Source organism: Zosterops lateralis (assembly GCF_965231275.1).
Source record: "Zosterops lateralis genome assembly, chromosome: 4".
Lineage (NCBI taxonomy): Eukaryota > Metazoa > Chordata > Aves > Passeriformes > Zosteropidae > Zosterops > Zosterops lateralis.
Genome location: NC_139765.1, coordinates 49,939,591 through 50,227,948, shown reverse-complemented (window position 1 = coordinate 50,227,948; position 288,358 = coordinate 49,939,591). Strand labels below are relative to the sequence as shown.

Below are 288,358 nucleotides of genomic sequence, written 5' to 3'. Positions count from 1 at the left end.
GCATTATCACCGTGTTAGAAATGCAAGTATGCTACTAAATTGCAAAGTTCTTACACTTATCTAGTCTCATGTATTTCAGATGCTGTATAATATTACTTACCAATTAGATTAAATGAGCAATGTCGCTTGAATAGCAACTTTCATAAACAATGAGGATCTTTTTATAAAACTTCATCGTATTGTTAATATCCAAAATGCATTTGGTATGGTAAAATAGCACATTGCTGTTAGTTAAGAAAATTCCTTTCAAAGAATTTGCCTGACAGTGATTTTTAAAACGTATTTCAAGACTTTCTGAGAATCTTGAAATAAAAACATGACACAATTGTGTTATGAAGATGTGTTTGATGAGGTGGAAGCAATGAAGATTTGAGGGGAGTATTAATATTATCTCCTGAATAAATTAAGGATCAATAAGTTTCTTGATGGAGAACAGGAGTCAAGGTGCAGGTGAGAAGGACAAAACAAAAGAAGCTGTAGAGGTAAGAATTAATCCAAACAGATGCTAAGGCAAGGAGGAAGTACTTCCTCGCTGGCTGAGATCTTTAGATTTGCATCCATAGGATATGATGGAATTGCATAAAGACCTAGTTCTGAGCTCCGTGGTCAAGGCACTGGTTGGACATAACAGAGTAAAGGAAGTTCTCTGCATGTCATCCAAAGACAGATGAGTAAAAACATTCATCTTTTGTTTCTGTTCAGCCATTTTAGTAACTTTTGTTTCTATTCAGCAACTTTATTGAGAAGTATAATGCCCTAGGCACAATTTCCTACCAGCAGATGGGTCCTCTGGGAGGCTGGTATGGATATCAGGAGCTGGGAAAAGTTAGGTAGGATGATTGGACCCTGAAAGAATCTTGACACTCCCTTTCACTTCTCCCTGCCCATCAACTTCAATAAACCAGTGCACAAAAACTGTTTGGAAAACAGCCAATTCAAAACAAAACTTTATTTGTGACATTGTAGTTATATGAATGCTAAACAACACCTACAATGAAGGAAACTGTGGAGAAGCTGTTGTTTCCTTTCAGAAACATTTTATAGAGTACCATTTTAAAAAATGGTTGAAAGTCTTTGGTAACAAGTCTAGCCTAGAAACTTTCCACAGCAGCTTTCCATGATGGTTTCAGAGTAATTTATGTTGACAAATTCAAATAGCAGCAGAAACTGTGACTTCCATAGGTATAAAGTGACTCAGTGTGATATCATGGTGATAGCACTGTGATACCATGGTGAAAAAACACACAGGAACTTCTGTTACACTTGTGTGAATTGGTGTGCAGAACGAAAAAACCTCACTGAATGTCAAAGATGTCATTCTGTCAGAGGTTTTAGCCCACCTGGCCTGAGATGATGACATAAAATTGAGCAGCATCTTTTGTCTTAGTAGGTCTTTCATAGCTGATGCTTTCTGAAGCCATGTGCAAACAGAGTATCACTGTCTTTCAATTCATTTAAAGTGGCAGATGGGGAAGACTTTTCACCCTTCCTGTATGCTGTGGCCCAAACATGTCCTAGAGAAGACAGCAAAATGTGTGCACATTGGCTATCATATCACCACAGCAGTGATCACAACTCCACGGCTAGACTGTAATCCGTATCACATATACATCAGTAATTCCTTCCTCTTCAGTGGAGTTTCACTGCTGTTGTGAGGAACATTAGCTGCAATTCCTGACTGTTGTAAAGCAACCAGAAATTTGGCTTCTATAGGTGAAACAGTAGTTTAAAACAGCAGATTCACTGAATCTTTGAATATCAACACAAAGCTTTATATATAAGCCTAAGTCTTATGGCTTTAAACTTTATAATTTTAGTGTAGCCTTATTTTTAAAATAAAATTCATTCATGTTAACACTGTGTAGTAATGTTTTACAGGCACTGTTAATTCTTATCCAGAATTACAAATATGCCTGAGAATGCAACGGAAGTAGATGTTCTGGTATAAATTTATGTCTTTTTGGAAAACATTGAAGTCATATAACCTTATGACTAATGATTTAATTTAATTGTAGAGTTCTACATTTTCATCTTCAAAGAAATCTGCAAACAATGACTAATTAATCCTTGCAGCAGTGCTTTAAAATAGGTAGATAGATGTAACTAATTCCATCTAACCAATTCCTTGCCCAAGGTAGTACATTGATTCAATATTTAAATTAAGAGATCATTCTTACTCTTTGGTCATTTCTCTAAACTAGCAGTTCCCAAGTTTCCTTGCTGTGAAAGTTTAGATGGACATATGCTTTGGCTTGTGCCAGATCTTCAGTCTCTATTTGCCACCTCTCTGCCAAAATGCTTCTTGTCCCTCTTTCCCTCAGAAATGATTTCCACTCTGGTAAAGCCATGTGTGGAATATCTTACTTTTCACCTCCAGAATCCCATACCTGGTTTTTCTTTGCTTATTCATATCCTTCCTTAACCAAATCCTTGCACCCACAGTCCTCCTCCCACAAGCTTCCTGTCTTCCAGGTGCTTTTGCCCCTCTCTGGTGGATCCTTGCTTCTGTGCTTGGACTGCATGTAGCATCCCCTAGTGAAAGACCATCTCTCTTCCCTTGCCCCGGCTCCCCCCAGCAGCCATGAGAAAGCTCTGCTTGTGTAGCTGCTTTTCTCTTCTAGCTGGCTCACTCTTGTATGGTGAGCAGAAAGAAGACTGAAGGTAAGCCTTGCACCATTAAAAGAGCACACACTGTTCTCATAGGCCATGGCCCACACCAAGGTGCAGCCTTCAGTTCACGTGTCTCTTGTTTTAGGTGGAGGTTCCTGAAAGGCTTTGCAGCACATTGTGAGTCACAAAAGCAGTTTATGGGGTCAAGGGCAGGCATTGTCATTCAGGTAATATTGATGCCTAAGGAAGTTCATGAGTGTGGAACCAAAGAGAATCTAATATAGTAAAAAAGAATACTACTTGCCTTGAAAGTAGACTAGTGATAATATTGACTGGAGTGAGGCAGGTCTGAGTGACCAGCAGGGATTGCAAAATCACAGTAGTTGTCTGTGGCAGATGCTGATAATGTCCTGATTTGACAGAATAAACTAATTTTACATTACATGTAGGGATGGATGTGGTACAAGAAAAGAGGAAGAAACAATGGAAAAGGAGATTCTCATTTCACATCATCAAAGATTGGCACAAAAACTTGAGAAATAGGGCCAGAACCTGGACTTCCCATTGTGGTTGTGTTTAAGATCTTGATCTTATTTGGCTATAGCTTTTCTTATCTGCTAGGAAATAAGAGTTAATGTGGTGTATTCTGTAACTTTAGATAATAAAGCCACATTTGTAGTTGTGCTTTATGTGATATATCAGACTAGAAAAGACATTCACAGTGACTGTAGGGATTCTGCACCCTAACAAATTAGAGAAGGGATCAGAAGTATTCCTGTAGGCAGCTGATCTGACTGCCCTCAATTGACATGCCAGACCTTTTTTGTACTCATCATTTCCTTTACTTTATAGAAAATGTTATGTCTTCATGTGACTGCAGGAGAGAGAAGAGGATACGCAGAGAACCTGAAATTCTTTAGCAGCATTGCCCAGTAGATAAGGGTATATTCTAAACCTGATCCACTATTGCAAAAAACTCTGAATTATCTCAGCATGCCTAAAAGTGTAATTTTCTATGGATGAGACTGCATAGCTATGTCTTCTGCTTGTTCTGTTTCCTTTAGAAAAAGGTTTGATGCTCTGCCCCTTACTTTCAGGCTCTCTACAGCTGACTAAAAGGGCAGATAGCTTCCTAAAATAGCCTGACTCAAACGCAGACTGACGGAGCTACAACTACATAGAATTTTATGCGGTGCAGAAGGCCAGATAGATAATCATAATTCTCCTGCTTGGCTTTAGATCATTGGATTTACTTGGGTACTAAGTCTCTCCATTCAGCATGATTCAAGAGAGTAAAATCCAGACCTCTATAAAATAGGAATTGTCCATTCAACCAAATGAAGAATGGCTGAGTATAGACATATGGCAAATTCATTTTTTGCAGGCTGTTGATAATCTCAAAGAACATGTAGTAACAGAACAAATCAGCATGATGGTGGAGGTTCCCCCGCCACCCACAGTGGGTGATATTTTGGGGCATATAAACAGGAGTGAGTTACAATAACACATCCCTTTCAATCTGAGTAATTTTCACTGAAATCCAAGATGACTGGATGCACAAAGCCATAGTATTCTTTCTGGTTTAAAATAATTATGTACCGCAAATACATTAGGTACTGCAAATACTTTATATAGTGCAAATACATGCAGAAGAAGGCAACTCATTTAAGGACTTGTCTTGGAGGAAGCAACTTAGTGAAAATATGAATGACTGTCAGTTTCTTGACATAGTTCAAATGTTAAATGACAGGTAACCTGAGATCACCCAAACTGGATGGCAAAGTTTTATCGTATGATGCTGTTAATGAAATCCTGATTCTTGACAATTCAATTTTTTTTTTACAGTGATTTTGAAGGTTGCTGTTCTGGTATTTTCTCTTACACTTACATGACTCTACAAGTGCATAAGTTACATAGGACAAATGTAGTGGTGAAGATTTGTTGTGTAAGATCTTGAAGGAAATTTTCTTCTAGTTTAGGAGCATATTTTTTTGATTTCTGGAATTAAGGACCTGAGAGCAGCTGATGAGCACAAGGCAAAAGCCTAGCCTCGCTGAAGTGTTCCCAGGTACTTCTCCTGTAGTGATATATCAGGGAATATATCACTGTAGTGAATATATTCCCTATGTAGGAATATAGTAGTGTAGTGAACAGATTCTTTTAAGAAGATGACTGCTGAGATATATTTGGTGTTCTGTGTTTCTTGAATGGAGAGGAGAAAATGAAAATGACTTTTCATGGTGCAAATTTTGCAGGAAGTTTACTGTGTTTAATGAACTCTTACAGCATATGCAGATGAACACTTCCTATCCTCTCTCCACAGAGCTGGCACACAGTAATCACATGTTCTGTGTTTCTGTGCTGTGTAATAGTTATCACTGCTCATAGAAACACAGCCCTCAAAATTGAAACCAAGGTCCCTAAAGGCTTCACTTTTTAAAAGGTTAGATCTGTCTCTACCTCTCAGGCCAAGACATGAGAGACTGACTGACTGGTGATGTCTTTTCAGCTTTAAACCAAGCCAAAGGGTAGGTGGTAAGTAATAGTCTGCAGCACTTTCTGTCCTACACCAAAGACCAAGCAAGACCATTATTCCATTTTGTGTAGGTTTTCACCTTCAGAGTCACAGAATTCATGGCGCTTTGAGCTCCATCTGACCACAGTGACTTTCCAATGTCCTACTGGAACTGAGGTACTCCTACAGTACCTGTTCAGGTAAAAGGAAGCATATTAAGCACTTTCAGTGAAATTCAGCTCATTGCAGAGAAGACACATTCATCATTAGGGTGCCTCTTAAGGTTAGATATGCATAACCACAGACTTTTGTAGATCTCCTTTTTGCTTCTTACATGTTTGACATGGTACTTCCATTCCTTCCTTTTCTCTCTTTGTTAATATATAATTGTGTCCACATTTGTTTGTTTAAGAATATTTGTTATTCAGAGCCTGTAGATAACTGCATGTTAGCTTCCTTTTTCTTAGCATAAGTAGTACTGGTGCTGCTCAGGTTACATCAGAATATGAGCAAGAAACTTTATGATCAAGTCAGTGGCTAGAATGCCAGGTGGCAAATGTCTATGCTCTGGAGTATTTTTATCCCTGTATACTACTAGTCCCATCTTCATTGTGGGACTGGTATTTGACAAGTGTTTGAAAATGTTTTAACTGTCCTACCATTACTTGGAAACAAAAGGTGAACCTGAACTTTGTAACAACTGAAATGTCTTTCACCATAACAAATGGCTAATATCTATGTATATCTCTCTCTATATATATATTTTTATATATATATATATAAGGGCCAATGGCATTCTGGCCTGTATCAGGAATGGTGTGGCCAGCAGGAGCAGGGAGGTCATTCTTCCCCTGTATTCAGCACTGGTCAGGCCACACCTTGAGTATTGTGTCCAGTTCTGGGCCCCTCAGTTTAGGAAGGACATTGAGATGCTTGAACGTGTCCAGAGAAGGGCAACAAAGCTGGTGAAGGGACTGGAAAACAAGCCATATGAAGAACGACTGAGAGAGCTTGTGTTGTTTAGCCTGGAGAAAAGGAGACTCAGAGGTGACCTTATCACTCTCTACAACTTCCTGAAGGGTAGTTGTAGACAGCTGGGGGTTAGTCTCTTTCTCCACGCAGCAACTGATAGAACGAGAGGACAAAGTCTTAAGCTTCATCAGGGGAAATATAGGTTGGATATTAGGAAGAAGTTTTTTACAGAAAGAGTGATTAAATATTGGAATAGTCTGCCCGGGGAGGTGGTGGAGTCACCATCCCTGGATGTGTTTAAAAGGAAACTGGATGTGGCACTTGATACCATGACCTAGTTGAGGTGTTAAGGCTGGGTTGGACTCGATGATCTTGAAGGTCTCTTCCAACCTACATATTCTGTGATTCTGTGATTCTGTGATTCTGTGATATATCATAAATAATGTCTACAGGTATACCTTATGCATAAAATAAGTATTCATGTACATCCATATATATAAAGTGCATACGCTGGCGTTGCCTCCAACTGTAACATATTTCAGTTGTGGTCCAGACAAAACTGTAAAACTATTTTAAGGAATGCTTCAATGGATTTAAGTTGCAAGCCTTGAGAATTGCTAAGGATGCATGCTTAGTACAGTGTAGAGATCAGACTCTTTAATTCCCTTAAGTTGAATCCATAAAAGTGAGAATACCTTATACCAATGGACACTTGCAAGTTTAGTTCTCACAGACTGCTAGATTTTGCAGTCAGCAGCTTTGCAGATGAAGCTGTTCAAAGTCCAGATTTTCAGGGAAGCTCTTCCCTGTCTTAAACCAATCCTGTGACTTTCCTGGTGAATTGAAGACTTGATATAGTTATAAAGAAATCATCTATTCTTGTGCTGGCTTGGGCTGCAGTTAGATCAGCTCTCCAAACCTCTGCCTGATTATGCTACTCCGGTGTAAAACCAGGTAGAAACATGTGACAAGGCATAAGGAAGAGATTTAACTCCTAGGTGGCTATTGGTTTTCACTTTCCATTTCTTTTGTCTTCTGTACCTAAGAAAAATTTGTCTTTCTCTTGATTTTGCCCCCAGCCTGTTATGTTTTTACCTGCAGAACAGTGCAAGTAGATACCAAAAAGATAATGAGCGTGTAACTCTGTGTAATACTGCAGAAGTGACATAAGAAATAAATTTGATCAGTGCTGCATCCCTTTATTTTGCTGTGAATCAGCTTCAGCTCAGCCTGACTAGAAGTTCTTTCACAGTACCTGGCCAGCTCTTCCCCTATGAGCCTGGGAACACCTCCGTCTTCTCCACTCTACTGGAGGCTTTGAATCTCAGCATTGTCTCTATGGATACGGTAAGCAAGCCAGAGAGGTACCTGCAGAAAATCAAAGGCAGAAATTCTGGCAGTCAAGATGGTTTTTTATCTTTTGCTCCCAGTCCTGGCAAAACTATGTGATATTTAGTGATCCAACAAGTCCATAGGCCCTGCCCAGGAAATAAAATGGTAGTATATTCGTATCAGGAATGAAGGACATTTAAATACTGGAGAAGAATTTGATAAAAATGGGGGTATTGTGTAACAATGAAATAAATCAAGCTATCTGAGTTGCCCAAGCTACAGTTTCAAACTTTCGTGTAAAAGACTTTGTGTCACAGCTTTATTTTGCCTGCTGTGCTAGGGGAAATTAGAATATTTAGGTATTTTTATACCTATTTGCTTCTCCAGCAGCAATATAAGTCAGTTCATGTTTTTCATAAATTTAAAATACTGTCCATCTGTTTTCTTCATCAGCGGTGGCTTTAAATAAATACCACTAGAGGGCAAGCTGACAGCTGTAAGCTATCTGAATTTTGGGACTTCAGTCCTCCAGATGTTGAGGTTGATGGGAAATTATTATCTCCAGTGGTGCTAAAACAAACTTTAAAGAATTCATTCACTTCTTCAAATTCTTAAAAACTCCCCCAAAGCCCTTAAATATGGAAAAGAAGCTACTTCATTTAAGCTAAGATGCTATGAATAACTGTTAAATGTAATTTTTAAAATTGTGTATATCTTGTTGATCAGTTTTATAAAACAAGAACATACAAGCATCACATCACATGTACTTCTGAAATTTTCTAGAGTTCTCTAATGTAAATAAATGGCAGATCTTAGCAATTCTGTTATAGTTAAATAAAGTATTTCAACATACATTCAACATATATATGCACACATCTATCCATGCCTACAAATACATTTGCCTCTACGTTAGCAGTCTAGATGGAGTGCTGACAAACATAAAAAGGCTGAATTTGATTCCTAATACTGTTTTATTGTTCCATATAGCTTCAAAAAGCACTTTAAAAAGTACCTAATGCAGTCCTACAGCCAGAGGCTTAGAGCTTGTTAGATGCCATAAACAAAGCCCCAGTGCTCCTGATCAGTGCTTGAATGGGAGGCCTCAGAGGCAAGAAAGGATCATGCATCTGTGGGATGCATGTATTTTTTTGCTTTTAATCCTGCTGCTCCTTCAGTTTCCCTCAGAAGTTCTTGTATTTAAGTTTGTTCTCATCATGAAACCTTTGTTTCCTTTTCTCCTTATATTTCAAAAAGAAAATTGTATACAGTCAGAAAAAAATCCTACCTTACCAGCAGATATTCTAAACACTACATGCATAAGGCTTCAAAGGACATAATGATCAGTGTTTATAATAAGGTCTTTAGCATTTGGCTCATTATTTAAAGGATGTTGTGGGTAACATCTCAATTACCAAGTTACTGTGCCCTCAACCTGGTGCCTTTTCCCTCTGATTTTGTCCCACAAGTGCAAGTAGCTGCAATAACAGTTTTTTGTTACACTTATACATATTCTTTTCTTTACAAGACCCTAAACAGACTTCATGAGGCATACAGCATGTTGATATAGTAAAGGAGTTTCCTCTAGCAAGAATTGTGGATTAAACCTTGGAAAAATGAAACTTTCAACAAAACTTTTGGAGGCTTCCTCCTAGTGGAACACCCTAAAACTTTGAGCTTCTCTTGCATGACAGAGCAGCCTGTAACTCCTGCCTGTCCCTACACCAACACCCTTTAAATCCCAAACCTGGTGTGTCAGGTCCAAAAGAAGTAGACTTTTGTGTCTGATAGGTCCTCATGGGCAGATCCTGTTGGCCACAAATCCAGCTGAGAGGGCTGCCCTTCTGCACAACTCAGGTCTCAGAGGAGCTCCAGAAATGAGCCTTGAAGGCCAGCCAGTTCCTGCACAGCACAGACATAGAAACAACACCTCCTAGGAAGGTTGCATGAGGCCCTTTTCCTATGAAGGTGACATCCATGGAGCTTGGAAAAATGAAATTATGAAAGTGGGGGTGTTGAAGTGAGGGTAAAACATCAGACACTTCGTTTTAGGACAAAGTGGGCTGTGCAGATGTTATTTGTCCTGTTTGTCTTTTCTCTTGTTACTGGTTGCTCAGCTAATATGACTGTTGGTAACAGTGGGGCCATCAGAGGCACAGTCAAGGGATGCAAATGGAAGCATCATGCTTATGATCCAAGAGGAGGAAGGGGATCCCATTCAAGGGACTCTCCTTTATGAAATTCTGAATGATCCTCCTTTGCTCATGGAATCCTGCAAGTAGTGATTGCAGTGCCCTGTGGGGTATTAGTGGCATTGGGGACTGGACAGTTCTTAGAAGCTAGCACAGACCCCAGAGGAGCTCACTGGTTTTGAAAGGCTTCTGTAGGACTGAGTAATCTATTTGATGGATAGTTGCACCCCTAATATTTTTCTGAGGAGCTAGATCTGGAATAGGCAGGATATGGCACAATTATCTGGCCTGACTCTGCAGTGGATGAAGCTTCCCAAGTTATCTGGGGAAAAGTGTTTCTTAATTTCTGTGATTTGAAATATTCTCTATAAAAGTGTGCATCACTGGTGTTAATCATGATGAATAGCTGTGTGCCCAGTACATTAGGTGACTACAAAGGATAGCGTTATCTAATGATGGTCTTTATAGCTAGTTGGGTAAAGTACAGCTAGTCACATTTTCAAAAGAAGTATACACAGGCACATGCACAATCTGTGAGAGTTTTTCAGTGACTTATTATTTAATTTTGCAGGTAATAATTAATTCTCTTTTTTGTCCAGTTTCTCCATTTATCCTGTATTGTGTGATCTACCTACTGCTAAATAATGCTGATCACTGGAGTTCCTGGCAACGATGCACCAGTGGAGGTGTTCTCAGGACATCATTCCAAGAAAAGACAGGGAATATTGAAACTCACAAGACACCTGGTTTTATTTCCAAACATAAAATTTTGAGGTTCAGAGAAAATGTTTTGTCTTTTAGGTTTTCTTATTTCATAGAAAAATCAATGGAGCATGAAAACCAGACCTTGGAAAATTAACCAAAGCCCTAAATTTTTTGCAAAAAGACTGCTTCAGTAGAAATATTTCCATCAAACTGTTAAAAGCATGAGCCTCTCTGCTGATACAGTGCTCTGCTCTGAATTGGAAAAATGGGTATGGACTCTTAGACATTTGCATACGTTCTAAAGACACAAGTCAGGTTCCAGCAGAAGTTTGTCTTCATGCAAGATGTCGGTTTCTTGAACTCCACTGAAAGCTCTTACTTCCAGGCAATACTTTGGAGATCTGCTTCCAGCTCTTAACTCTCCTTTTGCCTGATCTCCCTCTGAGTTAATAAGAAGCTATTTCCTCTTCATGACCAAGATGCTCCTGTCAAACTATAATTGATCTTCACCATTTATAACAGCAACAAAGTGTATATTATCTTTTTGTAACACTTGCTTGAATTGAACAGTGGTTTGCATCAAACATTTTTTATGTTAATAATATTGTTGCAATTCCTTTCATAGTATAAAATAGTTAATTATCAATCATGACAATCCTGCTATGGGTTTGGATAAAGTATTTCATGCTAGTCTTTATTAACCCTGTTGTCAAACAGCAAGCAAAAACTATGACTGGTCTCTCTTAGTTCTTGTTGCTTTGGAAGCTAGTTACATGTCTTCATTTGTAAATTTCTAGTCTTTTTTTAAAAAGAGAAATTTAAAAGCATCTTGGCTGATTTTTAAAAAATCTTTCTTTCTTCCTTTCTTTCTGTATTATCATTAATACGCAATGTTTAAGAGCTCTATTTCAAATTGGTAGGCTGCAGCTTCTGAATCTTCTCAGTCAGCCTTCTGAAAGCTAATTAACTCATAATTCAATTTAGAGCAGGATTTTATCAGCAGAAAGTCATAATCAGAGAGGAAGGATGGAGAAATTACTAATGAATTTTTTTTCCAAGGTCTTTTCCAGTCTTCGTTGGTGACCTTAGAATATCTGTGTAAGTATTCTTATTTTCTTTTCTTGTGTCTATTTTATCTAGAGAGGAAATATTTTGGTCAAGGATTATTGCTGTACATGCGAATGACTTCAAAGTGCTGCTGTCCTGATAGTATTCTTCAAATATGTGTCATTTTGCTTTTGAGTCAGTAATGGGTCTCAGGAGCTTTTCCTAACATAACCAGGTTAGAAGGGTCCTCTCCTACTTAAGGTCTTGCAAGTAAGAGAGTAGAACACATGGAAAAATCTTTCATAGTGTGTGGTAATAAATTCTCCACTATAAAATTTTAATGCAGTATAATTGTGATTATTTAATTGTAGCTTTCAAATGGCATTTTCACTTGTTTTAAGATGCATCTGTCTAGTAAATGAGACTGAGAAGGAACTTACATGAATATCAATTAAGTCCATGTAATTTTTAAAAATAGTTGTTTTGAGAGATAAAATGTAGAACAGGTGCACATCCATTCCATGACTTTTCCTCTAAGTACACTGTTAAAAACACATCTTTATCTAACATCCAATAATTGCCTAGTTAATGTCAAAAAACTGTTAGGGTGCTTTGTCTTCTGTAGCATACTCAGACATACTGAGTTATTTTTACATTAGAAGGCAACAGGGAGTCTTATTTTAGTACTACCTGTTCACCACAGTGCAGGATTTCTGGTGTTAATCTGAAAAAGGCTGTTTTATTTTTGTCAGGAGTTGAAATGCTTTTGAAAGTTACCAGGCTGACAGCTCTGGAGACTGGCGTCCAGTTTTTACATGTTGGATGGGTACAACGCTGGCAGTGACTGCTCAAGCTGTCCTGCACTGTTCTATTGCCATCTACTCCAGGCAGATGTAGAAGGCCCACCCATAAAAAGGAGAGAGACAACCTTCCTGACTTTATATTGAAAAACAGTAACATGTCTGCAGGGCTTCTAAATACTATAATCTTCTGTTGGAATGACACTCACACCACTATGTTTATTTATAGCTGTCTTGACTGGTACCAGTTGAAGATGATTAAATCCATTGAAGAAAGGTATTTTCTCTGTGGTTTTTGTATAGTCAATACAGAGGTCAGTTCTGCCAAAATAAAATTCAGAGCTGGAGCTTAAATTTAGGGGCAGCAAATCCCTAATGTCACTCCACACGCCCCATGAAATTGCAAAATATTGAGTATTCCTACAACAGACTTACAGCTCAACCCACCAATCCCTACAAGCCCTGAAAGTGATTACCTTCAGGCATTCTCCTAAACTACCTGAAAGGAGTTTGTACTGAGATGGGAGTTGGTCTCTTTCCCCAATAAATAATTTATAGAATAAGAGGAAATGGCCTCAGATTGGGGGAGGTTTAGATTGGATATTGGGAAAAAATTTTTACTAGAAGCAGTGAAAAGATTTCACAGCCACTACTGGAACAGGCTGCCCAGGGAAGTGGTTGAGTCACCATTCCTGGGGGTATTTAAAACCACTGAACAGATTGATTTGGAAGGGTCTTTAAAGGTCATCTAGTCCAACCCCCCTGGCATGAGCAGGACATTTTCATTGAGATCAGGTTGCCCAGAGCCCCATCCAGTTTGACTTTGAATGCTTCCAGGGGTAGGTCATCTACCACCTCTCTGGGCAATCAGTGTTTTACCACCTCATTGTGAAAAAGTCTTCCTGATACCTAATTGAAATCAACCCTCTTTTAGCTGAAAACCTAAAATGTTTTTTTTCCATCTTTGTTATAGGCCCACTTCAAGTACTAGAAGGCTACAATGTGGTCTCCCCAGAGCCTTCTCTTTTCCAGGCTGAACCATCCCAAGTTTCACCTCATAGGAGAGCTGCTCTATTCCTCTATCATCTTGGTGGCCTTTCTCAGGACTCACTCCAACAGGTCTGTGTCCTTCCTGTAAAATAGATACGGTAATTAGGGACATGGTTTAGTGGGACTTGGAAGTGTTACCTTAATGGTTGGATTCTTAAAGATCTTAAAGGTCTCTTCCAAGTAAGTGATTCTATGAATGTATGATTCTAACCCACACGTTTTCAGTTCTCTCCCCAGGAAACACCATATAAGATAGAAGTTATATGGATAATGTTGGTCTTGAGAATGCACTTTTTCATATTCAGTTCCCAAAATACTTCAACAGAGGAATGCCTTGGTACTTTTTTAATATTCTGGAGCAATGTATTTTCATTTCTCTGAGTATTGCCCAGGACACTGATACTAATGAGTCACATATTCTTATAGGAGTGATATATTTTAGTTTTACCTAGATGTTATGAGTTTGTAATACAAGAGAGATTAAAATTTCAAGCAAATGAAAGCACTCAATTTAAAAATGCCCAAATAAATACTGTTTATTATTGTAAATATTTAATAACAGCCTAGCTGGAAATGTTAAAGAAAACCATCAATTGATCCTAAGCTTGTATCTGGAAGTCATCTAGCTTACAAGCCATAAACACTAATAGTTGCTCAGTCCATATGATCCATATGAAGTAGAATTTGCACACAGTATCTGCAAATATTGCAATCCTGAGAGATGGTATATTAATGCTGGACTGTAGAAGAGTGAGTGCATTTCTTTTTAAACCTTTTGATGATGCCTGAGCAAGAAGGTACTGGGGCTGGGTTTTCCACTGAGATTTCTAGCTCCTTTGTGACTGCTGATGCTAAACTTTTTCAAGATGGAGGTCGATCCTCACAGACTGCTTTTCCTTGTATAGAAATGTTAATGCCCCTTTTACAGTCATCTCCTCTCTTGTGGTAAACTTGACTTGTTTATCATGGCTTGTCTAATCTGCTAGAAATCTTAAATGTAGTGAGAGGTAAAATTCTCTTCCGACCCCGGCATTCTGTAGAATTTGTCCTGAAGCCATTCTGTACCAGGAACCTTAAATTCACTGTGGACATGTATCAACATGGGATTCAAGATTCGAGTGCTGTCTCATTACTGTGACTCTAGAGACTAAAGGGTTTGATGATCAGTTTGGGGTGGCTAATTTCCAAACCTTGTCCTTAATTGGTACAGTGATACTACTGCATCTGCATACACATGCTCATTCCCTGCCCAGCAAATAGCCCATTCACTGACTTGACACTTTCCTTAGTTAACTAGCCTCAACTTTTTAAAGCATCCCTTTCAATTTGCTACTACAAGGCATATGCAACCAAGGTTATGAAGCTTTTGGAAGTCTGAGTATTAGATTGAAGCGTGTGATATACAAGCATCAGACACTTGACAGCAACTGAAAGTTGTAACTATCATAATTACTTTTCCTTTCTCAAGTAAGAAATATTTATTGCTGTTTAGGATCTATGTACTCACATATTTCACAGAAAATGTTTTGCTGGTCTTGGAACTGCAGATTCCTCAGGTCTCCATAGGAACGTACATTAAAGCATGAAACTAGATGCTCTTGTGAAAGCTGACATATGCAGTATTTGTAAGATTTAATTCCTAAAAATGTGCCTCTTGATCTGTTGTGAATCAGCTATCTCAGTCTATCCACTCCCTACATAATGCATGAATAAAATCCCCCAAAATATTTCAAATGTATTAGAGACTTCTTCAGCAGCACAACAGAGTAGACAGCCATTAAGTTATTCTCTTATAACCATTAACCACAGCAACTTTGAAATTAAGAAAAAAAAGAAACCTTCAGCTTAGTATTCCCAGCAAAAGTAATAAATAGCATTCTGAGTATAAGAATATATTGACCTCATCAGTATTTAAGGCCACTTTTCACCTCAATGAGTTTGACAGAATAGCCAAGGGTGTTTTGTATAAATTATCTCATTTTGTTCCTCTTCAACGGATTAGCACTTACTGTTCTGGGCCTAAATTCTGGCTTCCTCAGAAGAAAGTTATAAAGTTTTTGAAAAATATTTAGAACATTATACTTGTTACAAATGAAAAATATGTCTGGATACACCTAATCAGGTGAAACGTAGTTGTACACAAAATGGCTTTACATGCTGATGGTGACACTGCAACATGCTGAATGCCATAAAAAAGGAAAAAAAGTTGCCTCAGGATATTTTTTTGTCAAATGATAAGAAGTGAAATATGTATCTCAGCTTTTCTCTTTTGGCGTGCATTTAGTCAGAAGTCACTGGGTAGCAAAAGATGCTGAGTGACACAGAATCTTAAGGGAAAAGCCCAAATGCTAAAAAGTGAAAGAACAAAAACTTCACTTGCAGCATGTTCTGGAGCTTGTAAAAATGCAATCAGAGCCTTTCTTCACTGTGGATAAAAGGATCTTTGAAAAACATCTACTCTGGTTATATTTCGCTTCTTAACAATGCACTAGCACTACTTAATTGCTCCATCTGCCAATATATAAATTCTGAAACAACAGGCCTAATGGTTTTTTAACATATTAACTTTTCACATATCTTTGATTGTTTCTAGTAAGGATGAAAAAAACCCCAATTCACTTCTGTGAAAAGAGCTGTGATGTCTGTTAAGATCCCTATCGAGAAGTTTTATACTTATTTAATACCTAAAGAAGGTTACTGTCTCTCACAACATCATTATTAGAGGCATAGCCAAGGAATATAATGCTTTCTTGGAAAGCTTTCTGCAACAGCATCATACTGTTCAAATTGTAAATAAAGATGTAAACAAACAATGTGCAACTGAAAAATATTATTATTTTATGTATTTGGTGGAAGATATTATTTTTATTTATGCCTATAAGTAGTAGGCAGTGAGGTTCAACTCCCAGTGGGTGAAGACCAAGACAACACACAGGACTGAGATGAGAACCTTAGAAATATTTCGTTTCTCCTGTTGTTTTTGGATGACAACAATATACTTTCCTGACATTTAGTGTCTTGCTTTTCTGAATGTAACTCCTTCTTCCATCTTTACCTCCTGGAACCTATTTTGAGTCTAATCGGTTGAAACAATATTGCTTCAAATTAAAAGGTGCTTAAATATAAAATCTCTCTTAACAGAGAGATTTGAGATGATGCATTTTTCTCAGTTTGACTGCTCCACATTTAGTTTGATGTTTTGAAATATGATTCACCTCACTTTTATACTGTTAGTGTAAGATAGTTTGATAGTTCATCCATCAGCAATAAGAAAACAGGAGGCCAAAGGCCTATATTAACAAGTAAGTAATGCAAGTATGAAGCAATATCACCATAGCAACTTGTCTTGTGCACAGGATGCTGTATTTAACCTTGGGGAGTTCTTAAAAACTCCTGATTCCTGAAATAAGTAAAGTCTATGTGGTAGTGGGTCTGTGCCTTCAATGCTATAGCAGTAGATTTATCTTAGAAATGTGCAATTGCTTTGGCCTGATATAACTTACAAGAAACCAATGGTGTATGAGCACTTAAAGGCATGTCTCATGGAAATCTTGACTTGCAGTTAGAAATGTGCAAGATTGGCTGCCTTTTTTTTTTTTTTTTTTTTTGGAACTGGGAAGGAGTTAGCTGTAGAGCTTATTGCAGTAAGACAGAAGCATCTTAAAAAAATATTCCCAGGAATTGCTCTTAGAGTTTAATTTAATTTTTTCTTAGAGTTCTATTTTTTTTCCACGCACATCCTTCTATCTTCACATTTACTGTGAGCTTTGTCAGGTAAAGGGGGAAAAACATGCATGCTTTTGTGTTTCTCTTGTGGGTTTGGATTTTCAAGCTCCTAAACTAGCTATGTGGATGGTATTAATTAATAATGTGAATCTATATGTCCTCAAGTCAGGAAAAAATCGTGTGAATTAGCTTCACTAGAGGGTCATGCTGCTAGTAAAACAAGCTCCAGGCAGCCAATTTTTGCAAAACTGACATTTCAATATCCTTTGGGAGGGCACACAGGAGTTTTAGAAGTATGAGATCATAGGATCAAAATTAATTCTTAGAAGGCACAAACAGTGGCAGGTTTGAATACTGTGTGGTTACTACTTCCCGTCAGCGGTCAGGCTGTAATTCTTCACCATTTCCCCATCTAGCTCAGGACTGACTAAGATGATAAAATACCCAGGTCAAGAAGCCAGATTTGCTGGAGGGCTTTTTACCTATCTGCCGTTCAGGGTGCCTGAATCACAGATTATTAAGTTTCACAAACACCTCTTAAGCTTCTTTGTATCTACAACCACTTGGTCCCTTAGTTTCCAGTGGTAAGTTGCCCCAAGTTCTTACATTTCTGCAGAAACAATGAACACTCAACTATCCAGTATCCATCTCATACCTCCTGCTCTGGCAAGACTTGCTAATGAGGTCTTTCCTGTCTGTATCTCACCTATAGGATAAAAGTGCTAATGACTTTATATTTAATTATTTTCTGGGGAGAATCACCCATTTGGAACAAGGAAATGTGAAGGTCTGTCAGTAGAAGAGACAGTGGACACAAATTATGGACACTTAAATTCCAAGGGAAGATTTAACAGAATAGTCCCTTTTAGCCTTTTAAAGAAATTATCAGCAGATTTACCAATAATTGAAAAACACTGGTGTTTATAACATACTAAAGAAAAAAGAAGAGTCATTAGTACAGAATTATATCATACCTGACATAGTGTGGATTCCAACTACATAACTAAGAAATATGCATAGAGAGAGTTGTGTTAAATGTTTTGGAGTTTTTTTTCTCAGATTCTGCTATTGCACTCTTGCTCAGGACATGTGTTTGCACTATGTTTTAGTACCCTGTCTGAACAGGGAGTTTAAAACCCTCCATTATATTTAAATGTATTTTACATTATTTCACAACCAGAAACTGTCATGAAAGTAGAAAAGTGCTGAAAAACAATTTGTTAAATAAGAGATCAAAAAGGAGCATGAATACTTTTAAAATTCCTGCAAAGTATCAAAATCAGGTTACAAGACTAGCTTGAGAGTATTTTGTCCACTCCATCAGTTTCCAAGTCAGTAATGTGTAAAAGCTGTAGGTTCTTTTAAGAGTCAGGTCCCATGCCTATGGAATTCAGATGCCAGAGATTCCCCATTGCAGCAGAAAAGAAAGGTTGACTCTTTTAGGAGGGATAAGTGTTGAAAATTTCCTGCTTCAAGACAAATACATTTTGGCTTAGATCTTCAGTAAGGTACAATCCTATTATTTGCTGTGCTGCTCCAGTGACAAACTTCTCAGTGGATGACTGTGATTAGAGACTCTCTGTCTTGGGGCCAGAGACATCCATCTGCCCGTCTGACCATCCTGCTGGGACATGGGCTTCTTGACTAATTCAAAAACCTTAGGCACAGTGGAAAGACTGTTGAGGCATATCCAGCCCCTCACTGTGACTCATGCTATTCATGTTACTCATCCATGTGGGCACTAATGAAGTGACTGTGAGGTTCTGGGAACGCAGGGGATGGAGTCCAGGTCACAAGTGATGCTTGCCAATACTCCCATTCGACTGCAGAGGCCTGCCCTGGGTCATATGAGTCATGAATTTGGATGCAGAACTTTACTAATAATGTCAGCGCTGGGCTTCAACTTCCTTAAAAATAACATGCTGCTTTTTAAAGGTGGAATGGTGGGAAGAGGGAGACTGTGACAGAAAATGTCTAATATCAGTGCTCAAGCTGGGAGAAGGACTTTGATCTAGGGTTAAAAAGATGTGCTCTCAGTGTCCAGAGGAGTCAACTACAGAGTTTCAAATACTGTTTGAAATGTTATATGTCATTCATGTCATATTGCAGACACTAGCAAAATGTCTAATCTTGTTCCCAGACTGACCTTCAGCTGCAAATCAGACCATGACTTAGGGTTATTTAACATTATTGTTATGAGAAGTTAAAACTGCTTGCAAAACACTCTCTGAATTCAAGGAAGGACATGTAAAACAAATAGCACTGTCTTATAAATTCATAGAATTGCAGATTGTTTGAGGCTGGAAGAGACTTCAGGAGGTGTGTAATCAATGTCCCAGCTCAAGCAGAGTCAGATACAGCAAGTTGCTTAGGTCCATGTCCATTCAGATTTTGAGTGTTATCAAGCTGAAGACTTCACAAACTTTCTGGGAAACTTGTTGAAGTGTTCGGCCACATGCACGGGAAAAAAAATAATAAAATTCTTGTGCGTTTGAATGTAAGTTCCTATATTTTGGCTTGTTTTCATTGCCTTAGCTTGTCAGGAGATGACTGAGAAGGGTCTGGATCCATCTTTGTTACTTTCTTCCAGTGCATAACTTTTCTGGAAAGGTGGATGTTGGGAAAAGGTGCCATAATAGACTATAATATTAGGCACTTCCACAGCCATGGTGGTGGTTTACCCATACCCAAGTAAAGTGAGTGCTGAACCCCCTCTTCGTGGTTATAGAGTGACTGCCAAGAATAATTTTCAGTGATTCACATTAAGAATGTGAACTCTCATATGGAGTCCCGTTTCTTCTAAGTGGTTTTATTAATGATTGAATGATGAAGTTGAACTAATATGTTTAAAAAATCTACAGTCAATATGAACAGAGAAGTTGCTCTGATTTTGACAACAGCATCAAAATTGGAAATTAATAAGTCTAAAAAGTAAGATATTCTCTGAAATTAAAAGCAGATGAAATTCAACACAGACATGAAAATAGACATGTAATAGAAGTGACTTTACACAGAGAAGGATCTGAGAGTTGTGGTGAATCACAAAGTGACTATGAGTAACAACACAGTATTTTTTCCAAGAAAACGTCTTGGTCAAAAATACATTCCTAGGAATATTATATGCAGCCGTTGGGAAGTAACTGTTTTGCTCTGGTTGGGAGCCAACTGGATCTCAGACCAGGTGTCCACTTTTAGACATCACGTTTTTAAAAAGATGACTTGGAAAAAATCCAAGTTGGTGCAAGGAATGCTAAACGATTTAGCAAACATAATCCATAAAGAAAAGTAATCTCATTTCTTTAGTCTGCAAAAGGGAACATTAAAAAAGGGGATGTTTGAATTTTTTAATATGTAAAAAAGATCATTATAAATAGAATAATGATCACTTTTTACTTAAGACCAGAAAGGAAGGACAAAAAGAAACAATTGAAACTAAATATTGTAACTTCTAAATTGCTTTATTAATGCAGTTTTTAAGAGGGAGTATTTTGACTGTTGAAGCATTTAATACTGGAGTATTTAAGAAAAGGTATTAATGTGTTTTATTGGATGTGTTTAAGGAGAGTTCACACCAGCACCTGTTGGGGACAGTGCAGGGGAGGGACAGGACAGCATCCTGTTGTCCTTCCCAGATCTGCATCTTGTGGTTTTAGGACAATGAGTCCCAAAGTGGGTTAACAGGCAAATGTAAATTCTGGCTCTGAGAAAGAACACACCTTGAAAGGGAAAGGTTCACACTTATCACAGTCTATAGATTAGATAAAGCTCTACAAGCAGGAACAAAAGCCCCAGATATTTTTTATCAATGTCCTGAAAAAATATAACCTAAATTTTTCCTACTCCAGACCTGGTGTAAGTCAGTGTGTCTCCATTGCCTAGAATGTGCACTATGTGGAAGATGAATGACATAAATTTTTGTAAGTAATTAAATTAAAGGTATCAAAGCAGTGTTCTGAATCTAGCAACGATTCTTAGAGAGACAAAAATCCGACTCTAATTTACCAGTCTGCAGTGTAGGGACAAGGTTATTAATCTGGTACATTCAGTCTTTATTAGTAAAACTTAATTACACAGCAAAGCTCTTGTGAAGGCAGTGGCTGCTACTGCTCTTCCACAGAAAATGCAGTTGCAGTGCCAAAGCAGCTGCATACATGCAAACAGAAGCAAACCTGCTGCTTTCTGTCAGCCAGAAGATCTGAAATGAACTTTGACTAAACTGAAAAGGCACAGGCACCCCTGGGTGTTCCTTATCTAAAACCTTGCTCTCTTTCCAGTTGAATGGGCTGCACTCAGAGCAGGAAGATCATTCTCAGTTGAGCAGTCACTGATCTCAGTCAGTGTGAACTGGCCACTCATTCTTGTGGATGCTGTGTCATTCCTCACTAGAACTAAAACAATCTAGGAATATAATAGTCTAATATATAGCGGCCTAATATATAGTGCACACATAAAGCATTTTTGTTGCTGAATCTTAGAACAGTGTTGCTCCCTTTTGTTAAATTCTATAGATTTCATCCCTAAAAGAAGCCATCCCTAAGTGCCTTTTCTATAGAAAAGTCATTTTGGGGCAATATACAGAAATTTCTTCACCTGTACAGTGTAACTTCATCAACATCTCTCTAAATAATTTCATAATAAGCTTTGTAGGACAGATTCACTCCTGAGGAAAGCCAGCAGAAGTCAGTATAAACAGACTTATATGAGCACCTTTTTTACCACAGATGAATTTATCACCAACTCCACAGCTGAAAAGTTTGATCCAATAGTAAGGCATCTGGGACTGAAAATGCAAACTTACCATAAGACGAAAATACTGTCACTACCTGATAATACCTCTGTTAAAAATACTAGTGTTCCTTCAAACCTAATTAATTCCAATAATTACACAGTCATTAAAGCAACAGTCTAAAGGGGAAAATACCTTCAGAGAAGAGTTCATGTGAACAGTTATTTAATCTCCTTTTTAGAATATCTAGATGAATGACTTTTTGCCGAATATAGGACATTCTATTATCAGGTCTTTGCAGTCATTCTACTTAATTACTTCTCTGCCAGGATCATTTGTACTCCTAGATCACTATATAAGGCTAGTTTAGAGGGAGAAATTTTATTCCTGCAACTCCAGCAGAGGCCTTTTAATTATTCTGTGAGTAGCTTCACACTGTATTTTCCTCCCATTCTCCAGTACTAAATAGACAACTATTAATTTCCAGGTAGCCTTTTCAGTAGGTGTCTGAGGGCTGCTGCCACAATCAGATTTGAACATTCAAATTCCATTTTATCGCCAGTATGAACATTTCAGTCCAAAACACAGATCATTAACACCGTGTCTTTGTCCTTGCTGCTGCTGCTTAGCCAGGTATGCTCAGATATTTCAAAGGAATGTATTCCTCTCACCCACCTTATGAACTAGACACCCTAACAGCCCAGTTATAGACACATTTCTGTACTTTCATTCTCTCAGGAACCTGATGAATATTCATTCCATGCAAAGTGGAACAGTTTGAACAGAAATAATGGGATGCCTCACCCTTGTGTCTTAAAATAGCCGACCTTTTGTGATCAGCATATTCACCTCCAAGTGGGAGATACCAGGTCAGATTCCCTCAGGCAGCAAAAGAAATTTAACCCAAACCTCCCATAGCCTTGCTGGGACAGATGGGCATTATGATCCAACCTTTTCTTTGCTATATCTTTCTGGTTAGCTTGGCTTAGCTTGCGTCTACTTGTAACTCTTGATCCCTTAAATAATATTGGTCATTTATGAAATAAATATGATGGGCTCTGGGCTTCCTTTCAGTGGAAACAGCATGCATAGAGAGAGCTGAGACCCCAGCCCTACCTGAGCAGAATAGATATGTACTCACACTGAGAAATGTGGAAGTGGTCACTCTTACATGGTCTGGATGCTGTCATTAAATAACCTGACATACTGGAATCTCTGGGAGATGCCCATCTTTCCTCATGCTCTATAGAAGGCAGAGCTTCACAAGCTTTTTGAACTGGAGAAACAGCTAACTCTTTGAAAGAGGTCATCTTGCAGTATTGCCACAACTGTTTTAATTTATAAATGCCTACAGATAGTTTAGCCTGGAATGTTTGTTTATTCCTTTTGTTTCCTTCAACTCTCCTTGCTTGTGTGCTTCTGCATGTAGCATTATGTATACATCTAGGAGAAGATGTGGCTCAGTTTTGGCACTGGTTTTATGCAAAACCTTTGGATTTCTTGCAGACTACTAACCCAGAGCTGTGGATCCTTTATATGCTATTATGGCTATCTGTTCCACTCCCAGAATCTCTGCAGACTTGCAGTGATTCACAGCTGTTAATGAACTTCTCTTCATTGCATTCCTGTAGAAGTGGTTTGTGCTAAAATCCCATTGTCAGAGATGTCTGCTGCTTTTAGAAAGCCACCTAGAAAATCATGTTTCAGAGCACTTTTTAATGAAGAGACTTTTTAATGAAGTTTTATGCAGTGGGAATCACCCCCACCTGGAGTTGTGAGTATTCACTATGCCTGCAAATTCATCCACAGCTGTTTTATATTAAATACACAGAAAATGAAGAAAGCATAACTTGTGGCCATTTTTTGAAAACTGTGGTTTGGATGACCTTCTCAGCACCATACAGAGCTTGAGGAGAGATGCAGGGACACAATCCCAGCTCTGGATGCTAATACTCAGATTCTGAATGAAAGAGTCAGGTCTTGGGGGAGGCAATATTTTCCTCTAGTTCATTCCCTTCATTTGACATAGGACAGCATGGAGTGCATGCACTAAATGTGTCAGAATGCCTGTGAACATAAATAGTAAATGAATGATCATTGAAATAAAGACATAATTGTAACATTTTTAATAAAATCAAAATACTCTTTAAAAGCAGTAGTGGTCCAGGAGCAGCCCATCTTGTTCCTCCTGACTGCTGGAGTTTCCAGTCAGTATGGGCAAAAGGAGCTGTGGCTACAGAACCAAATGTTGACATATCAACTGGTCTGATAATGTAGTTGGATTATAAAGGCTGAGAGGATCTGAGAAATAAGCCTGGCCACGGATTACTTTATGTAGCCTAAACCTTAGGAAGTGAAACAATTATAAAATTAATTAATTTGAAGGGTTTTTTCCTTTTCTGGGAGGTGTGAGAGTTTAATTTACAAGAGATTTTATTGGAAAAATAATATCAAGACTCATTCTAAAGCTTACTTTAGGCTCAATGAGAAGAGCAAGTTGGTAGACAGTGGGGACAGGTAAGAACTGTGAACTGTGTTATTATCTGCAATAGTGGTCTCATGGGATTAAATTTGATGGTAAACTTAATGGAACTAGGATGGCTTGTCCAGAGGAGCCTGTGTATGTATACACAGCATCCATGTGCACAATGAGTTGAAGGCAATGTCAGGAAAGTACCTATAAATATGACCCAGAGAAGCAAAGCCTGAGATCTGAGATGCTGAGGCAGGAAAATTTCTACATTTGTTTATTCTATGACTGGCAAAGCAAAATTACATTGTTTTGTTTTGGTTTGGTTTTTTTTTTCTCTTCTTTTTCTTTTGTTAAATAAAATTGCAAAGCAAATGTCCCTTTTTTCTTCTTCGTCAGCCCCTCCCCCCCCCCTTTTTTTTTTTTAAGTAACATCGACTTTTATTGGGATGCTTCATAATTACTTGACTGAAGAAACAGCAATGGTAAAACAGACCTCAGGCCTCAAACAGTCTTGCAAATGCCTTGGAAAGATACCACCTGAAAGTGGTAGGGGAAGCAGAGATCTCAACAGATAAACCTCTGAATTAAAGTCAAATGTTTTTTCTGTGATTCTGATTATTTCTGGTCATTTCTGTTTCTATGTATGCCTTTTTTCCTCCCTTTGTTTAGGAAGTGCACAACACTATTCACAGAAATTTATTATCAAAACAATAAAATTTGCTTTGAATTTACATTCTGCTTCAACTTCATGACTTTTAAGAAACTGTGTAAAGTATGTAAATTTAAATTAAATAGCATAGTTTCTGGAAGATTTAGGAGATAATTTTATTAGATCTGTTGAGATTATTAGATCTGCTTAGACTTAATAAAAGCTAATTTTAGAATTTGTGAGTCAGTATGGTTTCACTGGTAACTTAACTAAAGGAAAAATAATGTTGAAAAAAAATCTTTACAGCTATTACTCAATAAATAGGGGAATCCTGTGATGATTTTATGTATCACAAGCTGATATATAGGCCCTGAACCTACCAAAATAGAAGTAGCTGAAAATAGTTTCAGTAGAGGTGCTGAAAACAGCTTTAGAGACTTGCTTCTGCTGGTTGTTCTACTTCAATGTCATTCTTTGAAAGTAGTGACTCTTACAACACAAACTGAAGTGCAGCTAAGACTCTTGTCCTTGTTTCTAGTGCAACTTACCCAGCAATGCAGAGTAAGAAAATGCTGCTGGTACACCAGCTAAGTGAAAATGCACAAATGTTTCAAAAGTAATGACTTGTGATGACTACACTAGATGATGCAGATAAAAGTAATGAAAAGTCAAGACCAGGTTGGATGGGGCCCTGAGCTACTGGTTCTAGTGGAAGGAGTCCCAGCCCACGGTCAGGGGGCTGGAACTAGATGATCTTTAAGGTTCCTTCCAACTCAGGCCATTCTATGATCCTATGATACAGTGCTGTATGCATAAAAACAGAAACTCCTTTGTCACTTCCATGTCTTTACAAAAAAAACTTGCAGAGCAAACGCTTTTAGGAATAGTGCTTCTTTTATTTTGTGGCCCACAAAAAATGCTGTGGTAACTTTTTTTGTGAATGTTTGTATAACTTTCATAAATAATTTGTGTTGCTTCTCTTGACATATAGCTGAGCAGAACTATGTAGTTGATGTCTTTCACAGTACGACTTTATAAAAGGGAGGTTAGGCTTCTGCTGCAGCAATATTAGCTACCAGAGGGGCCTGCAAGGAATAGGAGTTAAATCTCTTTAGGAGAGGGTGTTTGTTCTTCATACCTGATTCAACTCATCTCAGGCAAATAAAACAAGAAATGTAGTTAAACCCATAACAATAAAACAGTAGCAAACATCAGACATACTTAGTGTTACTATAGACTGGCTAAAACACAGACAGTACACTACTCTGCAACCATTTTCTGAGAATTCCTACACAAAGCTTGATCTTTATTGCCCTTAAGATGAAGCTTTGAGAAATCAAGAAGTCAATTGCAACTGGAAAATGTGGGGAGCGGGGGGAAGGACAGATATATCATTTACACAAATAACAAAAAGTCACTATTGCAAATAATTATGATTAGGCTGTGAAACATGACAAAGGGATGTGGTGCTCACCATCACATCATTGGCATTGCCTTGTCTTGCCATAGGTCATTACATACGGACTAAAAGGAAATGAGGCAGAACTTTCAGTAGCAAAATGTATCCTTTAGATCCTGTACAGAGTACAGAGAACATACCTTCATTAGCACCACTATTAAAAGGTTCATAAGATGATCTGTGGTCCTTCTTGAAGAGCTGCTTTTGTTTACCAGACAGAAGAGATTACTTACTTCTGTGTTTTTTCAATGTTGATTTCCATTAGTGAAGAAGCACCAGGCAATGGCTCCACTAACAGAAGCTAAAATGTGCAGGGTAAGGTTCAGAACACTTTTTCTTTGGTTTGCTCTGTGTAGAAATAGACTTGTATGGCACTCTGTAAAGATGAAGAATGAGTATTTGCTTAAAAGAAAAATGTCTAATGCTGAGTTTGCACAAATTTTAATTAGGTGGAAGATAAACCTTATTTTAATTTTGCTTTTTATGGAGCAAATAAATTCTTTCTGTAAATTATTTTCCATGGATAATCCCCAGCAGACATTGGTGAAATGATTTGAAGAAAAACAGAGCAAGACTGAGCTTTCATCTTTCTTCTGGGAGTACCCAAGCAGTACTCATGAGAGATATGGACAAACTGGCAGAGCAAGAGATACTGGGAAATCTAAGCATAAAGGAATATGAAAGATATGGCAGGAGAATTTTTAAGTGGAATGCAAAATTATGCAGAAAACATGTGAGTTACGTTCTCTCAAAGCTGAAAATTACTCATCCCTTTCAAATGCAAATGTTGTAAAGATGTCTTCTATCTGAAAAGGTAAGAGTGCTCACTTACTAATGACACATAATATCAAACATATTTTAATTCAGTCTATTTGGAGTCTGCTAGTCAGGAAATTGATCTAGGCAGCAACAAAAGTCATTAGAGATATTTAGAGAAGTTTCAAAAATAGGCTATACATTTTTACCAGAAGTCTGTATCCAAGAAGGTGGAAGCTAGAATTAACTTCCATTTCCTTGGTGACAGTAATGGCTGAATGAAAGTTTTCCTATAGTGTGGTAAAGCTGGTCCTTGCAAAGCGTTTTTCCTTTTAACCCAGTGCTCAAGATTTTAAATGAAGTACTAGTGCAATTTCTTATTCTGAAATGTTAAGTGAGGTGTTTGGGGGTTTGCTTGCATATAAAAGAATTGACTTACACTCGAGGACAAGGGGGTAAAATGGGGTAACAATCTAATTAAAAGATAATTTACAAGAAGTGAAAGTTTAAAAATTCAGTGTCTGACTGTAATATTCTTCAATGAATCACAGGTTTAATTCTCTCTGGCTAGACAATTATTAGACCTCTCAAGTTTCTGTTGGGATACATTCAGCAGGGCATCTAAATAGCTAGTCTACAGAATAGTTTGCAATTGTCAAAATGTTTAATATAAATAGCCAGAAATAAAGTAAAACAGCCTGCTGCCTCCACAGAGTTGTATTATTGTTCCCTATGGTACTTCATGCATATCAGGAGATTGTTTTGTTATAATAGGGTCACTGTTCCTCATCAGTCAAAGGTAATGGGGAAGAATTGGGTTTGAAGACTGCGCTATGCAAGCATGTCCCTGCCATGTCACAGCTGCACTGTTCCCACTGAGCCAGCCCTCCACCTCCACCCTCTGCTGTCACCTCCAGCATGGATGTCCTCAGCTTTGTCAGAACTCATGCTGGCAAACAGACACATCCATATCAGGCTTTTCCATAATCTTTCTTCTCAAAGGTTTCTTCAAGTGTGCAAAAATTGCTCTAAGTTGACAAAATTTCAATGGCTTAAAAAACTGCCATCAGTTGTAAGAGATCAGTGCTAAGAGTGTGTGGATCTTGGCCTCTACAATAGATCTTTTTAAGATAAAAACAATCATGAAAGATTTTGGTAGTACCACATAGGTACCTGCTGCTACATCCATTTTCCAAGGAAGCACAGGTCAGAGGGAGCAGTGGAGGAACAGGACACTTTCTCAGGAGCAGTGACATGCTGCCCAGCATTATCTCTCTCAGTCTGCCTGGCTCCCATTGGTCACAAATCCTCCAGCTCAGAAATTCTAAAGTCTGATTAAAAGTCTGCTCAGTTCAGAGGTAGTCCATTTTTTTAAGGGCCAGAATGATAGCTTTTAGCACATCAGTAATACTTTTGTGCACTTAAAATTATCACATATTTTGCTAAGTATACTTCAGAGGCAGATGATCCACTTCTGGATCTATAACCAAGACAAGTTCCTTGGTAATAGCACTATGACAAATCTATTTTCTTTTATGCTTTTAGAGGGCTCCTAATATTTGTCTACTATGCAGCAAGTCAATGTCACAGTGCACGTGTGTAGGATAAAGGGACAACTCAGACTGTTTGCCTCCTTCAGTGAGACTGAGTCATGAAAGAAAAGGTTCCTTTCAGATCTTGCAGTATCATTTGTTACTTAACACGATTCTGTATTTTGTTTTGTAACAAAAATGGTCTTTAATAGCTTTAAGTGAAGGTGATCTCTGTTTGTGTATGGAAAGGTGTGGAAAACCATTTCGCACTGTGACTAATACTGAAAGAAGCTGTTTTTGTTATTGTGTTTAAAGAGGATTATGCAGTAAAATTCTTTGATTTTAGCAATCAGGAAATTTTAAAAGAAGCTGTCTGATCATGGCAGCTCTGCATCTCTCTGGAGTTATGATATTCAGTGGTAAAACAGGCGTTGCTATGGCAATTAAGCATTTTACAACATTTTGGATTTTTTCAGATTTCTTCAGTTATTAATAATTTTCCTTAAACAGTGGAAAAATACCAGTACATTAAAATATCACTTGTTCCTCATAAATAGACTATTTAGAGTGTAATCCTTGTTTTTTAAAAGTCTATGTCAAATATCCCACTGACTCTTATGGAAATACATCTTGAACTTAAATATTTCAATTTCTGTATGATTTCCTTCAAGTATATGCTTTCTAGCCAGAAACAGTGAAAATGCCATGGTTTCAGACACACTCATTCCAGCAGGGCTTTTGCAGGCACCTTGTTTGTGGCAGCACAGTTCAGCTAACTTGGGAAGCCCCAAGGACCATTTCACACCTCCTGCCAATGCAGTATTGTCTTTTGAGGTACCACACATGGTCATTCTCAGCACTCTGCCCAAAAGGCTGTGAAACCAAAGCTTCTTGTATTGTCTGTGTATTGTGTGTCTTGTCTTGAACAAGACAACTTTGTAAGAAGGAAAAAATAAGAGATTATCATAGAATCACAGAATCATAGAAGAGTGTGTTTGAAAAGACCTCAAGAGTCATCTGGTCCAACCTTTCTTGTCAAAGGCACAGTCTAGACAAGATGGCCCAGAACTATGTCAGCTGAATCTTAAAAGTGTCCAATGTTGGACACCACTTCCACCACTTCCTTGGGAGATTATTTCAATCTCTCATTGGTCTCATTTTAACAGGCAAAAGAATGCCATAGTGTGCAGCTTACACCAGCAACATTTACCCCCAAGCCACCTCTGCCTCACGGTGTCTTTCTCCCATAACTGACTGGCAGGATGCAATGGAGAAATTCCTCTAAATGAAGATGCTGGAGGCAACTCCCAGACTGGAGCTGAAGGCTGTGTCACCCATCTCTTCAGCACCCAAAGCACATGTCTCTGCTCCTGTGGGAGATCAGAGACCCCAGAAGCTGCCTGGGCACCACCAGGCAGCTCAAAACAAAAGTCACTGGATGAGGAGATTCCTGCCTGTGCTTAAGTCAGACTGTCCTTTTGGAGGTTCACCTTTTCAGGGGACACCACCTTTATCAAGTGTCTCAATCCTGTGAAAAGACAAGCTGGGCTGTCTTCCATCTCATTGAGAACATTTGAGTGATTAAATGTATCTTCAGTTTCCTCTTTACTTGGCAACTACCCTGATAGCTAAGGTATTGTATAAACAGTGATCAGTCACTGCTGCCACTGCCATTAAGAGCAGTTGCTATTGCCATTTCATTAAATTCAGTGTGTGTGCAGTATGTGCAGATCTTCAGATGGGTCTCCTAAGAGACATGCCTATTTTGTGAATCTTAGGATGGAGATGGAATCTTAGGTGGGAGATGGGATTACATCATATGTTCAGGTCAAGTAAGAAATTAATTATCTCTGGCCATTTGTGCCAACACAGAATTTAGCACCCCAGTAAGTTTTCTTTGGATAAGGCTTAGGTACAGACAGATTTTCAGGCATCAGAAGAGGGGTCAGAATTTTTCTTTTTGAATCACTATCTTGAACCTTCTTATCTTCTGCTTCAGCAGTGCTTTAGATGCCCAAATGTGGTTTTCAGAACGTGTCCTTAAGGAAATAGGAGGGTAATTGTCACCTTCATTTTGCCAAATGCATAGTGTCTATGTCCTGTATGCAGTACTGAAATCTTTATGAGACTTCAGCAGTAAGATGATACCAGTATGAAGTTTTTCATTTTATTTCTACTAATTGGAAATTCTACCTCTTTTAAAAGCTCAAGGAAAAGTAGCAAATGGTTCGGTGCAAGATCATTCCTCGAATTGAAAGAAACCTCTTCTCTCCTTTTCTCTAATAGAGTCACAAGATCTGGAGCACATCAACCTTGAAGAGACCTCAGCCCAACATGATCTTTCCAGGCTGTTTTATTTTGCCAACAACAAAACTTATTCCTTGACACACTATTCATCCTAGTCTTGCATTTTCAGTGTCTGATTTTTAAAACAGGGTTTGTGCAGTATTCTGAAATTACTTTTTTTCTGAAATAATGTGTACAGGTAACTTGGGCAAGTAGCAGCATAAGTCTTCTCAGCTTCTCTCCTCTTCTCCCTTCTTCAGAATAGTAGTTTACATTACTTTGATGCAGTGTGCCTTACAGTACATCTCCTTGTTAGCTTACTCAACAGTCAAGCATCTACATCTTTAATTACCTACAACTTGAAGGTAATTAATTATAGCCTTCAAGATTCTGTCTCCCAAATGATCGTACTTAGTTCAGCTTGTAACAAGAAAAGCATAAACAAGCATTTTTTACACTGAAACGCTGCAGGAAAAGCTGGTCTCAGAGCTCAAACAAGGAGCTGGCCTCAACATGTTGCTGGATCTGTCCCCAGTGCTTTGGATTGTCCCCTCAGATGATTGATGGTAAGTGTGGTAACCCAAAGTTTCTATGGCAAACATAGCTAAGTCAGCAGACAACAACTTCAGAGAAAATAACATCTCATCTGGTCCATGAGTATATGCCAGTGCTGCAGACTGACTGGCTCAGAGTTCAGGAAGTTCTGGCATTTCTTAAAATTTCAGTTTCTTGAGCAAGTGTGGCTCAGAGTTTTGACAAATATTTCTCCTTCAGGAAGAATGCGAAGATTGCACACTCAAATCCAGAGTTCCAGAATCTCAAAAGGATTCAGGTAGTTAGATGTGTATCTCTGCAGGGTGCCTTTGTCACAATGACCATGGCTTAGCACCACTTGGCTGGTCGTAATAAGGTCATTTTTTGATAGTATTCCTGAAAACAAACAGATTTCAGTAAGCAGAAGGAACCCATTTCCCCTCAAGTACATATGCTTAGTTTCCCCAGCCCAATAAACACTTTGGGAATTCTAGAATTCTTTTGAACACTATATCTTAAGATTTGACCTTGGTCAGCTTTTGATCAAGGAGTAAGTTTTTATTTCCACAGGAGTTCAGCAACTTTCACTCAAGGTCTTTGATCTTTACAGATAAGGCCCTGTTTTCGTACCTCAGCTGTTCACTTACCATTCATGTGGTGTTTAGGGATCCTTACTCAGATCAGTAATGTCTGCTGATCAATGGGCTAAGATTGAGATGAGCCAGAACAGACTTGCAGGAATTTCCTGATGAAGAATGACAACAGCCCTAGTGTGACTGTTAAACTGAATGTCCAAAAACTCACTTGAGCATCATTTGCATGTACTGGAAGAGATGTATCATTGGGGCAAGACTAAACTACTCACAACATAGTTTTTCACAGAAATATTTTTTTTAACAAGAACTGCTACATGTAAGATTCATCATTGTAGATATTTCCATGTTAGATGCAGGGAGCAGATTGCAGAGTGTTGGAGCCCTGGGTGCTGAAAATATCAGGCTTTCTGCTCTGACAGGTAGTGACCCTCAGGAGGGTACTACATTTGACCTGAGGCCGTGGGAACGGCTTCCAGAGCTGAGTGATAGCAATGGGAGTGTGTGTGTGTAGTTTGTGTAGAAGTGTGTAATGTCACAGGGTGAAATATCTAAAGTCTGGGGTTTTAGGGTATAGAATATAGTAATATATATATAAGGGACAATATGGAGGGATTTGGGTGTTGCCTGAGTCCTTCTTCACTTTCTTCTTCCTCCTTCTTCTCGGGTTTGGGTGATCTTTTCTAATTTGTTAGTGAAAATCTGCATTGATAACATTGAGTGATCTTTGATTTGGTTATAAATAAAAATAACTTAGGTGTCAGGTTTTAATTGGTTTTTCTTATTGTTTAAAAGTCCTTGAAATGAGTTAGAAGTAGCCATTTTCTTGTCTTGTTAGACAGAGCTCACTGCTCGTGAGACTGTAACTTAGAGAAGAAATAATAAACAATCGAGATACCATCGTGTCTAGCATCTCCTGCCCAGACCTGGCTAGAACTAACACCAGCACAGCTGAGTGCAAATTGGACATTCTTAGGAGGTTCATTGGAGTTTGGTGACAATGTCTATTATTTAATGATGGCATCAAATAATAACATAATCATTGGCACTTGGCTTAGGGAGAGCTTGCTGCTCTGGGTGCTGCCTTGTTTCAAACCTGCTGAAACTGTGTTCATAGGTGTCAGACTAACGATTTAGGAGGAGTATTTAAGGAGAAGATAAAATATTTATCAAACTTCCTAACAAAGTATTAGGTATTCTCTTTGCTTCTTCAGATATTTCTTTTAAGGACTGTATAATATTTTGGGCTTCTGGGTCAATGGCAGAGAGCTAGTCAGATCCTTTTCTAGCTTTTTTTTTTCAGTTTTGATGCTCACCCAAACCCCTTAGATTTCATTTTCCACTTGTTTCAAATAGAATCAACATGAAAAATAAATGGTTCTGGGGTTGTAACTCTGTAAGCAGAAACAATAGACGCTAAGACCCTACTTTTTACTCAACTCTTCCATGGATAATGTAAAATGGATAATGTTAGCAGAGCTTTCACTATTGCTCCATGCTAATACAATACAACAGATTTATTGTATTAAAGACATCTTCTATTGAGCTGCTTGATGTAATGTGTCTTTATTCAGGGGCTGCTTCTTGGAAAAGGAAAGGATTGTTGCAAACAGGGGAGGGGATGATCTGTAATTTATTTATCTGTTTCAAATTAAAACAAAATCTTTCAAATAACCTCAACAGAGAAGAAAAACTCCACTTAACAAATTAACTACCTCTATTTTTACTTCATTCAAAAAAGATATATTGAACACGCTGGTGGTGTTAGACAATGTTTAGCTTGTATAGTCTGAACTTTGTGTAGATCTTGTGGGAGGCTCTGGCATTTCCTTTCTAATGATTTTTAATATCTTCCAGTTCATGCTGCTGAAGCATTTAAAAACTGCTGCACCTCATATTTATTATTCTGTATTTCACTCTAGGGTCAATCCCTCTCTAAAGGGGCCTTCAGCATTATCAAAAAGAACAAGTTGCTTATTGTGTCTCTTCAGTATATGAGTGTATCTTTAACAATGAAATTTGGTGGACACTCAGAGATACTCAGGGATTACTCTTCCCTGGAACAAGGAGTTCCAGGGTGCAGCTGGGTGTTACTCAGGATGAGAACTATGAAAAGCTCTTGGGACTGCTGCCCCACTGCCATAGAACTAACTGAGAAGGAGCAAGCAAAATAACAGAATCACAGAATGGTTGGGGTGGGAAGGGACCTCTGGAGATCAGGGTCACCTAGAGCAGATAAATGGATGTCTGTGGCTGCTCAGGCCTCAAGTCTTGTGGAAATGTAACAAAACAGGCAAACTTTGGGCTTTCAAATCTCTCAGACACTTTCCAGACCAGAAATACTCGCACAAATGAAGATTATTAATAATATAAATAATAATGTGTGAATTACAGAGCCTGCTCTTTTTTCACCTGAGGGCCTGATGTGCTAGAGCAACAGCCACTCAGCAGTCACCAATTTAGGCTGTTTAAAGCTCAGTCTTTCTGAATAATTATTATAGTCAATGCATCAGACATCATTTTTCTGCAGCTACCTTACCCGGCCTGCCACATTATTTTGGGTAAAGTCCACTGCATAATGCATTGCCTGTGAAGTGTAGGAACATCATATGGTGGGAAAAATATGAGGAGAATAGTTTCTGATTGACTAAAAACTCAGATTTAAATCATGTCACAGTGTGTAATGACAGGCAAAAGTGTTGCTGTATCAGAATTACTGATTTTCATGGCTGGTGGTATTTAATATCCACTGCTTGACTTCTGGAAGGAATAATTGCAAGTAAAGGTAGATGGACTTCCCCTAAATTGTATTCCCAACCCAAGTTTGAGATCTGAGCTGAAAATTATAGACAGTCTTAAGTGGTTTTCTCTTTAAAATTCACTATTTTTATTTAGATATATCCTCTGCATCTCTAAACCAGTCTCTCAGAAACACTGTATTTTATCTCAAAAACTGAGAACAGTGATCTGGAGTTGTATCTGTATCTGTATCTTGAGCTGATTATGACTTACTGTAATTCCTGAAAGGCTAAGGCCTACAGGCATTATTTCTAAGGATTTATTTCTAAGGGTGACACTATATATCACATCAATACTTATAACCAGTCATGAAGAATTAGTAAATTGTGAACCAAAAAACCATTTAACAATTTTATGTCATGAGAGAAGGAGGTCCCTGGATTGTGACAGGCAAGGAAGGGTCAGAAAACCCCAGCTGTGTTTCATGCAACTGGACTACTTGTGAGTAGGTCTAAGAAGTAAAAATACATTGAGCTGTTGATGTTGACTCAGCCATCAGCTAAATCAGAGAAGCAGAGATAGATAGATAGATAGATAGATAGATAGATAGATAGATAGATAGATGACAGTAAAAATTAAATGTGTTAGTTGAAATACACGTGAGGGAAGATAGTCCACTCTGCAGGATGGGAGCAGAAGTAAGGGAAACAGGTATCGGAGTTGGAAGGGAAGGTCTTATGATGGGAGAGAAGGACAAATGAACCAGTGCTGAAGACTGAAGCTTAATTAATCACTGAGGTATCAGCGCATTAGTTGGAGAGAGGATCAGAAGGTGAGAGAGGAGACCAGGTGAAAAATCATTAAAAATAATGTCTGAGAGATTATAGGGAGATGAAACACTGAAGCACAGAGAGAAAAAGAGGAAATATGAAGTTGAACTACAGAAAAGAATAAGAGAACAGCCAGTACAGGCCAAGTTTGTGAACAAGAACATTGAACTGGGACTACATTTTCCAGGGTAGCTTCTCTTAGCTATATAAAAGTTGTGCTGTGAAGATTTTCTGCTTTTGTGAAAGGAGACATCCAGTGCTTAGCTTGTCACACTCTCTTTTTTCTCCTTCTATCATTTCCAGAGGTATTGTGTTTGTCCTCTGGAAATCATCCTCCTCCTGTAAGATATTAGGCTGCCGCACTTTTCTTAGTGCCTGATAAAGAGCTGAAACAAGCTATTTCAGACTAAGGTATTTTTAGTGTCTCACCAGTCACTCCTTTAATAGGCTTTTATGGCTCAGCACGAATTCCCTGCAGGTAGATACTGAAAGCCTAATCCAAAATTGCATAAAGACAACTAAAAGAAGTAACATAATATTTGCAAGCAGATCTACAATTCCTTTGTCCTGAAAGAATGTGATCAGAGGCATAAGCTAAAAATACATTTGTTCAATATGCTTATCTTAGCTCTTTGAGAGAAAAAAGAAAGTAACAAAAAATATAAAAATAGATACAAAATAATGGAAACAAGAAATATGGGGTATTAGCGCTCTTTCTACCTAGTATAAAGTATAGCAGAAGGATGTCAGGCTCTGCTAAATGTATCTCCATTGCTAGATAGTTTATGAATGACCATTTCTTTTCAGGCAGCAAATGTAATGATTCTAAAGCTTTAGTCTAAATTTTTGTATTGGGCCACATTTAGGCAGTTAATAGCATCAGGAAAAAAATTCACCTTAAATCTTGGAATGTCCAGGTGCAGCTGATCTAATTTGAACAGGAACTACATGACCAGACACATAGTCATCTCCTTTTTCTTCAGCAAACAACTGTTTCAGTAAAACTTTTGGAGGCTGCTACCAGCTGTATGACAACTCTTCCAGAACATATCAGGTTCCTAATGAATAAAACTGTTCACCCCAGCTTTTTAACTCATCTAACTGTGGCACCTTCACTAGTAAGAGAAAACAGGCAGTCACAGATCCCTGCTTCAAGAGACCTTATACACCCCACTGCCCACGTCTGCTTCTTGGCCACTGAACAGCTGGTGGGTTCTGGCACAGTGATGCTCCCTGAAACTAATCAAAGCTCATTCTTCCCTTAAAGGTACATGTGTTTAGCCTACCACTCAGCCTCAGTGTATTTAACCCCTCAGGTTTTGGGAGTAATCAAGAGCTTCCTTATGAAACTAATTTCCATTGAGAAATGACAATTTGTTGGAAAATAGTTCCTCAAGCCAGCTCTTCTGCCAGTTCAACCTTCTCTTTGATTTTATTCAAAGTCTCTGCTTGTTTCTGGTGACCTGGATGTAGCCTGGGATTTCCAAGTCCCCCAGCTGATGGTTGCAGGGAAAAAGGTAACTGGTATCTGAGCAAAACGTAACTCAAGTTGTCAGCAGAGTTGGGGTTCCTGGCTGGCTGCTTCTGCAAATCTCAGCCCAAATGCTGGCCTTCTTGGTGGCTGCAGCCTCTTGGTCACCAGGAGAGTAGATTTCTGGTTAGCTGGATATCTGCTGCCCAGGATCTCCATATCAGCCCAGTGAAGGAGAAAGCAGCGGTCCCTCAGTCGGTCTCTCTTGGTAGTCAGCAGGTTTCAGGGTGTCTCACTCATGCTCTCTTCCCATCCCTCTCTGCAGAACAGGCTTTCAGCTCTTTGGGAGCCCGCCTACATACTTGGCAGCCAGAGGAGCTGGGCAGCCCAGGAAACAAGCTGAAAAAATGCCACATCCTTCCAAGGCTTTTCCTTCCCACAAAAATGTTCTGATTGTTAGCTTTTGTGTCCCAGCACGGCACAGCTTTTCTTTTCTTTCAAAAATAAAGCAACTTGGAACAAAAGACAGTCTTCTTACCAGCTCTGGCTATTTTATTTCCCTTTTTGGGCCATACCTGGATTCTCACCAGGATACCCTGACTGGGGAGCCAGAAACAATAGGCTCTCATGGAAACTAAGGCCGAGATTTCCATCTCTGGACGGAAAGCCAACCCACTGAGCTCTGGATATAAAATAATTTCTGGATCACACGGAAAACTTGGACTGGTCACTCTATGGTTCTACATGAAAAGAGAAGGCTAAGCTGGGCAATACTTGAGGTGTAGCATAAAGCTGTTTTGGCCACACTCTTTTCTTAGCTAATCTAATGATGTTTGGAACAGATAATTACTTCAGCTATTGTTATGAGAATAGGTACTTCATGCTCTTAAACTCAGAAAGGAAGGGAGAGAGTGAGAAACAATGAGACAGTTAAATAGCAGAGCTTTAACTGGTTATTGTCAGTATGCAGGCAGAACATGTGTAAGTGGAGCTCACAGATAATACTCAGCAACAGTAGCAATTCAGAAAGCATCTAGCAGTTTTTAGACCCATATAAAAATCATGCTGACACTGTAGAGTTTTGGAATTTGCCATCTTTCTTCCCCCCACCCCCCTCTTTTTTTTTTTTTTTTTTTTTTTTTTTTTTTTTTTTTTTTTTTTTTTTGGATGTTGTTGTTGTTGTTGTTGTTGTTTTTTGTTTTGTTTTGTTTGCTTATTTGTTTTTTGTTTGTTTGGATATATTATTTATCTGTGGGAATTATTACATTATGTCCATTGTAAGGAGATGCTTGGGTGTTAAATGTTTAAGATTGCTCTTTTTAGATTTGTCATGGCAGAAAGAATTAAGTACATGTTGTTATATATTAGCAAGATTGACTAGAAAATATTGCATGACACACATGTCACAAGTATTGGCTTTTTCTGAGGTTTGCACTTCTATCATTATGATTTTTTAAACTTGATCACCTTAAAATTGTGATGAGCACAATCCTTATATTTTATTTTTCATAGTAATATTTTTCATAAATACAGCATTGAAATGTTTGTAATGGCTCTTCAAAGATCAGAGCTCAGAAATCGAAAGGAAGTTTAAGAAAGTGTTTTGTTAAGTCCATTGGCTGAAAAATGCCTTATTTGACCAAGTAGGGAAGAAATTGAATATTGCAAAAAAAATGCAAATAACGATATATTTAAAATTTTGCTATAGAAATTAAAAAATATACCAAGTAAACAATCTTCAGTGAGCTTTGTCAAATTTTTAACATTTTGCTGCATTAAATATATGTGCCAGTATTGCAAAACATATAGAAGAAGCAGTAGCTTGTTTGATTAAAAAACTTCCATCCACTTTCTAGATGGTTCATAAAATCAGCAATCTGTCCCTCATTTCAGTGGAGAATCACACTGAATGCCTTTAGGCTGCCTATTGAGGTGTCATTTCTTATAAAAAATACCCTAATTGTATTTTGGTGACTGATTAGCAACTCCAAAGTATTTGAAATGACAAAAGTTATCAAATGAAAATAAGTATGGTTTGCAAAGCATTCATTTCTGCTATTCATTGATTTCATGCTCATGAGTTAAAAAAACTTAGCAGGTTCCAGTGAGTCACACAGTTTTTAGTGTAAAATAGGCAAAGTTCAACTGTGCTTGAAGAATTAATTACTTTTTTACTTGAATAAACTTGAAAGAAGAGAACAAAATACCAGTCTACATGTAATTCTTTTAGTATTAAATCAGACTTTGCAGCTGTCTAAAAAGCTTTGACTTTTCACAGTCAAGTCTTTCCACTCGACCCTAAAATGAAAAGTGCAATCTTGTGTTTCTCACAGAACCTAGCAGTGTAGCAATGAATGCCACTAATTCATCCCAAGGTCTCGTAGGAGGAGAAGTGGGCTTATTCCTCAGCCATCTTATTGATATAAAAAATAATGCCACCTCGTTTTTCTCATGCCCTTTTTTTCTTTTCAATCTGAAATACTTGTTAAGAAGGTGAGCAATCTACATCTTGCAGTCAAGAAGAGTTATGAAGAGCAGAAATAGTGTCCTGTGCATCTCCCTGTCTGTGCTGCCCCAGCCACATGCTGAGCTCTCCTTTGCTGCTCCTCAGAGGGTGCCCACCACCCACCTTTGGGCTCCTGGCAGCAGTGCTTCACATCACCTCCTTAGCCCCTGCTTATAGTCATGGCATGAATGGCTTATAAAATGTCTGTGCTCAAGCACTACATGTACAGATAAGAGAAAAAACAGCTGCCTTCTCCAAGCCCATAAATCCACAAGTCTGATAGAATCAGACCTCTTTTTCTCATCTTAGAATCTTGCTCCCATCTCTAATTAGGCATAATAATTCAGTGCCGTCACTGGCATAATTGGCCATCTGTGTACTTTCATACGTGTGAAACGAATACTGGGAAAGGTTACACAGGCTGGTGCCACTAATGCTCAGGAAGGATTGTTGGAAACTAATCTTAGGAGCTGGATTTGAGCTGAAATTCTTTTTGGAAACGAAATGTCATTTTTCTTGTTGGCTTTGAGAGTTTTGAAAGGACCAGACAGAAGAGTCTGATGGCTGGTAGAAAAGCAAGGGTGGGACCAGAAGGCTTGCAATTTGTTTCAGGGGGAAAGACAATTGTGTTTTTCATACTTGTTGCTCAAGTTTTGATTTACTCCTGGACAGCTTCCATTATTAATGAAAAAAGGACAGTATTTCAATAACATGTCTTCAAAGCAGCCTGTCTGAGAAAATCCAATAACAGGCCTTACTACCTATAGTACTGTTTTTCCAAGCCTTTCAAAAATTTAAAACTAGTATGGAGAGAGTAAACAGAGAGGGGAAGATCTTCATCGTTTTTTCATAAGAGTTCAATGTAATAACAAATCACTGCACAAGGCTGCCAGGCTTGAAAAGGTTATAATGGAAAAGTGATACTTTTCTTGTGAGGTAATACGTGATGAATAAAAAGTGCCAACAGTCACATCAGAGCTCCATTTTCATCCATGAAACCAGGCAGAAGTTACTGGTCACAAGTGAAGCCTTCTCTCAGCAAAAGAAAAATATCTTGTAAAAGAGTCCACTTTTTCTTTTAACATATAGAGGAATATTGCTCAGGTATAGAGATAATAGAGCATGAACAGTTGAGGTTGTTTTCATAGTTCTGCAGCAGGAAGAAGATAAATTTTTGAAAAGCTCCACTCCTAGGACCCCAGCTCAACTCTATCAAAGATTCAGAGGGTTTTCCTTCCAGTGAGGAAGCTTTCCAAAATGTTATTAAATGGCGCAGAAAATGGTGGCCAGGAGAAAAATGCTCCAATAAAGCAGTATGCACACTGGTATAATGCACCAACCAGGGGTGTCTGTGTTGTGGTCCCACTTTAATCGTGATCTCTCAAAGCTTCTGTATGCATTACATGTATTCAGATATCTATAAACATTTACTATATCTCACTTTTCTTTGAACTGTGAAGTCAGAAAGGCATTTTGATGTTGAAGTCCAGCCAGTGAAAGCAAATTATTAGTTAGAAATTTGTGAGACAGAAGTGACAATGGTCCTCCCAGGTAATAAACAATAGATAGAGCTTGTAAACCAGAACAGATTTACTAAAGATATTTTGTCAATAATTTCAAAACTGAGTGCTTTAGTGACTCAATAGAAGTCAGTTTAGAGACACTAACAAAAATGGTTCTTAAAACACTAAACAGCTTGGCTGGGAGAGAGCTTTCTTCTTAAGAAGCACTACAGAATTTAATATTTTGAAATTGTTGCTTTACTATAAACTGTTTGGACAAGTGTCCCTGCCCACAAAACAGGAGTTTGAACTAGATGATCTTTGATGTCCCTTCCAACTCAAACAGTGATCAGTTTCTATGATTCTGTGACCTATGTTTGCATTTTAAATATAATTATTACAGTACTTATTTAATGTATTTTAATTTAATTTAATATAGTTTAGGCTCTAACTCTTTAATATGTGTGAGCCATTTCAAGTCTTTTTTTATACCCCACCCACAACTTGACCAAGGGATGTATAAAAGTATATGGCCAGTGTTTGTGGATTTCTGAGTGTCCTTTGGCTATGGAGGAAATGGCTTTCAACTGCTTGCACAACGGTTTGTGCTAAGGCTGTGCTTGACCTAGCTCGTGGCAATCCTGGGACACTATAGGTACATCTGTCACCATGGACTGCAAGCATGTGCTCACACACACTAATGTGGCAAATGACAATTCAGGGCTCTCCCCAAAGAGGTAAACTGAAATCTGATCTACTGTTCTGCCAGTACTCAGCATAGGTCAGTGTGTGAGAGGGCTTCAGCAGCTTGCACTGAAACGTCATGTCTTGGATGGCAATTACTCCTGCACATGTCTTTCCCAGATTCAGGAACACAGTCTGAGAGGCTCTTTATCCTGCATTATGCCAAGGTTTTCTCTGCAGTCAGCTCCACTCCAGACTACTCATTACTTTTTCTGTTAGAATCATACAATATTTTCATTTGGAAGGGACCTCTAAAGGTCCTCCAGTCCAACTCTCCTGCAATGAGCAGGGACATCTTCAAGTAGACCAGTCTTCCAGCCTGACTGTGAATGTTTCCAGGCATGGGACATCTACCACCTATTTGAACAACATATTCCAGTGTTTTACCACCCTCACTGTGAAAAACTTCTTTCTTATATATAGCATAAATCAAATCCCCAAATTTCCCCCCATCTTTCTTATAGGCACACTTTAAGTTTGTCCCCATATTTCTTATGGGCCCCCTTTAAGTACTGAAAGGTTGCAAATGCCACCTTTTTATTTTAGAATGTTACTTAGCATCACGCCAGCTGGAGTTTTAAATATTTCTCCAGAAACTAGATCAAGAAACCAATGCACCTTGTGATGAATAAATTAAGACTGCAGAGCTGCCACATTGCCACATGCATTGTCACCTAACTAAACGGGTGCACAGATGCACCACCAGAGCTGAGTGAACAGTCTAAACACATCTCTATAAATAATTATCTGAACACCAACTTAGGAGTTCATGACACTCTCACGTTCACATCTAAATGAAGACAGGCTCTTAAATTGCACATTTGGTCTAGAGGGATGTTTGACATTAAATTTCCAGTGGTATATTTGATGATGATAATGAGTGCTTGCCATTTGCCTTCTACTGTGTTCTTTAATCCTGAGGCACAGCAATGCACAAGTTACTCAGCCAAAAATGTCTGGATAACCACTGCTTTGTTACAAAATACTCACAGACTCTTGTGTAATGTTCTGCAAACCAATTTGAAAATAATTTTGAATAATGAGCATATCTGAAGATGTTGAAATCTGCCTGCACATATTTCATAAACAGAGGAAGAAGTGAAAGCTGTTTATTCATGATGGATTAACAAGGAAAGTGTTAGGATTTGTCTTGCCTGGTGATGCTTATCTCTGTAAACTCTTAGGTAGGTCTCTACTGCTCACTTTGTGCCTTGATACGTTTGTGATAGGATTTGAGCCATTTTTTCTTAAGGCAGACATGTGTAATCTGCTCTCTGAATCAGCTCTTAGACTGATAAAGCTTCCAGAGCCATGCATGAAGATAAAACAAAATAAGAACGTGTTCACCTTAATTGCTCAAAAGTGGAACAGATAAGAAGCTCCTGCCTGGGGAACAACAATAGCCATGAAAGAGGGATAGATGAGAGTAAAGCACTTTGAGTTGACCCTGCTGCCTCAAGTACAACTGGGGCCCTTTTCTTTCTCAGCTCTTGGCCCTGCTCTTCCACTCACCCACTGAGGAGGGGTTTTCACTAGGTGGCACAGTGTATGTATAACCTTGAGGCCAAGAATTTTTTTCTTGGACTCATTATTTTACCATCTTGCAGTTGCAGGCTAAGTCAGAGAGGAGCCGATGACCCCCTGCCTGCCTTCCCACAAATCTCTTTGTACCCAGAAAGACAGGCAAGTTCATTGGAGAAGTGGTATGGAGCAGAAGCTCTCTTTATGGCTATAGAAAGAGCAGACCAGTCCAAGTGCTGCCAAAAACTGCTTTCATAGAGAAGGCACAGGGTTTGAGATGTGGAAATTATCCCAATGACCCAAGAGCTCGGAACTGGGTGGCCTATTGCCCGTGCAGTGAATATCCCCCTGCACATGGGCATTTTCTGCCTGAAGGCCCTCCCTCTCTGTGCAGAAGGGCCTGTGGTAGGTGCCTTTGGGGATTGTCCTTTCTGAGCAGGGGAGCCCACTTGACTGCTGACACCTAGCCAAGCTGCCTTGGTGAGAGGTGTCCTGCCTTCCTTTCCTGGTGTCCAGAGGCCCATGGCAGATGTGCAGATCTCTCCAGTTCATGACTCAGGTCCCAGGAGTACCAAATTGTCTTCTGGTGACATCTTCAGCTCATTGACATGGGGACATGGAGCAGGTATCTTAGGTGCCACAGTTTGGTGCCTAAACTTAGGTGACATTGATCTCCCACTGCTCTATCCCTTCTAATCCCCAGCTGCCATTAGTCATGTCTTTATACATATATAGCGATTTTGTAAAGAAAACAGTAACATACCACCTCTGAGAAAAAAGAAATCAGGCTAAAAACCCTTCTGTAACGAACACTCCCACAGAGAGGTAAGAACAAAAGAAGAAAGGCCAAGAGAAAATATCTTCAGGTGGTGCCAGGGAGATGGAGGAGGGAGTCATATGTCTATTTTTTATTGCCAAGCAACCAGGAAAAAACCCATATGATATATCACTGGTATAAGGGATTTAGGCTTTTCAGCTTTTCTGTTTTACTTTGGATATAAATCTTCCAAAGTAGCAATAAATTTGCAGTAAACTTGATAGCTGTGGCATGGACCTACAGAAGAAATAGGTTATTTAGGAAAATATTTTTTTAAAACCTTGGTGAAAAAAGTTAAGAAAATTATCTGTTGGGCAAGAGAAAAGAGATGAATATGCAAAAAGTGGAAATCATCAGGAACAGGCAGACAATCCTTTGAGTTATTAATTTACAAAATCGTTTACGAATATAATCCAGATTTTTCACTCATCAAACAATGTTGGTAAGTCACATTCCACCCTGTACAGCTCAGAAAAATCCCAGATTGCAATCACTGTAAGAGGAAGAGCTGCCTTGTACCAAGATTGTTTGACCTCCTCTATTTCTTTCTCTCTATTTTTCATTGATAACTAGTGTCTGACAAGAGAATAAATTGTCTTCATGTACTCAATAGTAGATGTAGGGGTTTTCGTTTCCTAGTGTGTCGTGTCAGTGCATCATTTCTATGGCATAATATACTTTATTTATTACTCCTGAAACCTGGGCCAGGAGTGTATATATATATATATATATATATATATATCAATGGGTTTCTTTTACATATCTGTGCAACGTAAGATTAAATGTATTTATATAAGACATGTCTCACGTCTAAACTATTCTTCAACCTTTCCAGTGAGAGAGGCTGCTCAGACAGTATTTACTAGACAGTATTTTTCCAGGCTCCAAAGCCCCTCAGATACCTTTTTTGCCCCAAAGTGTAATATGAATCATCAGTTGCAGCTTGATAATTTCTACCGCACAGGGTAGTTTATATCTTCATCTCTGCAGTTGTTATTATGTACTTCTACAGCTGAGCTTAATTTTCTTCCTTTTATCTCACACATTACATTTTCTATCCACTTTAATATCGTTGCTTGCCTTGAGTGAGAGTACTTGAAGAGTGGGACCTTTTGCAAGAGTTGAAGTGACCAATTAAGGACTTTTCAAAGCAGAGGAGAATATTATTCCCTGCTTTTTGCAGCTTCTGTGCTAGTTTTACATTCTCAGTATGGTGTTTGCCCACTTCTCAACAATTACTTTTTTCTGATATGCATCTGCTGTCCATGATGAGCTATTAAATGATATATTTTAAACTGCAGAATATAACAGAGGGGCTGGCTACCACAAAGAGTGATCTTCACAACTAACTTGAAGAACTTGGTGCAGTAGTCACGAAGACTTGCAGAATATATTGTGACCTTGAATGTCATATATGTGTCAGGAGAGAAAGTAAACCAAACAAACTGATGTTCAGCTTTTTCCTGCCTTGGATTATGGTACTTTGAGCTAGTAAGGCTTTTGATGTTGATTTTAACATCGAAAGTATTGAAATAGGGTGAGATAGGTTAAAAAACTAATTCATGTGTTTTATTTAAATGGCTATTTAACAGTATATAAAGGCGGACAAAATCAATGGCAATAGAGGTGGCTTTTCCAGAACTCTTTGAATATGAACCCACCAAATCAGTGTACCTGATTTTTGTGAAACCAGAGAAGTGCTCACTATTTTTGTCTCACAGTTTTTCTTAAGCTTTCTCTTTTTTTGCCTTCTGCTTTCTTCCAAAGCAGCTCCCCAGCTAGTCTTGCCTTTACTGTGCTGTCACCCTCTGACCTTCCTGCTGTGAAGATCACTTTCCACTAAACAGCTCAGCTGCTTTTATACTCTCTCTCTCCTGACACTACATTCCTTCTTCAGTCAAGCTTTTTCCTCTTCTCCAAGCCATCCATACTACTGAATTTATAGCTGTTCAAGATCTCTCCCAACTTGCTCTCATACAGTTGCAATCCCTCTGCCCAACTTCCATTGCCTTTGAGGCCATGGTATGATCTGCCACGCTACCTCCCAGGTCTGACATCTGGATTTCCTGTCTCTGCTCCTGGGCTGGAAGGCAGATTTTGGTGAAATAACTGTTTCCATGCACTTTCTGTTGCCACATTCATTCTTGTTTAAAGCACAATAACAATGAGTAGCAAAAAACTAAATAGGATGCAAATTTGGTGAAAAGTTCTTTTTTTATTTTATATATATATATATATATATATATAAAACTCTAAGATCTTAAGGTGGAAAATAGAAGAGGGATGCTTGACTCTAGCTGTGGCATTGCTCTTAGAAGCCTGAACACTAGGGTAAGGAAACCGGTCCCATGGCTGCACCTTCTTGGTTCAGTGTCTCTGAAAACCAAACCAAACAATAGCGTTTTCCTGCAAGTTATACCCCTGCAAACAAACAGAATGCTGTTCAGTGTCAATAACCTCACATGTGAGGACTTGAAACTAAGAACAGAACTGGCCAGCATATGTTATAAATAATATCTCTGTATATAGGAAAAAGGCTCACGGACAAACTAGTCAAAAATTTGATTTTTAAACTTTCCTGGAAATCCCAAAGATGAAAAAGTAAAAAGTAAGAAGGATTCAATACTTCGGATATATCATTAAAAGGTAAAAATAAGAGACACAGCTGCATTTGCAGTGCATGCAGTTATTCCCACCCAAGGGGCTGTTTGCACATACACATTCCCTAAGATTTTGCAGAGGCAGCTTGCCACACAGTTAGCTGTCGCTCAACAGCTGTGCCTTTGCTGACACAGATTAAGTGATTTGGAACAGGACAGAGTCTGATTCACAAAAAGTCTGATGAATTTGAGTTTTGAAAAGCAGGACCATTAAAAACTCATTCATGATAAAAGATTATTATCAATCTCATGGTGGTGGTGACGGGGTTAAAAGGAGATTGTAAGTCTAGAAGTATAACAAGATCCTACTGACAAATAGAAAAGTGTTGAAAAAGATTTGTAAGGGTATGATTGTGGGATATATAAGTTATGATATTTCCACTATAAAATGTGTGCTTTCTTCAAACATGTTTTAGACAGGGCATATTCAATTTGGGCTGTCATGTGCAGGACCAGGAGTTGGACTTGATGACCCTTGTGGGTGCTTTCCAACTCCAGGACATTTCATGTTTCTATGGTCCTAATCCCAATCAGCACCTAGATGATAAAACTGAATATAGTGTCTTGAGACCTTCATCAACAACAGATTGTGTTCAAACTTAAGTAACATGCATAATTTTTGCTTCGCACATCTGAGGCCCAATATGGCAAACAGACAACATGGTGACTTGGGTGAGAGCATGTATAACAAAAGCTCAAAATGTACCTGCTTTTGCACTGGAAATATAAGTCAAAGCAACTGCCTGATCAACAGTACACAGTACTGCCACTGAGTGGAAGTACAATTATTATTGCAATAATGTAGGCATGTGTATTATTAAGACCTTTAGGTCATGTGTCATTTTCATTTCAACCCCCAGCTCTTTGGCCATGTTAGGCCTTCTACTTTCTCTTTTTAATCAGTTTGCTCCTGAAGTTTCATCAGTTTTGCCAGTCAGGGTCTAGATGTTTTGAACAGTATCATTGTCATGAATGAAATATTTTCATTCATTTTTTTTGTCTTGCCTCCATTTTCTGCAATGCTTCCTATTCCACAGTTTTATTTTATGGCCAGGATTTCAAATGATGGAAAGGAAAACGACATGGTTGTTACAAAAATTAAACACAAAAATTACTGCTTTGCTCATTCTCCCTTTGCAAATGCATTTTAATCTCTCCACAGGCAAAGGAGGCACTTACAGTTTTAGGCATTTCTGTTTAAAGTGAGTTTTATGTTCAAGGGAAGTTTATTTTATATTTTACAACTGCAAAATTTAAGCACACTCCAATAAAATGACACACCTTGCACAAAACCAGGTAACAAGTTTGGGTTGAAAGCTTCAAAGAACAGAAAGCAACTCGAGCCACAGGTGTAAAACAGATTCAAGTGCTTGGAAGCTTGTTACCTACAGTCATAGTGTACATGTATGGAGAAAAAATTACCTTATGAGGCACTGTGCAATAAACAAGACTATTCTAAGTGGTCTTTCTTCACAGTTTTGCTCAATACACTTAATGTGGTTTTATCAGAGACATCACACCCTGACATATGAAACAGCTAGGATTTGCATTCCAGTTCACAACTACACTGGTGAAAGCAAGGAGGTTTGCATGTTTTTGTGTTTGCTTATTTGAGATCTCACCTGTGCTGGATGTTGCTTTCCAAGAACAAATTTGTCTATCAGGAATTCCTTCATTACCCACAGACTGGTTCCCCATTTATGTTTATTTTTTTAAAGTATGAATAATTACTACAATATTAGCAGAAATCTACTTTTCTGATGACCTGCAATACTGCAGAAAACATATTGACAATGTGATTTGGAAATTATTTCTTATAGGCTGCCTAACAAAGTGCTCTGCTTCAGTTAACATTAAACCTTTATTTCTGACCAACTTATATTATTGGACACTCCAGCTCTTCATCACCTCTTGAACTACTTTATCTAGTTTTCCTTTTAATCTTCCTTTTGGCTAAATGAAAAACATTTGCTTCTTTATTTGCCCATAGCAGACTATTTGCTGTGTAGTTTTGATCTGTTGGCAATTTTGAGTAGCAGAATAAGAGTAGAGAGAACAACCCCAAAAAAATTATAGATAACCTAGTCAGCAAAAAGTAATTTTTATACAATAAAACTTTCCTTTACAATTTTTTAGTCCTGATCTAACTAGAGGTTATGGTTGGTGGGAAACGAGTGAAGCATTAGACAAGCTGTTGAGAACAAGTCTTGGAGTAAAGAGTGAAGAGGCAGTCTATCACACCTACTGGAGGTCCTGCCCTAAGCCAGAGAGCAGATAGGCCTGGAAATGAAAACTTCAGAGAATCACTCTACAGTAATAACCAATAATAATAAAAAAGGGGAGGCCAGGGTTTGCTGGCTTAGGGAAAGAAACACAGGGAGACTGTATAGGAGTGTTTTGAGGCCATCCTGAGCTACAGTTGAGATACCTGAATATATATAACCTATTTTGAGACCTGTTTTCTCAAGAAATAATACTTGGAGACAGTTGGCTGGTTTTAATTGCTCTTGTAATTACACCTGGAGGGAACAGAATTGCAGGCACTGAAAATAACTCAGCTCTGCCAAGGTAATCACTGTTAGTGCTGCTCTGTGGGTTAGTTAATCAGGTGACTGTATGGAGGGGTGTGATGGTGAGGGGGATAAGCTCTGATGAGAGCCATACTCAGAGGTTAGTTTGTGATATCTGCTGGGTAGACTGGACCATGGGGATGTCTGGGGCATCCCTATCACAGCAGCATGGATCCTTGCAATTCAATTTCCAAAATACCTGGAGTCTGCTTTGTCTTTACATGCCAGGACTAAGGCATGGTGAAAAGTCTGGCATGCTTCTTGACCTGTCTCAGCATGTCAGGAGGACTTTTGCACCTTGAGCGCCCTACACATCCATCACTGCATTAGGTGACATCGGTATTCACCCAAGTAACAGCATTGAAGTCAGGGTAGGAAATGCAGAGCTTGCTATCATAGCTCTCTCTAGTCACTAGGTGTGTACTGTGGCTTGACTGCATGATATTTACCTGAGTTTTCTCATTCAGGATGTCAAAAATCATCTCTAGCCCATGTCCAGCTGCACACTTTGCAGCACCATGATGTTACATCAACAAAAGGTGGTCTATTCTTGCTGCTCAGAATGGAAAGGAGCTTGAGTGTGCTGAGATGGACAACATAAAGTCTTTCTAGGAACACCCCAGAGTGACTCTGCTGTGCATTATCAGCCATGGGAAACTTCCATGAGGCATTTGACAACCACAGTCATCTGTAGTATTTCCAGACTGCGAGGAGTGATGAAGCTTAATCTGCATTAACAATTATGGAAACAAGTCCCTCCGTCTTCTCCTTCCCTGGTGTTGTGGAACTCATCTTGGAAAAAGGCTGATGTCCAGATGGGATAGAGATTTGTTGGAACTGAGGCTAAGTAAGGGTTGACTTGTTTTTGAAAAAATTAGAGGAGTAAGAAATATGACTGACCTGATAATTGTGACAGATACTACTTGTTACAGGACTTCTTCCACAGACATTTTGTAGGATTTGGACTAAGGCAAATAGTCTGCAATTACAGTAATTTGCCTGCCTCTGTACCCAAATCAGCAAGTTCCTACTAAACTAGGACTCTGACTTTGTTCCCCTTGCAGAATTCAGTTCCATTAGAAAAAAAAACATGTTCTAAAACTGTCAGTTTTGAAGGAAAAATTTCCAGTGTTATTCCTCATTACAAACCATTCCAATTCATCATTTCAAAATTATCTTTTAGACAAGGTCATTTTTCTAAGTGTAAGTAAAGCCTTTGATGCCATTTTCCAGAGCAGTGTCTGTCCCTGGAGACACTGCCTGCTCATGGCTTGGATGGTGTACTGTCCACTGGGTAAAAAAACGGGTGGATGTTTGGGTGTTGAATGGAGTGAAATCTACATTAGTGCTTCTCCCTGGGGCTCAGTATTGGGCACAGCTCTCTCTAGTTATTATCTTTTTCAATGATTTGGAAGAGGGGAGCAATGGCTCACTTAGTCAGTCTGCAGATTACCCCAAAATGGGCTGGAGCCTTGATCTGCTGGAGGGTAGAAAGGCTCTGCAGAGAGATCTGGACTGGTGGTATTCACCCAGATGATATTCACAGTATTCAATACAGGATTATCAGATGGGTTGAGGCTAACTGTATGAGGTTCAATGAGGCAAATTGAAGGGTCCTGCTCTTGGGTTACAGCAACCCCATGAATTGCTATAGTCTTGGAAATGAGTGACTGGAAAGTGACCCAGTAGGAAGGGACCTGGGGGTGCTGGTCAGCAGCAGCTGAACAGGAGCCAGCGTGTGCCCAGGTGGCCAAAAACACCAATGGCTATCTGATTTGGATCAGAAAGGGTGTAGGGAGCAGGACTAGGGCAATGATCATCCCCCTCTACCTGGCACTGGTGAGGCTGCACCTCAAATCCTGTGTTCAGTTCTGGAGGCCTCACTACAAGAAAGACATTGAGGTGCTGGAACAGGTCCAGAGAAGGGGAACAAAGCTGGGGAGGGATCTGGAGCACAGTCCTGATGAGGAGTAGCTGAGGGAACTGTGAGTGTTTAGCCTGGGAAAGAGGAGACTGGGGGGAGACATTATCACTCTCTATCTGAAAGGACGTTGGGGCCAGTTGGGGGGTCAGTCTTTTCTCCCAAGTAATAAGCAATAGAACAAGAGGAAATGGCCTCAAGCTGCACCAGAGGAGGTATCGGTTGGAAGTTAGGAAAAGGTTTTTCACAGAAAGAGTTGTCAAGCACTGAAACAGTCTGCCCAGGGAAGTGGTGTAGTCACCATCCCTGGGGGCATTTAAAAGATACGGCATTTCAGGACATGGTTTAGTGGGGGACTTGGCAGTACTGGGTTAACAGTTGAAGTTAAAGGTCTTTCCCAACCCAAATGATAATTTAAAAAATATACAAACATTAACATGCAGCTCCTGCAGACTGTTGGAACTACTTACCAAGCTATGAGTTTTAAGAAGCTGAAATTGAAGCAGAACAGTGTTCTACTGAGATGATTAATGTTTTGCATAAATTTCCTCCAGGAAGGATTTGAAATTTTTTGAAGGGAAGAAGTGTTTCTAATTCCGAAATAAGTTAAATTTCAGGATTTCCATTTTCTCCATGTATCAAGCTTTGTAGTCTTGCTAGAACATGTATCTCATGATACAACATGAAGCACAAATGTGCACTTAAATGGAATAGGATCCACGAAATAGTCCCTTTCTGATGTAGCTGCTTGATACTGTACAACAAAGACCACTGGCATGACTTTGCTTCACTAGCTATCTACGGGTTCATCTTATCAATAATTGTCTGATTAGCCACATCTCACAGAGCAGATCTTCAGGCAACCTGTCATGACTCCCAGTGCAAAAATAATCTTAAGGAAGGAGAATGTCATGAATGAGAGCATCTTGGTCCATGAAGTGCAGCAGCCTGAGCAGTGCATACGTCTTGCAGACTATATCCTAGGTTCCCTTAAGAATCATAGTGTTAAATTTATATTTGATTTCTTTATGCCAAGCACTGAATAGCAAAGCACAACATCTAAGCCAATTTTTTTAAGCCCCATAAAAAATGTCATGTTAAACAAAGAAAAACGTGCCTGCTCGAGCTAACAAATGCCACCACGTATATGGAAGTGTAAGCCTGATGAAGCTTTTCACTGGGAAGTTTTGCATTTACAGCAGCTCTAAAGAAAAGAAATCAGAAAAGTATTCTCAGAAAAGAATAAGGTTTCAGCTCCTCATTTTGTCTCTGTCTAGGTGCTACTCACACAGTGGCATGGTCTCTATATTGTCTATTTCTATGATTGTCAAGCATGAACTAGATCTTTAAAAGCCTTTATACAAAAATCAGGTTGGACTAAGAACAATCCCTTAAATAACATTTCATTTATTTTATGTTCAGGATGGTGTCTGAGCTGGAGGCTTCAATTAATTATTGTGTTAATAGACTTAGCACAAACAGAGTATGTGTACTTTCCTCACCATTTGTGGAGCATCTGGCAGCAAAATTAACTGACCTTCTGTGATTCTTGTGCCTTGTCAGTGAGTGCAGTACCAATCAGTCACTTCTCTTATGTCTTTTGAAAGCCAGACAGACCTACTTATTTGTTTTTATGTAGGAGGCAGAAGGTAACAATAAGATGATATTCACAGTATTGAGCACTCGATTATCAAATTTCTGCAAACTTTTGGTTTAAGTTTAATGATGTTTCTTTCAAGCAGAAATGTGGTATGAGAAGGTATTATTCTTCTATGAGAATCTGAGGTGGTTTCTCAGCAACAATAACATAATAAAGTAGACAGCAGTTCTCTAGGCATTCTTAAAAAAATATCTTCATCTAAAATTTTTACCAGAACAACAAACATTTCACAGAACAAAGAATTTCTCTGTAAATCATTTTGAAAAGTGATGTGCTGGTTCTGTTGAAGTCTCTTGTGGGAAATCATCAAACAAGAAGGGTTCACAAGCTGGAGTGAATTCAATCACTGCAGCCCAACATGGTGGGAAGAGGCTGAGGGAAGAGGGCTTACTTGACCTGGACAGGAAAAGATTAAGGAGAAGGACCTTAATGCTTTTTTCAGCTAAAAGAGGTTGTAGAAAAGACAGAGCCTCAGACATGCACAGCAAAGGAAGGTAAACCACAGTTGCACGTTGGAGGATGGGCTCTTATGACTGTCTCTATAGATGAAAAACATCTTCAAATTGAGAACAGGTAAGTACCAGGTCACATTGCTTCAAAAGTGAAACTTCTGTTCTTTGAGATTTTTGGTATGTAGGTAAAGAAGACCCTAAACAGCTTCTGTACCTTGAGGTTAGCTCTGTTTTGAAGAGTGGTTCTGACTAGGTGACCTGTGAGGTCACTTCTGAACTAAATTATTCTAATCACAACCTGCTTGGCAGGTCTCCAGTCTCCCAACTACCCAAGCACCCTGTGGATACCAACATCTTGATCACTTTTCAGAGTTGTGCCACCGTTCCCTTTGCCTTTCTCACAGCACCAACACTACCCAGTCCTGAACATTGAGCAGTACATTTCCAAACCAGAGACATGTTCAGCAGACAGCAATGCGCTCTGCCTCAAATCCAGCATGCAGGTTGAAATTGTGGCTGTGAGCCTCAAGACCACTTGAAGCTGCCACCACCACATGCTTGAGAGCAGGCTGTTCTCTCTGTGGTGGCACCTGGAGGGGACCAGGTGTGCACAGTGGTGGAGAAAATGCTCCTGTGCTTGTGGGAATCTCACAGAACCTGATTTAAAGCATTCAGTGGAGGTGCCTCATTTGAGAGGTTTGCCCCCCTGCCTTCCCCTGTGTATTCAGTGAAGGACAGCAGACACCTTGGCTATGTTCTTGGGGTTTCAGGGACTGATTCAAGATCTGTCATGCCCCAGCTGGTAATTGGAGAACTGGCACTATAATCATACCCCTTCGCTTCAAGATAGCTTCCTCTGCAAGGACAAACCCCAAACACTTATGTACATGGTGGTTTGTTGATATGCCCGCAAGTGGTTCCTGACCAGCTTGAAGGCTTTTCAGAGGCCAGTCAGCAGCAGCAGATGCCTTGCCTGAGTCTGCAGCTGCTTTTACAACCCACGGCACAGACTTAAAATGTCAAAAAGTGTGAAGGAGTTCTTAAGAGGTGAAGAAACTGATATTATCTGCAGCAATGGGATTTTTATTAGTTAGTGTTTGCTTCAGACCTCAGATGCTAGAACAGAAAAAGGAAGTAAAGGGTAAAAGCAGAAAAATCAAAGGTTAATAAACAAATCAAAGAACAAATATATGAAAGATGAGTTGGGGGCAGAAAGAGGCAAAATATACACTGAGTTACCCGTACTCAGCTCCTTCAAGCAGGATCTTCAAGCACCACATTAATCCTTGTAGACTTTTATCAGATAGCATGTAATTCCTCCAGTGATAATGATAAACCACCTCACCTGATAGCTTGTTATGCTGACTCCCTGTTCTCTCTGGTCAGCTGCCAAAAGCAGGAGCAAAACCAAAATTCTGGGGCTCCTGTGTAAGTGGGCTTAGTGCAGCTGGTGTTGGAAGGATGAAGACCAACATGAGTATCAGCACTGCCCAGCCTTGCCCCTGGTGCAGCTCCCCGGGGCCAGATGTGCAGCCATGCACCACCTGCACTTCTCCCCACGCTGCCGCCAGAGACAAGCACCCTCAGCTGCTTCCCAAAACTGCTGGCATGGCTGCACAGGTACTGTGTAGTTCAAGGCTGGGATAGGTGCCAGCAGTCTCTGTGTTGTCCTGGGGAAAGCTAGAGGCAGAAAAACCACTGGCCGTCATCAGAACAAGCCCACTGCCCTTCCCAAGCCCCGTGGGAGTTGTGCTATGGTGCCCTGGAGACATTTTATTATGCTTTTATTGAGGCCGTTTCTACTCTTTAATTCATATCAGTCTTGTTCATTGCAGTCTCCTTCTGTGAGCTGGCAATCATTCACCTTTTGAAGGAGCAGTTAGATCCTCAGGGAGCAGTGTGTTGTTATGCTGCTAGGTATTGCTATTATTACTTAGTATTTTAATTGTTAGTGTGATGCTTTAACCTGATGAAAGTAGGATTTCCAAATAAAACCTGCAAACAGTGAATCTATTGAAAAGTATGTTGCATGAAAATGAATCCCACTTCAAAGGCCTTACTCAGATTAATACTGCTATAGCTTAGAGCAGAATTTAGTCCCATGTTATTATCTCTGGAGGAAGATTAAGGCTCAAGATGCAATTAGTTTCAGTTTAGTGAAAAAGCTGGGATGGAACAAGTATTCTGGTAGAGTATTTTTCAGAGGAAATCAAAGACCTTTTCTGTTGGTGTCTGAATTATATATGTCTCAAAGTTTTCCTTAAGTCTTTAACAAACCAGTCATTAGACAAACAATGCCTTTGTATTTCAGGGGTTTTGTTGGTTTGGGGAATTTTTGTTGTTGTTGTTGTTGTTGTTGTTGTTTTGTATACTGAAGTAATTACTTCTGTAATATTCCTGGCTTAAACACAAGAATATTTGTATGAAAACGTTTTTAGAAATAATGTCTATTCTCTTTATTTTGGAATAAAGTCTACTTATATAAGCCTACTGATAGTGAATATGAACACTTTTCCCCAGATATAATTAATGCAATTTAAATCCTTATGGGAAATTGAGTCATTTTCCTAGTCCCATGTATCTCCTTCAATCAATGTGAAGAGGCAGAAGTATGAGAGTCACCAGAAATACACTTTTTGCTCTCCAAAAATTTAGATTTAAGAGGCCTAATAAGTGTGTTTAGTGTCAATACACTTCTGTATTCTGGACTGGCACTCTTTATTCAGTAACATTCTCCAAACTCCATCAATTTTCTAATGCCTTAAAGCCAGAATGAATCAGGTCTATTCTTAGTTCTTTTTCTGCTACAACTGATCTTTTCACAATGGTTAGTTCTCCTCTGTTCTTTGTATCAAATCAAAATTAGAGAAAATCTTGAAACGTAAGAAATATTTTAATAATTTTGCTAATACAGATGGTACACTTCTTCGGGTAGGGTCACACTCTAAGATTGGTAAATCTTTCAGCCCCAAGTGATGAAATATTTAATTGGGATCTCTACACATTATCATAGACTACATGTTATGCCTTAAATGTTTGGTTTGCAAGTAATTCTGGAGAACATTTCTTTTTCCTTTTTGAGTAGTGAGCTTAATACAATAGGCTATGGAGAAAGTAGGAATGCTGAAAAGGAAAAAGTAAAAACATTTTGAGAAAGTTTTATTTTAAACATAGTCAATATAATAAACTTCACTGCTTGGATCAACTGATGCTTAAATATGATTTCTTAGGGGCACTGTATTTGAGAATAGGCTTTGTGATTGTTAAGACAGTAAATGGTTGAGAGTAGCAAAAGAAATATTGAGGAGAAGTCTTTGTCAGAAGAATGTTCACAGTTTGAAAGTCAAGCCCCAGCTGCTCTAGAAACCAGAGCTTCTCTCAGACTTTAGGGGCTCCAAGCACCCTAATTCGTGAAACATAAAATATTTTCTCACTGGACTATGGAGAGTTTGCAGGTTGTATTCTAGAGAAAAGGTCTGAAAAAAGTCTTGTTTTTCTCAGAATCACCCCTTTCTAATGGTAAGGGTGAGATGATTAGGAGTGTGTCCCCCCAGCTCCCTGGGAGCAAAACTCACAGTTCATGTGCTGTAGTGGGCTAAGGTGCTCTGCAACTATTTCCTTGGTGAATTACAAAGAAAATTGCCTGTCTTTCCAGGTGTATGGGTGCAGAAAGAAAGAATAAAGTTATCTGTTCTTATATGCCTTTTTTTGCATATCCATTGCAAAGCATGCAGTTGTCACTGGATGAAATCAGCAGCAAGTTTCCAGCCACTTCCTAGAAACTGGAAGACCTGCCTGGTCTGAGGTCGATGTCAAACTCGAGTTCTCCAATTTCTGACATGTGTGACTGAAGTTTCTATATGTTAGTACAAACCTTTATGACATTAGAGTACTTTGAAGTCAAAACCAGCGGTTGTGTAGATACTCAAAGATAAAGCTTGGAAAACCAGGAGCAGTGGGGATCAAAGGCTTTCACTGAGCTGAGAAGATTTCTAGAATGACAAACATATAGTCTGAAAATCATCAAGTGGAATATCTTTGTCTAAAATCCTAAGTCTTAGTTGTCTGGAGTCCTTCACAAATGCTGTTATTTATTTGTTACATTTGGCACAGCTCTACCTAGAGACTAACTTGAGAGCCCATTGGGCACAGAACAATACACTGGATCCTTATTGAAGGGTCTTACAAGTAAAATAAATGTAGGGAAAAGACATGGTGGGAACATCAACAAGGCAATACTTAAATGTCATTTAGTTCTCTTTAAGCACTCTCTTTCAAGTCAACTGCACAGCAGAGTAACAAGTAAATCGAAGCAAAAAAGTGTTGTATTGAGTAGAAAAAGGGCAGGAGATAAAAAGAAGAGGTGTGGCTATGGAGACATGGATGTACAAGTTTGTGAGGGAAAGAGAAGGAGAAGAGAGTGGAAGAGTTTTGTGGTTGCACAGAGTACTCCTCATCATGGTGGAGTGGATCCAATGTCCCAGCACATGTGGAGTGAGTCCTCTGCATGCACACATGCCCAAGTCACCGGGCTGGGTCTGCCAGCCCTGAACCTGCCCTCACCGTCCTCGTTCCTCTCTTCTTGGGGGTTGTTGAGACTTTTCCAGGCAGCAGTCCCACCCTTGCAGCATAACCCTGCCAAAATCAGCTTGGTTTGCTCCCTTGTACAGTCTTCCGTCATGGCAGGCTGTGAGAGGAGGGTAGCACCAGCAGAACTTGAATGCTCACAGGCAGATTTGTCAGTGCAGACAGGTGCTGGTGGCTGAGTGCACCAAGTCTGCTTTGGCAGCTGTTGGAGATGCACCAACCACCTGGACTGCTTATATGCAATGGGAAATACACTTTCCCCATGGTAAAGCCAAGGAGCATGCATAGCCAAATCCTAATAAGACTGACTGGTTACTGGGGCTATCATAGATTTTTCTCAATTCTTGAAATTAATTGGTCAGTTGTTATAGGTGGCTTCATGGGACACAGATGCAAGTTATCAGTGTTGGCATGATGTGATACAATTTTCTTCAGAAAGACAGCTAAAACCTTGTAAAATTATTTAAAGCAGGCTCTGTGTGTTAGCTCAGTTTAGCATTTTACCTCCTGTTACAGAAGCCCCTCTCAGGACCTGATGCCATCACACAAATAAGAAACACTATAAATAAAAAATCATCATGTAGTTGGGTGTGAGAAGGATCAGAAATAATAAATTCATGTTGATTAAAACATAACATATGGAAAATTCAAGCTTGTGTAACCCATGTGCACTTGTGCCAACCTGGCAGTCTGAAAAATGCCCTTGTCGAGTGCTATTTTATGAAAGGTAGAATAGTGTACTGGCAATCCGGATTTAAATTTAAACATGGTCCTGGATTCATACCTGCAACACACATTTATGATGAACCTGGGAGAATATTGTATTAATGAATGCAATTTATACACTACTGGAATAAATTATGTGCCACAGATGGAGAGATCATGGTGGGATCAGCTTGAAATGCTTATTTTTCTGATACATTAAGCCAAGGAACTAACTACAGTGCAGTTTCTCATGCTGAGGTATTTTTGACATTTTTTTTCCTTAGGTCTGCTTGTAAAGACAGAATAAATTGTCCTTGACATTCATAAATATACTTCTTCTGTCAGTCCATGCCCCTTCTGTCTCTATGTGATCCCCCCCTGAAACAGTGCATGGGGGAAGCCATGCTTAGTATTCTGCAGCAGCAAGTGCCTGAGAGCTCTAAAATGGGAAGCTCCCCCCACCAACAAATTACTGCAGGGAAAAATCTACCATGTTTGCTTTCAGCCTACAAATATTTGCCTTTGTGAAGTGTAATGCAGTTTGGGAAAGCAATGCTGATGGCATTTTCAGGTGAATCTGGAATTCCTGTATTACAGAGTAGTGAAGAAAGACAAAGAGCTGAGCCATCCAGAATAACCATCCACGTTAGTCTAGCTAATAACATATTCCCTGGACTATATTTATTTGCATATGTACATATATGCAGTCTTCTTTTTACATGTTTGCAATCTTGCATGTGTACATTATATAGCTTGTTACCACCAAGAAGAGAAAAATCTACCCCAGTATCTAATGATGCTATTTGTAGTGCAGCTTTCCTTCTTTTCCCACACTCACTCACATAAAGACCTCATTTAAGGTAGAAATTGTGTCTGTCCTGATGTTGGTCCTTTGCAAGTGTAAATCCATTTCAAAATTATGTTGATGTTAATCTGTCACACAGGTCTTTCCTGAAAAATAATCTGTCACAGTCTCCTTTGCAATTCTGCTTAACAGGAACTTAAATGTTTAGGCTGATGGTGCCCTTCCTGTCATCCTGGCAAATACTCTGCAGTGTTCCCTGGGATTTCTCTGCCTGTCTGGATTAGTCTGCTGTCTCTAGTCTTCTACTACATGATTTTTTTTGTTTGTTTGTTTTGCTTTGTTTGGTGATTTGTACAGCTCTCCAGATAAAGAATGTTGATCCTTATGCATTATGATAATGCAAATCAATAATAATAAGTGAAATGTGAATTCATTAATAATACACTTAAACAGGATGAGAAATGAACAATAAATACTGAAGGAGTTAAACAAAATTAAATCAGACGGGAAAAAAAAGAGAAACTCAGGCAGCATATCCTGCTGGTGGTTCCCCCCCACCCCCCAAGATAAAGAATGTAATCTGTTTTCTATTTGAAGAATAACAAGATTTTCACAAGGTCCTAACTTAGACACATCAAGATACCAGAATTCAGATATTTTTCTCTTCTCTTAAAGTAACAGGAGATTTCTAAGCAGCTGCCTACAGGATGGTTTCACTTATTCAGTGCTCTGCACCTGAAGAAACCTGCAAAATATAAACTACATCAGAAGCAGAGAATACACATTCTTTGCTCACAAAACCCGTTGTGCTGAAATGCCACAGGTACAGCTGAGCTGAGCTGAGCTGAGCTGAGCTGTGTGAACCAGCTCGCAACGCTGAATTGCAGCTAAAAAAGGCTGCAACAGTTCCCCGCCTTTGCGTCCTCCCTCGCCCTGTTCTCCCAGCCAGTGCAGAGGCAGAGCAGAAGGGGCAGAACGTGGCTCAGCATCTCTCAATTTCAAAGCCACTAAAAATAAATCCATTGATAAACAGGCAGGCAGAAGCCGGCGCTGCAGCGAGCACGGGTGCGGCAGAGCCTGTGGAAAGCGCAGAGGCGTCAGTCGGTGGGAGTGCTTCTCATGGAGGGTACCCAGTCCCCAAAGGAAAATGACTGAAATAACGTGGAGATTGGCACTGCATATTTGCAGCATGTAATCAGTTTAGATTGCGTGGAATGTGGGACCCAAACTCGGCTCTGCTTAACCCCAAACACTGCATGCAAGATGCCTCTGCAAGCTCCGTTTCCATGGAAATGGACGATAGCATTAGCTTCCTTCGTAGAGTGAATCTATTAGACTCAGCTCAGTAAAACAGGTATTTTATCTCATTTCATTCTAGGAGAAGATAAGGATTAGTTTGAAATCTGTACATAGCATTTTAGGAGCATGATTTGATTGTTCCTTCTGGGCTTTATAAGATTGGGAACTACTAGACTGTATTATGTGGGTAGAACAATAACCATTTAAGCTAAGGCTGACTCAGATGCAAAACTCCACCAAAACCTTATCGATCTCACACCAAAAGGGGGACAAAATAAATGCTTTCCCTCAAATTAGACTTTATTGAGCGACATGATTGTCCTTCCAAAAAAGTATAATTATTCTGATTTCAATAAGCAAAGAACTTGTTTTTGCTGCCCTACTAATTTTTGTGAGGATTGGATGTATTTGGTGTGAATAAACCCTGTTCTTTACCCTGACATTATACTATTAAATTGTCTAAGTCAAATGAAAAGTATAATTTCTGTAATGATATTAAATAATAAGATAAACTCTGTCTCAAGCATAAAGAAAATGCAGGATTCATATGGGTTTGGTCTCAATATACTTTACCAGAAACACTGCCTGATCAATTTCTTTCCAAACTCTCAAAGAAATGGCAAATCTACAAGGAATATTCTGGAAAGGAAAATTTTAAAATAAACTAAAGAAGTTTCAAAGCTATTTTCAAAGCATGGAAGATCACTGAAGTTTGACAGAATTAGTACAGTATTCACTCAGTTTAAATATGGTAATCTTATTTAAAGTGGTCAGTAAATGGGAAATGCAGAAAAAAAAGGAAACTATTTTTTTACACTCTCTCTTCATATCTGTAAGCACTGGAGAAACAGAATATCTCTGTGGGGGTACATTGTCCTGGTTCATGGATAATTAAAAATGAGTCACAAATAGAAACTCAGTTACAGAATCATTATGTCCATTCTTTCTATGACAGAAACCTCATAAGACTTCAGATCCCAGGTTGGATTTATGGAACGTGGTTTACAATTAGAAAGACCAAAGATCATTTGACCCCTCAGACAGAAACAAACTGAAATTTTATTTGTGTTTTCCATTCTTTTGAGGTAAGGTCTTGATATAAAACAACAGAAAGTTGTACATGCCCTATTATGCTGAAATATATGTCTGCATGACCCTTTTCATAGGAAATAAACAAGCAGGGGGGCCTCTCCTGAAGTACAGGAGTGCTCTGGTAAATTCAGGAACATCCTCCCCTCCCACCAAATCCTGCAGGGCAAGGTGTGCCCATCATCCCACACACATTATCAGCATCTTACAGCCATGCCATTCTCGGGGGGGATTGCAACAGATATTGTCAGAATTAATGAGGGTTTTTTTTAAAGATGAGGAAATTTTCCTACTAACTCCAGATTTTCTCAGACCTTCTGTGTAACATCTTTAACAGTAAAGTTTTCAGGTAAAAAGTACAGAGTCTTTGTTCCAAGTCATTATTTCTTCCCTTACAAACCTTGAAGTATGTAAGAAATCTAAAATTCTTAAAAATGTGTCCTTCTGTCATTCTAAAGCAAATACATAGAATAAAACCTCAACTATTCAAAAAATCTGAGTAAGAAACAAAATACTTTCTAACATGAATTAGGCTATAAGTGTGTCTTAGTCTACCACACCTAATTCTATTGGGGCATAACCTGATCTCCTACCCTGCAACAATTTACTGTTTATAACATGTTCTTTTAAATCAGTTCCTGATCAAATTCATACACAGTTCATTAAAAATTATTGTACCAGAGTAGCTAATAAAAGAACTAATTGGGACACAGGCCAACATCTCCCAGCTTCCTGATAGAGTTCTGACATTTTAGCACTTCTAATTAAGTGTATGTGCTGGTGTTAAAGTGTGCAATAAATTGTGCAGTAAAGATATGGAATAGATTTCAGAATTCTTTCTTTGAGGAGAAGACAAATTTATATTTTGGTTTTGAAACAGATGGACAAAGCCCTCGTAAAGTTCTGTTCTTGAACAAATGCATGAAATTTTGGAAGCTTCTGTCCTCCTCTTGGTTTCATAATCCTGCAAAATCTTCCTTTTTCGCAAGTTTTCTAAATTTCATTGCCTGTAACAAGCATAAAGACGGTTTTTTTAGATAGCTTTACGTCAGAACTCTGAGCAGAGATGTGAAAATGGGAATGAATCTGCAAATACATTAAACTTCTGTTTTGTTTCCAAGATCACTACATATTTTCATTTCTCCTCTTTAGCATCCCACCATGCTGGGGATGCAGTGTATTCTTCTTGTGACACTTTCCAAAGTCTTTGTTTCCATCATCATTTAGGTCAATAGAAGTTCTGCAGTGGACCTCTGCACAGACTGAGACTGGACCACAAATACGTGCAGACAATGTGACAGATCATGTACAGGAAATAGGGGGAGCCTAAAATCACTAGGGACATCACAATATGGGTATAGATCTTGCTCATGTCCTTTCTATCCACATGTAAATCCTTATTGTTTGACATGCCAGTTGTTCTTCCAACTGACACAGCTGAAGGTTGGGCTAAAATTTGGACTGGAAATTCACTTGGGTCAGTCCTTCAATGCAAAGACAGGTGTGCACAATGACACACATGATCTGATGAGCAGCTCCCCATTATTCACTCCATAAGTCAGAAGAAGAAACGGGACTTTTCTATAGCTCATGAGGAGGAAAGCACCAAACACCTCAGGCCAAGACAACACAAAGACCTGTGGAACATGCTGCAAGGACTCCTGGCTGCCTAGAAAATCTGCAGCATGGCTCTGCATATCCAGGTGGGACCTGAAGAGTAGATTGCTCACTTTAGCTGATTTTCAGAACAGTTCCAGTGGGAAGGCCATTGTCATCTAATAAATATTTCTATTTCAATCCACTTATTTTTACTGTAAAGCTATTCCAGGTGTTTCCTTTTTTTTCATCTTCTTGGCTGAGAAGGAGGTGACTGAGAAGGGTAGATAGTAAGCAACTTCCATTTCACTCCTAAAAGCCTGAGTCTTTGCCTACATTCTTGCCTCCATAGTGTACATTTGTCATTTACATTAATTTGGAGGAACGATGTGGAAAGTTAGTTCTGCCTCTGCATGTATCTTTTTTATATCACTAAGAAATCTTATTTCATGTCCAGAATTGCCTACAGCATACTTTTTATAGGCATATCAGTCAACAAAAGGAAGTTCAGTGACATTTAAGACAGAGCTTGATACTTCATATATCTAAGTTTTGACCCTTTTTAAGTATCTGTATTCTGAGTAAGGATAACTGTAATTATTACACCATAATTTGTAATGAAACAAATAAAGGAAGAAATAAATAGAATGGATTTTATTACATTTATCTGTGAACTGCTTTGTATCTGTTACAATGCTAGAAATTCTAAACAACAACCACAACATTTAGGTTAAGGAAGATGATAAAGGATTAGTATCTGATCAGGCATCTATAAACAAGTAATGTAAAAAAAGCTTTTTGCACATAAAGCCTAATTACTTTGGCAGAAAATCCTTCTTTGCACACAGAAGGACAGACCATGTGCTAGCTCTAATTTATGCTGATCCTTATATACTGTGCAGTAGGGATATGCCTTATCCCTTGACTGTCTCTATGTGACATGCAATTTTTCACAGTACTTCCCAGTGATTTTCAGAATTCAGTAGCAATTTAGCATGGAGAACAATGGCATGCAGGACATGGTGAGTTGCGTCTGCTCATATCAGTGCAATTATGTTGTCTTCCAGCAATATGAAAAGAGATTGCATATTATCATGACTATGACTTGCTCTTGTAACACCTGTAAAGTGGCAAATGATTTCTATCTTGTCTTTTGTGACCTAGCCATGTCTGCTTTCTAAAGTAATTTTAATCTTTTCTCTCTCTTCATAATTTATTCTGTATCAACACCTTAAGACATGAAGGGGATGAAACCATGTAACTTCATCTTCAACAAGTACCAGACCTATTCTATCAAATACAAAATGTTTCTTCATTATAGCATTTATGTTTATGATCTCTCTGAAAGCTCTGCAAAATCTTGGGGTGATAATACTGGTACAGTAAGCATGGTTATTTTAGGTATATGTTCATATTTCAAGATTAGCAGGAGAATTTTTTTTTTTAATATGGCAGTTACTATAGTGACAGTGACAGTTTCAGAGGAAAGATGGTATTGTGATAAAGATATTGTACTGAGATTCAGCTCAAATTGTCAGGAACTCTTCAGAGAAGGTCACTTAGATCTTCTTACTTTCTCGTATTTTTTATTATGGCAATGCTTTGGTGAACAAGTTGTTGACCTGAATTGCAGAAATAAAGCTGGCTGAGAGTTCTTTCATTCTGCAGAATTCTTCTACACTTAAAAGATGTTTTTATTCTGTATCAGAATAACCCCAAATCTCTTGAAAGCCATTTTGTGTAAAGTAAAATCAACCCTTCCTGCAAAATCTAATGCTCAAGAACTATGCTTTGTGCAGAGATGGACTTGACTGCCATCCTGTCCCCAAAAGCCTACTACTGCTGCAGTAGTGAGGAAGTTCTGTGGTTTACCCTGTTTTGAAAAGGAATTTCATTCTGGATTTGGGAAAAAAGATACCCAAACATTGTCTGACAGTAACTTGTCATGGTTCTTTGTTGAATTCATTAGAAATTCACCAAAGAATCATGTAGAGCCTGGTTTGTTTCTCTGAAGAGCGTCTATAGCCTGCACATCTCTGCTGGTCAGTTTGGAGTTATTTAAATGAAATCAAGAATCAATCTGTATTGATTTCCTGAATATGTGTGCGTAATTCTACAACTTAAAAGGTTGAGCTCTAATTCAGGCTTGATCAGTGTGCCTGTTTACATGTCAACATTTCATCCATGACTAACAAGCTACAGAAAGCCTGTTCTCATACTTGCAACCAAATATTTTCCTTGTGTTTGCCCAAGATGCAAAGATGAAGCTCTGTAGTCCAAACTTCCTCAACAAACACCTTGAAAGGGGGCTGCCATCTCACAATGAACTGTCAATGCCCATGGTAATTATTAAGTAGCCATGGTGTGATAGTTTACCAGTGGTGACCCAGACGGTCCATTCTTGCCTCTATGTAGCCTTTGACAGCTTAAATTTACTGTACATATGGAATCATTCATGGCTGCTGGCAGCTGAAATGATCATGGCTGAAGTCCCAGTGACAGCTGGGACACTGTTCAGGCTTCTTATCTCTACTCCATTTCAGTAGCTGATTGCCAGCTTAGAGCTGGCAATGTGACGCATTGCTGTCTGTGGCCTACAAATGTAAGCCATCAGTGGACACAGCCCAGCAGAGGAGTGTAGGATGCTGAGGATGCTGTCACCAGCCTTAGCTAGGCAGCATCAGAATTCACTTTTTTTTTTTTTTTTTTTTTTTTTTTTTTTTTTTTTTTTTTTTTTTTTTTTTTCTTCCTAGACAAGATTGGTATCTTGGTATCTGACTGTGCTGGCAGAGAAGGTTCAAGACCAGAATTTTTCCCAGTTGTAACTGAGAATCATCTCTTCACCTCTTTACTACTTGTGAATACTCCAGGGGAAAGTCTACCAGCTTAGCTTATACCACCACAGTGTTTGCTGAACTGTGAAACACTGTCCTGCAGGGACTGGAAGTGTCAACATAATCAATTACTACATCTCAGGAAGCAATCCCAGAGAAGCTGTCTAGGGTATCTCTGTACTGAGGTCTTGAGGATAAAGCCTTTCCCCTTGCACCCTCCCAGCAAGAACAGTATGTTCTAGTGTATCATAATGCCCCGTGGTAAACTTCTGGTAATATCACTGTATCCAGAAACACCGAGATCTCCTGAGACAAGGCTGTTTGGTAACATGAAAAGCTTATTTTCCCATTTTTATTTTTTTTCATCTTGTTACTTTGGTAATGTTGTCTCTAACAGGAGACTGATGATAGACTCTCTTCCAATGCAGAATGAAGAAACCAGATTTCCTTATTGACACTGTGTTGTTGGAGCACGGTGATGACAAAATTGTTATGTCTTATTTGGCGGTGATTTGGCTCATGTGGGCAGTGTTGGCATTATTGCCATTTGGCATGGAGCTGAAAGACCTAAAAAGCTGATTATACTGAAGTGTTTGAAGGAGGGATTCAGGACACAGCCCTGAGAGCATTATAATCCTGTTCAAGCACAATATGACTTAAAAACCCACTGTTCTATTTCAGTTATTTCCTCTCTGTGCCTGGAAACCTCTATCCTTCAGACTAAAGTGCACTTTCTATTTTGAATAAGTAGATCTGAAGTCTGAAAGAAACACTGTGGCTTACTCCACAAATTAGCTTGTCAAAGGGCTATAGAGTCAGAGCAAATCTCTGTTGGTTCTGCTGGCAGAGGGTAAAAAAAGTGGTATTTAGTTCTTGAAAATTTAATTCCACCTGAACTGCTTTGTCAGCCAAATCTATAATGTTTAGTAAGATGGGTTCAATAGGTCACATTACCTTGAATGAGCTGGTTCATAGTGGGACCCTGGGTACAAGCTCTGCAATCTGTCAAGAGAAGAGGATGGAATCTGGAAAGGTTAGATACTTTATAACAGAGTAACAAGAACAACAATAATAATAGGGTTATGGCAAATAGACTTACCTCAGGACCTGCAGAGAGACCTTGACAGATTAGAGGGCTGGGCAACCATCAGCCATATGAAGTTCAACACTGGAAAATTTCTGCCCCTGGGATGAGGCAACCCTGGGTGCATGAACAGACTGAGGAATTAGATAGTGGAAAACAGCAGCACAGAAAAGGGCCCAGGGGTCCTGGAAATTTGAACCAAAGTCAGCAGTGCTGTGGCAGCCAGGAGGGCCACTCATGTTCTGCAGTGCATCAGGCCCAGCATGGCCAGCCGGGCAAGGGAGGGGATTGTCCTGCTCTGCTCTGCTCTGCTCTGCTCTGCTCTGCTCTGCTCTGCTCTGCTCTGCACTGGGGTGGCCTCACCTCGAGTGCTGGGGGCAGTTTTGGGTGCCATAATATAAGAAAGACATTAAACTGTTAAGAGAGTATCCAAAGGAGGGCAACAAAGGTGGTGAAGGGCCTTGAGGGGAAGCCTTTGGAGGAGTGGCTGAAGTCACTTGGTCTGTTCAGCCTGGAGGAGACTGAGGGGAGACCTCATTGCATTCCTCTCCTCGTGAGGGGAAGAGGAAGGGCAGGCACTGGTCTCTTTGTGGTGATCAGTGACAGGACTTGAGGAAATGGCCTGAAGTTGTGTCAGGGAAGGTTTAGGGTAGATATTAGTCAAAGGTTCTTCCCCCAGAGGGTGGTTGGGTACTGGAGCAACTCCCCAGGCAAGAGGCATGAAGGCTACCAGAGCTAAAGAAGGGTTTGAATAACACTCCCAAACATACAGTGTGATTTCTGGGGTTGTTCTGTATAGAGCCAGAAGCTGGGTTTCGATGATTATTTTGTGTCCCTTCCTACCCAGGATATTCTGTGATTCTATGATTCTGTTATAAGGGAAAGGTGAGGCTCAAAGGGGGAAGAAAATCACAAAGATGATTTATGATTGTCATGGTTTAAGCCCAGCTGGAAATTAAGCACCACACAATCCCTTGCTCAAGCCCCCTCTCTCCTACCCAACCCTGGTGGAATGAGGAGGAGAATCAAAGTAAAACTTGTAGGTTGAGATAGAAACTGTTTAATAATTGAAAATAAAATACAGTGATAATGATAAATGATGGTTATTAAAATGGAAAAAAGTGATGCACAATACAATTAGTCACCACCCACTGACCAATGCCAGACTCCCCTTTCTAAACCCAGATTGACTCCCCCCCTTCTGAGTACTCCCTATTTATATACTAAGCATGATATTCTATTGGAATATACCTTCGGTCAATTTGGGTCATCTGTCACAGCTATGCTTCTTCCCAGTTTCTTTTGCAAACATCCTCACTGGCAGGGCATGAGACTCCTGGGAGCAGGGTCAGAATTGGATCTTAACCAACAGGACAGAGACTTAAGCATGGTTAAGTTAGCATTCCTCTTATTTAGGCTCTTTTTACCCCTTCACGTCTTGGATTTCATACTGCACAGTGGTCCAGCTTAAAAATGGAGCGGGAAAACAACCCCACCACAATCATCATCAGAGCCACCACCCACTGTCAAGAGGAAGATAGGAAGCTATTTAGGTTGAGGAACCAAATATTTATCCTACCAGGCTGAGTGATTGCTGCCTCTTATCCTGTAATTTATTCCTAGTTTGGCACCTATTCCCCCAAGAGATCACAGAAGAGCCTGTTCAGACTCAGTCTGTGCCTCGGGTTTCCTGTGTGTCAGTACTTGGCATCTCCCTGGATAACATCCAGGATCATTCCATATTGCAAGTTCCTCAGCACCCTACAGAGTTAGAAAAAGGAGGTAAAGGAACCATCTGAGGGATTTTTCTTTTTGTTGCATTGATATGTTTGTTTTTTAATAGTTTCAACACTTGGATTGGAAGGCAAGGGTTGGATTCATCTCACCCACATTAAACCATCTGGAAGAGAAATGCTTGGTCCTGACTAATCATTTCAGCTCTCTCTGTGTGCAGTTATGGCATATGATGCCTCCAGGGATCAGTTCTTCTCATCTATCTCAGACACCTGTTTTAGTGCCCTCTGCAGCTGCCTGTCTCCTCTGCAGTAATTTCTTAGGAAGATTGCAGTATTATTTCCAACAGGATCTCCACTTTTAGATAGATCAATGTGAGTTGGATATTATTAATTTCTACTATACTAAATCAAAATTTGGTCCAGTGTAGTCCATACATTAGCCGCAGCAAATACAAGAACTACTTGTTTGACAGTGCACAGATCCTATTTTTTTCTGAGGATCTTTCAGTTAAAGATCTGTTAGAATTGATTCCATACAGAAATTGGATAATAAAGCCCTGAGCCCTGCCAGCATGTTTCTGTCCAAGTTGGATGGAAGTTGAAAGAGAATGGAGAAGCTGGTGGTCCAGGATCTACACATTAGCACACATAGCACAATAAAGAGACTGTCCCAAAAGGGAAAATAATCCGATTTCAGCTTTTGCAGTGTTTGAAGTTTAAGAGAGGTTATTTTACAACACTCTCCAGACATAACTATGCATCTATACATATGTAGGACACTGAAAGAATGTAATGATTCACTCAAGGGCAAAGTGATACCCCACTTGCATAAGCTGTTCATCCCTTAGGCAATGTGAGATTATACTGTCTTTTCCACAGAAGCCTTATTTGTGGCATTTAACCAGATCTAACATACTTGCTATTAGACAAACAGTGGGAGCTCAAGTCCCATAAAGATGCAAAGAAGGCTGCTTAAAGTGGAGGGATCTTATCATATTGTAATAGTTGCATTTACTGCAGTAAATACTTTGGATAGTATTTAGTATTATTAACAGATAGTTTTCATAGCTTTAAAGGATATGCAAAGGTGCTTTAAAATGATGTTTTTAATATCTGAAGGAAAGAGGATCATGCATGTAGTTTGTGTAGAAACTGCTTTCAAATGCCTCTAATTATAAAACAGTATTTTTAATAATCCTAATGTTTGAGGATGGGAAGTTTATCTATTAAGCAGCTTGCTTATCTTGGAATAGGAGCTAATGGCATAAATCCTCTTCTGGTACCTGAAGGGCAAAAGTACAATTGAGGAACAGTTTGCAGTGGTGGCTGCAAGCCATGTCAGTGCTGGTTGGTCCTAGACCAGCTGTATGGTGATCTACTTTCCAGTTTCAACACAGTAGCCTCAGGCTGCTCTTGCTTGTACCAGTTTCCCAAATCCCCAGCACTGCTGCTGTGATTGCTGAGAGCACAGTGAGACACATGGGAGGCACGGAGGGGGGAAAGGTGCCCTCATCAGAAGAGCCCGCATTCTGGAACCTTCCAAGACCTGTGCAGAGGAGCAAAATCAACTATTGAATTACACTGGCTTAGATTTTACAAGTTTTTCATTTTGCCACTAGAGGCTTTTTGTATGAATTTTTCTTTACATTGTTGTGCTTTTTTTTAGTCTGCAGTGAAGTTGTACTAGCTAATATTGATCATGGCGTTTTCATATAGCATTCCCTTGTGATGGGAAAGCTGGGATATAAATAGTTTTCAATGATTATTTGGATATCTTATATATGAGATATTTTAAAAATACTGCTGTGATATAATTTTAAAAAAATAGAAAGGAAAGTGTTGTTTTCCTTCTCTGAACCTTTATCTTTTTTTTTTTTTTTTTTTTTTTTTAAATCTTACAATCATCCATTGAAATAGTTCCCTGCATTTCTTGCAACAAGAGGTGAAATGACTGTTCTGTCTTTAAAGAGGATGGGCACAGCAAAATCTTCATGCACCTGGGCAAGTATCAAGATGTTAGTGGAGGTCTTGGAACAGGGCTTGGATGTAGGATATGTGTAGATAGGAGATGCTTAATACAGTATAGAGGAATTTCTGTACTGCTTTTGGTAGAGGCTATGAATCAAGTTTGTATTAGAAATGGCTGAGTCATTGCTGCATAAATGGCAATTTTTCAAATGCAAATGTTTCAGAAAGATGCATCAATATTAAACAGGGCCTTTTACTGGAGCAGGGGAACATCAGGGTAGTGGAGAGAACTGCCAGGAGCCAACAGTGCCACCAGTGCTCTCATGGGACAGTATAGATTAAAGTGTTTATCATTTACATGGATGAAGGGATCGAGTGCACCTTAATCATGTTTGCAAACAACATTAAGCTAAGTAATACCGTTGATACAACTGAAGGAAGGGATGTTATCCAGAGGGACCTGGACAAGCTCAAGAAATTGTCCCATTAGATTAGGTTTAATAACATCATGTGCGAGGTGCTGCATCTGTATCAACACAAGGCTGGGGGAGGAACAGATCCAGAGCAGCCCTGCCAAGAAGGACCTGGGGTGCATGAGAGGCTGGACATGAGCAGGCAAAGTGCCCTCCCAGCCCAGAAAGCCACTTGTATCCTGGGCTGCATCAAGAGCAGCCTGGCCAGCTGCTCAAAGGAAGGGATTCTGCCCCACTGCTCCACTGTGGTGAGACCCCACCTGGAGTGCTGCATCCAGCTCTGGGGCCCCATCACAGGAAGGACATCAACCTGTTGGAGCAAGTCCAGGTGAGGCCACCACAATGATTAGGGGGTGGAGCACCTCTGCTACAACCTAAAACTGAGAGAGTTGTGGTTGTTCATCCTAGAGAAGAGAAGGCTCTGGGGAGACCTTATTGCAACCTTCCAGTACCTGAAGGGCACCTGTAAGAAAGACAGGGACAAATTTTTAGCAGAGCCTGTTGTGATAGGGCAAGGCTAATGGTTTTATACTAAAATGTTTTCATAATTAATGCTTTTATTTTGGATATAAAGAAGAAGTTTTTTTACAAAGGTAGTAAGAACATGTTGCCCAAAGAGGTGGTGGATGTCCCATCCCTGGAAACATTCAAGGTCAGGCTGGATGGGGCCCTGAGCAACTGGTCTTGTTGAAGATATTTCTGTTCATTGCAAGGAAGTTGGGCTTGATGACCTTTAAAGGTCCCTTCCAATCCAAACTATGCTATGATTCTATGATAACCTGGGACAGGTCCTAACCATTTCAACATCCATCTTTTTTGATGGAATTGTCAATATTTTTCACTGAATTTTGTTTTAATGAATCTCTTAGAAAGACTTTCATTCAATTCTACTCTGTAGTGGAACTAAGTCGCAAATTCCCAGTAGGTGCCACAAAACAGATTCATTTTGTTTGAGTTTGTTTTGTTTAGAGAGGAGGTATAGATAATTTTAAAAATCTTTCAAGTCATTCCAAAGATGCACACCTGTAAAAACAAATTATATCAGCTTACATTGCACTTTAGGAAACATGACAATCATATAGTCACACATATTTTAGTTTGTTTGTGGTATTAGCCAACAGCATCTCTTTCCAGAACAAATGCATTTCTGTACAAATATACAGAAAAAAAGATATTCAGCACTCTTCATAATCTTGCTGGCAGATTTTTTTATACATAAAATCATAAAAAACTTTTCCATGAATTAAGTATATTACATCATAACATTATAGGCCCAGAAATACCAGCTTCAGTCTTTTGAGTACAAGAAATCTGCAGGCTACCAATGGAACTCATAGCTAGTTGTCTCCCTAGGTCTCCTGGTAATGTGGTCAAAAGGCATAATGTACATTATTTTCAGGTATTTTATGGATTTATTTTTTATTATTTATCTGTTACAGATAAATAGTATCAATTTATAAGAAGAAGGATATGGAAAGTAGCTCCAGTAGCATTTCTAAAAATCCCCTTAAATATTGTGCTTTCCCCACCCCATAATATATGTGACATCTCTCAGCAACATATGTACTGCTGGGGTGTGAGAATTCTGCATGCATAAGTTTTCTCTCAATTATTGAACTGATTCATGGTTTGCCACCTACATGTAGATAACTGTCCAAAATCCTGATGATATTATTTTACGTGCCATCAGATAATTTTATATTGAACTACAAGTTCTTAATAACTTTAAAAAGACCCCCAACTATGATGTATAAGTATGAATATATATATATATATATGCATGCATGTGTTTCCTCTCTTGGTTTAGGCTTTAATTTTGTCCCTTGATAGTCACTGCATGAACATCTGTCAGTAAAAGTTCTGCTCCAGATCACACAGAACATAATGTGAAATGTGGAACTACCACAATGGAACTGAACAATTTGTATGAGGATTAGTACTCGTCTAAATCTTAACAGTAGTCTTAATCACCTTTCAAGCAAAACCATCCATAATATGAGAAAAAGGGTTAATGACAAACTTCACCAAAAACAGCATGGACAAACATGGATCATGATATAATTTCATTTTTAAAAGCTAGATTTATGGACTACAATCAACTGAATCAATTATTCTTGTAAATATAGAGAAAATAACTATCTTTCCAACAAGCAGCAGCTGCGTTTTTCCAATACTAATAAAATTTGAATTAATACTAAAAGAAAGAAAAAATGAAGGGAGTAAGTGGATTATAGGCATTACTTGTTCCAAATGACATAATTCCACCACAGACTCCATACTAAGTAATTTTGGTAAAATGATACTTCAGCTTTAACCATGATTTCTGAGCCCTTAGTCATATTTACTGTAAACTCTTCTCTGTGGAATTGGTAATCACTCTCATGAAGAAAAGAAAGAGGTAAAGCTCAACATGAATAAAAAGCTTTTAGTTTAAAATATGATTAATTAAATCTCTGCTCTGTCCTTCACAAATTTCTTTCATGAGGTGATGGCCAGTAGGGATCACAATAATCAGTGTCTGACCTCTGTCTGCAGACATTTGCTCGGGAACTGGATTAAAGCACATTTTATAGGAAGACATGTAATCATTTCTTGGAGACCTAAAATTGGGATGAATTTATAGCCTCCTGATAAGCTGATCCAATTTTTACCTACCTTCACAGCTAAGAAAAATCACATGTCATTTTAGGGCTCAAAGTTGTTTTTCCTCTCCTTTATCTTCAGTCCCAGCTACTGCATTTTTCCAATGCCTTTGTCTGTGAGACATTATGTGAACAAAATCTTTGTTCATGGATCAGATCTTAAAAAGATCCAGCAGTACTCCTCGGTGTCCACGTTGTAAATTGTGTCTTTTGTGACTTGAATTATTTGTGACCCTCTTTGTACACTCTGCACTTTCCACACTGTTGCTTAAAGGGCTCTTCTGCCAAGAGTCAGAGCCTGTTTCTAGCAATAGTTTTAGCACTGCTGTGTTCAGAGACAAAGTGCCTTTCCAGCTTATTCTTGCATTACCCCTGGAGCATATGCAAGCATTTTACTAAGTGCTGTGGCCAGAACTGAAACAGGTCAGTGAAGGACACTCAGGTTTTTCTCATGAGTCCTTCAACAGGTCTCTCACCTGTGAGAACAGCTGGCCTTCTTTTTATCCAAGCACTACACAGCACTTGCTTGAATTAGAGTACATTTTGCTGGACAGTGTTTTTGTCCCTAATCTCACAATTTACTGCTTCACCCATCTTGGTGGCATCTTTATTCTATAGTTGAACTACATCTTCTATGGGTCCTTGATAAAAATATCCAGTAACATTGGAACAAACTTTTCTAGGAGATTTCAGGAGACACTGTGAATGCTGGGTTTAGGACTAAGAATGAGGTGAAACTCATTAATATCATAATTTCATTAAGATCTTAATATGCATTCCTGAGTGGAGATTTACCTTTCACCTCTCCATTGGCTTTCACTGTACCTTTTTTTTCATTCCTGTCAGCATTTGTAGAAGTTTTTTAAACAATAAAAAGAAAACCCTTAAAGATCAGTGGTGGTCAAACTTCTCCAGAACCTGAAAGGGTCCATTAGTGGCCAAACAATGTGATCAAAATGCAGATGGGTGTACTTTGTCTGTGATACCATGAAGAAATAGGAGAATCAGGCAAGGCATTTTCACAAACCATCATACATAATAGTAGTGGAAGAGGATGAAACAATAAAAGCAGCTGAAAACTCAAATAATAGAGAATTCAGTTTGTTGGGATGTTTTGTAAAATCCACATGAAAAAGTAGTGAGTGGGGTAAGGACAGTCACTAAATACAAACACTGATACCAACTGCAGTAAGGGTGGGCAGAGCACTGACTGCCTAATTAGGACAGTAGTTATCCCACAATCCTGTGGGAAAGTCAAAAAGGTACAAAGATCACAGCGACTTTTTGGAGCACACTACTGTTGAGCTTCAGACCCTTGCTATGTCAACATGCATGTTTTACAAATAGCTGTGCAACAATCAGTCAAATTTACACTAATGTTGTTTTCTCGAGATATTGGTTCTTCATGTTGCAGGTTCTGCCAGTAATCAGGCAAAATCTTTCACGAGGTGAAGACTGCAAAGTACTGCTGTGAGAAAGGGCACTGACTTATTCACCAGGCAGAGGAAAAAGGTGCATGACGAATGGTGCAAGAAAAAATAGTGAGCAAGGATCTAACCTAAATTGAATGGAATGGTTGGTGGAATACCTCTTCAGTCTGTTTTGTAACATGTGGTTTTGGCAATTCTTGGTATGCAGCACATAGGCTAAATCCCTCCTTTCTTTCTAGAGCTTTGTACTACACAGGGCAGGATAAGGTTGTCCTTGAGGCAGGGACTTTGCAACCAGAAATGTGGAAATTAGCTTTTCCTCCCCTTTAGTATAGATTTACCAGCAACTCAGAAGTCTGTGACGCAGTTTCCTCCTGTACCTCTAATGACACAGATGCCTGAAGTTCTTAGCCTGAAAACCTGAATTTACCTCTGCTTCTTTCTCCATGTAGGATGAATGATTCATTTTGTTCCATGACGCTGCTTCCAACTGCAAAACTGTTACATAAAGGCATTCAGGCCCTCTGCTTTTCATTCAGCTTTGGGAATTTCCTGTGCTTTATTACCAAGACCTAGGTAGAGCAAAGTTCAGTATGCTTTTGAATCAGGTGCCAGCAATCCACACAGAGTATTTTTTTATATATTTGTGCTATTTTTCCTCTTTCTGGTATTTAAAATTCATCCCACTTCAAAATTCAGTATTTATAAGCTAAATACTGCTTTATCTTGTCCATGATCCTTTTATATCAACATGGCATTTACCCAGTCCCAGTTCAAGAAGACTATCCTCTTCAGGAGGGAACTCAGGAATCTGTGTGTATCACAAGACCAGCAGTGGGAAGAATATACATATATTTAACAAGTGAATTGGAATGGCCTGCACTGGAAATAGTTTATTCCCCCAAATAACTCAATTAATTCTATTTATTCTTGCCCATTTTTTTTAAAACCAGAAATGTGTATGTCTCTTTTAATTGTGAAGGTGTTTTTAGACCAAATTTTTCTCCTGGGTCTCAATATTTTTGATTTCTGTTTGTGAGTTTTATGCTCGTCTATAGATTCAAAGGTAATTAAATATGCATCCTCTGACTAGGCAGGCCCCACACATGGGCAGCATCTGTTCAACACATTCAGTCTTCAGTGAGATGTGGACTGACCTATATAGGGATGGGTAATGAAGAGATGAGAACTTCTGCTTCTTCACCCAGGTTTCCTTTCTGTATGATAGACTGGGATGCTGCTTTGCTCCTAACATACTGATTAACCATTCCTAACAAGGTGATTTCTAGTAGGTAAAACTTTCCAGTTTATTAGCATTATTTTGACTTTGAAAAACTGATAATTAGTATATGCCTAAATGGTATACCTGAGGCTTTCTACTATTAGCTCTGAAACAGGAGAAAAAGAGCCAGGAGTAATGGAACACTTTCAAATTTAGTTTGGGAAGTATTATTAATATGCTTTATATAAAACTACTATTTCAGTTCACTGTAAGCTATTATTGAAACATATTAAAGGCAATCATCACAGTATTCTAGACATCACACTATTCTCTGTCAGTATGTTATTAAATAGCATCATATATATGACAAATGTGTTCTCTAAGCATTTAAATGCTTTGTTTTGTTTGAGGAGGAGGGGAAATGCAGCAAAACAGCACTATTGGGCCATATTTTTAGCTGCTGCAAATTAACATAGCTCCACTGGGAGTAGTGCCAGGAATTTAAAATTATTGTTGAACTTTACAGTAGAATCAGCTACTGTGGCACTTCAATTATATGGAGGGCTAGGGTGTAGGAAACATTTGAAAGAAAGCATAATAGATTATCTATGGATAAGCTCTGCTTCCATGCCAGGTGAGCTGAATAAAATATTTCAAGCTGCAAAATATTGAATGTTTGTAACGTTTCAGTACTGGCATTATAAATATTCTGTAAAGGAAAACTGATGCATACAAACCCTGTGACTTTCTAATATGGTAGAATTCCCTGCATGGAGACTTTGAAGGAATAGCTAAAAACCTTGTTTTTATTATCAGCATGGGGATTTGCATATTCTCTAATGAAATCCCTGCTAAACAAGCCATATGGTCATAACACTATGGGTTGAAGCAAGAAAAAGAGTATTATTCTGAATCAAAAATCAGATAAGAGGCATAAGATGAAACAATTAACACATTTTTTTCAGATGGCAAAATGAGATAGCAAAACTTGTGTTCTAAAAGAATGTAATATTATAACACCCCAACACCCACCCCACCCCTTGCCCTCAGTTAAAAGCGATAATATTTTTTAAATGCTAAGAAATGAAATACAATATATGTGTAAAGAAAGGTACTTAAGTATTCTCACCGTGTGGCTGAATGTTTAATTAACTGGGTAAGCACTGAAAAAAGCATTTGGCACCATGGAGAACAGGTCAGTGGAGTAATTGTAATCCAGTGTGAAGTCCTAAGAATACTGGTGGAACAGAGTAGAAAACACAACTGAAAGTAATTTAATATTGTGTAAATCAATCTTTCCTGGAATGCTGCATTCAGTTCTGCTCAGCTTGTCTTATTAGAGCTATAAACAGGAAGAAGAAGGGTTCAAAACTGGGTCATTGATACCACAAGCACTAGTGGAACTCATCACTACCAGTCATCATTAAAGAGAAAAGAAAAGAAAAGAAAAGAAAAGAAAAGAAAAGAAAAGAAAAGAAAAGAAAAGAAAAGAAAAGAAAAGAATTTATATTACAGTAAATGATTGATGAAAACATCAACAGTTATAACAGTCAAGGCACATCACATCTCTCACAAATGGGAAGACCAAATAAGGAATTAGCAGGGTCAACAAGGGTTCCTTTTTAAAAATTATAAGTAATTTCCCCCAGCTGCTAACATTTCATTGGCTGCCTCACCAGGTGGCTGGACAAGCCCCATCTATGTAAACCAGGAATGAGAATTGGGTCCTTGGTAACAATATCCAGTCCTGTCTGTGAATCTCAAAATGATGAAAGTTATTAAGGACAATGAAACCGAGGTGACAAAGTATTTCTTTAGTTTTTAAAGGGGAGGACTCTTGGGAAAAAAACATGTGGAGGGTGATACCCATTAAATAGCCTAGAATTAAACTACAGGGGTCTTAGGAGTACAAGATTAATTGTTGGGCTCAATGATCTTTGAAGTCTTTTTCAACTTAAACCATTCTGTGTTTCTATGAAAATCATAATCCTGAAAGAAGAAATAAAGCCTACAGCCCATTACCTATTTCAACTGCTGCCAGCCTGGTGAACACAATTCACTTCTATGAGAAATTACTCTCAGATACTACTGGAAATAGAATTCCAGTAATGAAATGCAAATGTTTTATATTAATTTCCCCCCCAAAGTATGGCCTTAGGGTTCTGGTTTTAGCCCTTTGGAGAGTAGAAGTGAAATGAGGCATTTCCTCATTTAAGATGTAACATAATGTGCATCCTCTGCTAGTTTCTTTTACCATGCAATTATTTCTTCCTTGATAAGATTCAATTAATTGGTGAGATAATGAAAGAGCTATTCCCTAAGAATTGTTATGTAGCTTACATTAACTTAATACAATGGGAGATACTGATGTTAGAAATATTTTATTTTTTTTACTGTTTTCAGCTCTTTTGCACATTGATTTTATACACTAAATATCCAGTATTGTAAAAAACTTACAACTTATTGCATTTAATGTTTTAGCGCACATAACTTTCCTGAGTTGTTCAGTGAATGCTTGTTTTGTTCTTATTAATTACAAATGTGTATGTAATGATACACTGGTTTAATATCATTATGTTACACAGGCTATCTAAAGCTATTGCCTAAGGACTGTAATACAATCTGCTGAACCCTGGGCAGATTTACAGAAAGCTCTACATTATCCTGTAGTTCATGCATCACTGAGTGTTTTCCTCTCCTAATTAGAGACCAGCTTATTGCACTATTTATAATTACTTAATATGCTGAGCATTTATGTAAAGAGGGGTTAAATAAAGAGAGATTTAGCAAAAAGCACAGAGAAGAGACTTAATATTTTATTAGCAAAGCAATAAGTTTCAGGATACTAGGATCTTCAAAACTTTATTTCTATTAGTTTGTTCTTTTGAGACCACTTTCTGCAACTGGAAAACACACTAATATAGTCATAAACCCCCCTTTAAGTCTTACATAGAAACTACTGACACAAAATCTTAATTTGAATAAATGTGTTGATGCAGGTAACATTATTTCAAGGCCCCTCTTAAGAAACAGGAGTAATTGTTCCATATTAAAATCTAAATTCTGTTAAAATACAGGACTATTGGGAGGTGTTGTCGTGGCATATATACTCTCCAGATTTCTTTACATCAATTTTTCTGAAGGTAATTCAGTTATTTATTTATACTGAAATATGGAGGAAAAAACCTGCAAAAATACATTTAGCATTATGAGATCACATTTGCTCCTGCTACTTTCCTGTGGAGCAAAACTGCTTCTAACCCAGTCCAGATCACAGCTGAGCACTTCAGCTTTCTCTGTTTTTATATCTTCTTGCCTCCAATGGCTTTCATATTGCAGAGAATAGAGCAACTCACACTGTCTCAAAAAACCCAGTTTGCTTGAATGATTTCTTCTCTAGCAAATTTGGACTAAACTATTAATTAATGTTACAATTATGCATGTAGTTGCTTCCTTGCTCTCTGATGCAGTCTTATCTGGATGATGCAGGTTAGGAAAAAAGAAAAAGAAAACAAACAAACAAAAAAAAAGGGTAAAAAAAGAGTGCTTAAATGTAGTGTTTCCCCTAACCCAAGTCACACTTACAACCAGGTTAGTTGATAAAATCACTGTATGTGATTTTATGCCACCAGATCAGAGCTGAGAATTTGTGAGTATATCAGAGAAAGGATCTTCTGAAGTCCTTGATCAACTGAAGTCAGCTCAACACATCTTAACACAGGCCTAGCAAAAGAAAAGAGTTCTGTTCTGTTTTCATAATATTTCTAACTTTTCTGGGCTCACCATGTCTACAAAGTAAATCAGAGGATGAAACCTGTTTTGCATAAAATCTGATCTGGTAGTATCTTGAGAGGGACAGAATAAGATTTACATTCAAAGGCAGAAATACAGTATATAAACAAAGATATGAAATTTTAAATTCTAGCGAAAGTAAGACAAAGGTGTTTTAGAACAGCTAAGGCAGCAACATAAAGCACTTCAAAAAATCTAAGCAACAAAAGGCATAGCTCATCATTTGTCAGCACCTTTTTGGACTGCTTTCCAACATCCCTCTTTAACATTGCTCAACCTATACCATTTACACAAAGCCTGAATGTATAGAAATGTACAACCATGAAACTAGGGGCTGCTCTCTCCTACATGTCATGGCTAATCTCTGCTACAGCTCTCCAAAGATGAGAGAGATGGGACTTAGGGGGAGTGCCTCTAGATGAAAGAACATTGGGTTTTTGTAGTCTCTCTCTTTATGTTGATCCAGTACAGTCCCCTTTCCTTCCCAAGAGGATACTATACACTGAGACATAAACATAGAGCAATTGAGCACTGCTTACATATCAATTGTGTATCATTGGTGTAAAGGAGTGCCAGAGGAGGAAACTTTTATTCAGCAAAGGTATGAATACTCTAGAAGCAGAAACGCAGCTGTAGCAGCATATGCAGTGTATTTACTTTGAAAAATGTATAGATAAGTCTCTAAAGATCTTTAAGCAGTAGTGGGCAGTCTGTGAATTCATGTGTTTAACTTCAAAGACGAAGTTACACTTCCCTCTAATCAAAATATTCCCTAGTACAATCCAGTCCAATCTCTATATATATATTGAATATATCTAGACTACCAGTGCATACCACTTTCATATACTCTGGCCTAATTCAGTGTACTGGAACAGTGGATTTCATTCAAAGTTTCTAATGCACATTAAGTTAAACAAATATACAAAATCTTCGGTTACTTGCTACCAACATAGTCCTGTTGCAAAATAAAATTAGGGGACAAAGCCAAAAACAGTTGGATATATCAGTGCTGTGCACTGACAGGGGCTGTTGGAAGGACACAGAGCAGGGAGGACATAAGAGAGTCTCACACCCAGGCTGCAAGTTTCCAGATGTCTCAACAGCTGGGCTTTCAAGCAGTATGGATGGCTTGAAAGAAAGGTCCAGCACACACTGGCTGGGACAGGTGGCAGTGCGGGAATTCACTGAATTATGCTTTCAAAATAAATGTATTTGTGAGATTTAGAATAATGTTTAGACAAATGATTTAGGGAAGGAAAAGAAGCTCTGAACTTCTTTATATTGCTCTTCTCCTCAATAAGGTGGATCCTAATTGCTGCTTTAACTTGTATTTGCCATTCTATAGTATACGTATTGTACAGACGCTTTAAAAGACTGGTAAAAGTTGTCGTATAAAAAAAAATTGTTGTACAAGGTATGCCAACATCTCTGGGCTAATTGCTAGTCTTAATTTTTATACTATACAAGACTGTAATGTTTTACAAGGGTAACCAAGATCAACATACAGTTTCTTTGCTTCATGCTGCGGGAAATGCTCATGTTAAAAACTAATGGTTTATTCCATATTTTGTAAATATCACTGTGATCGTATGAATACTTCCTTTGACACAAAGGGTTTTCTTTAATGAAAGATGATCTGTTTGGTGTTTTCATTTTGTCATCCAAATTGATCTCCTGTGAAACATTATGTACCTTCCTGAACATGCTGTTCTGCTAGGCTATTTTTTAAAAAATCTAGTGTCCTTTCTGAAAAGCACGTTTCTTTCTTAGAAGACAAACAATGGAAGGGTAAAGTTAAAAAATAACTAAAAAATAACAGTAATCTTGAAAATAACAGTTAAAAAATAACTGTAACCTTATTTTACCTAAAGGTAAAATAAGGTTACAGTTGTTCAGAGTCATCAAATAATTTATCCTGGAAATAGAATACTGACAGGCTGAGCTAATCAAAGAGTTTGTTTGACTGATCATTGGCTATCATGCTATGGGACTCTATTGAATGTCTAGGACTTGGGGATCCCTTCTGCCTCCCCTGCATTACTGTAGCCATCAGGGAACACACATCAGGAGCTCTTGGCAAATATTTCTGAAATACTGATTAGTATCTTTAAATGTAAGCCCTTCCTCAAGCTGACAAAAAACTTTCTAAGCCTAGTAAACTGCTTGCAACAAAGTTCCTTTGGTTTCCCAAAGAACTGCCAGAAAGTTGTGTAGTCTTGATATGCCTGTGAAATAACAACAGTTGTAAAAAAAAATCTTCCTTTTTTTTTTTTTTCTTTTTTTTTTTTTTTTGTTTTTGTTTTTGTTTTTGTTTTTGTTTTTGTTTTTGTTTTGTTTTGTTTTGTTTTGGTTGGTTGGTTGGTTTGGGTTATTTGGTTGGTTGGTTGGTTTTGTTTTGTTTTGTTTTCCTCCTAATCCTGCCAGCTCTGCAGCCTTGGTTATATATTTGTACTAAATGGAATAGCATTTGTAATTTAGGCTATATGTGATCAATATGGCTATATTTTCCCTGAAAGGGAGTGTCTATTATCAGAAATTATTGTTATACTGTATTGCTCCCCTGGTGGTTTACAATCAAGAATTTCAATGCCAGCTTGTGTTTTGCCTTTACTTCCAAAGACCTTCATTTGCTAGCAGTCCCTGACTGCCACAAATCTTTCTCCTCTCCTGCTGCGTGAGGATCTTACAGCTTTGCTTCCTTTTCTTCACATGAACTTCAATCAGTTCACCTTTTATAAAGTCTCTTCAATTTATTGATATAGCAACCAGTCAAGTGCTGTACAAGTCATGAAGTAATTAAAATCTGTAAGAAAGGTGTCATTGTGGTCGATGGCAGGAATGGGGAAAGAAATAACTAACCATATTCAATTAGAGCCAAAAAGAATTCCCTTAAAAGCTCCTGCACTCTCAGAGTAACCAGATGGTTCAGGACTTACACTGTGCATAGATGTGTTGCTATCTGAATGTTAGAGAATTTATAGAGCTGCTAGGACAAATCCTGCACTCACCAGAGCATAAATCTGCAATAATTCTGTTAGCTTTTGTGAATATATGTCACTGCCAGGGAAATCAGAATGACTCTTCATTTTCCCTGCTTTATATGATGAACAACATGATCATCATAAATACAGTGTCAGAACACACCAAGTATTGCATCACAGGGATGAGAATAGATTTCCTTTAATGTTGCTGGGCAGCAATTCAGACAAATAGATGCTCCTGGTGAACACACACTCTAATTTCCAGCTCTTGCTCTTAACGCAGCAAATGAAACTTTTTTTTCAAACTTGACTTTAATGAGAACAAAAAGAAATCCTGGTCATTTGCTGTCTGCTTTTCTTAGGTTTGCCCTAGGCAGTTTTTAAATGACATCTTAGAAAGCGAGGAGAGAAATAAAGAATTTAGGTTGAAGTTTTTAATTTCCTTTAGCTAGATTTCAGATTTTTGTGGGAGTAAACTGTTGCAACATGAAGATTTATCTTAAGTTTAAACAAAAGCAAAAGCATAATAAATAGTTGAATAGTATATTAACTCTTGTTCTCCTTGTTCCTATTCTGGATAGAAAGTGATTTTTCAAAGGGAAAAAAAAATCAGTATTTTATATATGTGAACCCTGGATGCCCTGGTACTAAATACAAATTAGCCTTGTACTGGACAGTGTTTACAGTGGAAGGCCAGATTTATTCACCCATGGTTTGCCCACTGGAAGGCTGAACTCAGGTATGGAGGTCACAAAGATAAGTCTCCAAGCAGGGAGCAGTTTGATATATCCATGTCTGGAAAAGGAGCTGTGAAAGGTTTCAGCAAAAGAGGGGATGGGCAGCATCAGGCCCAAGTTTCTGTCCATACTACCTAGGCTCATGGGTCTCCAGTTTCTGAACAACCCTGGCCTAGGTGTAAAGCAAGTCATCTGAGGCTGTGTGTGCTGAAAACAGTACTTTGGTTTACGGCCTGAAGCAGGTCACAGAACCTATTTGGTGCTCAGTCTCACTGTTCTGCTTTTGGAGCTCTATGACCTGGTTCAAGGAGAAACAGGGAAATAAGGAGGGGTGTATCTACTGGTTATTTTTTTTTCTCAGTCTAATTAGAACACCATAAAATGTGTATAAGTTATTGTAACTACAAAATTAGTCTGGTCTCTGGCTTTGTATCATAATGTGCAGGAGCTATGAATCACTAGAAATCAGTTCATAAGCCAATGCAAACTCTTGTTTGATACAGGCTGCATGAGGCCAACATGTAATTAACCCCATAAAGGTGTATCAAGCTCTGATGGTTGACCAGCAACATCCCAGAAATGGCTTAATAATAATTAGCAAGCGGGCTGATCGGGTGTGTTTTAAAAAAGCAAAAAGGTTTTGATTAAGGAGAAAATAACAAACTATATAGAACAAAAGAGCACCTAAAAAGCGCAGAGAGGACTCCATGCTCTCTCTTGAGTACTCAACACTTTAGGAGGGTTTTTTGGCAAGCCGCCCCATAGAGAATAGCTAAATTTCTTGAGGAACAGCAAAAGAAACCAACAGGTGCTTTTGTCTTGGCACTGAGCCAATTATAGTGAGAGAAGCATGGAAGTTTCTGGTTCTTCTTCCTTAAAAGTTCCAGGAGTGCAACTTAAAGTCTTTTCCTAATATGAAACACCTGCTTGTTTGTGAGGGTGCACTGCAACACTTGTTTACCTAACAGGGAGCTATCCCTTCTAAGAAATGCTTTTAGGGTTAATGAGATATTTTCATAAATAATATTCCTAGCAGCCATTATGAAGCCAGAAACTAGTCATGGTCAACTAGTCATAGAAACAGACATCCTAAAATATTGTGGATGATATCTACCATCAGCCAGGCGTGGATTTACAGGGCAAATACAGATTTATAGCACTGTATTAGCACAGTGTGAATCACCAAAAACTGTTACACACTGTGGAAGAGGCAGTTCCATGGTTGCCATCCTTTTCAGAAAAATCGGGAACTGGAAAGACATGCATTGCAGGCAGTGATGGTTTACCAAAAGATGACAAGTAGTGGCAATGGTATTCTGAAAGGCAGACTTCTGCCATGGCAGAGCTGGGGATGGGAATGCCACAGCACCTAAAGGCGAAAAAACAGATCTCACACTGGAATTGATCTCATGAGAAAGGGGATAGAGGTTCCCATTGTCTGCCAGGCCAGCCTACATGTTCTTGCCATGGATGACAGGCTCCAGTGGAAATCTTCTATGGTTTCTATTTCTAAAAGCATATGGCTCATTGCTGTTACTGCCAACCATTTTTGTTGATGTCAAGCAAGGCACTACAATCAAAGGTTCAGCTCCCTGATCTAACATGCCTTTCTGCACTGTAGTACTAAGAGACAAAGTGACTGCTTTTATATCCCTTATCATGGCTAACACAAAACTAAGTTAGTGTTATTTGTGGCATACATCATTATTTCATAATAAGAGAGTCACACCTTTATTTTTGAATTACAAAGGAGCCTCATATTTTTGCAGCATTTATAAACAAATTAGAATTAAAGCAGTCAAAATTGGGTTGGTACAAAATTCATACCTTCATGAAGTTCAGAATTGTAATGTTCTTCTAGCGTTTACTAAACATGGCTGACTACTTAATGTGCTGACTTATGTTTGAGATAATCTGCAACTCCAATAACATAACATGAAATTTGTATTTTGAAGTGTAAGATATTAATTATTCTAACTCTCTTCAAAAGTCTTTTAAAATACAACACATTTATCCAGTGCCAGGAGTTTGTACGTGCCTTAGCAGGAGAAAATGGACATGAGGAATGTGCCAGCCAGACTCTGCATGGAGTTGATATTAGCAGAAATCTCTGTTTGAAATCACAGTTATTTCTTTGTTTAGCTGAATTATTTACAGACCTGACAAAAATTCAGAACAATATTGTGAATGAAAATAGATATGTTTATGAAGCAAAAACGTAACAGATCATATTTTCAGGCTGATTCTAGTGGTTATATTATGTATTCAAAATTGGAGTCTTCTCATGTCAAAAATCTACATGTATTAAACACATTTTGAGCATTTCTGTTGTACGGAATTTCTGAGGGGGAAATCTTCCTTTAGGTGAAAAAACACAGTACAGAGCTATAAGTGTACGCACAAGAGGATTAAAAACCAGATAAACTTATTTCAAATAGGACAAGGATCTCACATTTCACACATTTTTTGTGTCTTAGCAAATTACTGAAGTCTGTTCTGTTTGCTAGTCAAATCTTGCAAAATTCAGAAAACATGTTTTAGAAGAATTGCCTGGATTAAATGTAAGGTTTCAACAAAGCTGGACATGCCTTCAAATATTCCTTTCTTAGTACTTGACCATGTTATCTGACATACTGCTTTAAAATTATCATTTAGAGAAATGTTCTTCAGTAACTCTAAGTAGTAAGGTGACAGAAATGTCAGATATTGGAGTTATATTTGCATGCCTTGAAAAACTGATTGCCATTTTGCATCTCTGTATGAAGAGCCCAAATTCTGCTCTGCTGCACATTCTGCAACAAATTTATCTAAGATGAATGGTGATGATGGTGCCTGCAAGCAGGATTCAACTTCTATATGAACATCAGTCTGAAATGGTAGCCCAGGTCAACAAATCCATTTCCCTGTACTAACAGGCATCTGCAGATTTTTGAATGTCCTAAGCCCTGTGCTTCCTGCCATAATAATCCCTGAGTTTTATTTGGGACAAACAACAACTGCAAAAAATAATTTTAAAAATTACCTAAGCAGGATGAATAAAAGATATTGCTAATACTGTAGATTCCAGTATAGGAGAATTTTTTAAAAAAATATTTGCATAAGGTATCTAGAACAAAGACTGTGCCCTTCAATACAGAGGAACACAATAAAACAAGCAAAAAACCCTGTAACAGTTCCACTTGGATTAGGGTAAAAAAAATCTGGCTATCAGTTTAACTATAAACTTACTGCAAATGGCACCAGGAGTGTTTCAGCACTGTGCCTTTGCATCCTGTCTAGACATGTGGCCTATTTCCAGTTGGCTGGTCATTAGAGGAACAGAGCAAAAGTCAAACAAAAATACCCCTATCAGGCAATTTATACGTCGAGAGAGAGAAAGAAAAAAATAATTCCTCTTGGCCCAAAGGCAGCCAGTGAATGCCCTGAAGCAGAGAATTATTATAATATATGTCATGAGCACACAGTGATCCAATTTCCTTTCAAAACTTCTTGGAAACTTGGACCCAAATATCTACATCTGTCCAACCTTGTGCTTGGTATTTGAAGGTGTAGCCATCAAAACAGGTTTTTGTAAGTGTAGCTTCTCACTCTGGGAGAAAAAAAAGAAAAGCTTTTATCTCTGTAGAATAAATAAATAAATATTGATCTAAACCAACATTTCAAAGCCTGAAGTCAACAAAATAAGAACCCCATGCTCAGAACCTGCTAGTAGCTGGTCATCTTAGAAATGTAGTCAAAGAGCAGATGTGCAGGCAAAGAAAGTGGGAGGAAAGGTTTCACAGCAGCATACAGAGTGCCCTATGAAAGCCTTGAAAAAAAGGTCTATGCCATTCTGTTTCCATGTCACATAATAAGATTCATTGCTTGGATATGCATTACTCAGAAGACCAGAGCACAAGAACCTGTATTAGTAAAATTGGGTACTTGACTGGATTTCTGGGAAGTCTCATTTCATGTTCTGGGCACGACACTTAAATTCTGTCACGAGAGGCCTGTTACATCAGTAGAAAGAAATAAATTTGTGGTGCAGGCAAAGAGGATCATAGGAATACAAATATTTTTGGGGACATAAGAGTTCTAATTTATTTCTGTAGCATCCTAAGCTCTTTTTATCTGATGTATCTACTTTGCTTTTATTAAGTTATCCATTCCTATTTGATTACATAGGCTAATCAAATATAGAATCTATGGAAGATGAACATATTGCCCTCATCTAGACACACATATTTGTCTGTGTGTGTGTCTCTGTGTGTGCATTTCTGAACAGAAAGGAAAGAACTAATAGTTTTTATTTCTTCTAACCTGGGAAGAAAATATCCATTATTTTTATTAGAGGTAAATTTGTTTCGAATAATATTGTTTGTGTTGCAGTAGTGCTAAAATTCCAGCTGGAGATGGATTCCATGCCTATTTGGCATGCTCTGTACACATCTACCTATAACAAAAAGTTTGCCTGATCTCAAAACCATCCGCACAGTTAATGGGAGATAACAGTAGATCCAATAGGCTGCAGCAGAATGAAGAAATAGAGACAGAGTTTAATCAGCCATAACAGGCATCAACCTGAAAAGAGCCAAAGACTTACAGTGCTTACTCAAAGCAAAGTGTTCTGTTTTGCACTGTGCAGAAGGAAAACCTTTCAGAAAGGTAATTTCCTTTTCTGGCCATAATTTGTTGCCAGTGATTTCTGACAAAAGGAAGACTATTACTAGTTTTACTAAATTTGCTAATTTAGTATATGCATACTAAAAAGAGAAGGGTTTACACTGATGATGATGATTATTTAATCATCATGATGATTAAAAGGAAATAAAATGGAGTCTTCTTGTACAATTAATGTTTTATATTTCAAAAGATGGTAAAGAAAATGGCAATAGAAAAGCAAAGGTATTCTAAAGGAAAGAAGATGTACAGTCAGGTAGTTGCATCAAGCCAATTTCTAGCAGATGATTTTTACACTACCAAAATCACAATGACTGAGCAGAAGTGGTCCCTCATGTTGCATTTTTAGGCACTTTGACAGTTGCCAACCCAAAGAAAATTGCATAAATGATTATATCTTATGATAGACATTCTTTCTTGGTAGGAAAAAATAATTTGTTATAATTTACAGACTAATGCACACTTTTAATTTTTGATATATTGCATTATTGAAAATCTAGAAAGAATAAAATTGTAACTTCTAAAAAAAAATGCATCTTTTCCAATATTGTCAATCAAAAAATCTTTCTCCAAATATATACAGAAGATTTTTCCTGTGCATTTGATACAAAGCTATTGACTCATGAATAATAGCTCTTAAGTACCAAATTGGATATGCCATGGAGTGAGAAAATGTCTTGCCTCCCCTCTGAATAACCTTTTCCCAGGGCTTCCTGATTAAAGAAAAGGAAAAGGTTTCATAAATGGTATTTTTTCCCCTAGGGATTTGGTATAGATTTGCATTGAATTCTTGATTTCCTGATTTCACACACTATAATGAGCCACAGATTTCTCTAGCATTAGTACCACAGGATCTGAGGTTGTGTACCTGATGCTCCCCTTGTCCTCTTTAGGTTGTCTTGCTGCTGAGCCTGCTTCTTCTGATAGTCCCAACCCATTGAGTCTCACCAGGAATGGATATCATGGAAATATACTTGGAGCAGTGCTGAGGATATAGCACAATGAACATGCTGTCAAACTGGGTATGTCTTTAATTGTAGGAGACATATGTATTATTGTAGGAAAATATAGCTACATATTGCAGCTATATAGTGAAATAGTATATCATCCTGACCTCAGCTTATATGGGTACGTAGCAAATTTAGAACATCACATAACCAGAAATCCAATGCTTGGATTGCATAATACCCCAGAGTGATGCAGGGGATAGTCTAGGTCCATATGTGGGTGGGGTTTGTCTGAGGACATACATGTGATTACAGAAAGACACTGCTTTCTGGCTATTTTTTTGAAGTTGTAAACAACCTTTTCTAAAATATATAGTTTTGCATATGTATTTAAGAAAGGAAGACATGTGCCATTCATTTGATAAAAAGATGGACTAATTATCAAGCAGCCAGATGGCAAAATACAAACTATAATTCACAGGCAATCATTCAGCACAGATCAACACCTCCCGTATGGCTCCCACACCCCAACACCAGTTAAAAATATAGAGCTGCAGAACTGAAATGCGGTAAGGATCTCAAGAAACCATCTAATCCATCTTCATGCATCCAACAGGGAAATTTTTGGTCAGAGCAATACAATTTTATTCCACAGAAATTTTCTATGGACAGAAGGTTCCAGTAGTTAAAAATTCCTTCATATGCAAAATAGACAATAACAACAAATCCTCCTGAACCACAGAGCAAAACCTTGAGGAATTCACTGAAACCTAAACCACAAAAACCTCAGAAGACAGAATAACCACAACACATCCTGACTGCTGCAGATGTGTTTCTTTAATGTGGTTACAAGTAGAGCATGCACTAGGAATCTTTTATTGCACATGGGATGATTCACATACAAAATGAGCAAACCAAGAAATACTTTTCTATAACATGTGCAAAAACCCCAGCATCTGACAGACTGTAATATAAGCTTTGCTGTAATAGGCTCACAGAAAGCAATATGATGGACAAGTTATAAGAACCTGAATAGAATATGAACAACATTCACCATGTCTTGGAGCCAAGAAAAGCACTGATGAATCTGTGCGGGCAGGGACGCAGCTGCTGTGGGCTCTGTGTGTGTAACAATGCAGGTGCTCCTGCCTTGCCACAAAACACAAACCATGAGCTGTCCTCGGCACTGGCAGCAAGAAAGGGGACCCAAAACCTATGAACACTTGCAAATTTATCTTCATTTACTTTAATGGACTGTAATTCCTATGCTCGCTCTGGACTCATACACACATAAGTCAGAGGTCTTCCTTGTGCAACTCTTGATTTGCACCTGAGAAATGTTGCTGTGGCACCCTATGGTCTGGAGACCAGTTTTGGGGTTGTCTTTGTGCCATAATGCTGGGTGTACAACACACCACCTGCTGACTGCTGAGGACAAATGGCAGAGAATGGCATCTTATTGTGGTTTTTAATTAATTCCAGATTTCTGCACTAGGTCCTCTAAGAAAAAAAAAAAAAAGATGGTAAAAGCCTTCTTATAAATTCACAATTGTCAGCAGAGAATATATTTGGGGTTGTCTTCTCTGTGCTCAGAAGAGAAAATAAGAAGTCAGAACTTATGTACTTAATTAGTGCCATTTCTGCACAAAACTCCTAATTAATATTCATGGTAGTCTTCTTTAAAGAACTGCTGCTTTTTCTATTTCTACATTTGCTGGTTGGTTGGGTTGAGTTTTTTACCTCCCTGAATAAGAGAAAGCAGGACAGGAATGCTGAGTTTTTTTCCCTTGAAAACATTTCTGGTGGACACTGACCAGAGCCACTTCTCCTCCGGCACTGGTGGCAGACAAAAGGTCCGACTTTCAAATAGTACTTGTTTTTGGTGCCCTGACATGTGAACTGTGTAAAATTTGTGTGACAAAGTCTGCTCTAAAGTTGCCACAGCTCAGCCTTCTGAAACTTCAGCAGTGCTGGGAGATGTGAAGCCAGAAGGAGAGTGGTGAGTGCTGGGCAGCATCTTTGACTGCAGACGCTGTCTGCCTGGTTTTGCAACCTAGCTCATTTTGCCTGTCACCTTCAGGACCAAATCCAGTGCAGTTGCCTGGTCAAATGCCATTTGTAACATCAAATGCTACATACACTAGAAAATTGCAACTAGATCTTTACCTGGGAAAGTTTATGAGGAAAGGGAAACTATTTTGGGAGTTTAGCCTCAAAATGTAATTATACAACTCCTGTGGCTACCAGTGTGTGCTAGGGATTTTTCTCCTGTTTGGTGCGTTAAAATTTAACTTTCACATGCACTGCAAATGTAATAGGCATATACCTTTTATTTATATTTGCATTTACAAACTGGCACATTTGAAATATTTTGGGATGTAAGTACATAATGAAAAAGCAAAGTATATTGAAGCACCGAACACATAAAATGTGAGAAATTCATTTTTGCATGTATATGTAGTGTAAACAACAAATTTAACTGCATTTTCTACAAGAACTATTGAATGGCTGGTAGCAGATTTTCTTACATTACTCTGGCTACCTGAAACATTGTGAAACAATAAGGGTAGAAATGTCATTTATTCAGCTGATATATAGCTATCTTTCATATTCAGATTTCGCTGGAATGCTATTTGGAAATTTGGATGTCAGGCTCTTGTTAGTAGACTAGTCCCTGAGGGATACCATACATTCCCTCCTCTTCTGTTCCTCCAGTTGCCGATGACCTCTGGCTGAGTTCTGCTCTTCCCACAATGCTTTAGATGCTTAAGGAAAGGCTGCTGTAAGAACCCTGGGTGAAACAAAAGTGGCTTTGTTGAATGTGAAAGTGCTTAGGAAGCCTGTGAAGTGGGTGCTATGTACTTAGTTTCCCTGGAGTTTCATTTTCACAAGATTAGAAAACAGTGCATTTCAAATAACAGACCAGACGGGCTGTGTTTCACTGACTGCACAGATTCCCTGCTCAGATGTTCCCAATAGCTTTCTAAATGGGAAGGATATAACTGCTCCCACCATGAACTGTCACTGCCTACTTCTACACGTGCTAAATCTTTCTGGGGATTCATATTTTTTGTTGCAATATTTGCATAGTGCTTGACATTTGCAAGGTAATTTCATAATCTTAAGAAATTTATTCAGACAATCATACATTTCTAGGCACTTTTTTATGCAAGAAGCCCTGTAGTGGGTCAAAGGGTGTTGTTGGTTTTGCTCTTTTTCAGAATAAAGTGTGCCACTCCATGTAGGAACTGCATCAGCATCATGTAGTCAAATGACATAAATAATCCAGGATGAGGGTGCTTGCTCCTGGAATTCAACAACTACCTCCAAAATCTTTGATTTATTTCTGAGGCAAACACTATATTTGGAGTACAAATTAAAAATTTCTGCAGCCTTTGAAGGTTATAATTGTAACTACACAAACTATGGAAGATATTTTAAAGTATTGAAACAAAAGGCTTCCCTTTCTTCTGAGTAAGATTGTGTTCTTACTGGAAAAGAAAGCCAGAACACAAAGTGTTGCGGTGTCCATTTTGGGGTTTTCCAAAGTTCTGTATGTTTTATTAGTTTTGTGATGGTTTATCCCTACACCCTCATCCCCAAATCCCCTGTGGTCTTTCCCTGGTGATAGATCTTGTCAATCACTGTCACCGCGTCCTAAGCCTGAAAAGTTCTAGTGAGGCTTCAGGGTGACTCAGCCAAGCATCAAGCTCCCCTCTCCCCTTTCTGTTCATAGATGGCCCTGCCAATTGTCTCCTGTTCTTGGTCACTGCCCCCCTTCCCCAGGATTGGTTCTAGGTATCTCCTTGCCCGGGAGACACCCTTGGTACTTAATGGGCAACCTGAGCCCCAGAGATTCACGTGGGTTTCAGGGTTGAATAAACCTATTTGCTTCCCATATTAGAGTCCTCCTTCTTCCACGCCGTAACCACGTTTCAGTCTGAGGTTCAGACCCACCAAACATCAAAGGTACAAGGCTGTACCCTTCATATGCAGACCAGTGAGAGAGCTAGCCAGTAAAGCTTGCACCAGACACCAGCATAACAAAGGAAAATATCCACCTTGGAGCTGACCACTTTGCTGAGAGTAAAATAGAAAATGTATTCCATAGCATTCCTCTGTAGGGCCATTAGCAAGAACTGATTTTGTAAAATCTTTTCTATGTATTTACCCAAGATTAAATATGATCTGCACTGTGACATTATCTTGATAAAGCAAAGTATCCAAAAAGTTAAGACAAACATGACTTGAAGACAGGAGACCTTTTGTCCCGAACCCCCATATTCACATGATTTGTAAGCTACAAGCACATGGGATGTGTGCTACAATCAGAGTCATGGCCACAGTGGAGCAAGAGAGGCACTAGATGGTGACAGATGTGAGGGCCACCACCTCGGGGTGCTCTGCAGGTCCAGGGCAGGCTCTGGAAGAAGCATCTGGCAGCTGAGATGAACAAAGAGGGCAGTGAGACCAGGGGGAAAGAGCTCCAGAGAAAAGAGTGCTGGGGGGAATAAAGCAAACATGTCTGGCCTACCATAATATCCTGCTCTTTTCTGAATACAATAAACAGCTTTGTGCACAGCCCTGCAAGGCGTATGTATAACTGGTGCTCGGTTAATTTATCTTATTAAAATAATTTTATCTGGGGAGAGAGAAAAAAAATCTATGAACATTTCCTGCTTCTGAAATTAACTTGTACAAACAAAACCTCTAGTATTGCCTTTCATACAATTTCACTTACATCTGTTTCATACTACCCTAATCCCAGTTATTTCAGCCAACATTTTACAACGACACACCTGAGGCCAGAGTGGGTCCTTTACAAGAAACTTGAAGTATCATGATCTCGGAGGGGATTTTTCATCTTGTGGGATAAATTTTTTTACTGGGTATATTCAGAGCTTAGCTTTTATACAACTTTTAAATGTTGTGTAGAAGGGGCCATAAACAGCCTTTGTGGAAATGAATGTTTGAAATCACTATGCAGAAAGTTTCAAATATTTGTGAGATTCACTATTTATAGACTGATTAGATGTACAACTTTACTAGCAATAAGGATAGTTCTCTGCATATTATGTGCTGTTCCTATTTATGCTTCTCCTTCTCACAAAGCATGCATTACATTTAGCCTTTTGTCTAAGGTGTAGGTGACTGCTCTACAGTTTTGGGGTTTCTATTTCAATTTCTCAGTCTGCAGTATTTGAAATTTTGCATACTTGAGTTGGGTGATGATTTTAGTGGAATCTTGACAAAGGAGCTCTAAGATAAAATTCCAAGCTCCCTAATGCTTGTAGCACTCATAGACAAACACAGTGTATAGGGTGCACCTTCGCAAGGGAACTTCTTTTCTTTAATTTTTTGCATTACAATATGGTCCCCTCTAAAAATTCAAAGCCTGCCCAGAAAAGGTGAATAGTGATACTCCATAGCATCGCCTCTCCCTCTATCACTACTGTCCTGCTGCTTTTCATTCCCCATCCTAAGTGGTATGCCACAGGGCAGTGGTCATTCTTCTGCCAATAAATGCCTTCTGTGATGCTAAAATGATGTTAAAATGTGGGGAACATGTATAAATCCACCACAGCCAGCTGTGATGAAGTGAAGACCATTACAAATGCCATGCTCCTCTGTCGCTGTTCCACAACACAAAAGAACCGCACTCACTATCAAGTTAAAGTGAGGAAAAGAAGGGCAGTTTATTATGATTTGGGGTTTAAATAGGATTTGGGATTTGATCAAGGACCGGGAGATGAGAGGAACACCCCTCTGACTCCAGTGGTCAAACCAGCAGTCCCTCACAGAGAGGGATGAGAAAACAATCTACTTGTTTATGTTACATGCGTGAGAATCTCCAGTAGAAATATGTAAACAATCAGAAGGCTAAAGAAGCAGGGTGATACTCCTACCAGTTGCACATACATTTATAAGTCTCCCCCAGGCACTACATGACATTGTGAGGACACAGTGACTGAAACAACGAGTAGCCACTGTGCAGTAACACGTCATTTTATAGCTGGGAACTTGTGTATGGTAGGCATGGTGCCACACAAAGATTGATTAAAATCAGATGGTAAAAAATGCATTGCAGTTTGTACTCTGATGAAATTGCTGGAGTGATCATTAATATGGTAGTCTGGTTCTCCTGAAGCAAACACACCTTCTCCAAGGCACTTTTCCAAGTTCTAGATATCAGTTCTGGGATGGAAACAGTCGTATACACTGATATACATAAATGTAATTTTGTGGTGTACTGTAGAGTACAGAGCTCACGTGCCTACCAAACTCCAATCAAAACAAGTGAACAAGTGTTCCCATGCTCCATTTGCTGTTTCAGAATTCAGCAAACCTGCACCCAGTTCCTTGTCTCTACTGTACCATAGCAGAATCATCCATGTGAGTTAAAGCCTAAGCCAGTTGCTGTTACTGGCAAAATTCCCACTGACCTGCATAGAAAGAGATTTTAATTCTTAATCTTCATGTTCATCTTGTATCTGGTAAATTAAGAAGCTATTTAATTTCTCCAAGTACATCTGTTTATTTAGACTATATAACCCCTTTGGACAAAGATTCTTGTTAATTTGTGCTGTTCTTTAAAATGAATGCCAGTAATAATCAATGTCATCCCCAAGTCAAGTAACATCAATGTATGAGAGCCCAAACATCAATATTGTAGGTTTCTAAAAATCACGCATGCTCACCAATGGGTAGAAAAGTACAGCTGACTATTTGCTGGACTGCACTACACCAGCTGCCTGCCCAGAAAGAATAAAGACATTTTCCTGCAGTTCACTGGAAACTTAGAGCAGCTCATTTGCCCCAAGCACATTGAACAACTAGACCTTTCTCTATACTCTTACAAAAAGTTGATTATTGCAGCATAGCAGATGCTTTATAAAGTAGTCCATTCTCTACTGAGCTAGATTAATATGGTTTAGAATATTAAACTTAGTCTTAGATAGTATCTAGCACAATATCTAGATATCAGCCTCATCTGAGATCTCTCTGGGTTACAGTGACATAAATAATACTTAAATAATTACTGTGGGAATTACCTCATATTTAGCAATTTCAATTTTAACAGCACTTGCTCTTTGAAAGCCAAAGATGAAGTGATAGATTTTATAGGAAAAACTGACACTTTGAAAACTCAACTGTAGTTAATGATAACAGAAAGATCTATTGAGACAAAAATGTAATGAAATATCATAGCAAGTTTGCAATAAAAAAAATTTGTAACTATAGCACAAACTGAAAGAATTTGTTTTACTTGTTCTATGTGCTCAGCAAAAGTTTTAAATATGTAAATACTAAAGCATTCTCTTTTTATCCAAAACTGCTGAAGTTCAAATTTTATTTGATGCTCTCCCTTCGGTGAGATAGTCCATTCTACTGGGGAGAACCAGGTATTTTTGCAGTCTAGTAATATCTCCTTCCAGTGTGATAGATTTTGTCTTAGACTGCAGTACAGAGTGAATAATTTTCCATTGTAAGTAGGACTTTTTTTCACTTCAGAGAGAAAAAAAAACCAAAATAAAACAAAACCAAAAACAAAACAAAAAAAACCAACCAAACAAAAACAAACAAACAAACAAACCAACCAACCCACAAACTACATGCACTTCATTTTCATTCCACCAGCATTTAATTCACATTGGGGTCCAGTTTTCATTCTAGTTAGTTGTGTAATTCATGTCTATCTGTTTCCCTGCAAGCCAAGTGATAGTTTTTTATTTTTGAAATGTTTTCTTCCTTTTGTATACGGCAATAAATCTTAGACTAATATTTTGATGACCATTGGCTATTTCCACTTGTTACAGAAGACATTTTTTTAAAAGAGCACTAAAGAGCTCCCTTAACATCCATGAAGTTCACAGTGAGTGCAGAAATTTTCTTCAGTCACAGTAGAAATGAAAGCAGGAGTGCCAGGTTTATGCTATGCATTCACAGTCAAAGGGATGTTCTAGTTTCTAAATGCAAATCCTTTAATATGGTCTCTCAGCTCTAGAAGAAGATAGAAGAACGAGGAACAGAAAAATCCTCCCTTAAATTCACATATCAGAGTTCTGCTCAGATCATGAATAGACAGCAGGAAGTAAAATGCACAAAGAAGGAAAAGAAATACTAAAGGAAAATGGAGATGCAGTTATTCAGTAGTAAAGATAGTAAAATTATCTTTGAGGTTCACTTATAATGGAAAATTAGATTCTTTAGTTTCAGGTGAAAATATGAATGTAACTTGAAATGTTGTAGAACATCTTTATTAGCATATATTTTACTGTTTTGTCATAACTTGTCCTAGCTCTCATCCCCACCACAGGGAAAGCCTCCCTCCCAACCTTAGAAGCCCTTCTTAGCTTGGGCTCCAGCTGCTGTGCAGCATCAAGATCTCCTTATTTCCTTTCCATGTGTGTAAGACCAGAGCAGCTACCAGATTCAGATGTTTGCGATATTTTTTCTTGTACTGTATTCAAGGGGAAGAAGAAAAGCACCGTGTGTCAGAGACCAACCACCTCCAAGGGATGCTCCTGGAAGGAGAAGATGATTGAGTACACTTTACCCTGAGCTACCCCTGAATACACAACCTAGTCGTTGGCTTTAGTGGCTCCTGTAGCAAATAAGCTTTCTCTTTTCAAGCTTACAGAAAAAAAATTAGTTGCTTTAATGAGACATTTCAAGTAATATAACACAGTGGTGAATAGCAGTTTTGGCAGCAGGTTCACTTTATTATCCTTCCATAAAAATTAAATAAAAAAAAAAACAAACCACAGAGGGGATCTGCCCTAAGCCCTCATTTTCATTTGCAAATAAGCTATTGGCTCTCTAAATGTTTGTTCTCTGTTGAAGAGCTCCTGTAGCAAAGCCAAAGAATCATTCCTAAACAACTGTGAAGATACAGTAGATTTAGTTTTGTCTGTTTTGAGGCATACTCACTTTATTTTTCTGCCTATGTTTCCAAGGATGTGAAGTTACAAAATTACACCCTTTGTTTCTTCTTTTAGCAGTCTGGGAGGCATTTCCCCCCCCACCCCATCCCAGTCATTTCTCATTATTTTTGGTACTCCCTGACCAATTTCAGCCCCATAAAGCAGATGGTTAGAGATCTCAAATACAACAAATGTCTACACTAAAATATAGATGCTGATTAAAGAAGAGAGACCTTACTGGTGCTTTCTCTGAGGTAAAGGCAGAGAGAATTCAACATGATCCTTCTAGCAGCATCCAGCTGGGCAATCAGCAGGCATGTCCTGACTGGCCAGTTAGCATCTACATTTTAGCAGGTTAAATACAGCTATTTTATACAGCTAAAAGCAGAAAGAATAGCTTGGACTTAGGTGAAGTGGTGGTGTGGGAAAAGCTCTGTTAGCACCAGCAGGCTCGGGAACTGCTGTGGTATGAGGAGAGGGCACAAGCCTTTGGGAGGAGGTAGCATGTAGTGCAGGGGAAGCTAGGAGGATGACAGGTATCCCAGCTGTGAGGCAAAGGAACATTAGGCTGTGTTCAGAGAGTGGTGAGAGTATTCTAAAAGATATGCTTAATTCATATACTACACAGACCCATAAGAAACCCAGCTTCACCAGTTCCACTGGCTGTGGATTATCTGCATTACCAAACGTAAGAGAACTTCAGAAGTGAGAAAGAATCCATGGTTTGGAAATCCTGACAGAAGTCAGACAACTAAGTATGGACCTTCCTGCTGTTAAGCAAGCAGGACTGAGAAAACCCAGTAACAGCTTCAGGAACAACTCCAACAGTGCTGACTCATAAGGGATCCCAGATGAAACAGTATTTTTTTTTTTTTTTTTTTTTTTTTTTATTTTCGCTGTTCAGACAAGTCAGTCCGGGGCTACATTGCATACCTTTTATGTTGTGTGACTAAATTTTACCTGGCTCATTGCATTTCCATTTTGATTTTATGGGTTGATTCTCTGTTGTCTTAATTTGTGTAACTACATTGCTTCCTAATTTCCATGCATCTGAATCAAGAGTGTGAAAGAACACAACAGGAAATGATTTTCCCGTCCTGCAGAATTCTCAGTCCTCCCCCACACCTTCTCTGACTAAAATTGAAATTTTTCAAAAACATCAGAGAAAACAAGACAAAATACATCCCTCCATGCTGGAATAGCCCCATAATGTGGTCATTCACACAGAATCCACATCACCACCTGAACAACCAGAAGAGTGAATTTAGAGTGATTCATATCCAAGCCCATAGCAGTTTATGAATGTTTGATCTTTAATATATAGTGTGTTTATATCAAAATACAAAATACACAAAGATATATGCATGGATCGCTTGTTTGTATGATGTGTGATACAGAAAAACCAGCAAAACCTGTCTTCTCAGCCCTGTCATCAAGAGCAAGCTTTTTCGATCTTCAGATTTTTGAGGTATACATATAGAACCTTCAAGTTTGTATGTAGATGTATAAATACAGATTTGTGCACATACAAATGTGGTATTTATCATATGAGGCTTGCAAGCATGATTACAGAAAGCTAGGTCAAAACCAGTGCTTCTGCATGCCACTCTCAGTGCACTGAGGTTGGACATCTGTTCATCTCAGCCGTCAGTGAAGCCACAGGACTGGGACAAGTCTAGCTGCATGCAGTTGAGGTGCTTTACTTTTTGTGGACTGTTTTGTTTCACCAGTGAAGGTAATCTGCAAAGACAGATGAATTACAGAATGTGATTGTGATTCCCTCTCTGAACAGGTTCAGTGTTCTAGCAGGCTGTAAGAGCTCTTGCTTGGAGTCATAAGCCAAAAGGGAAAGCAGCACAGAACAATTTGAGAGTTATATTGCTGCTGAGTTGTACTGATGGGTACATAAGCTGCTGCATTATGCACATGTCCTTTAAAAGATTAAATAATTAAGCAACAGGTGGACATCCCTTCCATAGAGTTTAAGATCATTAAGCAAAACTACTTGGAAGCATTCCAAGATTTGCAATTATTCTTATTAGATTTATTAGTATCACAGGATAATGTGGACAGGCAGCATATTTTCTCATTCAGTTTGAGTGATGAGCTTCATGCTGTGTAATTGGAAGTCAAGTCATAGTACCACTAGACATTATTGTCTTCCACACTGAAATATTGTCCCTCAGCACTGTGCATAAATGACATCATAGTGATTGGAAGCCGTTGTTCTCCCTGCCTTTCACAAACCCTCCCAACAATTCATTTAAAAGGTAAATAGATCAGTAAAGTCAAAAAGCAGTTGAGTGGACGTTCCTCACTTCCTTGGTAATGTCATCATGCAAATACACTGTTATGGCTTTTCCACACAGGGAATAAAAAGGCAGGTAATTGTACAGACTACCTGTATAAAAGATTACCTCATGACTTCTTTGAAGACAACTCAGACCTTAATGAAATAATCACACTTTCTCTCCAAAACGATAATATTCTATGCAATGTCCTAGAAATAATACTGTTATTGTATCAAATTAGATTATATAAAGGAAACTTTTTTTCCTACCTGTATTCTTTTCATATGTGGCCAGAACTTGGCTGAGATCCACCTTTACTGCAGAGTGAAGGAAGAGCAGTTGTGTCTCCAGTTGTTTGCTCAAACCTCTGTGAACTCCTTCTGGCCACCTGGAAAGCTCAGCCACATGTGAGTGATATAGGCACATCAGCATTCTTTCCCTTTGAAAAGATCTAACTCTCATTAAATTTGGAACCCAGATAAGCATAGGGCAGGATGGAAGAGTAAGATGAAAGCATGAGCAATGTTCTACTTTATATACCAGTCTGTGTACTGACAGGCTGTTTGTGTAGCAGCTGATAATGGTCCCTTCACTGTCTCCAGTGCATCTAACTAACAAAGGGTCTTTGCTCTTCTTTTTATTTAAATACCTAATTTTACCCATCACTGAAAGTCGTTATTATTAGGAGAAAGTGAAGAAGTGTCCCTCAACATATTGAAAAAATTTACTTCAGTCGAAATTAATGAGGATTTTCTAGCATTAATTCTTAATTTCATAGTGTTCCATTACTGAAGAAGCCAAGGTGCTTACACTAGAAAATTAAGTGGAGAATATCCAGGTTAACTCAGAGCAAGTATGGTCCAGCACAGTGGCTGTCTTTTAAGTTTTCTGAAACAATTCCTTTGTGTCTTCTAAACCTTCATATAAAGACATTTTAGTACGCATGCCCTAAGGCTCCAAAGCTATTGGTGGCTATCTCTCTTTCCAGTTGCTCTCCCTTTCTAGGAGTTCGTTCTGATTAGAACCCTGTTTTACAATTAATCTTTACTTACCACTTGAAACAACAAAATACTAGCAGGTATTTCTGTTCTTCAGTTTTCCCTCAGAGTAAGGACTTCCCAAGTTTAGATCCCTCTTCTTTTTCTAAAATGTGACTTCACCTTTACTCAGTCCATTCACTTTCTTCTGCATTGTTCTGACTGATCTTCCTCTGAAGCAACCTCTTGAATACCTACCTTGTATTTCTGGTGATTTTATGACCAGCCAGATGAAATGATCAAAACTCTTGGGAAAAATATCCATTGTCCTTTTCAGATTTGAAAAATCTGTCTTGACAAGTGACCATTTCTTTCACTCAATGATATCACATTTGAATGAATCACCACAGAAGTTCAGAGAGCAGATATTTTCCATACAGGATGCAGGACTTTTCCCATTATGTCATATGACAGGGAAACACAGGAGGCTGAGTAGTCCCATATTCAAAGTGGATTTAAGGGTTTAACCCAGATATACACAGAAGAACTACACAAACGTCTCCAGAGAATCACATAAGGTTTCCATAATACTTGCTTTGTGACAGTAGAGCTGAAATAAATATAGAATGGTGAGTGACTGTAATTCCAACATGGAAAGATTTATATTCTTCACTTCCACCCATGTGTAGTTACAATGTGTAAACATTGGTATGGCATTTTAAGTGATGGGATTCCTTACTACTTTATTAGCAGGGGCATTTGTAGCTGCTTTCCTTCTCTGTTGCACTCACAGACTTTGTGCCTCTCTTCAGTTGATTAGCATTTTGAATTTTGCCACAAGATTATTCTGTTTCTATAGTGATCTGGGCACTACTAATGTAGGTTCATTTCCTGTCAGTCATGGTTTACTTACGTCAGTGAGTGCATTATTTTCAACTGCATTTCTTTCATTCCTGCATCATGTAGGTCGTTATATTTATATGCAGCCAATGAGACCAGCGAGTTTCTAAAATGGCCAGAATATTTAGAACAGTCTGACAAACTGTACTGTGTTCCTGTTTATTAATGTGCCATTATGTTGGGAAAGCAGAGCATAAGTAAACACTAATTAGGAAAATAGGTGGAAAAGCAAGACAATTTCAGTACAGCACTCAGCAACAAAAATCTAGGGGATACAGAAGTTAAAAAGTCAGAGCTTGCTAGTTTTACAAAAACACAAGTATAGGATCCTAAAAACTAAACCAGGGGCTTAACAAGAAAAATAAGGGGAAAAAATAAGGCTAAGGAAGTATTTAGAAAATCCATTATTGCAGTTTCTCTTTCTTTAAGGTCCTAGCTATTATTTACCCTAACACATGTAAAGCACAAGGCAGATCTCGTGTTCTGATCTACCTTTTAAGTAGGCAGCTGTAAATCAGACAAATGACCTTTTCTAATTCTATGTACTGCAAACACTTCACAATTGTCTACACCAATCTGTCTTTTTAGCCTTCAGTAGGCACTATAATGATTTTTTTGTTCTCTTGGATCTTGGATTATGAGTGTATATAATGAAGGAGTCCTCTGTTTCCAAACAAGGAGGGAATTCAAGAAAAAATTGTCACTGAATGGGACAGCTAGTGAGTGAAAAGAAAACTTTCCCCAGAAATTATTCACTGTTCTTCCAGCACAAATAATACAAAATCCACTGATGTAGCTTAGCTATGACTGAGCATGAAAACACGGATGTTGTTCAGACAGCATATTTAATTGTGTGACTTCCTCTGCTTTTAAATCATGTTTTCAATAAAAGCATTGGAATTCTAGATTATCTTGAGTTAAGGTTTTGCAAAGGAAATTAAAGCAAGTAGAAAATGCTTCCATGTCAATGGAAGACAACTAGAAAAAGGTAAAGTTTTGTAATGATGGTGGGTAAATATGAATGGGAGTTAATTTTTAATGGTCTCTGAGCTCTATTTTTCAATAACATCAATGGGAGGCAGGGTCGGGAGGGGTTATGAGTTTGTAGGGACAGAAATTGAGGTAAAGCTACTGAATGTCATGATTCTTTCACTTCATTTAATACAAACCTGAAATAAACTTGAAATCGCACAGAAGGTTATTTGATTTTGAACCTGAGCCCATCTCTACCCCTGCCACCTGGGGGCCAGAGTTCCTGGCGGTTTCTTTGAAGGTACATCTGTTAGAAACACACTTAAGGACTTTACAGGGCCTCATCTCAAACCAACATTTCTGATGAGAAGAAAAATATTCATTTCAGGATTTTCAGGGCAGGTAGGAATTATCATTTGCATTTGTGTTCCTCTCAGCTCTTAGAACAAACGATACCTTCCTTTCCTCTTGTTATATTGCTGCTAAGCAGTGCAAGAATGTTTATTTTTGTTAAATAACAGTTTAACCTTCAGTAAAACTGCAAGAAAAAGTGAACTAGAGGGAACAAGTGGATTAAGCTCTTATTTCCCAGTACCATGGAACACTGAATTGAAATGTTTGATAGGTTTTTTTTGTTGGGTTGGTTTGGTTTTGTTTTGTTTTCTAATAGGTTACTGAAAAGTATGGTTCTGGGCTTAAGCACATTGCAGGTCAGCAGGCATGCAGCTGGCATGCATTGCCAGTTCATTCATTTGGTTGTTTGTTTTGTACAACACCCAAGAGTCTGGTCTCCACTGAAAACAAAATTTTATTACATTAACTCCGACAAACTTCAAAGATACAGAAGAAAGTGATATCTCTCTACACTTAGAACAGTCCATGTTCATGTTCTCTGAACTTCATATGAACAAAGTGGGACTGAAGCTTCAAATCTTACAAAAGCCCTGCCCCTGCTCTCTCTGTCACAAAATAACCAAGTTCATAAGTGTAGATTCCTAACCCAGGGTGATTTTGCTGCTGGATTTGGGCACCTCCAAAGCCAGCTTCTAGCGTGCTGGGAAATCAGGCAACAGGTTTCTTTACAAATCTGGGTCTGAGAGAAAACACTGCTGAAGACAACTGCAATAAGCATAATGGTATCAAGGACAGACACTGAAATGGAAATGAGATGATGATTTTAGTTAGAGTATTTAACTAAATACAATAGTTGACTAATGAAAAGTTCTGATCAAAGAATCATAAAACAAACACAATCTATTTCTAACAAAAAATAAGGAAGTCAACAAGACACACAACAGGAAATAACTTCAGGCCCATTTCACTGCATCAAATGACTAGAAATGGTGCAAAGTAATTCAAAGTAATACCCCAAAATATAAGAAAAATAGAGAAAATCAATACACATAAATACCACGTTCATTTATCTAATGTTTCAAATCTGAAGAGTGAGCAAAAAGACAAACACATTGATCAAACACCTATGAGGAAAGAGGAGGAAGGTTTTTATGAAGATTCATAAGATTGCAACTTGTAGTCAAAAACCAGTATTACAAATAAGACAGGATGTGAGTCACACTTACTTGTAGATTGCTGTGTGAATTCTGTCATATAAACAAATTGCATTGGCTGGGCTCTAGTACAGACGCATATCCTGAGCCCACCTGAATTTTGTGGTTGCTATCATGCAGTACATCTTGGCTCCTCAGAACTTGGCAGTGACAGCAAATCCACCTGCTTTGGAAGAGCTATCAAAGGAAAATCTCTGCTGAAGAAAAGATATTCCTAAGTCTGTTCGAACAATAGGATGTTAGCAATATATGCACTCACAATCATTATAAAATTGCAGTATATTAGTTTTCTTTTTTAGAAACACTAATTTAATTTATTCCTTTCTCTGCCTTCAGTACATCTTTGTGGAACAATCTTTTAATTAAAAAAAACCAACCCTAATTTCCCCAGCATAGCACTTTATTAAGAACTACACATACTATTAGAAATATGCAATGCTTGAAAAACAGGACTCAGAAAATCTTGGACTAGCTTTCAAAGAACATTTATTACTGTGAATGGCCAAAGGATAGTAATTTTGTCTCAGTTGTGTACCTATCAAAACTGTGAATAAAATTACTGCTTCTCATACTTTTTCAGTTGAAAGCAGTGAAAAGAAAAAGTTAGTGGCCTCAACAAGTGGGCAGTGATGCTTTGGAGCTGAGAACAGTTATGGAGGTAGCTGTGAAAATTTCATGCCTTCTGCCCTCATTTGATTGAAATTGAATGTCCAGAGTTCTTCACTGGAAGAAGACAGGTTCAGTCATTTTCCAATTTTATCATTTTTGTTGCCGACCTGGTATGTTTGCTGGCTACCATGCTCTATGGGTATTTGAAGCAGCACATTACCAGTCTGACTAGTGTTCCAATTTCTGAAGCATCCCATGGCAAATTTTACAATGTCAATATTCATGGCAGTTTTCTGTCATGTATCCATCTAAAAAGACATAGCTCAGGAAACAGTGGGCATTTTTATCCTCTAACATGCTGCATCTACATGTCACATAAGCCAAAGTGTTTCTGTTCCCCTTTACTACATTTCATGCTCCTTCTGCACAAATATCAGTGTATCCAAGATGTGGGAGAAGGCATCCTTGTCTGTACAAAGATTTTCAGTCACACAACCTCTTATTAGTGTCTCTTTGAGCCTCTCCACCCACAGTCTCATTTTCTTTCTTCAGCTGGAAAATAACTAGCACTCTTCTTATTTGCACTGATTGATAAAAGTTCAATAATTTCTTTCTCCAATTTTCTTATTACTCAGTTCATGTCCTGAGACAGTAATTTATTTTCTTGGGCATTGGTTAGAGTTTGTCGCTGTCACTTCACAGGAATTTTCAATATGCTGTGATTTTTCACCTTCGGTAATGACTTGCCTTAGTGTGACTTCCACTTTCCTTTGCAGCAACCAGAGTAACTTCTAGGCTACCCTGTTTAATTTCATGGAGTATAACCATTCTCAGTATTCATCCCCTTAAAAGTGGAATGTACCACGAATACAGCCCATTATGCTTGTGATGACTAGCTAGATAGGCAATTCTAGAGAAGGAAGAGCAGCTCTCCCTTCCCAAAAATACAAGCCAATGTCATCAATGATATGCAGAAACTTATCTCATGGTAGACACTACCAGACTAAAATTTGCCTCTTTCACAAGATTTAATTTCTTGGGTTGTTTGTTTCTATTTCTCTGTTGCCACATGCAGCTGCTATTACATATTTTATTTCACTGCTTTCATGTTCTAAGGCTTTCATTTTTGCTCAGCTACTGACCTGAACTACTCAAAATAAAGTGTTGGTAAAGATCAGTTAAGAGCTGGGCACTTTAATCAGGGAAACAAATGAAGTAATATTATATTCTAGTTCAGAACCTTTAAACAGCTTACTGTAACCATATTGCTGTTCAAATCCCTTTGCTGCCATTACAAAACAGCATCACAACAAAAAGCAAATATTAGACTACTTGGCACAGTCAGTCACCTTTGAACAATTCATCAAATTCTGAATTTTCTGCAGATTAATAATGTTTGTCCATCAGAATGAAAAATTACTTATCCTATGATGTGTCTAATGGCATATTTTCAGGATCTTCCACAGAAAAGCCCATGGCAATAATTAATACCTAATGCTATATACACCACAGCTTTGGGTGTTGCCTAGCAACCAGCATCCTGTAGGCTTCCTAAGGGGTCTCAAATAAAGACAGGGGAGCAATCCTTTCACACTGCCATGAGCAAGAAGCATCTTTGTTCTAGGTTGCTGCTCTGTTCTGGTTGTTTCTAGAGTGATCTCTGAGAACAAAACTCCCTTTAAGAGGTCATGTTTCTGAAAAGCCTTTTCACAGGACAAACAGAAGCTAAATGCACATGCTCATTTTTTTTATACTCTGGGGTACCTTTCACCTTCAGAAATACTATCAATATCCTCTTGTTATCTGCTAATAACAATTTGTTTTCAAAAGAAGTATTTCTGTGGGCTCATTTCTACTTCTAATAAAATAGTTTTCCATCTGTGACAGGATGTTGTGCTGATGTTTTTCACAGTCAAATGGTTTTTCAACAAACTATCCATTAAATTTTTAAAAAGACTTGTGTTTTTACACAAATACTGTTGTATCTCAAAGGTATCTACAGTACAGAATAGCAAAAACTCCACTGAAATGACGTCTTCCTCAGCTGTAAAAGCATTCTTTTCTGACAGTGCCATATTTTAAAGTACCAGTTCATTTCCAGTTCAAACTCTTTACCTTGGCACTGGAACATCTAAATCTCATTTCATTAAATGTATATATTTATTCAGATATTCACTTCAATAAGAGAAGGAGGCTGGAAACCAGTATTCCAAGATTTCTCTTTTCAGCTACAGTTTCCAAACTCTGCTGTGGTCCTTACCAGGACATTGATCTTCCCTTTGTATTTGCTTTTGCATTAAAATAACAGCCCAAATATAATCAGACTCAGAAAGATATTGTGGTTATTTAACAGCCTTTAAGAAAAAGTCACCAGCATCAGGACACATTTTTTCATAGATTTTGCAGAATTTATATAGTTTAATGCTAACACAATCAGCATTATTCGAATAGGGAAAAAATTGCAACAAAATTCTAATGGTAAAGTGATCATTTTATTTACAGGACTGCGTAACGTGTTCTAGAATCTGGAAGATGTTAGACTAACTGATTGGCAATCCAGTACTAGGTTTCTATGAATCATATTTTGTAGCTGTTTTAAAATAACAAAGATCAAATATTATGTAAATATTCCTCACTCCAAATCTGACTTTCTTTTCTTTTTTTCCTGCCTTTGTCCTGCAGCAAGATTATTCAGCCTCCCAAGTTATTTTGTAAAGACATAATCATACAGATTTCTGGCTGCAGTAGATCTTCTGTAGAGCTTTGGCTCAGTCTTGAAATCTCAGAGGAAATTGTCAAGGCACAGAAGGCAAGAGAGTCCTGATCACCTATTGATGAAACTTGGGAGCTGATGAAACCCAGGAGCCTAAAAACTCTTTTTATTTTTGACACAAAGCTAGTTCATGCTCATTTTTTAGAATTTCTTTCCCGCTTAATTCCCAGTAAGGTAGGCAAATGACACACTGGGGATCAATCCCATACAATCTGAGTGACATCTCGAGGGATATGCTGAGCAAAATTCTAATGAAAGATAATCTTAGGGATATCCAGAATTTAAACATTAGAGCAAAGGTAGAATCCCTAATCCCTGATTTAGAGATTTCAGTGCAGTTGCACATTGAAAGATGCCTGACAGGAAAGACTAGTCAGGGTTATCTCTCTCCTGCTCATTGCTTTTCCTCTCTCTGCCTCATCTACATGTAAATAAGTGAATATTGCACACATTCAACGTGCCACATGAATTTTAATTTTGCCTTTTTTAGTTATGATTTCACAATCAGTCTGTCTTACTGATTTTTTCCTCGATTAAAACATTCATCAGGTCTTCTGTTACCCATAAGCTTGAACCACAGACTTACACATGAGATGCCTCCCTTTAGTTCAGGTCACTATGAGTCTTGGCAATATGATCGCATTAGTTCAGTTCATGGAACAAACTCTTTTCACAAGATTTTTTTTCAATTTTGGGAGTCTATATTAAGTTACATTGCAAAAGTTGAGTTACATCAGTGAGTAAGTGCATCACTTTCCTACAGACAAGCAAATTTGTTCCTTTATTCTAGCAAATGCTTGTTTTCCAGATGGGAGCTAACTCCTCAGTACAATAATTTCTGTTCTGTGTCATCAGCACAGGAGCCAGTTCTCCTGGGCTGTGGTTCTACAGTTCAGTGACGGTGCTAATAACCTATTGAAGCAGTTTTGTTTCATTAGCAAGGGAATTTTTCCCTGGTGGTGCATTTCAAAGTGAAAAATATTTCATTACCAAGCCTCTATATAGATGTTCTATCTAAGTTCCAAGGTAGTTACCACCTTCCTGAGACTCATCCTTCTTAGCAAGGAGTTGATTAACAATTACAGAGTAAAGGTCCTCTTGAAGCTGTTCCATGTGCTGAACTCCCATACACAGTGCTGTGCTCACAATGAGATCTCAGAACAATAGTAGGGTTTGGCAAGGAGGACAGCCTCCACTATGTGCACTATCATTCCAATTCCAGGTGAGTTTTTTTGAGGATACAACAGTCCATTTTGCAGTGATATAGCTTCATCTCTACAGGGGGGCATTTAGTGATCCAATTTTGTTCATAGGATGTCTACAGTATAAGGCAATTTCAAAATTAACCTTTTATATCATGAAGATGAACAAAAACGGAAACAGTCTTAGCAATTAATGGATTATTTTTTAAAAATATGAGAAAAAAGAAAATAAATTTTAAAAAAAGAGAAGAAGTTCTACAATAAAGTAATGTCATAGTCACTGAAAAAAAATTAATTTCATGGTGTGGTGATTCGTGGGCAAAGAGTTAAATTCCAAAATGAGGTAGTGCTCTTCCCAGCACTGCAGATCGCTGCATAAATCCTGCCAGTAAAGGAACAGACTCTTCCATGTCTGGCAGTTGCAGCATGAATTCTCCTGCCTCCTGCCTCTGCAGCCAATATGATCACAGCAGCAAGCATTTCTCCCATGTCCAGAAAAAAAAAAAGTAGGGTTTTTGCTTGGAACTGCTGATGCCTGTAGAAGCACATTAGTCATCATGCCTGCTTAGGGAAACTGGTTCTGCGAATTCTTGATTCCTGTACCTTTATTGCTTCAGTTAGAAAACTTTTATGGATTTACTTCACATTCATTACTGGTACCCATCACTAAGAGAAGATGAATAAAAGAGAGAAATAGGATACACATTTTACCTTTTCTGAATATTTTCATACATTGTCAGTTTGATAATTTTAACTGCTTTATATTTTTCTAGTATTTAGAAAGCTGTACACACTCTTTTTTTGTCTTGACAGCAAATGAGTTATCATTTTCTTCTTCCTCATAGGAAAGCTTATGTATTTCAGCTCCAAGAAGATCAGTGTGTGATCTTTTTGCATAACACAGACTTCAAGACTTCTCTAAAATAAATGTTTCAAATTCATGAGCTGTACTCATTTTTAGTTTACAGATTCCATTCTGGGCTCAGAGTTCTAAAACTTAGGCACAGCAAACACTCAAATTTTAGATTCCAGTTGGAGCGAACTTCTTATCTTCTTGTGTTAAAAGGATGTCTCATTTAGAATCCTCCTGCTCAAGGTTAACTTTTTGAATTGTCACCCATAATTTTTAGACATTTACAGGATGTTACAGTATTGGCAAAATGATGTCATTCAAAGCAAAGCCTCAGTGATAGCAGCTGTCTCTTCCTTTGTAAAAGATACTTGAGGATATAGCCATTTTGTTTTTTAGTATGATGTTTGCAGCAGGCACTAAATACTTTATTTTATGTTTCAAACATTAAAACACATCACATAAACATTCAAATAACCATTCCTGAGGTGTCAGTAATGCTGACACACAGAATATTCTAATTCAATAGCTTTTTTCCCTTCTTTTTGTGCACTTGTTCCTTTCTAAGCAAATTATAGAGTTTTCAACACTCCAGTCATGTGAATCACATCACTAGCTTATAGTAATATTCAACACTTGAATTTATGCTCACAAATCAACCACTCCAACACTTTCTTTATTAATTGTGTTTCTTCTGCATAGTCAATTAAAGCATCTCTTCTTTGAATGCTACTGGAGATTCTATTTTGTTCTCAATGCTTTGACTTTGCCTCCTTTTCACCTTTCTTTTTAATGTTACTTTAAGTTCCTCAGAAGCAGCCAACATGCTCTCTAGAATATTGTCTCTTCTGGTGTTGAATTTCACCTGGGCAGTGGTGTACTATCTTCCAGAGAAATCAACCCCTTCTTCACAAAACCCAAGTCAATGGTTCAGAGTTATCAGTGTGCTCTCTATTGCATATAGGTCTCCAAAACCTAAGTTTCCTGAAGAGGTAATCAGTGCAGTATTTGAATTTTGTTTGGCTTAACTTGGTGAGTCCTAGATGAGGGTGATGGAACAAATTATTCAAGTTTTCACTGGGATGACCTTTGGAAAGATTTTGATGTTACAGTGATTAATAACTTTTTCTCAGAAATCTAATGTTCTGCAAAAATTTATCTTGGGACTTCAACATCTCCTTGGTTTAAATTCAGACACAGGCTGTTTGTTTGTTTGCTTTTAAAGACAAAATATTATTTTACAATTGTGTTTGTTTGTTTGTTTGTTTTAAAAGGCAAATAAAATACTACTTGACACTTTTTTGTTTGTTTTCCCACGCAAATGGTTAGTTGCAAGGCAGGAAAACGATCGTACAGTTGAGATACACCATTTGCTTCCCTGTCAATATAAAACCAATTTTCTGTCACTGCAGTTGTGTGCTGCAGGAGGGAATAATTCAGCTCAGCAGCTGCATCCTGTAAGGTGTGGACACATTCCACTACTTTGTGCCAGCTCTCTAATCATAGGAAAGAAATACACTTAAGGCTTGCTCTAGGCTCGGACTTTTCTTTATGTTAGTCAGGCCAAATAAAACTGGAACAGCAGAAAAATAGTTGGTTGCATTCAGTTTGCCAGCTACATGCTGATAGTAAAACAGTGAGCACCTTCCTCTGAGAGAAGCAACTCCTTTGCCTTACTATAGTGGTAAAATTGTAAATGCAATTTCTTCTGCTAGAAGGGCTCTGACTTAGACATGCATTAAAGAGCTGTTTTGTCCTGTATAATGAAGGCATAGAAATGACCATGCACTATGACAGCAGTCACAAGGTCATGCTGTCCCTCACTTTGAAGCCATTCATAATGTGTGTAGATGATGTATTACTGTGGGTTTAGAGCCAGTTCTGAGAGAGGACATCAGTAGCATAAGACAAATAACCAGAAAATAACTAAGACCTTATCCAGTGATGCAGTAGTAACAATCAAGGAAAAAAATATCTACTTTGAAGATGATTCCCAGTGTGAAAGTATTCTTCATGCAGCAAAACCTCAAAGATATTTGGACCATACCACCATCACTGATGACGCAGTGGTTGCTGTGCAGCACGAGAATCTACTCCTAGTAGCGACTGGCAGTATCTGATATGGATTTTAGTGCTCTCATGATAACCATAAGCTTTGTTGCTGCCATTAGGGGAAAGAGTGAAGAAACACAAGCATGCAGTATGGTCTCATACAATTACAAACATCAGTAATATTTTCAAAATGTTGTGACAATTCATTTCATGACATAAAGAAGAAATATAGATCACTCCTCCTTCAAAAGCATGTCTGTCATCTTTTTGACCGTAACAGCAGGTCAAACTACTTCCCAGCACTTGGATGATGTGCTGGATATTAGTTGTCTGGAGATAGGCTTTTAACTGAAGTGTTGCTGGTCCATCTATTCTATTAATTTTTTGCTGGCTGAGATTGAGCACTCCCATCTCTCTCAGAAATCACTCTAAATTTATCTTCAGATGAGGAGAGATCAGTGTTCACGTTTGAAATGGAAAGCTATGACTAATATAGTATTCATTGTTATTTTGATAAATGTACACTTGGTAATTGATAAAATATCAGCTAAACCAGTTTATGATCTCAGCAGAGCAACAGATAAATGGTGCAGTTTTTGCTACATCATTGCTCTGACATATATGGTGTTAAAAAACAGTATTTACACAATATGTTGTGTTCATGCTCTGCACCATCTCAGAGAGACACATAACTAACTGTGAGGGACAGCAGGTGATTCTAACACAACAGAGAAATACTGGTAATTATACTGGTAGATAGGAATCAGTAAGAAAAAAGATCTCCTCAAGCAATTCTAAAAACTTCAGTATTTTAATCCATTTTAGAGAAGAGTATGACAGAGTTCATAGGAAACAAATTACTTTTGTTGTGTTTCTTCAAGGCAGAGCACCAAATATTCTTCCAATTTTATATAAATAATAATTATGAGTAATATATGTTACTTTGCTGTCAATAAAGAAGGCAAGCAACAATTTGTCCTAAACAACTTAAATGGTATTAGAGTGCTGAGAACTGAGAAAAACAAGTTGTTTTAGGCTATGTGTCATCAATGTAGTTTCTGAGCTTCAGTGGTAAGAAGTGATGTGAGCACACACTATAGTTATAAAAAATCTAAAAGTTGAGTAGGAGGAGAGCTCATTTTTAAGGAGAAAGAAAAAACAAACCCCAACTAGAAAACATCTGTTTAACTGGATTTCATGTGCCCTGTAATGGATCCTATACAGTGCCTTCTTCTTGCTCTGTTCAGTGTGCATTTACCTGACAATTGGAGGTTATTCTACTAATCACAGTTCCCCTTCTGGCAACGTAAAGCAGAAAAAAGTTCATGTATGACTTTACTTCCATCCTTAGGTACAGCATGTTTAGAAGAACATTTGCTCTCTTTGACCAAGGCCTTGGCCCATTTCTGGTCCGGAGAGAAGGGATTTAGCTCAGCAGACTTGAGCCAGCCCTGTGAAAGCTCAAAGGAGCCTGCTGATGGTGGAAGTTCTACGTGGCTGCAGATTAAACAGTGTTGTAAATTCAGCTTATCATCGATAAGTTGGTTCCACAGGCCAGTACATTTAGATTTGGTTTGGGGTAGGCCCCATCGCCGGAGCAAAGCAGCACAGCGAGCCCGTGCGGAACATCCTTGGACAGGGCAGTGTGGGGGCTCCTGGTGGGAGCATTTGAGCCCTTGTGCTAACGGGCTCAGGCTCAGCCGCCAAAACCTTCCTCTGGAAGGAATCTTGACCAGGATTTGGCTTCAGTACCCACCTGGAATGGCCAAGGACAGCCCCATGTCAGGATGGGCTCCAGCACCGGGTCTGAGAGGTGCCAAAACACTGGGCCTGGCCGTGTCCACCCTCACACAGGGTCTGAAAACATGCACTGAAAATCAGCCAGGCAAGCAATGGCTCGCAGCAGAATGTTCCCCCAAAGCTCTCCACAGGGCAGAGGGAGGGAGAGGTGACTCCTCCAGTCCGGCACCCCCAGGAAGGGAGGGGTACAGCTGCCCTTCCCTCAAAGACTTCAGCTGCTTTAAGGGTCTCACGGATCAAGTAAGCCAACCCACTGCAACTCCGTATTTTTTCGTCCCATCCACAAGCTTTCCTTTCCTTTTTCTGCGGCCAGCCCCCGGGGGCGGGTGGGGAGGGGAGCGCTGCGTGCGTGGGGCGCGGGTACCGCGGTGGCGGGGACACTCCCCTCCCCTCGCCAGCCCTGCGCGCCGCCCGCCCGCCCGCCCGCGGCGGGTCCCGCTCCCTCCGCGCGGCTCCGGGCCGCCTATGGAGACGGGGAGCGGTGGGTGGGGAAGCCCGAGCGCCCGGCGGCGGGACTCGCTGGCAGGGGGCGGCTCGGCTCGGCAGCCCCGCAGGGGTTAAGCGCCCCCGCTGCCGGCGGGGAGCGGGTTAAGCGCCTGGCGGCGGCTCCGCCACTCGGCTCCGCACCGCGCTCCGCGCCCGAGCCCACACCGCGGGAAGATGGCGACGGAGGGAGCGAGCGGCGAGCCCGGCTCCGGCTCCGGCGGGCGGGAGGACTCGGCGGCCACGGCAGCGGTAATCGGCCTGGCGGGAGAGCGGGTGCGACACAGCGCGGCGAGGAGGGTTCACCCCTGGGGCTGGGACCCGGCGGTGCCTGGAGACCTGCCTCCGTCCCTCCGCCCTCCTTCTCCCCCGGGGCGGGACGGGGCTCGCTGTGGGACCCTCCGCCGCCGCCGAGCCCCGGGCGAGAGCAGAGAGGCGCGGGCTCTCCTCCCTGCGGCTCTCCGTCTGCCCTCAGCGGGGGCGGTCGGTGCTCGCCCCATTGTTCCTTCCCGCTGCTCCGGCACCGGGAACGGCGTGCGGCGCCCGTGAGGGGCTTGGAGGGGGCTCCGCTCCCCGTCTCGCCTCTCCCGCACCCACCCCCTGTTCTGCTGCCTCCAGAGCCGGGGGGCGGCTCCCCGGGCGGGATGAGGTGCTGACAGCGGCTGAGGAGACAGGACCTGTCACACTGGGGGGAAGCGTTGCTCTTTAGCCTTTTGCCGGGCCCGCAAGGCTCTTGGCTTTCGCCTGCCTTTCGTGAGGCGTTTTCGGCGCGGAGGCACCGTCGTTTTCCCCGCCCCAGGTCCCCGTCCCGAGAGCCGGGTGTGCGGAGCCTCCTCGGCCGCAGGGCCCGCGCCCCAGGGGCAGGATCTGCCTCTCCGCTTTAAATACCCTCCAGACCCCCTCCCCGCTTAAAATACCCTCCAGACCCCTCTCTGCCGGCGTGCCCTCCCTGCGGGTGGTGAGGCGGAGGGCTGCGGTGCGGTGCCTGCCCATGGTTAAAGCGGTGTCGGGGGGGCTGCGCTCCCTGGGCCGGCGCTGGACTCCTCTCCCTGCCCCACACCACCCGGGCAAGGCTGCGGGCTCCTCTTTCTTCTCGGGCGGACTGCGCCTCTGCTGGGCCGCGGCTCTGGCGGACCTGTGTCAGCCCGGCCGCTTTCCCTCTCCCAGGGCATCCCAGACCCGGCGTGGTCCAGCCTGTCTGGGCTCTTCCCGCGGAGAACCAGCCCTGGGTACTGGGCCGGCGACAGCCGCAGGCCGGAGCCAGGCTGCAGCCGCTCGGGCTCTAACCACATGCCAAGTTCAGGGCGATAAAACCGCGGTGGTGCCCGTTCTGATGGGGATCGGTTCCTCTAGGCGATGACTCCCGAAGGGAGGGGCACTAGTATCTCTGAAATTTAGGTTATTGCTGGCATTTTATTTTTTATTATCTTGTTTACTTCCAGACTGGCACTAGTTCTTACCTGAAACCTTGTTCCAGCTGTATACGTAATTGTCCTTGTGTGTCTTAAAATCTGCAGTGTTGTGGAAATTCAGTTTTCCTTTAAAAAAGCAAACCTTATGCAGTGCATATTTATAACATCACTGTTCTTTGAAACAACCATATAACCATGGCATAAATGAATGTTAAGGTAAGAATTAATAAAAGCAAGCTTAAATACTTTAAAGCTCAGGTTTTGACCAAAATTATTTATACTATTTAATATACTATTTAGTATATTCATATTAATACTGCCTTAATTTTCAGTTTTAAAATATCAAACAAGTAGCCTGTAATCAAGTCACACTTCAATATTGCACTGTTAGGCAGTGGAGTATAAGCCACTCCTACAATTTGGTGTTCTCATTATGAGAGGTAAGAGGGCTAGCTCTCCACTGCACACTCATTTTAACATATGTTTTTAAAAGTGAAGAGATGCTAGGATGTAAACTGTATGTTTCTCCCTAACAAAAAGAATAGCTATACTTGAGCAATGACAAAATACTTTTAAATTATTGCCTTCCTTTTTAATTTGCCTTAAGTAATTAATTTTCCTTTTATGTTTTTTTTTGTTCTTTACCAGTATAAACATTATATTTTTGATTAATTTTGTACAGGAAAATAAAACCTCTGTGCAATGACTTTTTTTTTAATATGTTTGCAATACTTAAATAATTCTTTTGAAGGGTTAGTATGAACAGCTTTTATTTTCTGTCTTTAAACTGGAGATACAGAATTATGAACTGGATCATCTTGCTTACTTTTTGGATGACCATAATCGTTCACATGACTACCTTATAAGTTACACTAAACTTCAACTTACAACAAAATCCTGTTTTGAGTACAGTTTTAGGTTAGGTTTTTGGGAGGTTTTAGTAAGCAGGTGGTGTGTGACACAGGACAGTGCAATAGGGTTTCTTGGTACTAAATACTGTTCTTGTGTCTTTATACACTATGAGTAACATCACTGGAAAATAAAGACTTTTTCTACTCTTTTTAGAAGCACTGTAGAAAAGGAAGGGAAGTGCTTCCCTCCCTTTTTTTACATTCACCAGGGAATTTGACTGAAAAAGCCTAGACTGTTCTATAGTTTGTTACATTTAGGAACAAAGCCGATAATCTTTTTATTCTGAGTTTCCTTGGGTAAAGCACAGCATTTGGAGAACCCATCACTTCTTTCCCACAAAATACTGGTATTTTTATATGGTGAGGATGACAGGGAAAAATAGCAGGGGAGTGGTTCTGGTCCTTTTTCATACCTGCTCAGCATGATTGCACTGAAGTCACTGAAATTGTGTTGGACTAGAATTGAGAGAAAACATATGTGTGTGTGTTTTAAAACATCTTTGAATGATTTCCATCTGCCTAATGTCTACCAATAATGATGATATAATAGCAAGAAATAATCCAATTTGACAGTCTTTTTGTCGAAACAATGAACATCAGCCTCCTGTGCAGAGGATTGGCTTGTCACACACTTTGGTTTCAGTGTAGATTTAACAAAGCCTATGAAAAGCCTGTTCTCTCAAACATGAAGTCTATTGAAATTATTAATTAAAAATGTTATTTTCCCATTCTACTGTCTGTAAAACTGTACATAGAGCAGATGTTGATAGAGTGGAATCTTGACTCCACTAAAGAAAGGTTGTTGCTACAAAAGTGCATTGAGAATGTGTGCATACCCCAGAGGATCACTCTGGGTTGCTGTGGGTTGTGTAACAGTACAAAAAAAAGTTACACTACAAGAAAAACTATCGATACTAAAAAAAAAAATAATAATAAAAAAAAAAATAGGCTGTGAGAAATTGCATGATACTTTATGCTTTGTGGGGTATTTTATGCCTAGTTTGGTATATTCGCTATGGATCCATCTGTAAGAATATTCATAGTAGAACTGCCATTTTGGTCATTATAATGAAATGCTAAATTATGAATTGATCATATCAATTATATAGGCTGATTTAGATCACTTGGAAAGATTCTTACCTTAAAACTACTGCAAGTAGCAGAAAATGAGGCCATAGCCTTGAAAAGCAAAGACTCTATCTCTTATGAGAGATTACATCCTAGAAAATGGTCACTTACAAAAGGACCATTGGAAACCCTGTTTTCATCTGAATACAAGTTTTTTGGTGTAGCCGTATCATTTAGAGAAGTTATTTTCTTCTAGTCAGATGTGCGATGCCATTGTGCTTCAGCATGTAGGTGACATGCAGAGACAGCACAGATCTGTCTGTTCTGGTTCTCCTCTGTGGTGAGAGATTGGTCTCGATCCATCTTGCAGTGACACTTCAAACCTCATTCCTTCCTGTCCTCCCCCTTCTCCAAACTACAGCACTGCCTTTTCTATGACTCTACTCCACTAGCTGCAGCACACCCTCTTTTCCAGTGTCATAAAGATCTTTGGGGATGAGAAAAGAAAGCCACTGTATGCAGTCTATTTTGTAAACATTCCTTTCTCTTCCAAATGTGGACTGTCACACTGTCTGTCATTAGAGGTGAAGTGCAGAGGTGACAATTCTGATCCAGCTGTGTCGAAGTGGCATGGGTGCTGTAAAGCTGATGGATGCAGTGAGTTCTGTTATTTTCCCAGCTGCTTTGACTTAATTTGTGTAAGCATTGCTTTGGCCTCAGAGGGGATATACCAAGATAGGAATAGAGAAGGCCAGGAAGGAAAGATCTCAGGAAGAGAGCAGTTTGAGGTCTGGTTGTGCACCTATTCCTACCCAAGAAAAGGAACAATTGATTAGAAACACCTGCACAATCCTTGAACATGTAAACCAGAAGTTGTCCAGTAGGCTTAGGGAAGATGTACTGGTATGTAAAAGTGGTACATGAGTAAAAGCTTTCTTGGGCATTGTTCTGGTTCTCTTATAGCACAAATTAACATGTAAAATTCTGGAAAACAGCTTCAACAGTGTGTACCCATAGCTGTATCTAATCATGTACTATTTGCCTCAGAAGTGACTTATTTGAAAACAACTTTCTGAACAGAAATTGCCCATTAAATTAAGAATTTAAACATGATTATAGAAGACTTGTGGGCCTCAATCTGTATAGAAGGCTAACTTGCACTGAGCTAAAAAATGGTAAAGTATCTTTGTGGCTTTTTATAGACTGCAGAAATGTTTTAACAGCTGTGACAATATCTGGGTGTGTATAAAGGTCAGTGTCTTAGTAATTTTTGAGGGGTTGGGGGCTGGTTATTTGGGGTTTTTTTGTTGTTGTTTCCAAAGCTAATTTCCCAGCTCTGAGGTATATTTATGGTTAATATTGAAACTGTTAAAAGTTTTGATGTTAGCTGAAGCCAAGAAAGCCCACAATAGTTAACCAAAACCTCCCCCACACCATTTAAAGAAAACCTTCTGAAAAACCCAGAAAGCTGGGGAGGTGTGCTTGTGGAGGGCAGAATAAGTGGGTAACTTCTTGTGGTGAACAATCCAATAAAAGTCATTGAGCTAGTGGATGTTATAATTAAATGGATATATAGTACCCTCACGATCCCTTAGGTATGACTATGAATTTTATGAGTCTTGAATGTTAACATCAGATAATATTCTCTTCAGGAAAAAATTCCATATTAGTTGGGGAGCAAATTCAACAACATTGTTTTTCCTTGAAGGAAAAACCCTCTGCTTTCACACCTGTTTCTGTTTCTAAGAACGTTGCTAAAGGTTAAATCTTTTTAAGTTCATTTTGGATGTGGTGGGAAATGGACATGTATTTTTGCATCAGATAATTTCTGGTGAAGCATGGGACCAGAGATTCTTACCCTAGTTTTAGACTAAAGAGCAAGCCTTCCACAGGCAAAGAAATAAACTGTGGTTTTCCCCAAAGTATTCACAAATACTATGTGGATATTATAACCACTTCTTTTAGCAGTCTCTCTATTTGCAGTTTTATTTATTTGAAAAGGGCTATGATTCATTTGACCACATACCCACTTCCTTTTATAGTTGGTGGGGTGAAGTAAGTGGCTGGAAGGAATAACCTGTTTTAGAAACAGGTTTGTGAACTTCACTGGTTTTGAGTGAAGTGACTGAGGCAGCTGGCTCTTGAAGGTACGGGTAGAGGTATGAATGGGGTTCATGACACTTAAATTTAGGTGTCTATGCGTATGAACAGTATTTAATATCCTATTACAGTCAGTGCAGCCATGAGCAAATAGTTCTGGTGGTGGTTAACTGAATAGCTTTTTTGTTTGCTTGACTGAGCTGATTAGTTCTCCATTGAAAATGAAGGGACATGGGGTACCTGGCTTGCATAGCTGGTGCCATTAGGTTTTCACCTTTAGTGGCCCATATGTGATACCTGGGATATCCCAGCTGGGCTTCAGCTACTAGTCCAGTTGGCATGGATGATTCTCCTAGGTTCTATATCAAATCTGTCTGACCCAGAAAAGCTGTCTCTGAATCCTGGGACATTAAAATCATACTAAGTATTCTCTATAGGAAACTAAAGAGAATTAGTGAAAATAGGTATTTATATGTGATCAGGTGAGTTATACCTAGGAAACATACTTAGTGTTGTAAAACATACAAATCATGGTTGTGTTTCTCTGGTGCAGTTGTCTCTGGCAGATGTGAGGCCATTAGTATACTAGAAGCTTACTTTGTATAACCTAATAAGTAATAGCAAACCTTTTTAATTTCTAGAACCTTATCTGAGAAGTCTGCTTTGTGAATCCTCAAGAGGCTTCTGCTGTGTATTGATGTGAACTCAAAATACTTAATAAATGTAGATATGTACCTTTCCCTTCCCTTCTGAAAATACTTTTTTTTTACTCTTGATGGCTTTTCCCTATATGTCTTCTTGTACACCATTTTTAGACTCCTCCCTTCCCCACTTCTGCCCTTCCAGCCCTCGATTATGCCCTCCACGTCCTGGATTAATACCCAGCTCCAGCTTTTAAAAAGCTTTCTGAGCAAGATGGAGCTTGTTCCCTATGGTCATTTGTGATTAATTCACAGCTAACTTGTTTTTTGCCTGTGTTATGTTTAGGGAAAGTACAAAGTTGTGACTTTTATACTTCACCTATCTCTTCCAGCTTCTGCTGAAGGCAGCACAGTTTCTAACAGTTGCTGCAATAGCACAATGAACAGCACTTCTACTTCATGAGGTTGCCAGTATTATCCACTGGGCTATGTCGGCAAAACCAAACTGTTGGCCCTACCAATCTCTCACAATTTTTTTCTTTTTTGAGAGTGATGTGATGGATTTAACTGTAAAGACTTTTACCATTTCTACTCTAAATTGCTTTGCATGTGAGAAAGACTCCATTCTGTTCCTGTGCCTCATGGTGACCTTCCAATTTCATCTTCTTTCTGTCTTTTTCAGAGGCGATGAAGGCTGGAAAATGCCTCTCCACTTTGATCACCGCTGTTCTGAGTAGTTCTTTTCTTGTTCAGAATTGATGGATTTTTCTTCCTTTTGGCTTGGCAGAGCTTATCTTAGTCTTTACCGATTCTGGTATCATTTTCCCTGTATGGTTTTTGTGATGCACGTGCAGGTAGTTGAATGAGTTTTAGCTAATTAGCAGTTTGCTCTTTTGTCAGTGTACTTGCTGCCAGGCAACATACACCCCTTACAGAACTGATCTGGAAAAATAACATGGAGTTTTAGATACAGAGTTTTTCAGGTATGTTATTCTTATAGATCAAATAAACCAAACATTTTAAATTCTGAAAGTGGAAGAGGAAAAAGTTCTCTTGTGATTTGGTTGTATATAGGAAATATCTTCTAGGACAACATATTCCCATATCTCTGTTATAAAAGCAATACAATGGCTGGCTTGGTTACATAGTTGTTAAGTTGATGGTTAAATTTTTACAACTTGGCTCTCTGCTACAGAGATTCTAGCAAAACCCCAGGTGACAGGTAAGCCATGACCTACTAATGCAGTTTTTATTTTCTGGAGATCTGAGACTTAGTGCTCCACTGGAAGATTACTTTTCTAGATCTAACCAGCAGTTTTTTCTATGTTTGGCCAAACAGTGCTCCATCTGCGTAAGAACTTGGGGTAAGCCTGCTGTGACTGACATCTTGATTCCCAGAAGATGGTGTGGAGTGTTTAAGAGGGAGAATAGTTTTATTTCATCATATGCTTTATCTAGTCAAGTCTTTAGGACATTTGTACAACTGGGCTTGAGAATATTTCAGATGTTTAAACCATGTATTTTGGTCCAGTTGGGGTAGGCCATGTTGCAGCTCCGTGAGTGCTGATTCAGAGATTTGTATCTCTGGGGAGGAGACCTGGTAGCCTCCCCAGTGACACTCTTATCCTATGTTAATGGATTCAATGTTACTTATTCATAGTGAACAAGTTAAAGGTAGCATTTAAGTACTGGAAAAAAGTAGTCATTCCAATTTCAGAATTTGTCAAATAAAGTTGGGGGGGGGAAAAGGCCTCAGTGAGGCTTAAAATTATTCATAAACAAGACTGGAAAAATGATGGTATTCTCTTTCATCCTAGAAAGCATTTTTTCTGTTTGTGTGTCTTTTCTGGTTGATTGTGGACAGTTTCATGCTTTAAAATGGGAAGTAAAAGACAACAAAGGTGATGATTCTACACAAAATGTGTAGTTATGCTGTGGAATGCTGTGGATGCTAAAATTACATAAAGATTCAAAAACAAGGGGGCAGGTTGACACCAGATATGTCAGCTGAGGGCTGCTACATACAAAATGACAATTTCAGGCTCAGAAGGGGAACAAGCTGAAAATTGCTGGAGGTTGGGAGAGTATTTCTGGGAAGTGTCATTATGAGCTTGTTTTGTTCCAGTCCTGATTCCAAGGCATCCCTTACTGGCTGCTTTTGGAGACAGGATGCTTGAGTAAGTGGGTTTTTAGCCTCATATGCTCGAATTGTTTAGATATGAAGTTTTACTAGTTCTTATTTTGTGTTTTTAAAATTAAAAATATAAAAACTAATTTGACTATCTTGTTGGAATGTCTTTCTGCTAAAGTTTCTTTGTGTTTATTTATTTATAACAATAAATTACCAGAGAGCCCTCTTAACTGCTAATTTTTGCTGTCTTTTCTTATGTTCTAGTTCAAGGTGTTCACTTGAAGAAAATTTATGTAATTGCTTAATGAGATGCTTAGTTAAAAATCTCATCAGTGCATCACATATGTCGAAGAATGTCTCTGGTTTATTAAAAGTGGAAGAATATTTTTATTTGTGTCTCAGGAAAGACTACAGATATTTGATGTTTCACCTGTCATGGACAGTGTTTTCACAGAGATCTGCCTTGTGTTATACCTCCTGACAGACTGAATTACTGACTTGGGCAAAACAGTAGGATCACATTTTGTGTACTGTACTTCTGTGGATGCCCCTCTTACCCCTGTTCCTTGGTATCAGAAGCCTTGAGTGTTGGTTTTGTTTGTTTGTTTGTTGGCGGTTTTTGGGGTGATTTTTGACGGGTTTTTGGGTTGTTTTTTGTGGGGGTGGGGAAGGTGTTGGGTTTTTTTTGTAGAAGAGACAAACATATTTTAGAATGGGAAGATAATGTAGTGGATAAACCATTGAATGACAACTTTAAAGACTGTTACCAAATATTATGTTTTATACTGCTTGCTTTCTAGTTTTGGAAAAAAATATATCCCTGTGTTAGTTTTCCATCTGAAAAATGGAGACTTTATTCTCCATCATAAAAGAAATTGTGTGAAGAAACCAATTCCTATCCTCGAGGTATTAGGTTTTGTGAAGTGGTTCACAGAAGAAGGATGTTGGATAAGTGGGTCCTTGAATCTGACTGAATTAAATTTAGTAATTAGAAGTGCCAAGAGTGAAAACTGCTGCAACCTGTAAGGTAAAATCTACTCTACTGATGCTAGATTACGCAAGGAGCAGTATAAGTTCATTTTATATATGTCCTTAGATCAGTGAGCATTATATAGAATTGTGAGGAGCACTGTGGGAGGCTGCTGCAGCAGCATGTGTTGGAAAAAAGCCTTCAAAGAAACCAGTTGTTTCCCTTGATTCATTGGCATGGAGAGTAAGAGCTACTTTTTTGTATTAGAGGAATAGCTAACACAGGCAGCAAAAATAGAACATAACTGTTGTTCAGGCTAAAGTTCTGGTTAGAATGAATGGCCCCATCTTCAAAGCAGTTCCACTCAATAGACACAGGGTGACTGGAGCATTTCTTATGGGGACAAACTGAGGGAAATTTTCAGCCTCCAGAAGAGACGGAGAGGGGACCTCATCCATGTCTGTCAGTGTTTGAAGGGAGGGTGCCAAGGCCATGGAGCCCGGGCTCCATGTGCTGAGTGGTGCTGATCAATAGTAGAAGAAGCAATGGACAGAACCTGATGCACAGGAAGTTCCACATGAATATGAGGAAGAGCTGCATTACTGTGCTGGTGACTGAGCACTGGAACAGGTTGCCCAGAGAAGCTGTGGAGTCTCCCTCACTGGGGATATTCAAGATCTTTCTGGACATGGTTCTGTGCTGTGTGCTCTGGGATGGCCTTGCTTGTGCAGGGAGAATGATCTGTGTTACTCACCTAAATGAGCAAGCTCAACCCAACATATATTGCATGTAAATAGCTAAAGTTCTGGCACACAGTTCTCACTAGCCATTTGTGCACCTCTGTGTGTTTTAACTGCAAAGTAAAAGTGTAACACAGTAAAACACAGATCCAGCTTTGGGGTATTTTAGATCTATGGCCTTCTAGCCTGAGGGAAGAACAACTGCTGTGCCATCCTCTAGCCTTGACAAAATAGAAATGGCACTTGCCTTAATTTTTATTAGATTTTTCTCTACTAAAGTTAAGCTTCTGAGTAGCTGAATGTTTAGATTGTACGTGCTTTGGGGAAAAAAACCAGTATATCCAGATACATTGCTCACCTAATTTGGCAACAGATTACTTCATACTGAAGATAGCTGAGTGTTTGCTTTGCAGGGCTTTCTGAAAAACACATCTACATCATAGCTAGGAGTCTAGTGTTTACCTTACAGGGAATAACAGCATATTAAAAATCAATCTGGGCAGCTGAATCTAGCACATGGAATAAAAGTTGTTTTCTCTTCGTGAAAGTAATCCCCTTGTAAATTCATTAAGTGCCTACTTGTGTTAGCATTCTGGATAGTAAACAACAGATTTGTATTAATCTTACCTACCTTTGTGATTTTGTGAATATTATAACATTTCCCTCACCACACCTCCAAAATCAAGACTTCTAGCCTTGTAGTGTTTCCTCATATGTGAGTACTATATGTTCTTACTCCTTTTCTCCTCATGCTTTTAGTTAGCCAATTCTACACTTTTTAAATTAAGACTTTATGCAGTACCTGAGATGTGGGTTTATGAGGGGTTTATATAGCAGTAAAATGAAGTTGTTCACCTGTAAGTGAAGAATTATGTGCCAGCTTCTACATGAAATAGCTGTCTGTGCCACTTCTCTATCCTTTTTCCAGGTTATTGACAAAGAACTTGAATAAGGCTGGTCCCAGAAGTGCCCCCTGCTTACCTGTTTCCATCATGGAGACTGGTTGTTACCTATGATGTTTGTTTTCTATCCATGAAGTGTCTTTTATTCCTATACGTTTGGATAGGAGTTTCTGTATAATATTGGATACAGAACCTTGTCCGAAACTTCTGGACAATTCAAATACCTTAGTGTTCAGTGGATCCACTTTACCATGTGCCTGTTGACATTGTTAGAGAGCTGTAGCAGTTTGTGAGGTGAATTTGGTTTTACAGAAGCCACGCTGATATTCTCAGGATACACTGAGTTCGTGCTCAATAAAACCATTGAGCACAAACTCAGTATAAACTCATTCAGTATAATTCATCAGTATAAACTCATTCTCCCGTCTTACTCAGAGTGGCAGTCAGACCTACACTGTTCTTAGTAACTGTGGAGTGGAAAGATACTGTTGCTGTGAACTCTTTTTGTTAGTGCCTCTTAAACCTGAACTGTTCCCTCCAGGCAAACAAATGAGACTGCAAATAAAGCATACACATAAGATTTCATGTCTTTTCACAAATAGTTGTTCAGAAGTTCACATTCAGCCCAGTATATGGTGGTGACTTGGTTGCTGTTTGCACAGGTGCCTTAAGTGTGCTGTGGTTAAGATCCTTTCCCCCTTTCTTGCCTTCCTCTCTGGAGGCATTTCACCTCTGTTGAATTGTTTCAGCCTCTGAAGCTGCACAAAGTCACCCACTTTACCATGTCACTTTTATCATTCGCAAGACTTTGCAGGACTGATCCCTTGCAGCAATTTGAAACAATATAATACGGGAGAGGGTTAATTTCTTCACTTTAATAGCAAATAGTCTGATTATTTTTATTTAATTTTGACTTTATATAGTACAAATATTCGCCAACTTTTGACAACTGTTGATGGATGCTGACACATCTGTTTCACAATTACAGTAACTGTTGTAGTCAGTGTGTTCATTAGTGTTTTGTTTCTTACAGACAAGAGAGTTTGATGTGGATAACCTGAGCAAGCCAGAGCTGCGAATGCTTTTGAGTGTAATGGAAGGAGAGCTAGAGGCACGAGACCTTGTGATCGAAGCCTTGCGGGTGAGTTGCTCACTTGTGATTTGCTTTTAGGCTCTTTTTGAAGTTCTCTTTTGCCACTTCCTTTATATTGTACATAGAAAATTCTTAGTGGAAGAGTGAATTATGATTTTTAAAATTTTAGGTTGAGTAAATCTCAGTAATCACAAAATATGTTCTTGGTTTCGTTGTAGCCATTTGGTAATTCTGTGTAATTTTGGTCTAAAACACCAACAAAATTTCAAAGAAGTAAGTGAAAAACCTGTGAAATTGCTTCCTCTTTAAATTCTTTTGTATTCTAAAGTCTTTTATTCTTGAAAGGAAGGAATAACTTCAAAGGAAAATTCAGTCCATTTGTAATTTGTTCTAATGGGCTATATTCAGTCATACCCTCTATTCAGTGCTTTGATTTTCAGTGAGATGGAAGTAGGGACCAAAATCAGGTGATCATATCCACTTAGGGAAATATTTTTGTGGCTTTTTTGTTTTTGTCTTTTTAATACAAGATGAAATATGTGATACATGCTCCTAACAGCATTTGCAACTATTTGGTTAGGTTTTTACTATTAGGCACATGTAATTTTCTGCTTCAGAAGATTACAGTCTGAAAGGCAACTTAGTTGATTGAAAATGTACAAACAAAACTACTTCAATTAAAATACGATTTTTTTAATGACCATATTAATTTTAATATTGATCTGGAACAAAATAAAATTTAACAGAGCTGCCAAACATACTGCAGGTTTGGGGGAACACAGGATTCTATGGTTTACACATATATATACCTTCATGGTTGAATAAGGGGAAATTGTGCTCTTTAAGGTGTTGAAAGTATTGTAAAGCAAAACCTTAAGTTAATAAAATACATCTAGTGCTAATTTTTACTAGTATGTATAATGATTATCAAGTAGTGTGGGAACATTTTCCACCTGAAATCTCACAGTAACAATGGGAAATGCATTTTTATTCAGTTTTAAGTTGTTTTGTGATGGCTTCAGATCACCTGTTGCAAGTGGAGCTTTAAAGCACATGAATTAATAACTGAAGGCTTTATAGGTATAAATCTCACTTTTAAAATGTAATTTTTATTTTGTAATGACAGTAAGACACTAGGAACAATATTTTTCTGGAGTATTACTGCACTTTGAAGTTATTTTGTGTTTGGCCTTCAGTTAGATGCATATGTTGAAATGTACTGCCTTTCATCTAGCTGTTTCACTATTTCACGGCTCATTTTCCTGGACCAGGAATTTTATTTTCCCTGTCTGCCAGTTAAAGTTTTGTAAAAGTTAAAATAGTGTGCACAGCACATCCAGAATCTCTTTTTTTGACTCTTCTAACTTTGAAGGAATGCAAATAGAATATTCAGTCAATTTATTTTAGTAAATATTCAGGAACAAGCTACTACACATATAAAAAAATGTATATATTGAAACTGATGAAAATGGAAATAAAAAGTGGGGGGAGGAAATGCAGTAAGTGCAGTAAGTTTAATGATAGTAAACATTAAATATTCAGCATAGTGCAGTCTCAGGAGAAAAAAGTCTATATCAAGTCTATATCATGCACCTGCTGAAATAGGTAGTATGTATACAGTGGGTTTTGATGATTAACACCGATAAATATAAGAAGTGGCTCTATTTCACATAAGAAATGTTGAAATTTGGGCGGTGGGATATTTTTGTTCCATTGTTTTTTGGGTTTTTTTAATCCTGCATCTCAATTTCCAGTTCTCTAAACAAACTCTGTGTGTGACTCAAATCTTCCTGGCAGCTTGCGTGGTTAGCAAGCTAGTGCTGGGAGACTTGGAAGCCATACCTGCTGAAGAGCTGTAGGCTGATGTGTTGTATTGTGATACTTTGGGGTCTTCTGGCTTCTTAGTTGGGAAGTCACAACTCAGCACTACTAGCAGCTGGATTCATTTTCCAAGCAGCACACAAAAATAAACAACCAGCTAGCCAAATATAAAAGTGTATAACAAGAGAATTCCAGTGGAATTATGTCAGATTTGGTACTTTGATTTGCTGCAACAAATAGACATACATAGTTTACGTATCTTTAAAGCAAAAAGGAAAAGGTTTTTGTATAAGGGAAAAGAGTAACATTATTTCAAAAAGAGATGATGGTCTGTTTCAAAATTAGGAAAAGTTTGTGAGCGTGTTTTTTCTATGTTGGGAAAGTTGGCTTGTTGTGGGGTTTCTGTAATCCTACTAGTAGTTCAGGGCTGTTTCAGAGCCCAACTTCTATGATAGGTCAAAGCCTGATGATTTCCAACACTATACTAGAGAATCTGTCTTTTCCTCTTAAACGATCTTAAGTGAAAGGCCAGCAGTTTGAGATTATGTCAAGAAATCTTGTTAAATTAAATTATCAACCTGGGGGCTGGGATGGGGAGAGAAGATAAGTTAATTTAGTAAAGTGTTGATTTTTATTAAGGTGATGGAATTTGTGCCACACGATAAATTAGAAAGAATCAAACCCAATGTCACATATAACAATTAACACTTTTTATTGTGTCTTTTTTTCATAATGTGCCGTAGAGTTTCCATTGGATTTTATATACATTTTAGATACCTTGAAGACCACTTTTAAAACAAAACCGAAATTTCAAGAAGAAATTTATGAGAAATATGCAGATGTCATCTGTTTACTTCCACATTTCCACAATACATTGTTGTGCCTTTATAATATGCACAACTGATTCCTGCTTGAAGTAGTTACAGTAATTGTTAATCAGAGCTATTTAAGTTCCTGGACAAGTTCAGTCCTGTGAAAACCAACAGAATTGGAAAAGTAGACCTTCGAGATGCTCAAATTTCCAAGTTTATTCTCCAAGTTGTAAGTTAATTTACTGTGGAGAAGAGCATCAGGCTTCAGCTCATAGGATCCTTGCCAATCTTTCTCACTGGCTTTCTGATTTTGTATAACTACTACACCAAGTGACTAACATGATTTCTCTTTTGAATCTGTAATTTCTGTATTTTAGTAGTTTCATGGTCATGGTTATGCTGCAATTAAAATTAGATTCCGATTAACATTTAAATCATGAAAATTACTTCATTAATGAGAAGTAACTTGCTGATTAATTGCTGTTGAGAATCCATATAGTTAAAAATGGAGGGAGACTTAACTATAGCTGCTGCCGGCATCTGTCTCAATTACCCAAATAAACTGTCTGCCTGTAATGAAGGGATAATTTATTCCTAATGTGGAGGTAATGTGGCCATATAATCAAAGCACAGGTTTGGTATCCCACAGCTGTGGTCTCGAATACAGTGTTCATTTATTGTTATTTTTTCTCCAGATAAAAAGTGTTTGCTGTGGCTCTTTATTTTCAAGAGGATATTTTAAAGTGCAGTGACCCTCATATGAGGAATTGATGTGCTAGTAATAACTATCAAGAATAGAACTGTAAATTAAATACTAAATACTGCTTTTTGTGGTAATTCTCTCATAAAGTTAAATCATTTGTAGGTTATTTTTAATCTAAAATTTTAAAGCCCCATTCAGGTGGGATTTCTGTTTATTGTAAAAATACATTTCTTTGCTTATTTAGATTTCATTAGGTGGTAAATGGTACATTGAAAATGTATGTTTGCTTCTATGGTATACGTTATTTAATGTGAACGAAAAAATGCAAATTCTTACCATACTAGATTTTTTAATATATCACATTACATAGATTTAGAACAACTTTATTTGATTGTTGAGAAAAGTCACTAATGAATTTTAAAAAAATGTCTAAAAGAACTGCCAATACCAGCAGTGGATATATTTTTGGTTAATTAAAATTGACTACAATATCAATGAGCTTTCTCTGAGCTTAAGCCAGCTCCAAATCAACAGATTTTGTATATGTGCTGTCTGAGCCAGGAAGATGGTACGTGAATGGCAACATGAACTTGGTTGTAGGTGTTTCTGCATTGTTGGAAAATGCTACTTTATTTAATTTTACTGTAACTTTCTAAGACATGAAAGCGTATTTTCTATGTATGTGTTTGTACCAACATCTGTTTCATCTTTCACCCAGTTTCTGCAAAATCTGATGAAATGCTAAGCATTTCAAAAATAGGTAGTGCCATAAAACCAGGCAGCTAAGTAAGAAAATTCATGCTGTTGTTAGGGCCTTAGTGGAAGGGAAGGCAGAGATTTGTGCTGTCCTTTATTTAGCACTGCATAGGAACTGTAGAGTAGAGTTAGGGAAAGTCAGACTTTGCTAATTTAACTGCTCAGAGAATTTGAGTTAGACTATCTAAATTTATAAAAAGATAAGAAAAAAATCTCTGCTGTAGAAGTTAGTTCTGCCTGAATTTTATCTCCCTGAATCTAAGCATTTTGACAGGCATGCAGCTTAATCAATGGAGCTCCAAATAAATCATAGTTTCTGTGTTATATCCAAGTAGAAATCCATATAAGATTATTTGTGACTTGCCCTAGCAAAAGTATATGAGTTCTTGCAGAATTTTGTAAGGAAGGTACAAATATTAATGGTATGAAATAGGTAGGTCAAAAGCTAGAAATTTATGCATCCTGTAACAATACATCATACCACATTCAAGTTTAGTAAAACATTCCATTAGCTTTATTTAAAAATCTTGCAGTCTGAAAATGCAAATTTAAACAATAAGGATAAACACCTTTTAAGAGAGTTATAGTGATTACTGTGTAGATTTGCACAATGTTTCTTTGGCATAGCTAATGCATAGTATGTTGAATGCCAATTTTCAGGTTCCAACTCTCCAGTTAATCATTTTGGTATTTATTGGGATATCAGTATTCAATTGCACGAGAAATTCAGTCTTCCCAAAGGGAAGATCACAGGAGGCTCACTTATTTTAGAATGATGTGATGAGATTGTTTCAGAAATTATAGGTAGCTTATAAGATATTGGATAAATAGCGATAATGATAAAGGCCATTTTCTACATATCTATTTTAAGTGTGTGTGAATGAACTGCTTGAGTGACCCTACTTTAGCATTCTGATTAAGAATGTGCTTTTGAAGAAACTATCCCCATTGTCTCCACCCCACTTTGCTTCGATTTGCCTCACAGGCTACTCTTGGACTGTGTCAGCTGAACTGACAGCAGCTAGTCCTAAGTAAGACCTTCTTCCGAAAAGCAGGACCATAGACACGTGTAGTCTTTTTCTTCCCAAAGGGTGGATGGTGGTTTTTGCTTAGGCTAGTTTGCTTTCTTGCAAAAGTACTGCCACACATACTATAAAAGCCTTCCACTATGCACAGTCCTGAGCTTTTATTAGTAAACTTGTCTTTCAACTTTGACCCACAATGATTCAACACTGAACAGTATCATTTTGTTTTAATCTCATTGGAAACATGAACTGTTTCAATGATAACTGGCAAAAGTAGGTACACTTCTATACCACTTTTGCAATTCAGTGTGTATATGTATAGATCAAACAATATTTAAGACACCCTGAGTCTATCACTGTTTCACAATAGTATACTGTATAATTATGTTAGATTTTTGGTGGGTAATTGGGAATCATACTGGAATTTCTTTGCAAAATGTGCATCCTTTCATGTTCAGCTCTGCATTTTCAGTAGTGAGTAGGCTGTTTCTTGAAAGAAAAATAATTGCAAGGAGAGCAGTAGATCCTTGCAAGCTATACTTGTCCACTTTCACCTGTCTGCTTACCAGTGAGTCCTGTCTACCTAAAGGTCTTCCTTCAATTGGCCAAGACGGACTTTTGCCTAATGGAGGCTGAGATTTTGGGTTTAAAAAATTGGTTTTATTAGTTAGAGTTTATATATCCTTTTAGTGTTATTTGTTGTATTTTGCCTCTTGCCATGGGGTGATACTTGGTTTTGCCTGTACTCTGAAAGTTACACATTAAAATAGAGTTATTACCAACACAATAACTGTCAATTGTGTATGAATAAAGTTTTTCATCCTAAACTACTGCACAAAGTCAGCAAGAATGGTACTGTAAGACTTAGGACTTCTAGAATGAATTTTGGGGTTAGAAGGGAAAAAAATCTGGGAGTTATCAGGAAAAAGGGAATAAATCCTTGTAATTTAGTTGTTCTCAAATTGTGTGATAGGGAGAAAAATCACAGATATATTAAGTGTAATCTGTCAAAGGGAGCTACACATAATATAAATTATAGATCCTTACCTGCAGTAATTATTCTAAGTTGGGAATCTAAAATGCAAATTCAAATTTCTCCTATACAAATGAATCCTGTGAATCCAGAATGGTGTAAGAGCACACAGAAGGTGGCTTTGGAGTTTCTGGCAGCCAATAAGGCAGCCTGTTTTGTAGCCAGATGTCTTGGAAAAATTATAACTCTGTAGAAGGAAGAGCAGGAGATGTTAAACTGTGTGTAACAGAAGGTTATTGTTGTAGACAGTCTGATGGCAGTTGTTGGTCTTGGTGGCAGAAGTGAACCGTGAAATAGAAGTCAGATAATGCCTTATTTGCATTGTCATTTTTGCATATTGCAATTTCTTTGCATAAAAATTAATTTGTATTAAATTTTTGGGAGCTAATAATCTTCAGATTGTCCTTGCTTATCTCTGCATATTATGTCTTTGCTCATCTGATCATTACTTTTGATTTATTGAATTTAATGATGGTTGTGTGTGCATTTTATCTTCGCTTAAATATAGTTTGTCTTTACCCGTCCAATGTGTCTGGTTATGCCTAGAGCTTTTACTTTCCTAATAAGAGTTTAGCGTACTTTTCTGGACAGGTCAGTCAAAAGCTAGTATTTCCCTATTGCAGGCTATTTAAAATTGATTTCAAGGAATTTATGCAATAGGGATAAACCTCAGTCAAGTTAGTAGATGAAATTATTTTTTATAGTATTTAGTTTGGAATAGTTTCTATGTCTATTCGTTTTAAGTTTTAGAGTAATGAAGCATGCTCTTTGAACGTAATTGGAAAGGTGTTGTTTATTACAGCCTTAATGTTCAGATTTTGATTTGCCCCTGTTTGATGATGGTTTATATATTTTGTTAGTTTATCTTCTGTTGTGTTTACTTTTCTTATACTTTTTTTTTTTTTTTTTTTTTTTTTTTTTTTTTTTTTTTTTTTTTTTGGTAGTAGTAATTGTGTGAGTGTACACTTCATTATGAATGGAGCTAAGTCTCACTTTTTCCAAAAGAAGTTGGGCTTGTGGCAACAGCAGTCCCTGGACTAGTTAACTTTGATGATCTGAGTGATCCTGCTATTTTGACATATATAAAGGCCACTTCTAGAATTTGTTGACAAAATAAGTTTTCAGTCATGTTACATCACTTCTTGTGGTAATTATTTGTTGTTTACCAAGGGCAACATTAGGCACTGAACAATGCAAAACTTTTCCTAAACCATATTAAATCAGTCCTATATCTGTGTTACTTCACTAAGCTTAAGCTTCACTACTCAGGTGAATACCTTTATTCCAGGCTCTCCTAAAGCTGGAGAACACAAGTATGAAACTATGAGGCTTGTTTTCTAGTAGGAAAACTGTGTGTGGCATTGCATTACAAACAACCTGTTCACTCTTCATTCCAGCAGTGACTGTTAAACTGATCGTAGTCTCCTTTTGCTTTTCACATAAGATCTGAATATCTTTATTGTTGTCAGGCATGCTGCCAATTTACCTGGAAGTATTCTGCTGATTTTTTATTTGGATAATTGCTTTGCCTTTCCCAATCAATTTCTCTTACACTTGTTTGAACTTTCTGCATAATCCAACATATAGTAGTAGGTAGAGATAGATATACACATTATTTGTAATAATAATAATAAAATATTACAACAGCATGTTAATGTAACTGTTTCTCCATTTCTATGATCTTTGTGAATTATACAGATGTGACTTATTTGAAATGTTTTATCCGTTTGCCATCATTACCCACATTTCCGACAATGAGAAATGTAACTGGGTCATCTGTTATTTGTGTTATGTTACCTGCAATTCTACATTTTTTAGTTCAGGGAACATATTTCCCCAATGCAAATAAATGATACAGGTAATTTCATTGATAGCAATATTCAGGTGCAGCTGAATACATAACTTCTTTCCTTGGTCTGCCTCTTCATGTTAGTGTTGCTGAAGAAGGAATGTATAAGGTTTGTTCTTGGTTCTTCCAAAAAAAAAAAAAGGTAATAATATGTAAAAAAAAAATTTGTGAAAAAGACAATAGATTTGATTGGGGTCCTTTTCAACACCTTTGAAAATACACAATTCAATTACTTTTGCTGTGCTTGGGTAAATATGTTCCCAGACATCTCTCCCTCCCATTCGGTTTTGATGCTGTTCTAAATGATGGACAGGTCCTTCCACCTGCTGCTCTCACAGAGAGAGGCATCTGCTCTGGCAGTGTAGTAAAAATAATTAGTACTAGGTCTCTTACTAAAGCTAGAGTTCCATTTTTATTAATAAATGAAAAATTTGAGAACATAGAGCAACAGTGATTATAGTGAATTAGCACTGAGATAGCAAAGTAAAATTTTAGCTACATATTGTGGAGATATAAGCTGTTACATGAAAATTTTAAAATTGCTAACTCTAACAGTATCTGTAAAAGGAGTTCTAGCTGGAAAATTGCTTTAAAGTTTTATCAGCATAAAATCCAAAATGTAAAATCCAGTGTTGTTTACTTTAAAATGTTCCTTTCTTTCAATCAAAATAATTTAGTAAAATGTATTTGTTCATTCATCTTCCTCACTACAGATAGTATCAAGAATTAAATTCTTGGAGGTAGTAGATATTGCTCTCACAATTTACGTTCCAGTGAATATTGAAAATAATCTGAAAACACTGAATTCTCTTAATCTACCTGAAATAGGTCTATAATGTGAATAGAAGAGACTATTTCAGTTGAAAGGGATATCTTTCAAGGATCATCTAGTCCAGCTGCCTGACCCACTTCAGTGCTGACCAAACGATAAAGGCATTGTCCAAGTGCCTCTCAAGCAGTCACAGGATTGGGGCATCAATCACCTCTCTAGGAAGCCTGTTCCAGCATTTGACCACCATCTTAGTAAAGAAATGCTTCCTAATGTCCAGTCTAATCCTCCTCTGGGACAGCTTTGGCCCATTCCTGTGTATCCTCTCACTGGATCTCAGGGAGAGAGAGTAGCCCTCCACCCTTCCCCCCCTCCTCAGGAAGCTGTACAGAGCAATGAGGTCACTCCTCAGTTTCCTTTTGTCCAAATCTGGTAAGTCCAGAGTCCTTGTCCCCCCTCACAGGACATTCCCTCGAGCCCTTTCACCAGCTTTGTTGCTCTCCTCTGGATGCATTCACTCACCATCACACTCTCCTTAAGCTGTGGAGCCCAGAACTGCACACAGTTCCCCCAGTGAGGCTGCCCCAAAGCTAAATGGAGTGGGATAATCACCCCCTCTGCCCAGCTGGTGCTGATGCTGTGTTTGATCAGCCCAGGATGGGGTTTGCCCTCTTGCCTGCCTGGGCACACACAGCTGGCTCACATTGATCCTGCTGCCAGATGCCCCTCAGATCCCTCTCTGCAGGGCTGCTCTCCAGCCACTCCTCTCCCAGTTTAGACTTGTGCCTGGCATTGCTCCATCCCAGGTGCAGAATCTGACATTTGGATGTGTTAAATTTCAATTAAACACTGTCCAATATTCCAAGCTATCTAGATTTCTCTGCAGGGCCTCGTGTCCTCAGGAGAGTCAATAGCATTTCTCAGTTTGATATCACAGCAACCTTGCTAATGGTGCATTTGACTCCTGCATCCAGATCATTGATGAGTATGTGGAAGAGAACTGTCCCTAGGACTGAGCCCTGAACAATACTGCTAATGACTGTCACCAGCCAGATGTAGCCCCATTCTACAAGCCTTCAGCCAGTTCTTCACCCAGTGTACTCTGAACCTGCTCATTCCACAGAGTTCTGGAGAACTCTTCCAGAAGGATGCTGTGAGGGACAGCATCAAAAGCCTTACTAAAATCCAGCAAAACTACATCCACTGCCTTCCCTTCATCTACAGGGTGGTTGACTTTGCACAGAAGGATATGGAACTAGTTTAACAGCCATTGTGAACCCATGATGACTCTGCTTGATGATGGCATTGTAAATACATAATTTGCATACCTTTTCATTAAAACACATAAAGCTTGGTAATAATTTATTTGCCATGTAATAATGTAGGATGGTATTTTAACTGAGATTCTGATAGCTTGAAAATACGAACATCTAAATACTCAAACAAAAACATAGATTGATTTAATAAAAGTTTTATTGTTGGGTCTTTGGTATGTTTTGTTATTGAGCTGAAAAAGCTTTTTTTTTAACTGCTAAGCATGAAGGTTAAATTGCTCTATTTTGGTTAGAGATGAAGTCAGATTTCCTTCAGTGCTTCAGAAGAATGGCTGACAGATTTCCATGCAAAGAATTATGAATTTATTTGCATGAATTTCAAGCATAAATTTGAACATGCAAAAAAAGTGTAGATGACAAATGGTTATTTAAAGTAACCAGAGAGCTCAAGTCTCTTCTATCAGCTGATGCTCATTATTAGTATGAAAATCTGTATTATTTTCAGAAATAAATGTCTGGGCGGTTAGATAATCAGAGCATCAAACAGTGATATTTCCTGACAAAATATTGGCCTATAATTTTCAAGTGTTTAAGCACCAGACAACAAAGCTGTCATAAAATAGGTCTACTGTAATCTTTATGTGGAACATCTAGGTGGCTCTTCTCAATCAAAAACATGTTTTATGACTTGAACTTTTTTTTCTTCATCATTTAGAAACTTAGTGCAAGGCCTGAATTTCACCTTTTACATTGTGCAAAGTGAGGAATATTTTATATTCACTGCATTCTTTTTTTTCTTGTTGGGACTGATCTGTTAGTAATTGATCTTAGCCTTGTAGTGATGGCATTTTCCTTTCAAAATCTGCAACCTTAAAATGGTGAGTTTTCATTACTCTAAGGGAGAAAATTAATAATGAAGAATTGGAAGCATATGTCCGTCTGTCCTGTCTGTACCTCTTCCTTTCATGAAGGTTTTTGTCGAGTAACAGGGAGAAAAAAGAAGGAGGTTGTGCTACTCATTAATATTATGGTAATAATAATCTGGTGCCATTGGATGATACTCTCCTTTTATGGAGTTAGACCCCTAAGAAAATTCAGCCTTGATCATTACTTTGGTTGTATAATTCTGATTCAGTACTTGTCAGGATTGTTTAAATGTTACTTAAATGTTTGTCCTTCTGTACACAGAGATTTGAATTAATTGTTTGGCATTTTGTGCTTTTATCAAGTATGTTTTTTAGTGCTGAGGAAAGAAGATTATACAGCTTTTTGCCAAGCACTATATTTGGATACTTGCATGAAACAGAAAATCTCCTAAGGATACTGTGAATAGACTTGTAAAACAACGTACAGTCTTTTATTTTAAGCTGTCTTTTTACATTGAAAAGTGCTTTTTAAAATCTTGGATTTAAAGCTATGTGATTCTGAGAGACAAGAATACTTGGCAAATTACAATTTTTTCAGAAGGTTTTGTGAGTTGTTGTGAATGAGAGAATAATGCATCTTTTGGATATTAGCTTCATGCTTGGGACAACTTTCCTAGGAAAACTTTACATCTCATGCAGTTTACTGTACTGTAACAAATTTCATTAATATATTTGCATGCCTTATGACTGTTACAAGACAGTTCTCCATGATAGGTTTGAATGCTTTTTATGAGTATGTCTGCCTCACATTAAAAAATACTGAGTATGTTTTCTTTTTTTTAGTAGTACCTTGTTGGGGGTTAGGTTTGCTCCTTTTTTACTTTAAAGAACTTTTTCCCCCGGTAAGTTACCAAGGAGACTAAGTATTGGATACTTAAGGAGTACTTGACCGAAACAAAGAAATGGCCAAAGGTGGTTTTTTTATCCTTATCTGTTGTAACTCCAGAAGGGAGGGGGTAACTGCCTCCCTGATAACAAGCCACCTGTTAAAAACTGGGTGGGGTATTGTCTCTTATCTCTGCTCAGTCTTTCTCTACCCCCATGGGAATATCTTTTGTCAACACACCATCAACGCTCACCAATGGCATGACAAATTTCATCATCCTATTGTGAGATGCTCTACTAGAGCAGAAGGGCAACCATTTCCACCTAGATAAAAGGAGCCACAGGTATCACCAGGCACTCTGGTGTTCCCACTGGACTCCCAAAGGAAGACCGGACCCACTTTGGGACCCCTGGCTCCACAGGACCATCATCTCTGCTTCCAACAGGACACATCTGCCACTCCAAGAGGGCTGACTTTGGACTGTTCCCAACGCCCTGACCAACAGGGCATCAGGTTGTATTTCTGGCTTTGTCAGGGTTTTCTGGGATTCCTTGTTTGTTTGCTTGCTTATTCTTTTGTACTACAACATTTGTATTTTTAATATCCCTAGTAAAGAACTGCTATACCTATTCCCAAAATATTTGCCTGACAGCCTTTTAATTGCAAATTTATAATTTGAAAAAGGGGAGGGGGGCTTACATTCCAAGGGAGACTCCAATCTTCCTTGGCAGCTACCTGTCTATTCAAACCAAGACATACCTCTACTAAATGACTTGACTTCTTTCATGGTCCTGTCCAGTCATCCGTAAAGAACATGTCTTTATAGTATAGAATACGTATAATATAGGTCTGCCAGAGCATAATCAACCTGTATGCTGGTTTTGTTTAACTTGCTGATTGTATCCTCCAGTTTCTCAATTCTACTGTTTTCACTCTTTTTGAACTAGTGGCCTGTTACCATTGACAGTCTTCTCCAGGCACTTTCGTTTTTTCCATCATTAAAATGGACAAACAAGTTTTTGTCTTATACTTGACATTTAACATGGAAACAGACACTTTGACTGTATTGGTAAAGTGTTTGTCATACAAATGGAGGTCATTAAATTTTAACTCCCTTGTAGATTTTGCATGGGTATGCACTGTCACTGTGCTGAAGAAAAGAATTTAGACTGCAGTTAAAATCGTAAGGAGAAATCGAGCATCATTGGCAGAAATCATGCTGCAAGATACTATCTCCTCAGTCATTGATGTTTACATTTTCATTTCTTGTTTTTCCTATACAACTTTATATGGAAGTAGCATTTACGATACTTTGAAAACATTAATTTACATCTGCATTTAAAAAAAAGGCAACTAAAAAAAAACAGCAAAGCCCCCCAAACTCAACTGTCTATGAAAATTGCTAGCGTTCTTTAAAGAGTCATTGCTAACTTATCATAAGGCATGATATCCTCCATTCTGGTATTTTGCAGGTGTACTGCTTTTATTGTGAGTATATACTCATTGATAATTCTCTTTTACTTAATTGAATTGCTACAACAAATCACTTAAACAAACTATAATTTCATTGAAGAAGATTTATAAATGTGTTCTCTTATAGACATCTTCCTCTTTTAAAAAAATCAATTACCCTTTTAACAATCCTCATCTTTAACATAATACATAAAATAAGCTTTTACTGCCTCCTCTTCTGTACTGGTGAGTTTTAGAAAACTTCTTGCCACTACCTAATTCATGTGTCAGAAGAAGATATTAATATGAACCTGTCAACATCTGTTGAAACAATTATTGTAAATGTAGAAAAGGAAATTAATCACAGCAACAAAAGCTCTTGAAAGGAAGGAAATTTTGTTTAAGGGTCCTAGGGCAGCTTTAATTTAGTTCCGTTGTTCCCCAGCAGTGTAGGACATGCAGTCCTATTTTTGATGTTTATCATCAGTTGCTGCATGAAAGATTTGGACCTGCTGAAGTCTCTAAACTTGGCAGATAAACGAAGAGGAAGCTCTGAGATACATTGGGGGGAAAATCCAGTATTAACCTTAAATGCTCTGTCATTTATATGTATTATGTTGCTAATTATGAAAACTTATTTCACCAAATGTATGCAACTAATATCAACATAAATTATTAAGGCTATAGAACTAATAATATAGCTTATGTGATTAATTTTTTCATTTTTTGGTTTTCATTATTTGGCTTATTTCTTATATACATTAGTCGATCATATTTCTATTTCCTAGCTTTATGCTTTTGGCTGTAAGTCCTCAGTAAGTGGTATATTATTTGAAGATTGAAGACCTCTTCACCCCCTTACATTCTTGTTTCAATAACGGGGAAATGTCTAATTAGACTTGATAATTCTCGGATTGGTTACTGACAATAATATTTTGTTCTCTTCTGAAATGGAATGCAAGAAGCAAATAGTTACTGACCAGTTCTTACACTGTATTTGCAACTTTACCCACAGGCCATTTTCCAGATGTCCTCATTCCTTTTGTTCCTCTCCCTGCACACCCCAGTGCCCATCTTCATCTGCTAGTCAATAAATGGGTCAGGGACTTCAAAAAGATCAGGTTAGGAAGTGAAAATTTCCATGAAGTAGCTTGCAGATAACTTGAGGTAACTTGAAAAAAGTTGGTGTGGGATGAATGAGGTGTCTTGCTGTATGTGGAAGGAGACAGGCGCCCTGAGTCATAAAACAAGCAGTTTATCTTAACAGCCCAATAGTTCAGATTCTTGTTGGCTACAGACTTAGGAGAGAAAACTTGAGAATGAACCTTTCCCTTGTATTGTATAACTGCATAATCCCTAGGGATTGTTTAGTACTGAATTTTTATTTTTGAAAATATCCCAGACTAAAAGTTCTATTTCCCAGGTCATAAAAGGAATTGTCATGATCCAAAGCAAGGCATAAAGCTTGTTCTACCAGTATTTCATTTTTTTTTTTTTTTCGTTCCTGAGAACTCATTTTTGTCAGTAGTTACTTGACAAGATTACTAACATCTGTATGCTAAAAAAAAAAAAAAAAAAAGACAAATCTAGAAGAAATCTCTAATTATGCAGTAGCATAGATGTAAAAGGCACCTTGGAAGATTGTTCAGTCTGATCTTAAAGCAGGACTAATGCCAAAGATTGAGTTACAGTTGGCTTTATCCAATCCATCTTGGGAAATCTGCCAATGATAGAAAGTACCTGTTTTTGCTGGCAACATGTTCTGGTGCTTCTCTGCTCTCAAGTGAAAAGAATTTTTGTCCAACTCAAATTTCCCTCATTGGACTGTGGGACAAGCACTACTTGTCTATCAGCCTGCAGACCTCAAGCACCTTTCTCCCTGTCTCTGTTTCACACTGAAAAGTCCTACTTAGCTCTTCCTTGAAGAGAAGCTGTGTTGTACCTTTTGATCATTTTTGAAATGATCAAAATGAAAACATTGAAGATATTTTTCAGATCTATTTTATTTAGTAGTCCATTCTTGATCTAACATAATACAGATCAGCCATAAGAAAACTTTGAAGTTTAGTTTTTTTAAGTAGTAGCTTTATTTTAGTCTCCTTGTTTAATATTTCAGGTCTTGTGTAAGGATATAAAAGTTCTGTATAAATGTGATGTTCTTACTGACTGAATTAAAAAGCTGTTGTAAGTAAGTTTAATCTTTTGCTCTGTTGCCGTAGTGAATTTCATGCATTAACTGCTTAAAGGGTTTCTGTGTTTGGTTTTATGTATTTTGTCTTGATTTGTGTGTGCCAACTGTCACTTTTCATTAGCAGTTACCTGTTGGAGACTTTGGCTCAAATCTTAAGACATGATTTTGTGTACCACTGACATAGGCTGAAAAAGGTATAATTTCCCATGGATATCTTTTCATGCTTCTAAACACTTCCAGTCTCAGTCCTTCCATTAAAAGTTTCATTGCTGAGCAAATGAGCATGTGCGGAAAACTAAAGCTGATGTTTTATAAATTCATATAGCACCTTTCACAAGACAGTAGTCCTCATGACATCCTATAGCGAGTGCCTATTCTATTTTTGTAAATGTTGTGTTTGAAAATTAATTCAGTTAATTATTCATAGATAGTTTAAATGTTATTTTTTCTCTATATTGCTGTGCAGTTGAAGTTATATATGAGACACTGCTAATGCTGCTTTAACAGAACCACCAAATTACACAGACATTCTTGTAAAGGAGTATGATTTTAGACTGTATATTCCACAGACAATGACTGCCATGAAAAACAGATATCGTGATATTGCCAGTAACTCTTATGACTTTAAATTCCGTAAAAGAAGACAATAGAAGAGAAAAAATTTCTGATTCTAACATTACTATTTCTCCCATCTGATGTACTTTAGGGAATTGCAAGGGGACAGAAGTATTATTTAGAGGCTGGAGGAATCCTGTAAAAAACCTCAAGTCTAGTTTGTCTTTCTGTCACTTTCTGCCTAAGTTTTGGGAAAATACTCATCATCTCCCTTCTACCAAATTTCTGGTTTGTCTTTTATTCTGGTACCTTCTTTTTAAATCATATATTTTCATCCTGTAAAAAAAATTCCAGTGAATGTATTTTATATTTATAGTCCTTGTATAAAGTCGCGGAAGCATTTGTTTTAATACTTTACATTTAGTCCCCCTTTGAGTTGGAAGCATCTTTAGATGACTTTGCTGTCTGTGGTTTGAGAGTTGCCAGTCTGTTTTTCCCTGTGCTTGAAGTTACACAGTTACGGCTTCAGCCAGTCTGTCATCACAAACCATGTGCGGTTTGAGACCTATTGGTTTTTCCAGTGTTTATCTTTTTCCTATAGCCACTTTAATTCTAGTTTTGATTTTCATTCAGATGGAGCTCATCCCTACTGTATAGTTTTGTCCTTTTCTTGGTTAATGAATCTGAACCCCTGGTCGTCTTGCTATTTTGGCAGGTGCACCCTTTTCTTCTTGCCCTGCTCTCTTAATTGCTATGCATGTTAGAAAACATTTCAGGTAATATATTCATTGATATTACATGCATTTAGTATGTGCCAAGAGGTCAGCTGGTCATGGGTCATAGAAAAAAAATGGAAAATACACATTACTTCACTGGTTGGCAATCTGTTTTCATAAAGGCACAGGTGATCGCCTTTGCCTCTAAGATCAGTTAATCAGCTTGGCTTTTTCTTTAGATTTAACTATGAGGGCTTTTGATGGTCTTCTCTTTATACTTGCAGCAGACCTGCTACATCTGTTTTTTCCTTTACTTTGATGTCTCACTTTATATAAACTAAATGGCTTTTTAGTTGTTGATAATTTATATAAGGACTGTGCATCTCTCTCTGTTTAAATTCTTAACCTGCTTGGATTTATCATCTTGCTTGTCTGATTAGCAATTTAGTCCATTTATGGTAAGACTTTTGGTTTGATGGTTTCCTTTTCATGGAGGTTGAATTCCTAAGCTACATACTGTCCTGTAATTTCATCTTATAGAACCACAAATTAAAAATACAGACCCTTCCCCCAGTCTTGTAATATTACCTTTGGAACTAGCCATTTTATTTTATAAGTTATAAATTAAGAGATTAAAATATTAGAGTAGTCAGGGGTTATTTGCACGGCACTTTATAAAAAATAACTAGGTTCTATCTATTATTTTTATCTCTTCAAACAGTCACTACCTGACTTTATAAGCCAAACTAGACTTTAGGTCTGAATGAACTCTGTCAGCTTTTTCTGAAGTTATGTCAAAACCTGGTATTTTTAATGGAGATTTTCACAGTTTCTATTTATACTGCCACATTGAAAAACAAACTAGCGTTCTGAAAAGCATCAGAATGTGTAGACACACTTGTTTCTTTTTCAGACAAATTCTCATTTACAACATTTCAGTTTTGTCGACAATATGTAGAAAAAAGTTGGGCATTAACTAGGGTATGTAATTTCTAGTTAGTCTTTGAGGAGTTTTTGTAACATAATTCTTACGTTCTTCTTTGTTTTCTCATGTCTCCAAATGTGTGTTATCATTCATGAACTTTTCATATGATAAAATTTTAACTTCAACTTTACAAATGATGTGCTAACACATTGGGTAAGCATTTGATCTTGTTCTCCTCTTTGGTGTTCCAGAATTGTTTTATTCTTCCTTTTTTTTTTTTTTTTCCTTATTCTTCAAAACAGAATTTGAACCAGGTTGCAGAGAAATGTTTTTCTTTACTTTTGGACAATTTCTCTTTCTTGATGGTGTTTCTCTGCACTGTGGGTGTTTTTTCTGATTTTTTGAGGCATATTTTTCTTTTAGAGGTTGTAAATGAATACCTAAAGAAAATATTTTAAAGCCTTAAATGATGTATATTGCTTTCCCTGTAGTGTAAGCTTTTTCTATCTGTGAATGTACTTCAAAGAATGCATTTATTTTTATTTCTCTGGTTTTAGTTTGCTTTTTTTTCTCTTTTTTTTTTTTTTTTTTCTCTCTCCTGTTAGGCCCGGCGCAAAGAAGTTTTTATCCAGGAGAGATATGGAAGATTTAATTTGAGCGACCCATTTCTGGCTCTTCAGAGAGACTTTGAGGCAGGCGCTGGTGATAAAGAAAAGAAGCCAATATGCATGAACCCCCTGTCCATTTTAGAAGCTGTTATGGCTCACTGCAGGAAAATGCAAGAAAGAATGTCAGCTCAGTTGGCCGCTGCTGAAAACAGACAAAAGAAGGTATCTTGCTATTGACATTTTCCTTTTCCCTCTCCTGATTTGTTCTTTCTTGCCACTTTTTTAGTTTGTGTCTTTGCATCTTTGTCGTGATTGACATTACCAGTATTAAAATTTTGCCACTTAATTTTCATACAGGGTAAGGTGCTGGTTTTCTGGTGATATTTTGTATGCACACTTCATTTGTTCTGTGAATTTAGCTCTGTTTATGGAAAAAATTAAATATAACTGGTGTAAGTTGATGCAGTGGATATATAAGTAGATAGCCCAGTGTGACCTGAGATAGCATCATCGCAATATATTTTTAAACCAATACCATTGAAGCCTTGAGGATCTGTTGGGTTTTTTGTTCTAACCTGAATAAGGTAAATAATTTATTTTAATTTTACATTAGGTGGCTCTATTTCTTAAACCAGCAAAAATATTTTATAAATCCAAAAATACTTTGTTGCATATTTAGAACATTTACAGTAAAAAGAAAATAATTTTGAAACAATTACATTGCAGAAAAAAGTGCCAGATTGAAGATAAAATAATATCATTTTGAAAGTGAATGATTGGTTGGTGGTATGTATTTCACCAGTATGTAAGCCATATATTTCTAAAACATAGCTAAATAAGAATATGTTGGGGAGAGGTTTCTGAGAGGAAAGAGGGGAAACAGTCATATAAAGGACTGACCTTGACAAGGTATTTTTGAATAAATAGGAAAAAAAAAAGCTCTATATGCGTTTAGTCAGCTTCACTCTATCCATCTTATGATGGATAGAATGCTCATACTAGATACTGCTTTGATACAGCTTTTTGGAGACAGTTTTACATTGACTTAAAAACCCCCAAACCACAAACAGGCTACAACAATTGACGTAAAATTGATTTTGGTAATGATTGCTCTTTGGGAAAAAAACATGCATGTGAAAGTGCTGGAAGTTACTGGAAATACATGCTTAAATTAAACCCCCAAAAATTTTGTTGTTACTTTAGCTCTGTTGTTTAGTTTAGTTTAAGAATCATTCCTCTGCTAAGACTTCAGGAAAAAGAGAGGATATTACTAGACTTTATGCATGATAGGGAAGTCTTCAAACAGTTTAATGCTGAGTGAACTATTACTGGTGTGAACCTCACACTTCTTTCTGAGAACTCTTAAGTATTAATTTTCTTTCTCATAAGCTTTTCCAGTAAATAGAAAAATAGGAAAGGACAAGCAAACTTACTTCTTGTGATTGAAAAAGGATATTGGCAGAAACCCTGACACATCTGCCAGGACAGTTGAATTAGTATCTTGTTTCAGTGCATGGCCTCAAGTCTTTTCTTGTACCTAAATTCTTCATCTATCTCTGGCTTTTATTATATGGACAGATACATGCTCCTAAGATGGACTCACGTACTAAGAATATGTCAGTATATTAATATGTAAATTCAAATTTACAAATTCAAATCCCTTTTTTGTCTTTTTTAACCAAAGTCCATTTCTGTAAGTGTGTTTGTACAGGAAAGGATGCTTTTGCCTTTTGCTTCCTAGAGGAATACATGAGCCTTTTTTTTTTTTTAATCCTAATTTTAAGGATGTGAAAACAAACTGCATGTTTCAAACTGAGCAGCTGTGTGCATGACTCTCAACTGAATTACATCTTCCTCTTTTAAGCTCAATTAGAATTGCTGTATTTACAAGACACTCTTAAATTCTTTGGGTTTGTGGCAACAGTTCATGTATCTCTCAATCATCTACTTTTGTTCACAAACTATTCATTCATTTACCTTCCCTCCATTCCACATTTTTCTATCCATTCTTCATCTCTCAAATCCTTCCGTTGAAGAGCCTAATGAAGATGTTTTCAGGGACTTCGAAAAATGTTCAACAAGGTAGGGTGACACAGTGTAAGACGAAAAAATCAGCCTTGACAAATGTAAAGTTTGTGAAGCCAGCTGCACCCCGTCCCTCCAAAAGTGGTTCCTCCTTCTGTAAATGTGTGATGCCTCTATTTTTGTGTTTGGAATTGCTTCACCATCCCACTCTAAATAATGCAGTCTGTGTACAGCTGTGTTTATTTTCTCTGGATATTACTGAACTTCAAACAGACTCAGAGTGAACTCTTATTTTGGGGAGGGACATAATATCTGTGAAAATAATCCCCTCAAAAGTATTCTGTGAGTAAAATTTTTATCTGATCACAAAAAACAAGGCATAAAAATATACCAGCATGTAGAAAAATCAAGGAGGTGCACAAAAGACTGTAAGTCATAGGCTCACCATATGCAAACATCTAACTCTCAGATGTCATCTGCTTTGTGTTAGGTCTTCATCCTCTTCCATCTCTTTGAGTGCTTTTCTTGGAGCTGCTTGGAAAGTTAATTTTGAGTTTTCCTGGGAACACAAGACAGATCATCAAAATGACAGTTCTTGATTTGTTGAGAGTGTGCAGAGGAGTTAGGATTGGGATGCATGCTCAAAGAAAGGCAAGCGTGGGTTGGATAGGGCCTGTTGGTGTAATTTATTCTAACCTTGTGCTTAAAGCAGATTATCATCATCAGTACATCTGGTCATCTGTGAATTTGTCTTGCTTAGTCATGAAAACTCCCAGGAATGGCAATATTGCATCTTCTCAGCCCTGGTCTCCTTGTGAAGAACTTTTTTCTGAGACTGAGCCTCTCAAAGGGCAAGTTTTCTTTTCTCTAACCTTTTCTCATGGAGCCCCACCTGCCATTACCAAGATGAATTTGACTCTTGTCATCACTGTAAGGGCTCTTCAAAAGGATGTTGCTGTTAGATCAACTCTCTGTCTATTTTTCACTAAACTATGCAAGCCAAGCTTCCTCAGGATTTTCTTACAAGGCGTGCTGTCTCTCACCTTTGAGGGGCCTTTGCTGGTTAATTGTTTGTGAGACACTCTATTTTTTCTTTCTTTTTTACCCCTTTTCAAATCCTTCTTGGACTCATTTTCAGATGTTTATATTACAGATATGCTATAGTGTAAGCATATAGTACATTTTGCAAAAATCAGGTTCTGGTTAGTTCATAAACTCATAAATAATTGCAGCTAGTTCCAAATCTGTCATCTAAAGGAAAAAATACCACGTAAATATTCAGAGGTTTTTCCTATTCAAGATGATGCAGCCAAAAGAAGAACAAGAGGGTAAGAGAGAGACATAGAAGTCAATGTAAAATGAGAAAATAATGCTGCTTTTGTATATTTGAATCAAATAGAGGATTTACATTTATATTAGGCAGCCTTCATTTGGATGCAATACTTACAAATAAGGTATTATAATAGTATGGTAAGCTGATTTCATGCTAGTTAAATATTAAAATCTATCTGTAATTATTTGGAAGTAATATAATTTCACAACACTTAATCTTTAGAACAAGAACCTTACCTGAAAACAATATAGCAGAATAATAGACAGTTTTGACAAAAATATTTTCACTATAATCTTTATACATCTCCAAGCTATAGAAATTGTATACATTTCTCATAATTTTTGTACCTATTTTAGCAAAGAAAAGAAATGGTTGGCTGCTCCTGTTGTTTTGAAATTCTAGTGAACCATGGAAATGCTGTTATATCCTTTGAAAACACAATGAAATCATTGAGAAAAAAAGGGGTTTTTTCACTTGTAAACTTTGATTGGGATCATTCCTAAGTACCGTGTCATTATAATATTTTGTTAATTTAATTTGCAGCTGAACTTCCATTAACAGAACTGAAGAGATGTTGCTGGTGATACAGTTTGCTTAGCAATGACTGATAATGCCATACCTTATTTTTACCCTTCCAACCTAAACCATTCTATGAGTCTTTGATACTGTTTTTAAGAAGGGGTCGGTGTGGTTTTATGAAAGGCATTGTACAGAATGTCAACCTGGGATAAAGCTCTAAAACCATAGTGCAGCCTCTATGCACTAGGTTTTGAAGTATTTGAAAACAAGATGATGTTTAAACTGTAGGTATCATTTCCCACAATGATTTCTTCCTTATATAAAATGGTGTATTACCATATTTTTGTGTTGCTTTTCTAGAAGAGGATCTGTGAATAAAAGCATAAACAGCAGGCAAAATGAATTACAGGCAATGGCTGTATGATTAAGGGGGAAAATTATTCTTATCCATTATCTACATTTTAGTAATAGTTCTTTAAACCTAGCTTATGCATCACTGATGTCAATTAGACTTTTCACTATTAGTAAATACAGGAAAATATTTGTGCCTGTACTAAAAAGTTGTCTTATTTATAAATGTTAAAACAAGATATAGGATACCTATTATGTTCATGATGGACTTAATCTCCTTCAGCTGGAGGAGATAAAACCTAACCCCTTCATTTCTGTCCTCAGAGATTTTTTGCAAAGCTCATATCTTTCTTGTGTTTGGTTCCTTTACTAAGATGCCTTTATGTTATGTCTTACGTCAAATTTTTGGAGAACAGGTAGCTCCATCATTTCGGAATCACAAGCATTTAACCTCTGGGGAATCTCCCTGTTGTCAATGGAGGAAATTTAAAGAGTTTACTTCTTTTCTAAATTGCTTTACTGAAATGGCTCTCTCTTTCTTTTGATTGCATAAGATTATATGCACTTGTGTTAGATATCACAAATCACCTTCCTGGGTTCATTTTAGTCATACTCTCAAAGATTAAAATATCAGTGTTAGGTTAATACTAGGTTATTATGAAATGAGAATTGTTAATGAGAATTACTTCCTCTGTTTTCTTACAGTTGGAAATGGAAAAATCTCAGTTACAGAGCCTTGAGCTGGAGCACAAAAAGCTATCTGCTCGCCTTGAAGAAGAACGTGGAAAGAATAAGCATGTAGTATTGATGCTAGTGAAGGAGTGTAAGCAGTTGTCTGGCAGAATTGTAGAAGAAGCCCAGAAACTGGAAGAAGTGATGTCAAAATTTGAAGAGGAAAAGAAAAAGGCTACTGAATTGGAGGAGTCTCTTGCAGCTGAGAAACAAAGGAGTACACAAATGGAAGCTCAAATGGAAAAGCAGCTGTCTGAGTTTGACACAGAGAGAGAGCAGTTGCGTGCCAAGCTTCACAAAGAGGAAGCGCACACCAATGACCTCAGAGAAGAAAGAGATAAAATGATCAAAATGATTGAGCAATTAAAAAAGGAGAATGAGAGTAAAGCTAATCTTTCTCAGAAGAATAGTGATAAAAGTCTTGTTTCTGTTTCGGTTGAAACAGAAGAGCCAAGTTCAAGAACTGTTGCTTGTCAAACAGAGCCTGTAATGATGGACAGTAGCATAGAAAATGCTAAGAAGTTGCCTTTGACTGCCTCTAATAAGCCTTCTGCAGTGAGCCCACTAGTGTCTGGCAGTTCTAAAATGAATGTGTCTGCCAATGCAGCATTTGTGAAGCCTGCCATTGATAGGCAATCTTCATCTAGTGAACTTGCCCCTCCCATGACTCCTGTTCTTGCACAGAATCAAAACAGAATTGAAGAAAATGGACCAAGTAGAGGTTCATCCCCTGATTTATCAAGTAGCACTTCCCCTTTTTCAAATAGTAATTCCCTTTGCACCCCTACCACACCAACTGCCACAGTTCAGAATTCCTCTCTCTCTTCGTCTGTACACGGTTTGCATTCACCATCTGCCAACACTACTGGCCATCCAAGCCTAAATCCACGAGTCCAAGCAGCTAGATTTAGATTTCAGGCAAATGCAAATGATCAAGACCAAAATGGAAACACAACCCAAAGCCCTCCCTCAAGAGATGTGTCCCCTACTAGTCGTGACAACCTTGTTGCCAAACAGGCAGCTCGGAATACTGTTACCCAAGCTCTTTCAAGATTTACAAGCCCTCAGAGTGGCGCTCAGTCACGGCCAGGGACATCACATTCAGTGGATGTTGGCACTTGCCCCCCAGTTGGTAGAATGACTTTAAAGACTCCAAGTGTATCAAGAATTGACAGAGGAAACCCTCCACCTATTCCTCCTAAAAAACCAGGGCTTTCACAAGCTCCTTCTCCACCACATCCACAGCTTAAAGTTTTAATGGATAGTAATCGATCCCCAAATACAAGTGCAAAAACTGACAACAAAACCGTGACCTCACCTCTTTCAAGTTCACAACAAGGAATCAGGGTAATTAATGAGGAAATTATTTCTAAGTCCTCACCTCAGCTGCCACCAAAACCTGCTATAGATTTATCTGTGGCACCTGCAGGCTGTGCCATACCAGCCATAGCCTCATCTCAGGTGGGTGCCTGGCCTTCCCACTTTCCTGGACTGAACCAACCTGCATGTTCAGAAAATTCCTTTGTCATTCCCACCACCATTGCCTGTAGCTCCTCCATAAACCCTGTTAGTGCTTCATCCTGTAGACCATGTGATTCAGACAGCCTCCTGGTAACAGCATCAGGTAAAGGGATCGATATGCTACAAACTGTCTCCCTCAAAAATAATGTTTTGGTTTTCTTGTATGTCTTGTTTGCTTTATTTATCTTGTAGTTTTCTCTTTCGTACTGTCTGAAAGCTAAAATTTTTGTTTATATTTTTTTGACATTTCAGGGGTATGGGGATTCTTTCGCTGATTTAGTAATGTTATAAATAAGTTTGCTTCCTTAAGGAAGTCTCCTTATTGAAGGCTTTTTTTAAAGATAAAGAGGAGTAATGTTTAAAGTTAGTGAGCTGCAGATCACAGTGTATTAAACAAATTTCTTTAAATTGTTTTTAATTTATTTTTGTTTAATGCTAGTATTTTGGACTTCAGAATGCTTTCTCAGTCTAAAATGAGGTTTTCAGTATTACCTCTTCAGAGGATCATCCATGGAATATGTATTTTGATGCTGTGTGAATCTTTTAAAAAATAGGGCATAGCTGGGGCTATGGTATTCTGCTATGGCAGTGGATGATTACACATTAACACATGTAATTGTCTGTATAGCAGTGCAGTTTCCTATATATCAGTACATGACCATAGAATATGTTTGATTTTTGTTGCTGTTTTTCTATAGTTCTTTTGTTGGTTTTAGGCTTTGCTAATACCCAAGTATGGCATCTCACAGGTTTACTTCAACAGATATAGGCACAAGTTTAGTGTTGGGAAGTTAAAATCTAACTGTTAATAATCTTAGGTCTGGAGTCAATGTGTGTATCTGCTAATCATTTTGCATTTTGGTGGATTCTTACTGATGTGTTTAATGTGCCATCAGCTTCAGGAAATCTTGATGTCATTAAAGTGAATAAAGACAATACTGATCTACTGATTCAGTGAATTGTAGATCTCCTATAAAGCTTTGTAACAACATATTTCCCTGCTGGGATCACTAGCACTAGAACATTGGGTAGAAGCTCCTCTTTAGCTTGACTTGCATTGCAGTGGAAAAAAAAGGAACACACAGTTATGGAACACTTTAGACCTTAATTAGCATTGAAGAATGTTTGAATTGTCTCAAGCTTTCAGCAGTTAGTTCAGTTATGGTACTGCAGTCCCTCATAACTCTAGTCCCTGCATCATCATCTGTAGGGCAGAAAAGCCCTGCACAGCTGATCTGCTTCCAGCACATAACCAAACACTTTCTCTTGGTAGCTGTACCACTAGCTAGTAAGTGAGTTGAACTCAAGCACCAGTTCTGGGGAAGCCATTCCAAAAACACTGTGTGGCAAAACTGAGCGTGTATATATAGGACATTCAGGTTTCCTGTTATTAAGCAATTTTCATTCCCATTCCATTTCATTGAAGACTTTCTACATGTATCAGGAGTAACCTGGTCATCCTTTTAACATTAGGTTACACCTACTGTGTCACACCATACTGTCAGAATCCTCTCTTGTCTGAACTTTGCCATAAAAATATGAGCTCAGAAATCTTGCCCTTCCTCTTTCTCTACTGCTTCTCAGAGTCAACAACATTAGGATTTGACTGCCTATTAGTTTGCTGGTTTTCATATGGATGTTTTGAATTTTCATCTTAAGTTCATATTCCAAGATGAGTCTAATTGTCATGTCAGCTAGATAATTAGTTTCCCAGTATTTAAAATATTTTCCAAACTTAATTTGCCGTCAAGTGCTATTAGGCTTCATAACAGAATTTAAAAATTCTTTAAAAAAAAAATCTAAGATTTTATGAACATAGAGCAAATTACTGGAAAAGTCAGCTTCAAAGCAAATAATTTCTATAAGCAAATCATTGTCTTCCACAAATCCTATCAGCATCAATTAGGTGTATGTAACAGCTAGTATTACAGGCTCAAAGAACCTTAATAACTTTGTCTGTAATATTCACATAAATATTCAGGAGGTTCTTTGTGTTTTACCCACAATAATGCTTATATTTTATTGAACTTATTCTTCAATCTCATTTTCTTCATATTTTTGAGGGAATTTAATCTATTTTGGCCAAGTGCCCTAGCAAACTGCAGAATTAAATAAATTTAGAACAACGGATATTATGCAAGTATGGAAAACATTTCCTTCAAAATTTTATGCTAAGAAAAAGAAACAGGTTTTATAAATATATATGAAAATAGAAAGTAAACCAAATAAAATAACACTGGTTTTGTTTAGGTAATGTGGTCAATAATACCTGAATTCATACCACTTATTCTCTTTTTTCAGCTTCTTTTTTAAGTATTACTTTTTTTGAGGTGAGAAACATCTAACAAACTACAAATACTGCTGAAACCTCCTTCTCATATCTGCATTTTTGTGTCCTCTAGGCACAGAATCAGTTGGTTTTATTAATGATCTGGTTGATCTTAATATGTTTTATTTACTTTTTTCAGAAAATGTTTAGAATTTCAATTTTACATTGGGTTAAAGCAGAGCATGGTTAAATCTTATTCATATTTTATTGTATAGTAAGTAGTGAGCTTCACTCAGAATTTTTTAATATTTTTAGCAACAGTGCCAAACAATTTTAACATTCTAAAGGACATTGACAGAATCCTTCATTTTTAAAATTCTTTTGTAAATATATTTTTGCATTTTTCTTCTTAGTGTGGGGTCAGAAGAATTATTAATAACCTAATCACTTAAGTATTATATTTATTAATTTTGAAGGAGTTTCCTAGTTAGCTCAAATTGCTTTAGGAATCAACAGCCTGATTTTCAGTAAGGAAGTGTCTTGATTTTAGGAAGAGGAACTACTAAAAGCAAATTTAAAATGGGTGCTTTGATCCTGTCACTTACACATTCTGCTAAATCGTATCATATCTTATTTTAGAGATGGGCTGTTGTACCACATGTTGCTCTTTTCAGCCCTGGTAGGGAAAGACATGGACCTTCATCATTAATGTTAAGCAGACCACACATAGAGACATTACAATGAACATTTATGGCCTGATTCAAAATCTGTGGCAGTGTTTTCATTAACTTCAGCAGCTTTTGAATCAGTGCCAAAATGCTTCTGCTCTGTTTGGATTTCTGCAGCTCAATGGCTGTAAGACTTCAAAATGGAAACAAATGTAGGCGTTTGGATTCTCATACCCCTGGGATTTCTGCTTTCACTTTCTTCTTACTTTTGTGCTTTCTATGTCACTCTTCAATGAAATATATTTTTTTATTTGCTCATTTCTATAATGATTGACTTATTCTCTCTTTACGATTGGCTTTGAAGATAAAAGTGCGTGTGGCAGGGGGGGTGAAGGACTGATCTAGGCTCTGGAATTAACCATCTCACATTCTGAAGCTGATGCCAGAAGCTGTTTTTGTCTGTCCCTCTGCCCTTCATCACTGCATGCCCTGGAAGCTTTCACAGATGCTTCACATTTCCTAACTTTTTGGATCTGTAATGGTGTCCCTTATTTATTGGTATATGCTAATGTTGATGCATTTTGTTAGATGAATCGAATTTTATTATACTGCTTCACATTTATAATAGAATGTAAATTTATGTTATTACTTATTTTTGTATCTATCAGTAGAAGGTTTTTATTTAATGGTAACCTAATATAATTAATTTCATCACTTAATTCCAACAACATGTTTTTCTTTTCAAAGAGCTCAAATGAAAATTAAGATGTGACATTAAAAAATTCCTTTCATTTTGGCATTTTTTAAAGATGCCCCAAGAACAAGCAAACAAGAAAATAAACTACATCGAAAATTGCAATTGTTTCAAAAGGAAAGGAAACCCAAAATATTATTCATGCTACCAAAATTCCAGTGTTACTTGGATAAACAATTTTAGTAACAGTAGTGCTGCCTTGGCATATCCACTATCAGTTAACTACCACAAGAAGACAGTAAAAACCACACAAGTACTATTATAAAAACATTAATGTATGTATAGCAACAGCTGCAGCTCAGTTAGTTTCAAAGAATAACAAAAGGCTGGAAAAATAAACCACTTTCACAATGGAAATGAATACTGTAAGTTTTCCTTTGGACCTTAGGGAATTTTTTAAGAGTTGACTGTTCTCAAATGCTGGAAGTTGATGAAAATATATTTTTTGCCACTTTAAGGATACAGTTTACTTTTTGTATTGCTTATTGGGTTTTTTATAAACTTCACAAACCCTCAAAATCCTCTGATTAAAATTATTGGAGAAATAAGTATTACTAAGAGTATTAATAGTCAGAAGGTAGCTTCAGAATTGGAATTATAAGAAGATGTATGGGGTAATTTTACTATATATGATTGGTTTAAATTTGGATTTATAAGGTAGCTTCATAGCTACAGTGATGACTTCTGAATATGAAAAAAATAAGTTTAATATTAAGCTAATGATATTGGGAAAATACTGAAAATATGTTTCGTTTAGATACTTAACTAGTAAACCTAATTTAAATTGACAAATTTAGCTTACTTTAGAAACAAATATGAAAATACTCCAAGGTTGTTTGTTTTTTGTTTTTTGTTTTTGGGTTTTGTTTTGTTTTGTTTTGTTTTGTTTTTGGTTTTGGTTTTTTTTGGGTTGTTTTTTGTTGTTTTTTTTTAACTGGAATCAAACTCTCTATTCTTCCTTGGTATTGCTCAGATGAGTAATCCTTGTGTCAGTTTTGATGTTAATTAAAATGTATCGAGATCTTACAAGGTTACAAGGTACTCAGTCTATTGTTTCTGTAGGCTTCTGTTGGGAATTTCTATATTTTGTTTTCTTTTCCAAAATGTGGAGCAGATCATCCCAGCATGGTACTGCTATTACCATATACTTTTGCTAATTCAAAATGTTGGATAGCACTTACCAGCTGGAATGGAACTGAAGCTAAATGCCCTGCAGCTCTTCAGTCTCAGGCATTGCACAACTGCATTAAAAGCTGCATTAACTTGCTTTGTATCAGATCTCAGCCTCATATAGTAGTCTATTTGTGGCCACAAAAGACAAGGTTATGTATTCAAGAGATAAATATAATGTGTATTTTCTAAAGGTAGTAGTGAAAACGTGAGGAAAAAGAAAACAAAACAAACCCCAACCTTTCTCCTATTTCTCTTGCAGTCTTTGATCAAGGAAGAATGCACAAAATATTCCATACCTTATGCAGCAAACTTCATATTCTTAACAAAGTCCCTACTAAAGCTGATAAGTAGTCATCAGAACATTTAACCACAGCTCCTAAGCTTTCCGAGTTTTGGATTGTGAATATTCTTTGTTAATGACTCGAGTGACTTGAAAGCTTTCATACATGAATTTTACATAACCTGTTATTCATTCCCATTGGAGCATTTTATAATATATTGTTTAAATATCACTGAATAAAAGGAACATTACCTTAATAAGGAGTTCAGTAAGAAATATATTTTTTCTGTATTATTTGTATAAATGATTTCTACATGTTTTTTCAAACTTACTGAGAGGCACTTGAAGTCATTAAGGGCTCTCTGTGCAATTTATAACTACACAAGTTCTATAAATACTAAGTATATAAATGCTAAAATCTGCACTAAGGAGGATAAAATTACATATGAAAATAAGTAATTTGTTTTGAAAATTTTCCTATAGATGCTTAAAAAAATCTTCCCAGCATGTTGCAAATAATTTAAAACTTCTCTAAAACTTCGGTTAGTTTTGATTATATAATTTTTGAGACATCCAGATGCTACTGCAGTTGCAAGTTTCAGTTGACCTTTTGTAGTGAAGTCCTGTTCGTTTGTATTAACAAGCGTCACCCATGAATGCAGTTTTTATTCTTCAGAATACCTTCTAATGTGTAGCAAAGTGCCATCACAAAACTTTTGCTAAACTAACAAATGCAGTCATTTTGAATATACTATTTAGTACTTAAAAGAACACAGAAAATGCTTTATTTATCTGTCTTTAACTTCTGTTGCTTTAACTCACAGGCTGGTCTTCCTCCCTAACCCCTTTGTTAACAAGTGGTGGTCCTGTCCCCCTGGGTGGCAGGCCCACCCTTCTTCACCAAGCTGCTGCCCAGGGAAATGTCACTTTATTATCAATGCTGCTTAATGAAGAAGGACTGGACATTAATTACTCTTGTGAAGATGGCTATTCTGCCTTGTATTCTGCTGCTACGAATGGACATACAGGTAAATGATACTAAGATCTAGGATGGCATCCATGCAAACCTAGTGGAAGCTTACTTCAGAAGTTTTTAATATTCAATTAAGTCAAATGCATTCTTCCTAAAAATGTGAAATTGAAAGTGAGACATATAGATTATATGACCAAAGTCATGGTATAGCATATATATAAGCAATGCTTCTTGAAGCAGAATTGTGGAACTCAGAAAGCATTTGAAACACAAAAAATTGGTGGCATTCTGCAGGAACATCCATTCTAATTCTCCACTCCTTTCATGCAAAAAACTGCCAGATATCATCACCCCATATTCTGTGAAAAACTAAAGATCTTTTATAGTAACAGGAGCTTGATAGAAAGAACTTTCCTCTACAGGGAGTAAGCAGTAAATAGGTGGTCATCAGGGTTTGATCTTCTGCAGCAGCAGTGAAAATGATGGAAGACAGTGTCAGAATAGTGTGTTATTTGGGAGATAAATTGAACTGTCTTTATTTCTGAACCAAGTGAAACAGCCTTCATTTGTTACTCAGGCTCTCCTGAGAAGATAAAAAGGGTTTTTTTCTTTCCCCATGACCCCAACCCTCTTCAGTATTGAGGAAGCAGCATTTCTGAGCCTTTCAATAGTCAGTCTTCATATTTATGAATATATTTATGAAATGAAGCAAGTATGTTACTAACAGATACAAATTCATAGAGACAAACTCCTAGCAATAATTTTCAGACTTTTAACACAAGTCTCTTAAACAGCAGTTTGTTTTAAAAGTCCAGTTCGCATTACTTGCAGCTTTTCTACTTACATAAAACCCTCCAGATTCTTACATTGCAAGTGGTATTATTGTGCGGTTTTGGACACTAAAGATGAAATCCAACAATACCAATGGCAAATATTACATTAATTTTTAGTAAAGTCAAAATTTTATTTCAGAGTAGAAGGTGGAATGTAATCCCACTAAAGCCAGTGCTTGCAGGAGTACTTTGTGGTTTTATGTAATAAAATATTTATTAGTGACACAATTACAAACCCCTGATCCAGTGTTTGAGATAGCACATAGAGAGAATATTTCTTAACTCTTTTCAAGTATTTTAAAAATAAAACTAAAGTTAGGATACAAAATCTGCAGCTACAGTATACATTTTTCTGACATGTTCGGGGTTAGTTTGGCTACCAAGCACAGGGTAGGAGAAATTTTCATTTTCCTCAAAATGGTATATTTTGTAATTGCTTCCCAGGTGCTATGGGGTTTTTTTGTAGAAACATCTGGGCCTTTTCACCTGAGTTTCTTTCCTGTTGCCAAGACCTTTAAAATAGTGGAAAAGTACTTTTTTTTTTTTTTTTTTTTTTTTTTTTTTTTTTTTTTCTTTTAGTGATTTTTTTTCTTTTTTCTACTTGATATCTGCAGTATTAAAAATCCAAGTTAATTATATTGTGTGGATTTATTATTCTTCTCTCACTGAATAGATGTTTGGTATATTCAATATTTCTAGGCTTGCATCTGGTTATCATTGCTAATATTTGAGGGAGACCATAATTGACCCAGTTCTTGGTTATTCATCTTATATTCTAAAATTGTTTCAAAGCAAATGATTTGCAGTTACCATTACTGAGAAGCTCCTACCGACAGCAAAGGCAATTTGGTTCCTCATTTTATTGTCAAAATTTCAAATAAGGAAGATACTTGACAGAATTGTGAAAGCAGTAATAAAAACAAATGCATATACACTCTGTAATTGTTTAGTATGCTTTACTTTTTGAGATAATAACTGTATTACAGAGGTTGTAGTGCTGCTTTTCTATTTATAGTTGACAGGATGTAAAAAATACTTTATCGTGCAAATCATTGCATTTCAGCAACTAAATGGATTGTATGAACTCGGAATGAGAGAATCACACAGCAGCAGTGTTGATGTCTCCTTAATAAAATAAATGAAATGTGAAGGTTTTATATTTATAAAATTTTTGGAGAAAGATTTTTGTTCTTTATTATATAATCCTTTTTCATTACTTGTAGTTTGTTCTCAGGGGAATGAATATATGTAGCAATTCAAAGTGGAGCTTTTTAAAACGAGTTTACTTAAATTATGTAGGCTTTAGAAAGGATGTATAGAAATAAATATTTTTAGAAGTCTTTTCTAATACTCCTCTTAATTAGCCAGATTGAAAGAAATTATACTGGTGGCATTTTAAGGATAAAATAATTAATTGTTCAAATTTTTCAATGTGTTGTGTTGTCAGTGGTAAGTTTATGGTTTTTTTTTTTCCCATAGACTCATGTAATCACTTAGGTTGGAAAAGACCCTTAAGACCATTCAGTCCAACCATAAGACTTAACACAAACCTATGTTGGTGGATGATCACACCATGATTTAATTTATTGAGAATATTATTAAAATGGACTTAGTGACTAAATGGATTTTGAGATTTCAAAGTCAACTAACCAGATTTTCCTATTTCTCCTGGAGGAGATTTCGCCAGAAGAGTAACTTTAGAATTGATAAAAGCAAGCATAATGAGTACCTCCCTTCAGAAACACCATGTTTCAGAGAATCTGGGAAGAGTGGAAAATAAATGATCCCCACACATTTTCAGTGAAGAAATACAGTACTTGTGATGTGTAGATAACTAGAAAGTGATAGAGCACATGGTGGCAGCAGCTGTTTTATGCTCTCAGCCCATTCTGTAGAAAAAAATTGAGTTACACAAGAAAAGAGCACTGAAATATTCTGTCCTAATCCATCCTAATTTCAAAATGTGTAGCTTTCCTGTTTGGAAACAGATGCCTTTTGAGAGCTGCAGCTGAGGGTTTTTCTATTACATGAAGTTAATAGCAGATGCTTTGTTTCCAGTACACACTGTAGGTCTGAGGGAGAGAAATTCACCTGAAAAATATACTCTTCCTTTGTATTTGAATGGACTTGAGGAAACTGTTAATTTCATGATTTAACCTTTAGATTGGGATTGCTGAACAGGTTGTCTTATCAGGCTGTCTTGGTTTTACCATTAGCAAAGAAGGAACAACTTCAGATCTATTGTGTGCTTAATAACAGTGGTTCTCTTAGCTAATAGATCTGCACAGCTGTATGATGTTGCAAATCATGAACATTCTCTGCCACAAAGAGGTGGAGAAGGACAGAATGAAACATTAAGAGTTCCGAATCTGAGATATGTGGATCAAATAATATCCTTTGGACTCAGCTATGCACTAATCATATGCATTTATGGTGTAATTGATTCTCTTCTATCCTGAGTATATGGAGGCTGTGGCACCCTGATTGATAGGAAAAAACTGGAATGATATGGGAAGTAGAAAGGAGTGAGGTGCAGAGACATACAGCTACATGGAGTCAGCTTTATCGAGCCACCGGATGTATCTGCATGATGTTTGCCAGCACTCTGGAAGAACTAACTACCCAGCTGTGGTGGAGAGCAGTAAAATCTCCAGGTGTTTGTCTTGATTTGCTTCCATGTTTTGCTTTTGTTATGACCAAAACTTTTAACTTAGTGGCACCAATGTCTGTCTAGTGCCTGCCCTTCCACCCGGTACTCCCCGCTGCTGATTACTTCAGCAGACCAGAGTGAACTGGAGTGAATGAGCTTGGACTGACCCAAATTACCCTTCTCCAAATCCCAGTAAAAAGTCCATCCAGAAGATCCAAGCTTTTTGGAGATAATTGCTACTTTACTTGATCTGCCACCAGAACAGGTCATGTAGAGCTTACTAGCTCACATGCTCTGCCTTATGCGAGTAGCTGTATTTCCTCATGGTCACACTTATCCCTAAGAATAAAAAGCTGTTTTCAGAAGCAGTATTTTCACAGAGATAAGCTTCATCAGAAGCAGTGTTTATACAGTCATAACCTACCACCTGAATGATCTTCTAGTCAGTAAGTGTGAATTAACCATGCCTTTTTAGACAGGTAGTTTTTGTTCTGTGTGTTCACGGCTTTTGCATGGCTGACATATGCTTTATGAACAAACTGCAGAATATTCTAGCTAAATACTTGAAACTTCTAGATGAAAATTTTTTCAACATCCCTCCTAAACATTAGAAGTATTTTAGAATGTCAAGCAGGAATCTGTATTTTCAAGTTAATCATTTAATATAGGACCATGATTGACAATGGAAAGAAGAAAAAAAAGATAGGTCATTCTTAGCAGAGTTTATATGTTAAAAAGTGAAAGAAAATATAATTTTATTTTAAGTGGTACTATCTTACAATTGGAAGGACTTGGTAAGTTAATTAACAGAGAGCTTCTTTATGACTTAAAAAAAAATTACAGGTCAAGTCCTGGTAATTTACCATGACAACCAACTGTACAACAAAAAATAATTTCACATCAGATTACTTACTTCAAAATTAAAGAATCCTAATTTACAAAATAATAACTTAGAGTGTTTTAAAATCTTGTTTTTTAACGTTAAATTATTTATTCAATCAACCGCACAACATCTGTATTAGTATTTGAAAAAAATTGTAACAGGAGTAAATATATTGAAGAATGGTTTAGACTAGTCAGATTTCTTAAGTAGTTCTTAATACATTCTTCTGATATCTAAGTAGTTCTTAATATATGTTTGGTTCTCATTTCTACAGTTAAACTTCACTAACAAAACTTGACTTCAGGATTTTACTGGGTGCTGGAACAGCATGCATTAAGCTTGCTCAGAAATCAGGTCAGGAGTTTGTAATTGGTGTTGTAGCTGGAGTTATTTTCCAAGTAGTAGTTTCAATTACAAAAGACTTGTTTTATTTTGGTCTGGAGCCAATTTCAAGAATGAGGAACAGATCAACTGTTTTCTTCAAAGTTAATTGCATCAAATGATATTCCAATTTGTGGATGAAAAGCAGTCTAATTACTATGTAATTAATTATCCTAAATTAGCTGTAGGGATGATGGAATCAGGCCGGTACTATTTTTAGCATGTCTTTTTGGAAACATATGAATGGGAATGGTTTGGGGAGGTTTGAGTTTGTCAGCTTATTTTATTTGTCTTTGCAATCACAAGTCAAAGTGTCCTAAAATAAGACTGACCGGTGTGTTGCTTGAGGTCTGTGTGGCTTGTGAACATCTCCCCTGTGGCTGTCATGTTTGTCATGGCTGCCAGTAGGCAGTGATGCCCTTAGGGACTCCTGGATAAGTCACATTCTCCACTTGGGAAGTAAAATAGCTAATACTGTGGGAGTTGCCTGCAGTGGGCATGTGTTTGAATCCCAGCAGAACACAACCCAAGCCCTTTTTGCAAAGGATAGTGATGCCCCCAGGAGGCAATTCTCATCTCTCTCCTGCAAACTTCTTCCTGAGCTTTTATTTCAGTCCCCTAAGGTGTGATGTGTAGTCCAAAAGACTGGCTGATTGTTGCCCCTTGAGCAGACTTCAGCCTCTGGTAGTTTTAACCACTTGATCTTGTTGACTCATTCTGTGGTTTTGCTCCGTTTATAGATTGTGTGAGATTGCTGCTGGCTGCAGAAGCACAAGTTGACGCTGCTGATAAAAATGGCTTTACACCCTTGTGTTCAGCAGTTGCTCAGGGACATGTCAAGTAAGTGAAGCCTTTAAGATTTTTCCTGTCAGCTCTTACTCAATTTCATATTCTCTTTACATTATATAGGTCTTCATTACATTACTGTTGCATTCTTATATGTAAATGTAATTAATTATAATTTATTGAATGCACCTGCTTAAATTTATATTTTCATGCCATTCTGACTTTAATATTTTCTGTTTGTTTTGTTTCCAGTTTCAGCTCTTAAGGTTGCTGAGCATGTATTCTTAGCAATTACAGTGTGGTCTACATGGGCATCATGCCTCTGAATTTCTGAATTTTCTTTGAGTTATCAGCCATAATATAGGATTAACAGGGAAAGGAAGAAGGAAATTATATTTGCACTGATTTTTTCAAGCATATGAAACTATGAATATCGTATTCATAGGCATCTGAAAAAAGAACATCTGAGTTTTCTCCTAAGTAATATATAATCAAATACCTTATACATCAAAACAAGGTTTTTTTAAGGTTTAAGGTGTTTTGTATCCATAGCTTTGAAAAACAGAATTATGTACAAGTCAAATAATATTACTGAGAACATTGTTCAAAATGTCATTAGATTAATTTATGTCATAGAATCATAGGAAATAGAACTGGAAGTTGGAAGCAACTGTTAAATAACCATTTCCAGAGCATCCTTTTCCAGAGAAAATTATTCTACAAATTCAAAAGGCTTTAAACAGGGTTACTAGAATTCTTATTACAGAATTTAACTTTGTTTTACATATATTTGCCTTTTTTTATCTTTCTGATTCTTTTCATGTTTACATTTTGCTATTTTCAAAGATTTTATGCTGATGCAGTAACACATAGGAATCAGCCTTTGAGTGTTATACTATGATAGACCCTGACCCAAAAATGAGGAAGAGTGGCATCTCTCTTCTTCTCACAGTCTTCCATAAGTGTATATGAATCTTGAGAGGACCTTGCCTCTTCTTAGAGATTTCAAGTTCATCAGCTAATGGTAATTTTTTACTGGAGGTCTTACTCCAGAGGTAGCAGATGCCCACTAGGTGTTTTGAGCCCAGAAATATCTTTCTAGTTAAGTGTTTCAGTGTTTTGTATAAAATCTGTAAAAAATATGTGTGGCTTGACAAGGCAAACCCAAAATACACTCTCCATATTCTCTCACTAAAATAAATATACTAACACTTCATTTAAATAGGAAGCTATTTATTTCCGTGACTTAGCCTCACAACACTGCTCTGTATCATCTGCTGTGCTGTAATATTGCAGACTTTATATTCTTTTTGCCTTAGAGTTACTTATGTAATATGATATCCCTAAATGCATTTTTTGCTTTTACTTTTTTAGATACTGAACATGAACTGAATGTAAAATCGAGCATGGAATGACAGGGCTAGCCAAAAATGTCAGAGAGATTACAAATGGTTCAGGCTGCTGGATTTGTTGGTCGTTTCAAAGTTCAGGCACAGAAAAAAAATCTGTACCAGGTAGAATTTGGGGCAACAGTATTGTCTGGCTCCTAATGTGGGGTTAATGACAGGACTAAACTGCTCTCAGTTGCACAGTAGGTGTCTATCACAGACTTGCTAACCAGTCCCCTGTGACATCTTCATAAACCTTGTTCCTGAGCCAAGACAATACTGTTGTTCTAACCCTAGTTATGTAGTCAGAAAAAAAATTCTAGTTTTTTGAGGCTGGTCCTGTAAATCTGGTATAATATCACCAGATCAGAAACTGGTTTTAGGAGAAACTTCCAGAGTCATTTCCTGTGTGGTCCAGGCCAGGATGCCTTTCCCTGAACTTGAGGTGGAAAGTCAATGTAGCTTTTTGAGATTCACCAAATACAATGTAAAGTAAATGTAAAAGCCAGATGTTTCTAACCTAGAAGACTTAAAACTCAATCTTGAATTGCTGTATGGAAGTGTCTTGTTGTGAGCCCTTTTAAGATGACTTTTGTGACTGTATGGTTAGGATGTATGCCTAACACCTGTAAGGCAAAACATTATTTTTATTTGTATTTTTTTTTCTGTTCAACTGAGCATTTTTAGAAAGCATAGATAAGTAATTCATATCAATGGTATCTGTTTTACTCTTCTGTAAAATTGTGCATTTTACCTTGAACTGATTTTCTGACTGGATAAAAACATACCAAAACAATTTTCTTAAATACTTGGGGTTTTTTTAGTATGTAGTTTCTTATATACTTATATTCTTATATATACCTTAAATTGGTTGAAATATTTTGTCACAGTATATTTTGTTACGGTATGGTCTCCTAATCAGTAGTTATTTGGCATTGCACTAGCTGCTTTGAGGCTTTATTGTTGAAATGCTTTCTGTTCTTATGAACTGATAAATACTGAACTGGAGAGTGGGAATCTATCTTTTTTAACAATGCTTTTTTGAACTGCAGAGTGAATTGACTGGCATTAAGATTTTTGCAAGTCTTAAGGGTTGTTGCAAAACTAGGTTGAGGAAGGGAAAGGCAGCCAACCCTGGCTCAAGAACTGGGAAAAAAAATGGACCTACTGCTACAGAGTTGTGAGGAAGTAGAGGAGCTTGGATCTGAATGCCAGCTCCAAGTGAATTGCTCTTCAGAACTCCGTCTGATCGTCCATCCTCCATAACCCAGTAGCTGCTACCAGTACACCCAACCCATCCTTCTGGAATAGCCTCCATTTAGGGATCTGAATGGCAGGTACTGCCTTAGCTGTTCTGCCAGGTTACTTCCCTAACCCCTAAAAAGGATGAGTACCCCTTTTACTGGTAAAGCTAGTTCTAGTCCTTAATTTTATTTTTTCCCTTTTCTTTTTAATTCTGTTTTAAATATCAGTAGTCAGAAATGTTTCCTTTTTTTTTTCAGCTGAATGTTTTTCTTAAGCAGCTGTCATCAAGTTTTTATCAGACTTGTGAAATTCAGTGGTTTACATTCACAATTTTTAAATTCAGCTAAAGTAGTTTAAGATTTACATGTTTAAAGTAGTCTGTCTTTATTCCTGTGTACAAAATATACTTTGCATTTGTGTATATGGGTTGATCACAGGTAGATCTGTATCTGTAAAATCATTACTGTATTTAAAATATTTAAATGTCACAACCTATAAAGAGGTATTGGATGTCTAACATAAGACAATTTTATTGCTTTATTGTTTGCTGTAGATGTGCAGAATTATTAATTATGTATCAGGCTGATATTAACCATGCTGCTGAAAGAGGACAAACACCTTTGTACCTGGCCTGTAAAAATGGAAATAACGATTGTATTAAACTATTGTTGGAAAGTGGAGCGGACCGAACAGTAAAAACCAGTGTAAGTTAAAATAGTTTGCAAAGTTACAGTACCTTGCATAGTACTGAACATTGACATTAAAATAGTTATTTAAACTTTTTTTTTTTTTAAGATGGAATAAACCATATAATTTGAAATTAGTATTTTGTTATTTTCATCATACTTTCTGGGTTTTTTTAAACTGTATATTGTCTAAAATCTCGTAAATTATGTGCCTTCATACCATTTTATTCCATTGGTAATTTGCTGCAACTTTTCTCCAGCACTGGATTTCTAAAATGCAACTTCTAGTTTGCCTTATTTTTAAGATGGAGAAGTAGAGGTAAGGATTTTGCTTCCAGTTTTTATGTTAGGGTGTTTTATTGTTCTCCTTGAATGGACAACACCCCAAAACTTTCTTGCCATTCTGGAATCTCATATATCACAAATAGCAGAATATGGCCAAAAAAAAAAGGCATATCTAGAGGAGAAGGGGAGGAGGACTGTCTCAAAATTAGTGCCTACATATTGCCTTTTTCTGGTGCTTTTCTAAAGTTTTTTTGTGACTCTAATGTCAGTAGATTCTTATGACAATAAACGTAGGTTATAGGCTGTTCCACAATAGAGCACAAAGAGCAGAAGCTTCACAGAACATTCCACTCCTCCTGTAATTATTGCACTAAATTTTTTATTATTCATTTATTTTGCAACTGGAAAGCGAATATATTTGACTTGGAATGATAGAAAGCTGTGATGTCAAAACTGTGAAACTGACTGATAAATGGATTAATGCAACATGAAACAGTATTGATAGTTGGAATCCTTTTTGTTTAACGCACAGGAAGGAAGCAGTTTGCTAACAGCATGTGAGCCCTGTATCACTAAGACTCTTCTAAAATTTTTGAAGATTTATCTGTTGGACTGTCCTTGGAGGCAGCTGTAAATTTTTTTCTGTTACATTTTCTTCTCTGTTTTCCACCCAAAACACATACAAGCAACTCTGTTTTCCCAAAGGATTATTACGTCACTCTTGCTTGTCTTCTTAATTTCCAGCCAGAGCCTTCCATTCACATTCTTTGCTGATATAAGTCTGCAAACACTTTTCTATGTTTTTGGTGGAAGCATGCTTTTGATTTTGGGTCTTTTTTAGGATGGCTGGTCTCCAATTCATGCAGCAGTGGATTCTGGTAATGTTGAAAGTCTTAAGCTCCTTATGTACTATGGAGAGCCAAACAATGGGAACTATTTGATGGATGCAGAGCCTAATTTAGACTACTTTGATTTGGAGAAGAGCGAAGATGACTACAGCAGTAGAGTAAAGCCTGTTGTTTCTGCAGATCTCATCAACCATGCTGACAAAGAGGGTTGGACTGCTGCCCATATAGCAGCATCAAAAGGCTTTAAGGTTAGTCTGTGTGAACAAGTTGCAGTAACCTGATAGAATCTAGGCAAAATAAATCCTTTTCTTTTATCTTTGAAGAACTACGACTTAGAGGTCACGTCTAAGTTTGTTACCTAGTTTATAGATCAACTTGGTTTAACAGAGATAGACCTCCAGTGGACAATTTGTCCTAGAATCTAGGTGTCAAATGGAGTGAATTACCATAGTTAAATGTCTACCTCTTATGGAACATTAATAAAGAGAGGAAACTTGAGATTTCCAAAGTTAAGGTGAGATGAATCCCACCCTGAATCCCAGTTCGTTGGATGTCATGTACTTATAGATATTAGATGGACATAATTTCCGGTTATGGGTAGGAATGATTTCACTATGAACAATTTTTCCACTGTGAAGGAGGGGAGAAGAAGAAATTTGAGAACCAGACTTGTGCAGACATACATTGTTTAATTTATTATTTTGGGCAGCCTTTTTAGCAGGCAACAAAATGTTTTTGTGAGGTTGGGATAACTAATGACATGGATGACCTGACAGATCCTACTGATTACGAACAGGAAGTTTTGTGGAAATTTAATATTACTTCTTGACATCAGAAGCTACACTTCTAACACTGACAATTTCAAAGACTTCTTTTTATATGGTAGCTGTCAGTCAGATCTCACTGTAAAATTTTTACCTGGGAAGAAAATAGAGGGTGCTAAACACAGAAGAGTGAATTTTAAGAAAATACAGTCCAAGACTTCAAAAATCAGCATCTGTTTACATGCCTAGTTCAATATCTGTCATTATGTTTGCTTTTTTTCCTGATAAGTTTACGTTTTAAATAGATAAGTTCGAAATAGACACAGATTTAAGATTAAGTTCAAGTTATGGGGTTTTTTAGGGACAGCCACTGCTTACTCGGCATTTTGCATTAGAAAGAGTCAGTGTTCCATTACCAGTGTCTGTTAGGAAGGTGCAGACTCTCATTCCAGTTTCCACTCATGCAAATTTAGATGGAGTTTAAGATATTTGCTGTAGTCTGCAAATATCTAAATAATGTGCACTGTATTGGCTCTTTCTGCAATAATATAATCCTCAGGAACTTTGAATTTAGGTTTCATTTGCTGTCTAAAACTGTTTTGACTAGGTGATCTCTGAAAGTTATGACGCTGAAGTTTTCACATATGTCATTCATGAATAAGTGAAGGGTTTCAGTTTCTAAGTACATTCCACATCAACAGTTTAGTAAGATGTCCATTTTGGGGTTGAGGGGAGTCTCATAGGGGATGAAGGTGGTAAAGAGCTGGCAGTCAGATTCCTGGTTTTGATGTTGCAGAGACTATAGAATTGTATTTGATTTAATGCATTTATTGGCTTGAGATATGTTTGGGATATTTAAAAGCTTTAAAAGCTTAATAGCCATCTCCAAGTGCTGTTAACACTTCAACTTCATTCTCTAATCTATTATGTACACTGCATGTCATTCATTCCAGTGCATGATAGCTGCATATAAGCAGTGCTGGCACTTGCATCCTCTTGTTCTGACATAAGTAGGGGCCATTCTTTACAGACTAATTCTGCTAGAACATCTTAGCTGTTACTTCATAGGCAGCAGATACAACAAAAATCCTCATTTTACTAAGGAAATAAGTTGATTTCTTTGTTCTGTCCCACTTCTTCCTGCTTTACTTCCCATTTTCAGCCTCACAGTTCAGTCCTCAGCCTTCTGCTGTTCCACTATTCATTGCTCCTGTTTGAGAGATAGTGTTAACAAACTAACCTGGCAAGAAGAAAATATGTGCCTTTTTCTGCTTGATATCCTTCTGGCAACCTAAGTGAGCTAATAATTCTTTTTTTAAAGTACTTATAGGTGCTGTAACTACAGCCTTGTAAGATTTCACCTCACAGGCAGATATACCTTGAATGACTGCTATATTTATGGTCTCAGGGTGTCAGATACACTGACAAAAGTTTCTGTAGAACAGCTACAAAATAGGTAACACTATGTCAACCTGCAAGGAGCCACTCTTCTGCATCGAAATGCTCAAAAGCTGCTTCTCTGTGTTTATAAGGTTTAATTTCTCTGCTGTGGTTAACCCCAGACATTATCAATACAGTATTAACTAGTATAATTTCTATTGGTTTCTTTTTTTTACAATATAGCTGTGTCTTTAAAAGCATATCTGAGATGGCAAAGCTTTCATGAAGGCCACCTCTATTGTTGCAGAATCGTGGTCATTAGGAAACAAGGACTTAATCCTTTTGCTGATTGCTGATCAATCAATTTGAATGTAGTTTTATGAGAACTCTTTTATCCCACACTAATTTGGGAGGATCATGAATAATTTTTCATGTTACAGTATGATTCTTCCAGTCCAAATTTATATGCTGATAGCTTGTTTCTAATTTCAATGATTTTTTTCTTTTGTTGAGCATTTGACATATTTTAGAGGGCATCATGTTGTTGGCATCCACCAGATGTTTGTGCTCTGACTTAGTAAAAATGCATTCTTACAATGCTTGCAGAATTCCAGGTTTCTGCTTGCAGAAATTCTGCCAAAGAAGAGGCTTGCAAGGTGATTTTAAAATTATTCTTTTTTTGTGTCCCACTCAGGTGTCAGTCATGATGGAAACTCCTACTTGGTGAATAACAAAGTGAAAACTGGCTTTATGGATTGTTATCTAAACAGATTAATTTATTAGTCTGTATTAAGTTTTAGAATTGCTTATTTAGTGTTGCTTGGACATTGAGGCCAGGATGTTCAAACCAGGATAATAGCTGGGTTTCTGCCTCCTTATCAAACCTGAACTAGTGGCCAGATGTAAGAATTTCTTAATTCAGCTAAACAGCGTTTGATGCATAGAGACAGTAGAACCCCTGGCTCTGTATGTTCTGCTATTTTAAAATCATTATTTGACACTTTCAAGTCTGCTATAAAATAGTTTTACTCCTGGCTTTCAACTCCATAAAAAACATCATTTTATCTATAGAAACTCTGTAGCTGATTGTCTTTGGAAATGCATGTGTAAGAATTTTAATTAGGAATCTAACTACATATTGGTACAACGCTTTAGTGCAGCAAATGGACAAGTAAATAATACAGTTCCTACCTTTGCAGAACTGTCTAGAAATCCTTTGTAGCCATGGAGGACTAGAGGCTGAGAGAAAAGATAAGTGTAATCGAACTTTGCATGATGTTGCTACTGATGATTGCAAACATCTCCTAGAAAACTTAAGTAAGTAAATGCTATCAGCACTACATAAAAATGTTTTTAGCAGAAAACTTGTGGGGCAAAAAATGAGAAATATGATAAGGGTAGTTATCACTTTTTTTTCACATCACAATATTAAATTACCTTGATCAAGCAAGTTTCTATTCTCCAAATTTTGCAAAAGCATATGATAAAATTTTGTTGGAGCTTATTAAATTCCTCATGTCTTTGTTTCTAAAACATTCAAAAAGATGGTACTTACTGTATACATTTGCAAATATTCATACTCTCTTAAAATTTCTGAATTTATTATTGGTAATTACTTTTTCAAAAGCCATTGCCCTCCTCTTATCTTTTCTTCAAATTCTTGCAGAAATAGTGGTGGATAGCTGTCAAATTTCCTCAGTCTAAGACGATCATCTAATCATATCTGATTCTCTTTCTAGAACATAGTTTTTGTCATTTGTTTATCAGTGAGGGGATTGTTTGTTTAATTCTTCAAATATGTCTTAGAGACAACATCAAAGCACTTCTTTTTTCCAGCATCAGTAACTTCTGCAAGAAGATTGCTCTTCTGTTGAAACCTTTCATCATCTTCCTTCTCTGTAAGAAGAGAAAATTTGGTAGAGTAGGCTCATCTTTGTATTTCTTGAGACAAAACTTAATTCATCCTCTCACTAGTTTTGAGTATTTTATATCACTGTATAAATCTAGATATAGCTATATCTATATATACAGAGAAAGATATCTATATTTCTCTGTATGGTTAGAATTATGGCATTTGTAGATTTGTAGGCTTTATTTTTTCACTCTTTTTTGTGTTTGTCTTGTGGGATATAGGGATGTGTGTAGTTGAATTCACTGCTTATCAACAAATTAAGGAAGTTTTTTGTCTGCCGATTCTGATTTTCTTCTTCGTCTATTTTAAATCCCAGTTCTTATCATTTTGCTGCAGGTTCAGAGGGAAACACAGCTCACTTTCCAATAGGCACTCCTCCATGGTCATCTTTATCAGACTGAAGCAAATTTCTGATGGCTGAATCTGTAGCCTGTTAAATTAGTGCTTTTATTATTTCCATCAGTCTTAGTACCTTGTGTCTCTGGTCATGCTTGTCATGAATCCAACGACTTTTATCAGCACAGAACCTTTGGTCTCCCCTTCTCTTTCTTCTGTACACCTTAAGCCAAGACTGCATTTTTGGGTAAGGTGTCCATGTACCATCCTCTCCCTTCCTCACATGGAGCTCCAGTAAGGTTTCCACTGTAGGACAGGAGGATGTGCTCCAACAGATCTGAAAGACTGGGGGCCAGGACTGCCAGCTATGGCTTAGAGGTCACATGTTGAAGTTTAGGCATACACTGTACCTCTGTCCTAGGGGCCTGTTTCCTTGTGGAGAACCCTCTGTACTCCTTACAGGCTGTGCTCATTTCCCTGAGGTCCAGCCATCGGAAGGGCAAGCCTTTGATGCATTATCACAATTCTGTATCTGAAGGACACCTCTGAGTAATCTTCTCCTTATGGTAGGCTAGTGGCTTTAAATCAGAGCTTTTCTGACATCAGGAAAACTTCATTGGTTTGTATCAGCTGAAGATGTGGCTTCTGGACACAAAAGGGAAACAAAGATCATGTTGCAAGATTTCATAATAAGCTGATATGGGTTTTTTTTTTATGATGCACTTTTAAAATTTGAGATATAATTTCTGAAAGGTATTCTTTAGCATGAAAATTAGAAGATAGTTTCCTTTTCATTTTTAGTCATCTAAATGAGCTCCAGAGACTGTTGCTTCTATTGAGTTGTATTCCAAAGAGCAAGATTTAAAATACTCCATAGTTTCTAGAATGTGCATGTAAATTTCATTTTATAACATTTTGTCAGTTTACTCTATAGCAAATCAAATATACCCTTTCAAGTGCGTTTTCTGTCTTAGCTCTTAGCTTTTTATTTAAAGATGGTTGGCTCAACTGTGTTTTCCACTTGTGCACTAGTGCCAGAAAATTATTTTCTACATTGCTAATAAAAAATGTGCACAAACACAATGAACTGAAAAATTAAGACATTGCCTACCATCTGTCTTAATTTATAAGTAATTAGTCTATAAAGAGGAAACATATGATAAAGTAAATTTGGTCTTGTTTCCTGTTTTTTAAGCATAATTATTCTGAACTTTTTTGTAAAAAAATATACATACCTTGGTATTTTCATAACTGCTCTGATTTTGTTGTGGTGATCTGTGCTGTTCTTTACCATTTGCTTCTTTGTAGCAGGAGTTGTTTTGTAGCTTTCCTTTGTAATATTAGATGATACTGGTTTATAATGATGGGATTATTTTAAATTGAGTTTTACTGTTTTTCTCATACTTGGTGTTTTGTTTTTCAACAGATGCTCTTAATGTACCTGTAAGGATTTCATTCAGTGGCATTGAACCGGTCCATTGTGGTACAGAAGAATTTGATACAATATGTGCTTTAAATATCCGCAAGCAGACGTCATGGGATGATTTTTCAAAAGCAGTGAGTCAGGCAGTGACAAACCATTTCCAAGCAATCACTTCTGATGGATGGAGGAGCCTAGAAGATCTGTCATTTAATAGTGCTGCAGAATCCAACATTGGCCTCAGTGCAAGCAGCATATTTTCTATCAAACTAGGTATCAATATTGGTGTTAATGAAAAAAGCAAAACTTGGGAGTTTTCTTGAATTTGTGAAATCTTCTAAGATAAAAATATATTTGAATTACTGCATCTTTTAAAGCTTAGACAAGAAAGACCAATACTAGATATGAAAATTTGAACAGTGCTGGCATGAAAGCAGTCCTGTGTCTATGGGACAATTAAAGATGCACTTTAATATAATCTTGGGGATCATGAGGTCCTATGTTAATTAGTCTTTTAGTACTCCAGAGGAGAAATCAGTATATCAGGTGAAACTAAATTCTCACCCTGAGTGCTGTGGGCAGTTTTGGATGTCACAATATAACAAAAAGTAATTGGGGAGTGTCCAAAGGAGAGACATGAGGATAATGGAGGGCCTTGAGGAGAAGCCATAGGAGGGGTGGCTGAGGTCACTTGGTCTGTTCAGCCTGGAGAAGAGGAGACTGAGGGGAGACCTCATTGCAGTTACAGCTTCCTCATGAGGGGAAGAGGAGGGGCAGGCACTGATCTCTTCTCTGAAATGACCAGTGATAGGACTTGAGGGAATGGCCTGAAGTTGCATCATGGAGGTTTAGGTTGGATATTAGAAAAAGGTTCTTCACCCAGAGGATGTTTGAACAGTGGAACAGGCTCTCCAAGGACATGGTCACAGCACCAGCCTGACAGAGTTCAAGAAGCATGTGGAAAATTGCTCTAAGGCTTATGGTGTGACTCTTGGAATGTCTTGTGCAGAGCCAGGATTTTGGTGATCCCTATGAGTCCCTTCTAACTCAGGATATTTTGTGGTTCTACAAAAACAATTCAAAGCCCACTTTGCTTCTTTACAGTACATCCAAAATATACAGTAAATACAGACTGTAAATTACTGGCATAGGTAAACAGAATTGCTGTTTTACATAACTTCACTTGGCAAGGTACAAAAGAGAAATCTTTAAAATTATGAGAAATTGGGCAAAATGTGGTGGTCTTAGTAACAGTAGTATAGGTTTCTGAAAATCCTTGTACTTCATCTTAAATCTCCTTTCTTCCTCCACCTTCTCATCAACAAAACTGAACCTTAGCCACATTAGACTGGGGGAATTATTCTATTTTACTCTATTTTAAGTGTAAAGATAGAATGACAGGCTAGCTGTTTAATTTGTGTTCCAGCTGGCAGAAAACACTAGTAACTTCAGTCGTATATCAAATAATAGCATAATTTAGTACATCTCATACATGGGGCTGCTGTGTTGGTCAAATTTGTCAGTATATGCACACAATCTTTGTAAGCAAGTGAATATGCTTGAGTGTATTCCTTTATGTACCTACAAGGAATCTCTCTCTCTTATTTTTTCTTTTTAACAGGAAACGTTTCATGGTCAACAGGTCAGATTTTTTCCCAGCCACCATGGGACTTTTTGAAGAACAATAGAGCTGAGCATATCACAGTGTTTTTGTTAGGTAATTTTCAAGTCATAATTTTTCAGTTTTGAATGTTAAGGCACTCCATATGAAATACATAATTTGAGAGTCATTTGCTACTGGTTTTGTTCATCAGTGTTTCTTGATTCTGAGGCATCATATCCATTTAATTGTTTAACTAGATTTTAAAGTATCTACAACATTTAGAAAAGATGCTGGCTCATTAAAGTCTTACTGCCTTTTTCAGTCATATAGTAGTATATATATTGCTTATGTCATGGATACCCATGAATCTATGGTGCTAGATAAATGCCTTTCATTTATTCATTATTTTAATATGCATAGCCTCTCATTTTAAAAGGTCTCTGTTGAATACTGCATAAAAATCAAATGTATGAGTCACACATGCATGTAAACGAGAGATTTACGAAAGTTATTTATATGTCTCATTTTAAGGACCTCAGGAAGGCTGTCTAAACAGTGTGACTTACGCATCCATGATCCATCTTCAGACACTTCAGAATTATCTCCGCCTGGTCAGTAATAAGCTAGTTTCTCTTTGCAGGCTAATTGTTTGTCAAAATACTTCTGTAACAATGTTGACTAAAATCAGGGTTTTTTTCTCTGTGAAAGAACATCAAGACTTCCAAAAAATGAAATGGGATGAAAACTGTTTTAAAATAAAGTTCCCCCTAAATTTACCCTTAACTTTAGTCTTGTGAGGGCATTAACTTTCTTCTTTAAATAGCTACTATCTGATTAACTGAACTTCTTGAAAATATATTAAAAGCTCTCTGATATCTTATTGCTTTCCAAAGTTATTTTATCTCATTTTTTGAGGAGAAAGTAAATTAGAATAACATTCATGTAAGCAATTATTTGAGACTTGAATTTTACTACTAGCCTATGTAGAAAAAATTTATTACTAGCCTATGTATTACTATCTCCTGTAACACTGCTTATTTAATACCTCAAAATGTAAGCATAGTTGAATAATATGAGATAACTTTCATAGATCATTTCTTTTAACATTGTATAAAATCAGAATTAGTTTAGAACCTGCTTTATTTCTGCTGGGTCCTTGGATAGGATTTTATGTTGTCAGGAGAGCATGCCACAGGTTTCTGCTCTATTCAGCCATATTGAACAGAGGTATGAATGTGTTCCCTTTCTGACATTTTAGAGGTAAAATTGAGTTAAGATTTTAAAATATTATAAAAAATAACATGATCCCATTTCTACTGCAAATAAAGTCCTCAGTCTTAATCCTTAATTTAGCAGTGATTTAAACTGATGACTTTGGCATCATTCTGATGTCTATATTTTAATTCAAGATCAAGAAATATTGTGATTGCTAAACTTACTGTTCGCAGATGAATGTTTTAAGTTTTGAAGTCTGTTGTAACAAAATACCTTGCTATGTAGTTTTACAAGTTAGGATATAAGTTTATCAATATATTTCCAAGATATTGTATGCAAATATTGTCTACTTTGAAACTAGTATAGTAAGCATTATCATCTCCGGTAGTGCAAATCAAAGAATTTTGTCTTTTAGGTGCTGATTGTGTCATCTAGGTTAAAAAAAAATCCAAGTCTGAATTTCCAAGAACTATTTATTTATTAAATAAATATTTATATTTATCTGTCTGTAGGTTGAACAATACCGTAACGTCATATTCCATGGTCCTGAAGGAAGTTTGCAAGATTATATAGCATATCAGATAGCGGCCTGCATGAAGGTATTTGCACAAATATATGAAGTAAATTAGCCCATAAACCAGAGTTTTCACTATTTCACCAAATATATAAATTTTCAACACAGCAAAAGCAAGTGGCTGCAGGATCTACATGTGAGATCATTAAAGTTGAAGTGGATGCTGATTTCTCCAAGACGCAACTTGCAGAACTGTTCATCAGTAATGGTAAGAACCTAATCTTGGTGATTTGCAGGAAAATTTTTAACAGTGCAAGGTAAAGAAATGCATAGAACCATTTTGCATAGTGGTTGGCATGTTTTAATGGAACCCATAGATTTTCAGGTGCTTGGGGCCAAATAGACGAGTCTTAAGTGAGGGAGAGCTGAGCATGACAGAGCTCCCAAATAAGGAGCTCTATCAAAATTCACACCATTTAAGTAAAATTTGCAGGTTTAAATATTTATTTTTGTCTCATTCTTTTTTCCCTTTGTTTGTGATCCTTTCAGAGTTGGTTGCTCTGGTTCAGATCTACTGAGTCAGGAGGTCTGAAGGTCTGAAGGTCTGCTCTGTGTGCTCATGAGCAAAAGCAGATCCATCCCATTAAGTTGTACAGTGCTGCGTGGTGCTCTGTTCTGTTTGTTCTTGTACTGCCTGGTGTAACTTCAGTCTATGGCAGCTTTTTCTCTAAGGAAGTCCTGGTCACAGTTCCCAGGATAGCTTGTGCCAGTGATTATTCCCACATGTCACTTCCAGTGCCATCACATTGGTGGGAGAGAAGAGACCATTTAGTCAGAAATCAGCCAGGCTTTGGTGCTTGGCCTGGAGGCAAGAATGTCACTCATAGTTTGGTTTGTTTACCGGCCACTGTCTCTTAGAAAAGCTGCTTCTTTTGGATGCTTTACACTGTGTCAGCAACGGTCTCTTTTTAATAGTCTGGTTTTGCATTCAGCATGGTGCTGCTGGTTAAGTCTCTCATTTTTTCTGCCAGCTTCTTTCCCCACTGTTCTGCTGCATCTCCTTTCCTAAGAGAGCATTTCTCCTCTAAATGAATCCATCTGACACAGAGAGGGTACCTGTCCTCTCTCTTCTCAAGCTGTAGCCTCTTAATAAAACAGGGCAGTAATAGTCAGGAAACTGCAACTAAATATCAATGATCAGGTACAGTGAGTTTTGCCTTATTGTCAGTCATTTTCCTTAATGAGCATTGTTAGCAGCACCTTCAAGAGGTTGTGAAACAATGCAGGGCACAATATAGTCAGGATAAGTTTTATTTTATGTATGTTTTACAGAAGCATTCACCTGGTATTTAGAGTTGCAAGAACACTTGCAAGGATGTGCCTTTTTTAAGCAATAAGATGTTAAAATCAGGAAAATTAAAGGAAAATATTTAAAATATTAAAAAATATATAGATGTCATTTTAATGCCTATTAGATTCAGGTGCTACTGGGTTTGCCTCATACTAGATCTGATTATTTAAGTGATTCTTAAAGATACTGAAGAGAAGATTGCCTACTTCTCCTAGAAGTTTGCTACTATCTCACAGAATGATAACATTTCATATAAGCATGGACTATTCTTGAACCATTTCTCACTACATGGTATAAAAAGTACATGTTAAAAGTTTAAGATGTAGTACAGCAAATTAAAGAAATGTTTAAAGATGTCTTTCCTATCTTTTCTGTTTTATTTATATTCCTTCATAAAGATCTTATTATAGCCATTTCAGAAATTTATTTTAATCATACCTTTCAATTTTTTTCTTAATATACAGTATGATACAGCTTGATTTTATGCTTTCAATTTTAAACTTATTACCTAGTCTGTCTGCTCCTGTAAACAAGTTAAAAAGGAAAAAAAAAAATCCTTTGTTGCACTAGTAGCAGTAAATTCTGTATAAATAGATAAGTAATAAATAATAAATAGAAGTAGATTTTCCTAAGTATACAATAATGGGATTTTTCTATTTCAGCTTGTCTGATCCCAGTGAAACAGCCTCCTGTAAACAAGACAACAATTGTGATTTTAGAAAATCTGGAGAGAGCTTCTTTATCTGAATTACTTGGAGATTTTCTAGCACCTCTTGAGAATCGAAGTTCAGAAAATCCCTGCACTATTCAAAGAGGTATTTAAAGAACTTGGGTTGTAGAAATGTTTGTACTACAGTAAAACATTATTGTAACATTACAATTCAGTAATACATTATTGTAATGTATGACAAGCAGGGAACAGGAGAAAAATGTAATTTGTTCAGTTTTTATATTTTATTGTAAGCAGTTGTCCTTAAAAAAGTAGCATATTTTTTAGCTAATTTATGGTGGTTTGTGGGTTGTTTTTCCTTTCTAATTATGTCGCTGCTTCTTGCTTTTATATGAAATCATGTCAAGGCTTTGAGTATTTCAGTTAAGTGTTTTATGGTTCCTTTTTTAGCAAATGGCGTTTCTGGTGCTTTTTACTTTCATGAGAACTGCTTTTTACTGGGGACCATTGCAAAGTGCCATCTTCATGGCTCTGACCTGCTGGTTCAGCAGCATTTCCGTTGGGTTCAGCTTAGATGGGATGGGGAGCCAATGCGAGGCTTGCTTCAGAGGATTTTAAGGAGAAAAGTAATAAACAAGGTAAGAACTCAAATCAGCTTCAGCAGTTACATTAATCACCTGGTCTGTCTGTCTATATATGATGGTAATGCCAAAGGCAGAGCAGATAACTTCAGTTGTTTCAGGAAAACAAGGCATTCTGTTCTGGGAAGATGCAGGCTGTGTATGTGGAAATAATGTGCTTGGATTATAGAAGGGTGTGCAGCCATGGCTGATTGGCATAAACCATTAGTTGGTTGCAAATAGTGATACTGTGGCTACTTGCTTGTCCACTGCTTGAAACATCCTTCAGTATTTTTTTTCAACTTCTTTCTTCTGAGAATGATACTAAAAATCAGTTCAACAAACCTAAGTCTCATTTTCAAAGAATTTATTCTCAATATCTAAAATAAGATAGTCATATATTAGTTTTTTCTTAAGTTTTAAGCAGAAAACTATTTTCCATGATTTTCAGCTCAAAAGAGGGGCAAATTATATAATTAGAAAAGTTGTTTTGAGCTAAGAGTTATGCTGAAGCTGAAACAAAAGTCCAAAAGAGAATAAAGACAGGAAGTCTGTTTTAATATTAATAAATAAACAAAGATGGGAAATGAAAAGAAAGATGTAGGCAAAAGAAGAATTGTGGACTTCGGAAAGTGTTTTGGAATACCATTTGAGTGTGATAGCAGCTATTACCAACAGTCAGGCACTGTTAGACATTTGCAGAAAGAGTTTAATCAAAACAGCTGACAGGAAAATAATCTTGGCAGCAGTTTTGAACAGGCTTATAAAGGGAGATTGTTCTAGGAATAGGAAAAACTGCCAGTAGTAAAGAGTCCTGTTGTGTGACAACAGACCTACTGTCAGTTTTGAGTGTTCAGCTGGATGTGTTGTGGTTGTCCATGGGGGTGTCATCTCCTGTACCCTTTGCCACAGTTCTCATCTATAAAGGCTTACTGATTCAAAGAGATCCTGAAGAGGAAATGTGTAGTAATTGAACATTTCAGCCAGGATAATGAAGACATTTAGAAACATTCCTAAGTATTCTTTAATTGTAAAAACCAGAATACAGAATGGAAAAAAAGAATCATGGGAAATCTATGAAACTCTTAATACACTATTTTCTTAGATTTTTTTTTTTAAGTTATGACTTCTTTATAGACAAAGGCTGCATCAGACTTACTCTGCCAAACTGGTTTGGCCACAAGAACTTGCAGCATCACATAACAGATGTCATTTTCAGGCTATTTTTGGGGGGCTTGATAGAAATCCTTAGTCTAATAGGTTAGAATTTGACAATGTAATAGATTCCTACCTCTGACTGAAGTTGAACAGAATTTGGACAGTAATCTCATTAAGTTTAATTTCTCTTGAGCATATATGTAGATGGTGTCTCTAGGGAGAAAAAGGCCATGTGTCTTCCTGTATCTTCCCTAATTAAATACTGAAATGCCTAGTGTGGTAGTGCATTTTTTGAACTACATACGTGTGCCATATGTAAACTCTCATGCCAGTTGGTACGGAACTTAAAACAGTGGATTGCAAAATCAAAAATAGAAGAAAGATTAATCTGTTGTAAACTCTAAAGCAGAATAGAAGCACATTTATTGTTGGATCCATAGGCCATTTCAAAGATCATTGCTCTGTATTATGAGCTGCTTGTTTGTGCTGCAATATTCATGTGTTCAGGTGAAAAGCTCTTTCCCCGTTAGTTACCATTAGGTAATATGGGAACAGTTTAAATGTTTTTCTACTTTAAGTTCACCTATAGACTCTATCAGGAGGCTCTGGCTTCAGTGCTGTCAGTTACTAACTATCTCTGGTGCAACTTTTAATGCTTCCTTCAATATAAAATGTTACAGAGGATAATACTAGGATTAGGATGATGAAGACTGTAATTTGAAGTCAGAGGAAACAGAAGATTTTTCTGGCAGTAAATAATTTGCCCTTAACAAGGCACACTAAATACACAAGTCTTAGAGGAAGACATCTTTCCTTCACTGCTACTAGATCTAAAAACAATATGAAAATCTACTGGACGTGTGTCTGGATTAAGATTTTCCTGTTCAGTGTGACAGGGCATTTTTACATATGCCTTATTTGTATCATAAACATTGCATTGTATATGGTAGGTATCTCTTGTAATCCTAATCTTAAACACCAGAAAAACCACTGCTACCAAAATTTCTGCCTCCGTTTCCCAGCAGTAATAAAGGCATGTCAGTGTATTGATAAGGATGTATCTTTTGAAGTGTAGTTGGGAGAATAAGGTTTAATACAGCAAGATGTCAATATATTCTGTAAAAAGGTTTGACATGTTTTTGACTGTTCGTGCTCTTTTAATAGCAACACATGCAATAAAAAACCCCCAAGCCTTTCTGAGGTTTCAGGGAAAGTGTTTGCAGCTCTGCTCTTATGCCATATCAAATATCTTTTCTCCTTGCAGTTCAGAGGCAAAGTACCTCCTCCATGTGATCCTGTGTGCAAGATCATAGACTGGATTCTTGCTGTTTGGCACCAGCTGAACTCTTGCTTATCACGTTTAGGAGCACCTGAAGCACTGATGGGGCCAAAGCATTTCTTCTCTTGTCCTGTGGTTCCAGGACACAGCCAAGCAACAGTCAAGTAAGATTTCTGTTTCCTGTTTGATGCTGTTCAGTACCAACTAGATAGTTGTGCTCCTCCCAAAACCCTGCTGACTCAGCAACCTTGAAAAAGCATTTTAATTGGAATCACTGAAAGTTTTAAACTTCTGTTGGCTATTTAATTACTAGAAGGGCAATTCTGAAGGACACAAGTGGGAAATGAGTGTCTAATACTGCACCAAAGTCAGTCTTCCCGTGATCTTTCATTTATTTTCTGACACAGAGGTTAAAAGATTCAGGAAAACTTGGGAAACTCTTTTTGAATTATATATAAAGGAGGTTTGGAGAATGATTTCTCACTCTTTTAAATACGTGGTATAACTTTAAAACATACATACACTTTAGAGATATATTATCTTAGTAAATAGGGTAGATATATATATTTAGTTAAACATATGGCTAACTGGCCAGTAAAATAAAAACATACTAAAAAATTAAGGAGATTTTGGCTTTTCTCACCTACAATTCCATAAACATCCGATCTCATTCCAAATGATAAAAGAAATAGTTAAAGAATTTTAAATAATATTGATTTCACGCTAAGATGTTTGGTTGTATGAGAGAAGTGATGATCCTCTAATTAAGATTCAAACTTACTCAGAATTCAAAATATATGGGTTTCTGGAGATGTGGCGAAACTTCTCACCGGTCAGGTTGCCACTTCTGTTCCTTCTCTTACCTGTTTCTCTTGTACTAGTTTCTACTGACTCTTCCTCCAGAAACCTTTGTTTAACACATGAGGGAGAGGCCTTTGCTTAGCATGTGCAGAGGCTGTCTCATTTCATGTTCTGTCTGCAGATCTTGATACTTTTTGCTTTAGTTTCCTTTTTATTCTCTAAAAGTACAGATTAGATACTAATCTTCAGAGTAATTAGCCAAGTCTAAATGTGGACGTAAGACCGACTTGAAATTTTATGGGTGCTGGTAAATAAAAAAAAGCATGCCATGCATCTGTCTCCCATCTTCCTCTTGAATCATGTCCTCTGAAATGTTTGAAGAATTTATTTATTGCAGTGGCATTAATAGAGGACAGAAAACTATTCTTTAGATATCTTAGGTATACATTTCTGAGTCTGGATTTTTCCTCAGTGTAACTCTGACTGGTTCCACAATGCTTTGAGTACAGCCCTAAAATGCCCTTTATTGTAGCCATATGCCATCTAACTTCTCATTTTAATATAGTTTTTGTCCACTAATAAACAATTAAAAAGCACAGCTCCAGTGAGCTCTTACTGGACACTTTTAGTTTAGCAGCATGATGGCTAACAGTAGGGTCACAGCTTTTAATAGCTTTTAATTAGCAGCTCACTGGTTGCTGTTACTTCAATCTAATTAACCATTCCTTTCCTCTTGCCCCTCCTCTCCACTGTGCTATTCTGTTGCTTTTTGCATTTAGTGAAGCTTCTCTGAGTCAGTCCAATTCATTAGAACAGCAGACAGCTATCTACAAATTGGGTTCACTGTGAACTGAGTGTTAGCATAAGACAAGAGGAAGAAGCAGCAGCAGGGGAGGCAAAGAGAACCTGTGACAGGAAATTGTTTCCTGCTGTGTATTTCATGTAGCTTCACCTGTTTTGGTGAGTAGAGTGAATAAATGAAGAAAATTTCAACTACATTTTTTCTTGGTTTAGGTTTAGGGACCTGAAGATGATGTTCCAACAGGAAAAACTTTCACTTTGCAGCCCTTTTTGAGGGGCAGGGGTATGTTAGACTTTTCCTAAGTATCAGCTATAGCAAAGAATGGGGGACTTGATCAGCATGAGCAAAAATACCAGGTTGGAATTTTATTTAGAGAGCATGCCCATCCATTGTTAACTGTTAGATTAGAATGGCCTCAATTAATTTTATCTTTGCAGTGTTCATTTCTGACCATTTATACTGGTAGTATTGCAAAATGTTGATAGCTAATGTAGGGAGAAATTGAAAGGAGAGAGTTCTTTATGACTAAAATACAAGCAATTGTTTATTTTGGTAGCTTAGCTAGCAGAAACAGACTGTAACTAGATGGAATAATATCTACAACATTATGCTAAGGAAGGTTCAAGGTCCTTCAAGGACCACTTGCAGTACACATTTTGCATTGTATTTTAACAATTGTACTAATTGTTTTTATAAGTAACTTTATCAAGCTTATAAAAGCACTTAGAGCATTTACATATCATAAAAGCTCAATCTTATACTTCAGAAGTGACCAAAAATATATCCTTCAAATATTAATGCATTCTAACTTCAAAAAAAAAAAAAAGGAAAAAAAAAAACCCAAAAGGTCATCATAATATTTTAGGTAATAGGATGGCTTCAGTGTATCAATGTATCCAGCAAAATCGTCCATTTAGGTCAAACAGACATTTTAGCTTTCATGTTTTCCGAATGGATTCCTGCAAAGCTGAACACAGCATGATAGCCTATAATTTCTTGCAGACCTTTAATATAAGCCATCGGACTCAATCTTACCATCTTCCTCCTGTAAGAGGATATAAGAATAAACAAAAAGAGTTGGAGTTGATCTTAAAAGATTGTCTCAGTGTCTGTTGTAGATGTGAGCTGAGCCCTAAGTCTAAAATTTCTAACCTTTATTCCCAGAGAACTCCTAAGTTATAAGAAATAGTATTTATTTTTCCATAACAAAATTTTTCACTTCTTTGCTAATGCAACATAATGCTTCTCTCTTAGAAAAGCAAAAGTCCCAGAAGACCTATGTCCCTTTTAATCAAATTTTTGAATCAAAATCAGACCCAGTCTCTAAACCAGACAATCTGCAATATCCACAACATCCTGGAAACACAGTTCACCATAGATCAAATAAACAAAGGAGGAGTAAGAGCAAGGCAGCTGTATGAATAGAAAGGCCTTCAAGTTTGGAAATGGAAGAATACTGGAAGGGGTACAACCAAAAGTGAATACCTCCTTTTTTCCATGCTGGCAGCAAATAGGCTAGGAATTAACACCTGCAAGCATGGAAATTTCTCCATGCACTTAAATTTTTTTTTGTATATACATGAACATACATCTTTCTGTGATTTTTTTTTTAGCCTTAAAATGAAAAGGATATTTTATAGTCCTTATCTGAAGGAGGAAAAGGATCAGGTGGTAAGTTTGTCAAGGCAAGCTGAAGAAATTTGGATCAAATAGTTTAATATAAAACAAACAAGTAAACCCTTCCTTAAATAAAATCAGTCCCTCTGTAAAATGGGATGCTTCTTTAAAATGCAAAATCTGATATGTTACCAAATATAAAGTCACAGGTTTTGATAATTGTTTTTGAAGTTAAAGGATTGGTTTTATACCACAGGTGGATGTCCAAGCTATGGAATGCTGTGATAGCTCCCAGAGTACAAGAAGCTATACTCTCCAGAGCCTCTGTGAAAAGACCATCTGTACCAGGACAAGCAATAGCAAAAAAAAATCCTAGCCAAGGGCAACAGGCTGTTGTTAAAGCCGCTCTCAGTATCTTGCTAAATAAAGCTGTTTTGCATGGCTGTCCTCTACCCAGACCAGGTAAGAGTGAACTGTCTGAAAGCCAAGTATTGTACATTGCTGAACTGGGGCTTTTAACTGCTTCCTTGCATTTTTAAAACTTCCACAAAACATAACCGTAGTTCTGAAGAGGTGGTGGGGTTAGAAGCATTTACAGTCATTAAACTAAATAGTTGTATAAGATACTCCAAGAAGAACCATTTGCAACAATCAGTTCTTCTTAACACTGTTTTACTTTTGTTTCAGAGCTAGATAATTATATAGCAGATTTTAAGGGAGGAAATTTTCCTTTATCTGCGGCTTCGAGCTACAAAAATTGTAGTAAGAAAAGAGGTGAGAATGCTTCTTGGAGAAAAGTGAGCACAAGCCCTCGCAAAAAGTCAGGCCATTTGTCCTCCCAGTCATGGAATAAGCAGGAGACAAATACTGAAGGTAAATAAAACTTTATATTTTCAGTTGCGGAGGTTTAAACTGTGTAGATGCAAATCAAACATTTCTCCTACATAATGAATTAATTTTTTTTTAATTAAATGACACTTATATTTATGCTCACCAGTAAAAACACTGTTTATTTTTTCACAAAAAAAATTACTCCTTTGTGACTGTGAGGTGTCCTAAGTAAGTTTGGTTGTTCTAATGCCCTTTCTGTTGTCTGACAATGAGGCAGGCATTGGCTCAGATGGTGGAATTATAAGCAGTGGTTCCATCTCTGACTGTATGGAATGACTCTGTATCAGTCACTTCTCCACATGAGAGAAAGCTTCATTACTTTATTGGTAATGAAATTAATTTTTAAAGCTTCATTACTTTATTGGTACTCCTTAGATTTGCTCCAAATTTACAGTGTAAATACTTTTTTGAGTTTCTTTACACTTACTTTATAACTTCACTACCAAGTGAATCCAGGTAAAAATAAATTAATACATTCCTCCCCAGATCATGCATCCCTTGTTCAGTCTTACTAGAAAAATTGAGTAGAATAATCTAGAAGCCCTGCAGTGGAAGAATGAAATTTTTGGGTTTAAATTGAAGATTTTGATTTGATTTTCACTTTAATTGAAAAAAATAAATGTTAAGAACTTTGTGTAGTCACGGATACTTTAAGTTTTCAATCATCTTCAGTATGTTGCGTGATAAAGCGGGCTTTATATGACTGGGTCTGTGCATGTGTATAAATGTGGAAGTTATATTAGTGGCTGACACTTTCAAAAATTCTTTTCACCCCAAGATGGTAAGTCATATAACAAATAATTTATTACACAGAGATAATGTATGGATATAATCAGCATAATTCTTCTAAAGGACACATACTTCTAGAAGGAAAACTTAGTATTATTGTAACTAAATACAATATCAAACAGAAAAACTTGCAGGGGAAAAAAATCAAAGTACTTGCTTTCTGAAAATGAAGGTAACTACTTCAGAGGGAAGATTTAGGAAGAGAGAGAAGAAGGCTTACGCACACGCACATGCACACTTTAGGAATAGTAAGATTCTAGCCTAAATTACCTCATATACAAAAGACAAGAAGTACTTGATGCTTGCTACTTTGCAGCACTAAAACGAGTTACTCATTTCTTCAGCCCTCGTTCAGAAAGAAGTCTGTTTTCTCTGACTCCAACTCTAATGTCCTAATTGCCAGTTCTCTGTTTGAATTGTGAACTTATCAAATCTCACTAAGAGGATTTAAGAAATGATGAACATAACCTGAAGTGAAGTGGTTGATGTTGTATCTTGTACCTGAGAATGTTCTTGGAATCCAGTTAATACCTGTGAATATAAGTTTAAAATTGAATTGTCAATTAATTTTAGTAGTCTTCTATTTTGGTCTATCAGAATCAAACGCTGTTGCTCTTTCCAGTAAAGGTAAATTGTTTGATTTTACCTCCATGAAGCAAATTTAAGTATTTTCTTGTTGGGAAGAAATTTCTTTGGGGAGAACCAGTAAGAGCGGTTCAAATGCCTAACACAGAAACCTCATGTCCTCTCTTTCACTAAAGCTTAAGGCAACTAATCCCCTATCTGCCATTTTAGCAGTTCCTTATCCCTGCCCACTTCTAAGGGATGTATTCTGATCTTTGACAGACCCTGTTGATACAATTAGTGAATGGGAACACATTTTCCTTGTTTATCATAGATTTTAGAATAAGGAAATCAACACACATGGTAGCATACTAAAAAGTCAATCTCTTTTGTGCAGGTATAAAATCTAAGACTCTGTTGCAACCAAACTGTAAGAAAAGAGCTTCTCTCACCACAAAGTAAGTTTTAATTTCTGGTATTTGTGACACTTCGCAAAAAATAAAGGTGATAGCATTCTGTTGTAAAGCAGCACACTATAATGAATAGATCAATAGTTTTTTTGGTAACATTTTGGTCCTATATCTGAAGAAAAGAAGTATTTTTAATTTTCATTTCTGAGAGGAAATAAAATTTATCTGCTTTGATACAATTTCAGAATCCATTTTTTTTTATTTCAAGCCTTGCAGCACTATGTGTCTTTTTATGTAATAGAATAGTCTATGACTTAAGAATGTTATGTAACACTTACTCTGCCTTGAAAAGTTGACCATATGCTTTTATCAACTGACATTATATTTTAAAAACTCCTCTGGCTATTTCAGCTTGCCGAATGGCAATTCAAGATGGTACAGTACATGCACTTTAGTCCCACTGATACAGAGTTTCCCTCAGAAGGAGTATAATTTAGCTAGAGGGAACTGCATTTGAGACTTCAGTTCAATCTGAAACATCAGTTCTACCTTATTCACAGGCACAGAGAAAATGGAATATTTATGCTTCCAGTATGCCAGAGGTTTTTTTAAGTGTTTAGAATTATTTCCAAAAAGCAGAGTGGAATGAAATTGATTGCTACATCTTAAAAAGAGGAGAGTCTTTGAAAATATTAGACAGAGGAATCCTGTGTTAGATTTTCAGAATAGAATAATTTGTACAGAAAGATCTATTATGAGATAATTATTGACAACTACTGCTGTCAGTTAAACAGATTTTACTTTGTTTCTCTTCGTAATAGTAAAGGTCATTTGGGAAAAAAAATGCTATTTTTGAGATGTCTATAATATTTATTTTTAAATTCTGTGTAATAGCTTGATTTAAATGTTCTCTGATTGTTTGTTTGGGTTTTTTTAACCAGATCTTCAGGGAAGGATCATTTGAGAACATTAAATCTGGAGCAAAGGCTGTCTGTTGGTTCTGATGATGAAGTAGATCTTGTGCAGGAACTTCAAAGTATGTGTTCCAGCAAATCTGAGCCTGATATAAGCAAGGTAAAAACAAGGCTTTTAAATAATTTACTGCATTACCATATTCGGTTGTTTGTTATGTGTTCAAAATAAATTTTTGATTTACAAGCCCTGCTTGAACTGAAGAAAATTATCAAATTATTTGGGAATAAACCAAAGTCAACTAATATATGATACATTTGAGGGTAAGTGTTCTGGTTCAGCATACAGTTATTTGAAATTACACCTTCATTTGAAATTATGCCTTCACCAATTTTTCTTGTAGAGATTTTTTCATTGGAGGATGATATTTCTATAGAATTATAGAATAATCTGAGTTGGAAGGGACGCACAAGGATCATTGAATCCAACACCTGGCTCTGCACAGGATCACACCAAGAGTCACACATTGTCCAAATGCTTCTTGAACTGTCAGGTTCGGTGTTGTTTCCACTTCCCTGTGAACAGTCATCCCTGCATTACTGTCCCCTTGTTATGTTTCATGCTCTCATTGCTCACAATGAGAGTCTTAAAGACATAGAAGCTTTTCCCTAATATGCATTGAACATTTGGTTTGTTTAATACAATCCCATCAGCCTTCACAGAACTGGCTTAAAGTTCCTCTGCACTATAGGCAAAATGCAATTTACTGCCCCAAGCAAGAGAGAATGGATTGGCCTAGTTCTTTAACAGTGACAAAAGAGGGTGAAGGATGCTTGCAGGGCTCATAGTTCTGGGCTAAATTCTGTGTTGAAATGAGTTGTGGGTGGCCAGTTGAAGCAGAGTATGGAGCTGTGGATCTCTCATTTTTCCTTTTATACCAATAACACGCAGCTTTCCCTGTGGCTGAAGCTGTTTATTCTTTTTCATCTTTCCTTCTAACACAGCTGAAGTGGATGGCTGTGACAGCAGGCTGTGTTCACACTGGAGCAGCTGTTCTATGTCTTTTTGAAACACAAATAGAGTCAGTCTTAGGCTATTGTCCAGTTAGGCTGTGCATGACATCCTCTAGGAATTCCCTGAACAGCAGTTACATTAGTTTTGCTTTATTAAGTATTCTGTTTATTCTTAGAAGACAACCAAGTTTTTATTAAAATAAAGAAATATTGTGTTTGGGAAGATTTGTCAACCTATTTATTGAAACCCTTTATTACAGTGTTTTGGTTTGGGTTGTTTTTTCTTAAAGTGTTTCAGTACATGTGTGAGTCACTTGCACCAAGCTGGCAAGCTAATCACTAGTCAGTTAGCAGGGATTTACTGTAGTTATCCTTAAAAGAATGGGATGTTCTTAAAGAAATGGTAACCAACTTAAAATTGTGTTTAATAACGTGCAAAGTGTAATTGCTTGTTGATGACAATACAAGGAAATATGGGTTAGATAAGGAAGGAGATAGATGTCAACTCTTTTGTTCAGTTTCCTCACCATGGGTGGAACCATCCTTGGCTGGAATTTCTGTTGGTAATTCCCCAGCTGCCTAGTAGAGTCTTGCAGAAGTAAGGGTGCTGTTGCATGCTTTCTTTGTGTGATGTTATTTCAGGCTGCCAACAGAATAAGTAGTTCTGTTCTTTAAATTGCCCTTTCACTCAAATATGTTCCTGCTGCCTGCACTGGGTTGGGATTGAGTACATTCACAGTTGCAGAATTGAATTGGATCAGCTTGCCCCAGGATAAAATACCTGGTTTTCTGTGAGGACACCATCTTGAGCAGGCTCTGTCTGTTATTTTCTGGTCAGGAAAAGTAGAAAAAGGGAAGGAAAAATAGTAGGGAAAAAACATGGCAGGAGAAAGAGAAAACTATCATTTGTTCTCTGATGTTTTTGAGGGCTGGGTAGAATTTGCTGGGAAACTGCCCTTAAGCTCCACTGAAAATTATTACTCTGGAAATGCATGTTTAATCTTCCTCTGATTATAGTTCATATGAAATCTCCATCTTCTAAAAATGCACTCAATAGTAAAGAAGAAATATTTTAATTGTTCTTTGGATATTTATGCATTGCATTGTACAGAAACCATGAAAATAAAATCAAGCCTCCAAAAGTTGGCAAATTAATTAATAATCTCTGTGAATAACTAAAAACTCATAATTTACTTATCTTCCTTTAGATTGCAGATTCTAAGGATGAGTTACTGATGTTCAGTAACCCCCAGAATATTCCTGTATTTTCAGCAAGTGGTACTAACCCAAAAAAAACAACAGCACAAAAGGTAGGTGAAATGAGTGTTACAGTAGGATAGGAAAGATGTCTTGAATTTCTCCAAGTCTGAATTTCTGATTGCGTCCTAAGAATTAGTGCCCTGTTTATTACAAGGAAACACCATCATAATTCTTAGGAAACTTGCTAGACTACCATGCCAAATACATGACCATTCTTTCATGTAATAGAAGCTAAAGATTTATTAAAACAATGGATGTTTTTGCTTTCAGTTTTGTCTTTTGAAATAAAGCCATCTCCCTAGGCCAAGTATTTTTGATATTACATTGACATTACAAGTTATTTCCATCAGATACGAAGAGAAATAAAAACCGGGTTTGTCGTTTCCTCTCAATTAATGTCATTCAGTAAGTTGCAAAAGCATCACTTTAAAAATTCTTGATGTAAAATTGCTGGTTGTTCTGATGTCAAAGCTCTCAGGGGCAAAAACATTTAAAAGACATATTACCAAAGTTTGTGAAGAGTAGCATTTTTTAGGGGTATTCAGTTCCTATTTTTGACCTAACTATTCATTGAAATATACAGTCATGTTGCTTTGTTATAAATGTAAATAAACTTCAGTGACTTCAGAGTAGTTTCAGAGTGGGAGGATAAGCTATTATAAGCTTATAAGCAATAAGAATATTATTGGAAGATAAAGGAAGTCTACTATCATCTTCTTTTCAGAAATTTATGTTATTGTTTGTGAGTGCTACCATCCCTCCTAAATACAAAGATGAGATGGGATTATGTGTTGCTTAGTTTTCATTCTTTGAAAAACTATGTTTTCTCTGTTCCTTTTTTTTTTTTTTTTTTTTTCCCTCATTGTGTTTTTGAACATCAAGAGAGCTTCTGAGCTCAATTAGTCTTAGGCAGGGCATAATCTGTGGTCTGTGTTCCCTTACCAGGCCTTGTGTGCTTCTTTGATATGGGTCTTTTGGAGGGCAGTCCTGATGTTTTGTCTGACGGCAATAAATTGTTCTTTAGAGATACCATTTTCTGCAAATACAATGAAATAGCCCTGAATATGGATTAACCTGCACTCTTTAGCATTAAAAGAGCTGATGTTCACAGACCACCAAATATTCTGAATTGGAAGGGACCCACGAGCACCTTTGATTCCAACTTTTAAATGAATGACCCATGTGAAGATTGAATCCACAACTTTGGTGTTATCAGCACCATGCTCTGACCAGCTGAGCCAGTCTCAGCCTTGCAATCACAGTTCTTCATATCCAAATATTAGGAAAGTTAAAATACTTTTGTAATTTTACTTAAAATCCATAGAACAGTCTCCACTAAAAGAAATAATTTCAACCTTGCAGATCCACTCTTTTTGAATATTTCTCTTAAATATATTTTCAGGCATCCCAGATCAGAGCTTCACATAGTAGTGATGCCTGGATAATTGGCTGTCAGCTGACCTACCAGCTCCTACTGTACATTTTTCCTAGTCATTTTTTTCTTTAAAAATTCCTCCTAACAACAGAAGGCATTACTATATTGACTTGCAAGTAGAAAAGCTTATCTACTTGGAAGGTTTGTGAAAAACATGGTCAAAAGATTTCATACAGAATAGAAAAAAAAAAAAATTCTGGGGAAATGTTGGCCAAAATGAAGGAAACACAACCCAGTCATGTCAAACAGTGATACTTATTTATACACGAAATGCTTTTTTTCTTTATTTCTAGGATGGAATGCGTCCTCTCAGCAGCAGTCGAACTGTGGAAAGCAGCAACAGTAAATCAAAGACAGAGTTGGGTGTTTCAAGAGTTAAATCTTTTCTTCCTGTTCCTAGAAGCAAAGTCACCCAGCCTTCTCAGAATACTAAAAAAAAGCAGCAGCAGTAATACAAGGCAAATAGAGGCAGATAATAACACAAAAAGAGAGATTTGGAATTTGCACAAAAAAGAACAAATAGAAAAATCCAATAAATAAACCTGCCTATCTTACAAATTTTTGTGTTCATATAATCTCTATTGCAAAGAACCAAGTACTTAAATATGTAAATATTTTTTAAAAACAAACTGTTACCCTGTAATGTAAAGTTTGTACAGGACCACAGTTTTATTTCTATGTACATTAGCTGGAAATTATATTGATTTAAAGTTCAGAAATGGGCATTTTGCCTCCTCCATAGATGGTTGGGTTTTTTCTTCTTTTATTACGAAAATTACTTATTTAAATGATAATATTCAGGGGTACCTACCTACCACAGGATTCTGTTTGTGTATATACTGTACATAAATATATTCTATTGAGTTCACATGTTAACCTGCATTCAGATGAGTTGCACAATATATACAACAATGGCTTAAAGCTATTGTTGATGCATTTTAAAGATGTTTTATCTTCACTTAATGAAAAATTAGTGAATGTGGCAATAACTCAAATGTTTGGAATTGCAGATCGATTACTTTCAGCTACAAGCCATATTAAATGCTTTGATTTCATCATCATCATCATCTGCCTGCTGAATTGTGATTTTGTTTTTCTCAAGCTTCTCTTCATCTAAAATGTAATGAATTTCTTTTGTAACTTTCATCTCTTAAAAAAGGAAGGAGATTGAGAAATTAAAATGCAACACAAGTTATTTTTCTCAGACTCTTACTCTTTGATAGAATTGAAGAAAATGTGATCATTTATTAACTTAGTTTTTCTTGTATACTGTAAAAAGTTTTATATGCTTCATTAGTGTTTTGAAAGCATCCAAGAAATAACAGTGTTTTACAGAAACAGATTTTACTGAAAAGGAATTTGAGTAAAAGTTTAACTACAGTATTATCCAAGATAATGTAGTAGCAATGAGTTACTATGTAATTATCAATTTCTGTTGTGGATTTAAGATGTAATTGCTGTAAAATGATACTTGAGTTGCAGTTAAAATTAACTCTTTGTCATTTTTCTCTCCACCACTGAGGTAGATCATGTTCCCATGAGGGACAGTTTCTATGCAGGGCATATTTCCCCAGCCTCTTTCTACAATAGTTGCAGTTACATCCTTGTGAATTGTAGGAATGTGGAAATGTGTGCTGTCGAGATAGCTCACCTATCTATTAGGCAGGGGAAAGTGCAGATCTTTCTTGAGATCAGATTTACATGCCTTCTGCTGGGTTAGTGGGAGGTGGTTTGGAGAACTTGGACAGTGATATGCCTCTAATATCCAAAAGAGCATTTTTCTCAAATTAAGCCTAGAGGAGTAAAGGATTAACTGTTTCCTAACGCTTTGCCTTTCTATGTAAAACAGTCATCCCAGACTCATGTCAATAAAATCTTTGTACGGCATATTGTCTTTCTCTTAGTTTGTATGTGTGTGTTGGCTCTATAGATACTGAATATTAGAAGCTTATTTCTGAAATAATTCCCTGCACAATATATTTAGAAAGTACCTTGCTTTTAGGCAACTGCTGTTTCACTAAGGCTTCAGTTTGCTCCGTGATAGTAATGTGTAACCAAATACAGATAATTTCTCTAGAGCTTGATTTCTACTTTTATTTTTTATTCATTTTTGTGCCAAAAAATGGATGCTGTTTTTGCTGGTGGTTCTTAGCAGAATGAGTCAGCTTGTGAAGCACTGCAGGTCGGAGCAGTGAGTCTCAGAAAGCAGGATCCCTGATGTGCTGAAGCAGTGAGCAGCAATGTGGTAGCTTGTGTGAGAAGCTCAGGTATGGATTTCATGGCCAAGGAAGAACACAAGTGTAAGGCACTGTCTATATGGATCACATAATTTTCAACATCAGAATTTGTAATAACAATTTTATTTTTTTAAGAGCAATAAGAAAAGAAAAATCCCGACATGCTTCTAAGCTAGGTTTGTTCTGCATTTAAAATACACCTTGGAAATGTCAGACCTCATTTAGGTCAGGAGTTAAGAGTGTGCGGTCTGTGTAGGAAGATACTTGGCAAGGTCCTAAAGCATGTTTTGAGGTATATTTTAAAACTGCATAATGTCTCAGAGTAAAAACTAGTCAGTACTGTACTGTGCACGAAAATCTGCAGAGGACAGAGTAACTTTGATCATGGTGTGAAAGTTAGATCTCGTTAAATTTAGCATTGCCTTTCAGTGCCCTCATTATCCTTCCTTTTCAGCCTGCTGTTCTAAACTCTCCATCTGCGTCTTCTACCTGTTTGACTCCTGTCTGCTGTCATTTTGTCTGTCAGTTCAACAGTCTGTGATCACCATGCAGCTTTAATCTCACAGTATCTTGCCGATCTCCTAATTGGTTCTTCTCTTCTGCACTAAGTGCTAATCTCTCTTGTTAAGCCACAGCAGTTCCGGCCCATAGAGAGTGAACACCACATAACCATAACACAGTTTGTTTGTGGACATGCTAACTTCTCTGCTGGCTTATCACTTGGTTTGTGATAGGTTGTGCTGAAGCAAGGCCAGGCCAGGCTCTGTTTGTGAGCTCATTGTTTCACTGTGTCTTCAGGTTCTTCCTGTGATGGTACAAACAGCACTCCTCATGAGTGACTTGTCATACCAGCTACTCTCACTTCAAGTTTTTAATGGGCAAAATCCTTTCTCTTCCTTGCTTGCTGTGTCTCAAGCAGAGAGGATTGGAGTGTGCTGTGGTGGGCCATGCCCATCAATGCTGCATCTGCTCCCAGCTACTACCCCGTAACTTTAAAAGAGGTGAGTGGAGAGAGAGAGAGACCCTGTCTCCATGGAGTGCTGTCTCAGAAAGTATAGGGAAGCTTCTGTGGTTGAAACCATCTCACAGGCCAGTGGGGCAGTGAAAGACTTTTAATTTAGCACTCATCTGGCTACACTGCATTCTTTATACACTTCTCAATGTCTTCAACCAGAGAAACATGAAAGATACTTCTCATCCATCAACTTTGGCAAGTACAAAATATTCCAGCTCTCCAAGCCAGTCCTAAAAATAAAAGCTTCCAGCATCTCTCGTATGGTTCTTATTTCTTGACAAGAACATGGACTGTCTCCTTTAAATCATCGGAAAATATTTGCTTTTGTTTTTGGGTTGCTGAGCATGTACTCCAAAATTAAAAGCATGAAGAAACGTATTCCATCATTCAACAAAGGCAGCAACATTTATCAGCAACAGCAAAACCAGCAGGCCTGAAGCACATCTCTTCCTGTAATACAGCTCAAGTGATTTACAAAATACATCAAAAACCCTCTAGCTTTCCAGTAGAACTGGAGAAGTGAAACAGCCTCTGGTGGTGGAAAATGCTTGGAGAAGGGATGAAGGATCACTTTCTTGGTCATAACTCTGGCTAAAGTGATGTTTATGATGGTCAAACCATAGTGAAGAGACTTGAGAATTACGCAGTGGGCTATTCTTCAAGAAACTTGAAGTGGAAATGACTTTAAGGGAGCACAAGGTGTGGTGCTGGGCTGTAGCATCACTCAGAAACCTCTGACTGCATTTTACAAGGGTTGTATTTTGAGGCTGAAGTGAGCTCTGGGGCATGAACTTAGTATAAATATTGTTTATCCTAGGAACAGGAAATTAGTTTTAGAGAACATGAGGGTTGGTAAAGGAAATGTATTACTATTGCATTGGATTGCTTAATTTGCAAGATGTTTTTAGGCAGCAAATAACAGTCCATTAATGAACAGTTGTATATCAGTTCTACAGCAGTGTGGGGTTTTTTTCCAAATGTTAAATCATAACCAAGTAATTATAGACCTAAAATACCAACTCTGTAATAGAAAAATAAGGAACACTTTTTAGGTAAATAAAATTAAACAAATTATGTCGTTCTGAAATTACCTCCAGCAATTAACACCAATTTAGAATTAATATAGGGAAATGCTTTGCAAGGCCTTATATTACTAAGAAATAACTTAAGCCTGTTGCTTAAACAGGGTAGATAGAATTCAGGAGGTATAGAGGCCCATCAAGTGTTTAGCAGCTTTGATGTAACCGCCTGAGATTTGAGGCTTGTGGAATTGGAGGAGGTGGGCTTTTAAAAGACTTTGGAAATAGATATTTAATGAATAAAGCACAGCTGGTAAGACACCAGTTAAGCAACTGTGAAAGCAAAGTTGTTTATTGGAATAGCAGGCTTGTTTGACTCCAGTGAGATACTGAGAAGTTCCTGCTAATGACTATTATCAAGCTACTTTGTGTAGTTACTTTGTATATAAGATTAATGAAAATGTTTAAGTGTGCATAGTACAAGTTTGTTTAGGCTATCTTTGCTTAGCCTTTACTCTCCCAGGAGCTTCTTTGTGCTGTACTAGCAGTGTGGCCACCCTTAACTGTACCTAAGGACAGCTACAGAATCTCTTTTCAACTTTGACTTTTCCGTTTCTTCTTAGCAGGCTGCAAAATTAAATCTCCACTTGTAGTATTAAAGTCAGCATGCTCTTCTCTTTGGCTGTATGTTGTACACACATTTCTGTATAGGTGGTTTTAATGACAAAGGGCTCTGGTAGGAGTATTTTTTATATGTTTTGTTTTATCAAATACATGCAAAGCAAAGCATGTGAGAAGAAAATTTCCCTTAAGTAATGCTCAGCCTGTGTTTATGAAGGTCATTGTTTGTTCTTCCACTGTTTATGACCTAATTTAGTTATTTTTTATTTTCTCCCTTTCCTCTTGTGCTCCATTTTCCATCACGAACAGCATGTGCAACTTCCCAGATCAGTTTCAGGCAAAGATCCCTGGGAGCTGTCACCCCCTGACAGCAAGTACAAGAACACTTACTCGAGAAGGTAACGTGCTCTTCTCAACCTTTCTTGGGAAGGAGAGGGTGTGTCAGACTCCTCAGGGAGGCTGGTACTAACTTGCCTCCTGTTCCAGCCTGAACTCCAAAGGAGCTGAAGCAGTGGTTTGGGACTGAAGGAAATAGCACTCTCTTCTCTCAGTTGCCCTGAGAGGGCAGCATCTTGTCTGGGCTCTTCGGGACCAGCAGTGTGATGGTGGTAGCTGGGGACTGATGGTAGAAGCTGTTTCAGTGAGTGTTGTGGCCCAGGGTGGGGGCAATCAGTCAACCGATTTCCTTTTTGTTTGAAGTGCTCCTTCTAAGTGTTTGTGTCAGCAGCTTCCATTATGTCCCATCTACTACATGCTCCTGCTGTTCTTATCTTTTTCTTTCCTGAAATGTGTCTCTGCGGAATCCAGCTTACCTACCACCTTCTAACTCCGACAACAACACAAAACATGAACAGTCAGTTGCGCAAGCTCTGAAACATGCACTGGTTCTAATGACCGTGATTCTGTTCTGCTGATCTTTCTGATCATCTTGTTTATTTAGATAATAAACTCCCCCACTTAGTGAGTCTGCTGTACTCTGAGTAACATCCTGAAAAAGAGTGACCCTTGGCACGCCTCCTTGGATTTGGCCACACTGCAGCAGCCCTGGCCTCCCTGCCAGGCTTGGCCACATGCTCTGTAAAGACTCGCACAAATGGAGAGCTGACTGTGTGAGAAAAAGGACAAACACTGTGAGGTGAACAGTTTGAGGGGTAAGGGGAGCGGAGATGGAATTCTAAGGTGATGCTACTACTTCAATACAGAATTGGTTTTCCATTGTTATAAATCAAGCAGAGCTTAGTGGCAAAGAAACAGTGACATGGCAAAATTGAGGCCCAAGGGTATCCAGAATGCTCTGTGAGCAAGAGGCATTGCTTTGTGGAGAAAAGCAGGCAGCACAAGGAGGTGTCCCCCACAGAAAAAAAGGAAAAGACCCAGGTAAATGCTAGAAGACAGACAAGCATAAAAGTACGGTGCGAAGGACAGGGCAGGGAAAAAAACCGCCAGCAAATGTTGGCAGAGGAAATATGTAATGAAGGGCAGAAAGCATGCAATGGGGGACAGAGCTAGAGGAAAACCAGCGTGATGCAGGGTGAGCAGCTCCAGAGTGAGCTCCGGTGCCTGCGGGCTCAGCCGGACCCAGCGGCACGTTGAGCAGCACCAGGACAGCGGCACAGCCCCGGACAGCCGCTGCTCCAGGACACCGGACAGAGTTCAGCCCGAGCCGTGCCGTGCCGCTCTCCGCAGAGCCGGGCTCGGGCTGGGAGCGCAACCCGCCGAGGCCATCGAGCCCCGCAGCACCACCTAGTGCCGCCACAGCCTTTTCACCCCCGCCTTGCGAAAGGCACTAAAAACAGTGCCCATGGTTTTGATAGGCAGCAATAACTGAAGCGGAAGGAGCAGAATCGGCCGGCAGTGTCCGCAGTGCCCGCGCCATTGGAGGGGTTGGCGGGGGGGGATTGTAATGTGTCATATAGGCAGTTTCCCTTTTTAAAAATTTATTTAAAGAAAAAAATAATCTAAACCACTTGTATATCACTAGAATGCTTTAGTGCACAAAGACAGCATTGGACAGTACCTGGCCAAACTCTGGGGCTGCCCTCGTTTCCAACAGCTCTAGCATAACGAGACATCAAAGTCTAGTAGCAAAATATCCCTGCAACAATCCAAATATAAAACTTTTTGTACAAATATATTTTTCTTTATAGTACGTAATCACTCTTAAAATACATAATTTCCTTAGCAAAAGTTTGCAACAATATTAAAATAAATAAAATATCCTAGAGAACATTCAGCTCCATAATAAAACTGCAAACCAGAAGAGTATAAAAATTAATTTCATTATAAAGTCTACTTCTGAGAGGTTTCTTTTTTTTTAGGCCAAAGTAAAAAGCATATAAAGATGCTAGACCTATGCAGACTATTACAGGTCCTCTGCCAGGAGTCCTACCTTTACTAGATACTGATCTGCACTGATACAGCCTGCACTCGTCCAACTGTGAGTGTGTGCAGGGTCAGGTTAACAGTCTCCTAGGCTTTAAGAGGAAATACCAATTCTCCCTTAACTGTGGAGACATGACAGATGTTGATTGGCTTCCAAGACAATATCCTCTCTTCCTTCATTTTCACCTATGCACGTGGCATTTGGCCTTTCCTGCTAAGCTGAAATTACATTTGCTTCGTGGAAAACAAAGAGGAGGAAGTTTTCTGTGTTCCTTGCTGATATTGTCCCTTAATTCATTAGCAGGAAGTGAATCCACAGAAGTTTTTTACAAACTGATTTTCCTATTTTCCACCCAGGTCTGATTATTTTTTCACATTCTTCCTGCTGTCTAGTCCTCTCACCCCAGCAAGAACATTTCTAAAAGTTCTTTGAAACAATTATGTCAGGCTAGGCAGGTTACTTCAGCTTGCCATCTTGTTTGTATCCAATCAGAGCAGCTTTCCAAAGGAAATCTGGTTTCACCACTGTAAGTGGCAAAACCTCAAAGAATGTACTGACTTGCACATGATTAACCACGGAAGGGAAGCAATTCCCACATGCTCATGCGGTCGCTGCAGTCAGCACCTCCTGGAAGGCTGAATTTGTGCATGGCTGAGGCAGGTTCAGAAGTGCTGGTCCTGTCATCATGGGGCACTGCTGAGCATTCGCTCCACAAAGAGGGTCCCTACACAACATCTCACAGTCTTGTCTCCTGCACTTCCTCCTCTGTCTCCTCCTGCAAGGCAGTGATTTGGGGTCGGGGTTTACGTTTGCTGGAGTTCCTGTGGTGTGCTGGGAGTAGCTTAAGGCGCTCAGCGTGACTGATGGCCTGCCTGAAGGAGCTCTTCTCATTCAGCAGCTTCTGAATGGATTCGTACTGCCTCAATTTATTGTCCTCGATTACCTGGAGAAACATCACTCCGTTAGATGAGCAGTGGTGGTGCTGACTGAATTCAGGTAATGCAACTAATGGAACAGGGAAGAGGCATGAAGACATGGCAAACATCTTCTAACAGAAAAAACCCAATTTACAATTTCTAATTTCTAGTTTGCAGTTTCTAATTACAACCACAAAAAACATACATTAAAATTTGAACATGTGGAAAAAGTGCCTATTCCCCAAATTACAAAGTGCCCCTGAACTGGGGGGTTTCTCCTTGTGACTTGGTTTTACCTCTGGGTCCCTTTGTTGAAGTCTCGCAGGACCTTGGCATTTCCCTGGCACTGCTATTCTGCCCGGGTAAGAAAGCGTTAATTTTTCTATCACAAGCAGAGGGAGAAGGTGCCAGGCTTTCTTTGCTTTCTTCTCACCAAACAAGGAAGCACTGCTCACCTCTGTTTGAAGGAGACAACAGGTTTGCCCTGCACGGTTGTGCCAGTCTCTCCTGTCAAGCAGGAGCCAAGGAAAAATCAGGCTCCTTCACTGGCACTGCAATGTCAGCACATCTCTGGTAAGGGCACAGCTCTGACAGGAGAGAACTTTTAGCATGTCTGTTGCTAAAACATGATCTGGAGGGTGGGGAGCCTTTTCAGAGAGGCTGCCTGCCTGCTAGGGCTCTGCTGCCACAGCAACTGGGGGTGAGGCTGAGTCCAGCACACAGAGAGGAGCAGCACATCCAAAGGGATGTACAACCTGCCTACTGACTAGCCTGCTTAAACGCCAGGCAGTGTTCCTCCTGCTGTGCTAGTGCAGCCAAATAGACATCGAAAACCATGTTTCACTCTGCTAATAAAATCTAGATGCCCTCTCATAGAAGAATGAAAAAAATACAGAGAGGAACCTAATTTTTAACAATTTACATACCTTGCCTTTTCTTTACTAACCATTTTTGTGTAACAAAGGACACACCTCAGGATTCCAATAATTTGTCCTCTTGATTACACGTGAAAGGAATATTTACATGGCTTGTTGAAAGAAATCAGCAATTCTGATCATCACATACTTGGAAACCCCTCTTCCCCAGGCAGCCTCCTATTGCTCTAGTGCAGCTGATTCTGCACTTGCAATTGTAAGACTCTTGAGATGCTGAGATTTTTCTGAATGTCCTGAGCCAATCAAAAATATAAGGCACCTGGATCAGCAGCTGGATAACCTACACAACTTTCCTTCTTGCTTGTCCAGAATATGACCCAGCTCATCTTAACAGAGGTGTCTGTGACAGATCAGGTGAAAGAGCAAACAGGAGCCTGCTGCAGTTCTGCCAGTGGATAGGTTGCTCAACTACCCTGAATGATGCCCATCAATCCAGAAAACATCATCATTTCCACTTGGTGTGTTTTGCATATTCATCAAGTGCAGTGAGACAACAGTAAGTGAGCCTTTGAGAAGTGCTCACCAAAAATCTCTGGCACTCCAGCATTGCCTCCAGCCTGTGCTCGGAGAGTATCACCGTGCAGTTGGCAAACGCGTGCTTCAGGGTCTTCCTGATCACTTGGGAAGTTCTGAAAGGCAAACAAACACTGGCATTCAGACTGCAGTGTGCATGGCCATAACTGCATTGACGTGTGTAACAGCCTGGCTGTGGGCTGTAGAGCTTCCATGCAGGGACACAGCTCTGAGGTGCCTCAGCTGCATCTCTGCTGCCAAAGTACGTATCAGACACAGAGTAAAGGTTGCAACCAGGCTTCCCTGATCCCCTGCGCAGAATTACCAACATACATTACTGAAATCAGGTTTAGTAATAGGCCAGACAAGTTACAAAAGATCTCTTTAAATGGTGCTGCCTCACGGGTTTTCTTATTCCGTATTAGAAAACAGAACAAATGAACAAAACATACACAGGGTCCAGGTGAGCACTTGGTTCATCGAGCAGCAGGATTTTAGCTTTGCTGAGAACTGACCGGGCAAGGCACATCAGCTGTTTGTGGCCATGGCTGAGGACACAGCCTCCATCCACAAGAACAAAATCAAGCTTGCCTGGAAATTGCTCTATTACGGATTTCAGTCCGACCTGCCAAAGAAAGAAAGGACACAAAAAACTGGCAAGATATAATTACTGCTGACTGTGGCAATCATTGACATCATTGTAAATGCTACAGAAAGGGATTTTTGAATAAAAACAAGCCTCTTTGGTTACTAGGAGTTTAAAAAGTAATTACAAAAATTTATATGCTACATTACAGCAACAGAGAAAATAACCCCCGTCACCATGGTTGTTGTCTCTACAGATCTGACAGTGTTTTCAGGTGCTCCTTTTGCTGTCCCAAAGGTCTTGTGCACTTTGGTTATACTAATGGCACGGGAGGCTTCTCTCTGGCACTGGTGACAAAGCCTTTAGAGGGGTGCTCATGGCAAATGAAGCTGCTGCCTTTGGGCCAGAAACCAGAGTCCAGCCCAGGAGATATTTTCTGACTGTTTCTTCCAGTGTTCCTCTTTACTCTCCTTGAAGATTTACACCTCAAAGCAAAGCTTTCGATCTTCCACACATCCAAATCAACTGAGGTCCTTGGCCTTATCAGTGGAGTTTAGGGAGACATTTTCACAAAATACAAAAACGAGGAAATATATCTAAGTTGCATGGCTCTATAAAAGACTATAAAAATGTAATGAAACACCAGGAATTTTTGAAGGCCCCTGTCCTTAGATTTTTTAAATATTACTGATCTGCAACTAATTTGCATTCCAGGGAAAACAAGAATTTGGAATTCCTACAAAGTGTTTCCATTTTGCATGGAAACCATACTAAACTGTGGTGTATGGGTATATGTGTTGTGTTTCTGAAGAGCTTGTGCTTTAATTTGTAAGCAAATTAAGACCAGTAATTTGTTCCTCCTTCTCTTTTGAACACACATTTTATCCTTAATGAAATTTTGCATTCAATGGATGGAAAAAGTGCTTTCTTCTTAAAACTGCACAAGGTCTCTTCATGTACCCATAGGGTTCAAACAAGCTGACTGCAGGAGTAAGACTTAAGCTCACAAGTTGACACAAGTCTGATAGATTCAGGTGCTGAAATATGGGGGCAATAAAACACAAACCACCAGACAAGGCTTTGTTCTCTGCAGTTGATTGCAAGGAGTGTAAAAAGCTGATGCTGATCTCAGGAGGATCCTCTAAATCCTCAGCAGTCAACATGGGTCTGGAATAAGCTGACAGTTCATTTCTGTGCCGTGCTCCCAAAGTTATGCTGACTCACTGCTACTGCCAAGCCAGACTTCAAGTGCATGAACTTGGTAAACAATCCAATCACTCCTAGTAAAAAGCATTACAGCTCTTTCTTTTTTTCTATTTGCTTTGCATTCTTTCCTGTGCAATGAAAACCTCAGTATCACATACAGATTTGCCAAACTCCTTAATGATAAACATTTCAAAATAACTTTTTTTTCATGCCATTGTGAAAGAAGTTTAGCTCTTTAAAATCCCGAGCTCAATTCAAACGCATGCTGGAAACAATTCTCCAAAGCAGGAGAGCTTATCTTCTTCAAGAAAGGGGATATTAATCCACACTGGATTAAGTCCCACACCTGTAAGCATTTTTTGATACATGAGACTTGCAATGAACAGGGAAAATGGCACCAATTTATGGTTAGGTCTGTATGAATTAGGTCATCTGTACCTTGGAAAAAGGTATCCACTTTCTAGGCTGTGGCCCTTATCCCCTTGTAATGCTCACCTGACCTTTCCTGGGCATTATGGACACCTCTGCACCCATGAAGCACTGTCAGAGCCAAGAGGTGGCACCTGACAACTGCAATGTGTGTGACCAGTGCAACGTGGAAACAGAATCTGGCCCCTAAGCTTCAGGATTGGGAAAAAAAAATGTTCCTGAAACCTCAACAAAATATTGGAAGACAACCTTCAGGTTCGAAATTCCAACATTCCATGACTCTTATTTTCCATGGCAGAGGAAGCTTCATGACACAAGTTGAACAAAAGCCTGAATTGCCTTGTCAGCCTCTCAGCTGGCTTCACATTGGCCTGGGTATTGAAATAACTATTTATATAAAACATAATATATCTGGTTTGTAGCACAGCATGACCTTTCCCCTGCACTTTTCCCCTAACATTCTACATAAATGTAAAATATTACAATCATTTGACCTGTGCTGCACCCTGCTGTAACCACATCACCAGAGGGAGACAAATAACACTGAACAGCTTTACCTCCTCTGCAACTTTCCATATGTCTTCATCATTCCACTGCCCATAAGGATCCAAATTCATCCGAAAAGTTCCAGAAAATATGAACACTTTCTGCAAAATAAACGACATACAGACACAGATAGACAGATAATCTGAAACATTGTATAAAACATTGGAAATGGCAAAGCATACAAAAGAATAACCTTCTGCAATCACCAGATAGACCTAACTGCAGGTTATTAAATTTTTAAAAAAATATTTTTCTTAAAAACGTGATTTTGAAAACACTTACATATTTAGATTTTGGCAATTATCATAATAAAATCTTAGCCAAACTTGTCTGAAAACCAGCAAATCCCAGATTTCAGCAGTTTTCAGAATAAAATATTTCTTGTATTGTCATTTTGAAATAAACATTTTAAAATTATTTGTGATTCTGAATTACATGAAACATATTCAAACAAACAAAAAAAAAAAAGTCAAACTAAAGTGTGTATTTCCACAATTTTGTTTAGAGAGAAAATCTTGCTTATTTGTCAAAATTCAGGGACATTGTCCTATGTTATTTTTCATCAATGAATTTCTTTTTCTAGTAAATTGTAGACGAGTACACATCTCAGCATCATTCTGTCCCCTGGCATTTCAGCTGTCCCAGTCCTGTCTCTAAGGCTGTTCTTTCCCTCTCTCACTGTCACGTGTCTGAACTATGACAGAGCACAATTGCAGCAGCAACAACCTGCTCTGTAAGAGTTTTCCCTGCTGGACACTGCGGGCTGGGCTCACTCCCTGCTCTGTCTATCTGTTAGATACACGTCTGGTAGCTCAAGAACCAGTGACTCAGACAAAATTAAATATTTGTTTAACCTCTTTTTACATGGGGTGGATTCTGATGGAAATTAGATTCTTCAAGGGACACTGAGGCTGTACAACATTTCTTAAGAAACCATTTTTTTCTATGCTGTAAGGTACACCTGCTGTTTGCGGCAGGGAGAACTTGCTCTCAAAGAATTTAAGTGCCTTCTTGAGAAATACTACCATTTTCTTGCTCTTTCCTTGTACATACACAACAAATACCAAAAGGAAAACTTTGATACAATTATTTTCTTCTGTCTTTCTAAACTAAGTATTTATTTAGAGAAAAAGTGTTGAAATGCCAGTGATTCACAGCCACGTAAGTTCCTGGAGTCTTGATAGTCAAACACTACCAAAAGCAGTGAAGGACTAGCTGTACCAGGAGAAAATAACTGAGAGAATACACTTAGCAAGTGCTCCCCCAGAGTTTGGCCTGTCTACCACAATTTCCATCTGACCCAACCTGGGAACTTGGCATTCTTTCATCAGATTTCAAAGTGATTTATATGCACATTTACATTAATCATTTAATTATGATTAATTAAAAGTGCAAACATCGCAGACAAAAATAAATTACATTAATTAATTTGCTAGATTAAGATGTGTGTGCCATTGCCAACTTATTTGGTGTAAAAGAGAAGGAAATAACTAATCCAAGAAACCAGAGGAGACAAGCAGCTGCACTGTTGTGCTGTGCACTCAGTGGGGTGGAATTAAGCGCAACGATACCTTCAACACATGGCAAACAACACTGACAGAGCTGCAGAACCCCACTCAGCTAAAGATTAATCACTGAAGTACTTTTTGTAGAGACAACGGGGAAAGAGTAGACTCTTTCCCTTATAATTGTTATTGTTAATAGCAGTGTACTTCAGTGAAGTACAGCGCAGTCCTTTTCCCATGCCCTGCACTGGTTAGGTGGCATGAGTGGGGTGACATATTTGCAGCAGGATTAGGTTCTTCCAAGTAGTAGGTGTGGTGGAAACAACAATGCTGTGGAAACAGTGTCAGATGTAGGTCTGTTCACACTGTGAGCCCCATACATTTAGCTAATGGAATATGTGTTTTCATTTCTCGGTGGTGAAGAATAGTTAACTGAACAAACCAGTTTTAAAGAAGATAGGGCTGAATAACATTCCTGCTGAAGTGCACCCCGCAGAGCCATACAGGGTACAACTTTCTTCTGAAAGTGCTGCTGTTTCTAATAACTGTGCTTTCAAGAAGCAGGGCACTAAAAGCAAGCTATTCCCAAAAGCAGGGTTGGTTTTTCATCCCCAAAAAGTAAATATGTTATTGTCCTGAATTCTGGTACTTCCCTCTCCATTTCAACACCTCCTTCCTCCCAGCTCATTAGAAGCCATATAGGGTTCACTTAAGTAAATACCATGTGAGTCACCTGGGCAATTTAGAGTCTTGAAGATAAGCAGAAACAAATCTCTCCACCTTCTTAAAAACTAGAAGTCTAAAGTGAAACAAAATCACCCAAAAGTGAATATGAAGGAATGAGTACATTTTTCATAAATATCGAAGAAGTAGAAATAAGGAGAGCGTTGGAAGGGTGAATGGATGGCTGGGTAGATTGGCAGAAAATCTGGAATCATTTCCTTCTCAGTCACTTGTTCACATTCCCACAGGATGACAGTAGGTGTGATTATGCAACAAATAGTTTCTAAGACCTTACATCCACCCAAAAGCAAAACATTTGGAAACATAAATATGGTCGTGTTTATATTCTGACCACCCCAAATATTGCAAATCAACCCTTCTGAAGGGCATTAATCCCCATTAGTGGCTACAGCCTCTGTGCATCGGTGTGTGTGGCAATAAGCTTCCTAAGCAATTTATGTGTTATGTGGATATTCAAGACCCCAGAGTACCTAAGGAAATGCTTACAGAAGAGTTAAGGATCAGCTGACAAGAGGTTGCTAAGGAGTTAGAGTATCCTGGCTGCAAGTAGCTGCTGCTGCAACCTGTGCACAGGTCCTCAGCAAGACCCATGGACTCTTCTTCCCACATCCCCCAGGGCTGGAGAACAAACATAACATCAGCTGAAACCAGGCAGCAGCTCCATGCACAGAGAAGTTACCAGTAACAACAGCATGACCTCCATGTAGCCTCCTCTGCTTTGTCTGTGTTATAGCAGCAGCATCAACATGAAATAAAATCAAGTTGTTATGTGAATGCTTTAGCACTAGGTGCAAAGTTAGAGGATTTGTTTTCATAAGTGTCCTCTAGAGACTTTACATTGACATAAGAATAAGAGCACAGAAATAATAAAAACCTGAAAGGTTTCTGGGGCCAGTTCTGTAACATTCTCCCTTGAAGACGCCAAAACATCTGCCTCCCATAGAGCTTACTGGTAAATATAAATGCTATGCTCTTGGCAACACTGAACCCATGATGTAGAAAACAACCTATACAGTGCCCGAAATGAGCATGAGGGGTTGTTAATTAACACCCTCAGATGCTCTGATGCAGCAGATGTTCCCTGCTATGGTGGTGCTGACTCATCCCAATGCCCTGCAGGAGCCCAGGCTCAGCAGGAGCCTCTGTGGGAGCACCTTGGGAAGGGGCCTTGCACGGCAGCTGCACCAGGCAGGAGTGTGCTGGCACACCACAAAGCACCCATGACCTCCAAAAGTAAGCAGGCCTGAAGGGTATGAGAAATAGTGCTGGTGACAGACAGACAGACAGACAGACAGAGACAGACAGATACAATGAACAGAATGTGATACCTGCTGAAAAACAGGAAATACAAAGAAAAAAATTGCAAAATTTTGCTTCTTTAGTAAAATAAAGGAGCAAAACAAATCCTTTTTTTTTGTCAGCTGGCAGTCCTATTAACTGTAGAAAACTTGTTCTCCATGTTAAGCTTGATTTTAACTCTATATGAAGTATTTACATGTGGAAAACAGTGTGAGATCCACTAGGATGCATAGAATAACGCTCAAGAAAACATCAGAAGTTGTCCTCTTCCTTGAAGCTAGCAGCGCCTCACAGGTCTCAGGTTTCTCATTGCTTTTTTTAACTAGAAATCAACTGCAGGTCTCCTGTTCTCCGTTCAAAGACAAATTTCTGAAGGCATGTTCTCAATCTGACTCCACTAAACACTTCAGGATGCAATCTGCATGAGGACCCATGCAAGAAAGCCTCTACTGTGCTGAAACCAAATGCAGCTGGAAATCCTCCCTCCGGAAATGTGGTGGGCAAATACCTGCAGAAGAATTGTCAGCAAGGCCTGTCCAGGAAGAGGGATAATGGGTGCAAAGGTGCAGCCTGGTGTCAGAGGAGCAATTGTTCTGTGGGAGAATGACAAACAGCCCGTAGGAGCAGAGTGGCACAGGCTGTGCCTCAGCAGCGCAGCCATGTGAGAAGCTGCAGCAGGGAATTTCCTTGTGGGTACTTCACAGTTATGTTTTATATGATTTAACCCTTCACACCACTACAAGGCACTGATAGCCAGATTTGAGATACTGAAAGAAACAAGATGTTTACCTTTGCTTCCACTCAGTGTGATCCCTGACCACCCTGCAGGTCATTCCAGCACAGCCTGCATGGAGCAGACATCAGCATCTTAGGACTCTGTGTGTGCTATGTAGTTGTGGATTAGTGAGGTTCCCAGAGTGGAAAAGCACTTCTTTTCTATTAAATTGGGAAATTTAGGGTTAAGGAAGAGAAGGAGAGTGTTGGAAAGTTTTCAGGAGGAAGCATGCCTCAGGTAGAGCTCCATTCTCCTTTTGTTGGCAAAGACTCTCCTGGAGACAGTGAATATCCAGGTGTTGCTGTAGGAGAGCCTCCCAGGAAAGGAAAGGCAACATTTTTTCCATTCTGAAGCTATAGGTGAATGGCAAAGAACAAAAGGCTCCCTTTGTTCTGCTGGGAAAGGCAGGGTGGCATATGCAATTTCTCTTTCCTGCTGGGAAAGTGCTGCTCAAAACTTTGTTTTGTTCTGAATGTGGGAACTTTTGAGGCATAATGTGCAGTTCTTTGCCAAGGCTTTGGGACAAGTGCTGTGAGCTGAAGGATGCAAACAGGCGGGCAACTCTCATGACCTTCCAGAGAATGGAAGGCTGGGATTATTTGGCATTGATCCAGGTATCAGGGACTTTCAAATGTGAGCTAAATGTGTAATTTTAACAATGAACTAACAATGCAGCTCACTAGCAGAAGGGCAAGTTACACGGCACATCTAATAAATGTCTCTTGCATTTTGCTGATGGCTGCAGAATGATGTTTTCTATATCATTACTGACTCTCTAATGAGTGCTCAGCTATGAGAATTATTCCTCATATTTTCACTGGGACAATGAGACTACTTGTTACCAAACATTCAGATTTCTTCTCAGTCCATGCATTCCCAAGGACAGCTGGAGCTGAAAGATGAAAATTCTGGTGGGCAACCACATCCCAAAGGGCAAAAAGGCAGAGAGCAAAAGGATGATTATGGGAGAGATAAGGAAACCCCTTCTAATACAGAAATTTATACTTGACTGTATAGGAAAATTTTCCAGTGCAGACATACCTTACTGATAAAAGCATCCTTCACCCTATACAGCCATGCTTCAGAAGACAGCTGTACAACATAGATGTCCTCCAAACTAAATAAAAGCACATGCAATTCACTGCACAGCTGCCTTGATCTGCATGGGGTACATTTTTTTCATACTCACAAGCAACAATCACTCTTCACAACTGAAGCAGTTGTAATAAAGAAGTAAAAGTTTAAAGCAATAGATAGATATGGAAATGTTGAAGAGACGACAGAAGTGGTCACAAGAGGTCAGTTATCAAATGGCAGCTTGCCAAACAAGCCTCAGCCTTGCAGGCAGTGTGTGACTGCAGAGCTCAGGTAAGAAATTGATCCAACCTGTGGACTCAACACCGCTCTGTTAGGCTTGATATGGTGAGGGTGTGACAGGGAAGAAAGGGTCTGTTCTGACAAGGTCAAAGTGCTAAAAAATTGCTACCTCTAGGAAATTCCAGAACATGAAATGCACACAGAAAAGAGAGCTACACCTGCTTTGCATGCCTAATCTAAATAAATGGCCCTTGGGCTACTACGGAATAATGTCTTTGAAAGGGAAGATATCACAGCTCAAAACAGATCATCATGTAGAAAAACTGAATTCTGAATCCTCCTGGTGTTTGCAAAATCAAGGCTGTTTTTCTTCCAGCATGAGTATTTCAGTGTCTTTTAACAGTAACCCAAGCTGTAAAACTTAGAGAATTATGTTAAACTGTCTGTCTGTCCCAGAGTCTCTCTAACTATTTTAAAGTGCCTCATGTAGTCACTGCAACAACAGCTTTATACACGTGCACTCAGCAGCTTTCTAAGACAGTAATCACCTTTCTCAGATGGGAGACTATTGGGGAACAACCCAAATCTTCATAGAGATAAGATGGAAAACAACTTTACTGTGGGGACAGCATGGAGGGAACAGCAGAATTAGGGTTTGACAGCTAACAGTTAAAAGGGGTTGCTTGGCCACCTTGATCAGCCCACACCCATGTGGGTGTGTCAAGGAGGAGGTCGTCCAGGGTGACCAAGTATCAAACCATATTTTTCAGTCTCTGGGGCTAGTAGCAACCCTCAAGGATGGATAAAGGAAGGACAGGCTGCATTGCTCCTCACAGTGCAGCAGGCTGATCTGCAGTCTCCCACTACCACCTGATACTACGAGCGACTCATTGGCAAGATTGCCATCAAGTGTTACTTGAATTAGTCTGCCACAGTCACAAGATTCCAAAGGAATGAATGCTGTTGTGGAGGAGATTGTGTATGTTTTGAAACTGAAGAACTATCTGATATATAACTGTCAAAGAAGAGATCAATATGTGTTGTGTTATTCACGTATCAGTGTTGTTGGTAAGGATAGACAACAAAAGTACAAAAGAGTTAAAATTCTACAGTTCATTCCATTAGTTTTTATTCCTAGCCTTACAGTGAGCAATCACCTTTTACTGTTACTGTATGTAGACAATAATGTTCATTTTTCAGGCAGATAATCCACAGCTATAACTGATATAAGGCACTGTCCAGTGGCAGAAACATTGGCAAGAGACTCAGAAGCCCTAGGTTTACATGTTTTCTATCAGTCTGCCAGGGAAAACACACAATGTGCAGTGTCCACATGTTAACCATAATATATGATGTAGAGCTTCAGGAAACAGTAGCTGAGAACACTGATTGTATTTTTTTCTTCAGGTGGCACAATATTATCCTGAATCTAAATGCAAACTGTCTCAGAGAGGCAGGGATAAGCAAGTTAGAAACATTTCTGTTTGAGCTGCTGTGCCTTCCCATTTCTAGAAGAGTTCTTGTGTGAGTGGCAGAGAAACCCTAAAAATGCAGTTTGCTGTGCATCATTACATCTTTCCACCCATCCCTGCTGGGGATACATAACCAATGAAAATAAAGCCACAAAAGTATTCAATAATCTCATTACCTGAGGAATCACTCCAAATGCTTTTCTCCATTGCTGCACGCTGACCGTGTTCCAGGAGACTCCATCAATCTGGATATCCCCTTCTGTATTCAGCAGTCTTAAAAATGCAAAAAGTAAAGTGCTTTTTCCTGAACCTGTTCTTCCTAAAAGGCCCACCTGCAATGCAAATCATACAAGCAAACATTTAATACTCTTCACATATTAAGCACAGACTAAGGCATTTTAGGTGCACTTTAGATGCACTTTAGGCATCTCAGCAGCAAAGAATAGTCCAGATGGATCTCAGTGGGACAGCAAATGTCACATCCAGAAACCAAAAACTAAGTAGGGAGTGCATTTGGATCACCCTAGTAAGATACTCAATTTTCATATGATTGAAAATAAAGGGCCTAACTCTGATTAGTGGGGTAGCTTGAGGCAGAGGCAATGGTTACAGCAGACTTCATGCCATTGGACACCCCGAATAACCTGTGTAAGTCCTCAACCTGCCCAGTTGGTGCTGATTTTCCTTATCCTCTAAGGTGTGAAGAAACAAATAATATAGGTTTGGGGCTTTTTTTAAAGTTGCGTTTTCCTTGTAGGGGAATCAACCTATTGGAAGAACAGGCAAATATCTGCAGCAACCACCAACAAACTCCAAGATGCTGCCTTTTACAACATCTGGGCTTACACAGCCATCAATGTCCTGCCTGAGTGTGGGGTGCTTTGTAGAGTGACCGTACTGAAAAACTGGCTGAAGGGTTGTAGAATGGGGCTACATCTGGCTGGTGACAGTCATTAGCAGTATTGTTCAGGGCTCAGTCCTAGGGACAGTTCTCTTCCACATACTCATCAATGATCTGGATGCAGGAGTCAAATGCACCATTAGCAAGTTGCTGTGATATCAAACTGAGAAATGCTATTGACTCTCCTGAGGACACGAGGCCCTGCAGAGAAATCTAGATAGCTTGGAATGTTGGGCAGTGTTTAATTGAAATTTAACACATCCAAATGTCAGATTCTGCACCTGGGATGGAGCAATGCCAGGCACAAGTCTAAACTGGGAGAGGAGTGGCTGGAGAGCAGCCCTGCAGAGAGGGATCTGAGGGGCTGCTGGCAGCAGGATCAATGTGAGCCAGCTGTGTGTGCCCAGGCAGCCAAGAGGGCAAACCCCATCCTGGGCTGATCAAACACAGCATCGGCACCAGCTGGGCAAAGGGGGTGATTATCCCACTCCATTTAGCTTTGGGGCAGCCTCACTGGGGGAACTGTGTGCAGTTCTGGGCTCCACAGCTTAAGGAGAGTGTGATGGTGAGTGAATGCATCCAGAGGAGAGCAACAAAGCTGGTGAAAGGGCTGAAAGAAATATCCTATGAGGAGTGGACAGGAGCTTGGGCTTGTCTAGTTTGAAGAGTTGCTGAGGGGCTATTGATCTCTTATGCCTGAGATCCAGTGAGAGGACATGTGGATCCACCAGAGGAGGATCAGATCGGACATTAGGAAGCATTTCTTTACTAAGATGGTGGGAAAACACTGGAACAGGCTTCCTAGAGAGGTGATTGATGCCCCAAGCCTCTAAGTCTTTAAGAGGCCCTTGATAATACACTTGAACTTCTGGACAGCCATTAAGTGGAAAGGCAGTGGGACTAGATGATTATTCCATTCCATTCCATTCCATCCCTCAGCAGAGGAGAACTCCTCTGTTTCCTTCTTGGTGTACTAGCTATGCAGTAGAGGCAAATTCTCTGCAGTTTAAGGAGCATCTGAGTCCAGGTTTCATCACCAAACTTGAATCACAGGCCTTGAGAAAAGGATTTTTGTTCTTATTGCTCTAACCCCTCTTTGTACAGTACAAAAATGTCTTTCGTTTTCCCTACTCCACTCCTACAAGGGATTTTCTAGGAAGTAAATCCACCAGCCTGCAGCAGCACCTGCATCTCCATGTTCCAGGAATCACAGGTGTCTCTCTTTCAAAAGCAGAGTTTCAGGATGGTGCTGCAGGAAGTCAGTACTCTGGGTTCAAAATTTTGGTGCCCTCAAACTTAGTAGATGAAACATTCAGTTCACGTAAACCAAGAAAAATCTACCAAACCTGGCAGAGACTGGTGCTATCCAAATTAGGAGTGAATATGTACCTCATGTCAAAGCCAGGGAACTGTCACCAAACCTGTTTTCTCATTTACGTGGGACAGTTAAAATCTCTTCTCCTCCATATGGCTCCAGCTCAGGAAATCACAAGCCTTTCTTCCCATTCCAGCATGGATGGGCCTTTACCACGGACTTGAAGCAAAGTGTTAAACTTCTACCTAAATGCTATCCTGAAAATAAAGCCCTTTCTTAAACACAACCCCAAACACTCATGAGGAAGAATCAGAGGTTTGTCAGTGCTGTAGAGACTATAGCTGTGTGTATTGCAATAATCCCGGGTAGCGTGGAGCCCTCGCGGGAGGGTGAGACGGTCCCTCCAGGCTCCGGCCGCCGCAGCCAGCGGTGCGTTACCCTTGGCACGGCCGCCGGCATTCTTCTGTGCCCTGCCCCATCGGGTCGGGCTGCCCCCAGCGCTCACCAGCCAGCTTCCCTCCCCACAGCAGCAGAATTTTGGGCACAGGAATACACCTTGGGAAACTACTGTGTACGTGTTTTATCCTAAGTAATTTCTGTTCTTCAGTTAGTTTAGAAGATATTTTGTTTTGTAACAATTTCATTGAGAAAACGTTACTGGACTCAAAATCCTCTTTAGTCATTGAATAGGTTTATGACAATTCTGTACTTAAGCTTAACAGAAGTCAGAAAAAAACACAACAAAGCATTGTCTTACCCTCTGCCCTGAGCTTATTGAAAAGGAAATGTTTTCTAGTACAGCTGCTCCTCCTTCACCGTATTTGGCTGTAAGGTCTTTCACAGTCATTTGGCCCCCAGACGGCCAGTTCTTCTCTTCCTTCACATGCCTGTTTGCAATTACAAGGGCATCTGAAAACTTATTATTCTTCTGTGGCGTAATACTTTTTGTCTCCTCTGTTGGCATGTCAATGAATTTAAATATTCGTCCGACAGACCGCATCTACAAATCAAAACAGAGTATTTGAATTGTAATTCATACTAAACTATCAAAACAAATGAAATAAAATTGTTCCTAATTCCTAGCCAGAACAGTGAGTCTTTTTTCTCTGTAAGCTACTATCACAAGTAACCAAAAACTTTATTGTATTCCATACCTATCTGTAAGCAAAACCTCTTAATGTCTCTTTAAGACCTAGTGTGGCTGGAACTGGAATTATGGGGCAGTTGGGAGGTGCCAATCTCTTGAAAAGGTCGGGACACCCAAGCCAAGTCCCTCTTGCTCCTGGCAGCATTTCTGAAGGCAGAAGCTCGATTTCTGGTGGACTTTTGGGCTTCCAACTGTAGCAACTTGGAAGAACTGCATTTCACAATTAGAAACTGTTTTCTGAGTGAACTCTGCAAACTCTATTGGCAGCGAAACCTGTGCAGGTCCTGGGGGGCTGGGTCACCCCACACTGGCACCAAGAGAGTGGTTTTTCCCTGACACATGCACAGTTGGGAACACATCAGCACCAGCAGAGTCTGGCAGCCAGCGAGAGCAGGTGGTGGTGCTGCTGACTCCACACGCACTGGCACTTCTCATCTGCCACTAGAATGGCTCTCACCTTCCCAGGAGGGGTTTTTTGTCCGTCATCAAAGGGGACTTTGTCTCCTGGCCTGTGTGGTCACCTGGAGAGTGCCATCCTGGGGGAAACAGCTGGTGCCATTTTCCCTTGGTCTCCCTACAAGCAGCCAGCAACAGAGCTGCCACCTTGGGAGGGGACGGTACCCTGCCATTTTGAGTGTCTCTTTGTTCCTCTGTGATTCCTGAGATTTAGCAATTTTGTATGTAATGATTAATTTCTGGAGGGTGTTCTGCCTGTTATGGTCTCACTTGTTAGTAAACTGTTATTTTTTCACTTAAATCCACCCATTCATTCCTTATTGGTGGAAAGAGATTGGTTGAAACTAAGCAAAGGTAACTAATTTCAAAGTGACCACCTTTTTAAATTGTCTTAAACCAAGACACCTATACTATGATGTAATCTTCAAAGGTAGGCTACTTCTCCTCTTGAGCTCTAGATTCCATTGCACATGTACTACTGACATTGGTCCACCATGTGATTCCTCTTGCTTCCTTTTTAACATGGACATAGTAGCTCTTTCTGCCTTAAAAATTGTATTTTGAAAAGTGATTACTTGTATCTAGGAAAACAAAGTACAATCATAAAAACATCATGGGTCACTTAAACTCTATCCTTCAGGTATGGGGCTGCCCAAAACCTGAAGTTCTTTGAATAATGACTGATCTCCAAATATCATTAGACTGCATGGGATTTGAAAAATGCAAAGCAATAGCATTGAGTAAAAAAGGAACAATCATGAAACAGTAACATTTGAGTATTTATGAGAAATTACTAGGAAGTTCATTGATAATGAATTTTGTATCCGTAATTATACATATTAGATGAAATAATAAAGTCTTGTAGTTCATGAACTTCAGACAGAAGTTGCTAGTAGCAGTCTTGGTGCATTTTCAAAGGAACATGGGACTAGAAAGAATTTTCTTGATCTTATTTCTATTAAATGGGTCAAGGGTCAAGAAATAATTAATCTCCTTCACTACAACTTCACTGCTCAGGTGGTCATTTATGGAGGGACATCTTAGATCCGATCACCCTTTGTTCTCCAGGACTAAAAAAAATCCAGGTTTAAGCCTCTTTCTTAATATATGTTCTCCTTCGAACTCTCCAGTTCAAATCAAGGTTTCTTATCTGACCAGAACATACACAGCATTTTACATGTTTTACCAGGACATTATACAAATGCATTGTTACATCCCTATCTATATTAGGAATATCTGCATTAACATATCCTGGGATCATACACTCTTTTCTTCACATCTGATAGCCAGTCTTTGACTGTGGGGTGGTCAGCCAAGCTTTCCTCCATTTTAGCCATGTCTAACCAAGATCCTCACTTACAACTGAGGTTATTAGCAGTCCCTAAATCCAAGACTTTGCATTTTTGTTACTTAAATCTATTTAATACCTGCCATTTGAAGTCACCTAATCCATTTAAACTCCCAGGATCCTTTATGCCAATACTGCCTTTCAGCTTTGTTCCATTGGCAGATTTCTTCAACACACAATTTTTATTTTGTTGAGAGCATTTAAAAAAGATTTAAATTAGCTCAGTCAGCAATATAACCTTTGTTGAGTAGCCTCCCTACAGGTTAATACCTACAGCTTAATGCCATTTCCTTTCTGACCAACTCATTAACTAGTTTACAGTTTTTGTAATAATCCTGATATCCTTCATTTGTATAATTCCCGAAACAGAGCCACAGTCAGCTTTTCTGAAGGCAAATGAGATCTATTACATTACTTTTGTCTGGAAAATAAATCATCAGACACAGTTATGAGGGTAGTATGGTGTAACCCTAATGTCAGCAAACCCTAAGTGACTTCAGTCTACAAGCATCACATTTTAAATTAATTCCTAAAAATAGTTTCTAAAGACTGCTGCTATCACACCAACAAACTGATGGTGGTATCTCAATGACTTCTCATTTCTCCTTCTCAACAAAAAATTGACAGTTGTTATTTTATCATGTGCCATCACCAGCTTGTTTGTTGGGTTTTTTTCGAAGTGGCCATTATAAGATGTCCAGCCTCTTGGCCAGTTCTTCCTGAACACTTGGATGTGAGGTCTGCTCTACTTGGTATGGATGGTATTGTTCCAGTCTGGTTTCACATGTTTAAGTGAAATGTCTAGCTGAAGAACTGAATCACCCCTAGCTGAAGATTCTGATTTTAGATGGACTGACTCAAAAGCGATCAGAGGTGTGTCCCCCCACAAACTGTGTAATTTAAGGAGACCAGGATTCTCGCTGGTTTGCATATAATTCTCACCTCAGGTATTATAAATCCCATTTCTACCTTCTGCTCCACTTTTAATTCCACATATTAAACACTGCCTTTTTAGTGAAAATTAAGATCAAGTATTTATCCAGCTTTTGAGCCATTTGCAAGCCTAACTCTGATTTTGTCAAGCTTCTCTTCTCTATCTGCCTTTTGACCTCCAACACTTAGCTTGTTTAGGTTAACATTAAAACCCATTCTGTAGAAGCTGTAATTCCTAACATACTGTCAGAGAATGTTGTTCATGCTGGCAGTACTAGAGTCTTCAAAATGTCCTATTTTTCTCCTGTTCAGGAAACAAGTTTCAGCTCCCCACTTGAAGAAAATGTGACTTCCCTTTACATTCAGGTACCTAAGTGCCCCAATCCAAAAAATTAATTAGATTCCTTGTTTTGCACAAACTTGTTCTTGTAAACAACATTTGTTCTCTAATCTGTATTCTCAGAAATATATTTCTGTTTAGTGGTATCGTGGAAAACCCTCTGCACATCTTTGTTTAATTGCTTTTATGTTCTTTCTGAAAAGTGCTTCTGCTTGACATATTAGGTACAATTCCCTTTTTCTCTGCAATGGCAATTGAAATACTGTTAGGTAGATTTTTTTTATGTGGAAGCAAATGCAAGGGAATACTGGGATCATAGCTTGTATCTCAGCATCTTGAAACACAATTGTGACGGAAATTCTAAAAAGTATGCAAACACACTAGCCTATCAATTCTTATTTCCATCTCAACCACTGTGAAGGTGGAAAAGCATGGTCATCATCAAGTTCATGTATATGTGCCAGCCCTTTTTGGTGATACAAACAGGAAGACTTTGGATCAGGCTGACAATTTTCTCCCCATCTGACTGTCAATAGTAAATCCCACGATGACCATCATGCAGTTATTTTAATTGGTGTTTGATGGTGCATTTTTTTTCAGAAATCTTAGCTTTATAGAAACACATCCATTTCAGAAATGAAGGTCTTTCTTGGCCTCAAGAGCTGTGAATGTTTGTACAGGCAGAGGTTTCCCATAACTGCCCAAGAAGTCATACTGCCTAATGTCTGCTGTGAAGCCAGCTGAACAAAGAGCCTTTCTATCCAAAAGACAATTTCATCCCAATGTCCTAACTCCCCTGACAGACTTATCAGTTATATATGCAGATATTTTATACAGTTTAATAATTTTAAAATCAATTCTGAATCCCTTGTTCTATAGCTTGAACTATGATTTAAATCTGGGCAGAATGCAGCATGTCAGGCATTTTACAAAAATATCCATTTTTCCTTTCACAGGTAGAAATGTTCTGTCATTCATAATGACAGGTATAAGATAGGTGACAGCAAGTTTCTTATCCATTATTCCCATCAGTACTGTGCCAGCTCTATTCATGTTCTTTAACTAGTACTTTTGAATAAAGGAGTATATTTACTATTTTCATTCTTATGTCTATAGCATAGTACACTATTTTTAGCCTTGCCTAATTTTATTTTACTGAGATTTTAATAGCACTGCAAATTCTTTAATTTATTTTCTCATTAATATCACTTAAACTCTCCTTAACTTTGAAAGAGAATTCATAACACAATTATGTAATTTATCTTTCCAGAAGGTGGAAGAAGTAATTATTTTACAAGTAAGCTAATAGAGTTAATTCAATCAGGCTCTGGTTATCCTCTACTAAAAAGTGAGCAGTCACTCTCTTCAGACCAGACACACACGATATTCAATGGCTGTGTTGCCAGGACTCCTCACAAATACACTGCTTGGAAAGTGCACTGTGCAACTGGGAGATCCTGTGGGCGATTGGTCCAATGGTTCAGGTTGTAAAAAATCCTGTGCATTAAGTCACTGCCAAAACTGGCTCTGTAGGTGGAACATATGGTTTTACTGAGGTTCCACATCATCTGCTCTTACATATTGGGTGCATTTATAGGATGTATACTTCTCTTCCAAAGTACAGAAATTAAATACTTTGTTCATTTAAATCTTTTACTCTTTTTTTCTCTTTTTCACAGTGCTGTGCAGGCAGCCAGAAAACAGAATGTTCTAAAGATTTTTTTTCTTCTTTATGTTCCTTTCCAGAAGACTAACATCTCACTCTGAGGACTTCCATTCTGATGCAGATTTTACAGTCAAGTATTTACTCTACTTAACCTTAAACTTTGGAAACAGTATTTAACAGTTTTCTCAGGTTTTCTGCCAAGTAGTAAAAACCATATTAAGATCATGTCCAAGATTAAAAAAAAAAAAAAAAAAAAAAAAAAAAGTGAATTGAACAAGTTAGAGGTATGGGAATATAAAAGCATAAAATAATCATCTGTAAAAACACCATTATTTTTCACAGATGTACTTTTAAATTTGGTTCTTTTCTCTACCCCCTATTACTTTAATTCTTCAGCATCCCTGATGTACAGGGTGGAGCACTGGCATTCAGCAAGTTGGGTTTTAATATCTCTTTATGAGATTCTTTTTATATCTCCTTATATAAGTAATCTTGGCAACAGTAAAAGCAGGGCATTTTCTCTTTTCCTGATAAAAGAAACCGTCCTTCACAGTTAAAGCACTGCTACTGCAGGATATACATCAGTGAAAGAAGAGGTTAGAAAGCATTAAAGTAGTCCACTGGGACTAGCTAATGCTTAGCTGTGAAAGCAGCACTTACCAAAAAAAAAATATTTTCAATTTCCTTATGAAGGAAAAAATAATTAAAAACACTACAAGTGTGCCTAGAAAGATAAGAAAAAGACTGAAAACCAACTAAAAGTGAAACAACGAATCTGGCCTAATTTGTAGCTTTAAATGAAACAAGGGATAGCTGTCAGAGTGACCATGCATGTTTGGAGGGGGTGAAAGGGGGCTTGGGGGGGTTGTTTGGTTTTTTTGTTTGTTTTTGAATAAAGGCAGAGCAGACAAAGTATCAGGGCTGTAGAGAATGAGACGCCAAAACCATTAAGGATTATTGAGACAATTGGGATTTTTAATTTAAAGCCAAAGCTGCTCAAAAATAATTGTTTCAAAGACAATATCTGTGTATGTAGAAATAAAAACCAACCTAGGAAATCAGATTTCTTCAATCTGTGTGCCAATGTCATTGAAAGCTCAAGAAGAAGATTGTGTGGAATAAAGTTAAATTTGCCACCTACCCATCTGTTTGGCCAGCTACTCCTTTGGACATGGCTTTCAATCACTCGCAATAAACTCCAGCTTATATGACAATCAAAGACTGCTATCTACAAATGTGCTATTCACTCAGGCATGCTTGTCTGCAGGCTTGTAAACAGATATCACAGCTGCTCAAGAAAGGACAAGAGTGATGTCAACTAGAGCAGTGTGTGTGTATCTGTAACTGGACACATGTGGAGATGTGTCAGTTCTAGTCAATCTGGTCCTGTGGGGAGCTTCAAACTACTTCCTGAGAGAAAAATAGAGTATAACTAAATAGACTACTAAGTCAAGCAACCCTTTGCAAAACATCTTTAGCCAAAGAATTGTAAAATACTTTGAAGAGGGAAGTGCTAAATGCAGAGACTACAGAGTAGGAAATAATACACCTGTATCGCCCAATGAAGCATATTTATTATCTTGACACCATTAATCTATTTTTATCTGCTTGTGCACAGGAACAGCTTTTGAATGTCAAGAAAATCATCCAGCAATATCTATTAGTTTCTTATCTAGGATGTCAAAAATTCATGTAATGAGAGTGGGCAGATATCCACTGCTAAAAGATGTCCAGAGGATCCACCTGTAACCTGATGGACCTTAGAAGGCTATCAGTAATGTAGTATAACACAACATAACCAGTCCTCCAGCACATAACCAGTCCTCCTCTGTCTTAATACAGAGCAAAGTACTCAGAAAAGTCTAGAGCAACTTGAGACTCCCTTTCCCCTGGAAAGGGAGTTACTTTATTGCTCCTAATAGGTGGCATTTTAGCATGACTGTACTTTTAAAAAGGAGAAGTTCTTCTTTATTAAAACACTATTGTGTCCAGCACCATCTGAATCTTACAGTAAGATTTCCTGTTGCTCTTGTGAAACACCTTCAGTTTGTATTAAGCCATGTAATATACACACATGATTTGTATACAGATTTTTATACTTAAAGTGATCACATTCTGCCTTACAAGGGATGGAGTTTACAAATGAGAGCCAAATGAATGGACATGGTTATTGCTGTTGTGGCTTTGGGGGGGGTTGACCTACTAGAGAGCAGCAGCTTTGTAGAGAAGGACCTGGGAGTCTTGGTGGATAATAAATTGATTATGAGCTAACAGTGTGCCCTTGAGGCCAGGAGGGGCTGTAACCTGTGGTGCCTTGGGAAGAGTGTGGCCAGCAGGTCCTGTCCCTCTACTCGGCCCTGCTGAGGCAACATCTGCAGCGCTGTGTGGAATTCTGGGCTCCTCAGTACAAGAGAGACGAAGAACTGCTGGAGAGGGTTCAGTGGAGGGCCACAAAGATCATTTGGAGTCTGGAGCATCTCTTTTATGAGGAGAGACTGCAGCAGCTGGGCCTGTTTTATCTAGAGAACACTGACATTAATGCATATAAATATCTCAAAGGAGGCTGTCAGTTGGATTGTGACAGGCTCTTCTCAGTGGTGCCCAGTGACAGAATGAGGAGCAGAGGCTATGAACTAAAACACAAAAAGTTTCACCTCAATGTAAGGAAGAACGTTTTCACATTGAGGATGGCAGAGCACTGGAACAGGCTGCCCAGGGAGGTCGTGGGGTCTCCCTCACTGGAGACATTCAGACCCCACCTGTGGGGAGTTCCTGTGCCACCTGCTCTGGGTGATCCCTGCCTTGTCAGGGGAGTTGCACAAGAGGATCTCCAGAGGTCCCTCCCATCCCTAAAAATTCTGTGATTTACCAACATCACATTTTACTTCATTTTTAGTCATGTAACTACTGCTCAGGTCTTGCAGTTACAGCAATGAAGCCCTTTCACAAAGTGCTTGCCCTTCAAGACAGGCTGTTCATAACAAAGCAAAGAAGGAGCTAGCATAAAATGTTTGGTGGATATGAAACACTGCTGAATGGCCATCAGCTTTCTCAACTGTCAGCAGTCACATGTGCAAACAAGAGATTAGATACTGTAAATGTATCAAATTCCTTGTTCTGAGGCTCTTAATGATTTCCCTCAGGATGAATGTAGTTGAATAATTTATTTTAAAAATAATTAATGTTAGACTTGCAAATACTAATTCACTGTCACCATCTGCCCCAATTATATATTTTTAATATGAAAATTAATTTCAATTAATCAGGATTTAAGTGACTCTGAAATCTGCTGTAAATTTTTTTGTTTTCCAATACATAAAACCAGAAAAAGATTGCCAGGGAAGTCAAGTTCAGATTTTTAAATCACTACTGATAATAGGTGAAAGGAATTCAAAAACATCCATTGTGATCTGCTACGCACAGCTGTTACATAGACCAAGAAAGGTATATTTTATATATATAAATACAGGAAATATAATCATAACAAAACAACCCCAAGCCTTTTCAAGGTTTTCCTATCACTGCTACATCTGCAATCTGAATCCTCAAATGCAAGTATTTGCTGTTGCCTATTCAAGGCCAGAAAACTTCTGATCATGGAAAAACTCAGTTTGTGCTGTCCCAAAGGCAGTAGTTTGCTATCAAAGGTATGAGAGAAACTTTTCTGGCCCATCTACATAATATTCAACTCTGAAGATAATTCACTGCACCATAATCAACAAAATAAGGCAATTCCCCAAAATAAAGCACAGAACCATGCATTTTTTGCTTACCAAACTATCAACATCTATACTTGAGTTTACTGCCCACTGCAAGGTTCCCATGATGTTCATAGCTAAAGTAAGAATAATTCCAGCTGTACCTGGTCCATCACCTGTGGAGACAAAAAGCATGTTCAATTTCTATGCAAATAAAAAGCCATTAGAAAAGAGAAAATTAGCATTTATATCTTAAAATGCATATTCATTCTCTTTCCTCTTTTATTTTGTGGAGAAAACATGGATTTGATAATTATAAAAAGGACTAAGAGCTAAATCATAGTTAAACCCCTGGCTTTGGCACTGAATTCAATAGAAACCCTAATCTTGCTTGGCAGAATAAAAAATTAAATCTTAACCTGTATTTAACCTGTAAACAGAATCAGGTCTCTGCAATCTTGATTTCACTTTCCTTTCTCCTACTCACATGAATCTCTGAAATTACTCTTATCTAATTAAAACACCACACACAAGTTTAAAGCTAACAACTTTAAAATTCAAAATGGCTTATATTTTCATTTCTTTGACAAATAGAGGATGTTCTCCTTAGTGTTTCAAAAAGATGCAGATGTAAATTTTTTAGCTTTAATTGTTGGCTGTAACAGGGATGGGATTTCCCAGGGATTTTCCTTTATGACTTCATACAATACAATATAAGCTTTTAATCTACCACACTGTTTTTTTAACCTCACTACATATTAAATGGAATTGAGAATTTAAGCCAAACGATTTAAGCCAAACGCCCTTCTATGATTTCTCCACTCCTTATATAGTTTTACACAATAAAACTCCTCCTGTTTTTCTTATAGACATCTCATTATATAAGTAAATATAAAAGTAAGCAATAAAAGCAAAATATTCCCTGTGAAAGTCAATAGACTAAGAAAGGGAATTTAGTGTTGCTTCAAGACCCTATTATTTATAACAGTAAAGGTTATAATGGTGGCAAGATGACAAATTTTAATATATTTTAAAAGTGTTTCTAACTCCTTTTCTCCAGTAAAACATCCAGGGCAACTAACACAAGAAATTATTTTCCTAAAAGCCCCAAACCACTAAGGACACAGAGTGAGAAATTAGGAGGACAACAGGGAACATGGTTTCCCATGAATGGTAGGGGAACTAGAAGTCTTCCAAATAACAAAAGTACTGTAAGTGCCTATTTTTGTGTGGTTTCTCCTTTTGTAAGGAGAGCTAGAGCTCCTTCTACAAGAAACAGAGCATTTCATAAACTATACAATATTTGATAAATTGCAAGCTCTTATATAACTCCTTTTCAACACTGAATTATGGCTGAAAGAAATTTGAATGTTGTTAGATTTTAAAACCTCCTCCATAAAACCATTAAGCTCTTGTTCATCATCAACCATAGTACTGAAACTGCATACACATCCTGCACACAAAGTTCAGTGTAAAACTCAGAGAAGTAGAACATGTCCAAACATAACAAAGGCATAGAGAATAAAAAACTGTATTTAAAGTAATCGCTAGTGGAATTTTTCCACAGAAATGAATTTTTAACATTTTTGGGACATCATACTCCTAATTTTTGCTTGTTTGAGGCTGGCTACACCTGGCAAGTCATGGGCACCAGTTCAAATACAAGTAAGATATAGTGTAATTTTCATTTGTATACTGTGTTTACTAGGAGTGGTGTGTCAATTTTCAGAGGATTTTGAACAGAATTTGCTAAACTTCACATAAAAAAAAGGGGTCAGTGGGTTGGAAATAAAAGAACTGGATGAAAATTTCTCCTAATAGTGTGGGCTTTAAAAGATTATTAAAACTTTTCATGTCTTAGACATTTGCAAATGAGAGGAACATTAACTTCCATTTACTAAAAACCTTTGAGCTATGCAGGTGTGATCAACATCCAAGCTTCTGGGAGCAGTAATGTATATGGTTTCAAACTCATGAGATAATTTTACAGCAATTACTATCAAGAAGATAAAAGTTTTGTCCCTTCAGTTATTATTTTCAGATTGATCCCTTTAATGAGTCCTCTACAATATCACACTGCAGGTAATAATGATGCTATTTCTATTTAATTAAATTGTGTTTACTATTACAACATACCTAAATCAATGACTCCAATGTATGCCAAATTCCACATTTTATTTCTGTCAAAATTTTCTAAAGTTGAGCTGTTAAAAAAAAGCAGCAGACTTGCATTTCAGTTTTTGGGTAAAGTTACCATACCTGTAGTTGCGATAGAGATAAATGCCACAGCAACAAAGAAGACAACAAAAATGATTTCTATCCTCATCTGGAACCAGCGCAGTGTTGACAGGTAGAGGAACCAGTTTGCCGTGTGCAGGTTCAGGGCTTTGTGAAATAAGGTCTCAAAATAAGGCTGCCGCCCAAAAGCCCTCAGTGTCCACAGCCCTTTCAAACTTGTAACAAGGTGGGTGAAAATTGGACTCCGAGCTGTAAAGTGTATAAATTAGAACAACATAGCATGAATGAGCAAATGCCTTTGATATAATGCAAACACCCCCCATGCTCTACCTCACAGCAGCTTAACTACTGCCAGTATGTGGCCAAACTACATCATAGAAGTAACCCTAGAGAAGGATATACAACAACAGTCTTTGCAAGAATGGGTTGAAATTGCATTCAGTGTATTGACAGGAAGGAATCACAATAATTCTTCATAGTTAGCACGTAACTATTTGTCTCATATCTACTTGGGGAAGCTCCTGGCCAGCCTTCTGTAGGTTGCCATAAGAGAAAGGCTGCTCCTCCCCAGCCAAAATTAATTCCTGCTGCAATTTGGTAACTCCATTACATGAAGCTTTCTTAGCATAGGCAGAATTCTGCAATGTTCCAGATTCAACTACACTGACATGGTAATTTTAGGCAGATCTTGCATTACATAAAAGTGGTGAGCCAGTGCTGGATCCCTGTGAACATCAAAGAAATTTAAATTTAGATCTGAGGAACTCCAGAATTACGCTTAAGTAAAAGGGAAGAGGATCACCACTGCTTAAGATTCAGGACTGATTTGCTGAGGATCTGCCAGTTTGCTGCAAAGCCAGGCAACAGTGCATGGTCTGCAAATTCACACTTCTGAATGAGGTTTTCAATTTTACTTGGAATATTTTAGTCCCTTAATGGGGGAAAGGAAGGAAATTTAGTCAAATAACTTACTCAGAAATAAGAGCTCTTGATGATCAAGATATATCCAGTGAAAAAAATTTCTTACAAAGAAAAAACTCAAAGGGTACATACCAAGTCTGACCAGAATTTTGCAAGTTACATTTATTCTCAAGAAAACTGTATGTCAGGATTTCATTTGTTTTCAGCTGCAGTGGTGATAAAGCCAATCTTTTAAAAGGCCTTTTTTATTGCTCTTTGGCAGCAGAGCACTCAGTATTGGCTGGATCAGTAACAGCCCTGGCTTTAAGGAGATATATGTTCTGCTCCCAAAGACAATGTCATCTTGCAAGAGAAGAGGCAAAAAAGAGGAGAAAGGGTAAATCACTTCTCAATTGATTTGTTGTGGATTTAAAAGTCTACCAATTTTGCTGCTCCTACCTTCAGATTCCAGTTGTTTCAGCTGCTGAGAAGTGTGGAGGAAGTATGCCCTTAACAGAATAAAGGCTGCTATCACAGGCACTGATGCCAGGAAGATGTAGGGTTCTAATATTGAGACTACTGTTATAGCGCCAATCACAATCAGTATTAACTGTAGAATGAAAGAAAAATACTATTGATATAGTAAACTTGTCATTTTATAGACTAGAGATTGGTGATGAATCTCCTTCCTATGGTAACTATGTATTGTTTCAACAAACATAAAGTGCTCACCTAAGAAGATTTGCAGCTGAGAACAAACCTCTATGAAAAGATAATGAATAACTTGGACCAGATCCATAACCTGTTGCAATAAGCTGCCATCTAATAGATGGAAGAAGTGTTTTCTGAAGTACAATCAGTATTGCAAGCTTCTAAAATATGAAGCCACACAAAAACAATAGCAGCTAGGCACTCATTCTTCACTTAAATTTGAAATATCTGCAGACACCTACCAAATCTACCAGTGCTGTTCCTGTCTTGTCTGGACTAGGTGTGCAAGAGTGTCAGGAGCTGAGTAACAGTCTCCTGAAGGTTCTGGGCAAAGCAGTCTTGCTGAGGATCAGAAAAAGTGTGAGGTTGTACTTCTTTGTTTGCTCAAGGGACTGTAACTCATATGTGAAACTAACACTCCTGCTGGTCCTGATCAGAAGACAGGAAACAAACTGTACGAGAAATGGTGGTATGACAAATTAGCAGTTTCAGGAGAAATAAAAAGGTGTTTAAAGGTGTCAGATGACAAAAGCAACAAAATTGTTTCAGAGTTAATCTATTTTAACCTACTAGAGACTACTTCCATTGTAATATCTCATCCTCAGTAGTTCCAGACAGATTTAGCTAAATCTGGCCCTTGATCTTTACTCTAGAAGAGACTTCAGCAGGTAGGCTGTTTTTGTCTCATGTGTAAATCTAAAGAAAATCAAGTATATTAGTGTACACAGAATAGCAAAGTTCTGCTTTGTATCAGGGTATTACTTCTAACGCTGAACAACTACTTCAGGCTGCAAACTTACCAGCCTGAGTAAACCATCTGCAAATAGACAATTGGGACAAAATTATGAACATTGCATTGAAGCATCACTACAAATAATCAGTCGGCAAAGAAACAGATCGAAAGCAAAACTACTTTCACATTAGGAAGAAAACTGCAGTGAGTGCTTTTGCTACTACATCCACATAAACTCAAGAAAGGATTTAAATTCCCAGTATTCCAAGTTAGAGGTCTTCCATGAACAGGCAAGTATGTTCTAAGTTTCCTACCGCTTTTTTTTTTTTTTTTAATCAGAAATCTGAGCATTGCAATAGTAGCATCACATTATATGAAAAAAATTACAGCTGAACTAGCTAAAGGAGGAATGGCTTTGAACTGAAATAGAGCAGGTTGAGATCAGATATTAGGAAGAAATTCTTTACTGTGTGGATGGTGAGGCACTGGAACAGGTTGCCCAGAGAACTTGTGAATGCCCCATTCCTGGAAGTGTTCAAAGCGAGGTTGAAAGGGGCTGGCTCTGAGAAACCTGATCTCATGGAAAGTGTCCTTTCCTGTGCAGGGGGGTTGGAATTAAATGATCTGTAATGTCCCTTCCAGCCCAAACCATGTTATGATCCTGTGAGTTCTTTCACTATTTGCCTCATTTCTCTTAAAGGAATGGTGATATGTGTGGGTTACACTTTGTGCAGGCTGTTTAGCACTGGTCTGCAGCAGTGCAAGAACAGATTTGTGTTTACTCATTACTTCAAACTGCAGAAATTAGTAACACTTATCTCTCTCTCTAGTTGTTAAAAAACAAATGAGATATTCAAGGGATATTGAGCTGAGTTATACAGTTTTCACATTACTTGAGATTACAGTCACTCAGTGACTGTTATAATTCCCATTTCTGTCATTTACTCAAATTTTGTAAAGGTCATCATGATGCCATGTTTTTTAACTGCTGGTCCCACAGTTATTTCACTAAAAAGTCGAACATGAAAATCTGTGTTATCTCATAAACTCCTAAGTAAGCATAAAGCCAGACAGAAGATGATATTTTCTCTTAAAAAGCAGAAACAAAAAACTAAACCACAAGCCCACTGTATTGGCATACAATACAGTTGTATTGTACAGCTGAGGAATGGCAGCAGAGGGCTCATGCAGCTCAGTTCAGTGCCCCAGATGCTGAGCTTTCAGCCCTGGAACAGAGGCCAGGTGGCGAGACATGTTCCAGTGTTTCCCAGTTTGGAAAATGCAGGTGGTAGAAGACAATTCAACTCAGTAAGCATTCAGGGTGGCAGTGACTGCAACAGCCATTTTGATTAACCAACAGAAGTTTATCATTTAGGGCAAACCAGTCATGGTCACAGACATAAATGTTCAATGAGTTCACTGTGAACTTTTGAGTGAGACTATATTAAACTTGAGGGACAAGCAGTATGTGCCAGCAGCTTCTCACATGAAGGATCTCCAATAAACGAGGACGGGTTGATAGGACTGGGTTTAGCCTTAAGAGAAGGCTTAGGGGATCTCATCATTTTGTATAACTATATACTGGTATTTATTATACTTCTATAAATTATTAATGTTTCTGTACATTGCATGCCGTTTGTTATTATTTATATAATTAAAATATATTGGGTTTATATAAATACTAGCAGGTATTTCTTGTGGACCACGTGCTTGACCCACATTCTTTTCAATGGTATATACTGAGAAGATAAGAGGCAATGGACACAAGCTGAAATGCATAAAATTCCATTTAAATATAAGAAAAAGCACTTTTAGCATGGGGAAGGTCAAACACTGGAACATGTTACTCCAAGAACTTGGAGATATTCAAAACCCAGCTTGCCCTTCAGCAACCTCCTCTAGCTGAGCCTGCTTTGAACAGAGGGGCTGGAGGGGTTCCAGTTCCTAGGTCCAACATCCCTTCCACATTCTGTGACTCTTCAACAATCATCAGAAGGAAAAAGTCCTTTCTATAACTTCTCTGTATCTTTTAGAGGAATCTGACTTTGTTCATTAGCAGAGTCCATGGAAGTCTGAATCTATGGAGAGATCGATTGTGGATGAAAGAGACTGATAAAGTTATTCAAGATGGTGGGTAGGTTCTTCAGCAGAAAAACCTGGAAAGACAGGGCAGCTTATCATGCATGTCTAGAAACCTCTGCAGCTGAGACTGAGGAGAGAGAGGTGGCAATAGGGTACAGCTAAACCTTTGAAAGGCATCAGAATAAAAAAGCCAAATACTGGGATATTCTTATTCTTGAAAACATGAAAAACTAGCCAGTTTCTTGTAGAAATTTGGAAAGGTAGAGACAGACTAATTAACATGCTTTTGGAATAACATCCCCGTGGTAGATCCAAAATATCTGAAACAAAATGGTCGTATCAGAAAAGACAGTAGTGACTCCTGTTCACACTGAAGATTATACTATTGATTGAGAGAGTCCCAATGTCCATGTTTACTCACTCAGCAAGTCCTCATAACATCAGCAAGACATGAAGTAAAGCTGTAATGTACTTGAACCTCTTCATGTTGAGCTGCATTGGCCCCTCTGAAGTCACAAGTCAAAGTTATCAATTACTCACAAAGATATAGGGAAAGAAATTCTGTCTTCATCAGATCATCATGCTGATCATAAAGCAGGCAAACTCACACATGGAGATAGGCAATCCGTATAGCAGAGCGTTTGGGCTGATAAAGTTGGGCCTATATCACCTTAATATTGTAGAGAGGAACAGGAGCACCAGGGAAGATTTGCTTCTATATTTAAAATGTTCTGGAAAGCAGTTTTATCTAAGGAAAAGCTGGCATTTCCATAGAAGAAAAAGGAACAGAAAAGTCAAGAATATATTCAACAGAAGAGAAAAAAAAAAATAAAGGTGATGCTAGCAAACTGGGAATAGAAGAGCTTAAGGAGGGGAAGTTATGAAAGCAACTGAATGGGATCAAATAATAGCATAAAAAAACCAGTAAACTTGAGCCATGATAACAGGAAGAAACTAAGGAGTGCCCTTTATTATTTGCAGTTGAATCTAGGAAGCAGCTGGGATACTTGTCTTGTAAGGGTCTGCAGGGCAAAAATATTTTGAGCCTGAGTAGTAAGAGTGGTTTGCATAAACAGTGCAGGTAAGTACACATAGAGGCAAGCACCCAAAAATGAAGCAATAAAGCTGACCTAAACAGCTACATAGATACATAGATTGAAAAAAAATAATATTATTTCTTTTGCAAGATGTACAGCTGAAATGTCACATTGCTATAAGACAGCAAAAGTTACAGCTTTTATTCTACAAACCTGAATGAAGTCAAATACTGTAAGTGGAAGTAAGTCATCCAGTACTGCTGTATCTTTTGAGAATCTGTTAAGCATACCACCTATGGATTAAGAAAAAATTAAGTCAAACATTTAGTACCCCCCAAATCCCACATTTATTACTTTAACAAAAGGTACAAAAATTTCTGAATACAAAATACTAAGTACAAGATTTTTTCAAGGACAAGTAATTCCATTATAGTTTAGTGGAGCTACAGTTTCTGTCCCCCTGGAGGAATTCGGCTACACAATTTCTGTTTCAGCTCTTGAAAATAAAGGCCAGAGAAATATAATTTTTTAAAAAGAAACAACTAAAAGGTGCAGAAACAGAGGCATAAAGCATAAGGTCAGTACCCCTGACTATATTCAGCAGACCCTGCTGACACACAGGTAATTTCCACACCAGCATTTGCATGGGTTTGTTTGCAACCTGTTTCTTAATTTCTGACTAGAATTACTGTATTAAACATCATGTAACAACAAAGTTAAGAATGTAAGGGAAAATTAAGGAGAAACCCATTGTTTCATCATTTAGCAGTGTCTCCTATAATCTAATACTTATCAGTAAGAAGCATAGGAGATAGGAATTTCATGTACAATAGGAGATGGAACTTGTTGCACCAGTTATATAATGAGCTTTATATCAACTCCCAGATTTGAATATGCATACCATCATTCACATTAACTGATGTTTTATGCCATTTTAGTAGGACTATTCATAAAAAAGGCACTATTTATCATTCATATCTGATTCCTTGTCAATCATGACATAGCTGACAATATCTTTTCTATTGCAGTTTCTGACAAAGTCTATTCTTTAGAAGTTATTCTACTTTCATTGCCTAGAACAGTTAACAGTTTATTTTCTCCAAACTTCTTTCTTACAGGGTGATATTTCAGAATCAGAATTGACAACTCAAATATGTCACACTTAAGTGCAATCAAGTTTCATTAAAAGATTCACAAATTACCTTATGTGGCAAGCTTCTAACATTCCACTTGACTAAAAATGTAAATGGAAGGCAACACTGTCCTTCAACAGAATGAAAACCATTTAATTGAAATTAAATGCGTAGATGAGTCAATCTCAGTTACCTGCTTTCCAAGAGTTGAAGGTTGACATAGGCGCATGAAGAACTGCATGCACCATCTTCTGATGAAGAGTTTTAGACACTGTTATAAGTGTATGTACAAGGGGCAAGCCTCTGAAGATTCCCATGGCAAGCAGGGTATCTGCCACACCCACATAGATGTAAATGATGTAGTAGCTGCTAGTGTCAGTGACAATCACAGGAGGTTTGTCAGAGGTGTTGTTTTCTGACTGTGTTGAATTTGCCTTCAAAGCTGTCCTGTGTGATGGAAATTAAAAATAAGTGTGTTACTGGAAATTGTGTGCTTTTTCTCTTTTATTTACTAAACAAAACCAAATAGTACTCCAGTGTCCACTTGTTTTAAAACTATGCTAGTGGCTAGTTACAGATATTTCCAGTAATTTTAAAAATATTGTCATGTATGTATACACCCACTTCTTTTGAACAGAAAAATTAGTTTAAGTCTTGAAAAAACTGAATTCCTATGGAAGTAAAATTCTTTAGGTATGCTATAAAAATCGAAGCCCTTAGGCACTTAATGTAGCTGGCAATCAACATAAATAAAGGTATTTAGATCATCCATCTATGAACCATTTTGTTGACCAGAAGATAGTGACCATCCACATAGAATTCTGGCAGAATTTATTAATTATTTACAGAAAAAATAATATTAGGGATACCCCAGTTTCTCAATAAATTATCACCAGTACTTACTTTTGAAGAAACCATACCCCACCAAGAGAAGCAGCTACCTGTGACCAAAGAAAACAGAGTCAGATTTTGTCATATTACTTCACGTAAATTTTCTCTCTTATCTTTTTCCATTGACTTTATACCTGTTTTTAGAAGAAGCATAGCAAATGGGTGGAAGTCAAACTTACTTGAAGCACAAACCTTGTAATATCTGCTTCTCTCTCCACGGAAACAATTTAGTGCATCCCACCAGGAAAGCTACATTTAGACTTGTATTACAATCAGGCTCTCAAGTGCCTAAATATTCTTGTATTGTTTTTTACCATACTATTAACAAAGGCTTGCTAATGCCTTCCTACTGATAACTGTATGCCTTAATGAATTTTAAGTTTTAAAGATTAGTATTTTTAATGACCCTAGAAGAGTTAGTCTCTCAGTATCTTCAAAGGCATCTATTTAAATATGAATTTCAAGCCTTTAACATTATTATTTTTCCATTGTTTTTCTTGCTAGCTGATATCTACATTTTGTATATTCATTTGACTGATTGCTTTGCTGCTTAGTTTTACATAATTTCCCACAAAATCTATAGTAATATTTTTAAAATGTAGAATTAAGCCCTTTTTACTGTGAGATGATTCAGCCTTCAACAAGAATTTAGTCTGTAATATATTCTTGTCTTGTCTGTCCACCAAGGTACTGGAAATCTTCATCTGGTCTATCACATTTTAGTTTGCTCTGTTCCTGACTATGACAATTTTTCTAAGGATTGAAACAGTTTTTACATTTTCTTCCCATATATTTTTATGTCACTTGTACAGAAATGTATTGTGGTAATACCTCAACACATAACTGAAGTCCTCCCTTTGGGACCTACTAACTTTTGCAGGTCTTACAGTAAATAACTCAGGATTGACCATGATGGTCCTGAATTTAAGTATTTGTAAGAATCAGGCTCCTTTCACAATAAAATTTTTACATCTCCCAGCAGAATTCTGTTGCCATCTTGATTCCTCACTACAGAGGAGTTTTTCAGCCATGAAGATGACGGTAGGTAATATTGTGTCAGAATAGTTTCACAAAGCCTCTCCCTGTGTTTCCTTCCAAAAGTGCTCTTCTTGCAGTTCAGCAGCCCCAGTTTCTGGGTATTACATCCATGAGACACAGTTTTGAGCTGCTTAAGTGAGCTACACAACATACACCTCTCAAACCTAGGAAATATGTACAGTTGATGTTCCATTTATGGTGACCTGTATGGACTCACCTTGAAACCTGAAATACAAAGCAATCCATTCAAAATCTAAAAAAGCATCTCTAGAATTTCCACAGTATTCCCACCCAGATCTGAAGGGTGTGAAAACATCACTTTCAATTTACCTGGATATTCATCACTAGCCTCTCTTCATTGTCTCAGGTTGGCAGGGTACAAACTGTTAGCACAGGACAATAAAAACTTGGCATGGTATTTCAGCTTACATACAGAGGTTTGCTCAAGACTGGGCTGCAGCTGGATATCTTCCAGCCCATTCATTTGCCAATAGGCTTTTACTTCAACAATAGTCACAATGGAAATTTTAAATTGTATGGAAACATTCTTTGTTGTGCAGTTTGGTTTTTTTTATTTAGAAGATGGGGGGTTTGAACTGTTTAAAAAAGTTTAGCCTAAAATAAAAGCAAAAATGTGTAATCAGCATTAGAAATATATGCTGAATATACAGGAATAAATCTGATATACCTTAAAATTAAAATTTCCTTTGCCTCTAAAACTCACATGCAGCTTTGCTATTGTTTACATAGCCATTTTCCACTACCATAAAAATAAAACTTGATAAGAAGAGCTACATATCTACATACTGTCATGCTTATAGAGTTGGTTTAATAATTTAAGATATATTAAACTAGATCTAACCTTCAGGATTTATTCCTGGTCCAAGAGAACTAACTCAAATCACCTGCAATATAACATTATTGTAAATTCAGAATACCATCAGTCATATCTTTCTCCAACTATGATGATACTAGAAATTTAAATCTCACTGCAGAATTGCTAAAAACCCTTTGCTGACCATCAGCCAGAAACTAGCCCTATATTCCTAATGGACTCCGCATCCAGTTCATGTTGAAAAATACCAGGAGAAATTGGCACCATACATTATAAGCTAACATATGAATACAGTCTCATTGATCTCCCAGTAAGAAGCATGTGCCTTCCCTTTGAAAAACACTTGATTTAGGATATTTACTATAGAAGATAATATTAAGAGGTGCTATGCGCTAAAAGTCTTTCCTAAATTGAGAGACAAGACAAAAAAGCAGACAATTTCTGATATATGAAAAACAGTCAAATGTCCACAAACAGCCAGATGTTCTTCAGTACTTGTTCTGGTGTTTTACACCATCCTTCGAAAAAATCTCGTCTGCATGCTGCAGGAACACCCCTTCCACCTTTAACAGCCACCACAGGCATTCAACATTCTGCCTTACTCATCACTCTTCTTTCACTAGGTGCAAAGCTAGTAACTCATTTTTCAAAGCAATTTTCCAGAATTTCTGTATGCTCTCATCAAAAAATATTTTGGCAATTATCGTTGTTAACTCCCTAAGGCTCTACAAGGATAATTTTAAATGTAAAATGGAAGATTATTCACCTGTGAACAAGAGACTTGCATAGAGCAATAATTCTTATTTATGGTGCCACATAGCAGAAAATAACCAGGATAATATGAGAAGATGAGTCTTTTGCTGCTGCGCACTAACCACTAACTTCAGTGAAGAAATGCTCTTCTAAGCAGTAGAAAAGTCACTGCAATTTAATTTAGCAGCTGTTGTCAATAAGTGATACATACAAGAGCTTGTGTCTGGATGCTTCATCCATTTTCACAGAGATCAGTTTGAACAAACACCATTTATTGCAACATGACACCAAGCACAGATTTTCTTACCTCAAACAAGAAGACAGTCAAACACAAAATCAGGACAAAAATCAAGTTTTTGTGGATAGTAATGTATCTGAAATAGGTATTCCACGTAGTAACAGTACCCATGCTTTCAGCATCATCACTGAAGCACTCCTGTCAAAAAATCAGTAAAATAATAATAATGGTAATGATATCTCTGTATGACAATTTCTGACACTAGAATGCTATCATTTTTTTGCTAACTCACTGCAAATAATTGAGCTGAAGAATTAAATTGGTTGATAATGGCTAGAGAGGAAGGTTGAGTCATCTTTGCTGTAAAAATACAATCAAGAAATTATTTGAAATTTTCAGACAACAATGAGAGAAACAGATTTGTCCAGCACTACCAGAATGAAAAACTATTAATCAATTGTTGTTTTCTTTCAATAGTGAATTATTTATTGTGATTTTAGAGTAAATTTATAGGCACTTTGAGCTTTTTTTTCCTATTCAGATCAAAAGAAAAAATGGATAGTGCTTCAGTGAATTATGAATTTAAATTTTCCTTGGACATCTGTTTCCACCTAGGAAACTCCCCCTGAAAATTTTCCTATCCTGAGAAAATCAGCTGTCAGTTTTGAAAATGCAAGTAATCCATCATGACCAATTGAAATTATTAGAAAAAAAAGAAATTTTGGTCCAGTTTTTGGTATAAAACTCAACTTTCTGTTTTTTCTGCATATCCATAAAACCAGAGTAAAATCAAGCTTACTCCTCCATTCATTATCTGCATCAGGACACAAGAACTAAGCAGTCTGGCAAATTTATCAAATTTGACCAAATTCCAGTTTTAAAAACTGTGTTAGTACTTCAAATGTATTTTATTCTTTTCATGAGCTTTAATGTTTCAAAGGTGAATTTTACATAAATGCTTTAAAACAATGTTTTCCCAAGTTTTGGTTTCAAATTTTATTTTATCATAAGTAACCTGAAGGGTAAAGTGCAGGAGAGGTAAATTGAAGTTCCTCACAGATACCACTCAAAAATGAACAAAAAATAAGGCAAAAACAATTTTTGAGGATTTCAAGATGATACTTGAGTTTAAAAATTTCCACAGGTATTCAAAAAACATATTCCACAGGGAAATGCTTCATTAGGAAGGAAATAGTCAAGTAGAAAAACAGATAAGGACTATCTTACTCTAAACCATCACCATAACCAAACCCAAGATGAATTCAAATCAACACAGACCTTCAAGTCCTCTTCATTGATTTCATCAGTTATGTCCAAGACACTGTCTCGAGACACACGCCTGGTGTAGATGTCGATCTCAGAAGACAGGTTTGTCTGAGGCACCATAGACATCTTCCGAAACGTTGTGCTTCCCTTTTTGGAAAAGTTTGGTCCGTAGTTCACAGAGGTGCTTGTCATCAGGTTCAGCACCGACTGCCTCCTCCTCTGCCCTTGCAGAAGGTGGTCAGCATTGAGCATGCCAGTCCTCAGCAGAGCCACCTCCCCCTGCTCCAAATCAGGTACCAGTGAGAGCCTCCTCTCTGCCGGGTCACCGTGGCCATCGTCTATCCCATTGACCTGCACCCCATTCTTCTGCACTACTGAGAACTTCCTGTTTGCATTAAGGGGGTTAATAATGATGGAGTTCTTCCTTTTATCATTAAAATCTGATTTTTGTTTGAAAGATTGCTTCTTTATTTCATTGCGTGATCCCATGCCTTCTCCTTCAATGGAAAATCGTCGGAGAGTCTCAGTAAGGATGGAGTTTCTTCTCTCTGCACTGAACTGATCAAAAGAATCAAATCCCATCAGCTCTGAGCTGAAGTCTGGCCGTTGACCCTGAAGTTCAGAAAATGTTCCATAGAAATAACAGCTCCCTTCATGTAAGATTAATATTTTGTCAGCAATCTTTAAGTGCTCCAATTTTGAAGTAACCAAGATCCTAGTTTTATTCGCCATCAGCTTGCACACACAGCTGTAAAAGATGGAAGTGTGAACATTTAGACATTTAGACTTTTTTGTTCTCATCATTAAATGATTTCATTTTCAATTTTGCTTTTACCTGCCCTGCTCCCAGTATGAGCAGTCTTGGGTGCTCCCCCAAACTACAAAAGAGGTGCTAAAGCTAAGATGTGTATCCCAGGAATCAAAAAAGGAGTAAAATTTAATCATTTTCACGTCAATCCAAAAAGCACAGTTCATCATGAAGTATTTCTTTTCGCTTAGGGTTACTCAGATCTGCTGATCTGAGACTTAAGAATATTACTCCAATATCAAAACTTCAAAATTACAGTGGCTGAAAAGCTTATGGATGGCAGTGTGTGTTCTTACTGTTTTCATCAAAAGGACAAGCAAAAAGGCTCTAACTTGGGCCAACCTACTGCTGATCTTCAGCAGGCAGTTTCAGGTGATTCAACATACAGTGATTAGAAAAACAGGTCAAAATACAACTTTTTGTAAAAAATTATACTTGCAAAGCAGGTAATTGTTTTAATGTGAAAGGCTTTCTGATACAAAGACATGTCAGATGTAAAGCCATACATACAGCAGGCTCAGTATGTTGAGATGGAAGAGGGAGTAGTAACGCTCATACCTGGCCCAGGCTTGTTCCCCAGTGCATTGTACCACTAACTAATACTCAAAATACTACAACATAATACTACTGTGAGAAACCCTAAAAATGAACATCCCAACAGGTATAATTTTGATCACTTCAGTATTTTTGTATTGTTATTAAAAACCCTTCATATTACTTTGTGCTGTTTGGTCAATCTATCAAAACATACAATACCTTTCAAATATCTCTTTTTCTGTAAAAATGTCTAAGTGTCCAAAAGGAGAATCCAGGAGATACAAATCAGCATCTTTGTACACTGCCCTGAACAGAAAATATGGAAATTACATTAACTTTCACACTTCTTTTAAATTTAAAAAAACATAATTCAAGAAGAATGCCTCAAATCTTTTGATTGATAGGCTTTCTACAGCATCAGCGTGGAGCTGGAGTTTAACATGAACTGTGCTTATAAGAGATCTTTCAATAAAGCCTTTTCTTGCTGCAGACCACATTACAAACTAACTCAGTTTTCCATTAATTTCTGTGCAATGAAACAAAGCTGTGTTTTACACAGGTTACCCTGTGTAAAAGAGATCTGTTTATAGCCTGAATCTGACAGACCCCATCAATTCACAATGACTATTTCAATGGGAATTTAAGGTCTACTGTAACATCTACTGGTGCCTGAGGAAATATTGCATATATGTAAATAAACATGGGAAAAGACCTAGGTCTCAACACTTAATCTCAAAGGTACTTTAAAAAAAATGGTGAGCAAAACCAAGTGTATTAATGAAGCATGGCCTTGCAAACATTATTTGCAATGTGACTGTACAATATTTCAAGTTGAAGACATCAAAGAGGACCTTAAACTGTATGTACCTGGACATTTCTCACTGAGACATAAAGCTCTGGCTAAGAGGGTTAAAAAAAAAATGAATAGAAGTTCAAAAAGACCCCCTGCCTTTCTCTGTAAGAATGAAAATCATTATGCGATATCAATCAGAGTATAACTAGTAAAGAAATCCAGACAGCTGCATTTCTGTGTTTTTTAAAGTATGCTAATCAGTGTGAAAATATTTAACCACCAAGAGAAAAAGCCCTCAATATTAGCTCATTATGTTAATAGAAATAGCAACTTTATTGAAAAATCCTCTAATATGATGGATTTCACTGACCATATGTAGTGGTCATTCACTATGATGTAGTAGCTGCACAACAACAAAAATTCACACTGTTGTGGGTGCTTTTATCAGCAGGAAGTTTGCAGGGTTTAATTGCGATAATTTGTTTGTTGTACTCAGTAGCTACAAAGCTACTGGCTTTAGGTAGCAGGCTAACGAGCTGATTCAAGTCCAGGACATGCACTGTTTTCCCCTTGGTCCTCTCCCCTGGTTGCAGCTGCAGGCAACGACAGTGCTCTGTAAGAAAGGCAGGCTCGTGCAACCTCCACTGCTTCTAATGATGGCTGGTTGGTATCACTTCATCATGGATTCTCATTTCACTTGACCTTGCACAGACTACACCAGATAAGTTTATGCACCCAGTCCAAGAATATAATATCCAGTTTATCACCAGTTTATTACCTAGGTACAACCCAAGGCTGTAATCATAAATTTACATCTCTAACTTTTCAGAGCTTCATCCACAACCCACACCTCAATACCCACACACCTTGTAGCACACTGAGGTTGGACTGGAGCCTGAACAAAATCTAAGACAGTCACTGCCTTTATGACATGGAATTGTTTTAAAAATTACTTTTCTATAGCTGACAATAAATACATAAGTTCTGTGACCCTCCAGGAAATGAGCTATGACCATTCCAAAAGTGACAGACATGATTATCCATAACATCTAGGAAATAGTCTGTGTAAATGTTGGATTTTAGCTGCAAATCTAAGTGGATTTTGTAGTTTTGGGGCTACATGCTTTGAAAGTTTTGCCTGATCTTCCCCTCCTCTTTCCTCTTACTGCATAAACCAGAACAATCCATATGCCTCTTCAGTCTCACAGACCCACACTGAAAGATTCTCTATTTTAATGATCCTATCTTTTAGCCTCATACAGATGTGCACATCTTTCATGGAATGCCAGTGCAGATCACTATAATGTGATTTTGCTTCTACACAGTGTTTCTGGGCATAGGAATCAACACAATTTGCACTTGGCACAGAAATAAATGAGGCCATTTCCACATCAGAGCTGTCGTTACTGGATTTCTGACAATAGCTAAGTGATTCTGTTGAAACACATAGCTAATTTATAAGACAAACACCTATGCTATTGTTCTGTAAACCTTCAAAACTACTTACTAACATTGGAAGGTCAAACAGAAAAAGCAGTTATTCATACATATTGACTAGCCACTTCTTACTATTTTTTTCTTTTTCTTAGGACAGAGAGAAGCCCAAAGTGCTAGCACAAAATGTTTTGGAACATGGCTTCTTTTTTTTTCCCCCTCCATTTACCTGCAGACAGACAGTATGTCATTGATCACTATATAAACCACTTTGAAGAAATGTCATAGCAGGGAAAGATCCTGGAGTATTTATTTGTATCTTTCTATGGTTTCCTTCAGTACATAAAAAGCTACACTTAAAGCTCTGAATTCTCAAAGACATCTTGCATCACAGAGAGAAAGATTCATCTTATGCTAAGCCATAGCATTTGTTTGACATAAAATTTTAAAATTCAGTAAATTAATATGCAGATGTGTCATAAACAAAAGTGCATAGCAGAACTCAGACTTCTGTTAGTAAAATCAAGTTCCTGACTTACCAGGAGGATATTTATTTAGCAGGACATAGTCCACGTATATTTAAATGCTTAGTCATAAAACATTATATAGACGTGAAATAGTACACCAGCTGAAGAGCAAAATACTCACCTTGCCAGTGAGATTCGTGCTCGTTGACCTCCACTCAGAATGATTCCACCTTCACCCAGCAGTGTATAATCTTTGTCTGGGAACTTGGAAATATCCTGTAAACAATTTTTTTAAGAATCAGTATTTTCAATATCCGAGAAACTCAAGCTAAAGACGTGAATGGAAGCATAGTGTATAATTGTCTACAGACAGGTTGGACAGCAGTTGTAAAAATTTAAAAAAGCCTCATAGAGGTTTATTTATTTCATTTGTTTATGTAATCAGAAATGGTGATAAGAGAAAACTTATTATTCTATTGCAGAAAGCAATCATGAGCTGTAAGATCTTAAGAACAAATATTTGTCTGAATAGTTACTCTCCATAAAAGCAAGTTATGTACCTTCATGCAATGTCAGTTCAAGACATTAACTGCTCAAGTGTTCTGTCAAGTATTGATAAATGCACTTGCTGCTGAAGTTAGGGAAAGCAAGAAGCAAACTCTGTTTCTGAGTTCTTCAAAACCCAGAGAAATATATACTTCAGGCAGGTTCATTAAAAAAGGCTTGACAAGCATTCCTAGCCAGGAATGCTCATGATTTGCAAAAGTTTAGGGAACCAAGTTCCACTGCTTGGGCTGTAAGTTATTTAGAACCCATGACTATGTTAAAAACAAATATTTAGCCATGGATAAAAGCAGAAAATACCATTTCACTCTCATTTGAGACATAGAAAGGAAAAAAGGACACTCTTGTGTCCCACTGGCAGAGGTAGCCAGAAATTTTCTTGAGAGGGGTATTTAGCACTGAAATTGATGATCCATGTATACCACAGAAATTCATGGAAGTGGAGACAAGGAGAATGGTTCATGTGCCTGAAGGCTGTCTAGTTTTTCTACATTTAGATTTGCTCTAACAAAAAATATTAATATTTTGTTCAAGCCTTACCTGACCTACTTCCATAAGCCAATACAGTGACACCGCTGTCACTGTGGTGGATGTAGTTTTAGCAAACTTTTCCCAGAAACACAGGCTGGATGAGCTTCCTGTGCCTCATGGCACCTAGGCTTTGAGGGAATACAATTTCAGGGAAGTTTGCCACAGCAGTTTGCAGTGAGCGGGAATCCCTGACTATGCCAGGAGCTTCCAGTGCCTGTGCTCACTGCTCAGCAGCACCATACTGCCTGTGCACACCTTCCTGCTCCCAAGGCAGGGATCCCCTGCAGCTAAGGAAGCTGACTGAGGCATCCAGTACCAGCCAAAATCAACTCCAGTGTTCTCATGCACTGTTCTTCCTTTCAGCACAGCTTCTGGGGGAAAAAAGGTGGCATGCCTTATCCCTCAGAACCTGATCTTCTGAGAGCAATCTATAGGCTGGGCTCTGGAAGGGGTATCCTGGTTTAGGGTCTCATCCTGCAGGCAGCCAAGAGGCAGGCAGGAGCTCAGCTGTCTGCATGCTGTCTGCAGCACCCACAGAGATCCTATGGCTTCCAGACTGGAAGTCACATGAAGCACTTTCAGGGCAATAATACCTGGGATTCTAAATTGAGCTGCTGTCTTTAAGTTCTTATTTCATACAAATTCATACACAATCCAATTTTGATGGCCCCTGCTGTGGTTTTGATGGTTGATCACTTTCTGTTGGGCAGTCTATTGGCATTCCAGGCCTCTGAGGTTTTGCAGAATAAATAAATAAATAAATAAATAAATAAATAAGTATCCTTCTGAAAAATGTTTCCTTCTTCCTCCCCTGCAAATTGCCCTGACCTCAGGAACAGAGTGAACAATGCTGTTCAGGCTTGGAACAGTGACAGATGAAGGGTCCAGCCACTCAAGAGCTAGAAAGTGACCGCCTGGTCTGTCAGGAAATGGGAGATCCTCACAACTCTTTAATTTGATAATAGCATTTACTTCCTGACTTAGAGGATTCTGACCTTAAAATCAAGATGCTCTTACGTACGGAAAATCTACTGCAGGTGATTTTTAAATTATTCTCGTGTTAACTAGTTATTTCCCTCTTGTAAACGGAGTCACATAACCAAATCCCCAGTATTAACACAACAGCTCAAGTATTTGCAGAAAGAGGAATGTGAAAAACAGTGCCAGCAACAGTTTTAAAGAAAAATTTTCTGAATGTGACAAAATCACTTCCTATAAGTCATGAAATATTTAAAGAGGGCACATGAAATTCTGCCATAATATGTTTTTTGGCATTTCTTTGAGACAATCTGATCAGATCACTTGTGATCTCATTATATATGCAGGAGTGATGTTACTCATCTGTAACTTCAGCATTAACATAGGGGTTTGCATGATTAAGTATCCAGATCTCTAAGCTGATTTAAGCTGTTTCTCATTTCTAGCAGTACTGCAGCCTGAAATGGTGCTGCTGCCTTTGCTGCTTCCTGATTCCACTCCTTCCCAAAAAACCCAGATGAAAAACTGGGCCCAGCATGTCTTCTCCTGCAAACAGGGTAAAATCTCAGCTCTACTGAAATTCATTGCTTTAAAGGTTGTTTGATTTCATCAGATATATTTCTTTGCAGGTGTGTCAATATGGAATTTTAATCAAACTTGTAATGAGTTCCCCTCCTGCTCTCCTCTACCCTTCACCTCAAGATAATATATGGCATGGAACAGACAAAGAACTTTTCAGGCTGTAATTATAATAATTAAAAAATGCTTAGTAATTTCTTTCAAAGGCATAAACAAAGTAATGAAGTCCAATAGACACACAATGTTATTTGTTGGAACACGCATGACCTATTGTAATAAAGTACATAGGGCTGGTCCAAATACATCCTTGCTGTCATTTTATGCAGGAAGTGAAATCAAGCCAGGGACAAATCTAATGTAATGATGCTGAACAGAATGAGAGTCAGCGCATGCATAAAGCATGAAGTAGCCACTGGATTTTCTTTAACATATCTATTTCTAAATGCTTAAATTGAGAAACCGGTTGGTAACTATTCATAGGTGAAAACCTTTTTAATATCATACGTGATACCCTTTTTAATAGTTATTTGCATTTTTTTGCAGTGAAAATGCCATATTCATCTACCTCAACAGTAAAGGTATGGCCCTCATAATACCTTTGGGCTTGGTTAGGAAGAATGCAGCCAGGATAGCTTCAGGGGGAACAGGAAATATGATCTTGTTATTTAAAAAGGAAACCTCAAAATGGACTTCACACTCCAAGTCTTTTTGGTAGAGATTAATTGTTATCAGAATCATTTGATAAATCATTAGCAACAATGAAGATAATAAAGCATGACAGAAAACAGTCTACAAGAACCAAGAGTTGCTTAATATGTCCAAGGTTACTCAAACTACTCAAGCATTTCTAATGATAGAACCTAAGTATTTTATTTATGTGACTTCTTTATCTTCCTTAAATTTGTCTTTAATTATGCAGAGTTTAAATCATCTCTCTTCTGTCTTCCCTCATAAAAGACAAAACAGTCAAGAAACTGATGGAACAGGGCAGCAGTCTTGACTTTCTGCATTTCATCTTCATTCTATTTCAGTTCTCTATTTACCTTCTGTTTTTATTAGTCACCTCTACAGTCATCTCTAGCCCCTTCCTTTACTTCATTGACATTAACATTTCCTATGCTTATTTTCACAGTTCCCAGAAAATCCCCCACTCTCATTGCCACTGAAGTACTCCTTTTTTCATCATCATCATTGTTTGAATTTTTAGTTTTGAAATCAAGACTTGTGTTTCAGATTCATACCTACTACAGAATACTTCTATGACTTTTTAAAAGATTAAGAATTTTCAATAATTTCTTGTATCTTGTCTTTTAGGTAACCAGCCTGAACAAATTTGAATCCTCATTTCCCTGGGAATTAAGCCAGAAAAATTGATTTCTTCTAAGTATTTCAAATAAGTTCTTTTTAAATTTTATTTTATTTAGGTAACTCTCTTCTCTCGCCACAGTGATTCTGTAAGCCAAAGCTTTTGTTAGATTTTAGCTGAACCCTTTATGAAGGAGTCATGATCCAAAAGCACCAGCTTTGTTTTTGCAACAGTCTGTGACCTTGAACAGAGTGTCAGGCTCACCCAAAACTCACACGAATGCTGGCAAAACTTGTTTTTTCTGTGGCAAAATATTTCCTTGGAACAGATTTTTGACATGTGAAGTAGTCAGTGCACTGCATTTGGGTAGGTTAAATGCAGAGTAAGAGAATTAAATATGATTCCAGAAAAGACACAGAAGACAGGACAACATCAAAGGTAATCAATCCAGAGCCCTGTACCTAAGACAGGGAAAGGAGTAGGGAGAGCTCTCTTGACTGAAACAGTTTTGTAACTAAATTATAGCAACAGAGAATATTGTGGGTGGGGGTCTTTTATACATATTTATGTGACTACTGACAAACTTCTTGAAGTCAGTGCATTTGGGAGTTTGTCTCTAATCGAGATGTTCCCTTGCTATAAAGAAATTGTGATAGCCTCTTAACTTCCAGTTCACCCAGAAAACTCACTGTCTGCAGCTTGACAGCTGATCTGCCAATGATTTTGGGCCAGAGATAAGAACTTCAGGTAGAGGAGTCTGTGTAGGCCAGTGGATCACCCGAGTGTGGGATGGAAAAAACATAAAGCTGGTCAGCTTTGGGGCCCATGTGTCTGAGATGTAATGGTGGTAGTGGGAGATTTGATGTGGTGCTAAGACCAAGGTTGTGGGTTCAGTCCCTGGATGGGCTTAAGAGTTGGACTTGATGATCACTGTGGGTACCTTCCAACTCAGGGTATTCTGTGAATCTGTGACATATTATGTGGACTTTTGGCCTGAAGGAGGCATTTATACTCTTTTAGCTGTTTATATTAGGATGTGATAAATTTCACCTTGACATGTCAGTGGTTCTCCCCAGCTGTGAAGACAGGTTAAGTCACTTGCTCTCACATAATTTACACCATGGACATTTACCTGATTAGATAACTAAGCTACCATTTAATACCCTCTTGTAGAGAATTACATACCATAAAGCACTCTGCTCTACACTTGAACCTTTTATTGTTCCTCTCTTCTGCACACTTTGTAATCCACCCATTTCCCTTGTGAAAATGAGGCTCAAAATCACGGCACAAAGGATTTCACTCACTGACATAACATCAACACCTACTGATTTAGCCATGTGACTAAAAAAAACGAAAAAATAAAATAAAAATAAAAATAAAAATTAAAAAAAAATTAAAAAAAAAATAAAAATAAAAATAAAAAAACTTAAACCAAACCCAAAAGAACTAACCAAAAACCAACCCAAAATCAGCACACATAAAAGGAGCTGGAGCAGTACATGGGATGCAAGGATGCGTTTCTGTTTTGGAGCATTCTTGGCACTGCAGTGAACTTCTCCCTGCAGGGTGGATACTATCCTTTGCAAGGAGACATTGAACACACAGAAACACAAATGTGGGCTTGGCCTATTGACTGTCTCTTTCTATAGTTAATCTCTCCATAACTTAGTAATTAGATAAAAATTAATCTCCCAGTAAACCCAGCTCAAAACTCTACAGAATCCAGCCACAAACTTCTTCAGTGCTATTATATAATTCAATTTCACATGGAAACACTTCCTCTATTTGCATGCCACGTTAAACATTACATTCATGAGCAGCTGGTGTCTCTCAAATCAGAATGTGTGTTTACTTAGAGAGTGGTAATCTTTCAAAGGTAGTTTGCCATTATGTGTTTATGGACTCATAGGTAACTCTTGGAGGATCAAATTAATTAACTACATGGGAAAATATCTATCTCACATAACAGAAAGGTAAAACTGGAAGTTATGGAAGTATGGCATCAAAACTCATAAATTACTGGACCCACTCAAATGGGATATGATGCTTGGTTATTTTTAAACACAAATAACTATAACAGGCCTGCTTCTGTAGTCTTGATTGGTAGAATGCCTTCTCTTAGGATGAGTTTATTCAACATTAACAGCATTTAAACATGAAAATTCCTGATTCAACTGTCCAGAGGTTTTACCTGTTTAACTTATCAAGTGGTAAAATCAAACAAAAATCCAATACCCTGCATATAGCAGGCTAAATACTGATTTTTCAACCAAAATAACTGAAAATCAAGACATATTTCTTTCCTATTTTTCATAACATGAGTAAAAAGGATTTTGCAAATCTACATACTACCTACAAATTAAATCCTACAAATTTCCATTAATATTCATGTTATCCCTGCCATTTCATTAATACAACCTCCAATTAATAAGATCCTTAGGGAAGTCACACTTGTAGAACTACTTCAAATTTAGTGGCAAATTTCCATAGATATACAAACTTGGGAAATTTACTTCTCTCTGTGGCTTCTACAACATACTCAATCCTTAATCGATGTGTTAGACAAAAGTTCAGACTCTCTAGTTACAATTTTCTATTATGAATGTGATGAAAGGTACTTGATAAAAAGGGTAAACCACTTTGTCAAAAGTGCTGCTGAGTCAGCACCAATTCATGTTATCTTACTTTTTGAGTACCTTTCTACTTGCCTATGGGGACTGCCTACAAATGCACTCAGAATCCATACCAATTACATCTTGTCTGCTTGAGGTAATACCTGCAAGCTCAAAAGTACTCTTAATAAAACAATTCATTTCAAAAAACCTTCTAAATAAAGGGAAAACAGTAAGGACTACTGATTTGTGCTGGAATAGTTTACCCTAGGAGGTTAAAACCTTCACTTTCTTATTTGCTTAGTGGGACCTTAATTTTAGAGGGCATATAAAATTAGGCACTCATCCTGCTTTCTTGCTTGCTAAAATAATCACTGTTTCTCAAGAAAAGGAAAAGAGAGCAAGAAGGTAGTGGAGAAGGAACACTGTATATCTTGACAACTTTTTACTGTGATGTGTTGCAGAATGGGTCATGTAATTTAAATGTATTGGCAGTCTCTTGAGTTCAGCATCACACAAAAATATGGGTAATGTCTACAAACAACTTATATCTCATTGCAGTCATATTCAGTGTGTGCCAGGCTTTCAGAAAGAATTTTTGCCAGTAAGGCTGTTTCTTTTAGATATCAAGAGCACTAATGAAACTCTTAATGACAGTGCCTTTATCTCAACTCCAAAGCACTCTTTTTTGTTCTTTCGCCTTTTACTGCTTTTCTCTTAACCTCTTCCCATTTAGAAACTGCAGTACTGAGACCAACAGTGTAAAACATGATTTTAACTCTTCTGATGCTCTACTTACTCTCAAAGGAAAAACACAACCAAGAAATGTAATTTTAATCAAGTTCTGAATAATTTTACATACATAAAACAGGCTAAAGTATCATAACAAATATACATAAAAAGATAAGTTTCGAAAGTATCTTAGGCATACTTTCGCTGATGCATGGAGATGCAGTTGAGAACCCATCTCATGATTCTTCAGTATTATGTACCTGTACAGTGACAGCCTGAAATTATGAGAAGCAGTGGTACTTAGATCTGACAAACTTCCCCCACTGAGCCTTCCACACATGACTGTCTTTATGGAGCATTTCCACAACTCAGATCTTGTACATTCAGACTGGGTTGCACTATGGTGTCCCTTGCCCCTGCTCTCCCCATGTGCCAGAAAACACCACAAAGAAGAGCTGTGAGGACCAGGGACCATGAATGAAACCTGTGACACTCTACTGCTGTCACATGTATCATCAAGTGGAACTACACTCCAAGGAGCACTATGAAGACAGACACTTCCTACCCACCGACTCACAGAACTGTATCTACTGCAGGACAGTTCCCTGCGCCTGACCGCCCCTCAGTCACACACATGTCTCAGGGTCGTTGGGTGGGAAAACAGCCACGCTGTGTATGAGAAAAAAGGATGCTTGAGAGACATGTACACACTAACTAAGCTTTTAACCTCAGGCACAGACTTACATCCTAGTGCTTTGTGCCCTACACAAACACTACTTTGTCAAACTATCTTGCCAGAGCATTTACAAGGTATGCAGATCTCAAATATATCATAACAATTTTCTTTTTAATCTTCATTTTCTGTTTCACAGTACATCATGAACAGGTATAGTGGTACAACTGGAGAGTAGGTGAATTGCATCAAGGCGACAAGATTAAGAAGCTGAAGGGAGAAATCTCTTATGAGAGTTAAGGAAGCAGAAATGTTCAGAAACTTCATAAAAGAAAGAAAAGAAATCCTTTTGTTGCTCAGTTTCACTGTTTTTCAATAATACTTTTTGTGATTAATCAAAATTACCTGGAGAAGAAATCATCTTTCTAACCTTCCTTTTGATGAGTCCATACACAAATAGAAAAAAAATGCAAAGCTGTGAGATTATCTTTTAGAACAACATAAAAATTTCTTCCATTCAAGAAAAACCTACCAAAGCAAACCTGTTGTTTAGATAATGGCTAAAATAACCAGATTTTCCATTCTCTACAACTTTACAGAATCTAACATAAGACACATTCTAACCGCTGAATAAAGATCTGATTTCCCATACAGGGAAAATTCTTGGACACCTAAAATATGGAAAACTCTGGGAAATATTTACTTGCAGTTTCTATCTTTCATAGTTACTTAGAGATAAATTTGATCTTTCATAGTTACTTACAAATTTGCTTTGCATACTTAGCAACTCTAAAGAGGCTCTGATACCTCCTTAGTAAATTAAATACATACCAAATCAAAAAAGTCAGGCAGGAGAATGTAGCACTGACTTTGGTGAAAATTCTCAAGCACCCCAAATTATTTGAGTTATGCTTCTGTAATATCATTTCCATGTCTCTATACACCTAAAACAAAGTGGAGAGCACCAAAAGGTGATATCACCTGGCTTCAGTACCCTGTTCTGCTGCATACAAGGACAGTCTACTCACTGTCTGTCTGGAAGCCTCAAACCCACATAAACAGCATTATGTGACCCACACAGAGTGACCTGCAGTATTATATTGACACTAAAAAGAAGGGAAGAAGGGGGAAAGAAATCAAATTTACCAGCTGGACAAGATCTTCAGATGCTTCCTCTATAGGTTGATGGTAGAAGTGGCAAAGTAAAAGGGACACTTCATGGGTGCCCCATTACTCTTTATCCTACTAACACATCTATTTGCCCACTAGGTCAAAGAAGATGTCTTTGTACTCCAAAAGCATTTTGATGAGTATGGAGCTTGGAAATAAATCTGACTTAGCCATTGTTAAGAGCTCTACATTAAGTGACTTGGAGCACATGAGCAATAAGGAAATAAACTCTCTTGTATCACCAGTCCTTGGTTTCTTGAAGGCTCCACATAAGAACTAGACTCAGCAGGCCTGTTTTCAGGTGGAATATATAACTACCTAGGAAGATTGCAGAGAAGGGGGCAGAGTGAACTCAGGCAAAACCCCTCTGGTTTCTCCTTTCTGAACAACAAGAACAAAGACACACACACAAACTCCAATGCAAAGCACCAATATAATAAACCCCTAAAAGGTCACATGTGGAATAAACAGGGAATTAATATCTGAAATCCATCCTTCAATCTGCTATACTGAGTCTTATTTGGTAACTAACACATGAAAGCTAAAAAGTCAAGAAAGCATAATAATAGCAATAAGGTAATGCATTTGGCTTCCATCCAGACTATTCTGCCTTCTCTTCAGCCCAATTTATTCAGTCAAGGAGAAAAAAAAAACATATAAGTATCAAACCTGATCTCAAATAAGAAGCCCTGCCAGGAGGTGAAGCATATCACTCTGCACAGAAATAGATCAAATCTGGCTCGACTGAGCCTGCATGGAGAACAAAGGAGCTGCATCTTACTGAGACACAGAGTCATCCCATGACCCCTGAGACACCGAGCTGTCCCACCAGCACTGAGACCCTCAGCCACCAGTAACCATCTGCTGCTCTGGGAAGGGCCTGGCTTGGGAAGCCTCCTTGAGTAAGGACAGTTTTGAACTGCTGAAGCCAGTTGTTTCTTGGAGCTTTGGCATTAATTATAACTTTCACCTGGGGTTTTAACTGGGGTTAAGGACAACTCTACAGAAAGCCTGACACAGAAGTTGTTAATTCTCCTGTCTTCAGGAGCTTCCAAAGAGATTTCCAGCAAACCAAATCAAAAATCCAAACATAAGCTGAAATGGCCAGGAACATATAGGGCAATATTACTTGATCACTTAATTATAATTTGCTCTGAGATAAAATGCAGTAGCAACCTTATCTTATTTTTAAACAAACTGGCTATGGTTTCTTGCTTGACTGGTGCTAAGGAAAAATATGTCTCATGTGGCTAAAAGAAAAACCCTATTCAGCACAGTTAAATATTTACTGATTTTATTTGTATATTACAGAAAAAAAAATCTTAAGGCATAGGATATTTTGCAAAGGTTTCAAATGCTGGCTCCTTTTGTATCTTGCTATGTGTAAAATATATTTCCCTATACTACCCTCTGTCAATATCAAACACATACAAAGACATTTTAATGTGATTGTACTCATTGTGGACTGCATGTCGCATAAGGATGGATCCTGCAATTATTTCCAGTGTAAGAACTTTTAGTATATATACAGAAGAAAATCCAAAATTTAGTCAAAAAATTCCTACTAAACAATTCAGATTTATGCCACAAAGTTCCAGTCATCCCTGGAGCCATTTTTGAAGTGCAAAAGAAAGGAGAAAAATAGGTTAATTTCCAAAACTGTAAGGAAAAACTTCTTTATGTGAAAGAAATATGACAAAACATATTTAGGAATAATACATTTGTACATAATTTCTTTAAGATCTGTAGGTTAACTCAGGTTTTTAACTAGCAAGGAAGGCTGAGAAGGCAGATACCATACAATATCTGAGCCAGCTTACTTAGCTTCTGTTGTGTAAACTACCAGAACTGTCAGTCAGTGTATCTCCCAAGCAGCTGGCTACAAGATGACTTGCAATTCCACCAAATCAGGATGTCAGGCTGAGTTCCTTAAATCTCAGAAATTTCTCACTTGCTTTAAGCCCCGTTCCCATACCTTTTCTTTGGGGTTTTTCACTTGGGTAGGGTCACAGGTCTTAAAAGTCTTAGATGACTAACCTCTTCTAGTTGGCAGGCTTTGATGACACTCTTGTACCGGTATTCATCGTAGGATATACCAAAAATTATGTTTTCTTTTATTGTTCCAGGCATGATCCAGGAAACTTGAGGTGAAAAGGATATCCTTCCACTGTGTTTAATTTTACCCTGCGAAGGCTCCAATTCCCCCATTATCAACATCAGAAGAGAAGTCTGAAAAAACATTAACATTTGATTAATATATCAGAGATCTGTACAACAAAAAGAAATGTTGAACAAAGAGTCACTCTGCTAAGTCACTTAAATGGCACATTTTTCTCATCAAGAGTGTCCCTGAAAGTATTGATTTAGTGCAAACTGCAATTAGTGGAGATTTTTATGATATGTGTGATTCTGAAAGGCCTCTAGTATAAGAGAAACTTAATTCAATAAATGATAAAAATTGTGTAAGGTATCTTGTAAAAAAAGGCACGCTGCTGCAAAAGTATGTCATTTTAATGAAGCTATCAATAATTTTACAAGGTAAAAATCTATCTGTGAAACACATACAGACATAAGGTACTAGTATTTATAGAGAATTCTATTTGATTTTTCACATTATCAGTGACTATTTTGTTTATTCTTTGTACAACAATTCATGTTTATAATTTTGCTAGTGCTTATAAGTGTTTTATCTGTATTGCCTTGAAAAATGCAATTTCTTTGTGTAAGCATATACAATTGCTCAGTATGATCTGAATTTTCCTCTGTAACTGTTAACTCATTTACGTGAATGCATGACCTAAGTATATTTACTATTTCCCTTCATAAAAGAATTGATTGCAATTTCAGCACTGACATGTTATAATTTCAAAGTTAATCAGTAGCTTGTAGTAACCTTGTCACACATCATTGGCTACTAGATCAAAGAATAGAATTGAGAAATACACGGAAAAATATGTTACAGAGCCATTGCAGTGGTGTTCTTAACATTAATAAACAGTCAACAAAGTTGGGACGTAACAACCAAAGATCTAAAAAATCTGTCTAAGTCACAGTTTCATGTTGTCAAGCCCAGAGATCCTTTTGCAAGTTATGCAATATACTGGGGGAATCTCATAAGATTCCTTCCCTTATACTAGAATCTGACTTTTCCAAAATGCAGAGTAAGAAGTTCCCAATCTTGCAAAGGACATCTGCTTGGTATGTTTTGTACACTGGGTGTTAAAACACAGCATCTTGTGCCATTTAACACAAATTAGAAAACAAAACAAAATCAAAACAAACCCTATCTAGTACTGAAATAATATTAAAGAGCTGATGGGAGGCTTCATACCTGTTATAGATTAAATAGTTAATACAGATAAAATTGTGCAGTCTGTTTCACAGGCCTGACAATTCCTGGAATATACAGTAACAGCCTCAAGCACCATGAAGGAGCTCTTACATCAAGAAGATGTAAAGGAAGGGCAGTATTTTTTGGGAGGTGGTGGGTGGCAGGCAAATCTTATTTTTTGAGTTTTATAATATTAACTTTTTGAGTTAATATTATAAGGCTTTTATTTTTATTGCCTTGGGAAATGCAATTTTTTTATATGCATATACTCACATAGACTGTTCAGTGTAATCTGAATTTTCCTCAATTTCCTATGTAGCAGAATAGAGGGGATATACATACATCCTTCAGCTTTTTCTAGTTCACATTTCTATACTACAATTACCAGCAATAGCAATAGATAAACTATTCTGTTAATTCAGAAGTATCACAGTAAAATGCACCTTAACATATCATTTTGAGGATAATCCCATGTTCTGAGCACCTTGCTCTCTCTTGTGGGGATCATTAGTGAAAAATAAGAAGCCTCGATCATACTGAAATTGAAGGGTCCTTTGTCACTGACTCCAGCAGACCAAAGATTTTTACCCCATGCAAGTAAAAGAAATCTTAATATTTTCACCTATAATTTATTAAACAGGAGAAGCATAATGAACATTTGTTTTAACATTCACATCTCCTTTAAAAACCCAGTGAAGATGAAAGATGCATCAAGACTCATCTAATTACTTGCTGTTCAAAGTGAAAGAGTATCACAGTTCAACTCATTTTATATTACTGATGTTAATTGGACGTGTCATCTGCAAACTAAATGCATTGATAACATTTTGGGGTAGTAAAATGATGAATAATCTAAACCACAAGTTTTCACAGGAAACCACCAATTTCAGCAGCATCTGGGTCTCAGGAAGCCCAAGCGAGTCACTATAGGAACCAGAGCTAAGTGATCAGGTACACCACATGTCTAGGACATACCTGGCTATATTCCTGTCAGCCTTGTCTGGTTACAAACCATCTTGTGCTCAATTTTTCCTTAAAAAGTTAGCAAAGCAGAAGGAAAAAAAAAAGCTTTCTAGCACACTGAGCCATCAGAATATCTATTCTATATTCTTCATTTTTTTTAAAGGCAGAGAGATTCTCATCATGAGCCTTAACTTTAGGTTTCAGTTTGCATTACTCCTGTAAAATTTCCTTTTACTTCCAAAGGAAAATGATTTGGTCATTAAATTGCTAGTTCCTTATAATTCTGTAACCTTCTATTACAAAAAATATCGAGCAAACTCTATCTCATATTGGCCACAGTATAAAACCTCAAGTAACTATTTTAGTGAAACTTGCAGATTATCCATACTTTTTCCTGCAGCCATCATTTCTGCAGCAAGCACAGAGATTGCAAGAATACAGTAAAAATACAGGTAACAATACAGGTCACAACACAGTATTATTCCTTATAGTTATTAAGACTCTTGTTGAACCAGCAGAAACAGAAATACCTTGCCTGCTCCAGTAGATCCAGAAACAGCTAATAGTTGCCCCTTCTCAATCTTGAAATTTATATCCTGAAGAACAGGAGAGGCATGAAGGGGAAAATTACTGAAGAAGAGATTGTTGTCAGTGCTAGGAGCTTTGCTGTTGTTGTTTTCCTGGTTTGCTTTTACAAACAGCTCTCCAATTCCCTGCAACATACATGGATTTGATGTACATATATTTGAAGTACATTAAAAATAAATAAAATAAAATGCATATGCAGAGATGTATATTGTACTATGGATTTATGAAAACATATGAACTTACTTTTCTCATGTTAATTTGTCTACCAATAAAATACTCATTATATTCTTAAATATACTTTTTTTTAAATGTACATATTGGACTTGTACTAAAATTTGTGGACACAAACAAAATTTGCTTATTATAGAACTGTTTTCCAATGTTTATACATGCCATAGCCTGATCCTGTTTTCAGGCTGGCCTAAGTCAGTAATAACTACTTATTACAGGCCTTAAGACTTATTAAAAGGTTTTTTCCAAAGTTTCTCAGCTGTGGATAATTTGATATCATGCATTAATTACTTGCTAAATATTCCTTACCTGGTGAGAGCTGAAGCTAGTTAAAATGAAAGAGTGTAGGCTGCCCTTTTTAGAGAGCATCATGGCAAATTTTTTTTTTTTTTTTTTTTTAAAGATACACTCTGTGTTTTAATATAATTTGGGTAAAAGTACCAACCTCATCCCAAAAAGCTGTTACTTTGTCCAGCTCAACCCCAGTGGTTGTTAGATTATACTCCAGAGCTTTATATTCTTTTTTCAGCAAGAAATCCTAGAAACACCATGAAAGCAGATGAACAAGTAAGGGACAAGATCATATCTCACAAAGCAGTCCATATTTGCCTACACAGAGCACTAATACTTCTGGTGGCACTTTTGCTTCCAGTGCTTTCAGCAGAGGCACAAATATAAATCATACAACATTTCTGGATGCAGAAGGAAATGTTTTTGAAACTACCAATTCTTTCATTGCTCGTGAAAACATAGCCATAAAGATATTTGGTTCTGATTTAGAAAGAATATCAAAACTTGGCACTTGTTTTGCTTTCAGAACTTGTGTCTGGCAAGATCACCCCTCTGAGTTTAACCCTTTTCAAATAAAGCTTTGGTTTTGGAGTAAGATATAGAAGGTTGTACTCTGGTAAACAGTGAAACAAAGCAGCTACATGCTGGTGTCTCCCTTTTCTAAATCTGCAAGAGGTTAAAAGAATTGGAATGATCTCTCCACCAACAAAAATAAAAGGCAGTTAATGATCCTGGCAAGTGCAGCACTGATGTAGTGTAATTTCAAATGACACGGTGCTCATGTTGCCTTCTAGGATAGCATTAGGAAATAAGACTAAGCCTATTCTAAAGTAGGAAAGACAGCCTCTCTATTCCATTATGTTATTAAGGTTATATAGTCTGTAGATATTGTCTCCTCCAAATCCTACTTTTTTAAACTTTATGGAAGCAAATTGATCTACATGGGCAATACAATGGAAAAACTAAGCAGACTCATGGGGAAATCAGTTCTCAACAGTACACTTGCAAATTTTCCAAGTAGAACAAGAAGAAGGGTTCTGTTTGCATAACAATTGAGCAGCTGATTAAAAGAGCAGGAACTGAAAAACTGCAAGGCAAGGTACACATGGTTTATTTAAAAAAAAAAAAAGAAAATTATGGCTATGCTTTCATAACAAACGGGTCATCCAGTGGAGTTCCTGGAGCAGTGATAGTCAGAGAGAGCACATTGATTCTGAAATAGCATGGTCTAAAAACCATGTGAAAATACAATCACCCAGGGGATATACCTGGCCCATTCAACTCTCTAAACTGATGTAGAAATTAAATCAGAGATATATGAGTGCTTTATTATTCTTATTTATGTTTCTTAAAACTAGTAAAGGGTTTTGGTGTTCTGCAATTCTGTCCTGTCTGTCTATGGGGACTATACTGAACCTGCCACATAGAGATGATTATTTATGGATTCTGGAGCCCTCATTTGCTAACACCTCCAAAAACAAGTATTCAGTGAAGTGAGGGCAATGTTGTGACAACTGGGTTGGCCAGATCTGTGACTGTGTCCAGGGCATTGGACACACTCTTCCAGGAAACAGGAGAGACAGGATACTTCCACTAATTCCTAGGGAATCTAAGAGAACAAGGAAAGCCCATTATGAGACCTAACAAGGCAGATTTCTGAATGTCAAATAGAAAGGTTTATGGCTAGATGTCTTAATTTCCTGGCCAGTTGAAAGTCATCAAAATCCTACACCTACTTCTTATTCTAGACTGAGGTTCAGACATCTGATTCAGATCTTTAGGTTCTGTATGAGTTATTTTTATCACACTAAAAATAATAAAATCTATGTTCTACAAAAACCCCCATATCTATAAATATACAATGAAAAAGGTCTAAGATTTCACCCCAAAATAGTGTAAGAATTCTCTTCCTAGGGAGTAATTTCAGAAAAGCAGATAAAAAAGACAGAGTTAATGAGAATCCACCCTAATTTTACTCTGCAGATAAGCCTCTCATGCTGGTACATGAGCAAGTGATCTCAGTAGGTAAGGTGGGTAATAATTATTTGACTGCTATCTTAATTATGTTTGCTACTAATGAATGAGATGCACATTCGCATAAAATGCACAGTCTCCTGCTGTTGTTGCCACTAATATCTAGAAAAACAGAAGATCTGCGACTGAAGCTCCTGGAAGCCATACTATATAAAACACGCACTAATTTTGAACTTCCTTTCCTGAAGGAAAAAACTTCTCTTAAGCATCACAAGTTATGATTTTAATAAGTTTCTTGTCCTGCAATGAACAAGAACTAAATGTCACTGTTTCAGAAAAAAAGCAGAAAGCAGGTAGCATGGTTATGTGTGGTTATGCCGCCTGGGGAACAATATCAAGATTTATAATGACACTTCATGGTGTGTAGTCAAAGCAACACATATTCAAAAAGTCTGCATAAATGCTGTGTGCTTTTGCTGATCAGCTGACAAGATAACACGATATAAAGAATTGGCTTACGTACTTGGGAAGATTTTAGTCTCTGTACCCTACCTGTATCTTGTTTATTGCTCCAATAGAGTCATACCAGGTCTGGACAGAGCCGGGAAACTGCCTGGTCACTGTCATTCGAAGAACAATGCAGAAGGAAATGGTGGTAAATATTTTTCGGAGAATAATTCCTTTAATCAGAGCATACGGAAGCACAGCTAAGAACACCACAAAAAAGCCTGAGAAGAAGAAGGCTGAGCTGTTGAAATATCTCACATAAGCAGCTTTTCGTGTAAGCTTCAGTTCAGTTCTGTTAAAAAAAAAAAAAAATAGTGTAGGATTTCACAGTTTACAAATTACAAATATTTTGGATGGAACTGATGGCATAACAATTAACTCAGGGGCTCATTCATCCTTATTTTCTAGAATTGCAGCTAAAAATTAAGTCTCCAAACTGGTTTTGGGCCTAAAAATCATTAGAGTCAAATTTTTGACATCCATGTTAAGAGATGTCAGACAAAGTAACAATAATCTGTCATGATTTACATACCCAATATGCCACAAGCCTCTACAATTCCTGGAACAACCAACCTCAAGCATCTAACATTGTGGTATGTGATGTACTCCCTGAAGCATCATCCCATACTCATTTAGATGCATAACTCCTCCAGAAAAAAGATACTTTGAAATGCCAGATGTGCTATATGTTACCACAGAAAAACCTTAACAATAGACAATCTGTTTATAAAGTCATCTTCTTTTGCATGGCAACCTACTAATGGCTTCACCCATGAATTAAGGTGCCACTTAACCTCCATTTAAGAGGTGGAAGGCAGGGAGTCTGCTCTCCACCCTCCTTTCTCCATAGAAGCTCAGTCTACAGAGAATCTTACTGACTCCAGTGCAATCAGGAATGCACTAACAACTTTTTCAGTATGTTCTGAAGTACAATGTTTTCAGTATGTTCCTACAGACTGATGCAGCCACAAGCAAAAGTTTCCCAGAGGTGGTTCTGTCTGTGATACAGACTTGAAAGCTCTGTAGATTATACACTTACTTGGAACACGTCTTGCTGATGTAATATGAGTACTTGGAAAGAGATGTAAGGGACCCTACGAGCCTTGTGCACATACAGAATGCAGAGCACTGTATGCCTGGTTTTGGAGTGATGCTGCAGGAACCAGTACTAATACACAAGCTTGAGATCCTTCACTTTATATAAAGATGTGTCTCTGCTGGCAAAGTACAGACACTTCCAACCTTCACTTTCTCCAGTGCTATGCCATGGTTCAGAGGAACAGTTTGGTGGGGTGGTTTTTTTACTTCTCTGAATACATTGCATAGCCCATCGGACTGCAGGTATGTTTATTCAGGCATCTGTTATGAACAGTTATTTTCAGTGCAGACTTAAGAGGTCACAGAGTAGACAGCCCATATTGGTGCCTCTGAAGCTGATTAAACTGGCTTGTATCAGAAAACACCAGGATGCAAAAATGCTTTTGTGATGACTGAATTATAACAGACTGGCTAAAACACAGACATGGCTTCAAGCACAAGGTCTTGTTTCCTAGCAGTTTAACAAGCCAAATGACTGGGAAGTCCAGCAGAGCTGATTCTGCAAGCCAAATTCAATTGAAGCTCTGATATTTCTGGGTTGACTTGCTGTGGTGATGTTTTTACAAAGTGATCTGCTGGAAGGCTTAAAAAAATACAGAAGAATCATAGAATTATAGGATGGTTTGTGTTGGAAGGGACTTTCAAGATCATTCAGTTCATACCCTCTGCCCAAAAGCAGGGACACCTTCCACTAGACCAGGCTGCTCCATGCCCCATCCAGCCTGACCTTAAACATTTCCAGGGATGGGGCATCCACAGCTTTTATGGGCAACGTCTGCCAGTGCCTCAGCACCCTCACAGGGAAGAACTGCTTCCTAATATCTAATCTAAATCCACCCTCCTTCAGTTCAAAGCCATTCCCCTTTGTCCTATCACTATGTACCCTTGCAAAACATCCCTCTCCTGATTTCTTGTAGAGTCCATTCAGGTACTGAAAGGCCACAATAAGGTGTGCCCAGTGCCTTCTCTTCTCCAGGCTGAATAATTCCAATTATCTCAGCCTTTCTTCACAGGAGAAGTACTCTGATTTTGTAATATTGCTAGCATTCTTGTCTTTTAAAAATCCATGCACCATACAATAAAAAAATAACTCTAATTAATTACCTCTTTAATTAACTAATTAAAGCATTACAAAATTATATAACTTATATTTCTTTAAATCATTATAGAAAATATAGATAATAAAATAACAGTCCAATTTCCAGATTTCTGTGACCAGTTTGTGGATCACAATTTATTTAATCAATTTCTAGCGGATTTGCTAGCATGATGCACCCTCAAATTTCCTAAGCAATACATGTGACCTTGTGACATCAGAGGAATCCTAAACTAGTTCCATCCTCAAGCTAGATCTCATGACCTGGATTCAGACTGAGTTTCTCTGATTGTTTATAGTAAATAATTATAAATTCTAATGGTAAAGAACAGTTCACTTTCCCTGGATTGTCTTTCAGAAAGCAGCTGAACAAGTAGGTGTTTGTGGAACAATATAATTTTATGTCTGTTATTTACACGATAATATGACACTTATATTTCTTTTATTTTCCCAATCACACACCTGGCACAAAATTTTATTTCTCTGTAAAGAACTAAACAAACACACGGGACACATGGGAGTGCCTTTAATGCAGCATCACCCATCAATCAATGTGTCAGTTCTCCTCGCTTTCCCCAGAACTCCTTGCTGGTAACAAGACTTCCTTCTCACAGGCCTCAGCAACTTTTACCTCCTTTAACCTTCAGGTCTGGTAGTTACAGTTCAATCTTTATATTAACTGAGGAGATAAGCATTCTACAAGGCCATCTACAGACAATAAATGTTAATGTAAACGTTCAGGATGAAGACATGAATCTATGCTACTTTACTCCTTCACAGATTGTATGCAAATTTTATAACCAGCTTTATTACATTTCTCAGAAAATGGCTGCACATATTCATACTGTTTCCTTCACCACAGAAGAGGGACATCTCTTAAGCCTTAAGTAACCTCCACAAAAGGGCTTTTTATTTTAAGATGAGGAAAGGGTTGGCCAGAAACAAACACAGATCCCACAATTGTTTTACCTGCGCAAACTAACCACTGAAACATCATTATAACAAATGAACAAATGAGGAAGTAAAAAAAAAAAAAAAAAAAAAAAAAAAAAAAAAAAAAAAAAAAATCACACCTCCATAGTAAACTTGAAAAAAAAAAGGGAAACCCTCCCCAAGCTACAGTGTGGGAATGCATGGTTAGTTTATTGAGGATTAATAGTTGTTGCTTTACTTCTTAACTAACATGACCACAGATGATGTCCATAGGCACCAAAATTATTTTTTCTGAGCACATAAAAAAATTTGTGTAACAAATGTGTACACTTACTCACGGATGTTTTCAATCATTTTTTCCATTGCATCTTCCCAACAATAAGCTTTAACTGACTGGATATTTTCAATTATTTCTGAGGTGATGACAAGTCTCTCATTGATCTTTCCTGCTCTCTTATTCCTACAAAGTAAAAAGGCAGTAGGTCAATCTTCATCTTTTTCATCCTGTATAGTTAGTTTGTATCCCATTATATCTTATTAAAACATCTTCCATATATGCCTCTGCTAAAAATGTTTACTTTAACAGAATTATTATGAAGAATGGAGAAGAAATTATTAGAAATCCAATAATTGCTTTTAAATGAAGAAAATAGAAATTGTAAAAATACTGAATGGAGTAATTAATAAGGAGTTTTTAATTTTAAAATTTCTAGATTTAATGTTACATCGAATTTTATCACTATTTACTCCATATTAGACTATTAATTTTATTTAAGTTTAGACACCTGCTGCTAAATAAGTGAAATTTTGTCTGTAACTGTCCCTACACAGAAAACACTCTTTGGATTCATCCTATGTAATATCATAACCAGAGTACCTTCAAGTGGTATAAGCTTCTTTAAATCCATGTGTTTCAGGAAAATATATTGAAATATTTTAAAACATTGTCACCTGTATTTCATCATCATTTGTCCCAGCCAGGCTTGGAATAAGACCATGACTATTAGAAAAGCAAGTCCAGAGAATGCAGAAGCTTCTAACATATCCCAGAGCAATCCCATCAGCAGTGCCACTTGTAATGGTGCAATCCATACAAAATGAGCCAGAGCAAGACCCTATGGAAGGCCACAGTAAGGAAGGGAAGAAAAAAAAAAAAAAAAAAGTTAGAGAGATGCTCTGAAAACTACATGAAAAGGAAGTAGACATTAAAGTGACACTTTGAAAAATATAGTGAAGAATGGTACAAATATTTCCAGCAGAAAAACAAGTTTATAAAGGAGGACTTGTGATCCTGAGCACATAGCATTCTGGGTGTTAATTATGATGACAGTGCAGCAATACATATACATTCTGCATCTAAAATTAAATTTATCTAAGACAAAGTTCAATCTGCAACAGTCTCTTTGTTATGTATATACATGAGGAATAGTCACAGCTTTATAAATGTAAACTGAATTTGGCATCAATGCTGGCTGTTTCAACCACTTTAAGATGAGAAAAATACATGTAAAAATCTTCTGAGAGTGCTTTAACCTGATATAGGAGGCAAATATTACTTTGGTGAAGAGGTGAGTGTTGTATGAACACATCTAGTTCAATGCAGTTCTCATTCAGGAGATTTTGGAGTGAATCCCATGATCAAGCGCACAGGGGTCTGTGCTACTGCAGCTACACTGCTCCATTGACAGGCCCCTTGTCTTAAGCTGACATTACTCTATACAGTCATACAGGTTTAAAGTAAATACATTCTGCAGTTCCGGCCATGTGTCTACAGTCTCTCTGATCTTGTATCTTCATGGGAAGCAAATCTTATACTACCAAAGGGCCAATTAAACACACACAAAGAACAGAAGTTTGTAGATTTTCCAGTTCCTAAAGGCATTAGCAGGGATTTATTGTAGTCTCTAACAAAAGAGAAGTTTTACAGAAGACTCTCTAAGATTTTTTAAGACAGATGTCTAAGACTTCCTAACACAGTATTACATCAACAATCCCTTTTTAGTGGACTAGGTAATAATAGGAACAGGAGGCTAAACCTCATTGCTTGTTCAGTGACAGAAATGGACTGGATCACCTCAGTAAAAGAATGCAGTCATCAGGAAGTAAAATGTAAGGATTGAACCAGCAAGTTCTGACTTCTGTGAAACCAACTTTATAACCCAGACGTTTCCTGGCAGGTTCTCACTGGACTGAAGAACAAATATGTCTTTATGACGTAACCACTTTTTAGGTTTCCTCTTCTAATCAGCATAGGAGATAAAGAATGTCATAAGAACCAGAATGAGCATTTCTATGACTATGTGCCAACACATTTTCTCAAGGTAATGAATGAGTATTTAGTCTATAATGAGCACTCAGTGCAGTTCTTCATTTGTGCTCCTTCCTTCCTTAATATCTGTCATGAACAGCTTGACATTTGTATTTGATGGATCACCAAGTGAATTAAACAACTGATGACGCACCTCATCAAATTTGTTCAGATTGTTGGAAAGAAGACTGACCAGTTGTCCAGTGCTTATTTTATCTAGAACTCTGCTTGACAGTCTTAGGATCTGTAAAAGAAAACAAAACCATAGAAAAATTGTCATCTAAGTTATCTCCATAAAACACAATAAATAAAGATAAAATTGATAAGCAATGATGCACTAGTATAAGTAATACTCCACTTATCTGTTTATGCTATAAAGTAAGTCTCATTAAACTTGTTATTTATGTCACTTGAATTCAATACAGCCATTACATTGCTTTAAAAATACTGATGTATTGACTTAGTCCTTGCTTTCTGTTGAATATTTTATGGATATAGATATAAATGCAAATGCAAGTTTTAATTAAGCATGCATGCTGTGTGCTGCTGTGCATCCGCAAAAATCTCCTACTGTTGCCTCTCTTGACAAATATTTTTGAAAGATGCTTTCACAGTGAGCTTTATACCAGAATAACTAACATGTTTGTTTAAATTATCTTCTTTGGCTACTGGTAAAACAGAGTAACTTTTTAAATCTTTGTATTTTTGAATGTGTGATGGTCAGTATCTGTTGACTCTTCATGCTATAGTGATGTCACACAGTATCATTCAAACTCAATCCCTTCAATGTTACATTTATTGTTTAAATCTTCACCTTTAATTCTCTTTTGAAGATATTCTTCAGCCACCAGCATGTTATTCTTCCTTTGCAGTACACATTTTTTAACAGGAGCAGAGTGGTAAAACAATTAAGGCACCTCACCACATATGCAGCAAGTCTGAACTCACAGAGGCTGATTTCAGTCAAACCAGCTGCAGAGAGGTATTTAATTCTTCGGACTGGGAAATTGAGAGCTGTCAGAAACTCTTAGCTACATCATTCTTCTTTGTACTTTGCGTGCCTTAACAAAATTATCAATCTTTCAACAAACTAGCCTAAAAGTTACATAGATTCAGAGGCTTGGCTTAGAGTGTAAGTGAAACAATTACCTTCTTATAAATCAAGCTAAACATAGCTATCCTCATTTGCATTCCAATATGATGAAGACCGAATATAGCAGGGTGTATAAGCAGTGCTCTCACAAAAAAGAGAAGACACAAACCAATGCCCAGGTAATAGGCTATGGATCTTTCCTCAGAGTTATCTGGATCATAGGAAGCTATTATTCTCCCAAGCAGAAGGGGTTGCACAGATTTGGTGACTTCCTGTAGAGAGAAAAAAGAAAAGTAATTTTGGTCAGTAGTTGGTTCATTTTTTTTCAAAATGGCTAACATTTCAATTCAAAGTCCTACCAAATGAGATTTAAAATCTTATATCTTAAATGAGGAAGTCAGGTCTGTTTGCTGTGCAAACCACAGAAAAGTGCAGCAATTGCACAGGAAAACAGACAACTCACTGCTGTCTAAGTTTGTGATGCTCCTGCAACTGCACCAAGCAAATAAATCTGTCTCATAAATTTGGTTTGATCATTTTCTACAAAAGTGACTTCTGAGATTAGCTTCCACACTTACAGAGTTTTAATGGATTAGCTATATCATATGACTGAATCTAGTTTAATCAGGCTGGACCTCTCTTTTGGTCCCTAGGGAACAGTTCTCAGTGCACTTTACTGGACTTACAGGACAAGGGAAGCCTCAGAACTCCCAAAACAAACACTACCATTCTGACAAGACAGTGAGAATATAGCTAAAACAACAACAAAAAAATGGAAATAGGAACAAAATAAAAATATAAATAATTGGATCATCCTACTCAACAGTTCTAGTCACTGTATCCAATTTTGTAACAAAAGCAGGAGAGGAAGTAAATGGTGAGGGAGGCAAGGTTAATAAAAGTCTCAAGTTTAATAAAGGTCCCAGAGTCTCTCCTACATTGGAGGCCCCAGCACTTCCTATCCAGGGTTAGAGAACCAGGGTAGGAGAGAAGAGAGAGGTAAGGTCAAACCACTAAACTACAAGGTATCCAAATGATTTGCTAAAGCCCTGACTTTACTTTAGTCTGCTGTTACATTTGTCCTCAGTCTCCTTTTCTATTGTAATTAAACCCCATTAGTGTTACCTCACCTTTTCTTTCATTTCCCTCCCTGCCCTATCATTTTCATACTTTCACTCCTCTAATCTCGTTTTATTCCATCTCTGCCTCTTGCCTCCTCTTTCCTTACCTAGTATTTCCCAAAGAAGTGCAAAAATGTCCTGTGTGCTGTGGTCCAACATTTTGCTTCATCTTCTGCATGAGTTTCAGAAGGATATGAAGTATGTATGTGTTCCTTTGCTTCACTCTTATGACCAGTTTAAAAATACATACTGTTATGAACTTGCATGTCTCTCCTTATTCTCCTTTCTGTTGCAGTAGAAAGCATGTGATGCTTTCAAAGTAATGAGACATTACTGAATTCTTTTGTACAGACATGTATCAAATTCTGCCCAAAAGTTACCAGTACTGCCTTCCAGCTGAAAACCACAGAGACCACCATAGAGACTGAGAGAAGGGAACAGGTGAAGTTCAGCTGTAATTAAAATTCTACTGTGATAATTAATTGGAAAAATCTCTTTTAGTTTTTTTTCCTTCTCTCGAATTTATTCTTCTTCTTTGGGTCGTCTTATACAAAAGCAATTGCAAGTACTTCTACAACCTGTACTGTAATTCCTTTCAAATGTTACTGTTGGTGGAGCTGATATTCATCCTTCACTTTTTTCCACAGAAGAGGTAGAATTTTACATCTCAAACAGCATACCTGTACTGTGTGCTGCACTATCCAAATTAAACACCACTCTGCTGTGAATCTGGAGCCAGCCTTGACAAAGGCTTCAGTGTTATTAGTGGGCAAAGGGAGGAGTGTTTATTAAAAACACATGACCCAAGACAGCTGTGCTTAGACCATATGCATCCCAAAGCATCAAACCAAGTCTCCCCAAAACTCATAAAATACAAAACATTCACCTCTCAAGGACAATACAGTGTTTTCATATTCTTGGAGATCCCAAGATAAGCTTTTCTATATAGACTTAAAATAGCAACAAATTTTTTTGTGTGTTTACTTTCATTCCAGTGAAAATGACATGCTCTGCTGCTGTGTTTGTTGTGACTATAAGTGTATTGCATACATTCCAAGCTTGCTGGAAAAAAAAAGAAGATTTACAGACTAGAATAGTAGCTGGCAATAAGCCAAGTCATACACTATCTCATGGGGCATAAAAGTCCACTGGTTTACAATGGAGATTTATCAGCTTGCTTACCAAAGATATTATCTAGTCTACACACAAATCAAAGCAAAACTGCCTGGTTTTCATTTCTCCTCTTGTAAACTCAAAATTACCCACTGATATGAATATGAATAAGCTGATTTGAAAAACCTGCCTAAAAAATGGAATTTGTACACCTAAGAGAAAATCTGGTTTTCAAGAGTCATGTTTTGCCTTTGCCTGTCCTTATTCTTCCCTCTGCATTGATCATAGGTTACTGAGAAACCCATAAGAGTCCCCCTCACAGAAATCTTAATTAAAATAGTAAAGATCTGAAGAGAAATGAGATTATGACACAGCATACTGTGCTAATCTGACCTGGTATGATTATTCTTATGCAACAACAACTTTTATGTTATGTGTATCCCCCATATGTTCAAACACTCTGCATTTGAAAACAATAATGCACATCTCTTCTTTGGCATATGGCCAAGAAGTGTTTGCCTTCCCCGCCTTCTCACTTACACCCGGTAACCTATACGCGAGAACTTCAGGAAATCCTCATTAGGGTCCTTCGGGATATGATATTAAAACCCTTCTAAGTTAATGTTAGCAGCTGTCGCATGTGAGTGGAAATAAAAATTTCATGGCAATAAATGTAAGACCAAAAAAACAAACAGAATCAAATTGATCCTCACAGCAAAGTGCCTAGTTGCTAGCAGGTATGAAGCTAAAAAGCAAGATTTTTGTTTCATCACCATAACACATTTTCTTTAAATTGCAAGACTCATATTCATACAGGGTGAAGAGTGGAAATCGTCTCAAACAGAAGGGGAGCAGATACATTAGGTGCAGTAACTCAAAGTGCCTAACATATCACTGTTTATGAGGGGGAGTTGTAGTACTCCAGGGGGCCAGAGCACAAGTGTCCACCTTGCAATAACATCATTACCTACAGCGCACCAGGGACGAGGGAGAGATGGAAAAAAGGCTAGACTTAATGAGAGCAAAGCTGTGGTGCTCGTTGAAAGGACAATTGCACAAACAGCAGGGATGTCAGTAGAGTTTAAAACACAATCCAAGAAAGATGCCATGAAAATGGCTCAGATTAGACAATCAAAGAGCTGAAAAAGAAGTTCAAAAGAATGCACGACTTGGTTACACCTATGCCAATACGGCACAACATCCTGTCCCCTTTCAAATTTATGGCAAAGCTCCCATTAATTTCCGTGAGCAAGGCCTGCAAAGAACACCAGCAGCTTTAGGAGCAATTTGGTTTTTTTACAATTCCTCTTTCAATAAAACAAAGCAGCTTTAAATAAACTGAACACTAATGATAATAGAATCAAGAATTTAAACTAAGATTTAATCATTCCATGTTCATTGTGGAAGGTGCGGATTCATTTAATATGTGTTGACTTGAATACATCTATGATTCCTCAAAGAAATTTTTAAAATAACCCATACACACAACCAAAGAAAATGACCCAAAAATCCTGCAGTCTTGTTTCGTCCTTGCCCCATCTAAAATTGTACTTCCTTAAAAAGGAGAAATCAACCCTGCATATGCATGCAAACACACATTGCCTAAACTTTGGGAAAGAATGTTATCCTCACGACTGCCTGCAAAAGTCCTCAGACACTGCTTAACTTTTAACAGGAATGCATTAGTTCAGAGGCTGTGGCTGGAAGACTCAGCTGGAACAGCTATTATAGTGCATGGTAGGCTACACTTTTAGAACTATTTTGTTGTCAGTAGGGTTTTTTTAAATACAAACCTATCATGAATAAGGAGTGGCTTGGTGAGTAAAAGGTTAAAATATAAGGGCAGTAATGAGATCACAGGAGCACATAGAAGACGTGATTGAGTAGGGGTCCGCAAATACAAGGTGTCATCCCGAAGAAGAGACGACAAAAGCGATAAGGGAGTAGAGAGAGAACAGTTATCATGCAGCTCCTTACAAAGCAAGAGGCCCTGTCCTAGATAGCTAACTGCCCTACCTGGACAAAGGCAATTTAGAGTACAGTACCTAAAGAGTATCCTCCTGACACTACACTACCCCCTGCATGCAGCAAAGAACGGAAATTCTCCTTAGCCTTCCTTTAGCTGCCAATGTATTTATAGAAACCTTTTCTTTGCTGTCTGAAACTGCAGTGGTCAAATTTAGTTGCAGTTTGGCTTTAGCCCTTCTGATTTTCTCCCTGCATAACCTTACAACATTGTTTTAGTCTCAAGGTTGCCTGACACTCCTTACATAGGTGATATGCTCTCTTTTTTACTACTAAATCACAGAAATTTGTAAGTAACACAGATATTTAATGTACATATTGGTTAACAGCAATTTTCAAATTTACAGTCTGGCTACACGTACCTAGTGAGACACCATTAGCAATAAATTATTTTCACAGCTCTTAACCCCAGTGATAGGATTGTCAAACAAACAGGTGGCATTTGGTAAGTCAAGGTAATCCTACCTAACATGTTGGAAAGGTGATAAACATAATCAGTTCAGGCTTTCACATCAAGTTCCTGATCATACACTTGGAAAAACTAACAGCACTAGAAACACTTAAAAACTATTAATATATATGTTTTAAAGATATGAAGATATTATCAGAGAATATTTTTTTAAATGAAAATCCCCTGGATACATCTCTATTGTATTGTACTGGATACACCTATATTGTAAGCAATACACAGAGGAAAAATCTGAAGCTATTCACAATATTCGGTATTAATTTAGCAGTCCCTGAAACTCGGATCTATTTAAGGAGCACTAAAAGCTTACTGAAGATAAGAACAATTCTTACCCCTAAATATAAAATTATTCCGTAGAACATAAATTTCCAGAAAAAACATCGTCGAAGAGCATTTATGAGTTTGGGCTTCTTTTCTGAAGTTGCCAGCTCTCTGTCCCATTCTCTGAAAAGGAATCAAAATCAGAACCATTAAGTTGTATGAGTAAATACATGGGTCTATGGCTGTGACATACTTCAATTCACTCAAGTATATCCAAGGAGATTTAGCTAAGGTGGCTAATGAAAGAAAGCTTTGCAGAGACCCCAGGAATCTGGCCTTCTTGGACTTGATAGATCAATAGAAGTTCAAACCTAGTTCAGCCACATATTTGGTAGTTTTAAACACTTGGTCATACATCACCCTGCAGGGAACTATTTCATGAAAAGGTCACATTGTATGTTTTAAAGAAACCTGCTGTACTTAAAACCAGAGTACAATAATAGGCAAATAAACGTTTTGGAGCTCTTCCAGTCTGCAAAAAAGAAAGCACCAACAAAGCATCGAAAATGTGATTTTTCTACTGCACAGCAATATTTTAAACCTTGTTGCTGAGACAATAACTTTCTTTTCAATAATAAATTGTACACCAGAAGAAATGCTGTATACAGAGAACATATGTTTTGGCAAAATTCAATTCACAGTTTAAGGCACTCCTGAGAATATCCTCAACTAACTATTTTCTCAAATTTTCAGCTGAATATTAGAGAACCAGAATATTTCATTTATAAACTATCAAAACATATTAAGCACACCAATGTCCTCAATAAATTCCACTGGTTTGGAATACTTATGCCTCACTGCAATTAAAATTGACTGGATTGGCACAACAGTGCAGATGTAGGCTGCCTTGGAACATCAGTGAAAGCTGCAACATCCGTTGGTGGAGAGGGAATGGATTTAGGCACCTCTGTTTTAAGAACTAGTCACAAGTGCAGCACAATTTCTAAATTAGAACCCACTGATATTGGATAAAGAAGAGTGAAAACCTAAATGAGGAAAGTCAGAGTACGATTTCTGCAGAAACAATTGGACTGCTAAGAGTGGAATCGAAGGAAATTAAGAATGTTATTTCATTGAAGAAAAAATAAACTAAGGTTTTACAGGGTTATTTTGGGAAGAAAGAACAGCATTTCTGCTGTCTCCCTTTTCAGGGAACCAACATTGAAGCTCTGAGTCTAGCCTCACTCATCACCCTGAAATTGTGCAGTATCTAGTGCTCCAGCTGGATCCCTACAAATCTATGGTGCCTAGTGGGATTCATACCAGAATCCTCAAAGAGCTGACTCATGTCATCGCAAAACCTCTCTCCATGATTTTTGAGCAGTCTTGGGAGTCTGGAGCAATCTCAGCTGATGGGAACATGCTGTTCCAGTTTTCAAGAAGGGCAAGAAAGACCACCCCAGAAAATACAGGTCTGTCAGTCTCACTTCAGTGCCCAGCAAAACTATGGAAAAGATTATTCTGAGAGGTATTGAAAAACACCTGAAAGACAACGCAGTCATTCATTACACCCAGCGCAGCTTCATGAGAGGAAACCTCGTTTCCTTTTATGACAATGTAACCACTCAGCTGACCAAGGGAAGCCAGTGGATGTAATCCTTTTGGATTTCAGTAAAAATTTTGATATTGTCACAGGATCCTTCTGGGCAAAATGTCCAGCACTCAGCTTATCCACTTTATGTGATGGGTGCCCATGAGTCAGGCACAAAGAGTTACAGTGAATAGGGTGACATCAGACTGGTGACTGTCACTAGTGGGGTTCCACAAGGCTCCATCCTTGGCCCTGTGCTCTTCAGCATCTTCAGAAATGACTTGGAAGCAGGACAGGAAGGGATACTGAGCAAGTTTGCAGACAATACAAAACTGGAAGGAGGTGTTGACTCTTTTGAGGGCAGGGAGGCCCTGCAGAGAGACCCTGACAACATTGAGAACAGGGCAGTCACCAACTACGTGAAGTTCAACACGGGAAAGTGCAGATTCTACATCTGGGATGGGGCAGCTCTGGATGTACAGACAGACTGAGGAATGAGATAGTGGAAAAGAGCACCACAGAAAGGGTCCTGGTCAATGAAAAGTTGAATTTGAGTCAGCAGCCAGGAGGGCCACCCATGTCCTGGGGCGCATCATTGCTGGGCAAGGGAGGGGTGTGCCCAGCCCTACTCTGCACTCCTGTAGCCTCACTTTGAATATTGTGGACAGTTTTGGGTGCTGCAGTAGAAGAAAAATATGAGAGAGTGTCCAAAGGAGGGCAACAAAGATGGTGAAGGGCTTTGAGGGGAAGCCATGTGAGGAGTGGCTGAGGTCACTTGGTCTGTTCAGCCTGGAGGAGACTGAGGGAGATCTCATTGCAGTTATAACTTCCTTATGAGGGGAAGAGGGGCAGACACTGATCTCTGTGGTGATCAGTGACAGGACTTGAGGAAACAGCATGAAGCTGAGTCAGGGGAGCTTTAGGTTGGATATTATGAAAAGGTGCTTCACCCAGAGTGTGTTTGGGCACAGGCTCCCCATTAAGTGGTCATAGCACCAAGCCTGAGTGCAAGAAGAAATTGGACAATGTTCTCAGGCACATGGTGTGATTCTTGGGGATGTCTTCTTCAGGGTGAGGATTTAGACTTGATGATCCTTCTAAGTCCCTTCTAAGCATATTCTGTGATTCTGTAATCAATGGCAGATATCACAGGTACCTATATATAGTAGTTTAGACCATCTAGGTTGTACATCAGCACCAGGGATCCCAGTCATGTCCAAAGTACAACTGTGCGCAATCAGCTTGCACCCAAAATTATTTAAACATTTAATCCAAAAGCTTTGTAATTAAAATTGCAGTGTGATTCCTGAAACAAATTTATTTAATTAACCTTTCATACCTTTCCAGTTTTTCAGAAAGATTATCAGCAGAGTCTGCAGAAGGGATTTGATAAATATCTGACAGCTCCAACCGTCGTCTGTAACCCTTTTTCAAAATTGGGCTTGTCCATCTAAGCAAATATTAAAAAAAAAAAAAAAAAAAAAAAAAAAAAAAAAAGTTAGAAATAAAAAAATTCTAGCATTAATTCTGGAGTTTCTTTGTCTCACCCTGAATATTTTGTCCACAGCATCCAAGTATGTCTAAGCGCACATACACTCACATACACACACATATATGACACAATATAGAGCAGCCCTGCATTATATTTACAGAACTATATTGACAAATAAAATATTAAAAGAATAATTGTGAAACTCCTGCATTTTATAAGTTTTGGGGTAGGATCATGCCCCAAACTTCCTACTGAGTCAGCAGGAGACAAATGAACAGGGGATTGAAACCTTTGTACTGTATTTCCAAATATGCTATGTGCTATGTCCATATAAATGAATAATGAATCAGAACTATAGTAAAGTGGACATGTAAGTTTCATTCCTGTGTTCTCTGCTCTGGGGAGACCCCATCTGGAGTACTGTGTCCAGGTCTAGGGTTCTCACCAGAGGAAAGACAGGAACCTGCTGGAGCAAGTCCAGAGGAGGACATGAAGAGGATTAGAAAGACAGAGCACCTCTCCCTATGAAGAAAGGCTTAGAGAATTGGAACTGTTCAGCCTGGAGAAGAGATGGCTCTGGGGAAATCTTAAAGTAGTACCTAAAGGAGTCTCCAGGAGAGCCGGAGAGAAGCTTTTTATAAGGGCGTGTAATGACAGGGTAAGGGCAAATGGCTTTAAACTGAAAGAGAGCAAGTTTAGATCAGATCTTAGGAAGAAATTCCTTACTGTGAGGGTAGCCAGACACTGGAACAGGTTGCCTAGAGAAGCTGGGGATGTCCATCCCTGGCACTGTTCAAGGCCAGGTTGGATGTGGCTTGGAGAAACCTGGTCTCTTGGAAAGTGTCCCTGCCCATGGCAGGAGGGGTGGAACTCAGTGATCTTTAAAATCCCTTCCAACACAAGCCATTCTATGATTATATGACTTGCATAGGTCCCTTCATAAGATCTTCATTGTGTCCATTATATACACATATTTGTATTTGTTTTTTCAAATGTCATGTTTAAAATTTTAACACTAATTTAAAGGGCACGCTGAAACAAAACAAAAAAAGCAGGAAAAGACTACTCCAAATGGCTACTCTGTAAGGTAAACCTTTATAAGCCATGACTAATTTTATCAAACAATTCAGCTCCAAAAAAGCCTATGAGTCCCCAAAGATCAACTTATATAAAATTTTCCACCAGATTCTGTTCAGAAATCTTTTTGAAAGCAAAGGACTGGATCAAAACATAAGAACTGTTTTGAACTAATGGTGTATTCTGAAACGATTTGTATTTCTGCTTTACTGTCATGGATAAAAATTATTTCCTTAAAAAAACGAAGTGCCTGCAAAAGAAGTAGCTTGATTGCTATCATACTTCCATATGTAAACCAGAGTTTGTAAAAAACCCTGCATGATTCACGATTATGATAAAATTCTGCAAAACCTCAATCATTTCGAAATTTTTGTTTTAAACTGTTTTTGTAGACAACAGCTAAAACCCCACAAAATATATGAGATAATGTTTCCCACAGTCATTTAGAAAATACGAACAGCTTATTGGATATGTTTACTTGTATGCCTGTAAGAACATATGCCATACATACAAAGTAATCCACATTCTCAATTACAGCCTCTGAAGGTGCAAAGAATTTGATACAAAGGTTAAAGAACATCATTGAACACTACAAAAGTGCAAAAATGCCTTAACACAAGAGATGACTACTTGTGTGCAACTGTGTGCATGCACATGCACGCTTGAACATTTACTTTAATGAAGTCATGAATTGCATGAGACACCAGTCTATAACCCCCATAATTCAGTAAACACCAAGATATTTCTCAAGTGCATGCTTATATCACACTCACTTCCTTCATTTTTGCCATAACAGTATGGTTTCAAATTAATTAGATGGCTTCTAGCTCAGTCTTTCATACCACTGTAGCTGAGAAATAAGTGATTCATGGTGTGTTATAGGAAGGGAGCTAGGAAAGTCCACTTTGTACAGTCACTAGATTCACATTTTACCATTTGGAGATGATAAAACATCCATAAACTTTACAACTACTGGAAATAGGGGACAATATTTTTCAGGGATAAAATAGATTAGAAGAAAACCTTTGAATTTCATATAACAGGTATGTGAAAGTCTTTCATGGATACTGCAAATGGTACATCAGGTACTGATTCGTATTTTACCAGCTCCTGAAGACAGAAAGGACCAGTTGCCATTGGCTTTGTGCACATCTTGTGGAGAACTGGCTAATCCTTGTCATTCAGGAACAGAAACTCTTATGAGCTCCTGTTCTCAGCTTCCCATTTACTGATGTCCCATATACGTAGATATTTCAGTAATTATAGAATGAATTCAAATTATGGGATACAAAACCACTGCTGCAACTAAGGCAAGGAAGTAACAGTACTTCCTAGGCAACTTCTTAAATTCACAACACTGTAGCTAAGTAATAACCTTCCTAAGCTCCTTAATAATGCTTTGAGATTGCAATAAGCAATTCCCAACCTGACAAAAGATAAGTGCTTTACAGTTTCACTTGGTATGTTTTGAGAAAACATTTTTTATTACACTGTTTCCCTCCACGTATTTGGTTTTATTTTATTTATAGTTTTGGTTAACACCTATCCTGGCATTTTGCCACAGCCTGAACTAACGAAATGTGACTGCATTCAGAAAGAAAGCTGAGTGACTGTATTATCATTTGGGGAAGGCAGCACGCTTAGCAGATCTACTGTACTTCTAGAAATGTCTCTCATTTTACTCTGTGCTTAACTCTGTGATAACCAGACGCATCTATCATTGCCATCAAAATTATGTGGTCCCTAAACTACCCTCGTCTCCCAAGTCAGCATTTGATAAAGACTTATGCAGTCCTCATCCTCATTTCACTGCTCATCACAGTAGCTGCAACTGTGTTAGATAAACTCCTCCAGCCAGCTAAAGGAGCAGTGCTGACACCTTCCCCTGGGGACCTCCTAGTATTCAGCTAGGTTTCTACTGCAAGCTGCTGGCAGGGCTTGCACAGAGATGTTCACCTCCCAGCTGCCCTGGCCCTACTTGGAAGCCCCACCCTAAATAGATCCGGCCAATTTGTACACTGTGGCTTCAAGTGACAAGTGGCTTCAGGTTGGAGTGGTAATCGTAGGAGCAGCTGGCCTGGTATGTGATGTTTGTCTCAAAGTGGATTTTCAACAGTTGCTTCAGTTGTATTATCAAGAGCTGTGGGAGGCAGTTTGTGTTTTATTAAAAGGAGTATACTAGACCTAAAACACACAAATATCTCACCCAATTTTTTGACAGATTCCTATAGCATTCCTATAGCCATTATGTTCTAGATTCTTTGCAAAGATTTGAAATGCAAAATGACTATTAATTTATTTTAACTGGCAATATAATCTGTAGTTACCATGTTTCCATAACACTAGGCGATATAGCACAGTCAGAGTTTGTCAATGAACATGGCTCTTCTATTTTTTATTTATTTTTGGCTTATTGGAAACAATTTGTCAGCATTAATGCTGAGGTTTTTCCTGAGATTGTTGAGAAAGAGAAATTTATTCTGAAAGGAAGAGAGCGAGAAGGAAGGGAAACAGATTGGCTTTACAGCATTATGTTAGCAAATGCCATCGGATTACTGGCTGGCATTTAATGAACCCTTTCGCAGAGGAACCTGTAGTGCTGTGAGAGTTTTGCCACTAACTAGGAATGTTGTTATGGGTACACACATATGAAACCCAGCAGGGAACAAGTTTCAAGGATGTACACGAGGAAAGAGGAAAAGAAGAAGGCAAGTTTCACATCTGCTATCTACTGTCTGTAGTAAAACATACATTATGAACTTCATCTATAAATATCATATATGTAACATACTGTTTGGTAGATCTCTAATAATCATTTATTAACCAGTATGTAACAGATTTCTTTTTACAGCTATTGCTTTCTACAGCATGTTCAGACTCATCCCACTCAAGCAAATTGTATCAATAGGACAGATGTCTTTGGCTTTCCAGAGAGCATTAACACAGACAATTTGTCAATAGGATTTGACTCTCCCTTAAGGCTGCTTTGCGTGTCACTGAAGACAGAAGGAGCAGCTGTGTTGCTAAGCCAACTGCCCAGATCTTCCTGAGCACAGGAATACCCTAGCTCCATCAGGCTCTTCAGATCAAGAAGCACAGTTTGCTGAAACAGTAACAGAGCAGTGGTGCTGGACAACAGGTGCTCTGTGCACAACACAGCAACATCTACTGAGCAGCACAGAGGTGACCATGGTTTCACTTCCTTCTACAAAGCATTCATACCTGTGCAAAATATAGTTAAGCATAGTGACTGCAGCTCCTAAGGAACTGGACCTAAAATTTAACAGAGAGAGCAAGAATAGTGCCTCTGGCTTTAACTTACCCTTCCTCCTAACAATTAAGGGGAGGTGGGGGGAGGGCAAGGAGGAAGGAACATAATCAAGCCGTAATTATGATGCTTTGGAGCCTAAGATTTACAAGATGCTTGTAGAGCCATGAATTCTTACCAGCTGCAAGAAAAGGCTGAGGTACTCTGTAGATCTCAGACATTCCCAAAGAGTCCCTCTGACCAGACTACATCATAGGCTTTGCACTCCCATCCTCCCCCAAAAGATACCCATCCCTCCAGTGGCAGCAAATGGTAAATTATTGCTTACTTTATACTGGAAGTTGCTTTAGTACACCCAAAACTGCTTCTCTAGTAGAGTGTCTGCACCACCAGCTGTCTTCTCTGAGCATCCTGTAATGCAGCTGTAAAAGATGACCCTAGCTTTTTGTGATCCTTGCTAATAGATGGGAAAAGTTAGCATGCCAATGGAACACAACAGCCTTTTTCCTGCCCCCTGCCTCTTGGTGACCCTCAACAGAGTATGGTTGCAGTTACTCTGTTTTGAATAGTAACCTGATAAAATAGCATGTTATATATTCTGAAAACTATATTAACTTTAGCATTTCCCCCTGTATAAACAAAAAATGCAATATAGTTTAATATTTGAATATAATTACTGCAAAGTTTCAACCACAAAAATAAATGCAGATCCTACTGATTTCTGTTTTGCTGTTGTCTTTTTTCCCCCCCATATCACAAAAATTAAGATTTTAATTTCTTCACTAATAAACAAATCTTCCCCATGAGGTGTTATTTGACATGGAAAGTATTTAGCTGCAATATTATTGACTCTGCCACTAGCTGTGAGCAGCACCATTTTAAGAATACTCAATGTTCTGCTGAAACCCCAGGATTTCAATAGCAAATCTTAATTAGGAATATGCCACAGCAATTCTTGGGGAAGTCTTATCTTTTATGCCCAGTTTTTTGTGAAGTGACACTTGTTCAAATTATTATCTAATTTCTAAATGCTTTTTTAGCAGTAATTCAATACTTTTTTCCTTACAATTAGTCAGGTAGTCAAGACATTTCAATTTGCGGAAGTACTGGGAGATATTTGAAAGAAAACAAAGCACAAAGGGGATAGCTTGTGCAAGATGGAAGGACAGAATATACTAATTTTATTGCAATCTGTCAATTGTTTAGGTACTAAAGACAAGTGTAAGACATGCTTCAAGTATTTCTTTAACAAAGCTAACAAAATAACAGTGATGTGCTATGAGCAGGGTTTGCAAGGCTGTTTCAGCACATACCTACAGTTAGACTGACTAGGAGAGGATGTTCCTTCATTTTCATTCTTTTTTCTCAATTATATATCCCTCAGCAAAAAAAAAAAAAAAAAAAAAAAAAAATAAAGACTTCTTTTCTCCTAGTCCTTTGAAAGAACAAGGAACATTACAGAAAGTTTGCATCAGCAAAACTGTTGCAGAGCAGTGCTATTCATGATTTAATTGAAATTTAAAATCTTCCAGATGTGTCACTAAGTGATACAACATATTTCCCCCAGTTTAGCACTTCACTCTGTTAGCCATGCATTTTTTAAGATATTTTTCATAATAAAATAGCACAGAGTTGTACACCAGGTACAATGGCCCTTTCCAAAACTATAATTTGTTCCAACCCCAATGACTGGTACATGGTCAGGTATAAATGAACAGGTGAACACAGTCACATTTTATTTAATTTTAATACCAAGTGTCAAAAAGTAAATTACCATTACAGTAATATGGAATCAACCCTGAATTAGGTGCTGCTTCTCTTACTATTTACTCTTTGCCATTTTCTCTGTATCCTGGTAATTGATGCTGTTAATCCCCAGCATCATCCTTGCAAATTAATGAGAAAATGCCTCGTATCTTTTGATTTCCTAAACAGCCTTGGGTTATGAGCAAAGCAACAAAACCCTTGTGGTTTTGTTTTCTTTGTATTATTACCAATAGAGAAATAAAAGCATTCCAAAACTTAAAGACTAATTTTAAAATGAGTTAAAGTGAAAGTTATAGTGAGGTACCAGAATTACTCCAATGCAACAAAGGTTCACATCCTTTATTTTAAAAATTGGGAGGAAAAGGAAAGGATAAATACCAACATTAAAATATGGGAATGTACCTAAAACCAAGTACCTTTACCAGTGGTCACTTAGAATTTTCTCCTAAGGCACAGTCTTGCCCATGGAGTCAAGACATTTGTATTGCAACAGCCCACCTCAAGTGCTGCCTTTCAGGACCAATTCCCCCTTCCTACCTATCCTCTCCTGAAAGAGGGATGCTTACCTATATCTGACAGGCATGAAGCTGGTTTAAGTTGAAAAACAATGCTGTTTCAAAATATGTCTTAAATGCCTACTTATTCTCTCCTAATTTGGGGAGTTTCATGACAATGCAGCCTTGGATTAGCTATTCGCTGGTTGAAAAAGCTCATGCAGATCCTTTTGCTTGTAAGAGAGGGACTGATATGTAAACAGCCTCTGAGTTCTTGCTTGTCTCACCCAGGCATATCCTCACTCTCATGGAAGGCAGTTGAACTGCATCTACAAGTTCACATGGCAAAATTTGGCAATGTGTTTCATAAGCCTCCTTATACACTAGTTAAATTTCACCTTTAAATTACTTATTTCCGAAGATATAATGTGACACATTATTACCTGGATGTCAAGTTGGAACCATCCTGCCTCCACAAATAAACCTACACGTGTATGCTGCAAAGCTGGGGGTGGGTGAAGAGAAAAAACATATAACAGCAACCTGTAGAAACCTCTTGCAATAAGTCACACTATTCTCATCACTTGGAAATTTAGCATATCCAAAAAGGTAGATATTCAGAGACTTAGATTCTTCAGTATGAAAGAGGTGATAATTGTTCACCACAGACATATTCTGAAATAACTTTGTCACACCAGAAATACTCTTGTGCAATCAAAGTTCTGGTCAGGAGATCTCAGGCAGATTGCACAAAATGCTCCTAGGACAAATCACAGTCCTCGTATATCCCACTTTCTTCTCTACAGAACTAGTAAGGAAACTTCTTTTTAACCCATTCTTTCTGCTGTCTGCTTAGACTTCAAGATCTTCAAAATAGACTTCCTTATCAAATATTTTGCTTAGAACAAAGGACTTCAAGTTTCTGTCAGTGCATTTAGAAGCCTCTGCAATACAGATAATAAATCTACTAACCATGTCATTGCCTACAGTATTAAAAATAAAAATCAAGGATTTGAATGGATTACTTTCTATCTCATCAAAATCAAATAAGCATGTAGAAAATAACAAGGTACAGACAGGTCTGCAAATATTTCCTCCTGCAGGAAGAAGACAGACTTTAAATATATTTCACAAGTCAGATGCAACTGGATCTAGGCATCTGTGCTTTAGAGTTATAAAGCAACCAGAAAAGGCCTCAAACAAGGTTTGCACTTTTGGTCATAAGACCAAAGATGCCGTATCAGACTGAGTCAAGGACACAATTTAGCCTTATTGTTAAAGAAGGTATTCCTCTGGCTGAAATTACTTGAAGTGTAGGAGACTGCATCCTTTCTCCAGGTCACTTCAAGTTTTACATTTTATCTTGGAAACAGCAATAGAAGTCAAATTTTCAGGAGTCCAAAACTTGCACACACATCTTTGAACTGTCTGACTTTCAGAAGCTAACTTCGCTGTTTCAGAAAGGTCCAAAGGACTGGCAGACCAGCAGGTCTCCAAGGACCACCTGTGGCAACAGACAAAATATTTGAAAATATTTGATCAGGCAGCTTCACAGGGCCATAATCTGTGCTGCAGATGCATCTGTGCTTGCTTCTCACTAACAGCCAGGATTTGCAAATGCCTGGGATAAGTGAAAGGCAGCTCATCAGGGCTAGATACATACTGGGCCATAAGAATATACTATAGAAAAATTGCCTTGTATAAGTGTCTAAGCTGACTGCCCCAGACACTGAGGCATAACGCTGTGCCATTCACCTGCAACTGTACACAGAGGCTCCTTATTCAAAGAGGAATGACCAAAGTGCTATAGCTAGGTATTGATAAGGGAGGCTCCAAATATATATTGGTTATGACAATTTCCAGACACCTGCCCTCCAGAGTGAAAATTATAGACATGAATTAGGCCTTTAAGCTTCCTATAAAACATCTGGGACTTTTAGGAACTCAAGACAGTTTCAGGAGAAACTTGGAGTAAAAATGTACACTTAAATGCCAAACTTCACAAGGAAAACACAAGATTTTTCATTTCAAGAATGAAAATCCTAAGTAACTTGTTGGCACTGAATTCTAAGATACACCGTTCAAGGATAGAGCAGGGGCTGCCCAGGGAAGGTCTGGCTTTAGCTCCTTTCTCTGAAGGGAATCAATTTAATTCTGATGAAAATACCTTTTCAAACCAGAAATTGTCTCATACAAAACACTCTTAAACTTGAAATTATGACTGAATTAAGCTAGAAAGAGTAATAGAATAACATTATTGTAGTATATGGGCTAAGTACTTTCAAAACTTAAGTCCTGAATTCTCTTATCCACCTTAGAGGTTATTAGCAGACTTCTTTAGAAGTCTCGCACCAAGAATTAGGACTCACAAAGGTTTTTATTCAGAAGAGTACAGAGTCACTCCTGATTCATGCTCTAGAAAGTAGCTGAGCCAGAGATAGAGAACTGAAACACTTTCACTGTCAAACACTGGTAACACTTGGTCCTACTTCCTAGAAGAGGTGAGGTATAGATTTGAATTCCTTTTCCTAGCCCTCACAACACACACAGGGCAGAAGAATGAATCCAATTTTTATCCTGTACTGGCTAAATTGTTCTAGGAACCACAGGACAGCTGTATGAATGTATAGACTTCTTTTTCTCTAGTTTGGAAAGCAAGAAGCAATTTGATTGACTGAATCCATGAGAAGACTTGACACAAAAGCTGAGTTAGTTTGTATTTCTCATTTGGATTTAATAATGAAACAGGCACTAAAGTACTTGGTCTTGCCAAGAGTTTTCATGTTTGATAGCTACCAAAGCAAAAATATGTGCTTAAAGAGTGGACACAAGCACAAGGATTGCTTTTTGATAACTTGTATTTTAATATCTAAAGTTGCATGTAAAACAAAAGTAATAGTCAGAATTGTCCCATAGTTGCAGCCATTTCTGAAACTCCAGCAGTAACTCTGTGTGCCAGTTCTCAGATAAAAATTGATTAATTAACAAGACTTCCTGATCTCAGTTAATTTTCAATAAAAACTAGGTGATTGCAAAGTAGTCTGATATTGTTTGTGACAAAAGGTTTGGCCTTGACCCTTCAAAACCCAAAAATTCTAAAAGAAAATAAGTCATCATTATAAAGACAAAAGTGAAGCTTCACAATGAATATGAAGATAAGCATATGATGATCTGACTGCTTCTGCATAAAACTCTGTTTTCTTTAAGCAAGGTAAAAAGTTGCCAATGAACAAAGATTGTTTTGCATGTGGTTGGGAACAAAAGAGATCAACTCTGAAAATGTAATAAGGAAAATACAACAAAACACAAAACAATCTCTGAAGCCCCAAACTGTCAGTACCTACTGTTTTCTAAGTGTCCCCCTAACGGAGGATCTCAAACCACTTGTTTTCCTGCTTTGTTTCTTAACCACTAAAGCTCAGTTTTTAAACCAAAATTGTTTAAAATTTAAGATGAAAGTTAATTTCTAATTTTAAATACTTTCTATCAGGACCATTCCTAGCAGTTATCTTTTTGGGGTTTTTTTGCCCCAGTAGTATCACCATCACTACTACAACAAAAAGGCAGCACTTTCTATAAGATATCACTCTTTGTCTATCAAGACATTTTCTCACTTTTTTGCATAAAGATTTAAGAAAAAAGGTCCAAACATACTGAAACATGTATAAACTATTCAATTATGAGCAGAGAGGTACATTCGTATTGTAACACTTGTTAAACCTATCACTCCCACTCAAACAGGATAGATTATGAAGTAATAAAACCTTGCCAATAGGTTTACACACCTATAGCTGATAATAGCCTGTACAATATTAAATAGTAATATATTTATCAGCAAGATTTACTGAATAATCGTAGTGAATAATTTAACATAATTTCTGCTAACATGATCTTCAACTTATCACATCATATTCAGATTGTTTCTTCACATATAAATGCATTGCAGACTCTTATAAAAGTTACTTCACTGAAACAAGTACTGTGTTGTACTTGATAGCAACTATTTCATTATCACTGAAAAAAGCAATCTCTCTTCATACATCTTTTTTCAATTTCTTTTCTCTAGTTAATATTCATCATGAACCTCTCCTTAACTTCATATATTTTATTATCATCACTTCAGTTACAGTTACCTGACCAATAGCTGGTACAGTATAATGCATTGTGCATGATAAGCATGATTAAAACATCACTCAATTGACTTAAAGACTGTGATTTAAAAGATGAGCTCAGGCCTCAGGATGGTTAATTATGTACTTAATGAGCAGGAACTGCATCTGGTTTCAGACATGGAAATGTTCACTATGGTAGGAATCAGAAATATATTTGCTTGTTCTTATTGGGGTTCTTTTCTTCTCACCTTCAACACCCTAGGTTCTAGGATGATAAATTTACAGAAGTTTATAAAAAATAAAATTAAATAGAGCAAGTGGCCCCTTAAGCAATTAAATTAATATAGACTTATTTCCTACAGATTTCTGTCTTATACTTGACAGGAGTACTGAGTGATGCATCATTTATGGAGAATTTGTAATTGCTTGCACTCCAGTCATGCATACTCTCTGGTTCTAACAGTATTTGGCAGCAAGCATGACTTCTTTCCCACTGCAGCACCACTGGAGAAAAACCACAGGATCATTACTTTTACCTGGATGTTTGTAATACTTTAGGAACAGGTTATATTTGGGATCATTCCCCTCTATCATATTGGGCTAAAATGAGCCAAAGGGGGGGAGACAGGCAAACAGTGACTCATACAGACTCCCTTCCATTAAGAAACTTCAAAAAACATACAGACCAACCTGTTGAAAGCTACGTCAAAAGGATTTAAAAGTGAGCTAAAAGCTCTCTGTTTTCCAGGCAGAGACCCTATGACAACGTTATAGTTTTTCACCATGTGCTCTCATTTCAGTCATCATGTTTACATCTTACGAGTTCCTGCCATCCTTCCTTGCCATGCAAAAGACCCTCCAGTAACAAAAGGGGGAACCAGTACTCTGGTAAAACCAGTGCTGTGTGGGCCAATGCCAAAAAGATTATTTGCTCTTTCCAGTTCACAGTGTCATTTCTAGCGATGTCACATAAGAAGTATTCAGCTTCCATATTGTCTTACAAAGTGCATTGTGCCCAAGCACTGCTATTAGCTCCTTCTCTTTTTATTTGAAGTTTTTAGAAAGAAAAGGCACTAGGAAGTTTGTTTGTAAGAGAACATTTTCAAGGCGTACAAGGGACTGTTTCCAGTAAGATCATATATTACACTTGCACATTGGGCAAATGCTAACCACTCAAAGAGCCAAACAGAAGGAATCCTTGTTCTGAGAGCATTTCCCCTCTGCTCCCTGCCACCTTATTGTGTTCTCAAAGTTTACATGAAATAACAGATTAACTAGTTGAGCAATTACCAAAGGTTGCTCAAATTATGCCATAAATTCGTCTGTCCGGGTCCAGCAAAGGTTTATGACACCTGACAGAGCCCAGTCCTGGTGCTAAAACCTCAGCAACAACAACAAAAAAGAGTGATCTGACCAACAAGCGAGACTCCCACCGCTCTCCCCACAGACCTTTGCCGAGCCAATTGGCGCCCAGAGCTCATTCCCTTCTCCGGGGAGTGGGGCGGGCTGGGCGGGGGGCGCGGAGCCCCGCGGAACTCCCGCCCGCCGCTGTCCGGCCCGGCCCGACCCACTGCCCGCTGCCCCCGGCCCGCTGCCCCCTGCCCACTGCCCGCTGCCCCCGGCCCGCTGCCCCCTGCCCACTGCCCGCTGCCCCCGGCCCGCTGCCCCCGGCCCCCTGCCCGCTGCCCACTGCCCGCTGCCCCCGGCCCGCTGCCCCCGGCCCCCTGCCCGCTGCCCACTGCCCGCTGCCCCCGGCCCCCTGCCCGCTGCTCCCGGCCCCCGGCCCCCGGCCCCCTGCCCCCTGCCCCCTGCCCGCTGCCCCCTGCCCCTGCCTCCTGCCCCCGCCCTCTGCCTCCTGCCTCCTGCCCCCGCCCGCACGCGTCCCGCCGCTCCGGGGCTCCCACCTGAAGAAAAGTTTGGAGAAGATGTTCGCCTTCTCCAGGGGAGACCTCTGCATGGTGCGTGTGGGGTGAGGCGAGATGCGGCGAGCGGGGATCCGGAGGCAGCCGCTCTCGCTGACGCCTCGCTCGCCCACTCCGCTCCTGCGGCTCTCCCACCTTATCCGCCCGGCCGCTCTGATGTCAGCGGCCGCCTCCTGCCCCGGCCCCTCTCCCCGCCTCTGCTTTGCCCCGGTTCAAAGGCGGGCGGGCTGGGGCCCCGGCCCGTGCGCTGCCGCCGCCGCTCCTCCCCCGCTCCCCGCCCTGCCCGGCCCCGCGCCCCGGGCGCGCCCCGCCGCTCCTCCCGGCTCCCCTGCCCGGCTCCCCTGCCCGGCTCCCCGACGGCTCTCGCCCAGCCCGTTACTTCCACCTGCCCACCCGGCCTCCCGAGTCACCCCATCCCGGGTCCCCGGCATCTCCCAGCACTAAACCCCCCTTCCGATCAAGTGCCGAGGTGGGGAACCCGCCCGTCCAGACGGGTCCTCTGCCCTCGGTCCGGGGCGGCGGGGACAGCGCGGCGGGGACAGCCCCGTCGGGGCGTGGACACTCCCTGGCCCTCCCGAGCGCGCACTCCTCACCGCAGAGCCCGTCCCGGCACACGGGGCGCCCGCCTGGAGCCCACCGAGGGCCGGGGGAGCGGAGCTTTGGCGGCGTTTGGCCTCGGGGGGACCCGGGACCGGAGAGAGCTCCGTCCCGCCCCCCGCCGTGCGCGGCCCCGCGGGCTGGGGGCACAGGGCGGGCGGCCTCGGGAAGGCGCGGGGCCAGCGCGATCATACCCGCTGTAAATACACTCGCTTCGGGTTTCCAGTTCTCTGTCACGCCCGTACCTGAACCGAGAGGAACTGGAGTTGTATCTTGACTGAGTTTAGCTCAAACACCCAGATCTAACACTAAGGCTGTTCCTGAAGCTTTGGATGTGTGACATACAAACAAAATCACTGCTTTAATGGTGCAGAGCAGAAAGCATATGTGAAAGAGACAAAGACGACAAGAAGCAAGGAAAAAAGAGCGTGTGATTTCATTCTGTGCGGAATTTAATTTTATTTGCTTCTTTATTTTGATATTTACACATTCCAGTGTCCTTTCACTTCTGTAACGTAAAAAAATACGGATGGGAAAGGCCACGCTTTCTTAGTCACGCAGCCCTTTCCCCCTGAACTGGCTCTGTAAAGAAGCGAGTGTACTTTCCTAGGACTTAGAGCTTGCGCTACAGTTTAACCAGCTGCTCCTCTTCGCAAACTTTGCAGACACTTTTTATTTTCAACTCGCTACACCACGAGTTTCTCGCTACACCCCGACGTGCTTTCATAAAGAATTTGTCTTTGCCTTGGCAATTCTTCCTCGTAGATTGCCGAGCCAACAAGTGCCCTCTTACCCTGTCACCGCACCGGGCTCCTCTGTGTCTCAGACCTCCCTCGAACCCTCCCCGATTCTGCTTTATTAATGACAAAACCAGCACGAAACGCGGGGCAGGCAGGACTCCAGGAAACTGTCCGCATTTTATCATGTCCTCAGACAATACCTAGAGGCAGGGCTAAATCCGCCCGGGCTCCCGGACAGCAGCAAGGAGCCCTTCGGCATCCCGCCACCTAGTGGAGCCGGGCCCGGGGCCCAGCGCATCCCGCACCGCGAACCGCACCGCGCACTGCACTGCGCACCACAATGCATCCTGTACTGCACCGCACCCCGCACCCCACACTGCACCGCACCCCGCACCGCACCGCAATGCGCTCCGCACTGCACCGCACGTCGTACTGCACTGCGCATCCCAGTGCACCCCGCACCCAGTGCACCCCAGCAGCCAGGAGAAGGCAGGACCAGCTTCTCCGGCCATTCGGATTCGGGCTCCTGGAAGGCACCTCCCGCCGCTTCCTGATGCGGCAGTGGGAGCCCGCCAGCCCTCCAACCCCTCCAGAGGTCAGGGAACTTAAGTAGGAAGGCGATTCAGGGTTCAGATCCCCCCTCTGTGGGAGCCGGGGTAAGGCTGGAACCCCCCATGCTCCATCGG

General features: G+C 38.2%; 2 protein-coding genes across 4 annotated transcripts; one reads left to right on the top strand and one right to left on the bottom strand.

Annotated features, from left to right (window-relative positions):
* The first annotated feature begins 127,250 nt into the window (after positions 1–127,250).
* Positions 127,251–194,805, top strand: CTTNBP2 (cortactin binding protein 2). 2 transcript variants are annotated; one of them, XR_014589958.1, is made up of 22 exons: positions 127,251–127,353; positions 145,544–145,768; positions 150,480–152,130; positions 157,996–158,199; positions 163,632–163,731; positions 166,864–167,014; positions 168,123–168,377; positions 171,473–171,590; positions 173,948–174,214; positions 175,563–175,658; positions 176,076–176,155; positions 177,272–177,358; positions 177,442–177,541; positions 179,287–179,439; positions 179,745–179,932; positions 182,337–182,515; positions 185,828–186,033; positions 186,259–186,444; positions 188,213–188,273; positions 189,167–189,261; positions 191,359–191,460; positions 193,139–193,157. XR_014589958.1 is itself a non-coding variant. In XM_083860263.1 (22 exons), the coding sequence occupies exons 1-22, from the start codon at positions 127,291–127,293 to the stop codon at positions 193,295–193,297; spliced, it is 4,764 nt and encodes a 1,587-aa protein (XP_083716389.1). In that variant the 5' UTR covers positions 127,251–127,290; the 3' UTR covers positions 193,298–194,805. The 2 variants fall into 2 exon arrangements, 1 of the variants encoding a protein (XP_083716389.1); XM_083860263.1 differs by having other exon boundaries at positions 189,167–189,299; positions 193,139–194,805.
* Positions 194,806–199,709: 4,904 nt separating this feature from the next.
* CFTR (CF transmembrane conductance regulator) lies at positions 199,710–286,472 on the bottom strand. Of its 2 annotated transcripts, none has more exons than XM_083860584.1 (27): positions 286,318–286,472; positions 273,543–273,653; positions 270,684–270,795; positions 265,680–265,895; positions 264,685–264,774; positions 263,174–263,337; positions 262,557–262,682; positions 259,141–259,387; positions 256,769–256,861; positions 256,035–256,217; positions 253,248–253,439; positions 242,244–242,338; positions 239,588–239,674; positions 238,036–238,771; positions 236,827–236,955; positions 233,906–233,943; positions 233,196–233,449; positions 232,083–232,162; positions 227,766–227,916; positions 226,428–226,655; positions 224,244–224,344; positions 215,338–215,580; positions 212,541–212,696; positions 205,264–205,353; positions 202,938–203,110; positions 202,496–202,601; positions 199,710–201,063 (listed from the first exon to the last, which is right to left on the bottom strand). In XM_083860584.1, the coding sequence occupies exons 1-27, from the start codon at positions 286,368–286,370 to the stop codon at positions 200,857–200,859; spliced, it is 4,461 nt and encodes a 1,486-aa protein (XP_083716710.1). In that variant the 5' UTR covers positions 286,371–286,472; the 3' UTR covers positions 199,710–200,856. The 2 variants fall into 2 exon arrangements, with proteins under 2 accessions (XP_083716710.1, XP_083716711.1); XM_083860585.1 differs by lacking the exon at positions 286,318–286,472 and adding an exon at positions 278,369–278,427.
* Positions 286,473–288,358: the final 1,886 nt, after the last annotated feature.

Coding starts and splice junctions, on each gene's coding strand:
- CFTR (XM_083860584.1), bottom strand. CDS start 286,370: ATGCAGAGGTCTCCCCTGGAGAAGGCGAACATCTTCTCCAAACTTTTC. Junction 256,218..256,768: donor TAACAGCTTTTTGGGATGAG/GTTGGTACTTTT, acceptor TGTATGTTGCAG/GGAATTGGAGAGCTGTTTGT. Junction 232,163..233,195: donor CTTCAACTCTTGGAAAGCAG/GTAACTGAGATT, acceptor CTTAATCCATAG/GTGGTATGCTTAACAGATTC.
- CTTNBP2 (XM_083860263.1), top strand. CDS start 127,291: ATGCTTTTGAGTGTAATGGAAGGAGAGCTAGAGGCACGAGACCTTGTG. Junction 177,542..179,286: donor AGAACTGTTCATCAGTAATG/GTAAGAACCTAA, acceptor TTTCTATTTCAG/CTTGTCTGATCCCAGTGAAA. Junction 189,300..191,358: donor CTGAGCCTGATATAAGCAAG/GTAAAAACAAGG, acceptor ATCTTCCTTTAG/ATTGCAGATTCTAAGGATGA.